Source organism: Fistularia commersonii, chromosome 28 (genome assembly GCF_037954325.1).
Source record: "Fistularia commersonii isolate RoL2024-O1a breed Wild chromosome 28, RoL_Fcom_v1.0, whole genome shotgun sequence".
In the NCBI taxonomy this organism is placed as follows: Eukaryota; Metazoa; Chordata; class Actinopteri; order Syngnathiformes; family Fistulariidae; genus Fistularia; species Fistularia commersonii.
Window position 1 is genome coordinate 6684506 of NC_141311.1, and position 288358 is coordinate 6972863.

The 288358-nt window shown below is 43.5% G+C and overlaps 11 protein-coding genes across 21 annotated transcripts in view; 6 read left to right on the top strand and 5 right to left on the bottom strand.

Moving 5' to 3' along the window:
- Positions 1-37228: 37228 nt before the first annotated feature.
- srcin1a (SRC kinase signaling inhibitor 1a) lies at positions 37229-98809 on the top strand. Of its 6 annotated transcripts, none has more exons than XM_086176465.1 (18): positions 37229-37411; positions 59536-59876; positions 65485-65511; positions 74006-74201; positions 75687-75982; positions 78149-78963; positions 79934-80035; positions 80401-80528; positions 81697-81717; positions 82397-82557; positions 84547-84722; positions 86555-86685; positions 86965-87112; positions 87824-88130; positions 88248-88509; positions 88911-89050; positions 89177-89329; positions 94006-94231. In XM_086176465.1, exons 1-18 carry the CDS (start codon positions 37387-37389, stop codon positions 94180-94182), a joined length of 3606 nt encoding a protein of 1201 aa, XP_086032591.1. In that variant the 5' UTR covers positions 37229-37386; the 3' UTR covers positions 94183-94231. The 6 variants fall into 6 exon arrangements, with proteins under 6 accessions (XP_086032591.1, XP_086032588.1, XP_086032590.1 ...); XM_086176462.1 differs by lacking the exon at positions 37229-37411 and adding an exon at positions 97836-98809 and having other exon boundaries at positions 57385-59876; positions 94006-94143; XM_086176464.1 differs by lacking the exon at positions 37229-37411 and adding an exon at positions 97839-98809 and having other exon boundaries at positions 57385-59876; positions 94006-94143.
- A 4252-nt stretch (positions 98810-103061) lies between these two features.
- Positions 103062-116252, bottom strand: fmnl1a (formin-like 1a). Its single transcript, XM_086176467.1, has 24 exons — positions 115724-116252; positions 111943-112026; positions 111526-111618; positions 111367-111440; positions 110753-110836; positions 110534-110677; positions 109501-109609; positions 109308-109384; positions 108588-108681; positions 108198-108272; positions 108000-108110; positions 107588-107734; positions 107378-107479; positions 106585-107203; positions 106345-106469; positions 106047-106249; positions 105697-105931; positions 105539-105607; positions 105363-105443; positions 104991-105120; positions 104746-104909; positions 104562-104663; positions 104270-104474; positions 103062-104091 (listed from the first exon to the last, which is right to left on the bottom strand). The coding sequence occupies exons 1-24, from the start codon at positions 115910-115912 to the stop codon at positions 104042-104044; spliced, it is 3366 nt and encodes a 1121-aa protein (XP_086032593.1). The 5' UTR covers positions 115913-116252; the 3' UTR covers positions 103062-104041.
- Positions 116253-116715: 463 nt separating this feature from the next.
- mlx (MAX dimerization protein MLX) lies at positions 116716-123400 on the top strand. Its single transcript, XM_086176287.1, has 8 exons — positions 116716-116959; positions 117951-117987; positions 118144-118233; positions 119170-119279; positions 119371-119473; positions 119900-119999; positions 120523-120724; positions 120810-123400. The coding sequence occupies exons 1-8, from the start codon at positions 116921-116923 to the stop codon at positions 120864-120866; spliced, it is 738 nt and encodes a 245-aa protein (XP_086032413.1). The 5' UTR covers positions 116716-116920; the 3' UTR covers positions 120867-123400.
- On the bottom strand, positions 122893-125493 carry psmc3ip (PSMC3 interacting protein). The gene is made up of 8 exons (XM_086176288.1): positions 125434-125493; positions 125042-125142; positions 124643-124732; positions 124461-124572; positions 124196-124341; positions 123407-123460; positions 123157-123216; positions 122893-123030 (listed from the first exon to the last, which is right to left on the bottom strand). The coding sequence occupies exons 1-8, from the start codon at positions 125450-125452 to the stop codon at positions 122974-122976; spliced, it is 639 nt and encodes a 212-aa protein (XP_086032414.1). The 5' UTR covers positions 125453-125493; the 3' UTR covers positions 122893-122973.
- Positions 125494-126719: 1226 nt separating this feature from the next.
- retreg3 (reticulophagy regulator family member 3) lies at positions 126720-134490 on the bottom strand. The gene is made up of 10 exons (XM_086176120.1): positions 134355-134490; positions 133838-134111; positions 131967-132073; positions 131501-131531; positions 131264-131390; positions 130428-130512; positions 129862-129999; positions 129485-129564; positions 128986-129118; positions 126720-128887 (listed from the first exon to the last, which is right to left on the bottom strand). Exons 2-10 carry the CDS (start codon positions 134083-134085, stop codon positions 128343-128345), a joined length of 1494 nt encoding a protein of 497 aa, XP_086032246.1. The 5' UTR covers positions 134086-134111; positions 134355-134490; the 3' UTR covers positions 126720-128342.
- Positions 134491-134762: 272 nt separating this feature from the next.
- tubg1 (tubulin, gamma 1) lies at positions 134763-144092 on the top strand. The gene is made up of 11 exons (XM_086176470.1): positions 134763-134914; positions 135297-135409; positions 135695-135862; positions 135971-136039; positions 139110-139189; positions 139274-139400; positions 141100-141186; positions 141535-141684; positions 141783-141935; positions 142062-142223; positions 142955-144092. The coding sequence occupies exons 1-11, from the start codon at positions 134866-134868 to the stop codon at positions 143150-143152; spliced, it is 1356 nt and encodes a 451-aa protein (XP_086032596.1). The 5' UTR covers positions 134763-134865; the 3' UTR covers positions 143153-144092.
- A 375-nt stretch (positions 144093-144467) lies between these two features.
- Positions 144468-174963, bottom strand: plekhh3 (pleckstrin homology, MyTH4 and FERM domain containing H3). 2 transcript variants are annotated; one of them, XM_086176469.1, is made up of 14 exons: positions 174257-174289; positions 173975-174052; positions 169131-169186; positions 161438-161532; positions 157574-157756; positions 156069-156226; positions 153879-154002; positions 153212-153509; positions 151143-151350; positions 150876-151003; positions 150198-150318; positions 149278-149766; positions 148924-149115; positions 144468-146858 (listed from the first exon to the last, which is right to left on the bottom strand). In XM_086176469.1, exons 2-14 carry the CDS (start codon positions 173996-173998, stop codon positions 146688-146690), a joined length of 2247 nt encoding a protein of 748 aa, XP_086032595.1. In that variant the 5' UTR covers positions 173999-174052; positions 174257-174289; the 3' UTR covers positions 144468-146687. The 2 variants fall into 2 exon arrangements, with proteins under 2 accessions (XP_086032595.1, XP_086032594.1); XM_086176468.1 differs by lacking the exon at positions 173975-174052 and having other exon boundaries at positions 174257-174963.
- An 11760-nt stretch (positions 174964-186723) lies between these two features.
- cntnap1 (contactin associated protein 1) lies at positions 186724-202726 on the top strand. Its single transcript, XM_086176513.1, has 24 exons — positions 186724-186955; positions 192269-192370; positions 193290-193483; positions 193788-193941; positions 194180-194383; positions 194615-194799; positions 194894-195043; positions 195163-195424; positions 195538-195687; positions 195762-195936; positions 196150-196256; positions 196358-196480; positions 196573-196776; positions 196862-197018; positions 197100-197227; positions 197335-197508; positions 197604-197822; positions 197913-198152; positions 198228-198467; positions 198597-198724; positions 199084-199177; positions 199272-199502; positions 199598-199642; positions 201107-202726. Exons 1-24 carry the CDS (start codon positions 186895-186897, stop codon positions 201289-201291), a joined length of 3912 nt encoding a protein of 1303 aa, XP_086032639.1. The 5' UTR covers positions 186724-186894; the 3' UTR covers positions 201292-202726.
- A 1873-nt stretch (positions 202727-204599) lies between these two features.
- ezh1 (enhancer of zeste 1 polycomb repressive complex 2 subunit) lies at positions 204600-219697 on the bottom strand. Of its 3 annotated transcripts, none has more exons than XM_086176515.1 (20): positions 219537-219697; positions 217717-217900; positions 217381-217506; positions 216725-216847; positions 215958-216075; positions 215572-215793; positions 214853-214955; positions 214405-214568; positions 213889-213980; positions 213613-213775; positions 212391-212575; positions 209502-209593; positions 209124-209152; positions 208901-209026; positions 207262-207440; positions 207072-207167; positions 206899-206980; positions 206729-206812; positions 206577-206661; positions 204600-206465 (listed from the first exon to the last, which is right to left on the bottom strand). In XM_086176515.1, the coding sequence occupies exons 2-20, from the start codon at positions 217894-217896 to the stop codon at positions 206405-206407; spliced, it is 2310 nt and encodes a 769-aa protein (XP_086032641.1). In that variant the 5' UTR covers positions 217897-217900; positions 219537-219697; the 3' UTR covers positions 204600-206404. The 3 variants fall into 3 exon arrangements, with proteins under 3 accessions (XP_086032641.1, XP_086032642.1, XP_086032640.1); XM_086176516.1 differs by lacking the exon at positions 219537-219697 and adding an exon at positions 219238-219501 and having other exon boundaries at positions 206729-206809; XM_086176514.1 differs by lacking the exon at positions 219537-219697 and adding an exon at positions 219238-219501.
- A 2995-nt stretch (positions 219698-222692) lies between these two features.
- On the top strand, positions 222693-227269 carry ramp2 (receptor (G protein-coupled) activity modifying protein 2). Of its 3 annotated transcripts, none has more exons than XM_086176518.1 (6): positions 222693-222825; positions 223519-223587; positions 223686-223721; positions 225490-225528; positions 225666-225840; positions 225927-227269. In XM_086176518.1, exons 1-6 carry the CDS (start codon positions 222765-222767, stop codon positions 226174-226176), a joined length of 630 nt encoding a protein of 209 aa, XP_086032644.1. In that variant the 5' UTR covers positions 222693-222764; the 3' UTR covers positions 226177-227269. The 3 variants fall into 3 exon arrangements, with proteins under 3 accessions (XP_086032644.1, XP_086032643.1, XP_086032646.1); XM_086176517.1 differs by lacking the exon at positions 222693-222825 and adding an exon at positions 223020-223122; XM_086176520.1 differs by lacking the exons at positions 222693-222825; positions 223519-223587; positions 223686-223721 and adding an exon at positions 225140-225274.
- A 57506-nt stretch (positions 227270-284775) lies between these two features.
- LOC147217378 (C1q-related factor-like) overlaps positions 284776-288358 on the top strand; it is a 15679-nt gene continuing 12096 nt past the window's right edge. Inside the window, exon 1 of the mRNA XM_086176234.1 lies at positions 284776-286067. Within this exon, the coding sequence (XP_086032360.1) occupies positions 285459-286067 (609 nt within the window). The 5' untranslated portion in view covers positions 284776-285458. The remainder of the gene's footprint in view (positions 286068-288358) is intronic.

A 288358-nucleotide genomic window follows, 5' to 3' on the forward strand; every position in this document is an offset into this window, starting at 1 on the left:
GTTATATGTAAAAATTGACATAATGGATAAGAATCAGGCATGATGTGGCTATGAAATGACGTAGTCCATTTCAACTCAGGCTCTGATCAGGAACCCCTGGATCTGAAGCTACAGTAGAACGTCTGCCAAGCGTGAGAATGTACAATGAAAGCAGTCGAGATCATTCACTATGAATAAATCATCGGAGAATTGACCTTTTTTTTTACAAAAGGATAAAAACAATTGGCCTTGTCAGGGGAAAAAAAAATCAAAGAACTTTAACAGTGAGTGCTAGGGTTTCATTAAGTTTGTGTAGTTCCATGTGTGTGTGTCTGTGTATTATGAGACCAATAATAAAAAACACAAAAAAGACAGCTAATCAACTAGGAGACAAATAACGAAAGAGCAAAATATCAAAGGAAGACTCATTCATACAACAGAGTAATAAATAGATAACATATTTATTATTGGTTCTGTTGAAATAAGTATATCACAGTGCATTTAATTAAAATTCTTTACATGTATTGAATTTGAATTAAATTTTACCAAGTTTCATTTGACACTAATTCTGAGATTGCTGTTTTTTCTTTTTTGTCCCCTAATCACTTTGTGTTTGAGGTCTACTTGCCCCAAACCAGGCGATTTAAATATAATTGAACTCAGTTAAGAGTAAGCCTAATTTTGTACATGAAGAGAATACCGAACAATTAAGAATCACAGAACAACAGCACCGAGCGTTGCTGTGTGAGGATGATAATGGCAAACAGCTGAGTGGGTTGCGACGCTCAAAATAGCTGACATGTGTTTCTCGGCCTAAACTTCCCGCAGCGAAATATTCAAATACTCTTTGAGGTGAAGGGGTTTATAATAACGATCTGAGATTTGATGCGGAGAATCTCTCGGTCTGATGACAGGCTGACGTGACATTTAAAGCTGAAGGGAATCGTTTATTTGTTCGACCGCTGCCACCGCTTTCCCATCTCTTACACCTTCACACAATCCTTTTTCACCTGTCATTGCTTCACTGACCAAAAGCATCCGGTGTTTTGGGTCTGAAGCTGTCAAGTTGTTAAAAAAATGCTTGCTCAGGGTATGTTATTCATTATAGTTTGAATTATATGTTTGTCTCAACATGTTAGTGGCACCTGCTAATTTAGCTTCTACAGTATTGATCAGTAATTATTCCATGGCCGATACTTCTGAGCATCTCTTACCGCTTCTTTTTGTCAAGCCTTAAAGAAAGCCTTTGTCAAGGCTGACCGGATGAAATCATAATTCGGAAAACCTGTATTTTTATGTCTGTATTTTTACTTGACTGGACTGAGTGCAGATTCTGATACGCTCAAAATGTTTGAGCTGTTTTGACATTATTGATTTTGCAGTGTTACATGGTGGTCGTTGTACATTGATTGAATGGAGCGCACAATTACCCTTCAAAAAGCCTTCAGTAATTGCCATAGATCTGGTGATGACTCACCTTCTGTAACTACAAGGCAACTGGAGGCGCACAGACCTCTGCCAAGGCCATGAGTTAGCACCTCTTTTACATGCAAATGTACCCCATCCATTATGTCTACACCTGTTTTCATTAGAAGTGTGCTTGCATTTCTTCAAAAATATGAATTTAAGTGGCGACCCTGGGTAAATGCATCTACCCAACAATCGAGAACAGCCCCGTATGTGTGTGTCCAAGCGCTCACCACATGGTCCCTTCCTCAATCAAGTCCATATTGAACTTGGATTACATTCCCACAGCCTCTCAGCCTAATATTTGCTTTCTTTTCACTGTATCCTGCTGTCTGAGTCACCCCCCTGTAGGAAACGGGCAGCAGGAATTACACGGGGCTCAAAATGAAAGGCCAGAGGTCGGAAATGGACAGAACAAGGGGGTTCGGCAGGTACATGACCCAGAGGCAGGGGAACAAAACTCTTTCTGGAGCACGGTGGCAAAAAGCTCCTTTGGAGACCGGAACTAAGAAGCAGACTATAACTTTGGCAGCCACACCTGCACCTGGAGAATCTGACCTAAGGCTGCTTTCTTTGAGTCTGTCAGTCTTTTTGCTTCAATGGCAGAAGAATTCAGGCAATTTCTGAGCTGTTTCAGCGCCTTGAACTTCTGTGCACGCTGGCATTTAGGCGCGAGAACAGTTGCAACCACACAAAGAAGCTAAGGACATGGTCACATTCTCCAGTGTCCGAGAGAAATTCCCACCCAAATTTACGTCGGAGGAAACCCATCAAAGAGCAAAGGCTGTTTGTGCTCAATAACTGAGTTGTTACTCGAGTTTACGAGACAAACAACGCGCAACAAACACCTTGAAAAACTGCTGATGCCACACTACTGTTTAAATTCCTCCATCCGACGTCAAATCCCCACCAGCTAAATGCAGAAGGCACCAAGAAGTGAATCAAATATGCATCTCATCTTTATTTCTTACAAGAGCAACAAATCTATTTCCTCATTAGAACCCGGGTACACTAATGCATCAGATTTTAAAATCCAATACTTTGCTCTCAGAGGTCATTTATCACGGCGGTTACCTCCTCTGATAGACTGATGTACACACTTTACTCTCCCCTTTGGAAAAGACTGTTATTTTTGTTATGTGCCTGCTTTGCTGTTCAGAAAAATTATTTATTATTTCCACCCAACAAAAGAGACAATACTGCACTGGTATTAGGTTTACCGTTGGATCTGTACAGAATTTAAAACGCGCAGTTGATAAATATTGTTCGGTCGAGTCAAAGATTCCTGGTTCACTATTTATTGCAGGGGGAGAGCGGCATCCATCATTGTTGTTATTCAGACCTAGAACTGCTCTAACGTGTTCTTCGTGGATGTGGACAATGCTAAATGCTGCACTTCTAGCCCAGCATGAACCTACTATTGTGTATGTCAGTGTTTACAAATGCACGCTGTAAAGGCAAAGTGACTGTGCGACGGTAACCAGCTCCTCTGCAGCAGCAAACTAGTCCGCCCCCTTGTCTTTTGACATGACCAGACAGCGCGCTTTGACACCCAACCCCCCACCCGGCGCCCCTCTAATATTTCAGAATGCCAGTTTTCAGTGAAGCAAGGGCAGACCTATTATGCGGCAAAACACGCCAAAGGGGTTTCCGAGTTGATCATCTCACATGGCCGAGATTTATAGAAAAAAGGAAGGAGGACAGAGTCCCTGCAAATGCCTCAGGGTTGATTGCAGATTTTAATTCATGTCCATGAATATAAGGTTTGGAAAAATGTCAGAAAAAGGCATTATTGCTATAAAAAAAAAACATGTTCAAATTAGAAATTTATCAAATCACATAGATGCTTATTCAGAAAGCTGGACTTGTGCAATGAGCTCCTCTCTGCCTTTTCAGTTTAAAATGCCTGGAGGAAAACAAGCCATCAGCCCTATCTAATCGCCAAAGTTACCGTCTCACACAGTGTATCAAATAATAGTACGGTAAGCTATTTCACAGAGGATACAAATGCAATTAGCTCCATGTGACCGTTAAAATGTCTGAGTGCTGCAGCAGAGTTTACGTTAGTTTGTTTACAACATGAAACACAGCCTCAAAGCGGAGGTGTTAAGGAGTAATTAAACGTCAAAACTTGCCTTATACAAAAGTGTGCGGGGTGTATGAGGAATTCCAGGTCAACATACCGCTTATCAAATGAAATGGACCAGTGAAACTACCACAGTGGGATGTAATTACCACAAGCCAGTAATAAAAGATAAGTTTTTCCTTCTAGTTAGCAGCATGTTGCTGTTATTAATCGCAGCTTATTACAGTGGAATTTTCTTTCCTGTATTTTCCATTTCACCTGAATGATTGCCTGTAATATGCAGGAATGAAACGTATTATTCGCACATGTTGGAGGTAAATAATGGTCATTGACCTTGTGCAGTCAACAACTTTGCTGCAGTTAGCTGAGGGGACAATTTGTTTAGGTACAAGAATTGGAAGATTAAAAAATATATATTTTTGATGAATTAATAATACTTGTTGCAATAATATCCCTAGTAGTAAATTATTTCATCAATGTCTTTTTTTTTTTTGTCATTTTTTTTTTTTTTTACGTTATTGAAATCTGATGCATTTTAACATTCACACGTCACCATTGGAGAAGTACAGTATCTTCCATCAAATGTAGGAGAGCCTGCAAATCCCATCTGGTGCCGCACGAACAGTTCATTTTGGTTGAAAATGAAACCTAGATGAATCTAACATTGGTCCAATGCGAAGTCCAGCTTTGGACTTGCACGTCAAGCGTTTCCACTTTAATATTGGTAGCTTGCTGTCACAGTCTATTTTCAGTGAACCTCATTCTCGATGCAGGCACTCGCTTTATGTGCCAAATATCGATCTGGCACTGTTTTTATAACACCTCACATTGCCCAGTAATATACGTTGATATATTTCAAAGGTGGATGCTGATTGAATAAGCTTATTGACATACCAGTTTGCTCACTTTACCACATTGCCACTGACATGTAATGCTATTCAATGTTGCCACTAAAGTCGAGGACCTTGTATACCTGCGTAACATAATGTTCACCAATCACACCATGAGTAAGTAATTGGATATTTGTGGCATCGCAGGTATTTGTCATCTTCTTGCTGAGATTTAATGCTGCAGGCTCAGGATTGACCGATTCTTCTGCATGAGCTTGCGAACCAGCTGGGCATGATAGACAGGCTAGTGTGCTGTGTAAGTCATGTGCAGCTTGACCATGTATTATTCATTGCAACTGAAGTGGCCATCCTCTCTCTTTCATCTCCCCCATTTCGCTCTCCTCCTCCTCCTCTTCCTCCTCCTCTCTTTTCCGATCTATTATCTTCATTCATCAGCACTCATTACTGCTAAAACTCAAGGAAGACATCTCTGTTTGGCAGCAATGCAAAAAGAAAATCTCCAGTTTCCACCCTCGAGTTTCCACCCTCAGTTTATTGGATCGAAAGACTTGCGAATGTCTGGACTGATCGCCACTTGGTCGCCACCAAGTTTCATCCATTCACTCACTCACTTGTGGCCTTTTTTCCCAATTTTTTCCGATTTACCTGCTGCATGTTTTTGGACTGTGGGAGGAAACCCACGCAGATACGTCCTCTTGTTGGAATAGAACCAGGATCCTTCGTGCTGTGAGCACCCGCAGTTTCCACCTGCAGTCCAAAAATAAGCAGGTTAGTTGGCATAAAGTGGAATAATTGCCCGGATGTATAAATAAGAGAGTGGATGGCTGTCTGTCTGAATATGTGGCTCTGCGATTGACCAGCGACCAGTCTTGGGTGCACCCCGCCTCTCACCCGATTGTATCCGGGATGGGCTCCAGCTATTCCATGCAGGAATAGCGGTAGATAATGGATGGATATTTCCTTCAGCCACTTGTAGCTCATCTATCCTCATCAAATGCATCTGACTAATATCAATATGAATCCCTCCCCCATCTCCCGCCCAAAGTGTTTTCTCCCAACGACAGGCTCTGCCAAAGTTAGGCGGCAGCTGTTTGTCAAGTGGAGGGCAAACGGGCAGGATACTGAGAAATGACTATTTATACTTGCAAACACAGAGTCCAGCAGGGCCCTGCCGCAGGGCCCGGTGAGGCGGTGGTTGCCCTCCTGTGGCGCCTCTGTCATCCTCACCTGACCCGACACTGAGCTGGGGGGTGGAGGAGAATGGAGGGGGGGGGGGGTTGCCATGCCAATCTGCTGGGGGGGGCAACACAGTTTCACCATTAGATGCTTTTGCCACCAATGGGGGGTGGGGGTGGAGAGGTAGTTGGAGTGTTCACACATACACACACACACACACACATGCACACCACAGCCTCCCCCATTTCTGGTATAGTAGTCGCTTCTAGTGTTTCTCCTGCAAGCTCAGCTGCAGAAGCACCCACACCGGACCTCTATTAACACATGCACACACACACACACACACACACACACACACAAACACACACACACATACACACACGCACACGCCCCAGGCGTGTAACACTGCTCCCTGTGTCTTTAAGAGAGAATAATGTGTAACAGGGAGGAAATAAGGCGTGGGAGAGAGAAAGAGAGGGAGAAAGAGAGAGAGAGAGAGAGAGAGAGAGAGAGAGAGAAAATACGCGCGCCGTGCGTAACCGTGCAGAGCATCCCTGCACCGGCATGCACGGTCCCTCACTCCCGAGGAGTACGCCCCCTTCTCTCTCCTCCCTCTGCCTCTCCCTCTCCTTCTCTCCCCGCCCGACCTCTCCCATCCGACCTCTCCCTCCTATCGCGTACACGTGCTCGCGGTCATACGCGCACGCCGCTGGAGGAGAGGAGAAGAGGAGAGAAGGAGAGGACAGAGAGAGAGAGAGAGAGAGAGAGAGTGGGAGAGAGAGATCCAGAGCGCCAGAGTGAGACAAAGGGAAGGAGGACGGCAGAGGGAGAGGAGCGAATAGGATCGCCGGCGCCGGGAAGGAGAAGACCTCGCGTTTTGTGAAGAAGAATCAGAGAGCGAGGGACGGGAGGAGGGGAGGAGGAGAGTTGGGGGGGAGAGGAAAAAAAAAAAAGAGGAGAGGAGGGGGAGCAGGAAACGCGATCACTTTCAGCTGCAGCGGTCCCTGTCGCAGCATGGGCAATGCACCATCCCAAGGCATGTCAACTCTATCTCCATGCATACTTGTGTAGCAGGTATTTTCTCTGATTCTGCGTGTTGTGCCGTCCAACCCGCCGGCTGTCCTCCTGTCACATTCCGTGAAAGCAGGGGATGGGGGGTTGGGTCGGAGGCATCGGCCGGAGGAGGAGAGTGATGCTGTAAGGGATGCAGGTTACGACTGAGGGCACCTGGGTAGAAGGATGCTGAGCTGGTGGTGATGGAGGGAGGTGGGATGGAGGGCTCCTGGAGAGACAAGGTGGAGGAGAAGCAGAGGGGAATGGGAGGGGGTGGCTTGGTATGGAGGGAAAATCACCATCAGTGGAGCAGGTGGTGCTGGTGGGTGTGAGTCTATTTGTGTGTGTGTTAATGTGTGGGTGTGTGCCAGAGAGGGAGGTGACTTCAGGAGAATTTTTTTGTTCGGCATGTGTGTGTGTGTGTGTGTGTGTATACGCGTGTATGTGTAGTTCAGCATGGAGTGTGAAAGTGCCACCCAGCTAACCTGTGTGTCGAAGTGGTGCCGACAATCACCTGGAGGACCTCTGGGAAATGTGGGTGTGCGGGTGGGTGTGTTTTCCGGGAAGACAATCAGGTAAAGAAAAGTAGAACAACACATCAAGCATTATGGGGTGTAATTCCAGTTTAATGAAGGGTCTCTGCGGCTTTGCCCTGAGAGAATGGGGGATGGTGTTGTAAACGGATGAATGGGTGGATCAACCCCATGTGATGCTTTCTTTATTCCCCTCTGGTCATTTTGGTTTTTTTTTTCTTATTCTCTCACAAACATTTTTTATCTTTCTTTTCAAATCCTTTATCATGCTCTGTCTTTCGCAGCCGATAAATATGGCGAGTATCCGGCATTTCGATAAGAGCGCAGATATTTACCGAAGGGTAGACACAGGCATGTTGCCTGCATGTCTATTTGTATTGCATTTGTGTCCATTTGATACACTTATGATTCAAGGGCATGGAGGACATGGGAGAGGAGTGAACAGGATGTGGGGTTTGACTTAAGTAGGGACCCGGGGAATTAATCTTGGGATTAAAAAAAGACTCTTGAGATTTAAAGCTCCTTTGAGCAAGAAACAAAAGGAGAACATCCAGTGTGAAGATGTAAAGAAATAAAGACAATATTAGGAGGCGGACAGATACTCTTTCCATAGAAAAAGGCATCAATTGAGGGTTCAGGAAAAAGCCATCCACCCTCATTCTGCCTCACCTTCTTCACTCTCTCACCTCCTTTTCATCCCTCACTCGTTTGTCACACCGAAGAGTCAGAGAGCTCGTGCCACAGACAGAGGAGGCGATATGAAAGACGGGGAAAGGATGAGAACAAGTTCGAAAGAACAAAAGACGAAAAAAGGGTTCTTTCGTAGATGGAGAGGTAAGGCGTGACGCCGGCGTGTTGTGGGGATTAGCGGCTACGTAATATTAAGGGTCCGGCTGAGGTCATTACTTGAAATGATTGCAAGGACTCAACAGTGGAACGGCAAACGGCTCTTCAATCTTGTTAGAGCTTCGCTTGCCTTGATATGGAGCACTGATGCACCCAACTTGTGTGTCTGTGGTTTGCTACTTTTTAAAAAAACTCTTTTTATTAGAATGCTTGATCAGAAGTCTCCAAGTGTGTGTCTGTGTGTGTGTGTGTGGGAGATATAATTTCCAATTTTTCTTTTGTTGATTTAGGAATTCTCTTCTCACTGCCACTGAGCACAGCAGGGAGTGCTCAGGGCAGGCTCAGGTTAAGGCGGCTAATGCGTCCTGAAATTATTTTTTAATGTTCAGTGGTCTGGTTTCGTGGCTTATTGGATTTTTTTCCGCTTTATGTCTTTAAAGCATGTCCTTGTCCTCTGCGTCCAGTCACCGCTTGCCTCAAGAGGATTGATGTGGATTAAGATGATTATTGATCCACTGGTTCCTGTTAATTGTTTGATTTTCCAACAGAATAGATGTGGCTGAATGATGTAGGAGTGTGTACAAGTGAAGACGCGCAGCAGCTTCACTGCTTGATTTTTTTTTAAATAGCCATAAAAACGGGTAGTATTTGTTGCTGTCAATTAACTGCGCTGATTTAATGGAGCTCAAAACTGCAATTTGTGCATTCAAGTGACCCGAGAGCCAGTAGTTTGTCAGACCGCGTTCGGGCTTTTACCAAGTTGGCCGGTAAACAAGCACACCATGATCGCAGTTTAACTACTGCCCATTGTGGGCAAATAGCAGCACCGGCAATAAGCCCATTACATTTGCACCAGCTCACACTGCGCGGCTAAACCGTTAAAAAATAGATTAAGCTGAATCCAACATTAGGTCCAGTATCAGCCTGCTTGTGAACTGCCACTCATCATAATGTTACCATTGTTTAGAAAGGGTCAAGATTCATGCATTCATGTTATACCCTCTCTCTGAATTGAGGTTCATGTCAAAATCCATCTTTCTGTCCGCTGATCCTCTGATGAGGAATTGGGGGAATCATGTCACGGTCGGCCCGCTACGGCTCAAGAACTGACATTCACAGCAAACAGATGTGGTGTTACAGCTTTGAAGAAGGACACGGGCCCAGACATGAACAAAGCAATGTAATGCTGTAGATTATGAATATTTGATAAAGAAGATGTTGCCTGTCTTATTTTGCATGAACCCAAACTTGTTCGTCCAAGCGTGATGACCTCTGTCACCGACCGACCGTCTTGGTGATGTGAGAGCACGTCAACGTCCTTTCACGATTTAAACTTAGTAATGTCATTTTATCATTTTTAATCGCAGTCTTTCACTTTGATATCTTATTAAATGACGTGATCTAAGTGAAGCTACAGTGTATCCGGACGTTGCACGCAGCTTTCTTTCAGTGGACTGATGCCTGTATTTTCCGTAAGTGTTTATTATGTTTATCTTAAACAAATATGAAATACTATTTATTTTGTACGTTGATCATATTTACGCAAACGAGGGGAAATAAGCTCTTGGTAATCTTGTTGTGGTATCTTTTATTGTGATCTGTTCGTAGCAGGAAGTGCTTTATGATTTTTTTCAACTCGTGATATTTGGCAACATGACGACAATACACCTAATATTGGTAAAATCGCAAAACCTTTGGAAGACAAACTATTGCGAATTACATTCTGTTGCTTTAAGTGTCTGACATCAATACATTTATCTGATATTGTTTCTCCAATCATTGATTAACGATCGCATCAAATTTGATCCGAGCGAATGCAACATTTGCAATGTCTGCCTTTTCATTCACCTTCATCAGTGTCTGAGACAGAGACTGCAAGAAACACACAGATGGATGTTACTGAGTCGTGTCATAATGTTCCTGTCAAACATTTATCCAGAATCTAAAAACACCTCATATAACCCACATGATATCCTTGCGTCTGTTGCCTTTGCCGATGAGGTAACAAGAAGAGCGTTTGCCTTGGTGTGCTTGTGGAGTCATTGTTTTGTCATTACGCACCTGCTTATTCCCTCCATCTGTGCCACACAAAGACCCCTGAATGCTGCTCCGTGATTGGCTAAAGATGATGCAATATTTTATGCCACTGAAGCTGCGTGTTTTTAGGGCATTTCTGAAGTAATTGACCCTGCTGGGAACAGTGTTGCCACGGTTGTAATGATGCTAAAGTAAATCAGCTAAACAAAATATTAACATGATATTGAGTCTCCACAGATTTTCAGGCGAAGCCTCTTGCCAATTAATGGGGTCGAGGATACAGTCGTGGTGTGTTGGGAAAATTCCAGGCTTCTCTGTCCAAACCGGCATGCTGTTTGCTCCATACAGTGTCCTTGGCACAGCAGGCTGTAAATGTACTTGGGTATGAGCTCATATTTGCCACATGCATGTAAACAAATGTGAATTCAGGATGTATGCACTGCAGAGAGGGGCTGTCATGTGCTCGCTGAATTATATTCAATACACTGACATGATGCAATGATATTTAGTTGTTTGGTAGACCATTGGCCACTTAATTACTCAGACTATTTTCATTGAGAGGAGGCTTTGCGTTTGGTCATATTGCTTTGTTGTTTATATACATTGATGGCGTATTCCTTTGTAAGACATATGAACATGCAGATGAGGGTTTTTAGTTCCCAAAGAAATATCGACTCATTTCTAACTGTCACTTCAACTGTACTTTTCTACGTCAGGACTAAACGATATCATTTTTTTTGTTCTTATTCTTATTCCTTTTACATTCGACCTTCTGTTTGATAATCTGTTTCCTTGACTCACCCGGTAAAACGGTTAGACAATCTCATTTATCCTGTGGGATTTGCAAAGGGTTGTGCAAAACACAGTGCTGAGGATCTTTTAAATACAAGCGTTATTTAAGAGCTTATGAATTTCAATATCTTGCATTGTTTGGGCCATATTTCTCTTTTTTTGTCAAAATATGCCACAAGAGGTCATGAGTTAAAACCTCTCTACCAGTGTTTGTGTGTGTGAGTGTATGAACTATGCTCAACTTACTGCAATGTGTGAGGCTTTCGACAGAAACAGTCTTCCATAGCAGATACACAACCACACTGCTGATGATTGCAAGACTTTGTGTTTGAGTACACAGGTCAAGTTAGATGGTAAATTTCTGCTTGTCCTACTATTAAACTGCTGTGGTCGATAGGTCTGGAAGGTTAGGTTTCAAAAAGAGCAGTACATGAAAATAGAATTAAACACTGCAGCGTGGATCCCAAAGCGACTATTGGCTCCAAAGAGGCAGTTTCCATTTTATCATCCTTTCACTTTAGTCCTGTGATAAAACTGTAGTCGGTCTGCAGCAATTTGTCGTAAGTTCCTTCTAATGTGAGCTATGAAAGCCTCAGAAACGGCTCGCCATGTGTTCAGGTGCTCTGTATTGACATGTGACAAAGATAAGCTTTTTTTGCTGGAAGCGGTGCAGAGTCACTTTGTGTTGGAGGCTAATGAGGAGAATGGACGGAGCTACGCTTGTGAATGGGGCTGTGATGTAATCGCAAAAAATTCATGTGCAGAATAAATGCTGGGTTACTTAATGAGTACATCTTTTAAGTGACTGCACAGTAACTTTCAGGATAATATGCAGCATCTGTTCTGCTTCACCAACATTTCAGTGCGGTTAGTGAAAGTGTATGCAATAAGCCGATAAATATTCCAATTAATTAGGCGTAGGATGTTGAGTTGTGACTTCCGAACACAAACTGTAGTTATGCACCGATTAATGACCACTTATTCCTGCCTCTTGTGTCTGGGAGGAACAACAACAAACAAGAAGCATTCTACAGAAATATAAAGGGAAATTAAATGGAACAAATACTAAGTGGACTACAGTATTTTGAAATACAAACAAAAGGAGTTCTTCAGAGTTCCAATGAGAACATCCAACAAAATCGTGCTGAAACGTTATCAAACCATTCACCGCGCATTCAAACTTTTCTGTGCTGTCACCAACGTTTTGTTCATTCTGTCTCGCGGCTAAGTTTGAAGTTGCTTTGTATTTCCTTGGTCAGAAGGACAGCCTGTCAAGTCAGGCTGACAGCCACTTGCGTTCTCTGGTATTTTTGTTTCACTTGCAGGCACTCACAGACACAACAACGCAAACACATTCATCATTCTTCTTTCAAAATGAATGCATTGCATACACACAAGCCTCACCTTGCTGTTATTGTTTTGTTTTTTTTTTTCGTACCTGAAATAGCAGTGTGTATGCCGTCTTGTTTTGATACTTTCTGTAGAAATAGGACACAGACTCAGTTTCAAATAAATCAGCTCCTTCCTGTGTGGGACAGCGACAGGCTAAACTTACCGTAGGCGATGCAAATCAGTGTTACGCACTGTTCTGCCTCTTGCAGCATTGTGTTTTTTTTGTGCGTGGACGATGTGGCTGTTTAAACCAGATTCACAGGGCAAACTGGATCATTGAATCACTGCCAAACGTACCAAATCTGCGTGATTGAGGGTTCATTTTAAATCAGAAAGCTGCTGATTTGACTTACCTTTCGGATACCCCTGGGCTAAAGACTAATTTCTGGCATCTGTCTCACTTTGCATATGAGCGCTGCGCCGAAGTCCGCTTGCATCCCCTCAGCTGCTCCTAAGACAGGAGAGAGTTAACGGAAACGAGGATGGGGATGGTCGTGAAGTGCTAGAGGAAGCCACCTACGTTCCTCTCTATCACTTATGATTTTCATTCCCAAGATGCTCTGGCAGGAATAAAAAGCAGGCAGACCGTGCTGTGATGATTCTGGGCAGATTATCATCCTTCTGCTACTGACTGGATCCAGCTATCCCTAATTTCTTTCTGGTCCTGGTATCAGTAGACTCCTCCACCATTCCCGTTTGCTCTTTCTATCAGAATGAATCTCTGCGCTTCCATTTGCACATTTTAAACATCAAATATGTCGGAACGGCTCTCGGAGACTCGGGCAACAACTGAGATTACTATCATCAATCTCATACGAAAACATCTCAGTGTTGTGTGTTATTTTACACAATCTGTTCTTTTGTCACCCAGTTTAAATGATCATTTCACTATATGAGCATGACTGTTGTGTGCATATGTGTGTGTGTGTGCGTGTGTGTGTGTGTGTGTGTGTGTGTGTGTGTCTGTGCGCGCATGTTGCACTTCAATCGTAACAGCAATGGTCCTTGGAAACCTGGTGTGTGACATTTCATTTCCTTCCTCATTTTCCCCACTAGGAGCTACCCTTCTCACAAGGAAACCCAATTGCAATGTTATCGCCTCGTAATATACACGTAATGACTTGTAACTGGCTGAGACGCATAAGGACATGCATTATCCAGTAGTCCGGCAGAGCCTGAAAGGGTGATTTGCTGTAACGAGAACCCTGGCTGTCTGTTTTTTTTTCTTGACACAGACGAAGCATTGCATGTGAAATCTGTGAAATCCGTGGACGAGTGCAAACACACTGCCACAAACTATTAGAGCACTCAGTATGAAAAGGTCAGATCAGTTTCCCCCTGGGACAGACCTGAATACCCTCTCGTTCAACCAATGCTTCTCGTTTTATTTTTTGTTGCTATTTTCTTGTTCCTTGACCGATCAGCAGAGCGGCATCCATCTCCTCGGTTTGCCGTGCCAATGGCCGACCAGGTGCTCCGATCTTGTGCAAAGCGCTGGCGGTTTTGAAATGCCGCTAGCGAGAGCGGACAGCCATAAAAGATACCTTATGCTGAGATTTCCTCAGTGCAATTGTGAGTGGATAACTTGTAAAATCCTATTGGATTTGTGAGTAAAAGAGGAAGGTAAGAAAAGGAAGATAAATGACCTGGAGCTGGAAATAATTGGAATGATTCGTCCGGCATTATCTGCAGCAAAGTTATTGTTGCTGTTGAGAGTGAGTCATTCATTGGTCATAATTTCAGCAACAAGAGTTGCCTTCTGGTGTTTGACCTTGCTCAATAACAGGGGCTGTGTTGCAGCTCAAACACATAGGTAATCACAGCCAAAGTGTATTCTGTGGGTGATACCAAGGATATTTGAAGGTTGTCATGGCGTTGTCTTATTCCTTCCGATTTGTTTACTTTTCTCGTTTTCCACATTTTCTTTTCGGGCGTGTTTCAGTCAGTATTGCTTATGCTGACTGCTATTAGCATATTAGCAAACAAGGTGACACTTGAAGATGTGGATGTAAAAAAAGCATTATCTAGTGGAGACGGTTTTATAAATGTATTCATGATCGTGTTTAAAGATGGTGAGATAAAAAGTTTAAACTGATATTTCATGATGAATAGTTTTTTTTCTCTCTCCAGTGCAAAAAGAAAGGGAAATAAGCAACAAAAACAAAAACAAAAAAAATAAATAAAAATTAATCATTGCCATTGACGAATGCTATGGTTCTGTTAAAACTTATTTTACCTGTATTTCCTCTAGATATTTGGAAAATGTGGATCCCTCAGTGTAACAAATGACCTTTATTTCCTGATTGCTCTAGTTCATACATGTCAATAAACCCCCAATACAAATATTAAAAATAATAACAAGGAAGCAAGTGTATAGAATGACAGTTAAACATTTAAAGGACCTTTAAAGAGCTGATGTTTTAAACGTCTAAAGCCATGGACTAATCATATAATTAACTCTTTGTGGAGAAATTATGCTGAATTGTATCTTTGTGTCCGATCGCCAATCACAGGTGGAAAACCGTATGGATGGATGCATACAAATGTAATCATTTGCAAATCATAGCATGCCTGTTCACAGCTGACAGACACCCTACCCTCAAAAAGCTCCTCTGTGAGGCCCTACATTGGTCCCACAGTTACTAGGAAACAAGAGGCTCGCAGAACTGCGGGGACGTGGTAAGGAAGCAGACTGGCAGCGAGGGGTAACATGATTATGAGTCTCCAGTCTCTGAGGTTAAAAGCTGAATAAAAGCGAGATACTGAATACATTAAAACGATCCCCATGTAATCTGTTTTGTTGGCAACAGCGCACTGACACCTGTGAGCATCCCAGCCGCGGTAGATACAATAATCACGTGGTGTTTTTCTTTCCATCTCTGAACACTATCCTGGCATTCATAGCATATTCTATTGTTTCCATCTCCATTTTTGCAAAAGTGTGTTTCTGTTGTGGTAAATGTGTTCACACACCCTTGAAAAACCCCATAGCTTTATATCCATGTGTGTACTGTCAGCTTCCCGGCTTGACCAAGACAGAGAGTTTACTCATTAGTTTGCTAGAAAGACATACGTTTACCTGGTGGTTGGAATTCCATCTACCACTGCTTCGTGTGCCGCTCTGAGACCCCATGTCACCAGAGCGCTGCTTCATCTTGGTGTATCTGCTTGTAACGGCTTGCCGAAAGCCCAGCACGAATATCCAGTGGTTTGGAGTATTATCCCAAACCCGTGCAAATTCAAAGACTTTGCATGGAGCCAAGACTAGAGACAGCGACCGCTGTTCTGCTGAAAATGATAATGCATGAGCTCACTCGTCTTTCTTTTTAGGTTGTTTTTGTCTTTAGTCCTTTTTCAAACGGTCTTTTTCTATTTCATATATCTAGACTGTATTGTTTTTGCACTCTAAGTTTGCAGAAAAAAAAATTGGCCATTGTTTGTGTTCTGATTTGATTTATTTGTTATGCAACATTCTGATTCTTTGCTAAATGAGTGAATGGAACAGTAGAAAAACTCTCCTGCATTCAGACCTCTAGATGCTGAGCAGAAAAGGTTTTCCTTGTTTTTCAACAACCTTCATTAACCCTCAGTGAAACCCCAAATGCTAGTTGGTGGCCGAGTAGCTTTGCAACTCAATGCAGTGCGACCGCCTGCACTATTTGTCGATTCATACAATGGCTGTAGGGCTGATCAGAAAACTCTGAAATGAAGGCTATGATCGAAAATTTGGATTTTTGGATCTCCATAAAATAGAAACGGCAAATTTGTAACACGAGGGCTGAATTTCACAGCAGCTACAATCAGCACCTGAACATAATAATGGAACATGATACTAGGATGGTCATATTCTGTAATTAATGCACATAAGTATATAAAATGTTAATAATTGTCATTAAGAAAACGTATAACCAGGTTTCACTTTCCAGTGTTGCCCACTCATTGCTTATGATTTGACTGCGCTTCCTCTGTTCAGCTGGGCAACAACTTAGCTCTGCAGATTGTTCGGTGTCCCAGCTCTGTCAGGATTCTCCACATTTTGATTGGATTGAATTGAAGGAAAGCTACGACGGTAGCCGATGTGTGTGCCAGATATTTCATCCACCAAAATCCTCTTGTTGTTTGATGATATATTCAACATCTCTGAGGTGGAGTATCGCCACCTTCTGGCTGGAGTACAGCTGTGCAGCAAGATGAGAGTAAAACAAAAAGGATATGTATTTTCCATCTTTCCAAAATAAGTGTAACACACAGTTTGACAGTCACTGTATGGATATAATAGCTGCTTTTATATTTCTTTATATCCATAACGGAGTGGATGCATGGGTGAGGCTTTTGCAAATTTTGGTTTAGCAGATATGTTTTGTTTAGCTGACTTGAAGTAACCATTTCTGCAGTGTTGCAACTTTCCTTGCTTGCCTGGTCCCTTGACACATCAGGATGCCAGAGGCCATCATGGCGAAATATCTGACTCCACTTCTGCATGGCAGCGGTGAAACAGAGTGTCAATGAGAAGCTCTGGGGTTTGGCAAGGGTTCTCATCCAGCCCAGCCCTAAATGCTTAACAGACTGTTCGGATTGGTTCCATGTCTGTCAGTCATACCTTGATAACTACTTTGAATTACATCCGTTTTTTCCAAATATTCAGTTGACTTGTGTCGGTGAAAGCCATAGACGTTATGAAGATTATTATATGAGGTGTTTATTATTCATTTATTCTCAAAGATATTGCCTCCATGCCCATATCTGATGTCTTTACAGGTTATTTCAGCAACGGTTCGGCATCATCTCATTAAGGCAACATCAATCATCAATTTTCTGACGCCAACCCAGGAATACAGCCCAAAGTATTCCGACCTTTTTAGATTTGCGCGTAAATTGTATTCTATTTGGCTAATTCTCTTTTTATTGCCTGGTTTGTGAGCGTGTCTGTTTCTTATCCGCGGAAAATGCCAGTGTCTCACATGTAACTCTCGCTCCCACCTTTACTGATACAGTATGTGACGTGCAACAGGAGAACAATAAATCCACTTCTTTATGCTATAACATAAAGGATGACTTATTGTAGCTGTTCAAAGGGCTGGACAGAAGAAACAACAGTCTCACACCATTGATAACAACATATAGGTTAAGGGTATGTTAATTTATGTCTTAGACTGCTTAATACACACTTATTGTTATCACACTCACTTGCCCCAAAGACATTCCCTGTAAATAAACTGCTATTTCAATGTTTTAAGATGAATAAAGCCCTAAGTGGATATTGATATTATGTTGTTAATAAATGCTGACTGCTTCCTGAGTCCAGTAGAAATTGACAAAATGTTTGTAGCTGACTGCATTATCATTGACTGTCCCATTCTTTGTCATAGCCCAGTGCGCACTACAATAGAAGGCGATTGATCATAAGTATGCCGATGAAATGCCAAGGACACCAAGTTGCTGTGCTTTGTGGCTTTGGACGTCCGCTGTGGACTTGCGTTCCGGGAGTAATGGAGATGGCAGGCAGTATCTCTGTTTTAAGTTCACTCTCCCTCCTCCTAAAGAGCAAACTGTAATCACACAGCTCGCAAATGCGATCTCACAGGAGAGGGAGCGAGGAAGATCTCACCTTGTGTAGGAAAGCAAACGATGGTGTGAATCCTTGCAATTGTAACACATGAGAAATAATAAAGAAAAATAACAGAAAAGTATTGTATCATGAACTTTAAGTAAATAGTTGAAATGCTACGGAATCCAAAGTGAATCACTGCCGTTTTTCTGTTTAGCCAGCCGTAGAAATCCAAAAGAGCGATCCAACATAAATGTAACAATGTAAACTACGGGAATTTATACAAATAATTACTATAGTTTCGGGACTTTTTCTATTTTGTGTGAATCCACTCATCACACATCCGCGTTAGCCTTTGCCAGTAAACAGTGGATATTTTTGCCTAAATATTTTGAAGTGTGCTCTTGTGTTTGCTCCCAAGTGCGTGTGTGTTTGTGTGTGCATATATGTGTGTTTCTTTTCTGCTGTTTGTGATAATGACAGCCGGATGTGTTTGAATGATTCATAGCTGAATGCTAATGAGACTCGCTGCAGATGTCTTGGAGAAGCCAAGCTGTGCCCTTAAGGTGTCACTCAGCCCTCGGGTATGCTAGTCACCTGCACATCTCGCTCTCAAGGCTCCAAAATAACAATAGCTCAAAATAGACACAGAATCTTCTTAATTCTCTAAATCTAATCTTTGCGACTTCATGACACCAGCACAATGTGTGGATGATTGAAAGCGATTTGAAGACCAGATTAATCAGCCCTATCTTTATCATTTCTGCAGAGGCCCTGCTACAATAGGTGGGTTATTCTGGAAAAGAGTACAAGATTTAACAGATGAAGGTCACTGGGCGGAAGAACATCAGCCCTTAGCAGGGAGCTGTCTAATATCAATAGGGAGCAGAGATGGCCTTTTAAACGAGCTGCATTGCTCTCCCTCTCTTTTTATTTTTCTTCTCCTATTTTGTCTCCATGGTTGATATACCTGATGCTGCCTGGACATAGCATGAGTCGGTATTGATTTCTCCTCCCTCAGCTGTGCTGGTGGGCGTTTGATGCAAAAGTGCAAGCACGCATATGGCTTTGTGCTGCACCTTGTTCTTTTGCCACATCCTAACTCAGTGCCAGCTGATCCATACCTCATCTCTGTGTGACACCTGCCTGACCGTGTGGTTTTCATTTCAGTTTTTTGTGGTACTAAATAGTAAAAATTCTAGTAATTGATTCTGGCGTGACTTCGATATCAGTGAACACCAAACAGTTTGAAAATGGGGATATAAGGACTGCTAAGGTTTAGAGTCGCGGTCCGTACAATTATTTGAATTTCGATGACAGTCAAGGGTACCCTTGATGCACTATTGGCTGTAGTAAGATAATTTAACAATCAATACTGTGTTAGCACTGCAGCGTGTTCCAGGATGTTGAGGCAGAAAGAGGTCACATGCTAGCGGCTTGCGGATAAATCTGTTAAGTGCAACAACAGAGAATAACATCACATAGAATTTTACATAACTTTTCTACTGGAATATACACTGTCAGTCGTTTCTTCACACCTGCAAACAAATAAATCTATGACTGTTTAAAATCCAATCCTGTCCAAAAGTCCCAAGTGCAGCAAACAACCTATTTGGCACATCATTTGTATTTCCTCCCCTCTATTCAAAGTGTGAAAATAATCAACAGCGAGAGGAATCACTGCTTTGAATGTTACTACTACTCTCATCAACCTGAAAATACTCTGTCAACTTATTCATTTCTTTTATTTCACTTGTGTCGGTTTAATTGATATTATAGCAGTGGTCGACCAGCATAATGAATTAACTAGGCTTCTCAGACCCCAACGGCTGCTTAAAGACCCCACAGCTTCTGTTGTAAGTAACCCTAAGAGCAATTGCAAGATATTGGGCTGCGACACAAATAACTCCCCCCTGCATCAAGTGTGTATCATTGTCTTGATGCAGTCACATGTGTTTTTTTATGCTCCATTTCTCTGCCCAGTGTGGCTACGTATTCTTGGCTCTTTCTGCAAACGCTTCCACTTGGGATAAAGACTCGCGGTTCTGGTGTTCCACCTGTGCCTCATTCACACATGTCAATTCAGCCTTTCACTGTCATTACCATCATCATCATCATCATCATCATCGCCATTTGATCCGCTAATATATAATCACTTTAATTGGACTGAAGCTAAGAAAGAAGCAATTTCGTGACGGATAGGAGATGAGAGGGGTATTTAGTGGAATTTGCTTGCAAATCCCCTGTTTCCTCTCAGTTCTGTGAATAGGTTTAGGGGTTATCTCCTTGTGCGTGCGTGTGCGCGGGCTTGCATATTATCTTTGGGACAACTATGCGTAATCGCCTGGCTTGCTTGAGTCAGTGACAGGCATGTTTGGTGTATCATCGACAGAACCAGTGATGTTTATCATCCATCACTTACTGTCTGGAAATCATACTCTTTCCCTCCCAGGACAGAAACACAAATACCTGAACAGCGGCACTGTGGTCCAATCCTTCTCTGTCATATTTGATTGATTTTCATCAGTATTATTATAAAAGACACATTTAAAAAAGCTCGGAGACAAGTGGGTTTGGGGCAACACTGCATCAATCTGCATTATTGATCTACAATCTTTTTTAGGGCAGACAAGGACACCTTATCAATATTAACAATAGGTTATTGAGGTAGACGTTGTGCACCAGTGTGTGCATGGCTGTGACATTTAATTAAAGCATGGCTTAAAATGCTTTTAAAGTACAATTATTTACTGCTGAGACCTTGATAATGAAAAATGAGCAAATAACTGCCTCATATCTGACCAAGAGCGGGTGACGCATTTCCTGGTGTCCCAGCATTATGAGCCTCTTATACTAATTTAGTACTAATTTTGTTGTGATCATTTGTTGTTCTTGAATATAGAATGAGATTTGAATTCTCAATGACCACAGACCAACCTGATCATCTCACAGAACCCTTTTCACTAATGTCTAATTTTTTCTCCGGCGGCTTTGGATGCAGAGACCAAGTGGCTCTTGATTTTCCACTCATGACTGTAAGAGGCGACTATAGATTTTTACTGGCTAGATTTCAGGCCATTTCCAGACAATGATTCCATGTCCATCTTCTTATGCTTCCTGTTTCCGCTCAGGGGGTTCAACTTAACATAATATGACATATACATCCTGCTGTCTGTTCTTCCAAAGAGTCCCCAGGCCTCATAGTTAGGATCACATCAGTTACTCTCCTCCCACTCCATGCTTGAGAACCACATACAGGAATATATTTTTAACAAAGTCAGCAAATGCACCATTATATATGTGTCATCATGCACATCAAGATCACTGACTTTTTTCAAACACATATAGCTGTAAAAAAATAAGGCAGCCTGGAGGACATTTTCCTTAAAATGTTTTGTATGTTAATCTGTCGTTTTTTTTTTTTTTTTTGAAGTACATCTTCAGCTCATATTGAGCCTAGGTTACAAGGCCATAATTTGATGTTTAAGTGTTACCGACCTACATGTTTTGCTCTTCTGGAACTTATTTATTCATTTATTTTTAGTCCCGTCGGTGCATTACTTCAATACACACAAAATCTGGGTTGGACTGAAGGTCTTCTGACGCGGTACATGCGACTGTTGACAATGGCAGTATGTGTTCTTTGTTGGGCCGGAGCAGCTCCCAGTGAGCAATTCTGGCAGCACCTTGGGCTGCCAGCACTGTCTCTGCAATCATGCTCCCATTGAGGGCAGCCTTTCATCTTGGGCTTTTCACAGAAACCTTTCAGACACAGAGAGCAAGAGACAGAGAGACAGAGAGACAGAGAGACAGAGAGAGAGAGAGAGAGAGAGAGAGAGAGAGAGAGAGAGAGAGAGAGAGAGAGAGAGAGAGAGAGAGAGAGAGAGAGAGAGAGAGAGAGAGAGAGAGAGAGAGAAGGTGAAGGACAGAATAAGGGAGATCAAGAGGGAGGGGGGAAAAAGTGCAGAAAAGAGAAGGGAAGTGCTTCTGACGCCCGAAGCGCTCGTCTCCAATCTTGAGTGAATAAGCGTGTTGCTGATGAACAGCACAGATGTTGGAAGAATGTATAGTTGGTGTGTGTTCGTCTGTGTGCGACAGAGGAGACGACCAAGAGATGCTGTTAGTAGAGATATCCCATTGTGTGTGTTCGCACTGTAATCTATATGCCTGTGCCATACTGTATTCTTGCTTTGCAGACCCTTGTAAACAGCCATTGGGGCGTAAAGTTACCGTGGGAGGGGAATTGTGTTGTGAAGTGTTAATACAGTAGATCGCATTGCATTACAACACAGTACTGAACTACTTCCCATGAATCAGTTGGCTGAACTGGTTGTGAGGAGGACGTTGCACTGAGCTGCTTTAAACTGCAACTTGAGTGGATGATTGAGGGAGTTTGCTGGCAGCGCAGGGGCAGGGGATGTTGGGTGAAGACTACCAGGTCTTTGTATCTGATGCTGGCCAGGTGTTGGTGCTTGGATGCGAGGATCCTATTCTGGGAGGTAAGCAAGTCCGCCCATTGGGTTCCATGCCCCGGCCCTTCTTTTTATATTGTTTTAAATCTGTTTCTACAGGAGTCAGTATCTGCTGCATTCATCAAAAATGACAGCTTGTTATGCTGCTGCTAGAACTTTTATCTTTTCTTGTTTTTCCTCATCAGGAATATTGGTTTTTGGCTTGTCTCGCCTTTGTCTAATGCAAACAACCGGCAATCTGTGCTGCCTCTCATAAATGATTGAGGCCCATTTTGACTGCCGCTGCATTCACATCCGTCTGCCGTCACTGAGTGCTCGTGGTGTGTGACTGTATATGTGTAAATTTTATGTAGTCCTTTATGAAAACATCGCTTTGTGTGCCAGGGAGCTCATTTTGATGTCTGCACGTCTTATTTATGGCTTGAGTAGGAGCTAAAGGATGAGATTCTGTAAAAGTCTGAACTGCGCCTGATCACTGGCGAAGGAATTGGGAAATGGATATCCAAATTTCCCCTCTTCGTTTTTAATGTCAGTTTCTGCCTCCCCCTTTCAAAGGATGATTGTACAGACAGCGAGGCCAATTAGCCTGCTCGGTTCCATTGAAAATGTTCAAAAGACTTTGAAGGGAATGGAAATCCACTGGTTAGAGGAAGGAGTCACATATCCTCTAGAAAAATGAGAATAGATTGTGAGGCAACTTCTATTATCTCCCCGCATGATCACAATAACAAATGTGATGACTGACAAATAGGCTGCCGGAAAGGCAGAACCAAAGAAATGTCAGGCCCTGCGCCTCGCCAACAGGACTCGTGATGAGCAGCCATGTTGACGTCACGCTTTTTTCATAATAACTGGGATGACGATGTGCATTGAGCTTGCTTGCGGCGTATCCACATTCATAGTCAACATCTGAGGAGTTTTTAACTATTATATTCACATACATAGGGAAATATGATGGTAATGACTTCCATCTCTGCGGCAAGACAATCAAATGTCGTTAATTAGTTCTGGCACTCTCAATCAGGAGAAATTCTCTGCACCTCCAGGATGTGATAGAAAAGTATGGGTTTATATATTTAGCCTCCCATGTTTGTGTGTGTGTGCGACAGCCCTGATTATTTGCGTCGAGTACGCATGAGAGCTATTAATCACGAATACTGGTCTTAATTATTTGCACTGCATAATTCCATCCTACACTTTTGTCGGCTTATGTGAAGAAGCTGAAATATTTTTTTTAATTGAATTATTTATTTGATGCTAATGAATGATGTTGTGAGAGAATTCACAGGTTGTGTCACATTAACGTGAACAAACCAGCCAGAGACAGAAATGGCAAGGCATTTACAGCATTGTAAAAGCCTTAATATGCATGACAAAGCAGCGTCAAGCCTTCAAATATTACTTTGGCCTATTCTTCAAGCATCCAGGATACATTTTCTGAAAGATTTTAGATGAACCAGGGCCACAAATGCCTCAGCTCCCTGTCAATCATCATCATAATGACAGACTGAGAAATGTCCCTTTTGTTCAAGAAACAAAGTGAGCCCGAGCACAGCCAAATGAAAGACTGTTATTTTGCTGCATGTGACAACAGCCAGAGAGGAACTGGGAGACAGTGGGAGGGATGGCAGGAGTGTGCATAATTGAGATAAGCGACAGATAGATAGGGAGCCAGGCACAAGTCCTCTCCCACACACTGGAATCCCAGAGATATCTCCCGCAGAAACTGTGAAACAAGACCGCGATTGTAGACCGCACTGTAACGCAAGGGCATTTGAAGGACACAGACAGGGAGGATGCCTCCACCTCTGAGACGGATGATATTTAAAGCAGAATTCCCTGAATGAACTTCGTACTAAAACTAATACTCTAAGGATTTTTTTGTTTGGGGTGGCTATAACTTTTTATTAGATTTACAACACTTGGTGCGTTGATATGGAAATAGGGGGAAAAAAAATCAGAATATCTGAGATTTGAATAATAAATTTGCGAGAAAAAAATCAATGCGGCAAGTTTATGAAAGGAAAATTTGGCAAAGTTGAGGTATATAAGTGTTGAAAGTAAGAGAAAAGACTAATAAATATGCCAGATCAGAAATGACTAATACTGACAAAACTCATTATCACGCCAAGATTGAAGTGGAGGAGAAAAAAAGCACCAAAAATATGTTATTTATTTTCTTTTGAACACAAAAACCGATGCTCTATTATGCCTGAAATGACTGCCTTAATGTGCACCACCAGCGAACTTAATTTCACTTTTCAATTGTATTTACGAATTAGAAAATATTATTGAGTTTGCCCCAGGATCCCAATCAGTGTTTGCAGTGCCGACGAGGAGGTAACTCACTGATCAGCACATCATGTGGATGACCACTCGGGAAAATTCAGATGGGAGTTTTGGTACAGCAGGCTAAACCATTAGAACAGATAATCAAATAAATCAATCTTCCTTTGTGCGAGGGCTGTGCATGTACGCAACATGCAAATATTTGCTGGTGCACAAGAACAGAACAATCCTCACGCGGGCCCTTATCAAAAACAACAGTTTTATTCAATGATGCAGTGCTAGCAGCCGGCACACTGGGCACTGGTGGGGAATACTAAGAAATCGTCATGATAATGTTACAGAGGCAATCTTTGTGTAACATTTTCCAAGGCATATCTTCTCCACGCAATCGAATATGAAACTGAAACCATCTTCCATGCATCACATGGTTTCAATTTGTGGTCTCCATGGAAACAGATGCACCACCAACCAACATAAAGTATCCGTCATATATGCTAAATCTGTAGCATTGTCCTTGTGGCAATCCTTGTTATTATCAGCCTTATTGTGTCCTGCTGTACTGTATGTTCTGTCTTATTGAATTGCATGTGGATGCAACCATCAATATCCTGAATGTTTTAACTGCACGTCCTACATGAATGCACAAAAGCTCTCCTCTCATCTAATTCAACATGATTTTGGGTGAATGGGTCCACTTCATGGCAGTGCCTCTTCAAAGTCCTGAATCTGACGATGATACGGATGTTTCAATTTTGCTGGTATTTTGTGGATATTTCAATCAACCGGATGAGGTAAACAGCTGTAGACATGATATTATTTGTAAAAAGGTAATATTCTTTCGTCCAACACATTTTATTCCCTCAAATCCGTAAGATGCTAATTTGAAAAGCACTGAAATATCTGCTTCAGCAGATGTCCATAAAGGGTTTAAGATGGAAGAGACTTGTCTCGCATAGCTCACAATGCATTCTGGTCACCGGTCTTTTGTTAAAGTAAAACACGACAAAGGGTTTGTGCTGAAACATTCTCATATCCTTCCCTTTAGAGATGGCAGTGTCGGTTAGACTTTTTCGTAGAAACTTGTAAGATGAACGTATAATGATATGATGTGACTATTGTGGGTCCCCAACGCGCCTATGAGCATACCTGATGATACACTATATAGGAATAAGAGCGAGACATCTGAGTGTGTGAGCGGGAGAGATTTCCCCAAGTCTGGAAATCAGTAGCAGTGCTTGTGGAACTGCGTTTTAATCCGTCCAAAGAGGCCATATAATGATGTGACCTTTCCCCGGGCACCACCCTTTGCTTAATATCAGAGTCAATCTAAAAGGAGTTTTCTGCTCTTCTCAACTTCCATCCAACCTTGTGCAGTGCAGTCACTTGCGCCCTCCCAGTGTCTCACACCTACCCCTGCCCATCTACTTTATTCACACCGTGTCTTCACGCTGCTCTTTCTTCTTTTTCTTATCTCTTCAGTAGCTGTCATTCTGTTGGTACGGGCAGGGCTGGAGGGGAGGAGGGGGGGTGCGTTCTCTCTGATTGGCATAAATGTTGGCATATTTGATCCTGGATCAGATTAGAATTAGGACCGAAAAGGTCAGTAGTTTGGCTTGGAACACACCAGTAAGCAAGTTAGCTGAGTCTCAGTGGCCTTTATTCCATGGAGCTGGCCATGAATAAATCAGCACCCTATCGTAGCTTAGCCTAATGAGCTGCTTTCTGCTGGTTTGATCGCACTACAGTCAGCCTTTTTTTTTTCCCTGCAGTAGAGCTGTCTTTAAGGGCCCAGCTAGCCTTCGCCCTTGGCTTGACTCTACCCAGTTCATCCTCATCTGGGATGCAAGTAGTTCTGACGAGGGAGGGTCGGTCCCATGGGTGAATGGCTGAGATACTCCCATCATCCCGTCATCCCACCGCCCTTGCTTCCCTTCAACTGGTGAATCTGGGTCAGACCGTGCGTGACGGACAGGCTGCCATTATCACCACTCAGACACAAGAAAGGCAAGGGCCGAGAGATGGAAAGTCCTGGGAGGGTGGCAATGAGGGGTAAGGAAGCGGCCAGAGTGCTTTCCTCTGTTCTCATCCCTGCAGGGCGACAGGATTGAACACTTTTCCCATGGGCGCCCGTCCCTCCTTTTGACACACTCTCACTCTTCCGTCACCCCTGATATTAAAGTAATAGGTGCATACACTGAGTAAGACACGGCGCAAGGCCCGGGCAGTTGGCAAGGTGATAAGTCTATAATGCCTGGATTCTTGGAGCCGGGTTGTTTTAGGGTCCAGTGAGTGAGGTCTCTCATTTGCTTGGATTTACACTCAGATACCCTCATCTTCGAATACTGCCGTGGTTCACTACTCGTTCTGTCATCAGCATGCTGTTGAGATGACAAGGGCGCGGCCCCCACTGTATTTCAAGACTGTCAACTGATGACAGGGTCACATCGAGACCCACCCATGCCTCTCCCTTTGCTCCAGTTCATTCCAATCACCATTCAGATCATCTTTCTTAGTTCCCCTCCCAAATTTGTCTTTTCCCACTATTACAAATCACCCTTTTGATTTTCTTCTCATTGTCTGTGTTGAATTTTCGTTCTCACCTCTATTCCCATGGCATCCTCCTTAATTTGTCGTGCCATCGATGCTGATATGCAGTCAATAAAAAAAAAAATTGAATATCAAGGCTTGCTTTGATCTGAATAGTGAGATGATTATCATCTCACAAAAAAAGCACAAAAGTACATTGTGACATGCTGTGTCTGTGCTCTCCCTTATTCCTGAAAAAAAGCCCCAATCACATACATGAATCTCTGCACTGTCATCTCCACAGCAAAAGCATCTCAGCAGTGCACTGGGAAACAGATCTCCTGGATGATATTCAGTCCACTGAAGAAGCCAATCAGGGATCGCCAGAGTAGCATAGAGACCAATGAGGTATATGGAGATAGATGAGAAATCTCAGCACCAAAGAAAAGGATTAACCAGGATAGATGGCAGCATTTGGATTAAGTGTATTAAACCTGATTAAAGACCAGAGCCTATTAAATCTGACAAAAGGACCACGATGGCAGCAAACTACCCGAACTCAATCGAACTTTATGCAACCTTATTTGGGTTTTAAGGGGATGAAGTAGGCGAGAGTCTGAGAAAGCCTGTCTTTCCCCCTCGCCGCAGTTCCTGTGAGTCCCTTGTAAAAGAAATCCGACCGACCGGATGACATCCTTGTGGTTTTATTAGGACAACAAAAAGACGGTTTGAAATTCCGAAAGCTTCTTCCAAATTGCATGGACTCACCATCTGCATTTAAAGTGATGGAATGCAAATTATTAGCAAGATTTCAGGTCTAGGTTTGGGTTAGAAGCGGGGTTTAAGGTTTAAGCTGCAAGGCTTTCTTAGATCTGTCAGGCTTAAAGTAATAAATCCATACGTCCATACAATTATATGTTCTGGTGCCACCTGTTAGGAAAGAGAAGTTTTCTTTTTGTTTCTTTGCTTTTTTGGCACAAAGGATGTGTCCGTGCGCTTAAGCTGTGTGTAAAGTGATTGAAAAGCGACATCATTTCTCTCTCACTCTCTCCTGTCTCTTTTAAAAACAGTGGAATTTGATTCACAGTTTTGCTCAGCACTCCCCACTACAGAAAATAAACATTGTACAATCCTATTTTTCATTTTTATTTTAAGTTAATGTTATACCCGCGTGTTTCTCTGCTTGTAAACACATGCTGTTGCAGGTTAAAATCAACAGCAAGTAATTAACCAGCACTGTTTTGCATACATAGCAAGGAAGTCAACATCCATTATTAGTGATCACTGACAACTGTTGAAGAGACACATTTTGCTGCCTCTTCTAAGTTCATGGGCTAAAAGATGTTTATGTGATTACTGAGGACACTTTTTAATCACCTCACATTTTTCACATATTTTCTGTACTGTGTGAACCTTTTTTTGTGCCAATTGGAAAGAAAAGTGGAAGTGTCATTAGACAGACGGCACCTTTATATATCGATCCATCCATCCATCGTCTGCTGCTTATCCCGCACTGGATGCCAGAGCCTGTCCCCGCTGTCATTTGGTGAGAGGCGGGGTACATCCCTGGACTGGCCGCCAGTCAACCGCAGGGCTACATAAACAGACAGACGACCATTCACTCACTAACTCACTCACTCATTCGTGGCAATTTTCCCATTTATTTCCAATTGACCTGCTGCATGTTTTTGGACTGTGGGAGGAAACCCATGCAGAAATGGGTAGAATCTGCAAACTCCACACAGAAAGGTCACACATCAGAGATGAAGATGCTAAGGTTTTCTATGAGAGCGACCCGGATGGATAGGATCAGGAATGAGTCTATCAGAGGAACGGCACATGTTAGATGTTTTGGAGAGAAGGTCAGAGAAGCCAGACAGAGATGGTTTGGTCATGTACAGAGGAGGGATAGAGAATATATTGGTAGACGGATGCTGGAATTGGAGTTGCCAGGCAGGAGGTCTCGAGGAAGACCAAGGAGAAGATTTATGGACGTAGTGAAAGAGGATATGAATGTAGTTGGTGTGAGAGGTGAGGATATAGAGAATAGGGTTAGATGGAGAAGGTTGATTTGTTGTGGTGACTCCTGAAGGGAAAAGCCAAAAAGAGAAGAAGATATATATATAGATAGGTATCTATATATATATCTATATCTATCTATATATATATCTATATATATATCTATATCTATATATATATCTATATCTATATCTATATATATCTATATAGATATAGATATATACACACACACACACACACACACACACACACACACACACACACACACACACACACACACACACACATAATAGTTAAATATCTGTATATATCAGCTAATAGAGATATAGATTTAAAAACAGCCAAAGCAGACGTTTCCATTGTTATTTCCCATCACAGTAGTTTCTTTCCTAATGAATAATATTGGTGTAAATACTGGAGTTTTTTTTTTTAGGTCAAAATCTAATTTTGTGAAGGACTCCTGAAAGACCCTCAGGTTGCTCTCCTCTCTACAATAAGGTGGAGTACATAAGCTGAAACCGTTGTGATTAAAATACACAATCCAGCTCACATTTGAGCTCATTACTGCTAATATTCTAACTTGCTCCTTGAAACACATGCCTCAGACTCCGGCCAATTTAATAGTCAATTAGTGGTTTCATTTGTGATACAGTCTCTTTCTCTACAAACAGATTAACTGCGATAGACCGTGTAAACAGCGGTGTAGACAAAGACTGAAGAGCAACTTTTCTTCTTCTGTACAAAACTCCTCAGATGCCCTCTTGTCAGCACAAACTTGTTTTTAATTTGTCTTCCAAGGACGTCTGGATTTGCACTGATAAGATTTGAGTAGAACAGTTAAAAAGCTGCTAGCTGAAGCTGCAAAGCCTCTTAAATAGGACACACTTCACAATTTGCCTCTCAAGAAATATTAATACTCTAATACGGCTCGTCAGTTTCAGGGTGTGGGGCTAAACTGGAGCTGAATGTGGTGAAGTTGATATTGTCATAAGACAGGAGTCGGGTGGATATTAATAAAGAAGGAGAGGTTTTTGACAGACGGCACGGTGAAGCGACTGAAGGCATTTCTGTGGATTTGAGATGTGCTCTCTTAACCCCTGCCAAGCGGCTGAAATTCTTGTTGTCATGGCAGCGGCCTGATATAGTGGTCTTCTCCTGTATGTGATGGCTGCCATAATGTAGGGGCAGATCTGGAGCGTAATGAATTAACAGCTGAAAGAGGAACTGATAGATTGTTGCCATGACGATGATGGAGCCCACAGTGCGGTATTATACACCCGATAGCGGATCGATATGTCACAGAGTCCTGTCCAGCTTCCATTCATCAGAGCGGGCCCACTTCCTTTTAAGCTCCTTCACACCTGCGTGATATGAGAGGGTATCTTCCAGTCCTCTGTGATACTTCATGATCTGTTAACTGTACCTCACTGAAACTCACAGAAAAAACATTTTCACATTTTATCTTTCGTTTGTAGTTCAAAATCTAAAAAAAAAAAAAAAAAGCTGAATGCATCATGACATTTTCTGCTGCACTTCCCACATGCATTGCTTGAAAGTTGAATATCTCATAAGCCCAGTTCTCCCGTCAGCAGCGGGAGGCTTCCCCCGGTCAAAGCTGAAGAATCAGTTTGAGACGATTTTTATGATAGCTTTATCTGCACGAGCATCGGCGATCCAAGCGCTCAGTGGTCTTGAAGGATGAAGACTACCTTCCCGCTTGTCATTGAACTGTGTGGCCATCAGGGAGAGAGGATTGATGGATAGACCTTGAGAGGGCAGCTTCACAAAGCTGCTGACGTAGTACTGCGGTATGATTAATGTAAAGCTCTATCTATATTTGGAAATCCTTTTGTTCAGAGCATTGCAGGGTTTTTTATTTTCCAGAATGCTGCCTATTTTTAGTTCTTTATTTCTATTCACAAATAAATTCACAGTTTTTATTTTGACTTTCATTAAATGCTGAACACCGGCTGGAGAGAGCTGTTCTAAAACCATTTGCAGTGTGTTTAATTCAACACTTTGTTTTACTTGTTATCTTTTTTCCGCTCCACGTATTTTACATAATCAGCAGCTACTTCTATTTTCAACATTGCAAGTGGGACTTCACTCAGTGCAATCTGTGGGAATCAGTGTCTTTTTTTCCTTTTTTTTTTAATTAGACCCAGTGTTTTCAAAATAAGCCAATTAAAAAGTCTCTTTTCACTGAATTTGGGGAAAAGGGATATAGGTGAGCTATAAATATTGCACATCATACATTCCTTCATTCTATGTTGAGTATGGACTTGTAAAACTACAGACATATAGTATGGCATTGCACTTTCTAACGGTGCTTGTACAAACTGCTTCCCACATTTGCTGCGGTGCCATTATGGTAGCGCTCGGTTGAAGTGAGAGGAAGTGGTGTGGTGGAAATTTTACTCGGTGAGAGCAGAGTAAACAGATACCCCTGTGTTTCACTTGGGGCTTTAAAAATGTTTCTATTCCGTTCGCTCACATCTCAGCACGGCTCCGCTGTCTGTTTTAGATTCCCGGGGGAATGATCATCAAGATGTTGATGTTTTGCTGCATTGTCCCGCATCCTGGGTGGATGAGAAACTCACTCCTCACTGTGATGGATGTCGATTGTCAAATTCGGCACGAGGAGAAAAAGCTTAGAAACAAATTGTTTAAATAGTCGGTCTCAACATGATCCCTCCGGACGGCTGACTCATTCATGCCACGATTGACTTTAGGTTGTTTGTCACAAGCGCCAGCAGCAGGATTGTTTGGGTACTGATCACATAAAACTGAGTTATAGCACTGCCATAATATTTGATTATTGCTTTGTGGGCCACAGTGCAGTCAACACCTCTTCTAAGGGATCCTCTGAGAGTGGCTGGGGGAAGGAGGACAGATACAGTGACTAGATACTGTTGTCTGTCAGGGAGTAAAATGCCGAACCCCAGTCAATATGCTTTTTTATGTACGTGGGTATTTGGTAGACTAATTTATGTCTGAGAAGACTCCAGCTGAGGGTCAGAAGAGGGAATCATTATTATCATTTTAGATCATTTTTTGAATCCCAGGTACACCGATAAGATCTAACTTTTTAAACAGAGCTACATTAACGTAGCACATGGTGGTTTGTGTTCCAATTAACATAAAACCGAAAAAATACAAGCCATTAGGATGCATTTGTTGCCTTTTTAATTACTCTTCCTCTGTGACTCGAATCCGTGGTAAGGGGTGTCAGAGAGATTACCTAAATGATACTCCAGTGTGCTTTAATTGAGGCAATCTGGACAGGCCTGCCTCGCCATAACTCGTAGCATCATAATTAGCTCTCAGCCACTGACTCTAAAAATCCAATTCTTACATTCTCACCACGCTGTCAAACATTCCCCCTCCCCTCCACCCCTCCATCATATTCAGCTCTCCTCCATTTTGCCAGGGACCCTGCTTTCCAAGACCAATTCTTATCAGCTAAACACGTTCTTTAGGCGTCCCGTTATCTCCAGCAAAGCTTGGATCTGTGGGGTATGGAAGCTGCCCTGTGCGCCCAAAAGCGTAGCATAACAGACAGGTATATCTCCCTGTGCAACTCTCTCGCACCGAGATACCGCCCTCTGCTATCTCTATCTCGGTTTGCAAACGGCTGTTTACGAGGTGCATCAAAATAAGACCCCATGCGAAAGGTCATGCTTGTTTTTGCTGTGCTGTCAATGCAACCCTCCCCACCCCCGCTTTTCATTCGGTCCCCCCTTGCGAACGCTCAGTGGAAGACGGTAGCAAAGGCTGTTGGACTAGAACGAAGCGGCATTAATTAGCGGCAGTGTGGGAGCCATTCCAGGCATCAGGCCCGATCCCGCGCTCCGATGCCCATAGCTAGACAGCGATTGCACTCACTCGCCAAAAGTGCGAGAGGGAAAAAGTCACACTCACCTCCAAGGAGGTATTACATCAAAAGCCAAGCTCCTGTGAACATGAAACGCACTCATTCTTCTGACTTATGGCTATTGCTATAGAGTGATGCTATAGGGTGCAAACACTGAGGGACATATCAACAGAACACAAGTTGTGCACGCATTTTTTTATGACAATACAATGGAGTGTAATTTAGCAAGGCTGTAATGTTTCACAAGAGTGTTTCACCTCGTCTCACGGTGCCTCAAACCCATGAATTTGTTTCTTGAATTATAGATAAGGGATGGAGATACAGTCCGGGATGCTGAAGATCTGTTTTTTTTCTAATTAATATTACTTCTACTCAACTGACTGAGGGGAATGGATATAACGTGAACTCAAATGATATTGCAATTTTCGAAGCGGCTGGGGTTATGTTCCCGCCGCTTCATAGTCCTGCGACGGTTTTGCATCGGAGGGAGGGATGATATAATGATGGTAGATTCTTCAAAATGAGGAAATCTGCAACAATCTTTACAGCTTCCAGCTGCTCTTAACTCAGTCCTTCCCACTCTTATGGTACTTAATTTGAATGAATCGCTTTATTTCTCTGTGAGTTAGCTCACCAGATTACCTTGATGGTGTTGCATTTAAATTTGGATTAGTTTTGTAGCCTTGCATTTAAAGTTAATTTAGATTAGCTTTGTAACACGGCATGTAAAGTTAATTTCCAATTAATTTCCAACAATTCTAAATGTAACCCTGTAACTTTAAGTAGCTCTTGGTTGCGTTTTTTCCTGTCATTTATTAGCAGGTGCGGTTGTTTACAGGTTGCTCTGTGTGTTCCGCCCGTAAGGGATGTACAGCATTAAAATGCTAATCTTAGTGTTTATGGTTATGGCTTTTTGATTATTATGATTGTGCTGTTTAGTATGATGCCTCTGCTTCACTAACAATGGCATGGCAATTTGATACCCGTATCTACGGTGCAATCTTGCCGAATAGCACGTGTTTATCTGTTTTCAAGGAAGGACATGTTTCACCTTTGTGCATTCTCTATTCTCATGATAGAAATTGGTACAGCACCTGTGGGAGAAAAAAAAAAATACCCCGAAGCTCAGAGGAAGTATAACGAAATAGGAGTGTGACGCAAGATGGAGGCAAAAAAAAAAAACATTTGAGGGGGAAATGGAAAGATGCAGGACTCTGATCAACGGTTTTGTTCAAGAGTTGAGACATAAAGAGGAAGTCAGCTGGGACAGAGGGAGGGAGGACTAGAGGTGGAATGCTGATAGAAATGGAGGAGAGCTAAATAAACATCAGGGTGATTGAAAGTGATAGAGAGAGGTGGAGACATTGCCTGTTCTCCAGATGCCTCAGTCTAAAGATAAAGGGGAAGAAGGAGCAGTGGTCTCTCCAGAGATATGCAAAACGGAGGAAGGGAAGAGTATGGGGAATAGAAAGAAGGGGCAAATAAGGGGCAAGTTGAGCTCTCCCGATTGGCTGCAGCAAAGATCAGGACAGGATGCTAACCAAGCAGATGGACAATATATTGCACTCTTGTTCCATAACCAATTATGGCTTGAAATGCCCAAATCATTTATTTGCTGATGGTGCATGATTACACGTCCCAGGTTTTCACTAGAGGTAACCGAACAAATACATTTCTAACTGTTTGTTACCACACCCATACACACACGCACACACGCACACATGCACACATGCACACATGCACACATGCACACATGCACGCATGCAAACACACAAAAACATATCTGCATCCTGCATCCTTATAACTTCTCTACTAGAATTTTAACTCGCGGAAGCGTTAATGCAATTAAAGTACACAAATCCGAATAATTGAAAGGTCAAAGAGAACACCGAGTCATTAATATCCGATTTGTATTTATTTATAGCAGCTAAATTACTTGCCACATACAGGGTTGTCTTGAAAGGCAGATAATGCATCATTTTGTTTACTTGTTGTTACCGTGTCCTTGCCAGGCGTTTGCTTACTGTATTAGCTTAACATGTGGTGCATAATTATAGGCAGTGCAAACAGTGAAACACACAACCACAAAAGTGCTTGCAGTAGGGAAAGGCTGTAATGAATTGCATGTTTGCGTGCACTTCTCCGTAGTCTGTCAGGATCAGACCTGTGTGTTCAGCAGGTGCAAAGCCCTATGTGGTCATTGTTAGCCTCGTGTCACTCAGCATGTGTAGCTGTGCATCTGGTGAGATGTCTGCGGGCGTCACCCTCCGCTCTGCAGTCTAGCTTCCATCTCACTCACAATCAATTTGGACTGCTATCAAGGACACTCTCTCTGGAGATAACGATGAACAAAATGGTATTTTATTTTTTGCGCTCTTCACGCCACGTTTCCAACACATTTTTATAATATTAATTTTTTGTTTTCTTACCCCCGGGTTAAAAGCAGTATTATGGAATAAATCTATCGGCCGATCAAGGCAGCAAGACAGAATCCTGTCCAAAGTTAGGAGAACGACGGTTCTCTTATTTCCTTTGCGCACCTCAAACGGCCGCTCATGCACTTCTTAAACCGAGTGGAGAGAGTTGGCACTTTCAGTGATCTTTCCTTGAACCCCACCAAGAGTGAGCGTGACCCCCGGCAGTGGCCCTGCATAGAGGTGTGAATTTTTCCTCCGGCCTCAGGATTTAATTTAATTCCAGTTCACTCATCAGAGATTCTCCATGCAAGCCTATTGATTCTCTGACTTTCTCTCCATTTGAGTCAGTTGCAGAGGGGAAATCTACACTACCTGTTTCATTTTTTTTTTAAGTTGATTGTGCTTGCATTGGTCTGACCTCTGAACATTTAAAACTTTAAAAGTGATTTCTGCACAGCCAGCCTTTCTCACCGATGGGACATCAGATTCTACATCCAAGGTTTCTGTGGCTGAGGAGTTTATGGCTCTACCCTCTAACGTTAATCTCTGAATGATGCCGGTGAAGAGAGAGCCATACCCATCTCTGTCAGTTGATTAAATAGCTGATTAGTTGGTTTAATTCTCTATTTCGCATTTATCTGAATTATGTCTGAAAGTAATGACAAGGCGAAATGGTTCGGTTACACTAATTATGGGAACGCATTGCACACAGAACATTTATCAAGATTGAAGAATTATGAAATATCAAATACGCTGAATATGCATTGATTCAGACTGCATTGTTCAGCCCCGGTGATATTGCGAGAAACAACATTGCCATAGAGTCGCAGTGGAACGATTTTTGTTACCCTACCATAAATTTGCACAAGAGCAGAGTGCAAATCTATGTCGTCCTTGGCTGCTTTCTGCTCTGAGCTGCCATGAACTCTGTCTGACTTTTCACCCGGGCCCTACAGGTGCGGCCCCGGACATGAATCTTATTTGTTAATTCACAAAATCATCTCCATCTGTTGGGACAACAGAGCGGAGCTCCTGGTTTAAACCCTCACCGTCGGTCCGTGGGTTTAGCGCGCCAACATGAACACCGGGGCCCACTGGTGTTAATTACCGCGCTACTCCTCGCTCCTCCCTTCCATGTGATAGGCATCTTTATCTGAGCGAGGAAGCACCTTGGGGGTTGTTTGTGTCTACACGTTGCTTTGATGGACTTTTTTACGAGAGCAGTTTGAGATGGAGAGATGGGTCTGGGGTATTCCCTCGGGCTACTTTGCTCTGCCGATATAGATTTTGGAGATGGGAGAAATTAAAAGGAAAGACTTTCTCAGGTTACGTCAACAGCGAGAGGCGGAGGGAAAGGCAGGGAGTGGAGGTGTTGCCGGGGTGACAAGAGAAAAGAATGAAGTGGGACGTGCCAGTGGAGCATCAGTAATCTGCTGCTCTGGCAGCCTCACAGGACTGACTATCACACACACACATGTACACACACACACAAACACACACACATACGCATGCACGCACATGCACTTTCTGTCCTTCCTAGCAAACAACAAGTCTGCACAGGTCCACAGTCTGTGGCCAGCCGGAGGTGGCCAGACTGCAAGGTGTTGCAGGGCCGCAGTCAGCCATGTTTTTCACCGGCCGCCCTGCTAAGTTGGCACGACCACTCAGAGGGACATAATGAATGGAATGGGGGAGAAAGAAAGAGAGAGAGAGATGGGTGAGTGAGATGGACAGCCAGGGACACACAATCAGACAGACTGAAAAGAGGGAATGCTCATAACTGGCCGCCTCACTTCGCTCTCTCTCCCTCTCTCTCTCCCTCTCTCGCTCTTCCGGGTCTCTCAGCTTTTCCTCTCTTTACGTCCCGCCGCACTTTACCCTCTGATATGTTTTCCGCAAACTATTCCGCCTCAGATTGAATGCCTGTGGGGTGGCGATGGCCGGGACCGAGTGACGAGTCGGGTGAAGGCATATGGACCGATCTCGATGAAAACAGAGATTAAGGGAAAGTGGGCCGGAAGGAGCGTGGATGGAGAATGCTGGCGAACCCTCAGGTGGGCGCTTGGAACAGCACCCCCTCCTATTTTTACCTCTTGGTCCCAATTGTCATTGTTTCCTTCCCTCTCTCCGTCTCTTTGTTTTTTGGTGTCCTTTTTAGTCGGTGCATTTGCTTGAACGCCGGTGTTGTTAATCTTGGTAACCCGCAGCTCCGAGGGGTCTCTCTTAAAGTGTAGATGTGCGATAGTGTCTCCGTGCTTGTCATGAGAGTCACGTAGCGGCACTGTCTGTTTCTGCCTGCCTCCTGTATGTTCAAGGCTGTGGAGCTCAGTGGCTCCTCCAGGTCTCAAGCCGCCGCATCTGCCGCCACTCTCTCCTTTATGACGAGCGTTCTTCACTAACTCATTGCTGGCCCCCGAAGCCTTCCAGACTTTTAAGCTATTTGTAGTCAGTCACTTGCAGTTGATTTGATATCCACTGTTGCTTCTTCGGCTGCCAGGGTGATTCACGTTTCGTGTGTTTGTGACAACCGACTTTCATTCGAGGCTTTAATTCTCCAGTTTCCAAGGAGATATCAGTGTCACAAAAGAAAGACCTACAGACAACATCGGCGTTCCGTCGTCCGAGTCGTTCCTGGTATTTGGTGACAGTGTATAATTTCAGGAGGCAAATTAAAGGATCTGATGCGAACAGTTGGGTCAGCATGACTGATTATTCTTCATATTCTATCTGGGGCATCACGAGTGTGTGTCTGCGCGCCGTGGGGTCAGAGGAGTCGCTCCCGCAGAATATTACTTAGTTGTAAGCTTGGATGAAGAATAATGCACTAAGATGCCAACATAGTGACAGTAATGTGTGCCTCTGGGCCTCTCGTTAGCCTGCAGGGTTTTACAGTCAATAGAGACCAGAACCTCATCTCTCCTCTATTGTCTTTCCCTTCACCTTACTTTGAATTGCAGATTAATATACGCACTCCTGGGTGAATGCGATGTGTGTGCCGGTGCCTCTGCCTTGCATATTTTCAGTGTGTGTTTGTGTGTACGTGTGTGTGTGTGCGTGTGCGTGTGTGTATGAAGCCTGTGCAGTGATCCTTCGCTCGGCCTCCTCCTGCTCTCTTGTATTGTTGCTTCTCTCCAAGAATCCTTTCCCTGTTAATTAGTCATGCGAACCACCAGAGTTTAAACCATTATTTATTCATCAAGCCCCTAGTTCAGATAACAGGGTATAACAGGTTGTTCGTATGGGTGTCTGTGTGCGCGTGTGTGTGTGTGTGTGTCTGTGTTTCAGTGTAAATTGAAGATCAATGCCAGGGGAGTGCACTGCTCAAAGAGTCAGGCCACTGAAGACACACTAGCAAGCTTGCAGTCAAAGATGAAAATGAGGCCGAGTCTCACAGCGTTAATTTCCTCCTGATCTCCACCGTCTTTAAAACGGTTTAAGCGCGAGAAGACGATCAAACATGAACGTGTGACATTTGTGTTTGTGTTGACATTTCTTAATATCACATTTGAATGATAAACTAGTGTAGAACTCTTGTTAAATCTTATCGCGGCAGCGGACCGTGACCCAGACGACAGATGCCGCAGACATGATTGAAATAGTTCATGGTTGATTTCATTTCTAATTTGAAATAGATTCCTTGATTGAATTGCTTTTAAAAGTTATTGACACGAGCCTGTGGTGTTTAGAAAAATTCGAGAAGTATTGTTTTTCGGTTTTCTGGTAGCGACCGAGCTCGACCTTTAAACATGACTGAATTGTGAGCGCAATGTGGGATAAAGAGTTTGCTGGAATTTTGTGTGCAATGATTTTTCTCGTGTCTTGTTTGATGCTGACTACTACGGAAGTCACTTGATTTTTGGAGTCACACATCAGACATGTATTCTCTCACGTTCTCTTACACAAATGTGTGAATGAGGCTATTCTTCATTCCTGTTTTAAGTGTCATTTTTTTTTTTTCATTAGCACAGTAATTTGGTTTAACTGGCATGAAATATTTGAAAATGAAAGCCTGAAAGGTGACATTGTACGATCGGATTGTGAAGTGCTAGTTGGACAGAGAAGCGAGGACTGCGCGATATTTGAGTAAAGAGTCATGAGGATTGGGATAAAGTGAAGTATTTGCTCTGCAACGTTTGATTACAGGGTGGATTTAAATCTGAAAGATGCAGTTTTTAGTGGGTTTGATGTAAAACCGTGGGATAAAGTGAAGTGACACATTAACAACACGAGGAGAGGATGACAGAGGGGTTCTGTTTTAGACTCAAAAGGATGTTTCCTTTTGATACACTGAATTTTCTTTTTATTGTGCACACGCAGTGATGTGACATGAAATATCAACCTCTTGCTCAGATCCCTGTGTTCTCGCCACAAGTGTTCAGACTATATTTGGAATCTGCAGTAGCAACAGCATCTCCTTGAAGATTTCTTTTACCTCCATTAGCACACTTGCATGAATTGTAATTCCCAATCTTCTAACAGACAGATTTAATAAAAACACAAATCCCCCCTGCTCATTAAATATAAGTGCAACTATATGCAGTGTTGAAGTCACAGTGTGGAGTTAATAGTGTAAAAGTAAGACTTTATCTTTATCCATTTATTTTTGGATCTTCAAAGATAAAAGGTCAGGTGCCAGTGACAGCACTGCCTTTTCAAACAAAAAAAATGTCTTCCAGCTGTCCTATCTGTAGGCAAAGGTCAGGTTTTTGGGCACCTGAGTGTTCTCGTACCTTTTTATTGTAAAAGACTGAGCAGGGATTTTCTGTCCTTTCCCAAACACAGGCAATTGGTTTACACCAAGAGCTGAGGAGTTAAAATGCAGCTGTTGTTTAAGTTCATCAGTGAATCACTGAAGTCGTTGACACCGTCCATCAACTCCGATCCATACTCATCGCACGAGCCGTTAACCCACCATCAACCAAATCAAATTGGCGAATGAAAGGAAGGGTCTTGACTGAATCCGGTGAAAGCATATATTTTTTCCAATATAGATCCTCTGGCAAGGATTTTTACATTTCTACGTAGTTCTTATAGGGCCTGTCAACATTAAATGTTTTCTCACAGAATTCACCATCTATCCATCCAAGGTTTGACCAACTCACTATGCAGTCCAGTTCCATTAGTACTATTTTGCTGCGTGAGAAACACACATTTTTATGTTTATATAGATATGCTTTGGGAGATCAGATGTCAGAGGGGTGGGTGGTTTGGTTCTGAGCGACCGTACAGGATCTTGAGAGCGATCCTGGGCGTTGATCGCTTTATTTCAAAGCGTATCGAAGCCAAGGAGCCTTGCAGAGGACAACGCGGGTAACCTTGCAGTTTTGACAGTCCTTGATGGCGTACCGAGTCATTTTACCAATATCTTCAGTCAAGAGCGTAAATTTCTGATTCAAGGTGATTTCTTGATGTCATGTTCACTTTTGTAACTCCCCCACACACACAAACAAACACAAACACACACACACTCAAATAGAAGTTTAAAGAACTCTGCTCTTTAAACTGCACGCTCGCAGATTCTGATACTTGCATAGGTCACTTGATTTGTACTTGGGCTCTTTAAAATTCAGACTCCATACGTTCCCGAAAAGTCGGCTGCTCAGATTCGCGAGAGCTCTGACAAACTCGTAGCGATTAAGAGCCAATGTATCGATGCTTCCTTGCAAGCGTGCCTTCTTTTTTTTTCCTCGAGTGTGACTTATGGGTCCCCTCTGTCTCCCTCTAATCCTGCCCCTATCAGGGGTCCTCTCATGCACTTCCTTCCCTTTTGTGTAAAATATAGATATAAATATAAATATAAATATAAATATAAATATAAATATAAATATACAATGGTGCATCCTATAGTTTCTATTACTGGTCAGTGTCCCCACAGCGCAGGAAAACCCACACCATCTGTCTGGCTTCACCTGTGAACAGCTGCTCTTGTTGTGGAGGCCGAGCCGATTAAGAATCATGTAAGCTGCTTATTTGAATGCATTTTTGCCTTGAGCAAAGACACGGATGCTGTATTGCAAATTAAAGATTGCAAAAGTGAATTTTTGAGGAGGTTGGATATAACATTGAAGCCAATAGTGGTGGAGTGACATAAGAATAGAGCCTGAGCTGGAGGCTGAATTTCCAGATGGAGAAAAGTGAGCATTTGTGCACATCTGCTTCAACGCGCAACAGGAAGAGAGAGACAGCAGATCAGAAAGAGAATGTTACCAGATGTCATGTTTAGACGAAGGTGTTTTTTTTTTTTTTCAATTAAAGACTGTAAGAGTTATGCATTTAAGGTCATGCAGCGAGGAGATGCAGATAGGAGCTGAGAGACAAAAAAGTTTGAGAACATGTCTTCAGTGACTGACACGCCTTTTGGTTGGAAGTGGAAACATCCTCAAAAGGGAAGTCTAAGCTCTGAACTTTGAGGGAATGAAAAAGTGTTCGAAGATGAACGCGATGCGGTGAGACAAAATGGGGAGAAGTTTTGTTTTTGATAAGATAAAAGCAGCCACGCTAAAGTGTCCTCCACAGTCAGCAAATCAAGATTGTTCATTTTGACAAAAAAAAAAAAAAACAGACAGATAGAAGAGTATAGAAGTTTCTGTCTGAAAAGCGCACTGTTTTTGATTATTTGTCCTTCATCCAAGGGTTTGCATGTGAAACAAATGTCCTGCTTTTGAACCCATTTTGAATTTTGCCATGCACACCCTTGAGATTCTATCCAGATCCCCTAATTAGTCTCCTGGTGACAAAGCAGTTTGGAGATCACCTCATAGACCTCGGCTCTCTCCTCCTGCACCCTTAGCTCCCATCGCTATTTCGCCCTAATACCCACTTCTCTCTTGAATATGTAATTTTTCCCCGGTTCCCTACTTTCAGACATAGCCCACTTCCTTTTGCCCAGCATTCAACACCACCCTTCAACAACCTCTCCCTCTTAAGCGACCTCTACGTTGTATTCTCCTCATTACCTCCTTGAGTTCCCTTTACCTCTAAATTGAGCCTCCTCCTGTCAGAGTCTCCGTCTCCCGCTCTGCCAGCGTCTATCTCCCCCCTGTCTCTCAACAAGGTCTAACTCCGTGCTAGTGCTTACCGGATTAGCCACGGGTTGCTCTGCCAAGTTCTCTGGAGCTTTGGGGCATAACAATGTCTATTGTAACGTTTTCTGTTCAAGTCACCCTGCAGGTGGTAAGAGGAAAAAGGAGGAATAGTCTCTAAAATAGACATCTCTTGATGTCTCTCTTTATGTTAAATAGTTAAAGAGCTGGGCACCACAGGGGCCCCGCCTTAGTCTCTTCTTCATGTAGCGCAGGAGTATATAGCTCCACCGGCAAGATGGATTTTCTATATGCATTTTTCTGAGACTTTGTTCCCATGGCTATGATTGACAGCTCAGTAACATAGACCTACGAGAATCCTGCCATTTGTCCCCAGGTTTAATGTGACTTGTTGGCCGGGAATATCAAGATGCAGGAAAATAAACGAAAGGTGGCAAGGGAGGTGTTATTTATGTTGACATTTAAGTGAAGGATATTTGATTATTCCTATAATATGGAATGAAATTGGCGGCATGGTGGCACGGTGGTTAGGGCTTCGGCCTCACAGCGTGAAGGACTCTCAGGAATCAAGATTTTTAATCGTCACTGAGCAGGCACACTGAAATTTTGCAACGAGAGCTCCCGGCTCGGAGCAGGTACAAGTTTTTTGCACAAATAAAAATACATAGACAGACAATAAAAAATAAGGGGTGTACAGGGTTTACCCTGTCTCTCGCCTGATGACAGCCGGGATAGGCTCCAGCATCCCCCGAGATGAATGAATGGAATCAAATCCTTAATGTGAATCACTTCTTTCTTGATTTTCTTAGAATTTGTTTGTATTGAATTGTTATATGTTGAAGTCTTCGTTGTTAAAAATCTTGGTTTTGAAGTAAACCTGGCAAAGTAACTAAACGGCTGCAGGTGCATTTGTGCTCCTCTTAATTTGTTTGAACATCTCAAGAACCTGCAGTGGAGGAGCAGATTTGAAGTAATGGCAGCAACATTTGCTAATCCCCGAGCCGCTGAGCTGCTGCAGTGAGCCATTCCGGAGTGAGCGCCAGGATTAAGTTTAGTCCGGACGGGAACAGAGAACTTTGTAACACTTTCGGAAACTTTGACCATCTAAATGAAAAAAAAAATCCCCAAACCCTCTTGATACATGTTCATTTTTCTTTCAGACACATTTGTCTTCATTTTGCCGGTCCAGGACTGACCTGCGGTTTGTGCTTCTCCTCTGCGAACGCAGCAGAGTGTGCGTCTGTGCACTTGTCGTTAATAACACCGGCCTTGTCAAGGGCGCTGTCTTTGTTGTTTTCGCCGTTGCAGTGGGTGCCGTGTTGTGTCGGCAGTATCAGCTTGTTAACGTCCAACTCGTCATCTCCTCCCCTTCCTTTGTGCCAACCGGCTTCTCCTCCCTATTCACCTATAGTACATCGCCACGGAAATCCGCGCATCCATCTGTGGTGCCTCCCCCCCCCCGGCATCCCTCCACACCAACTCCCACGAGACACGAGGAAGAGGGATTGAAAGGAAATATGTGTCTGGGCAATTGAAGGATCACCTGATGTGTGTGTACCTGAACAAATGTGGGTGGATGAGGCCGAGCGCAGGAAGAAAAAGGAAAAAAAAACATTATTTTCAGTATTTACCTGTACATATACGGTTTTGCAATATTTGTTCGGATATATAAAATGTGTTCTCCCCATGTTGGAGTGGGTTTCACCGGCTTGCTCCCACAACATGCAGTAGGTAACTGGAGATCCTAAATTGTCCAGACTTGTGAATAAGATGGTGCTTGTTTGTGCGTCTCAACACGTGGTTCTTTGATCAACTGGTGATCGGTAAACAGTAAAACCCGCCTTTCGACCAAAGACAGCTAGATCAGGCTCCAGGAACCCCCGCAACCCTGAATGAAGAATAAACAGTTAATGCATGCAGATAATGCATGAATGTTTATCCTATTGGTCACATTTGTCCTTTTTTCCATCATATTTAAAACATTCCAGGTTTTAAATGTGTTAGATTGCCTTTTTCATCGTCTTAGACAAAAATGTCTGTGTTTATAAATCCCACAGTAGAATAACAAAAATCCAGGTCCCTTCGGATTTAAGAAACATTTGGAGGTCACATGGAGGGTAGAATAGCAGAATGTGTGATTTCGTTCCTTTGAGTTAGTTTGAAATGATTTACCTTCGATCTTGCAAAATTATTCGCAACGACAACGAGTTCCAAAAATGAATTTTGAACTCCTGAAGACTCCCCACTGCAATCCCCTCCGCTATAGATGCGGAAAATCCCATCAGTGTAACTTTGTTTCTCGAAAATCTTGAAAAACAGTCAGACAAAATGTCCCAAATCACCCCATTATTCAAAAGTACAAGGCACTGTAATGGGCTCTTGCATGGCTGTGCTCCAACACCCCCCCCCGCCGCCATCTTCAATAAAAATTGGTCAGGGTATTTTTGGAACAATCTTGCTGGCAGACATACAATATATGAAATGTAACCTCAGTTTAGGGGAGGAAAAGCTGAAAAATTGTTAATACATTACAACAAATGAAGAAGACTACAGTGACTTTGAAATTGTCAATTTTCAGTTGTTGCCGTTTTGGTCCCAGAGTACATGAAAAAAGAGCAAAGATAAGTTTTTTTGTGATCCTTTCAAGTCTTGGCATCTACTTGTCACCTCCGTTGGGAAAAGCAGGCAGGCATCTGGTGATGGCAGGAGATATGAAGCGCACTATTCTGTTTTTACGTTTTTTGGGCGGGTACTAAACATTTCTATCTGTTTAATGATAATCTCTGGGGACTGTAGGAGAAAGCAATCACTTAAACAGCCCACTAGAGACTGCTGTGTGCCGTTCATCGCTCTCTTTCTCTTGCTCAGGGATCCTAACATGCATGACAAAGCCTTCTTAAACAGGCCTGAATAGTGACATGGGATTTCATCTTGGATCCTTGTCACAGTTTCCACTTTCCTTTATGTATTTATGACAGCATCTTTGTATTTGCGACGCATTGGTGTTTTGTGATCCAAACATCTGCGGGGGTTGTGTGTTTACACAAAAGAAAACAATTTGGATGATGATTTGAAGATAAGAGAGGTGTGTTCACTCCGAATGTTGTGATGCGGCAAAGCAGCTGTTGGAAAGCCCACCACACACCTCACAGCCCTCAAAGCCCGTTTGTCTTCTCGCTGATGCCTGTTGACAGAGAGCGGTTTGTTGTATGACGCATGGCTCCCTGCATCACGACAAAGGAGTGCGACTTTGACAACCTGTAATCTCCTCAACTGTGCACATGCAGCATTCGTCACTTGCGGTGTCCATCGGCGTCCTGCTTGAGGAGCCGCTACTTGTATGCTCGTTTGACAAATGTTTTGTGGAGATGCTTCCGAGAACATTGGTACCCTTTAGCAATTAAAAAAAGAGAACAAAAAAAAAACATTGCTGAACTAAGTTGAAACTGACAAGCATATGTTCATTTATTTATTCATTCATTATCTATACCGCTCATCCTGCATCCTCAGGGTCATGAGAGGCTGGAGTCTATCCCAGCTGTCGTTGGGCGAGAGATGGGGGCAATGGCGAGGCCACAGATAGACCATTCATTCGTCTGGGCAATTTAAAGTCTCGATTTAATCTACATTGTGGGAGGAAACCCGAGGAACCAACCCGAATCGAACCTTCTCGCCGTAAGGCAAATGCGCCAATGCAACTTTTTAATTCCTCTCCATTCAGCCGCCGGCAACCATAAAAACCTATCTTTAACCTAAAAAATAAAAAAAATAAAAAAAAAACATACTGTGCAATATTTCATTTCACTGTGCAATATTCAGAAACTGCAATATTTCATCTCACAACAGCTACACTGTGCAATATTTCATCTCATCTCATAACAGCTACACTACAATTTTCCCTTCTATCATACTATTGTGCACTCCTTACCTCACTTGTTACGAAGACACTTATAGTTTTATCACTGTTTACTAAGACACTTTATAGTTTCACTGAGACACTTTATAGTTTATAGTTTATTTTTATTTCTAATTCTGCCTTTCTTTTATTATTTATTACTGTTATATTTTCTGTAACTCTGGCACAGCAATTTCCTTCGGGATTAATAAAGTTGTTCTTATTCTTATTCTTATTCTTATTCTTATTCTTATTCTTATTCTTATTCTTATTCTTATTCTTATTCTTATTCTTTTTCTTATTCTTATTCTTAACCACTGCGCCACCATTCCCCTCCTCCCCCCGCTGATGTCATCGTATTATTTATTACAGATCAGATAGAAAAGATGATTTGCTTCTTGACAGGTGTCTAATTGAAACTTTAAATACACTGAAAAATGGCAATGGAAACAGATAAACCGTAACGTTTACACTCTAAAGTCTGGCCTGTTGTCCTCTAGCCAGCTGCTGCGGCTCTCTAACACGGTCAGTCGCCTTCACCCAACTGATTGTTCCGGCTCCATTACCGGCCATGCAGAGGGGGAGAGTCATCATTGCCCCCCGGAGGACCCATGACCTCCGACTGACACTCGTCTCTCTGACACTGGGTGGTGCATTACTACTTTGTCAGAAGTGGCAATGACGTCACTAAAGATCTATGGGTCTTTTACGAACAGGATTTTTTTTCTAGGGCTTTGTGATCATGGTGTGGTGAGAGGCCTTAGTCTTTTCTGTTTGACCGGATACTTTTGGGAACTCTCTCAGGTCGTCTATGTCAGCGCCTCCGGGGATGTTGGGCCTTCTGCCGTAGTACACCTGTTCCACCCCAAGCTTGAATGTATGACAGTATATTTGGGAGTTTTTGGCAACAAAGTGTACTTGGTTGAATTTATATTATGGAAACATTAGTTAAGGAAAAAAACAATCATGAATGGGTCTTTAAGTAACACTTTCATTATGATTTGTGTATTTCAAACTTGCTTTCTGCTGCAAAGGTCAGCTCAGATCCGTCATCCTTAGCGGCTCACACACACCGTGAAGTAGTTTTATTTTACTTTGATCTATAAACCATTGTTTTTCTCGCTGCCAGATTTGCAGATGCTGGATATAAACACCTTGATAATACTGGCAGTTGTGTTTCATCTTTATGATGAATGAAACAGTTGGACAATATCTTCTTCTCAGACCATACTGGTGTCAGTGATATTGTCCAGGTCACATTTAGGAAAGTCTTTGTGCAATAAATTCAGTCATTTTAACACGCACGAACCCAAGGCATGCACAGACGTGAGGCAGGCAAATCATCATTATTTTTTAACGCAAATCGTGCCTTGCAAGAGGAAAAGGGAAAAGGGAACCGATATTTTCAGTCACATCTGCGTGCAGAGGCTAGCAAACTGCACATGCACTGCGCTTTGTGATAATGCTGGCTTGTTGCCAAGGCAACAAGTCTGCACTGACATCTGCTGCCAAACTCATCATAACTAACGACTAGCAGTTTGGACTGATCCCCTTTATTTCTTCCTCAGTTTCTTCAGAAAAAAGTTTCTTGCCTTCTGCTAAATTTTTAGACAAGTTGTGACACTTTCACATTCCATCTGAGCTGTCAGAGTAATTACTATCAGTGAGACAAATTACCTCTGTTATTCTCATAATATGAAGAAAATCACAATTTCTGGGACTGTGCTGTGCCCCCCTCCTGTCAGTGGCTAGAACTTTCTAATAGGAAGGAAATTAACTAAATGTATAATTAACCCACCTTATCCGCCAGGGGTCAGAATCTATTTACAAAGACAGAGAAGAAAGTCTTTTGTCATCGACCACAAGAGAATGAAATTGATCCTTCTTGTTTGACCCATCGTCCTCCGGGCAGTCGGCAGCCACGGCATGGCGCCCAGGGACCTGCTTCAGTTCTTTCTTACTCAGACCTCGCTGACAGGAGTCTTAGTAAAGGAGAGGTCTAAACTTATTGTTTAACTCCCAGCAGTTTGACCCTATCTGAGTCTATGACGGTCATTCATCACGTCGGTCTCCAACTCATAATCATCACTTAAACCTTCGCCACTGTCCTTGAGATCCCGGTCTTTGGCTCGCTTTGCAAGCACCCGGTGAGTGCTGTGCAGTTTTGACTTCTTTAGCTCTTCATCTTTCGCTGCCCACCTGTCAACAAAAATCACGCCACCCGTGGGTGTCCAAGGCCTATCTTTACTCTGATCGGTTAGCATCAAAAGGAAAACACTGCAGAGGGCTGGATGATTAAAAATTCAAATATCAAGGCAAGTGATACAATTTAATATCATAAATGATAATGTTGCTGATGGGATTTGGTGCGTAGCTCTGTGCCAGGTGTGCTCTGTCACAGCGACAGATGACCTCTAAACCAATTTTTCTCCGTTTCAGCGCTCACCCCGTCCCCTCTGCTTGGCTCATGGAGCTGATTATATTCTCTCTTTGACATTCCCCCCTTTCTGTTCACACCCTTCCATCATCCCTGCTGACGCCCGTCCCGCTAAATCATTTAATCCACTGATTTAAGTGATGAATGAATTTCAGTATGTAATGTAATTCACCAACATGATTGATAACCCATAGCGTGAGACTAACTAATTTGAAAACAGATGTGTTCCTGTGGGACAGAGTGCTTGTTAGGCCTTTTGGCTCTATCTAGAATAAAATTGGAAAGGGGCTTATATTACAAGAAGCTTGGCAGCTGGTCTGTAGGGAGGGGAGGCAACAAGATGCATGTCAGAGCCAGCTCGGTAATCCTACCCTCTAAAGGAAGTAACCTGAACGGCGCTGCCGCACCGGCAACTGAGATCTCCTTATTTAACCACCAGCAATGACAAGATTTTGTGCAAATTAGACATGATTACATGATCATTAAGAAACCCTACGCTTCCAATCTTAGCATCACAAATCGGGTTTCGGCTTTCACTTCGGCGGAATTATATTGGATTGATAATAATCTTGTTAAGGGGCAACATTTTGGCGCCTAAGTGTTTAAATGGATAAAAGAACAACAATAAGAACAAAAACTGCACAGGGGCTGCATGTCGTTGCCTTTTATATTGTGATGTCTTTGTTTCTGTATCATAAACTTATGAAAAACTCCTTTCCACCGATGCTCTCTAATCATCAATAGAAGGTGCATATTGAGCCTCTATGTAGTTTAACAGTTTGAGCAGTTTATTCTCTCACTTCCAATGAAGTTGACGCATTGATTACTTTTCAATTATTTATTATTATTATAATTATAATAATAATTATTATCATTATTCCCCCCTCATCATTCTCATTCTCATTCTCAACATCATTATAAGCATCATTAACAGTATCACCATCATCATCATCACCATCTCCATCATTATCATTGCTATCATTTAATTTTATTTTTAAAATTATTTTTACTAATTGGCATTTCCAATTTTTAGGCATTAAAATGTTCTTGCATATACTCTATACATACTATGTTGTATAATTGGGGATGATCTGACAAACCGATCGTAATGACTTTGTTGTACGATACAATAACGTTGTTTGTCTCAGTGCCACGCTAACCTTCCTCAGATATTGATATTCTAGTAATGCGATCCATCATTCACCCAATCACCCTGTCAGATTACTGTGGCAACTCAAATGAGCTTTTCCACCAGTGGAAAGACAACACCATGCTTATTGTCCTTCACAAAGGTTTTGATTTTTTGACGTTACGGCTCATTTATTTCTCAAGCCTCATTATGTACCCAATGCTTTCACCTGAAGGGACATTCTAAGATATTTAAAACTTGGAAGTTGAGAAAGTGGTCCTTGCTAACACCAGGCTTGGTAGTGTTTTTTTTTTTTTAACTCATAGACTTAACCTGCAGAAGGCAGCTATTTATTGAGCCTGGTAGGATTGCGCTTCCAGGAGGGAGGACACAGGAAATCTTTGGACCCGTCTGAGGCATATTCAACAAACCTGGATTCAGCAAAGTAATGTAAAAATCTGTCTTACCAACCAGGCTACTTTTATGCATCTGTCCCAGGATCTGACATGCCCTTCTCATCACTTGTAGTCTTGTTTACCCTACGGAGGGAAATTTCCTCCTTTTTTTCTCTGCGCATTTTCAGCCAGTCAGGCTTTATTTATCGGCACCAAATCACAGCTGGGTTGTCTCATGACACCTTTTATTTAGAGCAAGTCTGGAGCACACTTACAAATGATTTACGGAAACTCAGCGTTCCCCTGTGACGAAGAATATGGTGATAGTGGTGAGGAAACACTGACTTTTACCCGGCAGACGCCCTGGACGGATCCAAGCTCAGTGCGGGAGCCCTTCTGTCTTGACCGGTTGGGGTAGAAAGAGAAAGACTGACATGAGAGATGGAAAGGAAGAGTGTGAGAGAGATGGGGGGAGTGAGCATTGGGGGGGGACAGGCACAAATTTTGTCATACTAATAATAATAACAGTATTAACATTCTTATGTTATCCATAACCTACACAGTGTCAAAGGTTTAACTTTTTGAGAAAGAGCGTATGTTTAATTATTTGAATCCTTTCCTGGACATCATAACATAGAATCTGAAATGCGTTAACTGACATTGATTATCTTACATGGACATACACTTGTGTTGCACTTGAGACAAGCATAAATTTGGGATCTAAAATGTCTGGGGTCATACATAAAGAAATTTGTCATGATTTCATTCACAGACTCATACTTGAATGTGGGTGGCCAGCATTCACTGATTGCACTCATCTTTAGTGATAGTCCATGCGTGCGCGCACACACACACACACACGCACACACACACACACACACACAGACCAGTACTACACATGCGCCCGTGCAAACTATAAGTACACTTTTGTAAAGATCACAGTTAAGTCTCCTCTGCACTGGAGTCTCCACCAATAAACCCCCCGATTGTCTCATGAATATGCAAATGTTCTATGTATCAGCACGGGTGGATATAGCTTCTTAAATCTTCTGTTTATATCCTCAGACTTTCTCCGCTGCTTAAGCTACTTGACCACATTTCACCCCATCAGTCATATCACAATTAGAGGGTGATTTGCAGCATAATGCACTGATGGGGATGTCTGGACAGCTGTGTGTGTGTGTATTTGTGCGGGCATACGCACACACCCCTGTGAAAGAATGTCCTCCATTGTTTATAATATGAGGCCTATGGGACAGATAATGACCTATTAAACCAAAGCAATTTAATACAGAGTCCTTGGCAACCGTCACTTGGGTATCCGAAACCAGTGACCTCCGCCGGAGTGTTTTCTGCTAGCCCTTACTAACTATGGCTCCCCCTGTCAGGCGTGATGTCGCTTCGCAGTAGCCGGAGTACCTTTTCATGTGTACACACTTTCTTTACACAAGTGAGCGAGATCAGTAGTGATGTGTGAGCAAGATAAAAACAGCTGGCAGATACTGATTGGACCTTTTTTTTTTTTTTCCTTTTTTCCCCATCCACCTCCATCAGCCAGAGCTGCACTGTTTGCATGATAAACAGTCACGCTCCACCCCTCCGGAAAGTCTCGCTTTCCTATCTTTCTTCTATCTTCTGCCCGCCCACCCTGCCCCCTTTCTTTTTGTAGGATGCTCTCTATTTCTGCAGCCACCTGAACCTGCTTTTGCTCATCAGTCAGATGAGTCACCTGTTTGGTCCAAAACAATCATATTTTGAACATTGGCTGTTAATTTCAGCATCTACACCCACCTACCTTGTTCTACCTAATAAGAACTGGGAAAAGGAAATCTCAGGCTTTTCTTTTATATTTGACTGCGATTCAATGTGAAATATGCACAATTACGACCAGGCTTCTATCCAGTATTTATAAGATGCAGTTTTGCGAGGCTATTCGCCAACTTCTCTTGGTTTTGCCTCGTGCTGCTGCTCCTTCAATGCCTGGCTCACTGGCTCAGCAGTGTGCTGCCTTGTTCTGCTCTGCTGATTCCATTGAGATTAACTCAAAAGAACACTGGGCACTTTATATTGGAGCAGTACCTCTATCTCTGACAACAGCGGGGTGACTGCTACTTTCATGTTTTTTTTTCCCTTTTTTTACAGCAGATTATCGCTCAATAATGCCAGCAAATATTTGGGGGTTTCTACATGGTCAAGTGTTACCAGAGCTAATAGAAGATTGAGGGAGAGGGTTGACATAACACATTAAAATGGAAGTGGACATAGACGCAGCATTTATTCTCATCACTGGAACCTCTTGTTCTTTTTTTCCAGCCCTGATTGGCTTCACCCTTAAATTGTCTCCACTGTAGTTATTTTAACAGACAATAGGTCACTTAGGAAGAGCCTTATGGCTTTTTGCTTGATAGAAATGGATTTTCAGACTTATTCCAATAAGGATACTACACATAGGTCTTAAGCATTTATAGCTTATAGCTTATAGCTTATAGCACAGGTTTAATGTGTATCAGGCGCTGTAATCCAATCTGCCTGTGGACAAGGAATACTTTCAACAGGCATCAATAAGGTATCAGATTAATACTAATTCAGATTAATAATAAATGTAAATGGTCATTAACCAAGGCCATGTGCAAGTATTGTAAATGAAAGACCACTGCCTCCGTGCCTGTGTTTGTGCTCGGCAGGGTATCATGATTTTCTCATCAATTACGGATTGGATGGGTTGGCATCGATGGCATTCATGTGATTCGATGAGAGGTAACAACCCTCCTCCAGAAGACGAAAAATACACTCTTCTTGGTAGAGCTGTTGAATATCAGATAGATAGATTTTGTAGATTTCAATGCTATTGATTTTTATTTCAACAAAAAAAATCATACAAACGGTATTTATCAGAACATTTTGTAGTTCCCTTTTATATGTGTAGTAGGGATCTTTTGCAGCATGCCGTAGCCCTTCGAACCGTATGTAGGGAAATCACTGCCTATCGATTCACACAGCACCGCTCTCGCTCCATGCAGAGCCCTTTTGGTCTTTGTGTCAGCTTCCACCTGTGACTCCCACTTAGTGTTGCACCCCGTGGAGATCAGAGGTCCTCTCCACCCATTCTGTATGCAAGCAGGCACCCCCTCCGAACATCTTATTTTCATTTTTACATCTCAGCCTTGCTGGTGTCTGCCTGGCATTTTAACATCAACCAACCCAGTGAGATAATCCGAGCAGAAACAAGGAATGGCTGCGCTGCCTTTTGTGACGACTGACCAGGTCTGATGTCATGACCTAAATAGGAAGCTGGACATAAAAGTCTAAGCTTTTACTTAGATTCTGATGTTGGATTTTTTTTTCTCCCTTTTTTGTAATTCATAGACAAGGATCATATTTTCCACTTCCTTCAGGTGGGCATTAAAATTTTGCTGCTTCCAGTTACACGCAGCTCTGGAGACGCCGGCGTATCATGCTCCAATTGTCCCACTAGAGGCTTTTGTGAATTGGCAGGTGCTCAGCTGATGCAATTTCAGCTTTGCTGCCTCCACAGTATTTCCCGGTGTTGCCCGGGGAAACAAAGTTTTAAGATGGTAAAGTTGGTGGGCGGAAAAGAAATCGCTGTAGGTCCCCTTTTCACAGACACAAGAAAGTATGAGGCTAAAAGGACGGCGAGTTAGTTTGCATTGTATGTGTTTTAATGATCAAGTGGGCGTGCCGTCTCATTCTATGTGTCTGCCTGGAGCCTCCTGATGTTCTCAACCTGTTATTATGGCGTGTGGCGCAGACGTGTCGGCCGAACCACTTCTGATGACTTGCTCTTGCTGGCCAGCCATCAATTTCAACCCTTTTAACTCTTGTCTCCTGACAGGAGTGCTTCGGACCTTTCAGAGATTACCTTAATGGAGAGAGAAAAGTTAAGCGTGCAGTCAACTGGATTAACATTTTTTGTGCCCTGAACATCATTGTCTTGAGTGAATATCATATGCGACCAGTAAAAATGATGAATTAGGTTGAACCTTTTCATGTTGGGTGTCTTTTTTCACCACACGCATGCCTACCTATTTCTGACAAGGAGAGACAAACTCGCTGTCAGTGAGCCTGTTTGCTTCTGCTTCCATTCATTCATTCATTATAAGTTCTGCATATTTTGCACGTGGAATCGCGGAGAGACATATAGTGACATACAACCTTTAACTCTGTCATTCACACATCTGTACTATTTAGGGTCTCCAGTGAACCTCCTGTGTGCTTTTGGACTGCTGGAGGAAACACGCAGTGCATGCATTCTCCACACAGAGAGGCCATCTGTCTGAAATTAACCAGGGACCCTGAAGCCACAAACAAGTGTGCAACCTGCTTTTTCTTTTTGTTTTTTAAAAAATACAATGTTGCGGCCCCTGCCTCATAAGTCAGCATTTACAATAAACGTAAAGGACTTTAAATAATCACAGGGTTTTAAATAATTCATGTGGCTGTGGGGATGTCCATGGTCGCTTCCCCCGAGTTGCGACGTGAAAGAGTTCAGGAGCTCTATTGTTGGTCTTTCAGAGGTTTAGAAATTCATCCTGCAGTGTCATTTCCCCCTTCGAGTTATTTGTCTTAACTGTTCCCATACAGAATTCCAGTCGCCAATAGCTGTAGGCCCGACTCATTGGCTCATTTCCTACTGCCTGTAGCCTGAATTGATGTGGTGGATTTTAAGCTCTCACCTATTTCCACATATCTTCACCTATCTCTTCCTTTTTTTTCCAGTTTATATTCGGCAAGGTCTACCCACACTGCACTGTCACACGTGACATCCCACCAGACACCTTGCTGTTCGTGCAGTAAATTAGACTGTATATCAGAGGGAAAAGCACATGTTGCGTCCTTTCGCCAACAACATGCAAATCCCTTAAACTTTGGGATTAAAAAATAAATCAAATAAAATTAATGTGTACTTTACCAGATAATTTTCTGAGATTAATTAGAGAAAGTTGACTTAAAAAGAATGAAGATGGAGTGAAACATTTAAAAAAAAAAAGCAGGCTCACTGAATAGTTATATCTTATTTATCTCAGTTTCCAGAGGTGCATCAAAACGCCCTCAAAGTGAACAGAAATACTTCTGTGTTTCTCCTTTGGCTGCTCTCCCCTGGATGGGGAGCGCGGCTGTGCACATTACTTTTCAAAAACAAATGTAATTGATTTAGCCCCCTCTGATAAGTTCATCACAGGAAAAACCATAATAATTAGAACTCACGGGTGACTAAACATATAATTCCACAAAATGGAGTACTTTTCCTCAGGAGGTTGGTAGCGAGCCGCAGCACCTTGATTTGCTTGCTCGAATGGAAAGCGCATTGATCATGGATCATTAATTTTAGCAGCCGTGAAGTGCAAAGCCATTAAAAGTTGTCTTTACATTGTGTTTTGGAAAAGACAGTCATTTATTCCGGTAATTTTTTTTTTCTCCCCAGACCGGTAGTGTGGTTTTTCATTTGTTGTCTCGCTTGTGCAAGAGGCATGTTGCTGCCGTCTCACAGAGCTCCGACAAGACAATTCCAATCGCAGCTAGAAAAGACAGTGTGCGTGTGTCAGACAGGTGAGACGGTCGGCATTCAGGCGGCATTTTAAATAGAACCAAGTGAATGCGTATTTGTCATTGTGTCTCATTCAGACAGCAAGTCAGCTGACCAGCAACTATTTAAACTAAAAGTGAATTCTAGCAACTGCTAAATATTTTTATTAGAAATTCAAACCATATAACCAGTGGTCTCACAGTCTGACCTTGGTGGAGCAAGTCATGTTGTCATTTCATTGTTGTCTACTCTGACCGTCTCCTCTCTGTCAGAAAAACCCTCCCCCTCGGTTCCTCTGGCTCCGACGACCGACATCTTATCACCCGAATCCCGGCTTCTCTTCAACGGCTCCCCGTTCAGTCATGAATTCATTTGAGATTTTACTGATCATCCCCCTAAGCTCCTCTAGAGCCGCCACCGAACTAGATTGGAGAAAACGATGATGCCGTATGTGCCACTTTGGAGCTTTAGATGCTCAAATGGGGGCCCCTGGACAAATTCCAAAGTGGAGAAGTAAATTCTGAAGGTGACTGCGCTTTTGTTTTACCTCATCCTTTTATATACTTCTTAATTTTGTTTTATTCTTTTAATCTGAAATCATATTAGTCATTATTGTTTTGCTTATTCTCTCATTCTTTTAATGTACAAATTAGTACTGAAAATTGTATTTTTACTTTCGCCCTCTGTTTTGCACCAGATCTTTGAGTCTCTGTCGTCTCGTACTGCTTATTTCCCTTTTCCTGCTTTAGCCGTCAAAACGCTTTTTAAATCTTTGATTTTAAAAAGCAATGTGTACATCAAGCTACCATTAGGAGTGATAGCAGATAGATCTGGCAGAGCTTTCTTAGAATGTACGCATCCTTCGTGCCGTTCGCTTGAGGCCGCTCCTTCCTTCCTTCCATCTGGCCCAGTTGTTTCAGATGCCAGTGATCATTCACTGCCTTTTGCAAATCCATAAAAGGGCTCCTCAATGCATTTTTCCCGATAACCCCCCCCCCTCCCAAATTCATATGCACATCATTTCCTTGAGAAACACCCATTTCCAAAGTCCTTCAGTTTGTCTCTGTATCTGGTGGGCGTGTTGGCAAATGCGTGATATACAAGTTTTCCCAGCATTACGGTGCATAAATAGCGCACAGAATGAGTTGAAGACAGGTGGCTCCGGAGGGAAAAGGCGTCAAAGTCATAGTCGAGTAGAGGGAAATCGTCACAATGTGTTTCCTAATGCACAAAACACAGGATTTCATGGATCAATTCGTAAATTGCATTAGTCTTGAGTTTTTGTTTTTTTTTTGACACCCCGCAGTGTCCTTTTCCGAGCAGGTAATTTATCCCACCCTGTTTGTCTTATCTCTCAAGGCCCACTGTAGCAGGATCTTTATACAGAAGCAGGATAATGCTCTTGACTGCTCTCTATCTTGACAGTGCAGCACAGACCTCACAGTGTATTAATTCTTATTGCAGCTTCCTGTTGTCAGTCACCCTCTCTATTTATTTTTTTTTTAGCTGACCAACCTATTACACCTTTTCCTGGAGGCTTTTAAGCTTTGCAATCACACTCTGGCCTGCCGCGGTCCCAGGATTGCTTGAAGACATACAGCTTTTTTTTTTTTTTTTTTTGAGGATCAGGTATTTAACATAATGCTACACCTTTGAGGTGCCTGTCACCGAAGCTCAAATGATGCTGGGTTTACACAGGTTGTTTGGGTGTCAGGGTTATTGTCTGTCTGTGTATGTGGAAATATGCTGGCTGTGAATGATGAATGAAGTTTAGATGAATAACCGGCTCCCATTTTCCTTTTTCTTATTTTCCTGCCTACACAACTTTCCATCCTGCAGGGTGGCTGATGATGGCTTTATACCGCTCTAAAAAGCACATCCGGATATTAGAATTCAGAAAAAGGTGTTTGAGGATTCATGACGAATATGATTCCTTTGCAGGTGTCCCAAATTCATCGTAGCGTTTTGGCCATTTGGCCTTAAACTGATATCTTGCATTGTTTCGCCTGTAAAACAGATTGACGCAAACTGTGCTTGTTTTGTGACAAATCTCTCTGGCAAAAAATGAGGCCGGAACACGTTAATAATATTGTTTTGTTGATGCAAATTAAATTCTCTTCACATCTGTCGAGGGGCGAGATAACATACTCGGCTTCTGAGCGCTTTGTGGATGCAGTCAGGCACTATAATAAGCCTGTTATAAAACACCGAAACACCAATGTAGTTGAGCCCCTGAGTCAGGTCCTTGTTTGCTTGTTCACATTAAGCCGTTGCCTATTGAAGTGTAAGCCAGAGATCTGGGATGCTCCAGATGAGTATGTCCGGCAGACACAGTGTGCAGTTGAGAGTTCAATGCTAATGCTATCAACCAGGCGGTATATTTAATTTCAACACTGCTCAGTTTATCAGCACTTGGTAATGTGGTGGTTGATGAGGGTTGGATGTCAGAACAGCTGATCATACTTGACTGCCATTGAAGGAAAATTATTCACAAAAAAACACATTTAAGACTCAATGATCCAGTGGCAACTTTTGTTGGTTTAACAATGGATTTTCGTTTTCAATCTTGCAACTTTGATTTTTTTTACATGTTAGGTGGATTTATATTAGAGGTAATTTTACCACTGAGTCATTTAAAAAGTTTTCTGATTAAGCCTATTCAGAAGCTGTGTATGATCCTGTAAAAAATGCCCCCGTATTCGTCATTTTTCATTCTTCAGGTTGCTGTGAAACACTTAGCATTCATAGCCAGCCACCCTCTCCCCGAATGTTTCCCCTTATGAATACATTATAATGCATATATGAAATGCATTAATTCAGACAAAGAGCTATGATGTCGTGGTAGCTCTTTTCTGATCATGTGACCGTATCCGGTGTGTTTGTTTGCACGTTTGTGCGCAAACACATTCAATTAACCCTTGGCATGTTTCTCTTCTAGCCAACCCCGGGGCCTGTTTCCCTAACCAAGGTAACTCACTGGGTGAATGGCTCCTACCTCCTTCATCCTTGAAATTCACTCACTTTTTCCAGTCCCATATCTTTTTGTGTAACCATACCATCTCCTCCTGGCCAGTCTATGTCTTGTGTGCCTTTCAGCTGGGGTTGTGTTGTCTGTCAGTTACAGAGGAGATAAAATACCAAGGGTTGTCAGGGTGCTGTGCCTCCTTAAAAATGGACAGCTGATCAAGCAGCCCCCAAATGAAGGGGACAGAATATTTAGAGAAACTGACAGAAGATGTCAAAGGATGGAGAGGCTGGGGGACGGTTGGGATCGACTGGTAAAATCGAGGAAAGAAATAAACGGATCTTCATGTTTCTTCTTGACTTTCATTCACCTCAAATTTAACTTACTTCTGCGTAAATAAATAAATAAACAAACATACAAACAAACACATAAATAAATAAAATCCACGTCCAACTCAGTAGAAAACTTTGGGTTGTAATAGTATAAAAATCTCATCACATATCTTTCTGCCCCCCCTTCCCCTTCCACCCCCCCATCCCCTTTTCGCCTTATTTTTCCATTGTCTCTCTCTCTGTTGCGTTTGTGTGTGCGTGTGTGTTTGTGTGTGCGCACACCTGTGTGTGTGTGTGTGTTGTGTTTATACCCACCCTAAAATCTCTCTTCGTACCCTTGCTGATGCTTCCCCCTCTCCTTGCAACACCTTCCATCCTGTCTTTCTCTCCTCCTTTCTTCCCTTTGCCTCCCCCTCCTCTTGTTTCTTGTCCTTTAGATCCTGATCGCGGTGGCGGTCACATGATCTCGACAGATGATCTGGAATATCCACGGGAGTACCGGACCCTGGGGAACAGCACCCGGCGGTTCTCCAATGTGGGGCTGGTGCACACGTCGGAGCACCGCCACACTGTCAGCGCCGCCCAGAGCCTGGAGGCCCTCACCAACCTGCACAAGGCTGACATGGAACGCAAGAGGGATGCCTTCATGGATCACTTGAAGAGCAAGTACCAGCAGCAACAGCAGCATCCCCATCACAGCCCTCATCACACCCCGCCGTCCCCCTCGCCCTCGCACGCCAGCATGAGGGGTTCATCCGAGCGGTCTGCGCGAGAACAGGTACGAGCCTCACCTTCACGAGACCGTCTCCTCAGGAGACCGGTCAATTTAATGACAGAAGAATTTCATCATATGGTGCCAGTACAATGGCGACACATTTAGCCCTCAGCCCTTTGGGCAAGAACGATGGGCAACCTTGAACCACCCAAACAGCTCAATAGTTGGCAAAGTTGGTGCGACTCCTTCAAGCTGCTCTGCAGGAGAATCCTCATTTATGGATTCAATAATTGGTGGTGCGGTGTTAAGCACTTGCCCCACAGCAAGAAGGTTCCTGGTTTGATTCCTCCCAAAGTCCAAAAACATGCAAAAGAGACCTCCAATTGACCATACGAATGTGGGTCTGTATACGTGGCCCTGTGATCGACCTGCCCTGACGTAAGCTCTAGCAACATCCTTGACAATATCAAAAAGGATAGTCTTTTCTGACATGTTCCTTCAATTGGTTTGAATGTTGACAGGTGAATGTAAGATGCTGAAAACTCGGTTGCTGAATATGATCGGTATCATTTCCAAACTCAAACTACTGAGTCCCTTTTTTTTTACTTATTACTCTGTACCCATTTACTTAGGATTTTCCTTAGATTTTACCCCAGTCTTTCTTTATGCAACTTGCATGAAAAAATGCTGCACAATATTATAACATATTTCCAGTTTTTATGTAGAAACACCATTTTTAGTTTTAAATCATTTTAAAAAACAACTGTCACGGTCAAGATTTTACTTCTCTGTTCGTGGTTTTACATTATATTTATAAAAATAATGTTTCTCATTTTTCTTCTTACATTCCAACACTTCTTGGTTCATTACCAACCTACAGTATTTCACTTTCACGGCTCCAACATCTTGTTCTCGTTCCTCCCTCGGAGAAAATGCATGTGAACATATTGCGCTATAAACATTCTGTGTTGCATGTGTGTGTGTGTGTGTGAGTTGGGGGAGATTGAAGAAAATGCGAAGGAGAGAGTGAGAGAGACAGAGTATGTGAGCGCGAGCAAGAGAGAGAGAGAGAGAGAGAGAGAGAGTGAGAGAGAGAGAGAGCGAGTGTGCATGGGAGAGTGTGTGAGAGACAGGTGGAGTCCATAGTTGCCGTGGCAACCTCTGCCATATATGGCAAGTAGGGATATCACATTGCAAAGGTCAGACTGTGTAGAGGTGCAGGAATTGTAAAATAATGAACTGGGAACATCTGAACATAGAAAGTCTGGCGACAAACGTTTAAGAAAGAAAATTAAGTAGCAGCTGGAAGAGAGGACAAATCCTTAAGTGACGGGGCATTTTATCCACGCTGGGGATGAAGCAGCAAAGCCCGGGATTTCTTGTCATCTCCTGGATGTGCAGAGCTTGGACAGCGAGCGAGGAAGGAGGGGGAAGGAGGAGCTGGAGAATAGTGCTGCAGCCAGTCAAGCAGCCCGCTGCTCAATTAGCCAGCACCAGCAGGAGCCAGACACCCATCTGCAAAGGAGTTAATCGGCTGATGTTGTAATGAATTAAATAAAGAGTTTCCGCCGCATGTGCTACTGGAGAGGGAGACAGAAAGATTGAGTGAGAGGGAGCGGGAGGGAGGGCTGGAGAGGCAGAGGGAGGGAGAGATGGACTCAAATGCAATGAGGATTCGGAGCACCTGATGGACAGCCTGGGATGACTGGAGAGGTGGACAGGCACAGGTGCACTGCAGGTGAGACCAGACTGGAAGCTTGAAGCTGGAGGATGCCGAAGAGAAGTGTGCATGTGTGTGTGTGTGTGTGTTTTCAGGAGCAGCTGGATTGGTTTCCGTGCCTTTTGTTTGTTGTGGTTGTTGTGGCGACGGCGTACAAATGTCTCAGTCAGGCAAAAATCCAGGCAAGATGAGAGGTTGAGTGGACAATACTGTAAAAGTGTACTCAGAGCCTTTTGTGTGTTTGTTTGCACCCGCTTTTTATTTGCTGTGCAGATTAGTGCGTTGTTGTTGTTGTTGTTGTTTTTTTAATCCAGGGAGGAAAGGAGAGAATCTGCCATTATGTTAGAAAACTGAGTGAGAGGAGGTTAGAGGGTAAACGGAGTAGGAATGATTGAGACGGGGGGATACGGAGAGGATGACGACATGAGAAAGAAACAGAGCTGGAGGAGGGGTGGTGTGAGTGCAGGCTGCTTTACATGCAGGTCAGGTAATACAGTGCTTCATTCAGCGAGGCTCCATCCTTCTGTCGGAGCTCTGTGCTTCACATATGTATGAGCAAAAAAGTGGAAGTAGTTGTCTTTATTTTGCAGCCAGAAATGTAATAAGGGCTTGAGCATATCTGCCAGCTTCAGAAGTAGCTCACTCTTCCTCTGGATTAAAGTTCAGCGCAAAGTTAATCCGTCAAGATGGTATGTTTTGAGCGGAGCTGCAGTCAATCATTTTATTTGCCATCTGGGAATCGGGCTGGATGAGCTGCTGTGACGGCGAATAGCAGATCGAAGCCGTGGCTCCGACATGATCCTTTTACATTTTTAGCATTCATTTCAGTGACCATTTCCAGGAAGTAGAAGCGCTGACACGAAACTGCTGTAAAGTCCTCACAGAGCAGTGTGTGCAAGTAAAATGCCCAAGTTGTGCGAGGGGCAAGGCAACACAAACCAGTAACAGATAAACATGTTTGCTTTACCTGAAACCTGTCACTCAGGGGAAATAGCAAGCAGAGGAGCACTGGTGGAGACATGCATATACGCACACACGCTGGACCTCCAATCACTTCTCCACCTTTGAAGCCAAGCTTTATCATTATTTGCTGGAAAAAATAGAATCATCAGCATCATCAATGCTGTCAGAATATGTGAGCAGCAGCCATTTATGCCGGAGCAGATCTGCTGGGAGAGATTGTCAAGGATGAGGCATGATAAGAAGCTACACAGACGGACAAACCATCAGACTGCCAAGGTCAATACAACTCCAGCCTGAAAACGCCTCATGTGTTATTTTAACTCCCTCCAACCTCTCATGTTGGAATGTGACTGTGAATCAGCTTCTCTGACCGCTCCTCCTCAGCAACGTCTGGTTTGAACCACATAGCCAATAAAATAAATATCTAAATAAGCTTGCAGTCCACCAAATCACTCTCCGGCACCACCATCTCCTTACTTGTGGTCTGAGGACGATTTGGCCTCCGGGTTTACTTCAAGATCAACAATCTTAAGCTTGTAGGTTCTATTTTGCCACAGTTATATTAAAAAAAAATCATGCCCGAGATTTTCCCTACACACATCGTTCCCCCCCAAAAAAGCTTGTTTCACATTTTGCGAATTATTTCCAAACCCATTTTCTCATCATGTCATGTCACCTGTTAGGAAGCATGTTGTTCTTTTAACTGTCAGTTGATTATGTGGAGGATTTTTCAAGCAGAAAATGGATATTCTGCCCAGCTACTGATCAGTGAGTTGCCTAATAATAACTGTCTTTACATATGATAGTCAGGATGTATATGCTAAAGGGAAAATATGCGTGGGTTGAGATTATACTCCATATCATTTTGAGTCCTGCTTGTTTCGGTGACAGGGTATCTTGGCACTCCCACATAAATGAACACAATGCAACTCCTCTTTCCGGCGGGGAACCATTACGCAAACAGATTCCTGTGCAAGGATTTGTCTAAAAAAAAAACCTTGGCAGAGGTCGAGGCATGCTGAAAAAATAAACAGCATGGAGGATTTTTTAGTATATTCAGATTGCAGTTGTATCTGCCTCTGTTGAAAAGTAGCCTTGCCCTGGTCAAGCAAGCATCGGCCCCCCTGCCTGCTACAGCCTCAACAGCTCCGGGCGGTTTCAGACTTCCACAAAGTGTACACTGCATGTTGGTGGACCTCTCCCTGTTTCACTGACCTACTTTTAACACATGACTTGTAAAACTGTCAGCTTGAATATAATGCAAGGAAGACAGACTGCAAGAAAATCTCATCAATGCTAGGACCGCAGCTCTGTTTATCAGTGGGCGTGCAGAAGGTCGCTAAGTACTGTGTAATTGATGGACAAAATCTCAATTGTGTCCTGAAAAAGTCGACCCTGGCAGAACTACAGAATACAGTCACCCAATGCACACTGGGTAACTAATGGTGCGTAGGAATCATCCCGCTGAACTGCCGTGGTTCGCACATCTGTGGTGTCGCGACACACTGCTCCCCGCAGCACAACGAGGTGGCCTTCAGTAATCGTGATCTTGGCACGCCATTGTGATGCGTCAGGCGGCAGTAGCTGACCGTGGTGCTGTCTGTCAAACCAAACGCTTCTGCAAGGACACAGGTCTTTTCAGTGCTGCCTACTTTTATTTTAATGAAGTGTAATAACGCTGATACTAAACAGAGACGTACATATTGCGTAATCTACTGATTTAGCCGGTATAAATGACTTCCTTCATTACATCGATTTGTTACTTTGCTCTGAATCCGATGGGTCTCCAGGGTCCTATTCCTCACTTTACTTTATGCATTCATTAATCATAATAACAAAATTGCACCAGAATGCAGAATGAGGGGAGGAGATGGAGAGGGGCATCAAGTGAAAAACTGTGTCATGGGGTCAAATGAAATTAGAAGCTGATGAGAGCACATAGAATGAAAGATTACATTATAAAAGGTAATAAGGGGTTCAAATGCTCAGTCTGCATTCACCGAAATAATCTTGTCTTTTGTTGAGAATGCATTAATATAGAAAGAGTTTAATGAAAAAACATTGACCATTATGCATCAAAACTCAGCTGTCAGTGTTTTTTTCCTGAGCTTGGAGAATAATACGGGTCCAGCTGAGGAGAAGCTTAATGGACCGAAAATTGCCTGCAGATAAGAATAAGCAGAATTTGGATTAGAATTAAAATTCATGAACTTTGCCCGGCCTTTTTATATTTTCCATGTCATTCTCAAGGTATTTCCAGGCCATCCGTGGGGTGGCCTGATTTTGACTGTGGCTAGATTATATTTTAATGGAAAGCTCAATTCCTCAAAATTCCAACCAGTACGGGAGCACATTTTCATTCACGGTGGAGCAGCGGGCAGGTTGGGAGACCAGAGGCCAGATTAAGCATTGTGAAAAATAAGTAAATGCAAACGGTATTGCAGGTAGACAGAGCTTGGAAGAGGTAGAGGAAGGTGAGGATGACACAGAAGGGGTTCTGACCTGTGGTGGAGAAAAGTCACAGTGATACGCCAACATGGAAACAACACAGCGGGATGCCGCTTGATTCGATTTCACTCTTTTCATTTCCACTTCTTCACCAGTCACAGCCAACAGCATAATCGTATTCACCCATGCTCCGAAACCAAAGCCCTGCAATGCACACACACACACACACACACACACACACACACATATACATACAACATATATTACCAACCAAAATCAATGATTGTCTTAGATAACTGCATTAAAAGAAGCTGTTGATGATATAAAGGAGGTTCTTAAATAGAGTGCCGGTAATGACCAGACAATGGGAACCTCAATCAATAAAGGTTTTTATGGACGACACAATTGAGGTTTAACTTCATTATTGTTATGTGTATATATTTTAATCGGTGAACATCATTTAAGAAGAAAATAGTAACTATTTAACGTGACCTCTCATTTTCTTCCCCTTCTCCTTTCGGCCAACATGAAACCTCTCAGCAACAACCCAACTACTGGAGCTTTAAGGTGAGTACTGCATCACAGTGTCCCTGTGTTTTTTTCATCTCCCATCCATCTGTGTGTGTGTGTTTGTGTGTGTGTGTATGTGCGTGCATGGATACAAGCAGCGAAAAAAGTCTTAATAACATCATTCCATGTATTTTTACATCCTGGGTAAGGTGAGGTGTCGAAATATGTAGTCTCCATCGAGAAATTGTAGCCGGAGGTGCAATGTCTGAGACAAGTAAAATGAATCTCAGTGATCCCGGTGATAAAATAAGCTCAGTTGTGGTGAGAATAAAGGAAACATACCGATGTTGTTTTTTTTTTATTATCTCATTCTCCCTGTGTTATGACCGAGCTGAATCCCACCTCACTGTTTCACAAGTCCACAGGGATAGCCGGTGCTCTGCTGGGAATTAAAACTCTCGCTTTCTTTATGTGCATGTGAAAAAGTTTGTTTTTTATCCAAGCATCTAGTAGAGTTTTGAAAAAATCTACTCACCAAAAATGCTCCAAAAAGAAAAGATGATTTATTTTACGTATAACACAAAATACTTTTTCTCGGATGCATGACTACTGTGCATTCCTCAGATGCTTACCGGAGATATATGGTGCCATAATTACATATTTGTTAACACCTATCTCCGGTAAGCATCTGAGGAAGAGCCTAGTTTTTGTTGGAAATGTCATGCATCAGAGAATTAGTCTTTTGTGTTATATCTAAAATAGACCATCTTTTCTTTTTGGAGCATTTTTGGTATGCAGATTTTTTCAAAATCGATTTTTTTGATCCATCCTCATCCCTAAATGGGCAGTGGATGCGTGTGTGTTTTTCTTCTCTAGCTTTTTATCCATGCATCACCAGCCTATATCTTTAGTCCCCACAGCTTCTGCAACACCTAGCTCATGCGGTATCTGAGCTTTGCCATGGTTTTGTATTTGTGTGCGTCAGCGTGTGTGTGTGTGTGTTTATGTTTGCAGAAGAAGTGTCAGGGGTGGTGACAGCTTAAACTTCTCCGGCTCCATTTAATCTGCAGACTGTTCTTTCGGGATTACTAATACCTCAGTCAGCTTGTATTAGTGGCTGGGAGCCATGTGACCTTACTGAAGTATTACTCAGACTGACTGAGACATTAAGAAGACATTTCAGACGTTCTGCTCGGGCTTTATTGAAATGATGCTTTGACATGAGCGTAGATGCTGCAGTCACAGCCGAGCAGCTGGACCTGTTTTATCCAAGAGGACATGCAGGCTGGTGTACACCAGGCAGAGCCCAGTGTAAAGAAGACATAATTAAATTGTGCATTATTTATACTGATTTAGCATTTTTTAAATCTGTTAGTTAGCTTTACTGTGCAGCGGCTGGCTGGAAGGAGTATTGTCCAAACAGAGGCAGTTACCAAAGATATTGATGTCTATGTGTAAAGGAAAGAGCCCAGGGCTTATGTGTTATGTGATGTTGCCTCAATTCCTGTTTAAATACCACTGGACAAGGTAGAAATGTCACTGGCTATCAATAGCCATATGTCCCGAGCGGCTGGGGAACACCGGGCAATTCAACTCCCATGAATACTTGAACCCCAGATTGATATGACACAGGGTTTACAGCCATGTCAAACAAACAAAACCCCTTGGGATTTTCAGGTGGATTGGCCTTTGAGGATTGAAAAGTGGGCAAAATAAAGCTTCCCTTTGTTTACAAGAATAAACAGATCGCTGGGAAAACTGCCATGTTGCCGGCAAATCTAACAAACTCTTGTGCGTAAAATGATTCAGTATTGCCGCTGTGCCTTTCCTCTCCAGTTAGATGCTCATTATGTTGATTTTTGCTGCTGCTGCTGCTGCTGCTGCGAAAAAGAAAAAGATTAGCAAGAGGTAGTTTTGTCTCCGAACAATACGTCAGAATTTAATTATGTGATCCAAAATTACACCGAGGTGGGAGTGAAATTATTGAAAACCATCTGAATGGTCAATGTGGACCTAAAACAGTTAGCCTCCAGCAAAGGATCCTTCTTATCTGACACCTCGTCCCGCTCAGTTTCCATCCTTTGGCGTCGCAGCTTTCAAACCCCCCTCCTGTCTCACTCGCACATCCCACCGTTTCTAAATACGAGACATTCTGTTTGCCAGGATTTTCCAAGCTGTGTGAAATAAACACCGAGGGCCAATACTCACGCCTGCGCCGCTCGTGTTTTTTTTAAACCTCTTGTAATATTTATTTTACGACACTTGTCAAATAGTCACTTAATCTTTGATGAGTACAATCACAGTTCAGTCAGGACCCCCACTCATTATGAATAATTACAGAGTCTGTGGGAAACTGTCTGATACTCGCTGGTGGCTTGAGTTGCTTCACATCAGCAAGGAGCATATTGCGGCCGGACTCGCACCTGTGGCCTCTGGTCGGGCCTGCGGCAGATGTCGCGTCAACAGCAACACCCAGCTTACACAGCAGAATGGATGTGACACAAACACACACAATTCATACATATCAATGTACATAATGATACACACTGTCGATGAGCAGTATTTGTATTTAAAGCAAATATCTGATATACTGCTTTATTCCTAGCAGTTCAGCCCAACACGGATACCATTATATCCACTTTTTCTTACCTAAATACAGAAGTAGTCAATTCATATCCCAGTCTGGGGATGATGTCAAAACACATATATGCCAAACAAAGAGTATCATCATATCTTCGGATGCTGATGCATCATGTCAGAAACTTCGTGTCAAGCAGGAACTCGCATTTTATTTTAAATCCAGCCTGTGCTGGTGCAAATGGTTAGATTATCTCCCGGAGCATTAATGTGATAAATAAATAACAAGTTTTTTGTTGTTGTTGTTGTTGTTGTTGTTGATTTTTTTTTTTTTAGCTCTGTTTATCTGCCTTCTCTGCAGTATTTGTTCTTGCAGGTGGTGCAATGCGGTGTAAACTTGTTCCAGTCTGCCAGTCAAAGCCTCGCTCCACTGGGTCTGATCGATTCATTTAGCTTTCCTTGGTTTGAGTTGCGTTTGCAATGTCGTGGACGTCTTGGAATCCCTTGAGCACAAATAAGGAGGCTAACAAAAGTCACAGTACGGAGACATTTTGGCTTCACAAATCCGTGGATCAATTGCTAAAGGGGTCAGAATTCTGTTTTTAAGAATACTTCACTACATTTACTGAGATATTTTTACTATGTGCTCAGCAATAACAGAAATATGAGTGGTAGACAACTAAATCCTTCTTCCTCTGTTCTTGTGTCGCTGTGGCACGCTGGGATTACGACGCGCACCGATAGAAGTGATAGAAAAGATGAGCTGATGCCGGTGAAATTCCACAAAACTCCCATGGCCACCATGAACTGCAATTCCCATCCGACGCATGGGACAAGGAACGATGCATGACAATTTCTAAAAAGAAATCGTCTGGAACTTGAGGCCCCTTTTCCTCGGCTCTGTCGGGTAAAAAAGATTACTGTCAGTAATCCTCGTCATCATCGGCTTTTATTTAAAGAGAGCCGGCCAATCAGAGCGTCTTTTTTCATACTCTGATAATTCACACCAATTTTGTGAGGCAATTTGTTCCATGCATTGATTACCCCCGGTATTATAAAGAGACATTTCTCCTGGCGGATGGGAGATTGTGGATTGTGTGTCCAGCCAGAAGATTGGCTTGGTGGTGGAAAAGATTGAGTGCAATAAAGACGGCAGAGGAAGATCAAGCAGAGACAAACAGATGTGAGCGGTAGATCGATCTCGGAAGCTATTCTTTGCTTTCAATTTTCTAAAAGTGAGAGGTGCGATTTTGGTTCCGGTGGTGTGTTTGTGCGTGTGTGTGTTTAAAAAAAAACAGGGCTCACCTGTGAGCAGATTAAAAGAAACAAGAAAACAAATTGGAGAAGCAGCAGTAGCAGCAAGAGCAGCGCAGACAGACATGTTGACCACTGGTATAAGAGATCAAAATAGACATGTTGACAAAAAGCCGCTCAGCATTAATGGGAAGCGAGCTGTGGATGTCCAGGGAGGGGACGGTGGAGAGACAAGTCAGCTACGAGGAAGGACAACTAGAGAGACATGAAGCCTTTTTTTTTTTTTTTTTTAAGCAAGACAGAAGGGGCAGGAAGATTGATTCCAACTATTTAACTGAAGTCATTTTCAGCACTTTACACATTTTGAGCTGTGCTCGATGTCTCTCACTGACGTTGCTCTGGATGCAGAATTCAGTCTGTCGAACCAGTTTCATGTTTAATCTGACATATAGTGTATTTTTATAAGAATTTTCTTTTTGGCACATATATCTGCTTTTTAACAATTAACAACTCAAAGACTTAGTGGCGCTAAGGTCCTCAATGTAATAAATTTGATCAATTTTTCCTGTTTTACCCTTAATATACAGTTAGTGGACTGGTAGGATGTTCAAAATTTGCATATGACACACACAATAAAAGATACTGAGGTTTAATGGGACGTGACCTCTCAAAACCCCAAAATCAAGACTTGTTTGACCTGAAAGTCCTGATAAAGACACGCAGTGGACTCATCGGGCGTGTTTTGGAACATGAAACAAGAAAAGACACGGTAGTAGATTGACCGTAATGCTTTTTGTTGCCTCGCTTTCCGCTCCATTTCCGTTTGTTCCACGTAGGATCACCTGCTCGTTCCCCTCTGCGGCTGTGCCATTACAGCGGCAGGGAGTTCTCAGCGGTAATTGAAAAGTCTTGATCACTCTAAAAGAAAAGGTTAAGGTGGTGGGGCAGAGCGGCCGTCCGGGGAGAATAATAAGAGGGGGGTCAAACCGGTTTTCCTCAAAAGGAGCCCGTGAAAAGCGTCACTTAACCGTGCCAGCATCTCTTGAATGGCCACATAAATTACCAGATGGCAAGTTTCACATAATATATACAATGTGAAATTCCTACACGGCGTTCATCTTTATTTGCACATCGGATAAAACGGCAATATTGAAATCGGCAGGAACTGTGGGAAGCTGACTAGGGAAGGCTACAAGAACAGCTGCGGTAGGATTACACAGTCATGTATGTTTGGCTGTCTTGCTCAGCAGTCCCCCATGACTCATTTGCTTCTTGGCCATTTCAGGAATTTAAATCACATTCAACACCATCGTCAAATTTCTTTGCATGGATTTTGACATTAAAATCAGAAAAATAATTTGCGTTCTTCCACCTGCAATCCCTGTATGCCACCAGTTACAAAGATGGGTCACAAAGGAGAAAAAATAGATCCTAAATTTGACTGTCTTTGGTCTGGTTTTACACCAGATGGCAGGAGGCTGAACTGGTTATGGTGGGAATGGTGTTTTTAAAGGGTCCTTTGGGCTCACTGAAGGCAACTCAGCGTTGAGGACGGCGTTGACGGTGGGAGTTCTGACGGGGGGGGGTTAATCGATCACCTCGTTTCTTAACTCGTGAATATTATGCCAGGTCCATTACAGAGAGCGTGCCATCGGTCGTACCTCTTCAGTTTTCCTGTTCCTATCGTTGGAGACGCGTCCTGAAAGCTGCTACTTCTTCCCACTGCTAATTCAATTTGAACGTTTAACTGCACAGTGTGGTAAAATTTGGAAAGTGCTGTGGGTTTCTTAACACCGAGCTAGGCTAACTGGCTGTTTGTGGAAACCTTGACAATATTCCCTAAATTTTCCAAGTACAGTATAGTATCAAACAAACTCCCTTCCTGTGCATTTCGGAGTTCGTTCTGAGATTTTATTTGTAGTTTATTCACCTTTTTAATGAGCCTGACAATTTCTTTGAATTGCTGCTCTGATAACCCTCGAGGATACATTTACACCGGGAAAAAGTCCAGTGAGTTTGATGCGACGTGAAAGTCACGCATCTTTTCTGTGAGCCAGTAACCATTCGTCGCAAACAATGTGACGACAGTTGCCATTGTGTTTCGGCCAATGATGGCGAGAGGTTGACGTCCATTACCGCAGAGCTGCTTATGGCAATGGACACGGACAACAACAATAACAACACCCTGGAATTCACAAGCGCTCTGCTCAATAAATCTTAGAGCCCAGCCATGTATCTGCTGCCTCATTTTTACAACATAAAGGAAATAAACAGTACTCACTCCTCGAGCGATAGCTTAAACGTCCCTGGCAGAGGAGATAAAAAAGATAAAGAAACCTATTCTGCGTCTTTGGTCTTTTTTTTTATAACCTTTCGGAGGAGTTCAGTGCCTCATGACAAAGTGTACAACCTCAAACAAAGCCTTACATTCGTTCTGTTTAGGCAAGTCTGTACAAAGTTTCATTTTATACTGCACTGCAAACGGGAGAGCAAACAATTTTAACTTATCTCCTGAACTATATTCTGGCTTTTATATCTGTCAACATACTGGTGAAACCTAATTGGGATTACAATTTTTTGAAGAACCCCTGCTGACTTTCAAATGTAATTTATACACTTGTATTACCTTTATCCAGCCAGAATATGGCGGACTGCAGCACTCGGTGCTGCACTGAGGTTTTGTTAGGGCTGCACTTTAGATGAATGGCCCTATTAGAGAGCATGGTGGGGGTTATCTGTTAACATCGACGTCCCCTTGCGTGCTCAGACATTGTCTGCAACTACTATCATAGGACACCACCTACATGTGTGTGTGGCTGTGTGTGTGTGTGTGTGTGTGTGTGTGTGTGTGAGTGTGTGTATGTTTGTGTGCGTGTAAATATGGTGGTAAATTTGACAATGACACAAGGAATATTCGTGACAAAGTGGATTCTTCTGGTCCTCCCAGTCGATGGCGTTCTGTCCGATTGCTGCTGAATCTGTGTGAAAGCATGAAATGCTAAATTAATTAACGCTAACGGTTTAAAATTCCTTTCACCAAGCAATGATTGCCTTGAGTGCCATTATAATAACAGGATTCAATAAGTCATTTCACTCACAAATAACTCATTAATTCATTAGTGAGCTATGTTGTTTATCGTATTTTCATTAATTTAAGGTATCCTCCGCACAAATAGAGGAACAGCCAGACATATTTAGATTTCCCTGATATGATAATTTCATTTAACCCCTCTTTAAAAAAATTACAAAAAATTGCTCTTTAAATTTAATAATAGATAATGTGCATTTTCAGTGTATGTTTTCGTCTCAATTTGCGTTGTCACAAAGCCTGCCTTATTGGCCTGTTAAAATCATGTTTTCTGCGAGAAAAAAGAAACGAAGAGCGTGATCACTAACTGTGAAGCAGCCTTGTGGAAACTCGTCTGAAGGACCGTGGGTTTGAGAAAATGTCAGCGAGCTAACTTCCCCCGCATTTTGTTTTGTAGAACTTGTTGCAGTCTGCTGCTTGAGACGGGGAAGAAGCCACCAGATTTGGTGGGGTGAAGATAAATTCTACAGTTTATTGGACTGTCCTGAAAGTTGTAAATTAAATAGCTCCATGTCAGCTGCTCAGTGCATTTAGGTTGAAGATAGTAATTTGGCCCGTGGCGATGCATTTATGACATTTTACAGAAAGATCCCTCAATTCTGTAATTTGGGCCAACACTTCTGCTCAAGATAGCCTCTTGGCATTTTGCAAGTAATAAACTCAAATAGTTCTTTGAGTATGCTCTCCGTACAGCCTTAATGAATAAATTCAGACAGCTCACTGGTGAGAGTCAGTGAGCCTGGATGTGCCGTCTCTTTAAGTTCTGTCAGAGTATCTTTTAATTACTACCCGCACTAATGAAAGCAATGGAAGTACTGTCTGGCCATCCTACTCTGTCTGTGAGGAGAGAGAGGAAAATCCTTGGAAAATGGAGAGAAAGATGTTGTGTTCATGGTGCAAGGGGAAGGAGACAGGCACGTCTACTGTTGTGTGGCTGAGGACCGCTCTGCCTCCACCATCCAAACAATCAGAAGACGGCATTCTGGGAACTCATTACAGCAGCCTCTGAGCTCGAGGAGATGCTGCGGCATTCGGGGATCAGGGAGCCAGTTCACTGAGCTCAGCCCCAGCTGCACTAACAGTCTTTCAGTGAGACACGCCTGGGCATAGGCCAGCAGGATAAACCCACAGTGACAGCCCAGGATTTGCATGAGATTCTCCTCCCATCCCAAAAGCACTCATTTAAAGTTTATCGCAGTACAGGGACAAGAGTTTAGATGAGGGAGTGTGGGAGGTGTGTAAAGTCAAGTAAACATGACATAACTTATGCTAAGCTGAAAACGTGCCTCACCCCCCCCCCCCCCCCCCCATCCCCACCATACTTGATTCATGAAGGTCGGTCTCCTGGAACGCTGGCTCGTCTAAGTACAACTTCATTGTGCTTTGTGTTCCACCGCAGTATTCAGCTGATGTCGGATACTGAGATGCGAGAAATCCTCAGTGAATGGCTGGTAGCGACCAATGTCAATGTTTTGTTAATCTTATTTGATTCATTGTGTGCTGTGTAATTGTGTGTTTGCTCTCCTTTCTGGTCTGATCTTACTCCATCAGCCCCCTTCCAATCCATTCTCTCTGCTTCCATTTCACTTCTCAGTGACTGCATATCTTTAAATGTGTGTCATCCCTCTGCAGAGCCGCAGTCCAAGGCACTCCCAGTCTACCCAGTCTGGGCTTGCCGACCAGGCCACCAAGCTCTCTTTCGCCTCCGCCGAATCCCTGGAGACCATGTCAGAAGCCGACATCCCAATTGGGTTCAACCGGATGAACCGATTTCGCCAGAGCCTGCCTCTTTCCCGCTCCGCCAGCCAGAATAAGCTACGATCTCCAGGTTAGCATTCCAATGCCCTAATTGTCTGATTTGTAACTGTCGGCTTACTTGATGCATTTGGTGAATGTAAGGGTTACAGAAAGCTGGGAGGTATCCTCTTATTACATCCGGGAAGAATGCATAGGCAAACACATGGCATTTTTACCATCATTTGACATCTTTAAAGTAAAAGTTGTGTATCTATTATGTATTATGTTATTTAAGTATTTAAAGTGTATTATATCCACTGAGGCTGTTTGGTTAGTTACCGTTTTTTAAGGGTTATACTGCACGGCGGTGTTACTCATTGAGGAATTAGGACGTGTTTGGCGAGCAGGAGTAAACTGTGCAGCCAAGGGCAGGCTTACTACAAAAGAGCCTTGGGAATGTAGAGTGGATTAATGTGGGGCTGGTCCAGACTCATAAGTACCGAGAGATAATGCAACATTAGATGCACAAACTGAAGGTGCAGTGACTGAAGGCAATGTGATTCCTAAAAACATTTGATAAATCAGCTGCCACTCTGACGGCTCTGTTTTTTTTTGGACCTAAGTGGTCAAATTTTAAGTGTCTTCAGAGGTATTAACAAGTTAAAAAAGATCCGGTCTATTTTCGATTGAGGCCAATGATGCTTTTATTGATAAACTTCTGGTTAACTATTCTGCATCCTCACCAACCATTATATAGCAGGTAAAAATAATGACCCCTTTCCCAGTGAAGTATACCTTCCTCCGACAGTAACGTCAAATTACCAGTCCACCAAGGCTCCGGTGTGGCTGCTCTCATGCCTCAGGGCAGCACAGCAGATATTTAGAAGGTTTATTTTGGTGTGTATTTTGGTTTATTTGGTGTGTGTGTGAGTGTGTTTGCTGAAAACATAACTATAAATTAAAGAAGGTACTTTGAATAACCCTTTGAACTATGCGTCTGGTACAGCTGTAATATACTGAGCCTGGCAAATAGCAGAAGATTGTTGGGCCAACCTTTGACTTCGTGCCAGTCCAATTCACCGTGTGCTTCGGACACTTTAGATCATCAAAACAAAGGTCCTTCTCTCATCGTGGAGGTGCGCCTCTTTGGGCTAAACCTTGTGGAATAACTTGTTTAAAAGGCGTAAATTTTAATCAGCGGCCTCTCTTTTCTGTTTGTTCTTCTTTTCGCCCTACTGGGTGTGAAAATTAATGTTGAGGATAGTCAGACACAAGGCACATCTTCACCTCAAACATGAAGGATCTCCGTGTCTGATTAGGTTTTCTGTGAAGTTCAGATATTCACTGAGTGAATGATTAGATATTATTCTTGTTGAAATGAAAGAAAGAAAAGGATGTCGGAAAAAGTCCAAATGCTTTTATTGTCTTAAGCTGTTAATCAAAGAAATATACAACATTCCTACTGTCACGATCAGAACAAATGCGTGTGTGTGTCAGCGATAATTTTTTCATGCATGTAATGGATCTTCTGAAGTGCAAAAATGTAGACTTTCTCAAATCCCCTTCCCTTTTTTAGGTGTGCTGTTCCTGCAGTATGGAGATGAGACACGCCGGGTGCACATCACCCATGAGCTCAGCAGCCTGGACACGCTTCACGCCCTCATTGTGCACATGTTCCCTCAGAAGTTGACAGCTGGCATGCTGAAATCGCCCAACACGGCAATCCTGATCAAGGATGAGGCACGCAACGTATTCTACGAGCTGGAAGACGTGCGGGACATCCAGGACCGCAGTATCATCAAGATCTACCGCAAAGAGCCCATCTATGCCTCCTATCCTGCCGTCGCACACCTGGCTAATGGAGACCTGAGGGTGAGGAAAGGGAAGTCGTGGGATTGTGGAGGATGAAGAGAGCAATCTGGGTTATTTTACAGAGAGAATGCCGTCTGATCCCCTGTAAGCCCGAAGCTCGACAACTTAGAGAGCGGAGAATGGCTGTAATTTCGTGCCTCTAAAAAGAGGAATAATGGGCCTCCGTGGCAAGGTAACATTGTATTTGTATCACCGGCAACTTTGACGGAGTGTTGCCGTGGATGTGGGCTAGTGATTTAACAGGTATTCCTCCTGGAAATGTATTTTCTTATCTTCAAGTAGGCCATCTGTTGATGTGCCGACACCAGAGACAAATATTCCTCTGTGGAACGAGTACATTTTACACCTGAAGCTATTTCTGCTTCAGTGCAGCTCAAGGAAGCCTTTGGGAAATGATTTTTAAATTTATTTATTTATTTATTTATTTATTTATTTATTTATTTATTTATTTATTTAATAATCTATGTTCAAATTCAGTTTACTATTTTTGTTACATACGGATTTCTAAGAACACAACCTTTATAATTAAAAGGTGACATGCATGTTTATTCTGTGTGTGATTATGTTTGGCCTTCTGTGCAGTGGCTGTTTTTGTTCGAACAATGTGCCAGAAACAGATCCTCAACAAATTTAAATTATGAAGAGGCCCACACAGCTTCTCAGGCATTCTAACATTCGATGCCAGGGGAGCATTTTAAGCAACACTTTTAATCTATAACCACAAAATCTTTTTTTTTTGTTATGATGTCTGGAGACTAAAATCTGGCAGCATCTTAACAAGCATCGTGACTTTGCTGATTTCTGGTGGGTGGGGTTGTGTTGTTTTTTTTCTTATTCCATCTTTTATTTGGTAGCATGCTTGTAGTGTCAATCCATATCCACCACATTTTGAAACCAGATGCTAAGCAGTTTTGTAGTTTTTGCACAAGTTCATTTGTAACTGCCAAATATCTTATAGTTAGACATCATACCAGCCAAAAGGTTAGCTGCGGCAGCAAGTGACCAGGGATAGCATTTTATGTGCATTGATAAAATTGTGGAAAACATTACTTGTCGTCAGGCTCAAGTATTTCTTAAATTTATTCTCGATTCAAATATCTATTTTAGTTTTTATCATATGAAGTTAAACATATCCAAGTTCAAAACTTCTAAAGGAGTGGTACTGTTGATGGAGTAATCCATCCCAAATATACTGCATAAGTCAATCTCACCAGGGGTCGGTCACTCCTCGTCATGCGTACTTTTCAAAATCTCTTGCCATCTGCACTTCTATTCATTTCCTGGTAGAAAATACCGTTTTATTTGAACACCATCTGAATGCCCCTTTACGTTGTTTACAGATGCAGCCCAAATGAAGATTCGCCCCGTAATGGGAGCGGAGAGACGGATCAGTCAATCGTGACCTTTCGCACCCCTCATTTTCAGCTCCGTCACACAAATTTGCTAACCTGGCATGACGATGCGGATTTGGCTGTAAAACACAGCCCGCATATTGTAACAGCACACACATGCACGGATACACACACACACACACACACACACACACACACACACACACACACACACACACACACACACACACACACCGGCTCAGTGCAGCTGTCCTGTTAACATGCTTACCTCACTATTTCTGTGCAGTTCCTCTTAATCTGTCTCTACAGGTTTGCAGTGTTTTGGAAAACATATATATTTGTGGCTTAGGAGCTTGCTCTCCAAAGAGTCAGGATTTTCTTTTTGTTTGTTTGCTTTTTATTCAGGCTCACTGTATGAAAAGACGCCCCAAACATATCAATTTTGCTGTCAGGCATTTTAGGGGGGGGTAATTTTTATTTTCTGTGAAATAGCTGATAAGGCACTGCAAGCGGAGCAGAGTACTACTTCACTCCACGCTACAGCTAAATGAGAATGCACAAAAACTGCTTTGTTTTTGTGCATTTAGTAAGCAGTTGTATGTGTATTCTTTGGTTATTTGTCAGAATAAAAAAAGTTCATGTTATGTATATAATTTATTATCATGGGATTTTTAACAAACGTGCACAGACCATGACAGCCTGTCCGATGTCAGTCAGATCCCTGTGGTGTTCATGTCTGACGGACAAATGGTGAACACGGAGCTCTCGTTTCTTTGTCTCCATGGTAACACACATCTCCGCTCATTCGTTACAGAGAGAGATGGTGTACTCCACTTGCGATTCTTCCCCGACCCGCCGCCTCAACACCCTGCCGTCCTCTACAGCCTCAGTGTCTTCTGGCTCTCCGTCCCGTTCTCGCCTCTCCTACAGCGGGGGCCGCCCTCCGTCCTTCGCGGGGTCCCAGCACGAACAGCCCCGACATCCCCATCATCCCTCAGCTGGCCACGCCGCCAATGCAGCCCTGTCACCATCTCCAAGTGCAATTCTGGAGCGCCGTGATGTCAAGCCCGATGAAGAGGTCCCCGCGAAAAACTTGGCGCTGATGAAGAATGAGGGGCTATATGCTGATCCCTACAGCCTGATGCACGAGGGCCGCCTTAGCATCGCCTCCACGCAGTCATTAGCAACCATTGGGGACCCCTTCAGCTTCCCGGTGTCCGCCGGTCTTTACCGCCGCGGCTCTGTGCGATCCCTCAGCACATACTCAGCAGCGGCTCTTCAAGGCGACCTGGAGGACTCTCTATATAAGCCCGGCGGCTCGCTATATTCCGACACATACTCCTCGGCCACCCTGGGCATGGGTTTTCGCATGCCACCTTCATCCCCACAGAAAATCCCCGACATGCAGCTGAGGGACAGGGACTCCTACTCCAGCTCACCGAGAGCTTCGCCTGTCCGGCAGTCCTTCCGCAAGGATTCGGCCTCCTCCTCTGTGTTTGTGGAAAGCCCCAAATCAAGGCCAAGTTCCAGCTCCGAGCCCCTGTGTCTAACAACTGGACCCGGGGAGGGGGGCAGGGCCACGCCTGCTTTCGGCTCTTCGTTGTCTGGACCGGATAGTGACACTGCCAGGTCAGTATGAGGGTACGTGGCGAGTTTTATTAAGGTATGCCGTGATGATATTGTTCCCACTAAATCCAAAAGAACTTAACTTGCTTATAATCTCAACCAGTCTATTTTATGATGAAAGACAGTTGCTAAATCAGCTGGGTATTATCGGTTTATTTCCATTTCTTTTACAACTTCAGCCTTGATGGTGGCTCATCTAGTTAATAACTCGTGCTTAAAGACATACAGCACATTTATGTGAATATTTAGTTTAGGGGATGTGGCTGCAGAGGTTCGCGCCTCACAGTGAGATGGTCTCTGGTTCAATCCTGACAAGATAATTTCAGTGTGGAATTTGCATGTTCTTCCCACATCTGCATCTGCGTCTCTTGTTTCCTCCCAGCAGGTTAAATGTGGACCCTAAATTGACCAAATGTGTGAATGGGAGAGTGAATGTACGTGTCTATATGTGGCCATGTGATCGGTGCACCCCGCCTCTCGCCCAATGACAGCTGGAATTGGCTCCAGACCCCTTGCGACCCTGGATGCAGAACAAGTGGAATAGATAATGAATGGATATAGATAATGAAAAGGATGCAGCTGCCTTCAACCAGAATCAAATGAAGGTCTTGGAAAAAAAAAAAAGAGCTGCATCAAATCCTTTTGAATTTTAAAGATCTAAAGGTTTTTGATTCATATTTGTTCTTTTGTGTAAAGGCACAAGGGGGTATGTTTGATTATTTTTTTAAAAATCCCAGGTGGACTGTTTTTTTTTCATGTTTTCTGCTCATTTTTGCATCTTTTTTTACGTGTAACAGTTCTTGCTCCTTAAATTTTATACTGGGTATTTTTAATGAGGCTGAAAAGGGAGAACACTGCATTTGTTAAAGCAAATCATGATTTGACCTTTAGCATACCATTAAGTTTTGTTGTTTTGCCTTTGTCACATCCGTTTACCTTCATTGCAATACGCTTATCGAATTAACTTTTATAGGGATCATCGTTTGGAGCGGATGGAAGCCATGGAGAAGCAGATAGCCAGCCTGACGGGCCTGGTCCAGAGTGTGCTGACCAGAGCACCAGACAGTGACAGCACGTAAGCTGTTATACCCCATTAACCCTAAAAACTCATGGATAGAGCTTCACTACAGACACGCTATTGACAAGAACAGGCTATTATCAGACCCATTACTGGCTCCGGTGCTATGATACGGTACACTACTTTGCGGGAACTCAGCATTACTCCAAAGCACAGATACCACCGCAGAAGACAGTACTATCGATTTCTATGTTCATGCAAATGACATATGTGATCATTCGAGATCTCATTCCACTGACACTTTAGAGTTTTGAACTCAGCCAATTATTTACCTTGTGTTTTGATCAGTGTTGTGGTGTCTAGAAGTAGAACTGTCGGCATTAGCACTGTAATTGCCTTGCCCTGTGGCCGTTGATCCTCAGATGCGGCCTGCTGCGTCTCTGCATGATGGCCGGCTGCCCTCCGGACCAAGGAACCGAGTTCTCACGGCCATTACCTTTCTCTTCCAGCGACAAGACCGAAACCAACAGTGACGGCTCCGCCACTGGAAGTGAGTACGCTGCTCTGGATCCGCGCGCTGCGCTGTGAACGTAATAAACCGGTTACGGCCGTCGTGCTCGTCTCTCCTCTGTTTAGAAATTCTTTTGACTGTTGGACTTTTTCCGTCTAACAACATCCCAGATCATAGCAAAGGACAATTGATACAAACTAGCAACAGAGATGATCTTTTGGTTGAATGTGCTCTAACAATTTGAGGAAGGATGTTACTCTAAAGGCCTGTACATCCTCTGCAAAAAGAGAGAAATTTGTTGTTGCTCCTGGGGCTGTGAGAACAAACTGGCATCGCTCTTTTGTCTCAGCTCTGACTGATCAACTGAATTTTTCACTTGTGGTGCGGACAGCTTCGCAAAAGGCGATTGGCGTGCGCAGATAAAGAAGAGTGGTGGTTAGAAATCAATCCCAGCACTGTGAACCCTGCTGGATTGTTATTTTCTATCAGATTCCTCACAAAACATAGCGTGTGTGACGTGTTCTGCGTGTGGGCGGAACCTATGAGGACTTGCTAGGAGTTCTGCATTTAAATTTCCCATGGATGATAAACCGTTGTGGCCAGAAGTAACTTTGTGCTCCCGCCACCGTGGGAAAACAAACAATTTCTCTCGTCCTGCGGAGGATGTGCAGGCTAGAAATCTTTGTTTGTGAACACGTTAGTTTTGTGAGAGGTGATCCATTTTTTGTTTATTTTCTTCGGCTAGATTTTTCTTCGCGGTTAAGGTTATCAGTATGACAGTGATCTCCTCGACAGAAGTCAGGAATCTCCTTTCGATGATTTCGGTCTCTTCATTGACGTCTCTTTTATAAATTACACTTCTTGGACAACATTTGTATTTCGGTCCAGTTTCCCGATAAATCAATCAATATATCATCATCTCTGCTCAGTTTGCGCCTCTCACCCCCGTTTCTCTCCTTTTTCTGGGCACAAACAAGCCCAGATGGATTCAGTTCGACGGACACCCCTGTATTTGAGGTCAACTTACAAGTTGACGCACTGCCAAGGACTGTACCAACTCCAGAGTAATTTTCCTTCTCGGTGCTCAATAAAAATGATATCCAGGATCATCAATCTGCAAATGTGAAATTTAAAGACTTTCCTCTTTGTCGCTCTATCACCCTCTCATTAATTTGTCAGTAACCGGCAAACTCTTTCTACATTCCAGCTGGACGGCCGAAGAAGAAAGGTAGTTGCCATCTCCTACTCTGTCAACCTATTTATTTCTCCTCAGACATCTATCATCGCCCTCTGCCCGCCGTATGGGTGTGTGTTGTTTTGCTGGGTAGCTGGCAGTGTTTACCCTCCTGTCTTTCTCCCTGTTGGTTTTCCAGACTGCGGGATTTCCCCTCGTCCTGTCTGTCCTCGACTTTTTGGAACAACTTATTTCTCCCTTTGGGAATGTCAGGGTTTGTGTTTGTATGTTTGTTGTTGTTTTTTTTTTCTTCTTTTTTTCTTGGCAGTCCTTTGTGAGTATGTGAATCGAGGAGTATGTGTGCGAGAATGGCTGAGGAGTCCAAGGCCATACTCACAAAGCCCTGTGTTAAGAACATGGTTATCCCCTGTGTGTCACAAATGAAAAAAACTAATTGCACCTCTATATGCGTTACTAATAGCATGAGTCCACATATCTCCAGGGAGCAATTAGAGTTTTGCGGATATGCATTATATTTGTAAACGTATACTGTACACTATGTGGATGTGTACAGCGCGTGTGTGTGTGTGTGTACGTGCGAATGTTTGGAACTGGATGCACGGCGCGACTGATCGCAGACTGAAAATCTGCAAATGAGCCCAGTCCGGAAAAAACAACCAATTTGTTTCCCAACAACATCCCGGTGACCCCGATGTCCTGCTCTGATTGGCAGCTCACACGCCATCTGCACCTCTAGCTCTGATGCCGCCGCCACCCTCTAACACGGTCCAGCTGAACAGCGTCAACCGCTTGCAGATGCAGCTCCACCTGCACGGTCTGCAGCAAAACGCCAACGACCTGCGCAAGCAGCTCACCCAGCTGCGTAAGACACAGGTATTCTATTCCTCAGTGAACACAAACCTCTCCGTCGGGTGTTTTTAATGACTTGAAAAGAGTCACTTTTATTTTCAAAGCCTTGTATGAGATGGATATTAGTATGAGTTAGATTGGATTGTTTTGGTTATTAACGTCATTACAGCCATGTGTATTTCAAAAAGAACCGCAGGAATGACTCTTGGTAGTTTTGGGCTGCCATGGAGTGCTAATCCCTGAACAACAGGGATTTGATGCTGTGTAAATGGGTTTGATTTCTTTGTATTACGACAGTTAAATGTTTAATATTTCCCATACAGAATGCATTTCAATACTTTTTTATTTAGCTGAAAATGCCCTGTGAGCATATATACATACATACATATATATACATACATATATATATATATATATATATATATATATATATATATATATATATATATATATATATATACATACATACATACATACACACACACACACACACACACACACACACACACACACATATATATATATATATATATATTCATATATTCTGCTCTGATTCTTTGCCTTCTCTCTAAGATTGAATGTTATATTAAATCAAACTTCACATAATGCATTTTACCGTCAGTGAAGTAAGCCTTGATTCACCACATTCATGATATAGAATGTGTCCTAGATTTCATTATACTCTCTTTGATGTGTATTTAATCTTTACTTTAGTTCCGCACCAACAATAAATAACACCTGCGGGTTTAAGTATCATGACACATTGGGGGCACTATATCTTTTGAGGATTACTAATGGAACTTTTTTAAATGTATGGTGGGTAAAAGCTGAAAGGTTCAGGGCCGGTCTTGTGGGATTCATGAGAGATGCGGAAAGCCACAAGGTACGCAGATCAATTCTTTTTTTCATCTTCTGATGCAAACAGTGTTAGCAGGGAGGAGAAAGAAAGAATGACACTGACAGTGGCGAGGAGTGCAGGAGAGCGAGAGAAAGATCCCGGATCACTTGTTTTCGTTCTGTTACAGCCGTCACAATGGCTCCTCGAACCGCCTGAGCGGTAAAAGTGAGAGGCAAAGAGCTGAGGCAGTGCAGCGCCCGGAGAGAGACAGTTTGCTGTTTACCTGTCTGTGTGCCGATGTGTGACGCCTACACCTGGACCTGTATTGCCTTTGGCTTGCGGCTTAAATTTTACATGTGGCTCATGAATTATACAGAGGAAGGTTACTGGAAAGGCAAGCAGCTCTGGGAGGGGGACTCAGGGAGGTGATGCCGAATGTGTTATTCTTGAATTTATGTTTGGTTTTTTTTAATTGAATATATAAAAAAAACAGTATAATTACTGGCAGGCCAGCTGCATCACTATGATTATTTGAATTGTAATAGGGAATTCATTTTAAATGTTTGCGGTATTGTTTTACTTCCCGGAACATAAGGCTCATAAATTATTAATGGTTCTTGCTTACCAGGTGCTTTCATCTCAGGGAGTTGTATTACATGGAGTACTCCTGTAGAATTTTCCATTCATAACACCGAGTTGGAGTTCAGACTCGGTGCTTCTGTCATGGACTTCATCCTGCCATCCTTTTGCTTCTCCTGAGGGCATTCCAGCTTTGACTGTTGGAGGAAACATTATCTACACTTGCAAATACTCACGCGGCACCGCAGACGGTGCAGTGTGAACCATTTGCCGCCTTCTGTCGACGCTTAAATGAACGAGACTTCCGATGTGACTGCTGAAGTCAAGTAATAGCTTAAAAATATATAAGCCCAGAAATGTTCTCCTTGCGTAGGAAGACAGAGAACATCATGTTGTGAAAGGAGCTTTAACCCGACGTGTGAAATGTAGCCAATCCAAATGTGCAATCGTGACAAGCTGCAGAAGGCTCGATCTCCTCAGTGCTAAATGGCCAAATCCAATTTCTTGATATGTCAAGTGCATAACATGTGATGGATCAATGTCTTGTCTGTAAAGTTCTCTGTTGAATGTGTGTGTGTGTGTGTGTGTGTGTGCAGTTGGAGAACCAAGATTCGGTGCGATCGCTGCTAAAGCGAACGGAGGCCGAGTTGAGTGTGCGAGTTGCAGATGCCTTGAGGAAGCAGGAGGATCCTTTGCAGAGACAGCGCCTTCTGGTGGAGGAGGAGAGACTCAAATACCTGAATGAAGAAGAGCTCATCATCCAGCAGCTCCAGTTAGTAACGGTGTCAAACACGGTTTTGAGCAAGAGAGGGAAGTGCAATACTCAAATATAAGGAGATGAAGCCTATTAAATCTGAAGGCCCTCTGACCCGCTTGGGATTTTTTGGCTCAGGACTCACTGTCATCACCAAAATGCAGCCGATATTGAAAGTACAGCAGTTTGAGTTGAGTTTATTCCATCTAATATAGAAGTTAGATGGCTTTCAGAAAAGTTTGGGATTCTGCCATCAAACGAAACGGCAGATTGCTCCTCAGAGTCCCTGCCAGTTTACCCCGATTTTCAATTCAAAATGGAGTTGTCGCACAAAAACAGTTAAAAGTTTTTCTCCACTTTGCAGAAACATTATCGGCGCCTGCCAACCCAAACAGGCTCACTAGATACTCTAAGAGCTCGTGATGCGTTTCCCCTTGCAGCGAAGAGAACCAGTCATGATGTCAGTGAAAACATCGCTGCGCTTTTAATGAGGAAATTATAACAACTACTCAACAACTCGATTTTAAAAACCATCATGCGTTTGCCCTTGGCTACATTCACCAAGGATATGCAAAAATTTCAAGTCGATTAGTCTTTTTTTCTGGAAAGAATAGAAACTTTCTGGAATGTGATTTTTGAGTTTAAGCGGTCAGAATAACTTGTGCTGAGTTTTGTAAAGGAAGAGAGTGAAGCTCGGCTTTGACGCCGAATAAGCGAACTTCAGGTGCAATGCTCTGCCACGATTGTCATGCATCTAATATAAGAGCAAACAAAACATATACACACCTTCATTCCTGAGCTCCCTTATGATACACAAAAATAGAAGAAGCTCCCCTCGATATCTGCTGTAAGACCTCCAAATGCCCAGTCAATTAAAAACTCAGGAGTGGTAGCAACTGCTGGTTCAGACACGGGTTTTCAAAGAGAGGAAGCAATAAAGGGAGAATTACTGTCAATCAAACCTTTCCCAGTTGCAGCTCTGGACAAAACCAATCAATGAACTGATTAGAATTAAATGTTCCCCCACAGCTCCATTAACAAATATCTGACTGGATGGAAATATGGACTCTGTTAGCTCAATCATTCATTCTTCGACAAATCCAAAATTGAAAACATTTTTAGATTTGATATTTAGAGGTTTGACTTCATTAAAAGTTCAGGATTTATTCCCTCGCCTCTGTGATCTGTGTTACAGTTAGCGTGAATTTTACAATCACGTCCATATGGATGCCGGGTGAAACTGTTCCTGTAATTAGGCCCGGCGTTGAGCAAGATTGTTATTAAGATCCGCTGTATTAGACAGTGCAGCAACCAAATGAAGTGGCCACCTAAACCGGAGCTGAAAGCTACCTTGAGATTTAATAATCAGATAACTCGCTCGAGTGGAAATCTTCTCCGAGGTGATAATTTCAGGATCTCCCTTTGTGCCGCATCGCAGGGCTGAATCTCGCTCCGAGCGTCATTCCCGCTGTTGTTTCAGTGTCTTTCTCTCTGCTCATTTGATTGACAATTACTTTTGGTTAATTGTAAATCAAACCAGTGGAACATTATTTTGGCCCAAACATGACCGGAACATACAAGAGACAAGCTAACTTGTGTTTCTGTTAGTGTCCAAGTTTATGAAGACATCATCTAAAATTATGTAGTGAGTGCCACATAATAAACATCACTTTGAAATACTTGCCCACACTCCTCAAGTTCAGTTGCCTAAAACTGTTTATGTGGCTGCCAGTAAACCGAGACAGGGGATTGGCTGCAGTTCCGCAGCACATGAACAACTCAATTCCTTAGTAGATGAATATGCAGTGCATTAATCCCTGGTATTTAGCCTTCTGTCTATTCCATCTCAGCGACCTGGAGAAATCTGTGGAAGAAATCCAGAAGGAGTCGTCTGTCAGCCACAAGCTGGTAACCGTGCAGGAGCTGGAGGAGAAGACCACTGTTCTGAGAAAGTTGGGAGAAACACTCACGGAGCTGAAAAGTGAGTCACGCAGGCACATTTCACATTCTGTGCACAGGCGCAAAAACAAGAACACACTCTGGTCTTTTACTCCGGCGGGCAGTTTATATAGAGCTAATTAATCACAGAGGCGCTGATTAACTGGAAACCCACAGCCAGCCTGTCAAACATTTAATCACTCTCACTTTGGTCATTGTCGTAATGAACTCGTTGACCATTTACAGCCTTATAAAAAGTGCCTGGCGACTCGGACTGTTATGATTTTGCAGGACACGATTGTCCCCCTCCCCTCCCCTGCAGATCAGTTTCCGGGCCTGCAGAGTAAGATGCGGGTGGTGCTCAGGGTGGAAGTTGAAGCCGTGAAATTCTTGAAAGAGGAACCGCACAGACTCGACGCCCTGTTAAAACGCTGCAAGAGCATAACGGATACCCTCGCCACGATGCGCAAGTACGCGCCTGCATGGCTACTTTTTTAGTATCTGATGGAGAAAGCAGACATGTGGCTTACTGAGAAAATGAATGAACAAATGATGGAAAGACTTTTGTTAATTGATCACAAATCGCTGGTCTTGTTAGTCTACTCAAACGAGTAATACTTATTGATTTGAGTTTTGATTGAGATTGGGAATCAATCGATCATTGGTCATGTGTTTAATTGTATCTGCTTTATCTTTGATGGTCGGGTATGTACTTTAATATATATATAGTCTATTAAATAGTGAGTCATACTGTCAGACATTTATGGACTAATTCATTTGAGCCAGGACTCATTTAGTCTTTGCACTGTTTGGGGCCCAGATCGCCACTTCTCCATCTCTTTTGTTTTTCTGAGTTCATTTGAACACTTAAAAACTGTAAAACTCTGTAAAATAATCATAAAAAAATAATGGGCATTCATAAATGTTAAAATGTTTTTACTTTTTTTCTATTCATTAGCTTTATTCATTCAAGAATGAGGTCCACTTCTCTGGTAATCTACCACAGAATTAATTTCCGGTTTGTTATCCTTCTAAATAAACTAATCCCCTGAATTGACAATTATTTAATCCATTTTTTTTTTTTAAATGAATGACTTTTTCCTCTTCGAGTCGTGGGAAATCCACACTTTCACTTCTGTTAAAGTGACCTTTATGATTGTATTAATCTTTGTCTTACCAAGGCAAGCTAATGAAGGGGTGTGGAAGAAGCAGGATGACTTTTCCAGCTCCACATCAAAGCACAACGACGACCTGCGGAAGTTTTCGGACTTCGACATCCCCACAAGCCCGCCGCTCAACATCAATGACCTTGGGGGAGGGAACAGCCTTTCCAACTGGAGCCCTCATGCCAGCCTCAGCCGTGGCCACGGGAACCCGTCCGGGCCCCAAAAGGACAATCAACCACCTGTTCCACACAAAGGCAAAGCCCTGGAGGAGCTGGAAAGGCGATCTGCTGCAGACAAAGCCTCATCCATGGAAGTTCGCCTGGTAGGTTTTGAGAACTTCTGGACTTCAAATGTAAACATAATTGTGCTCTTTTTTTTTTTTTTTTTTTTTTTGTTCAAAAATGCATCAAGTGTTGCAAAACATCCCTTCCCTTCCCAGGCGGCAGAACGGGACTGGGAGGAGAAGAGGGCCAGTTTGACCCAATATAGTGCTCAGGACATCAACCGGCTGCTGGAGGAGACCCAGGCTGAGCTCATGAAGGCTATACCGGACCTGGACTTTGCTGCCAAACAGATTAAGCCCTCGCCCAACACACCGTCCTCTCAGAACCCCCAGAGTGGGACAGGAACCCTCGAGCACCGGGTCAATAAACCTCACCACAAAATTTCTGGGAAGGAGGGAGGATCCAAGCTGGGCCCTGGTAAGATGAGACTTCAGTGTGTCATATTGTTTTATGGCAATTCTTTTCGATCCTGGCCAGCACGGCGGGGCAGTGCTTAGTGCTTCCACGTCTCAGCGAGAAGGTCCTTGGTTTGATTCCGACTTGGCACTTTGTGTGTTGCCCTGTGATCGTCCGGTGACCCGACCACGGCGAGCCCCGCCTCTCGCCAAATGTCAGCCGGGATAGGCTCCAGCGGCTTAGATAGTGAATTAATTCATTTCCGAGTCTTTTTGAAAAAGAAATGCATTTTGATGACCCATAAATCTTCTCGATTCTAATCAATGCCACGCTAATGGCATGACTTGTCATTATTACTGTTTCTACTGCTTAGTCTTTCACTGAAGTGTGACTCCTGTCACCCCTAATGTTCCTTCTTCCAGATGAGCTAACGGTGCCTCGATATCGCACAGAGAAACCCTCCAAGTCCCCACCTCCTCCTCCGCCCAGGCGCAGTTTCCCCTCTTCTCCCGGCCTGACCACCCGCAGTGGAGAGCCCCTCATACCCGGGAAATGCATAAAGGTAACAATGAGAACTCTGCTTTGAAAACAAAGATCATCGATGAAAACAACAACATTAATTTACATTTTTATTAAAACCCGAGTTTTCAAATTTTAACCAACCCCATTTGACTATTTTTCATTTTAGAAGTCTGAATCAGAGGAGACAGAAGGCCAGAAGCCCCACGTAAAACTGAGGAGGACGGTGTCTGAGAACCCTCGTCCTGCATCAACACCCCCCACTCTGGCGTCCGCTGACAAAGGAGAGGGAGAGGCGGAGAGAATTGCCGCTGAACTGGAGGTAAACTAAAAACTGCAGGTTGTCCGGTCTCCTCATGACGTCCTCCATTGGACGTCGCCCCCCCCCGAAGGGTTAAACGGCGACCGTTTTTGATTATTTATTAGGAGCTGCAGTGTTCCGCTGGCTTTGTGCAAGCGCATACTCACACATAGATGCACTTGTAATTATTACCACATGTTCAAGCAGCAGGTCCCATATGTCCCCCCCGCCCCGCCCCGCCCCGCCCCAGGCACGGTGGCAGCCTAGAGATCACATGGTGCCCAGTCACTCACATGGCCACCCAGAGCTTACAGATCAGAGCCAGACAGATGGACCTGATGGCTGCTGAGTCTTGGCTCCAAACGGCCCACCTGACGACGGACGGAGCTCAGAATTCGTTTTCACAATTCTGTGCCTGGCGTTTAGATATGACGACACTCCCACCTCCAATCCCGGTTCCCAGTTTTTCAGTGAATTCCACTCGGAAATGCTCAGCCATCTTGCCTTTCCCTGTCTGTTAGTGGTCTGTCCTCCATTGCACATTGAACCCACCGGCTACTGCTTGACCTCGAGCCAAATTTCTTCATTTCAGACTAGATATCAGACTTATTTGAATTGATCTGCCTGCATGGAGGGTTTCAGTTGCCCCAACTAAAAGTAGACAGAAGGTAATGAGGCAAACTATATTTTTCCTTGTGTAATTTTAAAACTGTTATTACGTCATTAACACATTTAGAGAAAGGCAGGGACTGCATAAGAAAATGCCCCATCCTCTTAATCAAGTGGAAGGAGCGGTCATCGGTTTCCTGCCTGAGGATTTCAGTCCACCCGCTGGTTGGTATAGGGACAGCTGATAAACAATCTGGCAACAGCATATTTAAAGTAATGAATTCAATTCCTAAAATTGATCCCAAAATAAATGAGCAGCTGCTGTTCTGTCATTAATACTTCTTTTTTTTCTTGCTGCCACAGTTTGCAAAGTCTGCAGAGACTGTGAATAAATTTCTGATTCATATCTGCTTAAAGACCTTTACTGTTGTCCAGACAGCGGATATTAAAAACACAAATTATATTGCGGATATGATTTTAAATCAGCCCAGACCGGGTCCTGGTATTTTTTCAAATTGTGTGCGTGACTTGAAGACCTTGATTGTGTGTTTGTCAGAATAAGTAGAACAAGCTATTAGATTACGGTGGATTAGTTAACCATACACTTGGTAAACACAACTGGGAATTATAATCGGCGGCCGACATACGCGCAGCAGCCACGACCATGAATGTGAATACTCAGCTGATGAATGTTAAAAATCACGACTGATATATTTATAAGATTGAAATTCGGGTGACCAGCAGTAAATATTTACACACTGGATCAAACAGTTTCTCTGATGTGGAGGATCCGAATGGGCCGGGCGCTGTGCTGCCGTGCTATCAGCAACAGCAGTAAGACACCCACGCATCCTAACATGCTGATAGCTATAAATACATTAAATACAAGCCCACAGCAACGCCTAATCACGTCATGTCATATTGTACCGGACAGCAGTCCATGATTTCACAAATGAGGAGCGAGTCATTGTGTTAAATTTAAACCTCAAGTGCTTTCCTCATTCATAGGGAAGACGTCATGTTCCCCTCATCACGTTGACTGAGTGTTTGCCAGCTTCGCCCACTGCCTCCGAGGATCCTGTCAGGGATTTAACAAATGATTGTTTAGAGAAGAGTCCTTCACAAGACCGGACTGGAAGGGGCTCATTTGGACGCCCTCCTCAGCAAGAGATGAGCATCCGGCATGGCCGTGAGGAGGAGATGGAATTAAAAAAGGATTTGGACGTGCTCTTGACGGAGCAGAATGTTCGGGTGCTCTCTCCCTTTGAAGCCCAGGAGCTCAGAAGTACTGTAGGAGACATTTTGCCGACACTAACCATCGCACCACAGGCTAGAGAAGTCTCGGAGGTCCAGCTCAGGGAAAGGCCTCTCCTGGTGCATTTCATCCAGACCAAAACCGTCAAAGAGGCCTACAGACGCTTGCATTCCCTTCTGCAGTCTAAGCCGGTGCCGAAAACCAGAATAAAATCCTTATTCCACCGGGATCTGCAGAGCTCTTTGATGGAGGCTCTAAGAAGAGGGATAGACACAGGAGAGGAGATGCTAACGCTTCGGTGCGGTGCTGAAATTAAAATGATTGCGGATCAGCAGCACGGGTCGGCTGTCGCCACTCTCGAGTCGGTGGACGGTCCGTCCAAACAGAGCAAAACGGGTGAAGACGTGCGCCGTAGCACCTACGAGCGTCTCGATAGCTTAGAGGAGACAATCCGCGAGCTGGAGAACACCCTAATTGAAATCGGCGGCCACTCGACAGCGGAGGAGCTGTACGCCAACCCGACCTCCGATCGCTATCCTGGACAGGTGACTGGGAGTCCAGCGGCAGTGACCATCAAGCCGCCGGTCCCGCCGAAGCCTTCCCGTCCAAGCCCCGCATCCACCCAGGTTCCCCGCAAACGCCCGCCGCGTAGATTCTTCCGCTCCAGCAGCATGCTCAAATTTATTTCTTCACTTTTTTTTCGCTCTCTCAGGCCTCTGATGTCTGTGCCCCGATAAGCTGGCATCTAATTGTGTTTGAAATCAAACGTACAGGGGACGGACAGCAGACATCTGTTGTGTGATCACTGTCGGAGCTGCTATTCTACTGAGCTCAGCTGCTAATAAGTTCTTTATCGATCCGTCTGGGCTTCTGCTTCTTGACAAAATTGCCCTTTGTTACTTCAGACAGGTGGTAAAAGAAATAAGAATTATTCTTTCAAATTTCTTATTTTCAGTTGTCTTGACTTACAATTTCATCTGTTTCTCCATCTTTGCTCTGCTTTGAAAACAAGCTCTGTCATTCCATAGGGAATGAAATGGTGGCGGAGCTATTTGGCTTGTGGACGTGTTGTGTTGTATTGTACCTCACAAACTTTGTCGCAGTATTTCCTGTGCGTAACAAAAGGCTGTGAATTTCCTTTTCTGAAATGTAGAGGGACGGTTGCTTTGGGTCAAACAGTTTCACTACAAATGATAAACAGTGTCTAATAGAAAAGCTAGATATATTCATCAGCTTCAGCGTCATTATCGTCTGATACAGAATTACCATTTCATCACCATTGCCAATCTTAATGACAGCAATTCTTTATCAACATCAATAAAATACCCTTAGAGTGCAGACCCTTAGAGTACAGACCTCCCATATATATACAGAAATGTCTCACTGCTCAAAAGTATTATGACGGCATCATTTTCTTACCCCCTTATACATAATTAAATATATCGACAATTACTCTTCCTTGTAATCTCAAATAAACCCAAATCTTCATATAACTAATAAAAGCTATTAAATTATTAAAATAATGGCTTAATTGGATACAATTTAAAGTTGCATTTTCAAAAATAAGAAAGTTATGTTATGGATCTTGAATAGTTCACAAAATTCTATTGAGTATTTCTTGCAAAATATTTATTCATGATTGAAAATGTCTATTTCATCTTCTTTCATAGCGATAGAGAAGCTCTCTACAAATCCCAGGATCCAGTTCTATATCCAGATAATCTACGACGTGTAATATGTTCCTCCCTGCAACACACAGTGTAGAGTTTTCATAGAAAAAAAAAACAAAAAAATAAAGGTTTATCTTACGCAACTCTGTGATCAGACGGAGCTCATGGAGAAAAACAGCAAAACACACGGATCTTAAAACCATCGCGACGCCTTCGGTGGAAGCAAGTATAATTCTGATACCTTTCATTTTAATGTCCAGGGATTTTTTCAGACGCGTGGTCTCAGCTCACCTCTGTGTGACCACAATGCCGATCAGTGCTGGTTAAAAGTATGTTTCTCTGTGTACTTTGGCTTCTGGGAGGTGTCTTGACAGCTTGTAGTGTAGCTTGCAACTGAGGGCAGGCCTGCAATACTCGACAGTAGAAACTGCCACGATGAGTTCCAGCACTCTGATGTGTAGTCGGGGGGGTTCCCATGGGCAGGGCTGACGATTACAAAGTCTTCACGCGTTATTTCATCAGTTCAACTTCAGCCACTCTCGTCATTTCATCACTTTTCTGACACCTCTTCCAGTACACATACAATTAAGTATACCTTATTGACCCATCCCAATAATCGGATGCATCTACTCTGTGTGGTATGCTGGTATATATCTAAGTTTTCATTTTTTTTAAATTTAGTTTAATTTTTAAATTTAGCCTTGGCCCTTTTGACTTCACTGAAATGATTTTCAGTTTCATGGAATTTGGATGTGAATGAGATTTTTACACATATTAGTGGAGACAGTCGACAGAGTAACTCAGCGGGAAGGATCATTAAACACACTGCCTCCTGAATCCTGCAGAGCATCCTCGCTATTCTGTGTCACTTCTGATGCTCTATCTCTGCATCCATCTCTTTAACATTTTCTACCGATGGATGACGAAATCATAAAGTGGGGTATTTCAATTATATCAGCTACGTGCTGCAATTGTAAAAACACTGTTGGTCTCTGGAGATAGATATGCCCGTTCGAGTCAGATAACAGGTTTCAGAAGTCAGTCAGAGTTGTACGAAAGGCACAGAGGGAGTCATAACACAAATGGCCATGGACTTTGTTCACTAACACTCTTCTCCTCTCCTCTCCTTTCTTTTCCTCTCCTCTTTTCTCCTTTCCCCTCAGGGAGGGAACACCTCCCATGTTAGTAAAGTATTCCAGTCCTCGGCTGCCTCCAAACTGAAGCATCTGCAGCACAACAGCACTGACAAATACAAAAGTGGCAAAAGGGAGGACTTCTTGAAGAGCCAGGGCCAGCAGCAGGTATTTCTACTATTTTTGGTATTTTCAGGGCATGCCTGATTTCAGCTGCATCTGGACAGATGAACTGCAGGGTGCTCTCTGGAATGTCTCAGGACCTTTTTTTTTGTTTCTTTTTTTTAATGTTTTTTTTTTTCTGGTAATGGCAGGTTCAGATCCGCTACCTTTTACTGTTTTCTTTAAAAATGTATGCACAGAAGACATGCACATCACAATTAAGGTAGCGACAATTTGACTACAGTCAGATACATTTTAATGCGCTCAATATCAATAGTAAATCACTTTGGACAGCTCATAGACAACAAAGAACATCTTAATTTTCATATTTTCATATTTCATCATAAATATTTCATCATAGATAAAAATTGAAACATTGTTATAAATTTGTGAATCTTAGTAAGATAGATAGAATATCAAGTTAACTTAAAAGTGGTTGCAAATCAGAGGCCCACCTTTCAAAAAAGCAAGTTTTTGGAGACCCCTAAATGTCCATGCAGACCCTCTGATTTTTGCACGCATTTTCACCTGCCTCACCGCACGTTCCCCTCCGCAGCTATCACACATTTCACATCTTCAAAGTATTAACTGGATCTGTGCGTTTTAGTCACGCTTTCATTTAGAAATTCCGCAAAACTTAATTGGAAGTGCAAACTGGTAAGCCGTGACCATTAACCGGCCGATGGGAAAGAGTGGAGCGAATCCCGTGGGTAAAACCAAAGTGACTTTATTTTGGTTGGCCTTTGTCACAGTTTTGAATCTTTGTAGACGATTGTGTAATGTATCACTTGCAGTGGTCATTTCATATGCGTGATATATGTGAACAAAAGCCGTGTATGCTGCTGTGTTTCTCAGACTCCAACTGTCATGCAGGGAAATATGGGGGACCTAAATTGGTGTTATAATATCTGTGTTCTAAACCTGTGTTTAAGACCACTGCAAATAACTCCCAGTAACACAGAGTGCAATTGATATCTCTCTCTGACCGCAATAGTTGTGGCAGAGTCCTGCTGGCTGTGTGGCATACTTCATGAATTTGCTGTTAAATTTAATCCATCCGACACTTAAGGCCAAATTTGATCAAACAATACAAAAGCCTGAATCTAAACACTTGTTATTAAACATCGTCCGGGTAGCTGGCTCTGCATTTTGAGAAATGTAATTGCTTTGCATTGAAGAGTTGGACATAAGAATGCAAGATGGCCTGTGGCGCTGAGGAAATTGAACTGTTGAAGCGTGTCAAGTCCAGTAAAGCCAAGAGAAGATTTTTGCACTTCGCCTGTGCACAAGAGAAAAAAAAAAAAAGAAAAAAAGCTTAATGTCAATGTAATTTAAAAAATAACAGGGGCAGTCAAGTGTCTCTAAACCACCCTATCTCTAGAAATTTAACAGAGCATTCTGACACACACTTAGTCTTGAAGATTAAAGAAAAGTAAATGGGTGAGACAGAGCAAGAGAGACGGAGAGAGACTCTGCGGTTTGATGACAGTAGCGAAGCTGCTGAATGCAGAGAGGATGATGGGAAATCTTTGCCGTGCAATAATCATCACTTCTGTCTGATTTTTCAGTTCAAAGAAGACAATTGTCTTTCTCTGTGTAAAGACTTCTCTCTCTTTACATCTCTGCCTGCCCCTCCTGCTTTCTACGGTTCCTCTTCTGACCCCAGTAAATCAAAAGACGAGTGGGTTCCCTCTCAAACCTCACAAAAGCAAAAATAATTACACTAATAATCCCATTATTTAAGTGTGACCCTAACACACAGCCCGCTCTGTTCCGTGGAATCTGTTCAAAACAGCAACCGCGAGAGGAGAGAGCGTGCGTGAAAGCGGTAACCCTCAGAGGGACGATGAGCAGTCGAAGCTAATTGTCTGCATAGAGAGTCTGTGACAAGCCTTTTCGTGTGAAAATAAATAGCTGAGGAAACAAAAGGACCGCCTGACTTAAAACCAACAGTCAGCTGTGGCGGTTTCCATAACCGCTATTAACTGTGCGATGTGGCATTTTGTAAAATGTAGATGCCGAGGGGACAAAGCATTTAATTAGTATAGCAGTAGAAAGTGAATAACAGCGACGGTGCTTCCACTATACAACTGCCAAACAACGCAGCCCCAGTAGTCGCAGGAGAGATGCAGTACAAATACACGTGCAAAATGACAACCCAGTACAGCAGCAGTGGCGGCCGCCTTCAAGACACAGATATTTTTACAACCGTCTTGAAATTAATTCAAGCATTTGGAGATGGTTCGCCCGGAGCTTATGATTTTTATCACCAATTTTTTCAATGTCTTTTATATCTAAATGAGAAAAATACACAGGCCCTGATAGTTGAGCTTGCAGATGCATGTGTGATCTATCAGCGTGATCAGACAGGTGAACGCAAGAAACTCAGCGACTGTCTGCCGGTCATCACATCATATTATCGGGGACGGAGGCTGGCTTGTACATGGCCTTAAACGCCAATATTTTTTTTAACCCCCTCCCTGAATTTCAGAGGAGACATCCTAATTGTAGGGGACGGCAAAATAAAGAACGATACACCTCACTCGCTTCGTGTATTGCACCCGTAACCCCAAAAACCTTACGGTTCACAGAAAATTCAAATGAATAGCAGAGGCGGCGGCGATGGATTTTCTCTTAAATTTCCCCCAGGCGTCGCTTCAGAAATGAGACTCCAAACTTTTACTCTCCTACCAGCTCCCATTAGTAATTTAGATCGTTTTTTTTTTCTTCTGGCCAAATGGAAATTAACATTTCTCGGGTATTCTGAATGAGGCACAAAATAAATGAATGAACAGGACACTTTGGAGTCCCCCAGTGGTCTAATTCCACCCGTTCCCATCCAATTAACGTGAATATCATGTTTTTTTTATTATAATTGGACAATATCAATCAGAAGAAATTTGGGGTATACTGAATGAGCTGTGGGATTTGAATTGCAACAGACGGATGGATAGATGAAGGATGTGCTCTGCTTCATGCAAATTCCAAAGAAAATGTGTGTGTTTGCCGAGCAGGATGCACATCCTGGTGCTCTGGGCGGCGTCTCCCGGCAGCCGAATCGCCTCTCATTCAGAGGCAACCCGTCTTCCACAAACAACGATGTTAACCTTTAGGTGCAACTCTCAAATTCAGTTCAGCAAGTCTTTATTTGAATGAAAGGAAACTATAAAACAGATCTAAAATAAAAAAAGCCTAACCTTCCAGCGTTGTGGTACCTGCACATCAAGCATGCAGCAGGGTAGATGCATTCACCTTGGCCCTCAGAAAGCACACATGATGAATGCAATACCCACACTGTTAAACAGTGCCATCTAGTGACTCCTCCCTGCACCACATAGAGAGAGGGATGGTGTGATGGCATTTGTCTGGTTATTTTGCATTTTTAATGAGTCGCTGTCATTAAAATAAGTGTCAAAATAAACACTTTACCACAGGTGTATTTTAATGTTGTTGGTCACCATGTGTAGATGCGCAGCCTTATCGTATCAAGGCTTACAACGCACATGCTGCTATCAACCTGAATAATGGTCTTCTGTGTTTGTCTCTTGTTCTGTTTTCACCCCCGACCCCATCCTTATCCTTCTGCCACATGTTTCTTCTGACTGCGGTGCCACCTCACCCACTCTGTCACCCTGACCCCGTGCCACCCCGCACCTGGCCCGCCCACCTCCTCTCCCTGTGACTCTGTGACCCTGCAGCAGTGATCGACCTGTCCGCGTCCAGCCTCCTCAGCCTCCCTTTCCTTCTCGTTCGGCATCATCTGAGTAGAGAGCTACATTCGTCTGTCTGACCCCCTGATTTAGTCAGTTCCCCTTCCATCACTGATAGAGTCAGGTTCTAGTGTTCAATGTGAAATCCACTCCGCCCCTCCGATCCGTCTGTATTTGTTGGGTGGGTGTTGGCCAGCGTGATTGTGAGCATGCAGGCATGTTTGACTGTGAAGGATGGTGCTGCAGGGGATAGCTCCCAGCCACAACCAGTTTTAAGGATTAAAGTTTTCATTATTCCCCCCTTGACCCCTGAAAACCTGAAATCTTTTGCGCTCCTCTCCTCCCGTTGTCTCCCACTCCACCCAAAGGCCTTGGGAACCAGCAGCTTCAGTGCTGAGCCAAACCTTTCTGGTATCAAAACGGGCAATTTGTCCGGCCGAGTGCCCTCACCTGCAGCAGCGTTTACCACTGGTGCGAGGAAGAAAGCCCCGGAGAGGTCGATGCCATCTTTGACAGCCTCCCCCAGCCAAGCCAAAGCCCTGCTAACAAGCTTGTCTGCATCCGGTTTGACCGCAGAGGCACTTCTCTTATCCTCTACCCTACGTTATCACCGGCTTCTACGGGAGCAGCGAGCCTCTTCTTTGCCCCTGTCCAGCAGCCAATCCTCTTCCCCCGGCTCCTCCCCGACTCCCACTGCTACCCCTTCTTCTTCCCGTTCTCCCACGACGCCTACTTCTTCCCTGTCTCCCTCGTCTCCTGTCACCATCTCGCACATGGTTCTCAAGCCCAGTTATCAGATCACCGATCCCTGCGATTCCAGGAAGGGCGCGGGTGAGCCAGTGAATGGAGACCTCAGTCCCAGCAACTCCAGGTGATGAAGAGGAGGATGGATGCAAATTAAACCCAATCATCCCGTTGAACATTTAGAGAAACATCTTCATTGTGTAAAAAAAAAAAAGAAAGAACACTCAGATATTCATTTTTTCATGACTTTTTCCATTTTTTTTTTTTTACATTTAGTCATGGATTCACTTCGATATGGGAAGAACCACTACAGTGTAAATGGAGTCACGGTTTTGTCCTTGGACATGTTTCCCAGTCTCATCCCTCTCCATCGGCACATTTTTTCACTCCTAGTCAAACGGCACCTTCCATCGCACACCTTTCCACTCAGGAGCTGATGTTGTCGGGATGGATTTGCTGGATGGCTCACATGTAGACCCTCCCTCCGTGCGTCATTCATGAAGAACTTCCGCCTAGACCTCGATGTTTGTAGGAAAATAGAGCTGAAATAATCACAGAGTGAGTCCAGTATTTGTGTGTATTTTAGGCTGTCGTTCTCATGTATTTTAATCGCCTGGCACAATGTCACTCCACTCGGAAAAAAATATCAAGGTGGTCGTCGTGGTTTCATCTGGAAGGGTGTTATGCGGCTTTCCTTCCATTACCTGTTTTACACACTGAACTGGTGCTATATTTTCCCTGTTTGTACACACTGTGTGAAGAGTTTACATGACTGTCCTTCATCCTCATCCATGGAGCTATGATTATTCCAACCAAACATTTCACTATCTCACTATATGTATTGATTTTATTTCCTTTAATATTTATATGCATCCCTATGAAAAGAAATCAGTGCATCCAAAATGAGAGTTTTATCCATACAAGCACATTATAGTAGGTAGTCTTAAAGCAGCATATCTCTATCTAAGACGGATTTATCTAAACTACAGAAAAATGCACATGATGAATTGTATAAACAAGTTGAATTTGTGTATATGTTTATGAAGTATTTAATAATGACAATCAGGATGTTTCCACCGTAGCATCTCACAGGTCGCTCTGACATATCGGCGCCTGACATCACACACCATCCCAAAGACTGAAGCACACAGCGATGAGTAACACACACACACATTCTGACACATGCGTTCTTGTAAAGCCACAGAAGCACAAACTGCAGGCCTCTTTTCATTTGTTTGTTTTCATTTACTTACCCCTGCGTCACGAATTATCCTTGAATTAATCTGTAACAAGGGGGTTTATGGGAAACGAGAAAAAGTGTTCACTCTTTAACTGACAGTTTAGGAGTTTCTTTTGAACTGCAAAATCAGTCTGCAGGTTATTAAGTTTCACGGTTTGACTGGCCTTTTTGTAAAACATGTGTGGAAAAAAGAAAAAAAATATATACATATATATATATATTCAATCATGGAATTTGACATTTGATCAAGTTAAGTGTCATAATAAATGTTTCAGTTTGTGTCAGTTAGAAAGGAAAAAAATACTCCTAAGCCAAGAGACTTGAAATTAAGCTAGACCATTTTCATTTTCAGGGGTAAATTCTGACTAAAAATATGCCATTTATTTCTTTAATTTTATTATCAATCTTATGTCAGACAAGCGCAGTATGGCAATTTATTTTCCTGAGTAATCCTATTTATTAGGGATACGCCGGTTGTGAAATACTTTAGACTCAAACAACAGTTGGCCACTTAAATCTGATACCTACTTCATTTTGTCTGTTGTGTTCATTCTGTCCAGCCTTGTTACAATTTAAACAAAGAATTCGTCATTACAAAGCAACAGTGCAAATGTCTTAAAGGCCCTTTTACCTCAGAGCACAATTTGGAACAAAATTATTAAACCATTTTTGATATACATTAGTTGGTGTCACATGGCGGTATATGAGACAAAGTTTGCGCATTGCCTATAAAAATGGTGGATCCATCATAAATGCCGGACACAGAATAAGCATAATACTTTTGCCCTTTTCGGTGTTATTGCCTGAAGTTTAAAAAAAGATATACTTCTGAATGTTGAGTTTTTGGTGTGCCCCAACACCAGCGCTGGAAGTTATCATTAAATGCGCATCAGAGGTCTATCCTTGAAAACCCCAAATGAAAATCTGCACAAGGAACTCTTAGTCAGGCTCCCCATCATGCGCTGCTGCATGGACTCTGCAAGGCGGGAACTGACATTCCTCCTTCATGTTTTTTTCTCCTCCTTTTTTTATATCACCAGAATGACTTTTTGAGATGAAAACATGTGCAAAAGGCACTTGTGTGAAAGAGAAGGTAGCTTGAAGAGAGAATTAGTTTTGGGGACATGAGACGGCTCCTCCACGACAGCCAGCTTTGATTGCCTGCTCTCCTTGAAAGTGCTTCTGATATAAAAGACTTTGAGAGAAGGGAAGAGAAGTAGGGTTTGACAGCCGGAGAAGGGCTAAGTGGCTGCGTTTCCCTTTGTCTTTGGCGCGTCTGTGAATGAAAACCCCCTCAGTCAAGGTTATGCTAGGACAATGTTTGATGGGCCTCTGTCGTGAACAATGTATGCAATGTGCAATTAGCAGTGTTGCAATTTCACTTTGCCTTTGAGGCACACCTGCCTGTTTGTCTGCAAGGACCTATCACCATGTTTTTTCCCAGTGCCTCTTAAGACTGTTCTTTCCAGAATCCCGACCCCCCCTCCCCCAAACCTCTCGGTTGATCTACGGTATCAGATCAGCGGCAGTGACAGACTTACAATTTTACCCAAAGAGGAGGCTGTGAAAATGTGGCCTGTACACATTTTCACAGGGCAAGAAAAGGGAAGATAGCACTTGAAATGCAGAGGGTGTCATGTTGCAGCAGGGGCATTTGACTAAAATCTCCCAGAGCTCAAGCAATGTGCAAAAACTGCAAGCTCACAGCACAGCGAGTTAAGCCTCACCCTGGGTGCTCTGTGGCACTGCCAGCCAGGTTCAAACCCTTGCTTTCATATTGAGTGAAGTCAAATGAAAGAAATTCACTTACTCATGCTGTTCCACACTCAAATCCATAACTCTCTTGAATTTATTGCATTTGCAACTGGCGAGTGCCGGGGAGGAAATATTCATGCTTGGATGCTTTGCCCCAGGAAAGTCTGAGATGAACCCCCCGCCCCCTCCCCCCACCAGAATTGCGTGACGGCGCTCTCAAGAATGATTCTAAGACAAGTGTTAGTGGGCTGTGATTTCAACATGGCTGGAGATCTAGTGGGCATGTCGAGGACACACTCACAGCGGAGGCCCGTGGCAATCAAAAAACTCATGCAAACTTGAAATAAAATAGAAGAAATATACATATATGAATATATCTAAGTGAGATGTTTGTGTATGATATAATAATTGTGAAGAAAAGTGTGATTATATATAGGCCTAGATTAAATTATATACTGTAAAATGTCATCATCTCTTGAGTTTTCTATATTAGTGGCCATTTTGTACAGATGTTTCTTTTTTAATTTATTGAGAGAGATATTACATTTCACACTGAGATTATTTATTCATATGCAGAACATTTTTATATTTGTTTAAATATCTGTATAGATAACAGTTAGCCTCTGTAATATACACCGAAGTTCTTTTTTCTCGAATTCAAGGATTTTGTTTACGAGCACTGGGTTAGCTCTTTTAGAATTTTCATTTGATTGATTTTTTTTTTTTTTAATCGTAATTTTTGGTTAGAAAACACCTGTCCTTAAAAATCTGTGTCCGACTCCTCTACAACTTCACCTCCCCGGGAGGGGGGTGTCAGAGAGTTACACAGTACCTGTGCTTAGAGGCTTATTTTGCTACGAGTTTTGTTTGTTTGTTGATTTCATTTTTTGGTGGATGCGGGGACGGGTAAACTCGTTTCCGGTCTGTTTGATTCGCTTATCTCCATACCGCACTTGTGATTCAGCTGGTACTCGTGATGTTAGAGATCAGAACTGCAGACATTGTGGTATCTACTGTGAAAGGTCAGTCTATGGGCCCGGAGGGCTCCATACCCAGCCTTGCTGCTTTGAAACAATTAAGTTACACGGCTTTAATATTCCTCTGCGTCATGTTTGCGCGTGAGCTGGATGGTAGCGGCGTGGAAATGCTAGAGCATTCTGAGAGAAAGGGTATTTGTCGTCACAACACGTGGAAGCACATTTTTGTTGTTAATTCTGGCTTTAAGTAGCACAAAAAAACATATTAATGGATCAACTAAAGGAATTAGAGTTGTATGAAACGATTGTTTTATCTTTTCATTTGCCATTATCTTTTTTATAATGAACCTAAAATCTATAGTATGTACTGTATATAGTATGTACTGTATATGTACTGTATTTTTACATGAATGTGTGGATGTTCAAAAATCTTGGCATCAAAAGTAGAAAAACAAAATTGACTTGTAAATAGGCAGAGTCATTAATAGTTGAACAAAATTGTCATGTCCAAAAGGAAAATGTTTTATTAATATGATTAACTATGATGATGGGTACAAAGGTATATAGAAAACAATGCATGTATAGTCTCAAGCAATCGCACGGTGCAGTCAAAACAATAAAAAAATGTTGTCTATATGTTTTCTCCCAAAAAAAGAGAACGAGAACAATGGTTTTATGTTAGAGGTTTACAAACGTGAAGAATGAAACGTCATAATGTGACACAGGCATGTTAAGTCTTGCTGTAACGTTAATGTGGTGATGATGAAGATGGTGACTGTGGCAGAGTGTTGGAATTCCTGAGGGGCTTTGGGGGGCTTGAACGCACCGCGGCCAGAGGGGTCACCGCCGTATCAGTGTGCTCTTTCTACAGAGTGATGCTCCCATTTGTAGAGTAGTGTGATATAAGAACTAAAAATATGGAAATAGATCTATAATATGATAATTTAAAAGCCTAATGATACTGGAGATGCTAATTCATCAGTGTGGATGCCATGATATTCTGTGAGAAACGTGTGTGTTTTTCCTGTGAGAAGATAGTGGGCGGGGGAACCCGCCTTCTTTTGTACATAATTTTCTGTGATTGTGTGTCCAATAAAGTGCAGCTCTCTTGTACAGTTGTGATGTTTCAGTTTGCTCGATAACTCCTTATTGTGTGTTTCGTCATCCAGGGATGTTTGTACAGCCTTTAGCTTCAGAAATGTTCACAAAAAAAAAAAGTGGTCAGAGACACTCTTTTTAATGTCTTAAAAGGAAACAACTCTACAAATATGAACAATGTAAATCCAGGAGCCACTACAAAAATATAAAGAAAAAAATAACAAACTTAACAGTCTAAATGTATTGAAAATGTATAATGTAATTCTATTTACAAAGCAAACTGATACTAAAAAAGGAGAAAAATATAGGTTCAATTTTTTAAGACTGTGTGCTTCAGTGTGGTTCATTCAACACGCAGAAAGTCCAGGAGTGCAAATGGCTCAGGATTCCGGGCGATGAGCTGGCCGCCTGAACGGCGTGTTCCTCAAATCTAAGGTAGATCCAAGCACTCTCAGATTAAGGCGGCATTCCAACAACACAAACACTAAACCTGCAGCACTCAGTCTTTAAACATCCACCCGCACGTCCAATTCAACACTTCAGTGTGTCTATTGAAGGCTACATTTACAAGCGTCTCAGCATACGACAACTGTGAATTTCTACTATACCTGTGATAATGTCCTCCAAAGCGCCGTCTTTTCCTTCGCGAACCTGTGGCTTGACCTGCCTTTTCTTCAACTCTGCTATCAGGTCTAGCTGCGGCATCTTGGGCATCATGAGCCCGGGCTTGTTCGAATTAGGAGCGGGAGACTGTTTTTCCTGTTTGCTCTCGCTCTCCATTTTCTTTCTTTGCTGAATGTCTTGCTCTGCTTTCTGTGCTCAAGGGAACAAAATAAGGTTAACTCTCTAATGCAAAGCATTATAAATGACAAATACTTCAGGCTCAACATGCATCCTCACCTTAAAGGCCTTTATGAAACGTGCAAACATCGGAAAAAATGCAGAAGGCTGAGTTGTTTTAGGGTTTTCTCCGAAATACTCCACAACGGAACAATAAGCCTCCTGGAGGGAAAATGTCATGAGTGTTTGTGCAAAAGCCCTCTTTAGGCATTGAATGTTGTATTAGGTGAACAAGTGGGCTGACCTGAGCTTTCTTGCTGTCCTTCATCAGAGACTCTAACTGCTCACTGTTAGTTTTAATGAATTCCTTCAACACCGGGCTATCATCCTGCACAAGGAACTCTTTTTTCGTCATCTCCATTCCCTTGTCCAGCGAGCGGATATCTTGAAGGACGCTATCCAGAGATACTAGTGGGCAAAAGGCAGAGGTGAGTTCAAGGATTTAGAAACGAAAAGCTCCAGAGATGGAGTTGCTGAACGGGAGCGTACCGAGCGCCGCCTTGTCCACAAAGTGAAGGTCAGAATAAAAGTTGGCCAAGTCGGGGTACTTTTCTTGGACAATGTTGGTGATGAAATCCAGCAGCGTCTGAGAGCGGTCTGTAGACTTTGTCTCCAACAGCTGAACAATAAAGAATCGGAAAGAGAGTTTCTCTTTGCGCATATCAATAAAATTCACAATTATTTTCATATTCTACAATAATCATGCCTAATTTGCCTGTTATTTTCCCCAGTATTCGAATTGGACAATGACCTCAAACATAGCGACATCCATTCAGTCAGTGCAGGATTGATATTATTGTTTTATGTTCCGCAAATTTGGCAAAAGAAGTGAAGCCACTCCCTTTTTGTAAATATACTCACAAGGTCAAGACTCTGGAGTCTGAAACCGTAAACCACTCCCCTCTTGCTGCTGTTCATGTAATTGCCAAAAGCCAGAACGATCTGAAGAGTAGGGTTGGGAGACGACAGAGATGGGTTCACTTTTGAAAAGCCAGATATCTGGATGCTCCATCAGTGTGCTGTGCTCTTTCACTCACTTCTAACATCTTTTTCAGCTTGGCAGAAGACTTGATGGACATGGATGCCGTGATGATGGAGTTAAGTTGCTGTGGATGAGAAAAACAATAATTTCTCGTAGCCCTTCGATCCCACTCCCTTGCGGTTTGAGTTATGATGAGTTTGAGTAAAAACTGACCGGCTGCAGGCGTTTGACGGCATCGGGGAAATTGCCCATGAAGGTGAGAGTGCTAATCCGCTGACTCAGGCGAGGAATTTTACCAAAGCGTAGCATGAATTGGTCTTCATTTGTTAGATCGTCAACTGGGCGCCCATCCTTTTCATAGTTAACCAGCAACTTCATCTCAAAGTCCGATGGGATGAAATGCTCCAGCAACTCCAGGAAGTCTATAGACAGAGACTCCTGGTTGTACCTGTGGGAAACACAAGATTGTTAGGATGACAATGACAATAAATAAAGGTATAGAGAAGAATATATGGTGGGAGGAACTTCAGGCCGGCAGGCTTGTCTGTCTGTGTTTTACGTGCATTTCGATGGCGGTACAGATGTCGGAAGGGCTCATTCCCCCCTTGCGTAAAGTGATGGCGAGATTCTTGGCCTTATTGGGATCGATTAAGGAAGTCTTATTGGGGGCCTTCTTGGACAGCTTTGTCTTCATTTTGGATAAATCGGCTGAATTGCTCTGGGCTTTCGTCTTAAAATGTTCTTCAAACATCTCCATGTTCAGCTCCTGACGAAAACAAAGGGAGAGGCGGAAGAGGTGAGGATTCATAATTGGCTTTGCATTTCAATGTTACTCATGGGAAGATTATTGCATCTTCTTACCCCCAGAACCTGCTCGTCGTCCAGCTCGTTGAAGACTGTACCCGTCACCTGGTTTGGTTTTAATGGCTGCCAGTTTAATATGGGCATCCTGAACTTGGTCTGAATGGGCTTCTTGCTCTTAAGTCCTGAGGAATCAAGTTGCGGTGACGTAAAGATGTCGGTTAATGATCACATTTTTTATTTGAATCACTTGACATGAAAGGTATTGACCCTATTTTTCTTTTCAGGTCAGCTCCTCACCAGAGTCCGGTCCCTCAGGTGGAGGTCCAAACCCAGGAGGGGGTGGAGGTCCACCACCCAGTGGGGGTGGAGGAGGTGGCTGACCTCCAAATCCACAAGGCAGGGGTGGAGGTGGAGGGACACCCTCGTTACCACATGGAAGGGGAGGAGGAGGAGGAGGGGGTGGTGGGACACCCATTGTAGTTTGAAGAGGTGGAGGGGGAGGAGGAGGAGGAGGGGGAGAAGGGGTTGCAGCATGGCAAGGTTGTGGAAGCAGAGGAGGAGGAGGAGGAGGACATATATTCCCAGGACCACTGGGTGGGGGAGGTGGAGGTGGTGGAACTGAGGGGGAGGAACCAGTCCCAGCGGTGCTGGCCTGGGTAACTGGGGCGGTAGCTGGGACGTACTCGGTCACTGTGACAGGCACAACCTGGATGTCTAGACCCCCTGAAGCAGTGCGCCCGAGTCGGATCAGCCCCTTCTCCTGTAACTCCTGGATCTTCTGCTCCATTTCTGAGGGTGACTGGGATGTGCAGGTGCTGAAACGCTCCCTGTCCTTCTCCCTCTCCCTGTCTAGCTCCCGCTCTCTTTCCCTCTGCTGCAGGGTGCTAACCTGGAAACAGGAGTCTCGCAGGCTTTCCTGTGAAAAACCAGTGTTGACACACATATGCCAAAAAAGTGCTTTAACATGCAATGATACTTGTAGATGAATTTGATAAGTCATATTAATCTGAGTCAAAAATGATTTAGTTTAGCGATAATTCTGATGATATTCTAAGTGATCAAGGTGGTGACAATCTGAAACTAGGCTTACCTTCAGAATCTCAGTCTCCTTGGTGGCCTGCATGAGTTGAGTCTCAAGGTCAGATATTCTTTCCATAGTCTGTCTCTCGATCTCCTCAATTTGGACACTCAACTGAAATGGACAACATTGACTTGATACCCCCGCACACATTGCATGAGAACATCACAATGTCCTTTGGTCCATTACAGATGTCTTTGTTTTCTTCATTTCCTGGCTGACCTGTGTGTTATGGTCTATCTGATCCAACTCCTCCAGCACTGCTCCTCTGCTCTCCACGTCCTCCAGCAAAGCCCCAACGTCCAACACGTTGTCCAGGTAAGCCTGGATCTGGACCAGCAGTTTCTCACTCTCTGTCAGTTTCAGGGTCTAACAAGTGAAACAGCGATTGTTAAGATCTCCAGCATGAAGAGTTACTTTTTATAACACATAAAATGTTAAATCCGCAGGGAAATTAAATTTAAGATATACATCAGACTGATCGGTATGCTTGATATAACTGTAATGAACTTCCTGTGCATTGCTTGTACTTTGTCATGCATTCACCTCCGGTAATAATTCTGGAAAAAACATTGAAATCTGAGCCATAGCTGTTCGCTGTTAGCATAGCATAAGCATGACTTATGTAACTCACTTCCAGATACTTGTCTAATCCCAGGTGAGTGAACTCGTACTGTAGATGGACACGGAAATTCATGTTCTCCACTGAATGGACCACGATGTTTATGAACTGCATGCAGGCCACCTGGACGAGAACACAGTGACGGTTACACCACCAAACAGTTTTCATGATGCGTTTATTCAAACGGTGGTTAAACATCTGTCCACCCACCATAAAGTCAATGTTGCTGTCATCATTGATGAAGTATTCCATTAACTTCTCGAAGCGATACTTTTCTTTGCTCACCTAAGAAGAAGAAAAAAAACAAGCTTGTGATGCATTTCTAGTTGTTCCCCACATGGGGGACGTGAATGACAAATGTAGGTATTTTTCTTATATTCTATATTGTAGCTGCCTTACTAATTGTACAGTATAACTGTTGTAAGTGTGTTCAAATCGAGACAACGATGCGTGTGTCGGGTGGACTGGGTAAGTCACAAGATGACTAGTCACAGAGGGGAAGTCAGGAATTGGAAACATGATATGACTGAAAATGTGACAGCCACAGTTACATTAGATCATGGTGAGAAGGCACAAGGAGTGTCAGAAAAAAAACGTTACCTCTTTGAAGTTGTCAAAAGCAGAAAGAATAATGTCGTGTCCGCCCCGGACCAGACACACAGCGGCCAGCAACTCCAACACAAGAGCTTTGGTTCTGGTGGAGAAGAAGGGCTGTCAGAGACACGTATACACACACACACACACTCACGTTCATAGATTGCTAATTCATTAATGGTGGGCTATTTTGGGGGGTGGGGATCTAAGTGTATGATAATTATTACTACTATATAATTTGATGGCATTTGGCCATGAGCATTCTGAGAAAATATCCCTCTATTTGAATTGTGTTATGAAAAATAGTTAAAACATCGATAAATATATATTTTCAAAAGCAACTATGGTTTCCATGGATATATTTTATGCCCAGGGTTTTTTGTTAAAATATGCCTCATGACACAGATAAATCCATGTGACTTGAAAAAATACACAATTTTGAAACGGCCTCAATGGAACAGAAAACCTCCCTTGATTCATATATTTAGGAGTGTAATACAAAATGACGAAGGAAAGCGTTCTTTTTATGAAAAACAAATATTTCACCCAACACGTGATCTATAATCTGTATTTGGAGATGTTAGTAATAGATTTCTAATAACTTCTGACTTAAATACAACCAATGCACAATGGGACCATTCATTTATATGGAAATGAGTAATATGAGGATAAACTCATAATCTTATTTTACACTTTTGCCTGAGAATCACCCACGGATATACTCACCTTGGGTTCTTGCTGTTAAGGCTGAGGGTGATCTCATTCACACAGCATGGGTGACTCATCACCAGGTTGAACCCAGACTTAGAACACAAATAAAATGTATAAAGTAATGCTCCAGGAAAACAAAGAGTCAAAAAACAAATTGACTTCCATACACCAGTGTTTGTAATCTGTGAGGAAACTGGTAAAAGTGTACCTGATAGTTCATGATGGCTCGCAGGCACATGATACACACATGTACGTCATCTCTCTGGTTGGATGAAGGGGACTTTCTGCTTATCTTGTTTCCCAGAGATGAGCTTATTCTACAAAGGGACAACCACAGTGTGGATGCATGAACACAGAACTTGGCCCTCCTTCTGCCTCATTATATTTATTTAACTAACAATTAGCACAGGGCATTTATGCTCAAATGTTTTTAGCGTGGTTTCGCAAAATGTGGATTATGGGGACATAAAGGGCACTGTATTCATCTCACATGTAGCATCAGGTTAAAGAACTTAGAATAATATCAGTAAACAGAAGATAAGACACAGAGGGAAGAAAGTATTGTTAAATTGCTTAAATACTTTAAGAGGAACATTAATAGGATTTGCCATAAAATTAGTACAATAAATGAGTTCTAATGTCTCCTAAAATGAAACACACCTATACTGATGAAATACATTTAGCCTGCTATGCATTTATTTCATTGTGATTTTCCGCAGTTGGTTCATCTACGTTTTTAAGAGACAGAAGTGGAGGTGATAAAGTTTACCTGTTGCCTTTTTAGATCCACTATAATTACCTTTGTTTTTATTCATTACCTATACCTCTTATTCTGTACCAGCCACACTCCTGCAGTCACTAAACAAGAAACGGGTTAAAGCCTAGAACTATCACAGACCCACATATAAAGACACATAACCATTAACTTCCTCATTCACACATCCGGTGCGTGTTTTGGACTTTTGGAGGAAACCAAAGAAACCCAGGCAGACATCGGGGAGAAAATGGAGACTCCAAACAGAAAGGCCCCCTGTTGGATTCAAACCAGGCACCTTCCTACTGTGAGGCAGAAGTGCTCTCCTTTGCACCCTACCCTTATTTCATCCATCAAAAATTATCAGCAAAGAAAAACACCTACAATAACAAAGGGGAGGCAACAAACCGCTGATGGTGGCGACAAAAAAGAGGATATAAGTGGACAGAAATAGAGGATCTCCATTTGGCTTTGGAGAGCTTCTCACCTCACGGTCAGCACTCGGGCAGCTCTGCCCATCCCGTGTGAATGGGAGCTGCCGGAGCTCTTTGTCAGGTCTTCCATGGACCTCTCGGCTTGCTTTCCTTTCTCTGACAGGGGGCCGCCATTTTCGGCACTATCGTTCTCAAACCTGTGGAAATGAGTGTCATAGATTAACGTCTGCAGTGATAAACTCATCGAGTTTTCACAGCCTGTCGGGACTCACGAAGCATCGCTCTGTGCGTGGGACAGGTACTCCACTAACACGTCCAAACCCTTGTTCTGTTCATTGAGAAACTCTTGAGCCCATCTAGGAAGAGAAAGACAGACTATTTGTTATTATCATGAGCCGTATAAATCCTTTCAACAACAAATATTTGGGTGTTTATTAATCTCCCTTTTGAAAATGTCACTTATTCAGATTTTTGCCCAGGGGACGAGGTGTCAAAGATGAAGGGAAATCACATTATTCTGGATTAAAGAGTTAAGGAGTGGGTTTTAGTAAGAACCATTTATTTTCTGCTGTTGACCCTCAGGTTTGATGAAAGCAGAGACCCGAATAACAACATCCTCATCTCAGTGGGAGTGGATTATATATTTACATACAAGTGAGCGGCAAATTACAAATGTGATTCAGAGGAAGTGATAACAAAAAAATCTTGATTTATTTGGGGTTTTTTTCATGTTGTCCAACACTTCATCCAGCACAAAGTCATATTTGAAAATGTGCTGAAGAAAAGTTAGGCACCTAACCTGAATAAATCTGGTAAAATTGTCCAGAACTTCAAATAATGTAACAAAGATCCAGGCGGTGGCCGTGCCCGGCCTAAACGCACTCACCCGATGTGATTCGTGCGAAGCGATATCTCTAAATCCTTCAGCACTTTGGTGGCATCTTGGATCCGTTTCTTCAGCTGAAGATACAAAAGAAATGAGAATCAGGGACACATTATGCAGGTAACAGCAAATGTGTAAAATATAGGAAATAGGAAACCTCACATTGACCCTCAGGGTTAGTGCAACCTGGTCCTGGTAGAAGCTCTTGATTTTGGCCAGGTACGTGGAGGGCGGGCTCTTTACCTGGAAACGCTCCTGGGAAAGACTAGAATTAGCTTCCAACCATAACTCGATCAGCACGTCTTCAAAAGATGGCTGAGAGCGATCAAAGCGGCGCTCTGTGTTTATTATTGCTGGTGCTTTAAAAGCTGACACAGGAGCCCTGTTTCTATGCCAACGCCTTTATCAGTAACCACCACAGAGAATGTGCTGCAAGGCTTTATCCTGCACTCCTCACCACATTTCCTCTACGTGCACCACGTCACCACTGTCCTCGAGAAGACACTCACGTGAATGGTTTGATGGCAGGGTTTTGTGAAATTGTGATGTTCTTAGTGCCACAGAACAAAATGCTCTTACCTGATCGCAGACCAGTTCCCACTTCTTTTCACTGTCATACTGACTGAGGAGCGTCAGCTTATCTGGAGGCAGGTTCATGTAGCTCTGGAAGATATCGACATTGGAAATATTTTGTCAGTTGTTCTCTAACTTCTTTTTCCGCAGTGATATTTAAATGAATGAAAGCAAAAATGACATTAACACAATGAAAAATGACATTAATAAAAAATGAAGGCTATTAAACTGGATCCTGCAAATGGCCCCCACTGCTTGATTTTCAGTTTAAATATAAAACACATCCCGGGGAACAATATTAGATTTGAGCTTTTTTTTAATCTTCAAAATAACTTAATATCTATACCAATTAAAAAGAAAAATGAACTGCGCTGAACTGTGCTGAATTCAAGCTTTTATATTTTGCTCTTGCAATTCTAAAGTAATGACAGCTTGTTCAAAATGCTGCGGGCAGAAAGTTAAATAAAAGGAAGAGGACAATGACGTTACCGTGCCTCGTAAAACAGAATTGATTTTAAAAATTATTTGGTTTTCCACGAAGCTTCGAGGGGCTTCTGACCCGGCAAGATTATTTTTTGGTAATTGTGTTTGAACCACATCACTTCCATAATTGTCTCCAAATTATTTTATATGTGGCCTCATAAATGTATCAATGAGGTAATGTTGTTCCAATTTTAGAATGAAAAGCCTACTATTTTTTCCTTTCTGGCTTGAACGTTAAAAGGATGACGTTTCATTAATTTTTATGACCATTTATTACACCCCTGGGGGCTTACTTGAATTTCATTCATTGATTATTTATACATTTTATCACTATTCTTTGTATTGTTGTCTGTGTCCCTCCCCAGGTTACTTTGAAATTGCATGCTTTTATAAGAGGCTGTATAAAAAAAAATAACACAGGTAATTGTATTTTGCTTTTCTTTTCAATTTTACGCTGATCAAAAATCCCACATCTGAGGAGCAATATGTGAGATGTTTCTTATTTATTTAACCTTTGCCTCTAAGATTTGAAAGAGGCAGCCCTCTCTATCACACCTCGCATTTACTATGTTTCTAGGCGTGGTGACATGGATCTCAGGAAAGGGGAAAGGGAGGGTACTCACTGTTGGTTTGTGGTTTAAAACCCCCTAAAAAGTGCCTTTGCATGAAACCCTGTTTATGTACATTTATGTGTGATTTTGCCTAGCTTTCCAAGTGTATGTTGTGGTTCACAACAATGGTTTGAGCACCTACATTGAGGAAATATATATGTGGGCCATAGAAATTGAGAAGAACGGTTTGTCTAATCCGAGCCCTTTAAATTCACACAAAAGAAGATAATTATCAAGAGGCCACTTTGCTAAGAAAGGCAGCGAGGTCATATTTTTATGCTTTTGCCACCTTCGCAAATTCCACATGTATAGTATATGCCAGATATTGTGAAATGGAAAACCTGAACCCACACAATATTCAGTGTTGACATTTACAACCTCAAAGACGCCCTCAGTTTACACGAAATGCCAAACACCTTACATTTAAAAGTTAGAAAATGCTACATATCCTTGTCGGGTTTCCTTTTGGGGACTTTTATAGTTATAAATGCAGCTCATTGAGCTCCAAGTTCCGTTCACAAGCAGTAGGTGTCCTTTTTATTTATGCCAACATGCTGAATGTCCTTATTTTACTCTTCCTATATAATCCATTAATCCCAAAAAAAGCAACTTAACTTTCCTCTGAAAGGTCGCTTGTCAGAATTCTAACCTAAGCTGAACTCGGAGGAAAAAAAAAACTTCAAAATAGGTCACACTGAAGCAAACAGTTTTTGATTTGTTTTTTACATTTATCAAAACATATTAGAAACTCTTGGAGAAAAGACTGAATGCAGTCTGCTGTATAAGCATAAATAAAAAAAAAATAAATGAATAAGAATGCATTTTTAATCATTCTGGGTTTGACTGGTGCCTGTGATCATGTGATTGTCCATATCATCTCAAAAGAAGTGGAACAATAAGATACTCGGATAAAGTTTGTGTTCCCCAAATTTGTAATATATATATTTCCTTATATATTAAATGTCTACCAGGATGTGTTTACAACAAAAACCTAATAAAATTTATAACAAATTAACAAAATAGAAAAATTAACTGTCAATGTGTTATAAGCTATAGTTGATGTCTACTTTAGTTGCGCTCTCAGAAAAGGAGGCGTCTCACGGGGCTCGGATGACACCCAGAGATGTTTCCATGGATACAGACAATATCAGCCAGTTCAACTCATCTTCAATCTACTGCAGTCCACACACCTCTGAGAACATTCCTTCTTTAACTTATTTGTTGATTTACTGGATTTGCTCCGTGTATGTGAGAGTAGTACAAATTCTGTGGGTCCTAGGAAGGCATTCCAACTCTGAGGGTCACCTTCTTTGAATCCCTCAAAGCAGTGTATTTTTGAAGCATCTCCTTTAAATCTAAGGTCAGAAGGCACCAAATGTTGTACTGATTGTGAGTGCTTGGGCTTGTGCTTGTGAGTCACAGCAACATATTTATGATTCGCCATTTTATTTTGGATTCAGTGTCCGTGCCACTACATTTTCATGAGGCCAAAATCTATTCATGGTAAACAACTCCTCTGAAATGTTGTAAGCTTGATAGCATAGTGGTGAAACCTTTGTTTTCCGGTCTTGTGGTTTTTCTCATGCAAAAGCTTGCTCAACTTCCCCTCGAGTCCAGCTGCACTCGATGCTCTTTTCCTAGCCTACTGTTTTCCAATAAAGCACTGACCTGGGCAATACTGATCAGTCTAGACCATAGCTCCTCAAATGTGGGCCCCCCTGAGGAGGGGTAGGCGTGTGACCCCGGGGAACATGCTTATGGCGTAGTATTAGCTCGACGGTATATGGGTTTTTTGCACGCGCACAGCACAGAGCATGAGATATGAAGTGCAGTGGACAAACCCTTAAGAGACACCATGGAAAAATATTCAACAGGGATGATAAGAAAGGCGGTGAGAGACGGAGATAATGAAACAAATGAAAGTCACCCAAAAGCTTAGACGAGGAAATATAACGAGGCGAATGTAGCGCTTGGCTGCACTGTGACTACATTGGGAGACGTGGAAAGGCTGGTGTGTTTACTGTGTCTAAACATGTTGGCAGCAGACAACAAGAAACCAAATAAATTAAGGCATCACCTAAAGACATTACACCCCTGTTATGCTCGATAAGCCGCTCGAGGTTTTTTCTGAGAAAACGTGCCGAATATTGGCAACAATCATCCCGCTTTGTGAAAGCGGGATGATCAATAAACCAGCGAGCACTGTTATGCTAATAATATTATTCTATGTTGCAAGTTGATCTATATTTTTTTCTTTACTTTAAGGTTAATAAGGACACAGTGTTGTGCAAAGGTGTACATATAGCCATTTTATAGACAAATTATGCTACTCATAGTTGCAGCAGAGAGTGGTGGGAGGGTGCGAAATGTTTTCTTCTTCCTAGGCAGGCCTAACAGAAAATAATTGAGAAGCAGTGGTCTAGACAGTCTTTTATATCAGCATACTAATGTTGGCTTAAGTATTTATATCTCTGGAAAACAAAGTTTGAAAGGTTGCGACAGAGGCTCAGAGTAATGAATACATATGATGGCTTAACAAATGGACAAGTTTAATTATTATTTATGATTTTGATCCTCTGAATTTGAACTATAAAAATAGTTTTCACGCTTATTTGCAAAATGTTATCGGCTTTATTACACACTGAAAGTACAGCAAGTGTCAAAGTTGTTGGGCTTGCTGTGGAGTCACTCACCAGCACCATGTTGAAGCGCTCCTCTAGCTCTGCATCTGGAGGGATGGGTAGTTTTGGAGGAGCCTGCTGCTTCTTCTGCAAGTTTGAAGTTGTGGGTTCGCTCATTCCCGAAGCTGCCCCGACAGAGCTTCTGCCCTCTCGGCCTTCGGGCGACTCATGGCCCGAGCCCCCCGAAGCAGCATTCCCCATCACTAATCTCCACAAGTAATCCAGGGGGAAAGCTTTTTACACAAACACTTTCTCCAGAGAAATCAGTGCATACCCAAACAGAGGCTTTCCCTCTGCTCAACAAGATCAACAGGCCTAACTCAAAGAGTTTGGCCCATTAGAGGAAAAGAATATAAAATCACTTATTTACTGCATCTTCCTAGATCCTTTGGACAGGGTGGCTGAAGTAAAAGGATAGTTCTTCCTCACATCCGTCATCTGTAACGCAGTCTTAAACAACGCGCAGTCTTAAACAACACCGAAACTATCCTCTGTATAAGAACGTTGAAGGGAATTTAGATCAGTGGGCTGTGTTTGACAGACTGACTGAAACCACAGAAGCACAAAAGCAGAAGAGAAACTTCCTGTGCAACAACATGCAGTAATAGGGTGGAGGTGAAAGATCAACTTGGTAACTGCCAGGTACGTCAGACAGCAGTGGATGATGGCTAAAATATAACAAGGCAGGGATTGAATACAGCTTCCAAGAATGAGGAACCAAATTATAATGAGACTGGTGACAATTAAAATTGATATAGAAAGTAAGTAAATTGTTCTCCATTAAGACCATGTGTTCACCTGCACTAATATTGAAATGTAAGGCCAGATGAATCAACCAGGAGATGTTTTTTAATTGTATACTATTAGTTAAGTTTTTTTAAACTGAGAGCAGTGAGCCCCTATTGCGACCAGGTCGATACATTTTGGCAATATAGCGAGGTTTGTACAACAGCGCCCCCGTGTGGTTATTTCGATGTACTGCAGCTCTACATTGTTCCCTTCGTGTGCCCTTGGGAAATAGCAATTAGTCCTTTAAGAATACGGCCACCATCACTCATGATGTCACACGATGACGAAAATCAGCTCGATTAGCAATGTGATTTATGCTAATAGACGAAGAATGAATAATTAATTATTAAGACCTTGTCATTGTACCGCTTTAGAAGAACTCGGGGATTACGAAAATTTCACGAATGCAACGTTTCCAAAATGACTGATCCGACAACCTCGCCTGAGGACCACTGGAAGGTAGGAAGCTGTTTGCTTTTAACCTACATTTCGGTGAAGAACATTTATACACATACACTGACATCATTAAGAACTTGTGACAAGAGATTCTTCCTTTTATTTGTGGTTAAGTTTTGCAGACTCTTGTCAGACAGTTGAGCTATGCTTTGTTAGCTCGTTTGCTAACGCTAGCTAGTGTGAGGTGTCCTAAAAAAGCTAAACCACTGAGTAGAATAGTGTCGCAAAAAGATTGTTGGTGTTTTAAACTTTGATTTGTGTTGTTTCGTTATATATATAGGCGTATGTTTTCGGGGGGGGTTGGTACCCTGTCTTCCGGTTGCTCCTTTGTGGAGAGCTGTACCGTAAATAAACGCTGCAAGAATAGCACCGTCGTCTAAGTTTTGCCATAAGTTACCGTAGATTATTAATTGCTACTACCGGTCTCCTCATTCAATATTATATTTATAAAAGTTCAATAAACCGTGAAACGTTTACGATCAAGTCATGACTTGGTCCACGTTACCACTGACGTCCTAATCGATTGTCTGTCTGCTTTGTCAGGGAAATGTAGCCTTTTGTGAAATGCAGCCTGTCAACTACCGTCCTCATCAGGGTACTCCCGAACACGCTCAGACGTGTGTTTTATTCTGAAATCAATGCAGAGAATTGAATACTAATTCAGATCTGTCATTGTCAAACAAACATCAGAAGGTAATGGACCCCCTCTACCCGGGAGAAGAACTGAAGGACTAGCGTCGAGTGTTTATTTATTTTGTATGACATCAAGCTGCCGAACTGTCATTGAAGAATTAATGTGCTACAGGTCATGCTTCCCCATCATACTTAGAAGTGCGAAAGGAGGCCAGTCCTCAGTAGGGGGGTTTCACTGTCAGGCAGCCAAGCTGTTGGCCCATTGTTAACATTTAGGCCAGCACAATTTTCCCCTTGCTGCACCCTCTCAGCCTCTATTTCTCCTTTCTCCATCCTCCGTTACCTGGTGATGGCTCGGCAGACAGACGGCGCTTTCAGCGACAGTGGCTTTGACCCCAGTGAGTATACAGTTAGTTTGTTTACATGTTTTTTTCTTCTTTTCTTCCATATAATCTGCACTAACCAGTTGTGCCTGGTCTCTGAGATCATCTTGTCACTTTTTTATATTGTTGTGGATAAAGATTGTTTTGAATTTCCGGTGTCCTGCTCTACAGGTTTCTTTGCTGAAACTGCCAGAAAGGGTACTGTCGTGTCCAGGGCCAACAGTATTGGTTCGACAAGTGCCTCTTCAGTACCAAATACAGGTATTCTGTTCGCAATGCAGTTACTGAAATGTTCTAGGCAGTTAATCATCGTGTCAGCTCTCAAAATGACGAATGACTGACTTGTTCACATCCTGCTTGCTTGCTTACATTTATTCCTGGTCAGACATTTTTATCCAGAGATTCCAAATAGCCTTATTGCTTTATCTGTTGTTGAGAAAAGGCTCTCCTTCTGCCACCAGAAGAGCATTTCGATTATATAATGTGAGATACTAATTGTCATATTCAAATTAACTTCTATTCATACCCAATGCTTGCCAGCTTGGCAATCACAAATGTGTTTACGCTAACTGGAAATATCACTTAACTGATTGTATATATGTAAATTGTGTGTATTTTTGATTCTATATCAGTTTATATAAAAGACAGACCATTTTTTAGAACTGATAATCAACGTTATTGTAATTTGGGTGCTCAGGACACGAAACTGTTGTGTCGTTTTATAAAGTAGAGTTTTGAAAAAAATCTGCACGCCAAAAGTGCTCAAAAAAGAAAAGATGATTTATTTGACATATAACACAAAAAAGTTTTTCTCTCATCCGTGACGTTTTGAGCAAAACATAGGCTCTTCCTCAGATGCTTACCGAAGATGTGTGTCAACACATGAGTTCTAATGGGGAACTCTAGTGGGGAGCTCTGTTGACCACAGGTCAATAGAACTCTCCACAGGTCATGAACTGAGGAAGCTTCTCGGATGTGGGGTGAAACTTCTTCAAGTGAAGAAATTCAAGTCCAGTTGCTGCGACAAGAAGAGTTCAACAAGAATAAAGTCAAGAATTTGCAAAATTTCAAATCAGCCACATGACCAAACCTTAATTCTCAGCATCAAAATAAAAAAAAGCTCCGCACAATCCTCTTCCTTATCCATCAAAATTAGAGTGTCTGAGGCGTTTCTCTTTACTATATTTCTTCTAATAGATGATGAAGACAGCGACTACAGGCACGACGCGTCATATAAGGACGCATACAAAGATAGACGGAGACAGGCACACACACAGGCCGAGCAGAAGCGCAGGGACGCCATCAAGGTGGGACTACAGCATGCTGTGGCTTTAGCTGAAGGCACACTGCCAATTGTTGAATAGCTTTCATGAGAACTTTCCTTTGTATTCCATTTAGAAAGGATATGATGACCTGCAGTCGATAGTGCCAACCTGCCAGCAGCAGTCTGAATTTGCAGTTGGTGCGCAGAAGATCAGCAAGGCCACGGTGCTGCAGAAAAGTAAGCTGTCACATGTGCTGACACTCCCAGGATACAAAGAGCTTTGTTAAGCTCTGGTGTTGTATACCTTCACTCTTCAACAATGCAGGGAGGGTCTTTCATCCTTCTGCATTAAAAGTGGCAGCTTGCTGCTGGTACCTCTAATTCACCAGGCCCTTTGCTCCACACACGAAAAAATTGTATGCATTTTGTCCAAGAAAAGGCTTGACAAAAGCTGCGCCATTTGGTAACTGGAAAAAAATGGTAAAGGTGAACATTTTATATTCGTGTTTGAAATCACAGAGACAAAGGCAAGGGTGGGGTATTCACTTGGTCGCAGTTCCATAGCAATCTACTTCCAAAATTAAATCCATTAGTGCTTTCAGTTTCTATTCTGTTTTAACTGAAGTAACGTCTGACTGCTCCATATTTGTTTTGTTTTTCCAGCAATTGACTACATTCATTTTCTTCATAAAGAAAAAAAGAAGCAAGAAGAAGAAGTTTCTTTACTTAGAAAGGAGGTCATGGCTCTGAAGATCATGAAAACGTGGGTCATCTTGAGTGATGTTTCCTTGCGTTCATTTCTTGACATTACGTAATTGATGTGTCCTCATATTAATGTTCAGAATCATCAGTGTGTTGGCTTAATACTTTTGCTTAGATTTATCAAATATCCATCCGCTACTTGGCTGACCATGGCCTTTTTTATCAGTTTGCTTTTGCTACCACTAGATGGCAGACAATGTTTGTCTAAGTACAGGTTTAAACTCAAGCAGAATGAAGTTCAAGAAGATAAAATTGATAATGTAATGCGTCTATAAGAGAACAGACAGAGGTTTATTATTTCTATTCTTTACATGTCCAGATATCTATATAACAGAATTATTTGGGAAATTTTAAAAATTCAGGTTATTTAATCTATAAGATTAGGGAAAGTTTTGATGTTCTGAATTCACATCAAGTTCATGAAAAATTAGAAAACCAGTTGGAAAAGGATCTAAGATAGGTGAGCCCAAATGCAGTTTTTATTGCTTTTAATGGCAGCTTAACAGCTGCATTTTTCTTATTAGGAACTATGAGCACATAGTGAAGGCCCATCAGAACAACCCCCATCACGGAGAGGATCAGGTTTCCGACCAGGTCAAGTTCAACGTCTTTCAGAGCATCATGGACTCCCTGTTCCAGTCTTTTAGCAGCTCCGTTTCCGTGAGCAGCTTCCAGGAGCTCTCAGCTTGCGTGTTCAGTTGGATCGAGGAGCACTGCAAGCCTCAGGTCCACAGCGCCATAAAAACCAAATAATGGTCAGCATCGCTTTTAGAATGCTTAGATTAATTGCATATGCCTCTGGTCCTTTCAGACGCTGAGGGAGTTTGTCGTTGGAGTGCTGCGACAGCTCAACGGTCAGCTTTATTAATCCAGTCCAGCCCCTGGACTCTGCCTCCAGAACTCCTGCCTCACTCTGATCCCCAGTTTGAATCAACATTCAGCCACACCAAAGTACTCGCACTACCTGGCTGCAGTTGGATTACCTCAATCAGCAGCATGTCAGAGAGGAAAAGATTCACTGGTTTAAGTAGTAATATATTTGGGAAAAAAGGTCCCATTCTCAATTGATTGAGTGTGTGTGTGTCTATTTCAACCTGTTTTTAATTGTTTTTATAACTGAAGTTGTTTCCTTGTTGCTTCTCAGTGGGCCAGGATGGGATGATTTAGTCAATCCTTTTTTTCAGATGAAGTTTTAATTGGTAAGAGCTTGTACAGTCGCTTCCCGAGGGGGCATGCAAAAGCTGGCGTTTTTTGACAAACTTAGGCTTTAATCCAGGAGTCACCAACCTTTTTTGAACTGAGGGCTACGTTTTGGGTACCAAGTCATGCAAAGGGCTACCAGTTCAATAAACACTTCTGAAAAAACAAATTTGCTCAATTTACCTTAAATCATATGTCATTATTAATAATTAATGATAGTCATTTATGTGAAGACACTTATCCTGTTAATGATTTTTCACAATAAGACTGGGAAGGGTATTCTGTTACTTTTTAGGAGTTTTTCACCAGTCACATGAAAAAAGGGATCTCCTCACCTTCACTGCGCCCGCTAGCTATTCTCCACGGTAACGGTTTCAGTAGAGACCAGCTAGCGCTAATGTAATATGAAACACTTAAAAAAAATGTTTAATATAATTTTCAAATCCATACCAATGCAAGTGCGATTTAAAAAAAAAAAAGCAACCAAAAAAAATTATATGCAGCTCACTGGTAAGTGGCTGTATGCCACACCTATGAGTTATTTATAGTTCAGGCCCGCAGGTGACTTGTGGTCCTTGGGTGTTGGTGACCTGCTTTAATCCGTGCAGCTATGAGAAGCCAACAGATGCTGAAATAGGGACCTCTGTCCAACCAGAAAATATGTATCTTACTGACAGTAATTTAGCTTGTGCTGTGCCTTGAGAAGTGATTTGTTCATTTAGACATAGGTTTCTTTGAATTATTTTTTTTTCTCAAATTTATCACCAACAGGTGTTTTTTTAATACTTTTCAGTGCCGCTCATTATCAACAAATGGTCTGAAACATTGTTTAAAAATCACCAGTGACTTGCACTGGTCATGGGTACCCTGTGAGGTCTGTGTACAGGCTGTTTCAAATATTTACTGCCTTTTGCTAAGTCAGCAGGTGAATTGTAAATAGCACTCACTGCTTATTCACTTACTGGCCTTGGAAGCCATTATTTTTGCTATTTGAATTTGCTTTGTCCTCAGGTGTAGATCTGTGCGACAGCATATGGACTTGCTGCATTTGATGCTTTAATGAGAGGAAATGCTGGATTATTCAACAGCTGCTTCAAAGGCCATCTCTTAATAGCCATTCACCATCCACCCAAAGAGCTGTCAGCCTAATGATTCTAGATTGTTCTTCGAAATTGGCCCTAAATCTAATACTAAGCTGATGCACAGGACCCCAAACTGCAGCAATGATCCTCAGAGACAATCTCTGCAGTGTTTTTACATAGTTAAAAATTAGTTTGAGGAGTGTTTGTTAGTTTTTAGGAGGGTTGAGTAATTTTGCTGTGCTTAGGATTATCCCATAAAAAAACAGTGTAAAATAAGTGTAAAAAGTTGAAACAAAAGATGAAAGATGAGACGCTGTTCATTATGTATAACTCATCTTGTATTTACAGTTTGAACATTACTAATGTGTTAAAATGGAATTAGAACAATAAGAGCTATCAAGCAAAGAAATTTTCTGCTGACATTTCCTTTTGGCTTTAATTTTATATGAAAAGACCAATTTTGAAAAATTAAACCATTGTTGCCTACAGAGTCCACAAGTGTCCCTCAGAGCCTGGTGCATCTTAACAAGTGATGGCTGCTTTCAATTACAATGTGCATTTGCCTGGTGATGAAGATGTGCTGTATTTGAAAATGTAGAAAGACATAATATGGCTTGAGCGGTTTGTGAGTTTTCTGAATGTAGCACTCCAGAGGGCTGCGCTGATGGGAGTAATGAAAAAGAGTGCCTTCTTTCAACTACTTGGGATAACCACCTTATAGTCCTCATCGGTCTCCACTCCAACCTCATCCTGCAAAAACAAACAAAAAAAGGCTATTAAATTCTGATACATGCAGAATAAAAACACAGCAAGAGAAAAAACAGGTATGAACCCTGAAATTATGATTTCAGGCATTTATTAGCCTCTTTTACTCACCAAGAACTCCTTTTTGCTCTTAGGATATCCCTCCAGGATTGCATTTATCATGTCTGAAGCCTGCGAATAAAGAAGCAAGATAGATTCTATACAATTATGGATGACAAACAAGCTACAGTTTACAAAATGTTGGATTTAGATCAGTATGTCCCCTGCAACCCCAAATACTTCGGAAGAGAGGAAGTCTTTTTGCGTCATCTTGAATGTCTAGTATTGTAAGGACTAAGTGTTTAAAATAAAGATTACCTACCAGTCGCTTTCTTTTCCTCCATTCACTTACATACATGGTCCTTTCTTTGTAAACCTGCAAGTAAAAGTGACGTGAGAACTGCAGCATCACAGGCACAAGGGGGTATCGTGATTCTAACTGTAGAAATTTGTTTATTCATGTCTGCATGGTTCTCTAAACAAGCTGGACTCAAGACCTGATGTGTGACCTATGCACACCCTTCCCACGCCTCACTCCTCTTCAGATGGAAAACAGACACACAGTTGTTTTTGTTAGGGCCATTCAATATAAACAAGGACATCTCCAAAACAAAAAAGATCTTGGGGGAAATTGCTTCCCTCCATCCCTCGGTCTACTGCCTTCTTGGTACTAGATAAAATAATTGCCTTTTGATGAGCCTAGCATGGAGCAGGTCAAATAGGCAGAAAATAAAATTTACTTTTAAACTTCTTTATATAATACTTTACCATTTATCTAAGGGCACACATCTAACAAGAATGCCATCTAGCGGTGGGATTTGCAATGCCTCATTTGGATAGTGTCATTTACTTGTTTTAATCATAATCACATTTTATCTACAGATTTACTACCTGTATTATAATCGCAGCAGGTGCTGCTTTGATTTCTTTTCTGTATTACAATCTAATTAGATTTTCCTCTACTGAGCCGGCAACTGATAATTAATATTTCCTCAAACGTGAACCGAAGTAAATGAAATCGGTGCCTTTTAAGACATTGCTTTGCTAAAACATTGCAACCCAATTTTTCGACCTTAACATTCTATAAACATATTGTTCATCCAATCCCAACCTTTTCTTTCTCTTCTGGTGTGACATGGTTTGTGGCGGACTTTATCTTCTCCAGACGCTCTTGGTACCGAGAGCATTCGGCTTTCAGCTCTCGAATCTGGGAGACCATTTCCTCTGTGGTCAGGGAGCTGTTGAGTTCTTTCAGCTCTGCGATCACAATCACAAAGATAAAGCCAAACCGTGTGTTTGCATGTTCCACAGCTCCAACTATTGCGGGCTCAGAGTAAAACATGAGGCAAGTTCTGTGCCTCACAGATGTGCTTTACCTGCGTCCAGCTGTTTGCAGCTCTGAGTGAGGGTCTGCACCTCGGCAGCGAGGCCGGAGATCTGACTGTCCATGGCCTTCAGTTCTGCATCATTCACATCTTTGAACTGGGCCTGAGGGGACACTGTTAAATTAAAAAAAATCTATCTGGGTGGATATTTCATTAGGATGCTACAGACTCACCTGATCCGCAAAATAGATCTTTTGCTTGCCATAGGTTTTCTCTTTTATCTTGCCCTCCATTGCCAGCAACTCCATGGCTTTGACCACTGCCTGGTTGAAATACACATAATCAATGAGTGTTGAACTAATTGGAAAATATTGGAACCAATACAGATTATCAGTGGATCAAGGATATCCAGCTGCGGCATTTTATTTTTCATATGATTATTTATTAATAAATTTGCACCAAAAGTAATCAATGTAGCGAATAGACTTTTGTCACAAGACTGTTAAGAAATTCTACATGCTACAAAGCCCAACAAAACACTCCTGATTGATGTTTTACTGGAATACATTACAAAGTTCAAAATAATAAGGGTTTTTTCAGATCTTCTGGGGATAAATTGCATGTTATCTCACCGTTTTTCCCAAACCGTGCTCTTTCTGTAAATTACAGAAGACATCCTGGGCGCTGTACGGACGGTTCTTTTCGTTCAGATAGGCAGAAATAATGGAGGCACCTATCAAAGACAATAAAAACCACTTTATTTCCTAAATTCCATCAATCTGCGTGGATTATCTGTGCTTTCACTGCGGATTTAAAAATTAGAAATATAAAAGTTTGCGTAGGGCAGCTAGCTTGTGCGGATTGTGAAATGTAGCTAGCGTTAGCCGGTAGCGTCTTTGCTAAACGTACTAAGGTTATTTAAAGCATCTTATCCGGAGATGTATTCCGTTTGGTCTTTTTTCCGAATGTTTCAAAATGTGTTTCCTGCAGTCATGGACATTCTGGGATAATTCTGCACACTCACAGTTGTCTTTTTTACTCATCTCTAACGCGTCCGCACACCAACCAGCGCAGTCCTTTGCTGAATTGAGTTTCGCGCAAAATACACGTAACAGGGAGATCGTTTATTGAGCTAGATGGATCACTTACGCTGGCTCCAGCAAATACCTCTCCACTTTTACGAGTGTTGTCTGTTTTCCCTCAAACGTCAAGTGAAAGAGGAAATAATCGACTCTTACGCTTGTTCAGTTTTCGCTGGCCACGCAGATTAAATGCAAATAATCACTTTTGGTTTCAAACCTCTCTTATTCTCCGGTGGTGTTTTTTTTTTTTTTTTTTTTTTTTTTTTAATCCGGCATCAGTGCAAAGTGAGAGGTCTTCGCGAGAAAAAAAACACTGCAAGTAAAATAAATGTAAATGAACGACAACCTTAAAACGACACCGGGAAGATTAAGGGGAAACAGGAAAGCGAAAATCCATGTTTCAAATCAAGAAAATCAGAAACGTGACGGTAATTTTGTCATTACGATTTGCTCAATCGTCAATCCACATCCCGCAGGTGTGTGAAAAGGGCACCTGGACTGAGTGTCCTCGGTCGCCGCTAGGGGGCGCATTTTCCCCGCAACACCTTTGACTTCACACCGAGGAGCAATTCATTTTAGTGTGAGGATGCTAAGTCAGGCTGCATAAACAGTTTGTCTCTGGAAACCTTTTTAGTTGAATATCAATTGAATACATTTGCAACTTAAGCCTTTTTACATTATCTCCTTTGCTCCATTTTTTTGAAATCAGAACTGTTGCCAATGATGACCGAAACATTGAATGCAAAGTTTTATTTAATACAATTTGCACATCAAAATATATCAAAAACCAGTTACAGAGAAGAAAAACTGCGAGGAATATATCAGCCATCAGTGTATTTTGCCTCACCAACACGGATCCAGCAGTGTTTTCTGTTGGATTCTGTTTCTGTTAAATCTTTCACAGACTGAGCTTATTCAAGATAAAGAAATTAAAAAAGCTGTATCTTTTAAATAAATACCCAGCATCTTTAAATTTGGCAATATCAAATGTGGCATATTTAGATTTGAATGACCAAAGTGACATATTGACAGAGGAGCCACGTTTCGAATACTAATCTAAATCCAATTTTCATGTAAACATTTTCCCATTAAAATAGTATAAAATTCATGAAGTGAGGATTTTTCTCAGAGGGGCGCAGCATGACTATCAACTACAAGCAAATGACAAAAGGAAGAAAGGGAATCTGGTTGAATATTCTTGGGGTAAAACACACAAAGCCGGGGTCTCTTTCAAGCTGTTAACTACGGGCACAATTTATTCAGGAAGAGCAAGAACTTAGAAATGAATTAAATATTGAACTCACTGATTCAGCATCAAGAAGTGGCTATTAACCTTAGGACCAACTTTCATTGATACAAAGAAGAAAAACATAAATAAAAATCAAGTGCTTATCTGGGGTATCCGCGTTTCTTTTAAGACAAAATTCTCTAAACAATATAAACAGACCAATAGATGGAAACATTTTCTTCCCCTGGTAGACAGAATAAAGGGCTAGAGGTAAATTTAATTAAAAGGTATTCCTTTTAAATGTTGCTCTTCATTGCCTAAAATCATATCTGTTGTTTCAAAAATGCATGACTGAATCCCTATTAATTGACTTTTGTAAATCTGTTTAATATAAACTGTCGACTAAACTGAAAAATAAAATTTGGATCTATAAACAATGTAAGTTTATCAGCATATATATGTACACACACGCGCGCACACATACACACACACAAAATATATATATATATATATATGTAGTGATCGACAAAGCAGTTGGGAGTTGAGCTGTCTTTCAAAATAAAATAAAATTGACTCAAGACAAAATTATACTTAGAAAGAATTAAAACGTTTACTTTTACAGAAACAAGCATTTCAAAAGAACTTGCAACGCAGGGGTTATCCAACGCAGATACACAATAACAGCAGCAGCAGCAGCAGCAGTCTCTTGCAAAAGTAGCTGAAATACGACTTTTATAATGGTCACAAACGGCTACATTCTCCAACTGCTTTGAATTTCGATTGATCAGCTGTTCCAGACAGCTTAACAGCTCTCGTTATGGCAGAGAAATTTATTGACCATTTGTAAGCATCCTAATTAATATTTGGATTCTCAGGATCTTTTTTTTGTATCTGTGGAGATACCAGCATGTGCATCTCACACCCTTAAAAGTCAATGTTATGAAGTTTCACAAAGAGGAAGCTGGGAAAAAAATAAGAGGCAGGAAAGTCAATCCAGGGAAGCAACTGTATCTGATGTTGCTGGCATGAGATGATAAACCAGCAGAAATAGAAACCAGTCAAGTAACTGCGTTCTACTGAGAAGAAAATGCGTGCATCCATCTGTCTCATCTACGACAGTAACTCAATGCACTTGAAATGAGGGGTTTTTCCAAAATGTCATTACTGAAGCAAAATGGCTAAGCTCAACAAATGGGAATGTCTTATTTGGTCCAGGAATCAAAGAACCTTGTTACACTAACTTTCATGTAAAAATATTTTACATTTTATGGGATCCATTATTTCTATTTTCCAACAAGTACCCTGCAGCTAGACTGCAACAAGGCTAAAAAAAACTGCTGGTTATTTGTTCTGTTGACATTTTGTATTGTTTTCATATTCATTTATTATTTCCTATTGCTCAGCCTACAAACTATACATTTTCTGATTGATCGGGGCTTAAAGGTTTGTAAAGGAAAGGTCTTGAAAAGGTAGAGAAGAAGTACTTCACAGTGATAAGAGTGATGCCAATCAGAAGGGCTGCTGGAGCCGAAAGTCGCCCTTCACGTCCGTCACACTTGCAGCTCACCAACACGGCCAGGACTCACTAGACTGCACTCATGCCAGCAGGCCTTCGCTGACACCTTATTGTGGTTTACCAAGTAGACTAGACAAAAAGCCAGACCCCTGGCTCTCTCCCCGTCTTGCAGCCCCCCCTCCGAGGGGATCCATCTGGTTCAGTTCAGACTGATCCAGCACTTCAAAGTCTTCTACATCCAAGTCTGTGTCTAGCTCTGAACTGGATTGCTTGCGGTAACTTCGGTGGGACCTGGCCTTGGGAGGGCCTTGTCTACGATGGGAGGTGGAAGCACGAGGTTGCATTGCCCCGACAAGGGCGGCCTGGATCATATTGCTGGCAATGACTCCAGCCAAGTCTCCTGTAAAATTGGAGGCAGATGGCAGACCACTGATGGAGAGTCCCCCAACCTGATCCTCCGGGTCTGAGTCCAGCTGAGCATCCACATCCAGCAAGGAAGCCCGGGGACTTTGGAGCCCAGACACAGCTAGACTCGGTAGCCCGATGCTAGTGTCATCATCATCATCCATTAACGTGGCATCGGGGTTTATTGAGGGAAAGTCTGGAAGGTCCTGAGCAAAGGATTCCTCGCCGTCACTGTGTCTGTCCAGATCTGACAAAACGAGATGGAAGTACAGAGGACTAGGTCAGGATTAAGAAGAAAACAGAGAGGTTTGGGGAAAACCAGCAATGATAGCATACAGTGCTTACCCTCCGAGCCTTCTGTGAGAGGGGTCTGCCCACGGGATAAGTTAAATGTCCCATTCTCAGTGTAGGACACCTCAGCATCAGAGTGTTCCGAGTCGGTCAGTGCAAGCTCCTTTGCAACAACAGCATCATCGAACTGGGTTAGAAGGAAAAATACGTTTAAGGTTGAGTGCAACTCTTGAACCTTCTCTCGTCTGCTCTGTTATCAATCCATGAAGACGATTTTGATGTGAGTGGCAGCAGGCAACTTTAAAGATGTCCTCTTTCCAAAAATAATGGGACTGAATTATTCCCTCTGTAGTGCTCACACTGAGAAAATTATTGTAAGAAGTAAATGACAAATGTCTCATCTTGAAAATCAGTGGTAAAACCTTGTGGAAAAAACGTCTCATCACAAGAACTTGTAACTAACGGTAATAAAGTATCGATAACAGCAAGCACGTTAAAGAGTTAAAACTTAAAACTTAATAGAAATAGTGGGGTACTTTAAAAACAGACTGACCGTTGGACAAAAAGCAGCCAGCTCCTCTTCACTGTCACTGGCTTCACCTGAGGCTCCAGTACGGATCGGCCTTCGCAGAACTGCAAAGACCAAGAGCAGGAGAAAACCAAATGATTATCTGGTCTGCTTTGTTCCACAGCTCGTAGCTATTTTCTGCACTGAGCAGGCATTCATAATCACCAAGCTTTTAGTAAACATTCAATCAATCACAGAAAAGTAGGAATTTCACTGTACATGGCAACACATTTCTACACTGTGCATGTGACAATAAACGCTTTGAATCTTGATTCAGCCGAGTTGTTACTTGACATATGTCATGCATGACTGGTGAGTTAGCTATCCACTAAGCAGAAATAAAAATATGATTATTTACTTACACTGATTATCGATGGGCTTTGACATCATATATCCATGAACACTGAAGTCCAGCCGCTGCAGGACTGGCTCCAGCTTCACAAATACATGCTGAAAAACCCTGTGATGGGCTGCCAGGGGGGTCAGGAGAGTTGCCAAAACTAGAGAGAGGAAATTAACAGAGACAATGAGAGAAGAGGACAATTCTGGTTCTTCAGTAAGGGTCTCATTTAGATGTGTGACGCTGTGTACATTCACAAAGTAAAGCATGAGGTGGGAGGGGAGTAGAAATGTTGAGTGCAAGTGGACGATTTTAAACATCACAGCAAGGGGAACTGCAGGTCTTAGAACCTGAAGTAGCAGCAGGTTAGGAGATTGAAGCTTTCTCAGTCTGACCTCTTGTTCGTCTGGCTCGCTTCACCCCTTGTGAATCTTATCCTGGTGTTAATCACCTCACAGGGTCAAAACTAGTGCGAGGGCCCCATAGATCTGGTTTCAACACCCATGCATTTTAATAGGGCCAGTCGGGCGGGGTATTCTCTGGCACTGTGGTCCTGGGGAGCGAACAGCACGATTGGGACAAACTCACCAGCAGAGTAGGAGAGCACCAGTCCAGGAATACAGCGTCCTATCACAGCCAAGCAGGTTAACGCTCCACAAGCCAGGATGCAAAACTGACAAGAACATCAAAGCACAGGGGTCATGATGTCAGCATTAGTAATACATGTCTGTTAATGACTGATTTATAATGCCTTACGCTACAGACATTGATTTTCAAGCTTTATAATGTCCAAATGATACCATTCATTTTCATGATTATAGACGTTATGGGTTTTAGTAAACTATTAAGTGCCTTTCCACAGATGCACAAAGAGCTATGCAATCATCCATGACTCTTAGGTAATTTCCTGATCTTGAAACCTGCTGTGCACATCTATTTTAGTGGTGGCCACAGAGCAAAGATGGGAGGCTCATTCAAATTAAGCACAGCAAAGGCAGATGTTCCTATTTCTGTTGAAATCTGTTTGCGTGTGGTTTGCTTTTAATACACATCTGAAAACCTCATGCATTTTTTCATGCATTCATGTGTTTCAATTCTCCATTAGGAATCAGCTGCTGACAATGTTTATTAAGAAAAGAAAAATATAGGTGTGAATAAAAATAACAGTAAAGACACTGAGAATAAAATAAAACCACTTCATCAGCACATCGCGCACCTAAAACCACTTGTTTGGTGCACAGAGATGGTCCCAGGAGTATAAAACTAAGGCCTTCAATGTTGCAGTTTATAGTGGTTATGTCATTAGAACAGGAGACTTAGCATTAGTGTGCAAAGCAATTTTAAAATTCAGTTTCAAAACTAAAAAGATGTGTGAGGAGTGTTTTTCTGTGTGTCTTTTCATTGTCTCACATGGCTTTAATCACCTTGCCAGGGTTGTGTCTTTTGTACTGCACCACACTAGATGTGAGAACCATTACACTGATCCAGGCCTCAGCGATATGGTGGCACAGCTCAGGCACACTGAGGATACCGGGTTGCACGAGGCCCCAGCTGGACAAACAGACAATATCAAGACCTTTATATGCTATTGCTGTCGGTGCATTTAAGAGAATACTCTCCAACTCCAACAGTGAATGCAAAACATGTTTGAAGAAACAAACCTTTCATTCTCTGATTCCTCTGGGTTTCTGACTGTGAAAACAAGACACACGTGTTTCTGAAAAAATATCTTATATTGTAATTCAATTGAATTCATACAATGTTTCAATTATGGCCTTGAAATGAGTTAAAATATTATTGCTGTTTCTTCTTAGGCCTCCACATCTTCTGAATTGAACTTTGTACATGCAAGTTTAAAAACAAATCTGGGAGACTTACTTCTCCAAGTGTAATATAAACCCCTTGTCAGCTCCATGGTGTTAAGCTGCCAAATGTTAAGTAGTCTATTTCGATATCAGATGGGTTTTTTTTGAAAGTCACATAAAACACAGGAGTGACAATCTAAGTCAGAGAAACATGCAACATAAATCTATGTTCAACAGTTGTAAAGAACAAAGTAAAATAGAAAATGCTGACCTTGGAAAAGTGTTCAGTGAAAACATAACCGAAAAAAACCAACTAAATCACCTCTAATCTCTGGCCAGATCTTGTTTCTCCAGGTATCAACACAGATCAGCAGAGCCAGACCAGAGGCCAGTAAGAACAGCAGGCGTAGTGAGGTCAAGGCAAAGAACCTTGAGGAAAGCAAACAGAAGTTCTTAAAGTCTTAAGAACTCAAGTCATATGGAGAGTAAACAATGAATTGTTCATTATAGGATCCAATAATAGTGATTCCCCTTAACGACAAAACTAATAGGGACAAGTAATACAACACTGTCTTCTATAAACCTGATAGCATTTGTTTCACAAAACAATAATAATATAATCACAACAATAATTATCATAAAAAAATCCATTCAGAATATTGGTGTTACTTTAGGTGCTTTTAACCTTAAAGGACATCATAACTTGTCACAAAAACAAATTGGACCTGGAGGGACAGACCTGAATGGGTCACCTGAATGGGTCCTGACTGACCTGGAGTCTGATGTCACAATAACAGTTTCTCCCTAAGTCTCTTATCAACTTTTGTTAAACAGAAGCATTTAAATTAGTTTGACAACACACTTAAGTGTGGCTTGTGTGCTCTATTGATCTTGAGAGGATGATCTGAATATTTACAGTGTGTGTCTGGAGCTGCGGTAAAACACAGGGACTGCAGAGTTGAGTGTACGGAACAGGCAGTCTCCGTACACTCAGGGGCTGGTGTGCTTCAGCAGATGCTACACTGGTATTTCATTGTTTTTATGTCTGTGTTTATGTGTTTTTATGTTTTCACTTTCTGTCTGTTCGTTTATGATAATATTGTACTGCTTGAGTGAGTTTAGCAGGACCTGATTGTACTTAATGGCAGTTGCCCTCGAAGTTGGTCCAGGGTAATCGCAAGTGAAATGTTTTTTTTTTGTTTGTTTGTTTGTTTGTTTGTTTGTTTTTTCCTACATGGTAGTAAATGTTCCTCTTGTGCATTGAAGGGGGAAGTTATATATGATGTGTATGCAATTACTTTAGCAAACATGAGAACAGTATCAAATGCTGATGCTGTAATTGCACGAGTGTTTATGAACTAAATGCTAAAAAGTGACATCGCATGTGAAGTAGCTAGCCTACATGTGCAATCCTATTTTGCAATTAACTAACTGTCAATAAAAGCATTTATATTTGCACTTCCCTACTTTCCAGGTCATCACCTTGAGGAGGTCAGAGAACTGTTGTTGGGTTATACAAGTCCTGAGGTGTTGCACCACTTTCAGATCATAAGACTGCAAAATGTGTTGACCACAACAACAATGAATTATTTTGCCAATTAGCAGTTGGGGGATCAACCTAGCAAGGAATTTGTTGGCATCCAGAGGCTATTAGTGGCGAAGCGTGTAATTTAAACCAATGGGCACAAGCTGCCATTGAACAATAAGAACACTGTAAAGTAAAATAAACGAATGAATAAAAAAAATACCTTCCCTTATCATCCCACGTTTGAGACTTTTTAGTTGAGGGGTTTTTTTTAAATCTAAGACTTAAAAATGATATTGAATGAAAAGGAATTTTTATGCATGAAAACACAAGGTGCAAGAGCTCATTAATAAAATGCGATCGTTGACAACGAGTCAGGGCAAATCGGTTAAAGTCTCCGGAGTTGGAAGTGTTTCTAAATGCGCCTATTATTAGCACAAACAAGCCATCTGTCTGGTCTGGAGCTGTCAGGTGAAGAAGCCCCGTATTGAGTAAGAGCACCAGCTGCTCTGCAGTCACGTTGGCTTTCGCCTAACAACGACTCAACAGTCACGGTATTGTCCTGTCGGCGGGGGTTGCAAGAACACGGCAATAACCAACAAGACACTAAAGTTGTCACCTCAAGGCGCGACGTCGAAATAACAGCCGTTGCTTAAAGTGAAACCCACCAGAACACGATGTTGACCGCGGTGTAGAGAAGCACACACTGAGCCGGTCTCTCCCATATCAGGACGGACTGGAGGTAGGTCAGGACGGGCTCGTAGGGCCCCAACCTGGCCTGGAGAGCAGCCTTGACAGCCCGCACCTGGCCGTCCCTCTCGCTGGAGCACGGTCGGCTCCGGAGGCAGACGCTCGACCCCGGCTTCTCAGTGTAGTCCTCCGCGGATGTGTCCCCGTTTTCCCCGGCGTGCGCCATTTTAGCATGAACCCGAAAAGGACGATCTGTGAAATAAAATAACAAAAACAAAGAAAATTGCATTGAATCCGAACAAAAACAGGTAAGCTGCTCGGTTGCGGAGCAGCTCAACTGACAGCATCGGCTTAACAGAAATACCCCGACACATTCCTAAGCTCCCGACGGCGGAAGTGTCACCGATACTTTGCCTGACGCTTATTCTCAAGTGAAATGAGAGACAATGATATCGAAGCAGTCATCAATAGTGTATAAAATAAGCTGACACTTACTATTTTGTCATTTTTAGACGAATGTTGAGCTCTCCTCTGAATCTGACAATATGGCGTAACTTGTTTTTCTGATCCCCGAACCGTCCAATCAGAGTCCGCGTTGGTCAGAGTGTCATGGTGCGTTCATTGCCTGTCTGAACTTTGACTCTCCACGATTCCAATGAGGAACCCGGTGTCTTTTCGTGTGGCTGAGTTGACAAGAACCTATGCCGTTTGACAGTCACCTCTATCTATCGACAAATATGAATTTTTCGCCATGTTGTCGCGACACGTTTATGGCTCTACATACTTCTTGCAACTGCATACTTCCACATACTAGGGGGCGGTGTGCACAATGTTGATCCCTTTTATTAAACCGAAGAACAAGTCTGCTCCCGGAGTTACGTCACTACCAAGCGGGAAGAAGCGGGCTGGTGAAGCGCCTGAGAAAGGACCTCTCTTCCTCTCATTATTTAGCTAGCTTACAGCTAGCCAGCAAGCTGGCTAAATAAGAAGCAACTGAACTTTGGACATGCCTCGGGAAATTATAACACTTCAGCTCGGACAATGTGGAAACCAAAGTACGCGTAAAATACGAAACTGACGTTAAGTTTTTTTTGTGATAACCCTCCCATGTTAGAACCCATCACAGCAGTTAGCTCTTCCTTGCGTTAGCTAGCCATGGTGATCACTTCTGCTGTTTTCATGTAACGACGCTATCGTTATTGATATCATTAAATTAGCTTTCAACACCAAAACACCGTGAACACTAAAATAATGTACTCGCTAACTTGGTCTCAGTAGATCCATTCAATTAAGCGTTAGCGATCGTTTCCTATCTAGCCGTCCAAAACATCTGCAAGTTGTACTTTTCAATAACCCCCTTGGTAATCCTGCTATGTCAGAAACAGTTAGTTACAGTGTTATTAATTTAAAATGACACTTCTTTTTCCGGGTGTGCAGTTGGCTTTGAGTTTTGGAAGCAGCTGTGTGCAGAGCATGGCATCAGTCCCGAAGGGATTGTGGAAGAGTTTGCAACTGAGGGGACTGACAGAAAAGATGTCTTCTTCTATCAGGCAAGTAACATTTTTTGGTCATTGTCATGCAGATCACAATCTGCCATACGCATGCATTTTCTCAGACTTACGCGTAAGGTTATTTTCATGCTTGTTCCGTTTATCAATGTGCGCCTTAAAAGTGCAACAATCTAACTTGTCGCTAGATGGAGCAACAGAGGTGGGGTTGACTGAAGGGCAGCTGAACTGAGATGTGGACGAATGTATTTGCCTCACTGTAAATTGTTAACTTATAACAGTACCCCAAGTCTTGCAGACTCACATTGCTTGGTGTATTTTCAATAGGCTGACGATGAGCACTACATCCCTCGTGCAGTTCTCCTGGATCTCGAGCCCCGGGTGATCCACTCCATTCTCAACTCCCCTTACGCTAACCTCTACAACCCAGAGAATATCTACCTCTCTGAGCATGGTGGAGGGGCTGGAAACAACTGGGCCAGCGGATATTCTCAGGTTTACAAAATTATTATTTGAGGAAGTTCGTCTCTAACACCATGTTGGTAATCTTGAAATTGTTCATGGGAAATGCATCTAACTAGTTGCTTTGGCTTTTTCCAACAGGGGAAAAAAATCCAGGAAGATATCTTTGACATAATTGACCGGGAGGCAGATGGAAGTGACAGTCTTGAGGCAAGTGATTGTAAATCAACGAAAGTCTCCTGAATCACTCATTCAATCAGTGTCTTTGTTGTCTGCATGGCCTGCTTAGACTTGTGTTTAGTACATATTCTTAGTCACAAGTGGATATTTCAAGGTTTGCAAGTTGACAATTGCGACCAAAATGTACGCCTCCGTCGACCACTTGTGGTAGAATCTCTCTTTCCTCTGGATGCACAGACATTATTTATTTTCGCAAAGATCCATTGTGTTGTTTTCTACCAGTTAAAGTGGGTATCATGATGTATTTACCTCTGCTCGCCGTAGAGCCCTGCACTTCTTTCATTGTTTCTAAAGCAGCCTTTATAGACGGCAGTTCTGGTGACCCAATTCCGAGCCCATCCCAGCCCCATTCCTCATATGGCTCAGAGCAGACATGTATCATGGACCCATAAATAGAAACAAACATGGAATGGGTTAATCTCCGATCCATCTCAAGCCTCATACAGTTGTTGGAATATCTTTTGTATGAATTTAATGGCAGCCAAATCATCTATCATCTAAGCAGACAGATTAAATGTTTCCCATTATGGGTACATGCGTGTCATATAAAATTCAACAATGGGGCATTTTAAGTGATGTAAATGTCAGTCACATGAGCATGCCCAAGCTGCACCAAGGTGTCCCCTCTTTCCTTCAAATTCTTCTTCATATTCTTTCAAATTTACCAGGGTTTTTGCACAATGTGAAAAATGTCTCATGGCAGTAGCTTGTCTTATTTTTCTCTCATCTGCATTCATAGCTGATTCCTGCAGATCAATATTGCTTTTGTGTCAGTTTGTTTATCTTCTGATTCAGTAGCCAAACCCTGGATATATTTCGAAAGTGGGTGTAAGCAGGCAGCCAAAGAAAATTGGATGTAGACAACAAACAGGAACTTAGAGTCCAGACTTGTAATGCAAATGGATTTTAAGTGGCAGTCTTATAAATCAGAAATGTCTCGATTCACTCAAAGCAACACACGCGTATGGATGATTACAACAGTTAGATCTTTCATAAAAACCAAGATAGCAACTGAAAACAAAGATGATCTCATGAGCTCTCATGCTCGTAAAATGTGAACCACAACTAGAGAACATTGCCTTACATTGAGTTTAGATTATCACCTTTCATCAGCAGACCACAAACAGATGTTATTTGGGACACATTGTCAGTTATGTTTCCGCATTTAACTTGAAATGGACCTCTTCCGAGGTCAGGGCGGTTGGACCTGGGTGTGTGTGTGTGTTCCCATTCAACTGGAGTCCATTCTCTTTCTGGGCCCTCATTGCTATGCAGCTTCTCTTTCAAGTCACCTACTTGTTAAAAGTCTCTATATCCTTCTTGCTTTTCTTTGTTATGTTTTACGATCGTATGCAACCTCAGAGTTGCAATACTGCTTCCTTCACGCTCTGTTCTCTCTCAGAGTTCATTGCTGTCAATATCCGTCTCTAGAGACTCTTAATAAACTTCGAGCTGCAATGTTATTTGCCATGCTGATTGCATTAGAATGAGGCGAGGAGGCAAACCACAACAACCCATCAGTTTGGAATGACTGTGTCTCTGCACTTACTAGCATCAAGACAGGCACACCGGGATTTGTGTGCAGAGAGAAATTGTGCAAACAGGGGTCAAGTTAAATACAAATAAGATTTTTGAAGGACAAAGAGTGACATTTGAATCAAGTTCAGAACAAAGTAGGAATCCTGAGCTGATTTACCGGATGCAAAAAAAATACAAGTAATTACAAGCAGACTCAGGATTGGACATGATCATGTCAATAGTGCACTGTTCGTCACAGGAAATCATGCATTAGTTCCTTGTAATCACTGCACTGAAGCTGAAACAGTGGAACTTATTCTTTCAAAATGCCCGAAACATGTAGTTGACTAAAGACAGAGGTCGTTGTTCTTGTACATGTTTGGAAGAAACAAGTACGACCATAGAAATACTGCAAACATATTACAAATTATGCACTTTAACTTTCGAAAAGCATAGATGTGAGTATGAATCCACAAAATACATTAAGTGAAATAGGTTGTTAATCAAATAATTATAGTGTTATTGCTAGAAACTTAAATGAGACTGAAAAGAGACATAAAAGAGATGGCATTTTCTTTCCTTTTGATTGACAGTTTTATTTTGCACTCAGGTGCCGGTTAGGTCTCCTATCAACATCTCAATACACTATAAATCTCCTTCATATAGCATAAGACTCTTCGTGTCTCTCCAGACTTAACTTTTATTAAAACGGGTCGCAGTGACTTCTTGTCAGTACATAAATCATTTTCATAAAACCAATCATGCTGTGTCTGACTGGTTATATGGAAGTTTTTTTATTGGCCTTTTGGATGTTAATTTAAGAAAAAAAAATCCGATGCAGCTGGGATTGTTTTTCTTGTCATGTTCCTGGCAAACAACTCCCCTGATAATTATGATGCAATTGGAATACATGTGAGGGCTTTTAAATTTTGTGAAAGTGACCCAGTCCAACCTCTTGGAGCAACTTCAGGAGATGCTGGTGTTTTTCTGCTGTTAAAATGCAGCAGTGCTTTTCATCTATAAACTAACCAAACTCCAGCTATACCTCGCCATTATTCTTAGCCTCTCTTCCCCCGTTCTGAGCCTTCTTTGGCTGCAGCTGTTATAAAACAACACATACACATTTCCCCTCAGAGGTCTGTAGTTTCTGTAAGTCATTCACATTATGATCCCACATTATTATTTAGTGCGTGCACTTTATGTGTGCATTGGACTGGAAGGTGGGCCACGCTACTGCGTGCATGTGTATGTTTGCAGGGTGTGGCACGTAAAAAGCCTGGTGATAATAGCTGGGTGAGAGTAGAAGGCAGGTATTACAGGGCTTTCTTGGGGGGTGAGATAGCCTGTTAGCGAGGTGGAGCTGTGCGCCCATTTAAGTGGCCGAGGAAGGAAAGGCACTTTGCTCACCCACACACATTGAGCTTTTTTGCATTCGTAGAGTTCACCGAGCTAAATACGCATTTGGCACATTTTGCAGCTGCAAATTTGATATGTGAGTAACCCTACCTTTTTTTCTGTGTAGGGATTCGTCCTGTGTCACTCCATTGCTGGGGGGACCGGCTCTGGCCTGGGTTCCTATCTACTGGAGAAACTAAATGACAGGTCTGACGCTCATGCACTTCAACAATTTTCATTGGAATTTTTTGTGTGCGTATTGTGTGTGAGATCTTTGTTTCTCATCTGCAGGTACCCAAAGAAACTAGTGCAGACTTACTCTGTCTTTCCAAATCAAGATGAGATGAGTGATGTGGTCGTTCAGCCCTACAACTCACTGCTCACTCTGAAGAGGCTGACTCAGAATGCTGACTGCGTGGTAAGCTTCGGGACTGTAGTCTTGTTGATATGTTTTTGTCCATTTCAGCATTGCGTTTCAAAATTGCCAATGATCCGTTTCAAGGGGGGGAAGAGTTCAGTTTTCTGGAGCATGAGAAGCAGACCATGCAACCACTTGCACACCATATTTAGTGGTTCTAATTCTTTGTTATGCATATATTTGTTTTGCACATTCATCTCTACAACAGGATACTTGGTGCATGTACATTGTGTTTTTTGACTTTTTGGACAATTGTACTATTTGCGGAATTCTAATGGTATATTTGAGATTTAAATACATATGCCATATTTATCCTGTATACCTTCTTTCTATCTAAAGCGATCTTGTAAAAACCAACTTTCAAATTTCCTGCAGTGTCTAGAGCTCTGCTGATAATTGGCATCTCATACGTGCCCTTTACACGGTGAATGGCGCCACAGGTCTCAGTCAACGCGAGCGGACCGAGGACACTTCCCTGTGCACATTCAGTCATAATGTAACAATGGAGTCTCACTGCATCGTAAAAAATATTTAATGTGAAAAGCTGAAGAGTTCCCATGAACACTAAATTGTAGGGATTTTTTTTTCCAACGATGCACATTCCCGTTTTTAAGTTGCTCACATAGACTGATCCTATTCTCTTCCGCTGAATGAGCAGGGATTGCAAAAGGACACAAATCATTCCTATTAATGAGTGTGGTCTTATTTTTTTGCACACAGACTGCATACCTTGCAATTACAGCACTTAAATACAAAATTGAACACAGCAGCGGAGCTGTTCCTATTTAAGTGAGGTGATGCAGGAAGCAAATCTTAACCCCCCAAAAAAAGGCAACAGTCACGGCTAATAAAATTATACTGTGGTGTCAGACTGTTAAACAAATTGTGTTTCATGTTCTGACATGAATGGCAGTGGGGTTAAAGGGCATTAAGTACTTGCAAGCACACATGTCATTATGTATTAGGACATCAAAGACTTATGAAAGTCTTGCATTAACACAGTTTGATGAAGTCCCTCTGGCTCTTAACAAATTGTTCTTGCAGTGCCATAAAAACGGCATGTTATTAATAGACATTTACGCTGCACTAGCAGGGCCAAGGCTCGCTTAATGATAAATTCAAGCAATTAAATTGATGGTTAATCACACCCTCCCGCAACCCACACCAGCAAACCCCTTATATCTACATTGCTTGCAAGCCCACTGGAAACTGACCAGCCAATAATTTCAGCACCAGAGAAGAGCTGAGAATTGTGTGAACATTCAAGCTACACCTATGCATTTCTTGCTGTGTGCAGGCTTAAGAGGGTTAAATCTCAACATTGAGATTGTTGATTGTATTCGTCTGAGATGCTCGGACAGTCCACTGGTGTTTCCTTTCGAATATCTACTTCTTCCAGGACCCGCGGAAGGCCCAGATGTTGATTAAATTAGCCTCAGAGCTAATACAATCTACTCAGGAATCAGTCCCCTCATTTCAACTGTACAATGTGCGATTTTCTGTCCCACTCTCCCGACAACAGCCTCCTGTGTTTTTACTGGAGAGCCTCTATGACTCTGCCATTACTTTGATGCCTTTTTTTTTGTTGCACAACAGTTTTATGACTTTCACCATGATTATGAGCTGGGGTGGAGATATGTGGGGGCGATCTCTTCCTCATTCCTTTTCCCTCATATGTCACCTTGTGTTTGTGTGTTAGGTAGTGTTGGACAACACAGCTCTAAACCGCATCGCCACAGACCGGCTGCATATCCAGAATCCCTCCTTCTCCCAAATCAATCAGCTGGTGAGTAAGAAAACCCGTCGTGCCTGCATTCTGCAGCAGTGTTCTCGTCTCTCTCCCTGGAAGTTCCTTATCGCATTTAGCATGGAGCACCTTAAACATGGAGACAGACTGCAGAGAGATAGAAACAGTAATTACTAACTTAGTTTGGCAACTCAATTACATGTCAGACTGGAATTCGGCTTTCTCAGAAATGGGATCTACATGGCTGTGCTCCAGTGGTATGTCAACCACTTGTCAGGAGACACACTGGAGGATTCCACTAAACCCATTATGCTTGAAGTAACGTCCGTTTTTACAAGTTTTTCTTTTTTTCAAGCTTTGTCTCTAATTGAAGCATTGCACACACAGGTTTCCACCATAATGTCTGCAAGCACAACCACCCTGCGATACCCGGGCTACATGAACAACGACCTTATCGGTCTGATCGCATCGCTCATCCCAACTCCCCGCCTTCATTTCCTTATGACTGGGTACACACCACTTACAACTGACCAGTCCGTAAGTATTACTGAAACCGACAGAGAAAATCAGACTGAATAATTGACGCAATAGAATGCAGTGTTAAAAAAACGGTGATTTGCTACATTTTGTTTCAGGTGGCCAGCGTGAGAAAAACCACAGTGCTAGACGTGATGAGACGGCTTTTGCAGCCCAAGAATGTGATGGTGTCCACAGGAAGAGAAAGGCAACCTAGCCACTGCTACATAGCCATCCTTAACATCATACAGGGAGAGGTGGATCCCACACAGGTATGAGCTCTGTATGGATTCACAGCGTGTTTTTATTTTTACCATTTTTTTTTCATCATAAAGCTGCATTGTTGACATTTCAATTAAAGTCAATTAAAATCTGCTGTGACTGTTTCTACTGTGTAGGTGCATAAAAGCCTCCAAAGGATTCGGGAACGTAAACTTGCTAGTTTTATTCCCTGGGGTCCTGCCAGCATCCAGGTGGCCCTGTCCAGGAAATCCCCATACCTGCCCTCAGCCCACCGCGTCAGTGGCCTGATGATGGCAAATCACACAAGCATCTCTTCTGTAAGTGCCTATTTTCAAACTTGTTATTTATTTATTTTCAAAGTTGTCAATTTGTTTGGTCATAACAAACAAAATCAGACTCAAGGGGAGAAAATGTCAATTCGCTAATTACACAAAACAAAACATTTCATTTGTGAGTTTGTGCGCAAATATCTGTGACCAGAGCCTTGTTTTTGAGCATTTCTGACATCCAGTTGTACAGATTAGGTTAGGGCAGATCTGTAATGTCCCTTGAGGGATGGCAATGACTTCATTGTGATGGTTAAGGCTTTTGTGGCCATAACTCAAGAAATCATACAGTGTGTAGGACACAATTTAAAACAATTGTCTTACGGGGAAAAAATGACAGGTTTATGTCCTAAACGTCCCAAGATAGCCTCCTCGTGACATCAGGCTTTCTATTACTATGTCTGAGGGAGGCATGCAATGACAAGAGCCATTTCAGTTTTCCTTTTTGTGGTTCAAAACATGAACTCTTGATAGGTCACCAGAGGGACCTTAACTGACACGACTGAAGAATCTTTACGGCCACGGTTTGTAAGCTCATGTTTGGGTTAAGAGGAAACTGAGTCACGCATTTCAGCGAAAGACGACAGCATTTACGTCTCACTTGGCATTTCAAACAGAACTTTAAACAGGGGAGGTTTAAAAACAACAGCAACAGGACCAGAAAATGATATCCATTCAAAGAGCCTGAAGTGTTGATGCTTCACCTGCTGTTTGTCCCGCAGCTATTCGAGCGGACATGCCGGCAGTACGACAAGCTGCGTAAGAGAGAGGCCTTCCTGGAGCAGTTCCGCAAAGAGGACATATTCAAGGACAACTTTGATGAGCTGGACAACTCGCGCGAAGTGGTCCAACAGTTGGTGGACGAGTATAGTGCAGCCACCCGGCCTGACTACATTTCTTGGGGCACACAAGAACAGTGAATGAACTTAAGTTTCAGCTACAAGCCAGTCAGCATACATTTAGTTTTTTGTTTTTTTTTTTTCTTCATTCAATAGTGTAGCTATTCTCTCCCGACATAACTCTCACAAAATTGATACCTCTGGAAAAATGTATTGGACTTGTTTATATCTTGTAATGAGAAAGTGTTTTTTTTTTTGTCATGAAAAGCAACCGCAAGTTAAACGTCAGCTTCTCACCATGTGCAAAAAAACAACTTTCTGGACAGTGTCAAATTATGCTAATTCTCAAGCAGTCAAAGCAGTCTTTTTCTAATAGTCTAGAGGAATTAAATTACGAGCACTTCTTCCTCATAAGTTTGTGCAAAAAGCATTTGTGTCTTACATTAAGTCTATATTTAACTTTTCCCCTCGTTCCCCTCAACTACTCTTTCCCCACATTAGCATTTCTTCTGGTTTTCAGCAGTGAACGTCAACGTGTTGCCTTCTTTTGCTCTATTTTTGTACTCAGAACGCTATTTTACAATTTGTGCATTGACTCACAGGAAAACATCACAGCCCATAATATTGGGAGAGGGCTGGGTGGGGATACAGAAAGCATTGCATGATGATTACTTCAGGATCTTGCATCACAGGAATTTTTGACGTGGGGCCGCGTGCCGTCTGTCTGCTGCTGATATGCACTATTCATTTGTTCACACCGTGCATGACTAACAAGAATGTCAAGTTGAAGTTGGACTTAAACCAAAAATGTTAAACATACCTGCATTGACACTTAACAAACACAAGAATTAACAGTTTGCACAGATGACCGTTAGTGTACAAAAAGGTTTAACACGTACTTGCCTGTAAATATTTGGGAAAATCAATATAGCTAGTTAAGTGGCATTCTTTATTGTTCAAAGGAATATACTGTTTCATGTTGCTTTGCTTGTTGGACCTATTTAAAATGCAGAAAAAGAAACACGTTCTATCTTGTGTCTTCTGTTTGAAATACTCCAGTATGAATTGATGTTTTGGGTGAATTATTTATGAAAAGTTATTTTCTTTTAGTCACCAAGAATCACCGCATGCCTGTGGCCAGTAGCTGTTCATCAACCTTAGTGAAGGCTCATTACCACAGGGGAATGTAAAAGCACTTAGCAATGCTTGTTCATTCGGCTTGTTTTTACCAAGAAAAGCTACAGAGGGGGCAGCTTGAAACTCCCACTGCTGCTGCCAAAGGTTATAAGATGCAACCAGTGGACAGAGAAGACTCGATACTTTATATGAGGCCTGAGATTGGACATTAATTTGAAAATGAAACAATAATAGCCAAATCTTATTGACTCTCAAAATTGGTAAAATGGTGCTGTTTTTTATTAATTACATACAGTATTTATAGTCGTATTGCACTTTCAAGTTAGCTAAAAAAAATAGTGCAATTACCTATACACACATTACATAAAGGAGGTACCATGCAGCATACAAACACGCTTAATACAAAGCAAAAATGTCTTTTTTTAATTATTAAAATGCATGTATCCCAGAGCTGCCTGCAGCTGCAATAGAGAAAGCGAAAGGCTGACTGCAATGACTCGTCATAACCATCAATTGTGAGATAAGTTTTGAAGGTGGTTGTAGCATGGGTTTGCGTGCCAAGCCTTTTAAAAAAAAAAAAATCTATGGTCACAAATGGCCTAAATGGCAATGTACTACAATCAAAGTGTATAATGTATACAAAAATATGTACTTTCTAGTGAAAAGAAAAATTAAACTTTTGTTATACATAAGTTTGGGGATCTAACTGCTTTGGGGATATTTTTTTTTTTGTAAATTTAAAAACAATTCTTTGGTCCATGCTCAAAACCATGACTTGGCAAAGGTTTGGCTTCAAACAAATACTCACATTGAACACAAGAAGGAGCTACACAGGATTTACACATCTGAACTTTGGAGGAGCAGAAACCAGATGCATTCATGGCTCTAATCAGTGAGAGCAAACCTATTAATCACAAACCGGTCCGAATTAAAGACAAAGATAGCAAAAAAAAAAGGCTGCATAAATAATGAAAAAAAAGCATTCTTGACCTAAAGGTTTCTGTTTTAAAAGCACAAGACATACAGGGAAGTGCATGGCAAACATTGATTTCTCAAATTATATTCTGAACCCCACCAAGCTACCAAATCCAATCAGTTTCATATCTGTTGTCTCTCTCTAATATATACATATATATATATATATATATATATATATATATATATATATATGCGTGTGTGTGTATACCTATACACACACACACATTGTCAAAGCAAATATGAAACAAAGCACCTGTTGTCTTCAGCAGAGTAGAGTGCCATTAGGATCCAAATCTGTCAAGTGTTACCAAGATGGGTGTGCACAGTTACGGCCAAGACAAGCAGCAAAACAAAAGGCTAATCAGGTCATTTTGGTGGAAACAATGTAGGAACGGCTCCCAAATACTTTGGTTTCTATGAAACACAACTCAAGTCCTAAATGTCGTCCTCAGGAAATTATTTTTTTGAACAAATAGACATACATGTATACACAAACACACACACACACACTAAACTGGCAATCCCATCAGTAAGGGTATATGGCCACAGCAGCCAAAGTGACTTAGCTACAGAGTGCAACATCTGTTTCCAGTTCCAAGTTCACATGGCTCACTGCATCAACAGTTCCAGGTAATGTAAGCCTGGCCTGGACCTTATGAAAACTGACAGTCTCTGATGAACAAGTCAGCACAAGGGCGGATGAGAGCGAGAGAGAGAGAGAGAGAGAGAGAGAGAGAGCGAGTGTGTGTGTGTGTGTGTGTGTGCGCACGTGTTTGCACAGGGGAGCCAAAGGCGGGAGAGAGTGTACACACGCGTGTCGCAAACTGTTCTCGACACTATTCCAGCAGTGCACGAGGGACGAGGAGTGCCTTCTAGGAAAGGCAATACAAAATATGGCACACTTTAAAAGAGGGAGATCAAAGAGGGGGTAGTGTTTTCACTCAACTATTCCTTCATGAAAGGAGTACCACAGCTTATTGTCACCAGAACACTTCGCGATGCAATGCTACCTTCCTGATGTAGCAACATGCACACCAGTGTCTCACATTATGGAGGGGGGGGGGGGGGGGGGGGGGGGGTGAGGTTGGTGCACGGAGGTGTTGCCATGTAGAGTAAGAGGCAGTTGCGTGACAGGATGGGGTAGGGAGCGGGGGTGGGGGGTGGGGCGGGGGCGGCAGGGGAGTGTGACACCTCATCAGCAACCGCATTGGTTTCTGTGGGTTTCTGGCCTCACTTGCAAAACAGAACCCTTTGCCTCCTGATCCCCCCCCCCCCCCCCATCTGCCAGCTCCTTCAGCTGTAAAGCGCTCAGTGAAGGTTTATTTTCATGGATGGGGAGCGAAAACAGCCCTTTCTTTGTTTTGGCTGCTGTGCCGTTCCCAGCGGAGGAGGCGCGAGGTCCTGATGACCGGGGCCGGGCCTCCGCGGGGGCCACGCTGAGGAGGACATTGTTGCCGTGCGAGGGAAGAGGGCCGGGGGGGCGTCTGGGTATGAGTTCTTCTCAAACAGGGTGCGAGGGCAACTCCAGGAGGGTAGGTGCTTGCGTGGAAGCGAGGTGATGGAAGTTGACCTCCGTGCCCTCCGTGATCTTCAGGTCCAGCTCTTCCCCCTTTCCTCGCTGATGACGGATGGCACTGAAATACGCATTCATCAGCTGCATGATCTCAGTCAGCTGTGACAGAGAGAAAGAGCGGGAGAGAAAGAGAGAAAGGGGTCAGATTGGTGGCAGTCTCAGTGTCTGTCTGGCACTGTCACAGCAGGGTGGAGCGGCATGATGTCATCGAGCTGCTAGAAAAACTGGATCCTCCAGAAGTGGATGATGCTGCTGCTGCTCGGCTGATCCTTGAGGACACACACGCCCTCATAAAAAAACGCATCTTGTGTATGTTTTGAATATTTCATGACATGTTTTGTCCGACAGCTGCTGCACAGGAAAGGGGAGGGTACCGCGAGAGTTCCCTTTTTTCTCGGCGACACAACCAAAGCACGACAACTGACCGCAATCCCGTGACCTCCACCTGATACCCAGCTGTAACTGTTCACGGGAACAAGCAAGAAGTTGTCCTCACGTCTAACTAAGGCCGAAAAACAAATGTCTAGAACCGTGGCTGATTTTGAATATTCTGACATGTATCAACAGTATCAATATATTGGTGGGGATCCCCAATATTTTAACTAAAATTTAAAGCATGAAGGCAGTGTGTAGTGCTTCTGCCTCACAGCCTGAAGGCATCCGTTTCGATTCCCACAGGAGGCCTTTCTGTGTTGAGTCTGCATGTTCTTCCCGTGTCTGCATAGGTTTCCTGCAGTACGGAGGTCATTGAATGGAGACCCTAAATTGCCCAGATGTGTGAATGAAAGCATGATTGGTTGTATGTCTCTATATGTGCCCCTGTGATTGGTCAAGCATGAACCTCACCTCTCACCTAATGACAGCTAGGATAGGCTCTCCACCACCCAACGTATAGATAGTAGAGATACTTACTCCACTAATGAATAACTAAATAAATAAAAGCACATAACTTTTCCGAGAAAAATGAACTTCCTATCAAAAGAAGAGGTCCTGGGTATGCAAGGCGGACGATTAATATTTGATTGAAAATCAATTATTTTATTGACCTCTGAGCAGCGGTCACCAAAAGTTAATGTCATCAGAAAAACTGCTGCCTGCCATCTGCCCTTTGGACTTTGCCCTACTATGTCGTTCAGTTCTGCTTGAAAAATATCCAGCTGATAACTAACATCCGACATAAAACGTGCACTCCGAAATGTTAATGAAGAGTTCGCGTTGAGTACCTGTTTTCAGGGGACTTTGAATAAAGATAATATAAACAGCTTACTTTGTCCACATTCTGAATTCAATGTCTGGCCCTAATACAGAATTAGGTGACCCGACTTCACCACCATAAATCAACCCAATTTCAGCCCCTCGTGCTCGCGGCTGGCTCATCTGAGAAAACCGTGCTTCTATGGTTTTACATGCACAATGCTGATCTGTAACAGGCTCTTTTATTTTTTTGTGCCGGTGCACATCTTCCAGCACATACACTGAAACAGATGGATCTGGAAGGGGTTAGCGAGATCTGCCAGTCAGGCTCTAGAAACAAAATCCAGCAAATCCGATGTGCTTCTCAACGCCCCCCCCCCCCATCCCCAGTAGCTTTAAAATGGAACTGAATCATCCCGCAGTTTGTCCTCCCGTTTGAAAACATAAGAGAAAAAAAAGAAGAACAGCCACTGTGTCCCATGAGAGATCACAGAAGGATTGTTTGTTCCATGCGGAGAAGATGCAAGCGGATCTGTCCAGTAAAAGGCAAGATTTGTTCTCCTTTGGAAAAAAAAATTGTAAATGAAAAAAAAAGAAACTGAAATGTCTGTTTGCGAGAGCGTCCTGTTCCTAAGAAATAATTTGCCTAATATTTTAATGTAACAACCGCAATAAAACCGAACCCCGGCTGGCTTTCAGTGGTTAGCGACTATAAGGGATGGGGTTGCTGGGGGGCTCTCTATTTAGCCCAAATTAATGAGTGTTTTAAAATGGGTCAGAGAGCGAGCGAGAGAGCAAGAGAGAGAGGAGGGGTATTATGCACAGACAGTGTGCTTGGTTCTCTTGCTTTAAGGAACACTGGGAGGTTGTGAGCACGCTCAGTCACGCTCTGAGTCCTGCCTTCAGCGGAGACAAGTGTTGAGATGTCGAAAGAAGTGCAGAAAGAAGTGCAGAATCAGCTGCGGTGTACCTTGGAGGTTTCAAACAGCAGATCCCGGTCGCCGGCGGTGATCTTGAATGTGTTGCTGTCTGATACGCCATAGGAGCAGATCTGGCCGTAAGGGAAGGACTCAAGGGCCTCTGCCTCTCCCTGTCGATACAGAGACACAGATGTAGCAGCTACACCCAGCCACAGCTTCTGGGAAAAGCTCCCCGTTGAACTCTGGAGGGAGAAACACAAGAGCGCATATTACAACGGATCACTTACACATAACATTCCCGATTCCGCTCCAGTCCAAACAGCTCTTAACAAGGCAGCTGCAAGAGTGCATATAATTGGCGATTTTTCAACAATAAAACCAAACTGCTGCCGCACAATACTCACGATGTAAAAGTCAACTTCGTAAAGAGTGCATCCGAAGCCCGACCACTGTCGTGCGATTGTGAGGTAGGCCGCCATACTGTCCCTGCGATTATGGCCGGCCAGGCCTTTCCAACGTTCCAGAATGGATCCCATTACGGCGGCCGCCTCCTCCTTCACCCGGCTCCGGAGTCGCATATCTTTCTCTACTTTCTGCTTGTGCGCCGCCGCTGCTGCGTGGCTCCACAAGGTGCCCGCCAGGAGTCCAGACGGGAAGCGCTGTGTCGTGGGGCAGCCTTGAGCCGCCACCTGGTATGGGGGTGGGCCTTGTGGCGCAGCGAGGGATACGAGAACCCGGGCTTCTAGCATGTGGCTCGGGAAGAGTTCATCCAGGGGTGGGCAGGGTGCATGCATGCTGAAGTCCCCCATCAGACATTGGAGCCTCAGGGCGGCCAGGGCTTGGAGGTCCTCTTCGCAGGCGGGCAGCTGTCCACGTATCACCATTTCATGGCACTGAGGGAGAAAAAACAAAAAAAAAAAAGCCATGTACACACACAGGTGGGGACACACAAAACAATGTGCAAAGAGAGCAAATGTTGTCAGTAAACTGTCGGAGTCCGGAGCCAGGGGCCCTGCCATCAATCCTTTCTACCCCACCCTGTTTTATTTTGTCCCATAACTCTTTTATGAGTCCTCGGGAAAAATGTTTCAGCAAAGCCAGCGCTGGCTGCCGTCCTCTCCCTCTGTACTCCATCTTGCGCTCTTAGTCACGCTTTTTTATTCGCAGCCCGTGAGACATCGATTGTTAAATAAAAGGATAATAACCCCAAAGAAATATAGGCAATGACTCACAGGCTGGGCGATGAAGGACCTGTCACCGTCGGCACGGAAACAATTGTTCGTTTAAAAACGATATCATCTGCAGCAATCTCAAGTCAAGTTACCTGCTCGAAGAGGAGGAGATACTCGATGCTGTCCGCGGATATACTGTCGGCATCCATCAGGCAGTAGAGCTTGAAACAAAGTTTCAGTGGGGATTTAGATTCCGAGTCTTTGGTGGAGAAGCTGCACAGAGGGTGGATGGGAGGGTTAAAAAAGCTGAGTTTTGAACAAATGTGCAGGTGTCTTACACCTGTGAACAAGGTAAGGCTGACTTCCCCGCAGTTACCATCACTAGCTGTTAACGGAGTCGATCTTTCAAAAAGACAAAAGTGATCACACGTATCTTTTATCCCGGCCTTATCGCATCACTTGAGACTTTGCCTTATACGACCCAATGACATCAGCGTCCCTTTAGCTTCCCAGACAGACATGCAGTGATTAGAAGTCCAGTTTCCTAACAGGGTGTCATGTTTGACCAACAAGACCAGACAAGGTCGACCGTTATCATACATACTGGATAACATTTAGCTTGGGAATTAGACAAGTGAAGCTAAACACACAATACTTTACTCTGTCCGCTCTTTACTAAAGAGTAATAAATAACCGAGACTCCTGGCAGAGTAAGACAGACTTGATTTTATTATGTCTGACTTCCTCGTAGTGTGTGTGTGTGTGTGTGTGTGTGTGTGTGTGTGTGTGTGTGTGTGTGTGCGCGCTTTACAGGAATGGAGGATGACTACCTGGTAAGGATGTCTGCAATCAGAGCACCGCCGGAGACCGGCTGCTCCCACAGTGAATTCTGCTCGTACAGTGCAAATGTGTTTTTGCTTTCCTGCAGGCCGAGCTTGTCCTGCATCCTTCGTACAACCTTGCAAGGGGGAGAGGATGGACAAGACAAGGGGCAGGGGCATGGAGACAGTTAGACAGCGAGTTAGTGATGATCAAGATTACGCTTTCATCAGCAACATCGGACAGTTTGAAAAGTCATGCACAGACAAGAGCCGAACCTCATTGGCCGTGGTGTGCGAGGTTATGTAGAGCTGGCAGGAGCCGGGACCAGGATAGTGTACAGTACACAGCATCTCCTGTCTGCTCATCAGCTTTTGGATCTCTTCCCAGGATGGTACACACTCCCGACACTTGGTCTTCTCCAGAGCCTCGCTGATGAATGACGCATAGTTGTCCATCTCCGACTCTGGATTCTGACTCTGGATCCTGCAGGGAAGAGTGAGAGCCAAATGGATGACAGCAAAATATTACAAGTTCCTTTACGCTGGCTGCACACGTGCCAACAAAATGAAACCATTCGATACTTGAAAGGGCAAAATTTTTAGTACATGTGAAGTCAGCAGTGACTCAAAGTCTGCAGTGTGTTATGGCACTAGGATCTCGGACTTTGCGTCATTGTTTTGATTCAACGGAGTCCTTTATTGTTTTTTGGGCCGGTAACACTTGAGAGCCAACGAGGCGAGGAATGACAAATGTTCTCACTTCAGCTCTGAGGGACATAAAAGGCTGGACGTCACTCAGTTCTTCAAAGAGGGGGAAAAATGGCAAGGAAAACATGCTTGACTTCGCATCGCGCACAAAACAGGAAAAGGTGTTTCCGCTCCTGTGAACCCAAGTGACCCGCCGCTTCCCCCCATTGGAGCATCCTTGAGCGTTTGGGGAACGAACATGTGCTTGCACAAGCGGCGGGTGGACACCAGAGGCCCGCTGGGACTGAAATCTAATACACTTGTGGGGTGTGGAAGGTGTAAAACAAACTCTGATGGAGTTACGAGCTCGGCCTTTTTGTAAACAGAGGGGGGAAAATAGGAAGGAAATAATTATGCGATAATGTTCATCCCAAACAACACATCACAAGAGGACAGGGAGAGACCAGGAGTGCCTCGAACACCGTGCCAGACAGAGAGGCCCCCTCATTCGCTCCAATGTCTCACTCTCTCATAACTCTACGGCCACAGGGTGGGATTCGTCCTGCCTGCTGAAAACATAATTAGGAATGTTCCACTGAGTCTGTGGGATCCCTCCTATACCTCCTTTCTCTGCTCTTCACCCTTCCCCGCACTCCCTCTTCTATTCTTACCGCCACCTCCTCTTCTGCTTTCCTTTTTTCTGGCCTACCCTCTCTGACACTGGACATTCCCTGGGGGTTTCTCAGGGCACTGGGAGGGTGGTGGGGGCTGGGGGAATGGTGGTGTGCTGGGGGGGTTCTGGGCCTGCTGCCCAGCTCCAGTCTTAGCTCTGCCCAGCTGCAGCCTCGACATTGATCCGCATAGTGAGAGAGTGCGTGAGAGCGACAGCACGTATCAAAACACACTGGCAGCCAGTTCCACTGCATTATGACTCCCCATCTCATGCAACTGTTCCATGAGCTTAGGGGTAATTCCCAGTACAGATGTATAGATAGAAGGGCCGTGGCGGTTTGATGGAATGAAGAAAGTCAGAAAATCTGGAGCTGGAGATTAGCACCACTAATAACACTGATTAGCATGCTTGACAGAGGAGCAAATTCAGACCGGCAAATCCGAGGCCAAAACGCTGTATGTGTCCATGGGAGCGTGCTAACAATGTGAATATAAGTGGAGTGGTGGGAACGGACACCGTTGCCGTTTTTTCCTCCACTGTCTCAAACCAGGATTTTTCCAGTACCACAACACTGGTTAATCCACATCTTTTGCGCGATCACTTGTTCTCCATCCTCGCACAGTCAGCCACCATATTATTCAATTTTTGTGAAACAACCACTACAGTGCATCCACACCAGTTGAGCTCAGTATCTGCTGTGGTTTCCGTCACATTAAAATGTCAAGATAGTTGGAGTCACTTCAGAGCCTTTCACATATCTCCCTTCAGGGTAGTTTAAATAATTACAAGTAGTGGGATGTGAATGGGATTTGAAAGCTTTCAAAAGTCAGTGGGATTTATTGCTGCAAATCAAACAGATATTAATCCTCCTTAAATACATGTGTTTGTGTATGGTCATTGACTCTGAACAGGATCTTCATGTACCAAGATAAACAAAATAAAATTTTTATTGAATACTAACAAAAATTGTCTGGTCTCATGATACCTTTTGAGGTGGAATCGCAGGTATTTCAGGACAGTGGACCCGGGCAAAAAGGTGCAGCTCATACAGGTGAGTATCTGCCAGTAACGGAGGTGCGCTGCAGTGTACGGCGTAGGTGTGTAGCTGGTCTGCTTCACGAGCTGGCAGTAGACCTCGTCTCGGAGGGGCCGCAGGTCCAGGCAGGTCTGCAGCACACCTTGGATGATTGGAACCGGCTCCCGTGCTGACTCGAGCTGCTGCAGGCAGTTAAAGAGTTTCACAGCCTCCTCCCGAACTGAGCCGTAGCCTTTGCCATTGTGGTCTGATCGGAGAGGGAAAATGAAAAGATCGTGTTACCAACTCCCTTTAATATCCTAAAAGAGAGATTTCCCCTCCATCACGTTGAATGTTTCACCTTCCTATGACATGTATGGAATACTAGTTTTTATCTACACATTTTGTATGTTTTAAAATGTAACTGAAACACAACAAATTGGTGAAGTTGTGAAAAAAAGTGTTAAATTGCAATTGTTGGAGCTTATCTTTAATTATAATTACTTGGTATGTAGTCTTGAACGAGTGTACATTTCAAGTTGTTTAAGTTTGCGATATGCGAGTCATTATCATTTTTACCTCCAGTTTTGTACTGTGTATATCATAATGTGATGCTGAGTATGGCCTAAATACTTACATGTGTGCTCCAGGCTGCCATAGGGGAAGGGCAGCAGGGGAGCGTATAGGGGGGCCTGGGTGTACTTGAGGATGGGGTTGTGCTGGTAGATGTGCTCCACTACCTCAGGATTGAACTTATTCTCCTGAGGTAAAGAGAGTTGAAAAATGGTGATTAGGTAAAAAAATAAAGAAATAAAAAATAAAACAATCTTTCATTGTCCTTCAATATTCCTATAAAAAACAAAAAAAGTCTACCAGCAGACGACTTGAAAAGAACTTCTGAGTGGGTTGAATGAGTGCCCGTGTCCGGGGTGACTGGGGTTGATTTGACCGGGGTCACAATTCAGCTCTGGCAACTTTCAAAGCAGTGTGAAGGTCAAACGATGACCCAGCAGTCCACATGAGCATGACTGACATGTTATATTTCATCCGCTGGTGTCAATGAGTTTGGCGAGTGTGTGTTTGTGTATTTCATCGCCTATGTGGATAGATGCCTCCCAAAAGTACAGATGTCGCCCTTGCTACTGCCCCCACAGCACCTGTTGCTCATTAGTAACATTGCCGCTGCTGACTCTTTCCGGCCTCGGCAACCTCCTCAAACCTGCGACCCTTTCTTTCTGGCTGCGGGACAAGCGGACGTTTCCCCCCTTTAGTGGGGTAAAGTTGACACATTCTGACCGAGTGTGTGTTCAGCTCGTCTGCGGCAGGAGTGAGACGCCGCTCCGCTGACCGTGTGCGGCCAGATCACACCTCCAAGATGTGGTGAACACATGGTTTGACCCATGACTGTCTTTCCCTCCCTTTGGTCTGCTCCGTGTGTTTGAAAAGCATGATTTTATTGTCCAATGTATTTTTCACAGTATTGTCCACCATTCCACTAAACTGTAGCATATAAGGCAGATGTCACAGGGCAGTCACACAAGTAATACTGTTATACATGGCAATTAAAAAGCAGAGAAGTACAAGCTATGGGGAAAATTAATGTTCAGAATAACTTGCAAGATTAGCTCACTTTGCTGCTTTAATTTACCGCCAAATCGGTTTACTTTTAGTGAGAGTACAGTTTCATTATGGTTGACGGAAAACATAGCTATAAGAGAGGGCAGTTTATCTATTCTTCAGATCTTTCCATTTTCTAGCCTCTGGCTGTGGGTCCAAGGCTAGAACGACAGTCCCTGCTCTTCCTTGTGTCTGCAGCTGGGACATTAATCTATGGCTTAGAGATAAGCAATCAGCCCTGTTCAGTATGTGCTGCTCATGCCCTCCTTCATTTTTGTGGTAGTCGCGCTTATCACGTTCTCAAGAGGGCACAAGTTTTGCCTATTAGAGAAAGCATAGGCATGTGTAAAAGGGGAGATGAAGAAAGCAACTGCTAAGACTAACTATGTGTAAAAAAAAATTAACAACAAGCTACAATGAATGAGGGGGTCTTTAACTGCAAACATCTTCTACTCCTCAGCTGTATTTACGTTGTCCCTCCTGGTGAAGATGACAGGGGCAGATGGTGGCAGGCATATCAACCCCTTTCTTTGTGCGGAGACAGGAGGGCAGGCAAAGTCCTGCTTATCTGGCCCTCCGCTGCACCCTGAGCCTCTGCACCTCCTTCTGCCAAAAGTGGCAATCTCTTGACTCCAGGGAGGGACTGATGCAAGACTTGATGAGCCTCCTACACGCTGCCTTCTCTAGCAACCCCAGGTCTAAAAATATGACCGGTCCTCATAAAACACACTTTACTTACGGTTCATGTGAAAAAATGAAGTTAAAAAATCATCCCTCCATGGAAACCGCACAGGCAAATTGGGCCCGGAGTCCAAAGTTTCCTTTTTCGTTTGAATTACTTCATCTTCTGTTCCTCATAAACATACTTCACTATAAGTTCATATGAAAAAGCAAAGTAAAAATGCTCTTCTGAAATCAAAAAAATGTCCTAATTACTGTAGATACCTTTATTTTAAATTACTTATTTCTTCCAGTTTTGGTACTTGGCCTTTATGGGCTATTATGGTCATTGCCTTTCCGGAGTCGGCACAGGAGATGAAGTCATTTGACTGAAAAAGGAAATTTTGGCCTCCGGTCCGAATTGTCCTCTGTGGTTTCCACAGTGACCGTGCAGAATGCAAACAATATACAGCTCTTTGTGCTTGGTCAATCTTATCATAGGTAGTTTGGCAGGAGCCATTTGTATCATGTATTGTGTTGAGTGGCTAACCTCAATGTCTTGAATCAGGAGCTGGGTTGGCGTTTCTACTGGTGCTTTAGTGTCAATGATTTTCTGGATTGCACATGCCCAGTGCACAGCCTCATTGAAGTGTTTGGTATACAGCCTGTAGCAGTGCTTCCGACCATATACTGTGATGCTCCAGTAACCTGAAAGAAACACCCGGGAGACATTTATAGAATAGGGGCGCACTCTTGGATTGCAAACTGCAACAAACCTGACAGTTAGAAACACCTATTGAAATGCAATATCCTCACAAGCACTTCACTCATATCTAACACGCTCCCAGTCCACGACTTCCTCTCTGTTATGCTGAGGATCAAAGGTCAGCCCGAGAGGAAGATCAGACTACGCCAAAACCAAACATGAACAGTGATTCTACACAAAACTTGAGCCACAAGTGATCCACTCACATGTGAGTCTCCCCTTTGGACAACTCAATAAAATGCTTTAAAAAAGACTTGCTTCCTCTTTGTGCAGAGGAAGTATTAGACATACCCCGGGCAGCCAGCCTGATCACAACCCCAAGGCTGTTCTCAAGCTTTCCTGCTACGTGACTTGGCACGATCACAGTCTTTGTTAAGCTTCTCTTTTACATCATGGTGTCACAGTCTCATCATTTCTCACTTTGAACCTGTCCAGTGCCTTCAGGTTGGCCTAAAACTTTGTCCATGTGTTGACTTGTAGCAACCATCTCCACAGGATCCCTTTATGAGTCAAATCAACCTTTTTAAAAAAAAAAATACACTCCCTGAGTTGACATAATAGTTTTGTGACAAAGTCGCCAGAATCAAATTCCTCATGTGATAGTACAACATAAAAACACATCAATATAAAGGCTATAATGACAAAGTTGTAGTTTGTTGTGCTGCATTTAACTTCAAGATTTCTGCTTAATGACCAGTTTCACTGTTTGGCGCTTTTGTGAATTCATCTTATGATTGCATCTGACACAAATTTTTTGACATGACAGAAAGTCTGACAGTTTGCATAACCTGTTTTACCCACAGAGTTCCTCAAATCAAAATCAACTTTTGGGCTTTTAAGGAATACAAAGTTTAAAAATTGAGACAGAGCAAATTTTGGGAAACATCTCTATTCGAAAATTAGCTCCAACATAATGTGTTGGTTTGACAACAGCGAGTCTCACAAAGGGAAAGCCATTTCTGTTAGAAAGCCTTGATTTCCCCTATTTTTTTCATTTTGTTGGGCTTTAATATCCCACAGAGCGACGTGTGACATTTGTTGTACTTTGAGTCACAGTTTGGACCAGGCGCTTTCGGGGTTTCCCAAGCAAACTCACAGAGACAGTAAGTGAACAAAATCAAAATATGTTACTGGGGAATCTCTGGAAATGCCGTATGACGATGCCACAAAGGGAATTATCACAATGGTTTTACTGGACCCAGCAGGGATTACAGTAAACATGCGAAAGTATGAGTCATTTATGCATCAGCCTTTCTGTCTACACTTGCGTGCACAATTATGCCACTCACCCGTCTCCTTGTAGGTCTGCTTGTCCGGCCAGATGACGGAGCAGAGGTTGGTGAGAACCAATGTGCCCAGCCTTCGGGCTCCCTTCTCTGGACCAGTGTAGTAGTCAAGGGAGTCCTGGCTGAGCACGAACCAGAACCGACATTGCTTGATCCAGTTGCCACGTACCTCCCGCAAAAGCCATCCTAAAACGAGATATGAATTGAAAGATAATGAATTTAATGAAAGGGGTAAAATTACTCGGTCACTGTGAAGAAGGCTATCATTCACCTCACACATCACTGCTAGAACATTATAAAGAAGTCTTGATAGCAAGGTTTCTGTAACCATACTTTTAAAAAAATGGTAAATGGCCTCTATTCATACACCACACTTCTACCTCAACAGCACTTAAAATATCTGATCATTTCAAAGTCAGCAGTTAAAGTTTTATTCGGTCACAAGTTTGTCATACAATCAGACACTGATGTTGCAGTAGCATTCTATTACTCTTTATATAAACCTACATGGTTATGGAAAAAAGGGTAGTTCCTTATAAAATGTTTTGAAAATCCAATGGGAATACTTGGCTGTTGTGCGTTAATCTATCTAAAGCTATCATACAACCAGGCTGGAACCAAGAAAAGCTCTGTTCTGTAATGCTCTCGGACTTCTGGGAGAATATTGTCCAAAATCATGTAATTGTCCATAGATCGAGTGGCGATCTGCATGAGTCTGCCCAGCTGGGGTTCATGCAAGGGGTTAAAAATTCAAAAAAACTAATGGCATAAAAGCCTGCATGTAGCACTGGAGTCTGACATTGTGGCAAAGGAAGAAAATAAGGAGGAGGTGGTGGTACTCGAACAGTGTTACAGAAGAGAGGTTGCCTTTTAGCCAGTTCATAGGCATGCCCGTGTGTCTTGCCAGATTCAGATCAACAATGCAATATTGTTTTGTTTCCAATGTCCTGAGAGTTATGAAGGCTGCAATAGCACAGATCCACTGTTCCCAAACAGGAGTGAGAGCAAGTGTGCAAATTGTTCCTAACAAATATTACATTTCAGGGCAGATAAATAAATTTGTTTGGTACCGCTTTGGCCAGATGCTGCTTAGAGATTGATGAGCCACATTGGAGAGTTAGAGTTCATCCAGAGGACTGACTGAGTGGCTGGCAAGAGCTGTTGCAAGCCACCTGGGCTCATGCAATGCTGGGTGGGACTGTGCAGGGCCGTGACAGCGCTCTATGCTGGCAGCATGCCACTTGTGGAAGGGCTGTGCCATTCGTGTGCATGTGGCTTGTGCGTGCATATTCAGAAAACGTCTCAATGGTCCAATCAGGCATATACTGCCAGCCACTTACTGAGTGAAAATGGAAATGACGCCACACCAGCATCACAGCTTCCTCTGTGGTTAGCTAGCAGCATGCCACCTGTCAACCAGCTCTCAATTTGCCTGCATCTTTTTGTTCTCTGCTTTCACTTTTTTCCTATTTACTTTAATCTCTGCCACCCCCCACCCCCCAACCCTCGTTGTGGTTTTCACAGGTGGTGCAAAGCTTCCACTGGTGCTACTCCTTTCAAAAAATAAATAAATAAAGAGAGGGGGAGGTGGGGTGGACTCTCGGGCAACGTTTCCCCTTTGAGATACTTTCAAATGGTATAAGTAGCAGCTCTTTACCCACCCAATATAGACTAAATCAAAACCCCTGTAGGCACTTAACACCCCATCGAGTGTATGTGTGTATGTCTGTGTGTGTGTGTGTGTGTGTGTGTGTGTGTGTGTGTGTGTGGAGGGGGGGGGTCAAACTTCAACACAAAATGGATAAATAAAAACCATGAGGTAAGTCAGCTTGCTGACAGGAATGACTTGGAAAGTGAGAAGCAGACAAGCTGACTGGGTGCGAGTTATGGAAAGATGAGCGATTTCCATATGCTGATGCCTCGTTCGCAGACACGACACATCCCACAGACGTTGGACTTTTTGAGACCTTTAATGAAAGCGATAAGAGGATTAAATTGAGAGTTTGATGGTAGCGATGGTTTCAGGACTCCTTATATTCCCCTGCAGTGTTACCCCATCTGGATCCCATCTCTCTAGCCTGCTAATGCCTCCTCTGGGGGCCACGGCTCACCCTTAATTTGTTTCATTTGTGACCCTTGACCCCTAAAGCCCTGCCCTCTCAAACACAGATTGAACAAACAATCTCTCTCTGTGCATTCTTCCCTGTAAACTAACTGTCACTGAACATTTTCTTGTTTTTCCTGTTAGGGATTTTTAACCTCATGCTGTTATTAGACATCAAATTGAAAGAGACAGAAATGCAGAGATCTGTGACTTTAAAGTTTAATTCTACATTACAATTACATTCACTCATGCCGCATCGTCTTATGAAGGTACACTTGACTGCACAGTCTAGTTGGTTTGTTTAGTGGGAGCACAGTACTGTAGCACACAATACTTTAACCTGTTTTCTCGAGCAGAGATGTGGTGAGTGCAAACACTACTGTATTGAAGACTGGCTGTAAATAAGAATATTCATTCTGCTTCTCAGTTTGCTCAGAGGGTGCAGATTCGTGGGTTCACTTGAACACAGACCAAACAAACATCTGAAATCTTGACTGTGACAATAAACACATTTAAAGAAAATAATCTTCCCTTGACACGGAAATACCCTTAAGTGCAAGCAAGTTGGAGTTAAACTTTTGCCCTGGCGGATCAAACACACCCTGACAGATTCAGCCGCAGATTAAAGAATATGAGGCAATCAGCATCATGTGATGGGTGGTTCATTTGAACTCCAAATCATTAGATATGTCAATAAACCTATCCCCTATACTTTTTGCCTCCACTCCACGCCATAATTGTCTTTTCTCATCTCATCAGACTATATCTGCAACATTAGCGGCTTATTTTAGACACCGCGGCATAGTTCAGTCCACATAGCAGACACACAGATACAGTATAAGAGGAATTATTCAATACCCTGGCATGTGTTGGCTGAGATATTGTGGTTGGTTAAAAGCAGTCGGACTACTGCAAAAGCTAAAGTTCCAAGTGAGAGTATAATCACTGTCCTAAAGCTGTCTCCTGCTTTAGTAGGAAACATCTTCCCGCTCTTCCCAAGTGATAACAGAACGGCAGAGGAGCCGGAATTCTAGCCAACGGGGCATAGCAACTGCTGTCAGAATTAAGCAATATGACTGTCGCCATTCCAAACAGGATGTAACTTATCCAAGTGCTGTCATTTTACTGCTCACTTTCAGAGGCAGGCCAAAAAAAAGGAACTAGGGGGAAGAAAAAAGAAAAAAAACAAGAATCACAAAGAAATATCCGATGAGATCATTCCTCAAAAGCATCAGACACGCAACACAGAACTCCTGATGCCAGTAGCTATCATGACATGAACACACACAGAGCGAGGAGAGAGTAGGAGCAGCTGTAGGCCACATGTGGTCTGAGACGGTTTGGCTGCAGGGCGACAGCACAGCATGAAGTTGTGACAGTACTTATTACGGGCCAATTAGGGTATAAAATATATACTATGTTTAATGAGATGGACAGCAGACCTTGCCCAGAAAGTAGCCCGTGTTTGAACCGAGGAACAAAGTAGGCCTGCAACTGGAGATTCTGCTTTTATTTCTTTTTAAGAAACCAAAGCCAAATGTATACAGCTGAATAAAAGAGGGAGGAATGAATAGCAAACAGCATACATTTGCAAAGTCAATGGCTCAACGTGGAAATAAATCAACCCACTGAAATTTAGTACAATTAACTGATCAGTTCATCTCTAAAACATAATCTATCACGATGCATTTAATGCAAGGACTCAAGTGCCATCAGACATACAAGGGCAATCCACTCTCTTGACTGTGTTAAGTCTGTCTCACCTTTGACGAGTATTTCAGGTTCTTCCTCCTGGCCCATCCCGTTCTTCTCAATGATCAGGCTCTTCATTTCACCAGAGACCTTTGGAACGGTGTGCCTGTGTTAAAGGGCAGATGGAGAATGTAAATAACTGCACACTCCTGAACCAAAGTCTTCCCCCTGACTACTCCCTCCCCTTGGAAAGCTAATTGGCCCAGAGAGTTGGCTGTGACTCTCCCCTTGTGACACTGCCAACTAAGAGCCACACGGATACTCTTAGGTGGGGAGTGGGGGGGATCACGCAAAGGGGGTGGGGGGATTGGAAGAAGTTCCACGAATATCTCTCCTCAAGCATTCTCCAACTTTCTCTGCGTCGCAGTATTCAAGTACACAAACAAACAGGGCTGCATTCCACGCCACTGTGGACAGCTCGTCTCTCTTTTATCACTTTGGCTGGCGAGGGACTGAAAATAAACGTGACAGCGCGACGCCTGCCTCATTCTTAGCCAGCCTGCACACGTCGGCAAGGGGAAGACAGAAAATACAGGAGGTCACAGCTGTGAGCATATGAAACCATAAACATCAAAAACATCTGTATATCTACTGAACTACTCTTCCCCAATGTTTCAGTTTAATAGGATGCTCCCGCATCCAGCAAATTCTCTGGACAAAGACTTTGTTATCTCGGGCCAAGGTCCATTTCCATTCTATTTGATTGTTTGGAGAGCTTATCTCTCCTCATTTATTTATCTAATTATCCACTTATTCTCCACGTTTCCTGAGTCTAATGAGCATGTGAGATACAAAAGGCAAACCACTCCATCCTTCCTGTCCTCCTCCTCCTCCTGGGATTGCATATCTCAGGAAACAATTTACCCTGCCCCTTCCAAGAATATTCACCCTCCAGTTACCTAAACGTTTTTTTTTTTAGCTGATATATTTCATTATTGATCTGATGTTGGAAAATTCACCCTCAACTATGGCGGGAATAATTGATGGAAATGGTGATATATCTACGTCGACTTTGAGAGAAGCTCTTCGCTTTATTTCAAGGAGACCTTCTTCCATCCATATCATCGTTTATCTCACCGAGCCTTTGACTGTTGTCTTCAAACAGTGCCACTTAAACATAAAAAAAAAACCTGTTCCCTTTATGAAACATGCTTGTAGGTCAGAAGCTAAATGGCCATCAGTCTTGTGGTCAGACAGAGTGACACTCTATCTGGGTTGTGCTGCCTGCATGTGACAGTAGTGGGGAGACAGAAGCCGGAACCCTGTGACCGGCTGTGCAACTGAGCCCGCTGGCCTGGTGGAGGACCAGCCAACAGGGACCTCGGTCAGTCCTCAGACCGATATTCTCTTCTTGAAAGGCATCAAAATAAACACTGAAATGTTAGTACGTCTCTTATTTGAGGTGGCTAGTAACCCCTGCCACATAACAGAGGCACGCATGCAGACAGGCAGTTAGACTATATGCAGCTAAACAGGAGTAGGATTAGGTCCACAGAAAAGCTATGCACAGACAGAAAATATAGACTGGTGCGTACAGTGGGGCTGTTTATTTAAAATGTCTGGGATTATTATGAGCTATTTCTGCAGTGTGGTTACATCCAACATCCAACATTTCAATAGATGTATAAGACAACATCCTTTGTTAATCATTTTGAATTGAAAGTCCTAATCTCTAACCACAATTCTCTGTGTTGAGCTGGAGATAACAGCAGTGATTGGCTTTCAAAACTCAAATCTTGATTGGGTGCAAACAGTTGTTGGGACTTCATCTAGCCCAAAGCAAATTCCCAGGAAGAATGCCAGGCAATTTGACATGCTGGTTGATGTTAAGTAGCTGATGTCCTGTGATCCACATTTGGGTCACAATGAATGAAAGAAGATTCTGCAGATAGATACGCTAGATCACAGATAGATATGTTATCATAACTTCACTGAAATGGCATTTAAATATCATAATTACATTTGGTTGCTCGAACACCAACATTTGAAAAATGTTGAACAGCTGCAAAATTAAATCTGAGTGCTAACCTGAAAGTAGGTTACATGCCAGGTGCACTTCTCCACAGCATAGTAGCAACACAGCAGTTACACAGGGGTGGAAGACTGCCCTGCAGAAGATTAAGGTATTTTCTATATTCGGAAGTCAAACTTGTCTGGCTTCATGCACTGCTGAGCATCGTGCCCGGAAACGGTTGCGCCCCCACCTTCAACCCGATATTGAGTCTCCTCCACCGACACCCTTAATACATCCGTCTTAATGGATCCTTTGTGTGAAAATCTTTGCTTTGTAGCAATAAAAAGGTGACAGTTTATTTAATAAACTATGTGGTACGTTTGGCAGTCAAAGTGGGAACAATATTCTTGGGAGTTCAACATGAAACTTGGAACTTAAATCTGTAGATGTAAAAGTTTTACAATAATTTTGCCTTAAATAAGTTTTGCTTGAAATATTAAGTCAACCCCTGCACCTTCACAGGAAACACAGATTCTAACACCCATTTTGACCTTCAGCACCACTAACAAGCCTGACCTTCAGTTTTAAATGCTGGCTTGGCATTGTCTTCTTGACTATTGTGCCCAGAAACCAGGCTAATGTCCAAGATTGCCCTTTGAGACTGTCTGGAGACTGCATCATTGACATGTTGCCTGCGGCATAAAACTGGATTACAAAGGCAACATTTAACCATCTAACTATTTTGTTTTCAATGTACAGCATGTTCACTGTACATTGAATTAACTGACAGTACTTAATTGAGGTGCTTTTTTTATTACATTCGAAATTCTAAAAAAGACACAATGCAAATAAATGTATTTAGTAAAATGATAGATGGTAATGTTAAGATGTCATAAAATGTATTATAATTAAAACTAAGGGGAAAAAAGTGGATGTTGTACACTTTGACGAAAATGTTGGAACACTGTGGGCTCTGGATTTCCACAGCTGTCCAGCAGCGTCATAATCCCCACCTCCACTCAATCCCCCCTCCTCCTCCATTCTACCACCCCCACATTCCCAGAAGCCCCAGCAGAGGCTGTGATGGTGGGGCCTTTAGTGGGCAACTTCCTGTGGAGTGCAGGAAACAATTTGACATGGGGATTAACCAGCACAGAGACGAGAATGAGTGCACTTCAATAGACAGCACCTCTGTCTCTCTTGCACCCCCCAAGCCCCCACCCTCCCTTGTGGACCAAACATCCACGCAAGAGGGGGTTCATTTGAAATCTGCGGAAGATAAAGGTTACGTTTATCGGACAGGGGTCTCGAATCAGATGAACACACTAGAGGACACGTTCTACAAATAAAATCAATTCTGAGCAACATTTTCAAAAAGAGAAGAGAAAGTGTGCAGCTCAGGTTAGATCAGGTCATAAAAACATAAATCTATAGAACCCGAATATCCGTATCCGGACCATGACTAATACAAGTATTAGAATCCAACAGAGTTGTGCAAATGTACTGGTTCTTTAGTTATTAAACAGCTTGCACTCTGAAGGCCCTTGGAAACTAATATGTGACTGATTGGATGTAACAAATCGATTAGCTACTCAATACACATCTATCCAGTACTAACTGCTGCCACTTTCCAGTTTTGCGTGGCCTACTTTCTAGATTTCACGTACATGATTTCTGAACCCTTTCATGCCTAAAGAACAATCAATCAATACAGAACACAGAAGTAAGCAGTGTCATAGAAAACAACCTATTTGCATTGCTGAAAAGGGGAAGAGGAGGACAAAATCTCAACAAAGGGGAAGCGACAAAACTGGAGGTGAACATAGCAAGGTGTCAGAAATCAAGGTTTACAGCAGCTTTTTGGATTACCGGAAATTATCTGTACTTCTACAATTTGTTCACTCAACTTCCCTTTTTTCCACCCCCTTGCATGTACATGGGGATGTAAAAGATGAGCAATGGTTTGATACGGGTCTGTTTTAAAAAATACTAAATGATCAGTTCTGATATCGGATGGGTTTCCTTTGATTTACATGGTTTCTGTTGCCGTTTATTTCCCTTTTAGTGTAACTGACATCTCAAACTCTTAAATATATTTGAATTCTATTTCATCAGATATATTTACAGCCACTGCTCTTTCTAAATATCATCCTGGCAATCACAACTCCCCATCTGATTCCTTTATGTGACCCTGGTGAATGACGACAGAATGAAATACTTGACAAACTATAAACTATACTATAAATTATATAACAGTAATTATCTGTCAATATGAATGAAAAGGGAACCCATAACATTATTCATACAACAGTAACTCATGATGGCAGTTCAGTAAACAGTGGTCTTTTGTTAACACCACAGACAGTGTTAAGACAGCATAAAGTACAAAATGCATCGCTTAATTGCAAATCCACCAGTTTGGCTGAATGTAAATCACATTAAAATCCAAATGGAGAATGTTTTAAGCCCATAGAAGTGAAACAAAACAGAAAGGCAAGGAAGATGTTTATTTTCGTCATTTTGATCCATATCTTGCCATTTTATTGTAGCTGTGATTGTGGATTAAACTGATCTCTCTCTCACACTAGTTATGTGATTAGAAGAGCTTTTAACTAAAGCAGAGGTGTTTGGTAAACATGTTAATAGTCCAATATCTTTTTTTCGGTTTGACAACACTAGATTGACTCAACAGGATATGAACAAATCTAAATACTACAGATCAGTGGGCACAATTTACAGTCTGCCGTATTTTCATGATTACGATTATACTGACACACTTAAATCCTAACAGCCCAATGAGTTTATTAGCTTGTGACTGTCAGTCGGCGGGTGTAGGAGTGATGAGTAATTGATTTCAGCCCAGGGTTTAATGAAAATATAGAGACGCTAATTAAAGCTTGTAAAAAAGTAGTGTCCTTGCTCTTGGGGCTGGATGACCCCGGAAGAAATAGGGGCTGCATGTCCCAGCATGCAAAGCGAGTCCTTGAGACAATAAGGAAAATGCAATGTTGCAAAAATGGTCCAGCGCGGTTGGGGGTGGTGACAGAAATACAATAATTTACAGGATAGGTCAGGAAACACGATTCAAAAGGAAGAACTTCAAATTAACTGCCTTTCTGCTGATGTCCAGCCTGAAATTAGCCTAGCCCTGGGATGTTTGACCAAGCCCCAAAGACAAAGTACACTACCTGAGAAAATATAGGTTGAATATACTCGGGATTGTACCGTACTAAATAATCACAGTTTCTCTTTCCATTTTTTACTTGCCACAAACTACCCCCTCCCCCGTGCTGCATGGAGTGACTGCACGGGCCTCTAACTGAAGCTGGGCTGGTGGGAAAATGGGAATGTGGTGATTAAGACTGGGCCTATATGACCTCCCAGCTAAAAATACGCTGTTTACTCAAGACCACGGCCAAGAAACTCTGGACTAGAGGGGAGAGGGAGGAGGGAAAAAAAAGCCATGTTTTGAGAAAGGAGGAGGGGGATTGTGTGTGACAGGAAGTCTGAATTTGTGACTGAAAGGAGTGTGTGATCAGCAAAAATTTCATTAGTGAGATTTTCTTCTTTTTTTCCAAGTCAAAGTGATATCACTCAGGAGGTGAAAGTAGTGAATAAAAACTTACTAAATTTGCTGACGTTGTAAGTAGGACCAGTTAGTCATGGAAGACATGCACTTATGCAGGCAATAACCACGGGCCTAGTTTTTCATGCACATACCCATATGCTGCATGCATACATTCTCGGTCACTCGAATACACAGCGCACGCTAAAGACGACACTGTTTAAAATGCTGGCAGCTCAAAAGAGAAAATAACTTTGCGGATAGTTTTTGAGGTTCAAAAGCTGTCAGAGGGAGAAGGAGCCTAATGAGAAGCCCCTCTGTTACAGATTACACTCTGTTCTTCAAATACTTTTAGAGTAGCAAGGCGGTGAGGATATACATATACAGTATACATACACACACACGTATGTACACTATGTACACACAACAGTGTATGCATCTATGTGTGTGTATATATACATATATATATATATGTATATACATAAAACATGCAATTGTGAGGTACATCATAAGGAGAAAACCTCACTTGCAGATTTTGTACAATCAAGGTAGACCAAATAAATTACTTTAGTTAATGAAATAGCAAGTATTGGTGGAATATGATCACCAAGCAGGCAATTGCTGGCCCAAAGCCCATAGAGACAATCATTTGTTTAGAAATGGAAGAAGCATCATGTTATTTGAAAGTTCTATCTGCCATCTGATCACAAAGAAACAAATACAGTGTACTTTTTCCCTTGAGAAAGTGCAACACTTAAGCAAAATATAATAAGTATTAGATCCATAAAACTGTTGCTCAGTTGCATTACATTATTTTTTAAACATTCCTTTTCAACAGTTACTGGAAAATAAAGATTGTTTTTAAAAAAACATTACTTTTGCCAAAAAAAAACTATCAGTTAAAGGGAAGGTGATTTTTGCCTTAGTCCTAGAAGAGTTAAATGTGCGTAATGACCGATGGAAAACTGTGAATAGGTTTTACAGTGGAAAATCTAAATGTTTACCCATAGTTCAGTTCAGTAAAACAAGTCCAAATCAGACCCAAACAATCTGTTCTGTGAAACTCCAGCAGTGTTTGCTACAGCTGGATGTACGGATGTCTGAGAACTGGGCTTGGCCTGGAAGGCCTGGGCGTGTCCCTTCATTGGCCAGGTAATGACCGAGCACCACACTCTCTAATCTCCGCACTCAGTGTGATGATTACAGTCGGGCTTTCAACACACTCCCTTAAACACAGTGGGTAATTATGCCATGTGGGGGCCACCCCCAGCGCAAGCAAACACACATCATGCACACTAGCCCTCCCCCTCTAGAGAAACAGCATAGTTTGTCGGGCTGCGAACCATATCGCGGATGCAGTCTCCTTACTCATTCATTCCTTGTAGAAAGTTGTCCCAGGCCCGTTTGTATTCTTTTGATGTGTTAGACAGTCAGACAAGCAAAGCTTTGAGTCATTGCCTTTGAGTCGGCAGATGTACAGTAGAGATTGTGAATGAGGGAAGTGGGGTGGGGAAAATGATTAGGGCATGATGCCAGAGATAGCCTGGCCACATTGCTCCCTGAGATCACAGCCCAACACTAATAGTCTGGACCAAGGCCTTCATGAATCGCCCTTTTTTTCAGTGTAACGAGCTCTCGCTTGTCCACCACATGACGCTTTTAATTCAATTTATCTTGGGTATCAGAGTGTAGCCAGCAGTTTGTATGTAGTGCCTTCAAATTAATCATGGAATTTGATTTGTCAGTCTGGATGCTGGAGAGTTAGCCAGACATTACAGCTATCAATGGTCACAATCATCTAGGTTGATGACCAACATGATTGGCCGGCATAGCCACCAAAGACAGGCAAGTCAAACAGGAAATAGTTTAATGGCTGAAAACCGACCGCAAGGACCACAGCCACTTTATGATGCTGTATCATTTGTAAGTAGACATGTGAGGGTTTGCCATTTGTGCACACATACATGAGCGTGTGAGGAGAAGTGAGGCTAGGCACATGCGATAACATGTGCTTGTGTGGGAAGTCAATGAAGCAAGCATCTGGCTTGTACTTATACACACTTGGCTGCATGAGAATAAATACAGAAATGCCCAAAACTAAGAGGAAGTTTGCGGATGAAAGACGGAATTATCACTTCCTAAAAATGTGCGGGGGAGGGGACAATCTGTATTTCTAACATCTCACCCATTTGTTCCATTGGCCGCATGGGCTGGTTGAGAGACAATCACTTCGGCCGAGCACTGTCAACAGAAGAGAGAGAATAGGGTAAATAAACAAAAATGCAACAGTTTGTCCACAGAACTAGTCCACAGGTTGGAGTGATCCCTCAATGGTTTGCATTCAGTGGCCATGTTACAGTAGAGCATGCGGCTGTTCCTGGCACTCTCTGCACATAGCTGCTCTGTTCCTGTAATGCTTGGCTTTCACTTGCAAGGGGTGAGCTGTTGAGGAGAAATATGGCATGCAAAACAGGCTCATTAATATAGGAGAGGGGAACAGAGGAATCTTTTGTGCTATAGTTGCCTACACCAAAACCAGCAAAACCCAAATGCTTTTATTCAGATCAATCATTTTTTGGAAAAGTTTTTTTTTTTACCTAAAAATAAGTAGTCTTTCAGATTGCCATCATTAAAAGCAAAGATACCTGAGCCTTTTCCTAAGATACAAGTTCACTGATCCACAGGTTCACAGTTAAAATACTGATGGGCTTGGTAGAAAACTAGATAACACCTCAATGAGGACTATAGATGAACAGCACTGTGTAGTATAAATAATGGTGTACCAGTGATTCCTAAATACATTTGCACGGCCATGAGTCTTTCACACAACACTGGATCCATTTAAAAAAAATACGAAACAGTGACTATTTCAAACCACATTTCTTCTTTGTCAGTTTGGCTCTTGTAAAGAAATCATGGTTGGTGCTTGCTTTCCCTAACAGGGTTGCCAGTGGCAGATATGTCAGAGCAGATATCACAGGTCATACAAAGAACTTTTCATTCAGGGATCGTCCTGGTAGAGAGAAGAGGGACAATGTTTTGTTTTTTTAAATTGCTCACACCTCTCAGTACCCACGCTGGCCTTTGACACCCCCAGGGGATATTGGAGCTTCCCTGTGTACAATTTGGACTGATTCCCTGGAGTGCAGGGCAGCACTGTGTGTCATCGTGGCCTAACTTTTTGTCTCTCTGAACCACAGCCTTGAGCCAGCGACGGCGGCAGCCATGGCCCAGTTCAGGGGTGTTGGTCTACGTGAAACACTATCCAGGTCAGTTCTGGGCCCCTCACAGTTCATACACACCAACTTTACTACTGGGCAAACTAGCCTAAGTATAGCCCTCCCCCACAAAAACAGTCTACTACTTCTTTTTGGAAGCACAAAGATAACAAAGCACTTCTGAAATACAAATTTATAGTCTAGTCTGGAATCCACAGTGTATTTATAAGGCCGATGGCCGCCAAGGTAAAAGAAGGAAAGATGAAGGTTCAAATAATGGGAATTGATTGATGTTTAACTCGAGAAATGTAAACTGACTAACCAGACAGCCCAAAATAACTGAAAAGTATCAGTGTCTACTGAATGACAGAGTGTGTGTATGGTACTTCCATTCCTTGTGTAATAACAAAAAATGACTTATCTGAACTAAAAGCCCCAATAAAAAATACAAAGTAAATCACAGCAGTAACTGGAAGGAAGTAATTACTTTATATACACTTGTCTTGAGTGTCAGTAAACTAATCACTCAGGTCATGGCAGCATATTTTGTGTGATTCTTCAAAAAAAAAAAAAAAAAAAAGCATGATGGCTATGAGGAAAATAGCTTTCCATTGTAGCTGATGGGCTGTGAGATGAGGAAAAGGATAGCGTGCGATGCAGAGTCCTGGCAAAGGTTCTCCCTTTGGACGGGCAGGGGATGAATCACTCCAGAATAGAGCAGGGCATGGAGGGAAAGATGCCGTGATGTGTTCTTCCCGTGGCTGGCTTCCACTCTGACTCCCCCCCCTTCTCTCTGTCTCTCGTTCTCTCTCTTTCTCTCTCTCTCTCTCTTGCTTCAGCTCTCCTGGGAGGCTGAGTAACCATGAGGAAATGCTTGGGCTCAGCCAGTGTCGGCCTGAAGAACAGATGTGTGGCCTGGAGGTGGTGAGGCAGAGACGCAACGGAAACCAAATATAAAACCAACGTACCATGACACCTCTGAAGACAGAGGGCAGTAGTGATGGCTGATGGGACCTACTTGCACCAAAGTCAAAAAGCCTGTTTATGACAGGATACACTGTGGTGATCCAGCACACCCTCGCCGTTGCCCAAGCCTAAATGCTTTGTGGTGGTAGTTTAGTAGTAAATGCGACTTTCTGTTGCGTTAAAACTGAATAAAGTTTCAGTGGAATCATGGAAAGAAGAGAGAATGACGGATGTCCTCTCCTAAAATTAGCGACTTGCTGTCCCAACACTGGAGGCATTCAGCTCACTGTGACTGTTTGGGCAGCTGTTGGAGAGCAGTTTCTTTGAATGAGGACTGTAAACATGCAGGGAAAAGGTTCTGACATGGGTCTCTGGCCTAAAGGGCTATGCCTTCACCACCATCAGCACAGACTCATGATTCCGACCTCAGTGCGAGAGAGGCACGGCGGGGAACAGTGGGTCGCCTATGGTACTGTGGATGCTATACGTTGTGGCATCCCCTGGCAGCATACTGGAATTATGCTGAGAAGCGTGGTGAGGGTTTTGGATGTTTTAAACCAAGGAGACTCCACCAGACCTCTGGGTTGCTGTGGTCAACCCTGGCAGGATCTAACCAAAGACCTACTAAATGAAGTAGTTCAGCATTACAAAGCCCAAAATACACACATAAATACATCCAGGGAGGTCTGACCTGCTGTATGAAAATGTGGCTAGTGAAGCTCCGGGTGAAAGAGAGCTATCTTGGTAAATTTTTATGGTGTTGTTCTGAGGGGCTTTCCCTGGGAATCACTGACAACCATCTTTGACCCTCCAGCCCCCACCCCCCACCCTTGACACCACACAAAGCCAAACAGTAAAAAGTAGATCTGTATATTGTGAGAGGAAAGGCTCTAGGGGGCATAACAAATTGCAGTGGTTAAGAGTAGGTCAGCTGATGAATCTGGCTTGGAGTGGATCAGCTGTGGTCTTAATTTTTGGCTCAGTGGGAACTATTGACTCAGACCTGCAATACTTAGTAGGAGCCAGTGAAAAAGAAAGTGAGGAAACTGTATTTATGTAGATGTAGGGTGCATAAATCTGCAAATGATGAGCAAATTGCTACATCAATCTAGAGGGTTTTTTTGTTGTTGGTTTGGTTGATTTTTTTTTTATTACTACAAACCTAATCTGGGCCTTATCCACCAAGTCGTTTTCACACGGTCCCACCATCAGACAAATCGCCCAAAAGAGGAAGATTTAACCGTAACCTGTTTTGTTGATGTAATAACTTCAAACACGTGGGGAAGGTTCTTCTGTACAACAGCTTAAGCTTGTTCCATGCAAAATGCAGTTTACTGCCTCGGTTACTGGGCAAGACACTGTCAATTGCATCAGTCAAATAAGTGGTTCCTCAAACTTCCTCTCATTAACGGGTAATCTAATAAAGTGAATAAGTCCAAGCACATGAGAAATTAAGGGGAAATGTTCGTCAAAGGGAAATATACAGCCCTCTCTTTCAAATAAAGGCCTTGTTGCTGTGGCTTTGGCCAGGTTCATTCATGCTGAAAGCAAAAGAGCCAGAGCCCTGATCTGTGATGTAAGCATCTGTGAGTGAGCTCAACAGATATGGCAGCATTTTGAGCTTCATGATGGTGAGGTCTACACCTGCATAATTAATCTCAAGCCAGAGACTAACGAGAGCAGCTATCCTTTGGCACACATATCAATTTTTAACTGACTCGCCGAACAACTGCTGAAATACAGACAGGTTGGATGCGATTGCCCAATCAAGGCCATTTCATATGGCCATGCACTCCCCTGACATTCATGCCTACCACCGAATACCAAAGGTTAAAACCAAGCCACACACGGGTGAAGCATAGACAGGATATTAACGGAAGGTCCTGGAAAGTAAAAAGAAAATTAGATCTCTGTGTCTTGTTTCAAAAGGTCATCACGCCTGTCCATAGGGACGAGTTACCCCGATCTCATATTGATTGCAGCAATTGACCAGATGGTGCGCCATGGCCGAGACAGACATTTTCGCCAAGACGAAGACACGTCAACGGCTCTTTGGATAAAGCAACAAACTCAACTGTAATCTGGTGGCCGCTGAGACTGGTATACGTCTGTTGAGGCACCAACTGTTTGAAAGTTATCTTTTCAACGTTTTCATGCAAATAGCCGTGGCGCTAAACCGGTTGATCGCAAACCACACAAAAAGGGGAGTTATAAAGAGGATAGGAAGAATACACAAGTAACTGCACCAGGCAGTATAACTTTCATCTCTGTGTCCACCTCAGTCAGCAAATGTATAGCACAACTAAAAAGTAATACCACGGCATAATGCACTTTACATGCAACCAAGAGAAAACTATATTTCCCAGGAGATGATTTATGCATCAAATGGCAATAAATATTTAAATCTAGATTTAAAAAAAAATTTTTTTTTTTTGGAAGAGGCTGTACATAAAAGGCGGTACATAGAGAAGAAAAAAAAGCCTACCTCCATTCAGTGCAACAATGCCCCCTCACAAGTGGGTGGACAATACTGAACCCTCTGTGCCCGATCAGATGACTAACATTACAGAAAAGACAAGACTGCAGTCTTAGTTGCCACTGAGTGAACGGAGGCCAGACACACAAGATCTGTTCAACACACACAGGTTTTACGGCTTGCATCAGTGTGTGTGTGTGTGTGTGTGTGTGTGTGTGTGTGATTGCTCAATGCTTTCCAAACCTCCGAGACCATGCGAGCTAAAATTTTGGAGTGGCTTCTTAATGAACGCGGACCATCGGTGACAGACGTGCGCGCAAAGCAAACCTCAGAATTCCCACATACAGTGAAGTCAACATTTACACTCACATGTAAACACCACTTGTGGCGCATTCACTTATCTCGTCTATATGTCGTCATTTCTTATGGCGAGAAGCAGTCAGACACCTGTATGCAAAACTCTAAGTTAGCTCTGTGTGTTTCATAGTGGTTTCATAGTTTAAAGGCGTAATGTGGGGCACTTTTTTGTCTTGTTTTTTGTTGTTCTCCCACCCTCTCCAACAGCCTAAGTTAGAGTGTTCGGCCTATGAGATTAAGCTAGCCGTGATGTGCAGGAGATGGTGTCCCGTGCAGGTGAGTTTTTTTCTTTACCCGTCCGTTTGGGGTCAAGTCCTCCTTGTTGCGCAACTCGAAAGACTCTTCCTCCTCTTTCTCCCCATAGTCCCGTCCGAGCAAACTGAAGCCCTGCCTACAGCACAGAAACCAGCAAACCCCTTGCAAAGGCATTCAAATAGGGTTAAGTGTGTCGCCTTCCGTTATCCAGGTCGGGGAAAAAAAAAAATCAAGATTCACGGTTTCGTGCGCGAGAGCATGCGGGGCAGCCTCCCCATAGATATCCGGCGGGGAGGTTGACGGGGCGCATAAGACTCTCTCTCTTTCTCAGATGTATTCTTGTTTCTTTTTTAACCAAAAAGTTAGTTTGCTAGTTGTAGAAGTAGTAGTACATGGCAGCGGCGGTACTCCAAAACACAAGGCAAAACGCAGTACTCCAGTTGCCGGGGCTCGCGACACCTTGCTGTCCCCTGCGCGTGCGGTTTCACGCGACCGGAACGGAGCGGAGCGCAAGTTCAACACCGGAAGTGCACCGAGCGGTGGACACGGAACCGGACACCGATGGCATCGTAACGGACGCGCTTGTCTGGGTGATCCGGGAGCGCACCTCTGCACGGGACAGACCGTCTAACTCGAAGTTTGAACAAAAGCGTGCCGCAGCTGAGACTGGATGACGAGGCAGAGCGACACGCCCCCTGTTCGAATTCTCTACTGTGATTGGCTGTGGCGAGACACTCCCAGGAATTGACACGCCCACCCCTGCGCTGACAGAGCGTCACATGTCCTGAGGTGATGATAGTAATCAAATCATTCATATCACCTTGACGGTCTGGCAATAAAGACTTTTTGAAAAATCGCTGATCGGTCTAATGTGTTATCTGCGACATTCATTCTGGAATTAAAATATCTCGACTTACATGCACAGATAAGAATATGACTTATCTGAATCATAAGGAAGGGTTTGGACAAGGCCCATTACGCTTGCCATATCGCTTATGTGAGGCCAAAGGTCTATGGCTGCACAGCTGTGGACTTTAGATTAGTAGATTCTGAGAAATCTGAAGGAATATCATGTATAAAATCCATCACATGAGTAGTGTGATTTGGAGAGGAAGTAGGGAGAAAGTCCTAGTTTATTTTGCACTGAAGCCAGAGAAAATAATTAGTTAATTTTCCATTAAATGGCCTAATATTCTGGTGTGTATACATGGTCATAAATCACAAATATTACTGTGGATAAGGCAGGGAGGACTTAGATAAGTAGTTACAAATATGTTTTTCACAGGAACATTTCAGGTTTTATTTAGATTTAAGTACGTCTTGTTTTTTTGTTTTGTTTTTTTCTGTCCTTGTTTACATAACTTCCACATCATTGCCCTTTTCTTTTCTAAATGTACACATACCACTTTGGTCCAAAGAATTTATGGAAACATGCAGGCCCGGGCGGAGTGCCTACGCTATGTTTGTGACACAATGATAAATATGTTTCTCATTATGAGTTAATGCGAATAATAACTTCAAATGATCATCATTAATAATGAATAATGACACTTTGTAATTATTGAAACTAAAAAAAGTATCATATTCAGGCATGTCGAGCATGAGTGGTTTTATACATGCTAGAACAGAGAGCAGGCCTAACACATTTTTCAGTGACTATTCAGAGTGATGTACCTTTTGATGCAGAACTTAAACACTCTGATTTTCCGAATACTCACACTCCTCCCCCACTCCCTTCCATATTGTTGAACAGTCTACAAAGATACAGCAGTAGGAGGTAAGAGAGCTGCTGCTAAATCCAGACATGTGATACATCCAGCCCCTCTGTGTTCATGCTTATTTCTCCCTTAATATCCCTTCATTTCCCCTTCTCTCCTCTGTGATAACTCCCCCCAAACACTCAGCTCAGCTGGGTTTAACCCATTCCTCACCAAGAAGCCCTCACAGCCTCCAGTCTGCCCGCCTTAGCTTCACAGACATGGCTCTTTTGATTCATGTTATGTACAGTTTTTGCACCGTACATGAGCACATGTTTCTTCCCCTGAAGATACTTTTAAGCCTTGTTCCAGCTGGTTCCTCAGGGGCTTTGTAAATCAATAAAAATTCTCATGGATGCACCTTTTCAACACAGATACACTCTGCATTATGAACAGCAATAACCACCCCTCACCCCATCTTAGATATGGTCTCTAACAGGAATACACGCACACACACACACACACACACACACACACACACACACGTGCTGGCCCACATTTAAACCCTCAGTGGTTACAATGGAAAAAAAATATTATTGAAGCAATATAACCGAATTTGATCTATTTCGTTTTACTGTACTTTGCTTTTTCAACATGTAAGTCAACATTACAAGTGAGGCTTGCACTTTGGCAACTGGTAGATTCACGTGCTAGAGCAAATATTTCCTCAACTGGAGTCTTCAAAGTACACCCCTCCTTCTGTCTGTATCCACTCTGCAGTATCTCTGGGCCAGATCCTCCCCCATATCCCAAAACAATACACCGGGGGCCCCAGCTCCCACAGACCTGGAGGAACATATGTTTTATTTTTAGAGTTCACTCTTTCAGCCCACACTAGAAAAGTGAAAAAAGAAAAAAAAAGAAAAAAGAAAAGACCCCCCCCATACACACACACACACTGTTCCATACAAGGTTTCTGAAAGAGCTGAAGTCAATACAAAAAACATACGTTTAAACACGCTCCTTGAGTATCAGAGGAAGCTGTTTCTTGGATAAAGGAAGCAACTACACAATATCTCCCTGCCCCTTTCAGTGTCCTCCTCTGCCGACGTCTTTCCAGGAGATGACACATGATTCTCCATGAACACACAGACACGCACATACACACATTTAGATGCACGCAAGATAACCTGATACAGTGGGTCAGGTTGAAGCACTGGATCAGGAGATGATTTGGTCGGGATCCCAGAGTGAACACAAGCCGGTCTGGCCGGGGATGTGTGAATCCTGAGTAGCTTTTGAAGGGCCTAAGATATGCTGAGCTGATGGGAAATTTGTTTGTATAGTTTCAAAAGAGTAGAAATTTAATGTTGATTGAAAGTAACAGCAGCCCTTTTGGTTTTAGTACACACCATCATCTGTGCGTTATGTTTGTGACAATGTTGATACAATTTAAGCCTCCATCTTTTTACTTTCACGGCTGGTTCCCCTCCGCTTCTTGCCTGCCACTCCTCTTGACAATGTTTGTTGAAATTTGTGTGGGGTTTCTATTGGAGACGTAGAGTAGATGCAAGTTGCACGTGTCATGTTGATTGGAGACAGAGCAGAGCTTGCTTCCCTCCCTTGTCTCTCTCTCTCGTTCTGTGCCTTCAGACCGTCTTTCCCTTTTGATTTTCTGCTCGCAGGATCCTGTTTCAGAGCTACCCGCATTATAGCCAGGATGTTGGTGAGCCAGACTGATTGTCAACAGAAATGGATGTGAAATCTGGCCCGCCAAGAGGCTCACATTTGACGGGCTTCGGGTTGTGCCCCCCACCTCACCCCACCCCCCGCCCCCCATAAGCGCTCTTTTTATGATGATAGATCAAATACTTTGAGTTGTTTTGGAAATGCTGCGAGATGTCTGCTGTCAATGTTTTATTTTGTGCCAGAGTGTCTGGTGAGGTTGGTGCGCGGGCGATTCAGTGAGAGGCTCTTAAACTCTTCGGTGAACTTTTCCTCACGAGGCTGGTCAAAGGTCGGAGTTTATCTGACAACCCCAAACTGAGGATTTAGAATAGGAACTGACCTTCGTCAACCCAACCCCCCGCACCCCCACTCACCCGTGACTCAGAGATGATTTCCTCCGCGCTGTGTCCAGCATTGAACTTAACCCTCACCCTGCTGTGCTGCCGGGCCTCCACCGCCAGGCCTGTCTGCTCGGTCGGACAGCGGCAGGACCTGAAGCTGTTCGCGAAGGGCCAGCGAACAGTGGGCCGCTGTTTGAGAGCTGCCGGTCCTTGTAATTGGATATGGCTGCCATTGAGCTCTTTAAATACAGCCCCACTTCACCTGAAAGTCCATCTGTGAAACGTCCGGCTGTGATTTTTGGATTGTTTGTGACAGTCCAGCCGCAAATGTGGAGAACCCTGGTGAAATGACGATGAAGGCCCCTGATGAAATCTATGACAAATAGATGACATGTACACACTGCTTATCTGAACACACACTTTGTCATAGAGTGATTGCAGAGTTCCAGGGCTGGGATCTGGGTTCATGGTGATACCATGTCCAGTACTTTCTGTTGTCTTGTCCTGTCCAGCGTGTTTCAGGAAGAGCATTTACCAGTATTGGCAACATCTCCGAGAGGGAGGTGTTTCCAACTGTGGACACATCTGTTCCGAGGGACTGTGGCAGACAGGCTTGTGTCAAGGGAAGGCCTGTCTGGGAAAAACATACCCAGGTTCAACTTCTGACCCTCTTGCCTAGTTAACCCTTGCATTTCACCAACTCTTCTCCTTGCCTGGCTTCATTACAGTAACACTTAGCATTCCAAACTCTTAAACACTGGCTCAGCCTGTCATCACATATACTGCCAGCGCAAGTTGTGCAACAATGTGTGAATAATGGTGTTGCACAGAGGCCTCTGGGGTTTTAGGAATCTGGATGATATTCTATACTTCAGGAGTGGGTCTTGGGTCTCATTAGTCTGCGGATCCATTTTGCTGAGCTGATTTTCTCTGACAATTCCTCAAATACACACTGACTAGCATCAGCCGCACCATGTGTAATATACCTGGGCTTAATAACTACAACGGCTTTCAGTCGCCACCCTCATTAAAAATGACATTTTTAACACAGGGTTTCTTCGAACAGGGGCCCCTCGCGATCACTGTCACACAATAAACCATCCATTACTGGGATTTGAAAACATGGCATTCCACAATAAGGGAAAAATGTAAATAAGAAGAGACACAATACCCAAATCATTTTTATCTCATAACTGTTATCAAAATCCAGGCAAATCGGAGTCACACTGGAATTAGAGGTAAAGAGAGATGGAGGGATAGAGGTGGATAATCAAACGAAGGAGATAAAAATCTAGGAGCTGAGATGGGAGCTGGAGAAGAAGACAAAACAACCGGCAAAGAAAACAATACTGAAAGACATCAGACAGGAGACAGGAAAATATGGACAAAATGCCCTGCTGAGCTCAAACACTCTCTCGCACTATTTCACTACCTAAAATTCTGCAGGGGGTGGTCATATTCATTGCTGCATTATCGGAGAACAGGTTTTCCCTTTTCCAGTAAATTCCCCTTAATGTTGCCCGCGCAAACTGTACTATCATGTACACCGCAGCAGTCCAGATTCCAATGATTTTCAAGTGACACTCACCATGTGGTGTATTTGGGACGGCGCTGTCAATGATTGTGATACCGAAGGTTAAACACCAACTGCAAGTGAGAAGATAACTTATTGACAGTTAGGGGAGGCTTGGCAAGGAGCCAGGGTCCTTCAACTATTTTTAGTTTGCTGACTGTGTGAAAGTGTGCTGACTACAGAATTGATGACACAATGCCAAAATCTGAACCTGGACTGGATTAGTGGTGTCTGTGTGCACTTAAATATGTGCACATGTGTTTCTCCGTGTGCATAAACAGGATTTGACATGTGTGAATCTACTGCAAATGGTTTAAAACTGAGTTTTCCAGTAGGTATGAAGAGTTTTTGGAAGATTGTTTTTTTCTAGTTTGCAAAAATGCCCTTAAAGCTGTGCGTTATATTTTCCTGGTCTAGCTGCTGTTATCAGTTTTAGTGCTGCTCTTACTGTTCTATAAAGAAAAGAGCATACTTGTGCCTGGATAGCAGCTCTAACTAGGGCAATTGACTGAACTCATATTTCTTTGGTCAAAGTTGCGAGCATCTTTACTGGGAAATTCACCCCATGCAGGCTCCTGTGATTTTCCACTCTGACAACACAACTGCAAGCAGGAACAGCTCTCAAAACAAGAATGAAGAAATCCAAGGCCGCAGTGACTGTGACTGGTAAGATCATTTTTGGGCAGTATCTCAAATACACAAACCATAATATGACACTGCTAACAATATGAGTCTGCTCACAGTGACAGGTCATGAGACTCTACAGTAGATGGGGAGGAAACACAGAGACACATAATCGGACGAGAAAATGAGGAAAATCCTGTATATTAGGTTGAGCTTAAAAACTACATGGCTCATTTGTTTTTGCAGAAATATGCACCCAGCCCTGCAATATCATCATGGCATTAGTATATTTAAATCTTTATTGTATCAGCAAATGTATAAACTCTTTGTATGTTTGTGTGTGTGTGGGTGTGTGTGCGTGTGGGTGTGTGTGCGTGCATGTGTGTGTGTGTGTGCGCGTGCTGTCTCATGTTTCCTCCAGGACTCGATCCCGGCTGTTGCTAGGTGCCGTGACCTCCAAAAGCAACATTCATGGTTAGAGAGGGTGAACCCTGCAAGGAGTAGGACTGTATTTGGTTTCTATACCCTCCCACGACCCTAAACACACACTAATACACACAAACACCCTAAAACACAAATTTACTAAGGACAGCCTTTGGCTAAGTGTGTACGCTAAAGGTTCCCCATCCGTATATCTACTCCCCTTACGAGCAATACTCTTTCATTTCTTTTCGACCACACAGGGGCAGAGGCAGTTTGGATTTTTTAAAAAGCACACCTCGGCTTTCCTTTTTTTCACCCGAGCTTTAACATGACATCAGTGTGAGATGGTCTTAAACACATAATCTACCGAGCTGTAGTCTTCCATTAGGCGCGCAAACCGCTGCCCTCCAGATGCCCCAGCCCCCACCCCACCTGCAAGCAGTGAATGGGGACAAGCATCGAGAGGACAATCTGTTCTGTTGCTTTGCTGCCAAAGGTACTTAACTGGAGCTCTATGACACAGTTTGCATGTCAGATTTCCTTGTGTGTGCACAAAACGGCCTACTGTAGAAGGTGATAAGCAGACCCTTGAAGAGAAAAGTATATCCAGACATTATGAATCACTCACTGCTGAATGACTCTTTTCCACGTTAGCCCAGAGGATTTCCATATGACATGAAACTGACTCAATAGAATTGTACGGTTCTTTCTCTTTAAACACGGAAACTTTTTCCGCTCATTCAACCTGACCACCATCACACTTTGCCATTTGGCATCACCCCTTTTCATCCTCACTCATCATCCTTTCAGCTACAACTGTCACTTTGTTGGTCATTTGCTGCAGTCAGCAGTTCACATCAAACAAAGCCCAAGGCAGACCAACAAAAGAGAAAAGACAGTTGGCAAACAAACTGGGAGGCAGACTAAATAACTGTGGCTTGTCTGTTGCACGAGGGAAACACAACCCAGTGGTGTGCGCGTGCATGTCTGTGTGCATGTGTGTGTCATTGACTGTTCTGCTTCTTTGTATGTGTAAAACCACCGTGTGTGTGTGTTCATGTTAGCAGCAAACACAGGGAACAAAAGTGTCTCATCTCCATGCATCTCCAATACGCCGCAGCTGTTGTTGGTTCTTATGGCAGGTGTCTGTGCTGTCGTCTCGCTGGAGCTGTTTTCATGTGCACTCTATATCTTCTAATCGGCCTCGAAAAAAGGGAGCGTATACGTTCATTAACGGTTTCCAGAGACAACAACAGGTGTGACGCCATTTACTTCAGCATACAGCTTGTTTTCAGGAATCTAAAGTGAATTTCGATGAGCTGCGTATTCATAAGGATGATATGGATGTATTGATCTAATCAAGTCTAAATATGGTATCGCTGGAAAGACTATAATACATGTCGATAAGGGATTTCACTGTCCGATGTAGTGGTTATCCAATACTTTTCAGCAGTATTTTATTATAACGAACATTTGAAAAATAAAGGTTGCATAAATTCTGTTGATTTTCTGCATTTCTCTTTCTTCCTTAACCTTTGCACAAGTCCGTCATCTAGGTTCCTGTGAATCGATTCATTCTCCATTGATTGATGGTTTTTGTTTTGCTGTGGTAAAACTTATTTGTCCAGATTGCACTGAGGCTTTGTGCGGGAGTGATTTGCATGTCCAGTTGGCTGATTTATGCTCCGAAAGTGTGAGCATTACATTTTCTAGTGTAGATCCCCACCCTGCTACCGCAATGAAAGCATATTTCGATCTGACATGTTGCCACAATCATCAGTATCATTGTTTTGCATTATTTTGCATCACTCAATAATCAATACTTCCGTCTGATTTTGACCAATAGAGGACATTGGGTTTCATTACCGCCTAGCTAGAATGAGAATAACAACATGCCGGCGGCCTAAATGCTAATGGACCAAAGATACTGCAGATTAGTACAGTAACATGCCTGAATAAGGAGCATGGAAAAACAACAAAAAGCTGACAAGCTCAAAAAGAGGCACAGGCTTATTAACAGATTGCCTCTTTGTGTTAAACTAAATTCAAATGAAATCCACAATCCCCTTTCATCCCATTTTAACATGTCTCTTTGATCGGTCGTCCAGGGTTTTCATTTGGAATGTTCAAATAGGTTGTCGCAGCTGTCTGGGACACACCAGTTGAACCAACACTGTGGTGGTCCTCAGAGGTGGGATACCCCCAACTGTGCATCTCACGTTGGGTTTTATTTTCTGCCAGGATTGGTCCTCACCAGCAGGAGGTCCCGCTGGTGTGTAGGGACCTGTGAACACACTGGCTTTTTTTCAAGAACTGTTTACTGCAGTTCAGCCACCGGCGAGTGAGGACACCGGGTTCTCATAGGTACCGGCCAAAACAAACACCTGTTCTCTGAGTCCAACAGGAATCGTGCAGAATTCCCTCGTATCTGACATTGGCTTTAAAAAAAAACAGTGATTGTCAGCATTCTACCCTTCTGTTTTGAGTTTAGCATATCAGATACACATAAATAAGGCTGCTGCTCATCACGCAGCACATTACTGACTCCTTCATCCATCTTCATGACAAGTAGCACTCAGCCATGATAACAGATCAGCAAACTATCTCGTGGAAACATCTGGGCATGAGTCATGACTCAACCCCATGTGTGAGCAGGTGTGTGCGTGTGTCCCGTGCCCGTGGATGCGGTTCAGCTGATGTATGTCTATGTGTGAGAATATCAGCTTTTGTGCGCGTGTTTGTGTATGTGTTTTCACACACATACCCACAACACATGTCCTTCACAGTGTACAATCGCACCCTTATGGAAAATACAAACAGGGCTAATGGGGGCGGACTAAAGTACTATCTGATCCCCATAAAACGTCCCAGTGAGAAACAAGCTGATGGTGAATCTCCATCTGTGTGTCTGTGTAAACACAGAGGAGATGGTCTTTAGGAGAGAGAAATAAAAGGTATCTGGGACATCAGACTGCTTTTTTCACCGAATCATTTTCTTGTTAATTTTAAAGGTCTATGAATAGCATGGTCTTGCTGCTGTTTCAACATTTTTAGAATGGAGAATGAAAAGAAAGGCCGCAAAAGATGTGTCACAACACCAGCTCTGGATCACGACGTTTTTCTGCTGCCCAGAGAGCATATGGCAGATGAAGTGTTTAGTTGAAACTGCCAGGGTTTCTCTAAACAGAAAGTTCATTCCCACTTTAGAGAAGATGGTTTACATGCCATTGTCCTCACAGAGGCCTTGACCTGCGGGCTTTCAGCAGGTTGGCGCACCCGTCCAGTGGACTCCTGTACGGTGGAGAAGGATTCACCTCAGGGGAACCAGCCGTCCACCTTGACATCGGGTCGCTCGGCACAATTGTGAGGTGAACGCTGACGCCCCCTCTTCCTTCTGAAACCCCTGGGATTTTCTGGAGTGTGGGGTAAGTCAGTGAGCACAGCTCCCTCTGTATGCCTGTCAACGCTCACATTTTATAGAAGAACAACTGCTCATCCTATGCAGAAGTGATACTCTGTATTAAAAAAAAAAAGAAAATATGGTTGTATAAACTACATAGACCAAAAATTCAAACACAGATTCAAACTGAACCAAATTGATTGATTCTGCAATTTTCTGATACACCTGTCTCACGTAGTTCAATTGTAAAGTAAAATGTTGAATTTTTAAGCAGTAGAATGTGAGTTTTGACTGACATGACCTTTGTGGCATATTTGCTGATTCCTCAAATCAGGCGAACAGTGGATCGAGTGAGAAGACAGAGAGCCAAGTCTGAGTGTGAGCTGACATCTGGTGGCCGGGAACAAACACGTCACTCTCCTTGAAAACCTGCTGAGATGCCTGGAAAAATATAAATGCTGATCTAAATGCAAGTTGTCAAGATAAGATTTATCAAATGCTCAGGATGTTGTTGTTCAGTCACTCTTATGATAAAGACATTTTTGTTTAAACATCTTGGAGCTGTCAGGCTGTTCATAAATTGTATTATATATTTCACTTGAATGGCAGGGCAATGGGTCAGGATCATAAGGCTCATTAAATAGGGGGAAGATATTTAAATATACACATATTGTTTTTGCAAGCTAATCTTCAAACATTTATCAAATAAATGAATAAAGGAAAAAAAACAATAACAGTTGGGGCCAAGATTGTTTATTTTGCCCTTTTCCCCTCCAGTTAATCAGTTTATCGCTTGAGCCCTTTATGCCGATTCCAGATGAGTTTTTAAACCCAAGCAGATCATATTGGGCCTGGACTCGGATCTGAGGCCGTCAGGGTCAGAGGTAAAAGGTCATCAGGGAAACAGATGGCAGAGGCGCAACTCCTGCGCGAGCAGGCCGAGCGGAGATGGGTGGGAAGGATGCACGGCTGTGCGTTTGTGTGTCTACAGACTGCATGTGTTATCAGAGGCCCGCAGGACGAAAAGTCATCAGAAGATACCATTATGTTTTCAACGTTTCAACCCAGCCAATTTCCTGAATTACAAAACAAATCCCAATACCTGGTGTTGAGTCCCTCCACAGTGTGAGATTAGTTTATTACAAATTCAGCAAAATATTAGTGGAAAAAGGCTTGTTTCACCTACAAGGTGATTTTATCGTCATAATAGCAAAACCAACTGGGTTATTAGGTCTTATTGGTTTATTTTTTCACACCTATGCGCCATCACTGAAATTCCACTCACATCCAAAATCACAGCCCAAATTTTTTTTTTTCAAATTCAAACAAGTCATTTTGACCAAAATCCGACGTTTCTATTGTCAAATGCCCAATGAGGCAGTGGTTCCCAACCTTTTTTGTACCAGGGACCGATTTTATGTATGAATATGTGTCCGCGGACCGGTTAGAGGTACGGGGGCTCAAATAAAAAACCTTTTGTCAGTTCACAGTATTTAATCTGAATACAACAATTACACTTTATATTAGGTAATTACAATATTAAGTGCGGCAGTAAGGCAAAGGCGGAAACAGTCATTTTTCAAGATAAGATCCGGAAGTCCAAATGAAAAAAACTATAATTTGTACTGAGAAAGATTTTCTATGTGGACCAGAACCAAATGATCCAGGGACCGTTGAAACTTGGTCTTCACTGCACTGCACTGCACTCTACTAACATGCAAAACTACTATGAAGTTGGAGTATTAAGGAAGTATAACACGGTGGTTAATGTGTTTCATTCTTAGTGAATAATTTTGTGCATTATGATTTGCTGCCCTACTTTAGGCTTCCACACCATTTCCCTTTGTTCGCCGTTATCGTCCCTCCGCAGATATAATTCTATACCCTTATGCCATTTCAAAGGGGGGGACCAGTGGCAGGGAGCTTACAGGCTGACAATCTGATTTGATTGAAAACACGTAAATCCCCCAGACTGGCTTCAGCGTTCAATCTCACATCATCACTGACTGACGTCCCATAAACCCACTTCTTAATCCCAAAGCTTTTTTTTTTTTTTTTTTTTTTTTGTGGTCAGTGTGCCACCCATTGCAATACCCCCACCCCGCCTAAGTCTAACCCTGCACCCATCCCCACCCCGCACATGAGTTTATGTGTGAGTGGGATGAGCCCGCCATCGCCATGTAAACGTGTGCTCCTGGTTCTTCCGTGAGAACACGGGTCTGAGGACCGGGCCTCCAGGACAAGGTCAAGAGGACAACCCTGCAGCTGGAGCATCCAACCTCAGCCAAGGATGAAGGATTTCCGCCCGGTTTGCTCCACAGTTTAAGGACTTTCTTACCTAAGTGGGTGTCAGCTGACAACTTTGGAGTCAGAGGGGTTGGGTTATGGGATATCTTGGTGGGAGAAGGACACATTTGAAAGTGATCATCAGCTGGACCATGTTTTTGCGATTTGGACGATTTTAACCCTCCCCCCAGGACTTGTTTGTGGGACTTGGCTTGGCATGAGTTTTGTTTTTCTTTCAAGTAAATAAAACAGATACATCTGCATTAGCATAAAAAAAAATTCTGCATCTGAAACTCCAGATTTCTCCGGAAGCGAAGATAAGGACATCTGTTTCTCATCAGGATTAAAAAAAAAAAAAAAGACACTTTGTGTGGCAAGAATCGAAAGGATTTATAAGAAGGCAGTGCGCGTTCTCGCAAAGGTGCCGCACACCAGTGTCGTCGAAGGCGCGTCCCCGCCGCGGTCGAGGTTGCCCAGGATCCCGGAGAGAGGAGTTGGGAGACGCGCGGGAGAAAGTTGGGCTTGAGGGGATGAGAGGATGCAGCTGGACGACCCGCGATCCAAATAACAGACCCCTTTGCGGAGAAACGTGTCCTAAGTGAAGGATGACTTGCAAAATACTGAGCATATGCCTCGTAATTTTGGGTGCCCATCATTGCTCATCACGTAAGTCTTGGGTGACACTCACTGTGCGTTTTTTAATCGTTTCTTTTTCCCCATAACACTGTTATTAACACAATATGTTGCCTGTTGTCATATCTGAAAGTTACCGGATGATGTTGGGTTGATAAGTGGAAGGCAAATCGGTGCCCGGGACGTGGGGAGTTTTTTTTTTTTTTAATTTTGAAGGGTAAACCCCCGCGGTGCGATTAAAAATCAGCGTCGGTGCGTGGATTTCATGCAGTTTACTGTGCTGTGGGTCGGTGATTTGTGTACTGCAATGCTTTGCGATGCGACAAGCAAAAAAAAAAAAAAAAAAGTGCATAGGCGATCAGCGTCAGTCCCGCAGAAGGTGCGCGGAAGCGACTGTCTGCATTGCAGTGCTCTCATCCAGCCTGCACGCAAGTTTCTGCAGGGGCGAAACTCCCGGCTTTTCCGCACAGGACGACGACAGAGATGCAAAATCCCCCCTTACCCTCTCTAATGCACATTGGATTTTGTCGCATTTAAATTCGTCGAACACATTCTGCTTGTCACGGATGAGCGTGCTTGTTTCAACGCCCTGCGCGGGACCAGCCCACTGCAGTACTTTTTTTTGGGTGGGGGTTGGGTTGGGGTGTGCGTGTGTGTGTGTGTGTGTGTCTGTGTGTGTGTGGTGGTGGTGGGGGGGGGGCGTGTTTTCCCGTCACCTGTCCGTCAAAGCCCCCCTTGAGTCCAGCACATGGATGCACATGTGTTCTCTGCAGGCGAAGCGTGCACCTCTGCAGGATGCATGACATGGGTTTGGCTGTGGATTAGGGATTCCTGGGTCGTGTTTTACCCACGAGTCCGTGAGCACGGGGTGAAAATACACGTGAGCTGGAAATATTACATGATACTGACCATTGGGTTGTCTCTATTGTGTGTTCTATGACTCATTCGCATTGCTGGAGAGGGGGTTCTTTGTGAATGGTGGACAGTTTGCATTGGGGTTTGGTCGCACTAACAGCTCATTAACAATTGGACGATTCAGTCGAGGGCAGGAAACTAAGAGGATGTGAATTTTGGCCTGCGGGGGTATCCATGTGTTTATTTCTTTACAGAGATCTGGATGTGCTTCATGTTTCACGGTGGAACTGAGCCAAAAGTTGCTATGCCCGGGCCGTGACCGCTGTTAGGGCTCCGTGCTTTCGGCCAAACTGGAGGTTTTTGATTTCCAGAATTACAAAGTTGCTGGTCTAGATTTTGACTTCAAAAAAAGACCTTTCCTTTGCGTAATCTTGTTGTGACAGCGGGACTTGAACAAAAAAAGACTTTCAAACAATGTGCTCCCTCAATCCCCCGGTCCACACACTCACCCAAACCCCAACATTCATATTCAAAGTGTTTGCTGCACTTGAGCGTCCCGTTGCTTACACAGATTTATGTCAATAGTCATTGGTTCAAGCATGCTTTATATAGAACAAATCAAAGTTATCCACAAAAAGGCATGTGTTCAGGAGCTGCAATGATTAACGATGCTAGCTTCAACACAGACCAACTTAAATCCTACTAAGACAAGGAATGGTGCTTTGTCTGATGTGACATTCTGCCCAATTGCTTTGGTTTGGAGGAATTTTTTGCCAGTCCATCTTCCCTGTTTGGCACAAAGACAGCTTAGAAAATGTCAAAATGAAAGGTTATATCTCACTGAGGAAAAATTCCCCTTGGATGGGTATGATATGATAATAAACTATACTGACTGAAAGATTAATTTGGAAATTGCAGATTTGCAACAGAGGGTCTGTTTTGCTACTTTTTTTGTCTGTGGATTTGGGAGATTAACAGGGAATAAGATATCCTATCAAAATATAATCTATCGAGGTATAAGAAGGAAATAATCATAGCTATACCGATTTAAGCTTTACTTACCGAGATGTATGGTACATAAGGTACTGATATATTGCAAATGAGGTCCTTATTAATAATCTCCAACTACCAGCTGAAAAAAATGTTAACGTCTAGAAGTTGGTTGGGATCCGTTGCATGACACAAGGTCAGCTGAGCATCTGGTTTAGAATTTCGTTTGGTTCGATGGCGATGCATTTCGAGAGAAGGTTTGCCGAACGGTCAGGGGGTCAGAAAGGAAGTGGAGCCAGGGGACTCTTGGTGAAGGCCACCTCCTCGCTCTGTGATATGTAGCAGCGCCAAAGGCCCAGGACGGCAAGGGCTGGTTCAAAAAAACATCAAAATACAGTTAGGGTCCAGTTGCAAGGCTGACATGTCTGCTGATAGCTACTAAAGCTACAGTCTGATGTAGAAACACAGATCTACATGTGGTGTCTTAAGTGCAAACTGTCCAGCTCGCTGACAGTGTGGGTGTAGCTATTTTGTTTATTCTGGTGTCTAATTCCAGCCTCAGTTGCATGGAAGCCCATTAACTCCGACCTCTGCGTCTAGGATAGCCGGTCTCTCCATTTGTCATTGCTTTTAGAATTTCTGTTGGCTGTGGCCGTCATCGCTGTTGTTTGCTTGATTGTCGGCTGATCCAGACTGGCATGCATTGTCTGCCTGTACCTTCCGACAGAAAATTTGGAAGTGAGATTCCTGGCCCCTCATGTCTGCATGCCAAGTGTCCTCGGACAAGACATTGAACCCCGAGTTGCTCCTTATGGCCTGGTTGGTGCCTAACATGGCAGCTTCACTGGCATCGATGTGTGAGTGCGTGTGAAAGGGAATGCACGGTTTAAGTTTAACCTTAGAACGGAGTAAGTATATGTCGGAGCTATAGCTAGTAGACTGCTTGATGCAGACACCATGGCTATCAACAGATCCAAACAACTAGCTGGTGATGGGCGCTTTAGTTAGCTTCCGATTTGCACGTTGTTGCTGTCGACTGGCATAAGCTAAGTGAAATCGGAAAGGTGCATTTCCAGACATTCATGGCAGGAGTGCAAGCAAACATCCTGACCTTGAACAGCTAAGCTAAATTCATGCAAGACGTATGTATTATATAACATATAAATATTGAATGATTGGCGATGCGGAAGTAAATTCATTGTTAGGAATCATTATGTGCTGTTTGAGTCTAAATATTTATCTAAATTCCTGAGCTGAGGCACAATCTTCTCCTGTGTCTGGAAATCTGGGTATACATTATTTAATACAACCAGATTATATTTTTACCTCCTGAGTTTGTCCGTTTCACCATTTTTGTTTTTATTTCGGCTGGCACCCGTGATCAGTTAACAGCGGGAGATCCTCAGAGGCTCATCAGTGAATGGATACACAGTAGTAACAGCTGAGAGAGGTGTCTTTGCTCGCAGCACGAAGCTAGCCGGACACAGAAGTGTCAGCCTAGACAGGCCGGCCTACACTTGCAGCAGACTGATGAATCAGCAAGAGTGGTGCTACAGCTGAGGCATTCGCCTCAGCCTCTCCATGCTAAACAGAAAAAAGGGCCATCGTGTGGTGCAGAGAAGGGAGGGGGTGGAGGATCAGAAGGAGTTAGGGCGAAACCATCGTGACTGATGCTCAGCACTGGCCTCGCAACCCTCTCCGGCTACTGCAACCTGACAACGCCCTCCTCGGCAGGAAGAGCAGCGGGTAGAAGTGGGTAAAAAAAAGAGAAAGAAGTTCGCAATGGGGGAAAGGAGCGTGTTGAGAAAGGGAGGGGGTGTGGGATGTGCCTTGGTCCTGCTACAGGGTAGGAGCTGCTGAGCCGAGTGACCTGGGTTAACCTATTTAATTCTTCATGCAAAGGCTCCTCTGAGTCAAATTATTGCCCCATCATGTCTTATTGAGTGATTAAAACGAGTCAATACATGTCAGGTCATTAGAAGCCACTGGATTTTTTTATTTTGTCGTTGTGACAGCGGCATGGGACTCTAAATATTTTCACGGCCAATTTAAAGCTCAATCGCCAGCAGCGTGGCGCTGCAGCAGAGTTGTGCCATCGATCATCCTCGGCGCTGCCGGGATCTCTGTATAATAACCAGTATGAGAAAAGCCTCTCAGACGGAGCAGGAAGTCAAGGTCATTTTTCCATTGCTCAGCACATCTCTTCCAGCTGGATGTGCACCGTGCCCTTGGATAAAATGGGACAGAATTCAGCTTACCGGACGGGCGCAATATTTCAAGATGAGGCAAGGGAAGGTTATATTCATGCCATATTTTGAATCCTGTACGTTTGACTTCTCAGGGTTGAAGTGGCAGGCTGTGAGGGTTTACCCTTGCTCCTCTGCAAAGGGATTACACACATTCCTCCTTTGCAACCTTCATACTAATTGTGCCAATCTCCCTGTTTACATGTCTCAGTAACAACCTTTTCTCAGGTGCACGCTGACTCTCTATATTTTCCAAACAGGAAGAACAATACCTGTATTTCTGTAATGTAGTCATAATTCTGAGACTTGCATATTGTTCAAAGTAAGGGGGGGAATTGCCAATGTTAACTTACATAGTTTATGTTGAAAGAGGCACAGCAGTTAGCTCTTCAACCTCACAGGGCACGCCCAGGAGGTGGAAGAGGCCATTCTTCCGCCTCCTGGTTTGGTTCTCAGAGGAGGAATTTCTGTGTGCCGTTTGCATGTTTCCCCCACACATGTGCGGGTTTCCTCCGGGTTCTCCTGCGTCCTCCCACAATTCAAACAAATGCGGAAGGTTAAATGTAGAAGGGAGATTATGCCAGTCGTACGAATGGTTGTAAGTCTCTATATGCGGCCCTGTGATCGACTGGCGACACATCCAGGGTGAACCCCACCTCTCGCCCAATGACTACTGGAATAGGCTCCAGCATCCCCGTGACTGAGTGCAGGATAAGTGCTATTGAAAATTAATGAATGAATCTTCCGATATGCAGATATCACTATACCCCTGTCATGCCTAATACCCATATATATGTCTTGTGATTATTAAAGGGCACATTTTGGCACTTGAAATGGGACAGTGCTTTGCTTTTAGATTGAGTTTAGCCCCTTTCAGATTTATACTAAGCAGAGACATGAGCAAGATTAGCCAGAGTAATGGTCGAGATAATAGCCCCGGCCCCGAGGCCTGAGCTGCAGCAGAAGGGCGACCGAGGCATCGCTCTTATGGCCACATGCAGGACAGTGGTTACACAGCCGGGGTTTGACGTCAGCGTGAATAAGAAAGGACATGTGCTCTCTCAAGAAATGACGCAGCAGAATAAAAAAAAGAAAGCAAACAAACATAAGAGGCTTGAGAGATACTGCATCTTCATCTAAAACTGGAAGTGTGTTTGCCTTCGCAAATAGACATTGGACGATCTCACGGAGAGCTTGCACGTTTGAATTTTTCATTTGTTTTGTAGTGTGACAACCTTGCTCTTCGTCTCTGCAGGAGACTGTGTAGATCCGCTGGTCTCCGGGCTCTACGCTTCCTCCTTCCTGGCCTCTTCCAGATATAACTTCCTGTACTCAGCCAACTTTGCCAAACTATATGGTAAGTTTTCAATCTCTACACATAGACAATATCATTTGAGAAGATCACGCTTAAATGTATTTGCTGAGGGTGTGCAGCGTGACTTACCACAGATGAGGAAACAGGCGTAACTAATGACGGGTGATAAACGCAACCCAGGTGCAATATTATTCTCACATTCTAATAAATGGCAAATGTTATGAGTCACAGTGCTTTTCAAAGTAAAGATGGTGTCTGTTGAAAAAAAAAGCTACTCTCACAGGCACAATATTTAATTTCTTCACCCGCCCAACAGAGAGTGTCTCCATATTGAACAACCCATTGGAGAGCGAAGATAAAAAAGAAATTAAATGTGCAATTTTATCAGGAGGGATATGAAGATTTCAAATTCCCCTTGAAATTCAACCTGGCAGTTTCACAACTGAAATTGTTAGGGCTATAATAAACATTCACCTGATGGCAAAGTTTATCAGTCCACCAGTCAGGAAAATATGATTTAACATCTGGGGAAATTTGCAAATGTGAAAATGGTGGTCAAGACGCACGCAAAAGGATTGAAGGATTTGAGGATTCTTATTGTTTTTCTATTCTGCTAGAATGAAATGACATTTGTTTCCTGAGGCTAGACAGCCTGTAGCAGTGATACGAGTTATAATGCAATAAGTTGTGTATGAAATATGCATAGTACATAGTTAATTATAAAAATAGAATATAACAAAACTCTGTGAACAAATATACAGGAAATCATGCAATATGAGCAAATTTGGTAAATGGCATTGACAATATAAGGTGCTTTGCACATACAAGTCAAGTGTATCAGACAATGTTTTGATTGAGGAAAAAAAAAGAGGGATTTAACAATAACAATAATCATTTAACAATAATTTTTGACAAACTCCATCTGCCCTACCATAAAAACATGCCTCTTTCCTCCTTTTAGGCAGCAGTGGATGGTCTCCCTCCACCAGGGACAGACAGCCATGGCTACAGGTGGACCTGGGCAGGAAGTACCGTTTGATGGCCATCGCGACCCAGGGGACCTTCAACTCGTATGACTGGGTCACCAAGTATACCCTCCTCTACGGGGACAGGCCAGACTCCTGGACGCCGTACATCATGAGAGGAGGCAATTCTGTGGGTGCTGTTTTTTCCCAGACGGGTTGAAGTGTGTGTGGGAATGAGAGCCGATACAGGGAGGAGGGCAAAATTAACTTGCGTCTGAAGATTACCGTAATCTTGAGGGACGATTCTCTGGTTGGGTGATGATCCGTTAAATTTCTCGTCTCGGTCCCTGTGACGGTGTTAGCGAAGCACATTATCTTTCTCCGCACTGACATCGCTAATCTCATCTTCACTTCATCTTCGGTCTCTTAATAAGACGATCGCAGCGTTGCGGTGACTCAATAACTCTCGCCTCTCCGTCCCCACCTGCTTGCAGACAATGCCCGGGAACTGGAATTATTATCAGGTGAAGAGGAATGTCTTCCATTACGCCTTTACTGCTAAACACATTCGCCTTCTGCCTCTGGCGTGGAACACGGAGAATGGAGGGAAGATCGGTGTGAGGCTTGAGCTGTTCGGCTGCCCTTATGGTGAATATGACAACACAATCTGCAGAACTATATTTATCCCCGAACTGAACTATTCCCCTTTTATTAATAGCTGACTTCAGTCTCATCTGAGCTGTGCACTTTTACACTCTAAAACCTTTTTATTTGCCCACACATCCAACAAATGTCTCCAGAAAGTGTGCATTTACTCTTAATCTTACAAGCAAAGCACATATATCTAAACACTATTCTCTGCTTTAAAAAATGTGCAAATTTGTAGATTCCTATGTGCTGCAGTACAACGGGGATGACTCGGTGGTCTATATGTACCCCGGGAAGAGGTCTCGTACTCTGACTGACCACATTGCAATAAACTTCAAGACTCTGGAGCAGGACGGCTTGCTGCTGCACAGCGAGGGGGTCCAGGGAGACCTCTTCACTCTGGAGCTGAAGAAGGGTCGTCTTTACCTGCACATCAGTCTCGGTAAAGCCCATGACATCGTTTTCGGGGTCGGGGGGCGCGCCAGAGGGAAGTCGCAAAGGGTTAAGCTGAGTCGAAGTACCTTCTCCAACTCTATCTAAGAAGGGAGCCTTAAAATAATAGATTAAATCACGGGTCTTAGGGATCCCAGTACTTCCCTAGATTCATAGCCTCAATATTTGACATCTAAACCCACTGTAGCTTATAGAACATCTTCTTTCTGCATTCTTTCAGGAAGTAGTGTTGTGCACAAAGTTGACGGTCGAACTACGCTGACCGCTGGCAGCCTTCTTGACAATTTGCACTGGCACTATGTCACCATCAAGCGCTACGGTCGGCAGGTGAACTTGACAGTGGACAGTCACACTGTGTCGGCCATCTGCAGCGGAGAGTTCGCCCACCTGGATTTGGATAACCAGGTAATCCTGTGTTCGAGTTTAATTAAATACTTAAGTAACGCTGCTTTGTTGGGATAAATGTTGATAATGGGGGCGGGCTGACTTAACCTCACAGTTGCATGTGGGCGGAGTCATCGAGCCAAACCTGCCTCACCTCCCCACCACGCCAAATTTCCGCGGCTGCCTGGAGAACGTCTTCATCAACGGCATTAACGTCATCGACAAGGCTCAGAGAGAGGAACCTGACATCCGCATACCACAAAAGGTAAGGCGTCACGCAGATGCTTAGAAATACCGTCAACATGACTACTTTCAGCTAAATGTTTTGGCAAAACTGTGAGTGAAAACACCTTGTTACATTGTTTTGTTTTTTTCTCTCTTCAGAAAAAGATGCATTATGCCTGCAGGGACATTCTCCTTAAACCGATGACCTTTGCGGGGCCCAACAACTACCTGCAGGTGCCTGGCTTCTTCAGGATGCCTCGAATGCTTGTCAAGTTCCAATTCCGCTCCTGGGATTACACGGGGCTGCTGATGTTCACGCGGTTCGCAGACAACCTCGGGGCCCTTGAGCTTGGCCTGAGCGAGGGCCAGATCAATGTCACTATTTTTCAGCCTGACAAGAAAAAACTCCAGTTCGCTGCAGGTTAGGCAAACTGAGTCGCCGTCAAAACCGAATCCTCTACATGGAACAAATGCTATGTATTGTGCATTTAATTTCATTCATTAGTGATTGACAGATTTTTCTTAATTCTACAGGGTACAGGCTCAATGATGGTTACTGGCACACGATTGACTTGGCGGCCAGAGATAACCTGCTAACGCTCACCATCGACGAGGAGAAGAGTTCCCCGTTGAAGATCACAAATCCCTTCACAATACGAACGGGGGACCGCTACTTTTTTGGAGGTCAGGTGCCGATTTAAGCCAAAATGCACCGCAGGTGTGTTCCTCACTTAATGCATTTGTCCTCCCACGCTCAGGTTGTCCGCAGACCAATAACACCGTCAGGAAGTGCGAGACCAAGCTGAACCGTTTCCACGGCTGCATGCAGCACATCTTCATAGACAACATACAGCTCGATATTGACATTATTCTGCAGAGACAGTGGGGGCGTTACGCTGAACTGTTGCTGGGAACCTGTGGCATCACTGACAGGTACGGATAACGATTCCCCGTCACTGACTTGAGAAACACCAGGAAGACGTGGCAAAAGATAAGAAACTTGAAACATCGTATGACTATGGGTCCGCTCAATTAGCATTCAACTCATGTTGTCAGAAAAGAATGAGAATTAAAATGTGAAATATATGAGCATTATATTCTCGCTAGAATCGAAACACTTTGTGTGAATCTTTTGTTTGTCTTCAGGTGTTCCCCAAATCCATGTGAGCACGAAGGTAGATGCATCCAGTCCTGGGATGACTTTATTTGTCTGTGCGAAAACACCGGATATAAAGGAGAAGTGTGTCACATGTGTAAGTGCAACCAGCCCCCGCCTCTTACGGAAAACCGCACCGTTTACGTCAATTACGTATTCGATTTCCCTATTATTAACATGGATCGTTTTCTCACGTAGCGGTGTACAAAGAGTCCTGCGAAGCCTACAGGCTCAGTGGTAAATACTGGTCGGGAAACTACACCATCGACCCTGATTTAAGTGGACCGCTGAAACCGTTTGAAGTGTACTGCAAAATGAAATGTAAGTAATACAGCACACCCACACCAGAAGGATAACACCTTTCACCTTTATAAATTGTATTTAAAACATTGTTATTATTATATTGTGTACAGCATACAAAGCTTGGACGGTGATAATGCACGACCGCGTGGAAGCTACCAAGGTGACGGGGAGTTCAATAGACAACCCGTATGTAGGTGAAGTTCACTACTGGAACGCCTCGTGGGACGAAGTCAGCGCCCTAGCTAACACCTCCATGTACTGCGAGCAGTGGATTGACTACTCTTGCTATAAGTCCCGTCTCCTCAACACCCCAGGTGAGTGCTTTTTGCAGTCCATTAACTAATTTGCGTTCGAATAGAAAACATTTGAATGGCACTCTGGTTTTAAACAACATTTCAGGCGGAAGACCTTTTGCCTACTGGATCGGCCGCAATAACGAGAGCCACTATTACTGGGGAGGTACGTTTCGGGAGGTCCAAAAATGTGGCTGCGCTATCAACCAAACCTGTGTCGACCCCAGGTTTCAGTGCAACTGCGATGCAGACTACAGACAATGGTGAGAGGAACAAGTTTAGTGTGTGTGTGTGTGTGTGTGTGACCCAAGTGAAAGTTCTGACACGCTCAGTGTGATTTCCAGGCATGTAGATAAAGGCTATCTGGACTTCAGAGACCACCTGCCTGTGAGGAAGGTGGTGGTGGGGGACACTAACAGGACCGGCTCGGAGGCTCATTTCGTCGTCGGGCCCATCCGCTGCCATGGAGACAGTGAGCTCAGATATAATTGTTTGTGCTGATGCATCTGCTCGGAGGCAAATTGCTTTGGAGGTGGTTTGAAAAGTTTTCCGGCTGAAATTCGTCCCCCTCCCCCCCAGGAAACATTTGGAACACCATATCCTTCACAAAGCCCACTTACATCACCTTCCCTCCCTTCAAGCCGGGGGCCAGCGCTGACATCTCCTTTCACTTCAAAACCTATCGTGCCAATTCAGTTTTCTTGGAGAACTCTGATGATCACCGTCGAAACTTTATACGGATAGAGCTTAATTGTGAGTTTCTACTCTTATCAGAAGGGATCAGTCCATATAACTGAGAGTTTCTATTGGAGATATAATATTCTAACATTTCTCCTCTGTTCTTGCAGCTACCCATAATCTGTTATTCATATTTATGGTTGGCGACGGCATTCTAAACGTGACACTCAAGTCCCCCGTGCCTCTCAATGATAACGAATGGCACTTCGTCCAGGCGGAGATTAATGTAAAACTGGCCCGGATCAAAGTTGACTATCAGCCCTGGACTGTTAGGCGATTCCCGGGTCAGACTTTCGTCACCATGAAGTTTACGCTTCCTCTTCTCGTGGGTAGGTCACCGATAGTCAGCCCTTACAGCGGCACGGCACAAAATAGATTCATGCAATACATCTCTAAAAACCATTTTTCCCGTCTTGTAGGTGCCGCCAACAAGACTCACAGACCTTTCTTGGGATGTCTTCGGGGGTTACGGATGAATGGTGTTCCTCTGGATCTGGAGGGGAAAGTGAATGAAGAGCAAGGAATCAGGAGGAACTGTACCGGACAGTGTCTGAATGCTACCATACCATGTCGAAATAGTGGTCAGTGCATTGAGGGCTATGCTTCCTACACGTGTGACTGCAACAACACGGCCTTCGATGGTTTCTACTGCCATAAGGGTGAGCACAGTTTGGTCACATCGAAAAAAAATGAGGACTTCAACTGAACTTGAACTCTTCTCTTCCCCTCTCAAGACATTGGAGCCCACTTCGAGCTCGGCTCCTGGCTGAAGTACGACATACGACAGAAGCCCATCTCTGACGAAGCGGCGTGGGCCAACTGGATCGACCCACACTACGACAACTTCAGCCTCGGCTACAATGACACGGCGGACGACATCGAATTCAGTTTCAGCACCACGCAGAAGCCTGCCGTGTTGCTATACATCAGCTCGTTCGTCCATGATTACATTGCGGTTATCCTTAAGCGAGACGGTAGGAGAAGCTCAAACACTGAGAATCTGAGAAATATCAAACTGCATCTGATGGATAAGAGAGCCCTCTCTCAAAAGGATCAACTGTTGATTGAAGTCATCGTTCTTTTTGTTGGGCTTCCTTACACAGGTAGCCTGAATCTAAGGTACAAACTGGGGCTCATAACCCACAAGTACCAGCTGACGCAGCGGAACCTGGCGGATGGATTCCCACACTACGTCAACATAACCAGACACAACAGGACCATCAAAACACAGGTCTGCCATCGGGGATATGCTAAAAAAAGTATATCATATTGTATATTGCTATAACCAATGAATATATTTTTTTACTGTATCTGACATTTTTCACGGTATCTTAATGTCCTTTAACAAACTTGTGCATGGAGCCAGAGGGGCTGGTGAGGGCTAATGTGAAATTTATTATTTACTGAGAGCTGTAAGGAAGTTATCAGGTTTTTAATTGGCACAAAATGTCCGTTAATGGGGCATGGTCTCTTTGGCTCCAAGGACTTGAACTACATTTTTTTTCCTCTCACTAGCCATTCTATGGTCCTCCAGCTCCTCTCGCTTCAGCCTCTAAAGACTCGGTGCGTAACTTTTTGTGGCCCCCACAGGTGGACTACATGGAGCCTATCGTGGAGGTGATAACATTAGTGGAAGATGCCAGATTCGACTCTCCAAAGTCCATGTTCCTGGGCAGAGTGATGGGTAAAAGTCCAAATAACTTCCTGCCAATGAGAACATCCAATGCTCTGACCCTCCACCGATGTCCTTGTGACACCGATTGTTTTGTGTCTTTCAGAGGTCGGAGACATCGACTATGAGATCCAGAGACACAACGCCCCAGGGTTCATTGGCTGTATATCTGGAGTGAGGTACAACGTCTACGCCCCTTTAAAGGCATTCTTTCGTCCAAATGAAACAGACCCTCCGGTGAAAATACAAGGTTATGTCTCGGAGTCCAACTGTGGCGCCTTCCCGCCTATATTTGGCTATGTCCCCTGGGAAGTGGATCCCTGGTTTACAACCATCGGTGAGATTATTATTTTCAATTGCAGTAAAAAATAAAATGAGCATATTATCTCTTTGATATCTTTCCTAACTCTTTGTTCATGGTTTCCTTTTCAGAGTATATTTATCTACACGATGACCTGGGCCTGTTCTGGATAATAGGTAAGATTCTCTCTCGAGTTTCTTTTTCACTCAGCATGATGTTCCGAATCAAACAAGTCAGCCTTTTGAAAGCCCAACCCACTTACTCAAATACAAACACAAACACGAACAAAATCCTTTAATCCCAACTTTCAGCAGTGTTTTCGGAGGTCATTCTGGGCTTTTCATTGTTTATTCATCTGACTGAAAGCTGCAATTCCCTCCCTTTTAAAGAAACTACAGAAAATTCCAGCTTGTTTTTCTCATTCATTTTTTATCACAACATTCGATGTAACTTGTTCAATTCTGGTTATCCCTTAAATCAAGTGAAGCGCTAATAATGTTTACAATGACTTCAACACCTGTCAAAAATCAGAACAGCGCATTAATGTGACTCGGTCATAGGATGACACACACCAGTGTTTCACAAAACAAAAGTCGAGCGCAAGGATGCTGTCTTTGGTTTTTCCCCTCGATAAATTTGGGAAGAACAAATGATGTAAACACATTTCTTAATCTTTTCAAAATCCCGAAATGGAACTTTGAACTTATTAAAAGATAAATGTCTGCGGTAAATTGTCACTGATGGAGGGAAAAGTCCCCATTATGAGCCAGATAGTCTGGCATCTCAGGATTAAACTGCAGCTCAGGGGCTCCCAGCTCCAGCCCCGTCTGAGAGCTCTGTCGGATCAGCTATATTTAGTCAGCGAGGGCTGAGGCCACTGCTCATCATTGATAAATGCTCTGGCTTAATACGTGATTCGGACAGAGATGTGTTAGGCTAATGCAGGGACGTCAGAGGTGTCATCACAGATTAATACGCCATTCAGACAATTGTCTAACTTAGTTATCTGAGATCATCTCCGCTTGATCCCCAAATCTCAAGCATTTACCATTGTGCTGTGTCTATTGCTCTAATGACTTATCCTATAGTGATTTTGACTTGTTGGGCAGATGAAGAATTTACCTTTAAAACACTATTCATTGTTGGCAATCTCGTCGTAAACAAATATGATGAAGGAATTTCTGCCCCCTATGAGTGCGAAGCCGATTATTGGAGGTGATTGAATAATGATTGAATTCTTTCTCTGCTGAAGCTATTGCTAAAATGATTTCTGCAAGTAACTGAATATGTACCGCCGCCAAATTACATTTGGAGAAAAAAAAAGAATTATAATTGATAAGACCGCTTGTAATCATTGGTTATCTATTGTTGAATTAGATAGTGTGGGATGTTCTCAATTACGTTAAAGAAAGAAAAACCGAATAGAAATAGTCTATGAGTGAAATTGTGTTATACACGAATGAGCAAAGAAATTACATTAACTGCTTTGCCTGTTGGGAAATCGCAGTTTTGACTGTAATACATTGCGATTCATATTTTTAGTTTGAGGCGTGTGATCACAGTTAACAAAATTTACACAGACATTTGAAACTCAATCTAAGAACGTCAGATTATATTTGAATCGTCCCGTTCCATTCCAGTCATTGTCATCCTGGGGCTACTGCTGCTATTGGGGGGCATATACATCATCTACGTCTACGCCTACCAGCAGAAGGGCAGCTATCACACCAACGAACCCAAGAACCTGGAGTCTCCCAGCAGCGCCCGGCCCCTGACGGAGACCCTACGGAGAGAAAAAAAGCACCTGCCGGAAATCGATGAATAGTGATGGGACCGGCGAGACGGTGGGCAGGCTTCGACTCTGCCTCAGGGAGTGGCGAATAGCTCTTATACAACAACCACAGAAATTTAAGTTTCGCTATTTTATTTTTCATATTCCTTTTTTATTTTCAATTTGGGTAATGCCCCTTCTAACTCCTCCCCCCTCCCGTTGAGTGGGATCAGGTGCCTGGTGCTCTCCATAGTACGTATTTGACTCACTTTTGAACCACCCACCGCCCCCAACCGTGATAAGTGAGCGGCCAACGAGTCTCACGCTGTATTGCAGGGTGAAATAACTGAAGTGCCTCATCTGAAAAGGCTTGATCCGAAATAACCCCAAAATAGCTGATTCAGATAGGGCGCGCGTCAGACTGTGAAAGAGGTATTTTAAAGAAAAACGTTTAAAACGGAAATTCAGATAATTCTAACTAAGTTAATGGGCCATTTATTTTTAACAACAAATGTACAGCAACGTAACTGTATTCAGTATTTAGCCATGAAAGTATACATTCTCTTAGGACAATCTCTCATGTAGTCACTTTTGTTTAAATCATAATCTGTCTTTCCAGGGTCGGAGCCGTCATCCGATAGCTTGTTAACCACCGTAACAAATTTCTGAACTGTTTATAAAAAAGAAACAACTAACAAAAGAGGATAAACAAGGAGCTCTAAAATGAGACTATTAAGGTTGTATGAAGTATATACGCTTATATTTGTGGAATCGCAGCCTTTAGCTTCTAGCAGAGCGGCACTCTGCACTCTGCCCTGAGTGCTGATAGACCACAACGAACATTTGAACTGCGCCTTGTGAGTTTGAGAACGAGTGCATGACTTTGGTGCAGCATCGGCGCAAATGGGGATGACACGTGTTGTGGACACGGTAACCTTGATATTCCAGTTGTCATTCCATCTAATTTTTTTTTTTCGCATGTCATGCATTATGGTCTAGCTGCCAATAGCCTGGTGCTAAAGGGTGTTACAATAAGCAGAACTTTTGCACTGATCACAATGGGGTTAGATAAATCACAATCCATCTTCCAGGTTTCCGAGATACCCGGTGCTTCCCATGACCCAGTGGTGTGGCAAAGTCACACACAAGCACGAACACAACTACAGTTGTACAGAGGACCACAAGAGTGTATTTTTTATTTCCATCTCACATTGCTCAGATAATTTTAAGCGAGGGACAGTGGCCGACCGCACTGTCATTGCTGCTGCTGCTGCTTGTATAGCTGCTTTCTGTGGAAAGTCTAGAATTCTGCCTCTTGTCCGTTAAAACCCTCCCATCTCTGAGCGAATGAAGATTTCATTCTATCAGCGGTGTAATCAAATCTTAGGTTGGTTATCACTCACTGCGGCGCTCCTTATTAGAAAAGCACTGTTGTTTATGTGTAATAAAACAACAAACAAATGACAAAAAAAAAAAAAAAAAAAAAAAAGCATTTGCAAGTCGCGATGCGTATGTAAAGCATGAGCACACTTTGCAGAAACATGCAATACTAAGAGCTTCTTTCAGCCAATTTTAATTTGCAGGTCTAAAACCGCAAGTAGGATGTAATGGGTGTCTTTGTGAATATATGAACAAAATATTTAGTGACTTTTATTCCTCTGGTTTTACGCAAACCACTTGATAATCCGTCAAATTTTAGAGCTTTGAATGTATTCCTTCGACTCTGCAATGTATGAGCAGATGCTGTGGCGTTCTCGCTGCAGGCTGCTGTAGGACTGAAAGTCAAGTCATTCATGGTAGTTTGTCGGAATGCTCAGGATAACGAAAGTATCACGCTTGGTCTGAAGCACTAATTTTGTCGGTTCCTTATCCGTACGGAGGGGTCAGGTGTGTGGCACGTCGCACAGCGAGAGGATGTAAAGTAGATGTAAAACTGCAGCTACTGTAAAAGCACGACTTGCTTGTAATGTATGAAAATGTACAGATGGGGCCAAAGACCAGTCTATATTTTTAAGAACGCACTGTAAAAAGATGAAGAGGATGAGAGGATCAAAAGTGTGCGAAAGTGACTTGTATATCACTGGTATGTTTTTGTTGAATGGAAAATCACTGTCAATCAATCTCAAAACACAACTCACGAGGCAGAACACCTGGATCAGATATGCTCTGCTGCCTATTAGGAACGCATCACCTTGTATAGTCAATCTATAAACATCTCACTATTCATGGAATTGTACTTAAAGTCAGCCCGTCACTTCAGTCTCACTCACTAGCTCATTCATGCGTGGTCCCTGGAGTGTGTGTATGTGCGACTGGCCGGTTGCTCTGTTGTTTGTACATTGATAGATTACCCACCATCGAAAAGCCCACCTCCGGCGGAACAACAGCCGTGAGCACTGATTTCCAACATTCCACCTCACTTATTGTGGTGCACCAACAGTATCATAGAAGTAGAGTGGCTATTTTTTCTATTTTCAGAGATAAACAGTGCCGAGCTGAGGCGGTTGACTGCAACCTGCGTCCTGTCTTTCGGCACGCAGGGAATGAATGCTTGAACGTCCACTAGATGGGGATGGACGTCAGGATTGTTGTTAGTTTGGACAGGGCATCTTCTGACTTTGCAAACGTGGAGCTTTAAACACACCATTAAAAATGATTGCAAGTAATTGAATTACCTGAAAATGATGTGAAAATCTTAAATAAATGATATAGAAACTATCATGAATGGACCTGAAGATTTGCAAAGGAAAGCTCCCATAAATGCTATCGCCAGAAAAAAAAGACAATTTTTGAATCATGGCATTAAAAATGATATTCCTAATAATACAGTATGTTCAAATGTCAAAATCAGTGACACCGCTTCAATTTTCTGTTTATTAACGCTTGTAAAATGCCTAGGTAGAGGCGACAAGCCTTTTCCCTGGCATCTCGAAGCAGTTTGCTACAGACCCTTTAAACACCAGGATCCTATTGTAAGACCCACTGCATAAAAAGGCCTTAAGTTAATCATAGTTCTTAAGTATCTGCAGATACCCTGTCAACAGTTGCGTGCTGGATTAAATCGGATGACAATGCACCAATGAGGACTGGTTACAGAATCTAATTCATCCTGGAGTGGGTACTAGAGGTTCTTTCAGTTGTGGTTGTGGTCACACTTTTTGAGTATTTTTTTTTTTGTTGTTGTTTGTCATTATGTTTTGTAATACTTCCATTGTATATAACCATTACTGTGTAAACTGAACTAGATCCAAACTCGTACTGTGTAAATCAGAGCCAATCTCACTTCAATAAAAGAAGCTTGAAGGAAACCCCAGCTCTGTTGTGAAATCCTTTCCGTCCACCAAGCATCAGAACAAACCGTATTAATGTATAAAGTTAAACCTTTATTTCTTTAGGCATTCGCTATACATAGCTGTAAACTCCATTTTGTTCACCTCTATTGAGAAAGATCTCATTTATAAGTCGGCTTAACTGTTTAATAAATGAGGACTCGAGAATGAATCTGGACATTTAAAAAAAAATATGCAGAGAAGATGAGAAATTATATTTTACATTCACATTGTGCGCGACTTTCAACATTTGGTTAAACACCAATCGTTTCGCTTTTCTTGTTATCGTGACCTCACAATAGTTACCATCTTGGTAAGAAATGTCCGCTCTGCGTCAGGACATTTGGCACTGCTAGGCCTTTTGGAAGGAAGACAGTCACTGTGTGACGAGTAAATGTGTCAATAACTTGTCTCATGGAGCTGAAGGCCTCGAGATCATGGAAAGATGACAAATAACATACGCTGCTTTGAGTACCAACAGAAAAGTAAAAAAAAAAGAAAACAAATGAGATCTCTTCACCACCGTCTACAGTTTACATTCAGTCAGTCGGTTTTCTTGTCTGGTTGCCTGTTTTTTGTGTGTTTTTTTTTCTGCAAAAACAACAATATAAATGCACAATAATTTATATCACCATCTGGACGTGGTGGTGGCGTTGTTATCCACGGGAAAAAAAACAAAGCCTTGCAGAGGAACATACCAAGCTGTCAGATCCTGGTGGAGCAGCCGGTAGGTGACATCACACTACAATACTAAACGACCGCACGGGGCAGCATCTGACTGAAGTTAATGTTGTGGCTAATGGTTTGTTTATCCGGCATGCAATTCACTGATTGTCGTTAGGTACGAAGCAGAAGCTGGTACTACATATTGAGAAGTGAAACAGAAGCCTGTCTATAGTACGGCAACAAAACTGCGGATAGAGTAACACGCTGTGTTGCAGGTGATCACAACGTCTCAGACGGAACAAACATAAAAGATGGGATCCCCTTGATACACCAAGCAATTAGGATTAATAGTTTTCCACTTAAAATATTGTAGTTCCATAAGCTTGCCATATACAGTCTTGCACGGAGGATGGGTTTTCAGGCAGCGGAGGAGCAGAGCTGTCATTAAGGGGGAGGTGGCGCGTCGCCCCGGACGTCCTATTTTTGGAAACGCTGCAGAGACTGCACCTCCAGTCTCAAGCGAGGCTGCAGAGACAGACGGATGCAGTAAATAAACGCATCTATTTCTTTTCATACACACCTGAGAATTCAAACTTAGGAAATGAAAAGCTATTTGATATTTTGTCTCTTTTATCAATCCTATTTTATCCATCTGATACCAGGGAATGTGACTTTTTTTTATGCTTAGTCAAAAATAGGAAATGAAAAAGCGTCCCGAACGGGATTCAGATCTTGACTTCATTCTGCCGTCGTGACCTAAAATCTACTGTCTCTTCAGCTTTTATCCTTTTTGCTGGCCAGGACCATCAATCATGGAGAGTCTCTTCTTTTTCAGAGATACTCAAGGTGAAATGCCTCTCCTGGCTATTTTCAGTCTCATCTCGCACATTCGATATACTCTCTATAAAACTGCAAAGCTCATTGAGGGGCCACTGATGTCCGGGTCACATGACAAAACCAAATTTCTACCTGCTGCCCAACATATGTTGTCTACTTGAGCATAAAATAAGAATTGCTTTTTTTTGGTATCAGATTTATGAATTGAAAACAAAATAACACATTTTCCTTTTCAGATTTTGGCTTCTCAGTTGGACATGAAAAGAGAGGGTGATACGAGGCTTATTTTCAGCCATGGGCCTTGGAGTTATGGACAGAAAGCGGCAGGTCTTCCGCTAAGTCATGTCCACCTCCCTCTCTATCCCGACATATTTGAGGGCGTCAGCTTGGCTGTATCTGAGGATAGAAGAGGGTGAAAGGTGTGATTTTGAATGCAGAGATAAGTTTGTAACAATGCAAAACAGCCCTTTTAGCAATGAAGATAATTCTAAAGGTTCGTGGACTCACCTGTAGTCGAAGAAGAGCTCCTCTCCTTGCAGGATGGCTCTTTTGGCGAATATTCCAATCCGGTGGTCTCCGTTCACCATCACCACTGCAAATGATCTTAGTGTTAACCAACGGCAGACTCCGAATCCCCGACCAAAGCCACGAGGCGTTACCTTTTGCGTAGCAGTTTGGGTTGACCGAATGGTTTGCGAAACGGATCTTGTTCCCTTTCCTCGTGGCATCCACCACAAAGTCTACTGAGAAAAAGAGAGCGGACTGAGTGCTATGCCCGGTGGTGGGCCTAAGCGGTTGGCTCACTTAGGGGGGAACGATGGGTACTTGCCATTGTTGAGGTTGAAAAGGAAGCTGGACATATATTTATCGTATATTCTGCCCCGTCTGTCTGCTTCATCTTGGGAGATGAGCTGCTCGTGTGCAGACATAACAAACACGGTAAGTACATGATAGGTATCTTTATGAAATCTTTAATAAATAACGAGATTATTTTTTACTTGCCTCTCCGCAGTACTCTGAGATAAACTCGTTCTTCTGAACTGGCTCTTTAATGAAGGTGCCCCACCCAGCCACATCTGACGGAGCCAACAGCAGGTGCTGAGAGAAATTGAATGCATGTTAGAGGGACGGCTGAACGTCTGTGTTTTTTTTAACTGTCAAAACAGTGAAATATTCAAGGCGGCCAGTTTACTTTTTTCAGACCCCTTTGGATGCTGCAGTTCTTGCATGAGACCACCTTGCTGTCCCAATGGTCCGCGGCGCCACAAGTCATGCACAGGTCCGGGTCGCACTCCCTCACGGCCAGGTAGCAGGGACACTGTTTAGTGTTGCACTGTGTCTTACACCTGCAGCCCGGGAAGCGATTCTGGCCTGGAACACATTCAGATGTGAAGAGCTGATCAAGTTTTTGGGGAAAGGCATTAAAACAGAAGTACAGCACAACATATATTTTGGCAGAGCATAATAGGCTGCGGCAGGGAAACTGAGAGGCTGAGTAATGGTCAGAGAATCCCAGTCAAGGCCCTCTGCTGGTAGATATGCGGACATACAATTTTGCAGCGTGTAACATAAAACCCTCTGGGCAGATGAACAGAAGGATCAGGCAAAAATAACCGAAATGTCTTTCCAGCAGCCGGTGTCTGGGGAAAAACTGTCCATTATAAGAGCTCTGTCTTTCGATTCCAGACTCCTCTTCTTAGCTGGACTGGATTTTATGTGTCTGCATCATCAAGTATTGTTTAGATGTAGCTGTCTGACTCATACTGATGTTGGAAATGATGTTGTAGATCAGGCGCACAGCCTGTCACGTCCGTTTGATTTCTCTCCAAGTCTTCAGAGCTCGCACATGTGCACAATGGAGGCCACTTCCTGTTTGGCCTCGGCTTTCCCCCGGCTACGGGAAAAAGGCAGGCTATCAGCCGGGCTGAGGAGAGGGAGGAGCCCAAATCGGAAAATGATGAACAAATTAAGCAAAAATATTTTTCCAAAACCACAACAGAACGTTTTCCAGCTCATACTATTTTTATGGTATAGCCCAGTGGGTGTAATTCAAAATGAGCTCCTCCACCATGTGGCCGGTTTTAGGAAACACAGCCCGGAGGTGTCTGTGCTGCTGCTGCTGCTGCTGCTGCTGCTGCTGCTGCTGCTGCTGCTGCTGCGGCAGCAAACACCTCATTGTGAATGCAGCGCTGACACAAACAGAAATCCACCGGTCGCTGCCAGGGGACACTTTCCCCCTCAGACTGCTCGCAGGTTTCTTCCACACTCTGCTGCTTCCCGCTGCTACGGCTTGGAAATCGATTTAAAACTCATCAACGGGGGTTTGTGGGTGAAGCATGCCGAGTCTCAGACCTGGTATTTAGATGTACTCCGAGTTGCGTGATTATTATTTGGGACGCACTGGGAGCTGGCCAGACCACATTCAGAGGTGGTCCGGGCCACAAACGGTCACTTTCATTGACAAGCGTAAACAGGAGCGTGATACAAGCTTCATCAATTGACGTTTGTTTGAAACGTGGCTTTGCTGTCAGAAGATACATACCCAGTGTGTGCTTTTTATTTTGGTTTGTTTTCTTCTTCTTTTCCTTTTCATTTCTGACTTACTAGGGTTAGTCTCTTTTTCTTGGGGTAAACACGATTTTTATTCGAATTGAAAAGAAAAAAACACAGTTGCTATGTATCACAGGATATAGCATAAAGAAGTGAGATTTGAATCCAAGAGGTCAGAGTGGAGACGTCTGCGTGTCTTCAGATGGCTTAACGCCGTAAATGAATCAAACCTACACACACAGCGACTGGGTACACAGGTGAATAAGAAAGGTGACACTCACACTCATGCTCGCACTGGCAGAACTTCTCACAGAAATTCTGGGTTATCACACACGGGCAGGAGCTGTCGCATGGGTGGTCAGGGTGGTCACATGGCTGGTAGTTGTACACCTGATTGGATGAATTATCTGGAGCAACAGAGGACATAGTCTCTGCACTGGCACTGGAAGCTAAAATCAGATTTTCAAAGGGCACGGCGGAAAAAACAGATGTGCTTGTACATACCTTTCTTTAACTGAATCTTTGCCCATAACCTGCCACATTGAACAAACACAGCGAAAGAGTTTGTGAGGTTTTATTTGGATGTATTTAACCTTTTTCTGCAATTTAAGCAGGACATGATTTGAAGAGTAAAAGATTTTCACAATCACATACTTATTTGATATTGATTCAATTGTATTATTATCCCATGCTTATTTATTTTCCCTTGCTTTGAAATTTGTTGATTCGAACACTGATTATGGAGCAATAGTAAAATGTCTGTTTAAAAAAAATCGCCCTGTTTATTCTGGCAGTGCCGATTTGGGGTGGGACACCATAAAAAGACATTATTTATACATTTCACATTTGAAAGTCACAGAGCGAGACAATCTGAGATCTTGCCTGTGTTTTCTTTTCTTCTTCTGCGGAGAAATGCCTCCGTCCTCCAAAGGGACCCGGTGGATCAGAACTTCCTTCACGGCGAACTCGTACACCTGGGAGAGATAAAAATGACACAAACCACTTCACATTGTGAAAAAGGAGAGATGGATGCGGCGGCCGCCGAGTTGATGTTTTGGTCATCGGAATCGTGTTGTGTAATATCGGGCCTCACGAGCTCAACGCTGCATTGCCATGGTTATGCAATGGAACATCTTGCCCTCTCCATCTTCTGCTATCAAAACTCCCCTGTAGCAGCCAACCACTTGTGGCAGCCAAAGCTCAGGTTTGGACTCAACCCTGGGACATAAGACGTACATAACGATGCAGCTGGTTTCAGCTTTTCCACTCAACGAGGCAGTGGGTGTGGCACTCTGGATACCACCGGGGCTTTGACAGACGGTGCCGGCCATTACAACAAGGCGCTACCAGGGTTGGACGGCGAGGGAAGGTGCGGCTCCGGATGTGATTCATTCTAAATATATCCAGACGTATTTGGCTATTCATTGGCATCCAAATATCCGAAGAAAAAGAAGAGGAGAAAAAGACACGCAAGGGCCTCCTGTACTGTACATGGTACACATAAGGACCTGACAGGAGGCTAAGATTTAACCGAATGACTTCATCACAAATCTGTGAGAAGTAACATCTGGTAAGCATTCCTGTTTATGGTGCCACATGGTATTCTCTCTGAAGTCAGTCCATTTACCCACACCATAAAAACCAAAGACACAGGATGCATGAGCTGCACTTGCACTGATTCCAACAAAAATCAGCCACAACTGTTTTCTAGTTAAATTCCCCCCCAAAAAAAACAAACCAAAAAAAAAAGAACTATTAACTCAGGCTCATCATTTCATATTTGAAACTATTCAGATGAAACTGATAAGAACTGGAACTATAAATAATTTCCATCCCTTCACTTGCATGTTGAGAATGAAACTTAATTTTGCAGAAAACTCAGATCTTTTTTTCCTTTCTGGCATTTCAGAGGCCAATATTTAGCTGGCAGAATGTGGTGTGCGGTGCAGATATTTTCCTAGTGTACTCTGTGTCACACAAAGCTTGTTGAAGAAGTTTTCCTCAAATCAAGGGCCGTGACAGAGGTGTTGCCCTTTAGGCAAATACCTGAGATGTCCAGGGGCCAGTCGTGGAAGAGAAAGGCTATTTGTGAAGGTGACCCAGGGGCCCACTGGGGAAAAGGCGGATGGTTTTGGCTGATGGTTTTTTCGGGAAGGTCAACCCTAGTCACGATTACCAGACTTGAGTGGCTGAGGTGCATAAACCCCCTTGCAGGAGAGAGACCCCACTCTAGCTTTTGGCCGTTGCAGCGGTGGAGACTAAAAAGGAAAACTGGATAGGAGCAGAAAGGGAGACAGTTGCTGAGCCCTCTTTGAAAATATTTAAATTTAAGGCAGAAGGCCAAGATGTAGGATGATGTCTGGTATGACCAGCCTACCAGATGCTATCACATCACGGGCCAAGGATGTGAAGCAGGGCCCCAATGGCGTGACAGGGTAGGGTGAAGGAAGACACTGCCAATTGGCTTTAGCCACAGACTTAGTCATTCAAATGCACAGTCCAGACTTAATAGCTTTTAAATGGTGGGAGTTTCCTGGCCTGCTCTCCTGGGAATCTAATGGAGCTTGTTGGATTGTTGAGTCATGTTGTGCAGGTGCAGGTGAACGCAAAAGCAGGATTAACGTAACTCTGGGTTATTAAATGACTCAAAATAATCAGGAAAAATTACAGAATTCACTGGCAAAGAATGCAAGAAAGATACTGACTCAGTGACTGAAACAGAAAAGAGATCTCAATACTAACTTAACTAACTAGAAAAGACAACACAGAGGCAACGATGAGGGCAGGTGGGGGGGCCTCAAATAGTTTAAAAGGAAAATCCCAAAGTCCAACATAACGCAACAAAATGGTCCAAAGCAGAAAAAATCCAGACTACGTGAGATGGTAACAAGCTGAACCACGACATTAACACAACATCAGCTGCAAATCAACACAATTTTAAGTTTGTTCTTGAGTTGCTAGGTTTGTATTAAACTATACTGCTCAAAAAAATAAAGGGAACACTTGAACAACACAATGTAACTCCAAGGCAATCACACTTCTGTGAAATCATAGTGTCCACTCAGGAAGCAACACAGATTCATTTTGACTTGTTTTAAGGACATTACATCAAAGTTGGATCAGCCTGGAGTTTGTTTTTACACTTTAATTTTGAGTGTGATTCTTATCCAGGCCTCCATGGGTTGATACAATTGATTTCCATTGATCATTTTTGTGTGATTTTGTTGTCAGCACATTCAACTGTGTAAAGAGCAAAGTATTTCATAAGAATATTTCATTCATTTAGATCTAGGATGTGTTTTTTAAGTGTTACCTTTATTTTTTTGAGCAGTGTATATTTTTCGACATACAGTCAAATAAAGGGTTGGATAATTTAGTCTTTAACAAAAAACATCAGATTTTTTTTGCATCCGTCTCCCTAAAACATTTTCCTGTTTCATTATAGTTATTAGGAGAAGCAGATACACTATTAAGTCTCTAAGCTGGCTAACAACAACTAGCTTGTTGCTAGCTTCTAACAACAAGGACCACCATTTATGACACAACCACCCCATTTAACGTATTATTACTGAAAAATAAAATGAATATATGGATTCTATAGGTTCTATTTCACCTGATTTTAAACAACGTTCAAATCTGTTTATTTGAAAAAAAAAAAGGAACAATAAAACACAAAAGACTTTTAACATATCTGAAAGACTGATGAGTGCGTCTGATGATTTTGTAACATGCCGTGATGGGAAAAGCATAACGTGCGTGTAAACATTTCACCTCCTTGCAATTCTTCGTGCCAATGAGGCGAGCGATGGAGCAGAAGTTGTTGAAGTACGTGCCGTGGAGTACTCGGAATAGCGACTCCTCCGCCCCGCTCCATTGGACCACACAACACGCCTCCTGCTCCTCATCAGCATCCCCTGGACGTAGCTTGGTGGGAGTCTGGCACCGTGAATTCCCCTCTGAAACACACACACACACAAACGCGGTTTAGCGTTGCTAAATAACACTTGTCTGAGTGTTCTATGAAATAGACAGGACTACTTTTCTTTTACTCGCTTTTGGCAAATTGTTTGTGGCGGCTTTTAATCCGTGCACGCACAACGATTTCCATGCTGCTATTTCTGGATGCAAAAGTCTACACGCACGCGCGCACACACACACACACACGCGCGCACACACACACACGCGCGCGCGCGCGCACACACACACACACACAAGCGCGCACACACACATGCACAAAAACTCATGGGGGCTTTGTTTTGGATATTCAAGACCAAAGCTCATATAACCATAGTGCACATGGAGAGCTGGATGTTGCCTGGCAACAGCTTGAATGCAGCACTGGTGAGGCCACATTCTCCGTCACTGAGTATCTTAAATAATCTGTTCAAACAATCTGGTTTTTTTTCCCACATTATTCGAGCATATGTGAGAGGATCTGCTGAGTCACATCCCCAAAATGAAATATAAGACGCCGATGGTGATGGAGAACAACCTGGGCGCTCCAGGGGGTGGAAAAGATGGTAAAGGGCCAGCGAACATTGCTCTAGAGGATGTCAAAAGAAATGAAAATACAAGGGAGAAAAAAACAGTAGGAAGGGGGGGGGGTTAAGGAACAAAGTGTTTGTGTTGGGGCTGAGGATTGCAAAACTAATGGTTGGTTTATTTTACTTGGCCAGAGAGAGCTGATATTGAGTGAAGATGGGGGCGGAGGGAGCAGGATATGACTACAGAGCTATCATCTTCTGCCAAATTACACTTTTCTGAAGGGCTGCAGTCAGCCATGGTAGGCAGCCGGGGGGGGTGGGGGCTGGAGGCGGGATGTCGGGAGGAGGTTATGGTAAATGATGCAGCCACTCAGTCATACAGTGACTCAGATTCTTAAAGACCCTTTAAGACGAAACCATCTGTACTGAATGGAACCTCAGACCCGTAAAAACCACGATTCTCCATTGGTCTTTACTTTGTGGGAGTGGAAAAAATGTTCGACACGCACCTGAGGAGGAGGACGTCTCGTGGTCACTGTCGCCCTCTTTGCTTTCCTCTGCCGACCCGGACGGTCCGGGGCAGCTCGGGTTGGCGGGCCGTTGCTGCCTCCGCCGCTTGCGAGACCTCTGCGTACGAAACATGTTCTGATCTACAAACTCTTTCGCCCCTTTCTTCACGCGGGCACAGGGAAGAAGGAAAAACAGGAAGATAAACAGCGTGACAGGATTTCCAATCCATCGGTGATTAGGAGAAGAATTTCAAAAAAGACACGGTCTTGACCTACCTGGAGAAGGAAGCAGTCTACGCCGCATGGCTCCGTCTCTATGCGGATCTCCTTACTCTTCCTCTTGTAAACATTGGGCGTAGCATGGAAAGCTTCATGAACAGAAACAAACAGCAGGCTGATAACTATCTATTAAATAGCCAGACACCTTGTCGCTTTGGTGTGCAGCAGTATTAATGATCAGTGCTTCATCATAATCTGCCTCCTCGGGGTTTGAAAATTCCCTACACTGCAGGGGGCAGCAGAGGGTCTAGACTTGCTGCAAAATGCCAATCAGAGCGTTGCTTGGGCATGGAAGAAGTGTGGGCCAAAGGGTTGCCAAAGTGGTGGTTGGGTCAGTTTGCCTACATTGAGTGTAGATGTTTTAAAGTCAGAGGATGACTTATAGTGCGTCAGTAGTAGCAATACATCCACACATATTGCTAAGAAATCATTTTATCGCACAACATTCATCAACAGTTTCGTCGTGTCACATAGAAAAATCAATGACGACGTATATAAAATTCAAGCCATTACGGTGGAGGAAACAGTCGTATTTGAAGCATCGTCTGCAGAAGAGCGTGTGGAAGGAATGGAGGGACTGCTCCCGCTGCACAGACTTAGCGAACGGCCCGTCCAGGTTCGGGGTGCACAGGGGGGGCAGCTTGACTTGGCCTGAGGGCTCCAGGAGGTCTTTGTACCTGGAGATGCGACGGAGGGGATTTTAGTGATATTTCACCTTTACGCGGTTCTTTGTTTGACATCACAAGTCGACTTGTCGGAAGGTGGCGTTGAGCTAGATGTTTCTTTTCAAGTAGCTCTTTCACTACTTGATACAAATGCTCCTTTGAGTCTGAGCTCTTGAGAGGGCGCTGCCATTATTACTTTCTTCCCTGAATGCTTGCGTATCCATGGTGAACACTAAGCAACAGCCTATTCAGCATTGTGTGTGCACAAATCCCCGGTTTCATTTCATTTTTCTTACTTTTCCTTCAGCTCCTCGGTGGTGCCCTTGTAAGGAAACATCGAGGCGATGGCAGTGAATATCTTGTCGTTGGGGATCTTACGGGCGCCGGTCAGGTCCCTCGCTTTGGGAGACACAAGTGTGCAGTGGAAGGAGGTAGACGTAAGGATGAGCAAAATTGTGCAAACACGTCAGGTCTTTGCACAGATGACATTATGCAACATTCTTTTGAAACGTTTGGTACACGCGTTTTCCTGATGCTCAAGGACATTCAGCATCAACAGCTTCTCCATGAAAATCATTACGCAATGACTGTTTCCTTCTATTCGTTATTCAATATCCAAGCTCTTCAATCCTTTGCATTTCCGTAGCTGAGCTGCAGCGTTCTTTTTTGCTCCCCTTTCGTTATCGCTAAGCAATAGGAGAATGTGTAGACAGCCTAGTTTTGCATACAGCTCGGTGTGAGAGGTCACTAAGTTGTGTAATAAGAGCCGGGCCGTATCGCTGTAATGGACAAACAGGTTTCCTGACAAACAGTACCCATGCAGGGACACAGGGGCAGCATTTAAGTAAACAATATCTGTTCCTGGGCGGCGGTGGCAGGGTGACCTGCAGCGGCGACACAGTGTAAGTGACCAAACAGTACCGTCCTTGTTCACCAAGCAGCGCTCTTGTTCTTTCACAGCGAAAAAAAAAAAAAAAACAACACACAAATGCACAGCTGACTTTCGATCTCTCACCATCCACTGCGCTCTTCCTCTTCTTCCTGACGAACGTCACACTCCCAGCTTTGTTCTCCTCAGAGCCCTCCACTGAGCTCCTCCTCATCGCTCTCTCCTCGTCCTTCTTCCCCGCGAACTCTGTCGCCGACGCTTCTTCCTCTTCCTCCTCCTCATGGTCGGAGTACTGGCTCAGGGCGTCGACCAGCTCTTTAAAGATCTCATCGCTGATGAAACCACCCTCTGCAACAGAGTAACGGTGTGAAAATGTCAAATATGGACGACCCGTAAGTTACAGCACATAAAGGGTTCATCAGCGTTTAAAGATGTTGGAAGGAAAGAAAACACAAACGGGAGTCGAGGTGACGAGATCTTTCCGATGACGGGACAGGGGGTGTAATACACACCTCTGTCGCCATGGACACCATCATAATTATCTATCAGCTCCTCCAGAAAAGCCTCATCCTGCTCCAGCACTTCATCACCCATGTAAGGAATGTTGTGAAGAAACGTCTCGTCTTCTACCTACAATAAAAAACAAAACAAAAAAAGGGATACAAACGCCGCTGCTACATCATATGTTTGCTTGCGTGGAGGAAGTATATTCCATCTTTTCCTTTATTTGAGTATTCAAAAAAAAAAAACATGCAAAGGTATTGACAGTTAAAAGTAGCATAAAAAATGAATTAAATCAATTAAATACTCACTGTCATGTATCTCTATCATGACAGTGAGGACTAGTCCCAGTAAGAACTAACTGTCGGTGAGTTTCTTTCCTCTATCTTGTGACATTTCAGAGTTTAAATAACCCGGCTATTGTTTTATTGTTTTCTAGTTTCACTGATTCTCATTCTGTTCTCTAAGGCTTTACGTTGTGCAACCACGTTTGTTGTTCTTACTTCACGGGTTTTTCTCAGCTATGCTGAATTATTTCTATTGTTTTTCCACCAAGAAAATCTGAAATTTGGCCAAGACTAAATTGCCTTGGATTGAGAATTTTGAAACCCAATGAGGAGAGAAGCATTCCTCTAATACTGCATTGTTATGTTGGATGAATGTTTAGTTAGTTACGACAACAGAAATATCAGAATAATTTAAATGACCTCACTAAACATTGCCAGCAGTGTAATAGCACAGTAGCAGCATCAAACCAACACGATTGTTCCTTAAATACCATGAAGTTGTGCTGCAGAGGTGACCAGGAGTACATAAAGGGGATTCCTGCAACTGTTGACAAGGGTCTCATGGCAATGGCTTGAGCTTTGAATGCCGGGAAACCAGACTCCACGGTGCACATCTGCAAAGGAACCAGAGGAGGGCCGAGGAGAAGGATGAGACAGTGGAGCAGTCCTCAAGATGACTTGATAAAAATGTAACTGTAAAATCAAATATCCATCCCACTCAATCCTTAGAGGGAAAATAAGGGTTGTAAACACAATATTGTAGATCCTGACAGCCTCTCTGAAGAGGCTGATGCTGTTATGCCCTCAGGCTCTTTGTATTATGGGCTACCTCAGAGCCGCACAATACAGTGAGGCTCCCACCTGATCCATTTAGGGCACATTGCTCTTTTTAAAGATGTTCTGGCAACAACAGAGAGCCGGTTGGGAATCAGAACAGAACACAATGGCGCTGGCGAAGAGGGCGGGATATTCCACGGGAGTGTTTTCTTCCAGTCATTCACACACAAATACACTGGACTGAAAGCGGCAGGAAGTCAGCCTGAGCATGAGAAGTGTGAGGAGAGATCGGGATCGATGCAGGCACGACAGCCCCTCCACGCATCCGCCCCACACACACACACACACACACACACACACACACACACACCTTCTTGTTGGCCACAGCCCCACTGGAAGCTGACAGCGGGATGGACTGAATCCTGAGCTTTGACCAGTCATCGTTTAGGACGTTTGTCTGCTGCTCGATCTTCTGCCTGTTGGACATGAACAGAGTCTGGACACGAACAGAAGGAAACGTCAAAGTCCACATCTCAGAATCTGAGGATTGCCTGTCACTGTCTAAATATATATTAATATGCAGTGAAATGAGACGATAGAATGCAAACACAGACTGGCTGCAAATAAAAACACAACTATGCCAGTCCTCAAGCCACAGACGCTTCCAGAATTAAATGCAGACCTGATGACCCTTTCATGAACCCACCTTGACCTCCTCAACTTTTTTCAGACGTTTTAATTGGCGAAGCCTCATGTATTCTGACTTGACCCTTCGTCTCCACTCCAGCAGACTGCGGGAGGGCACGTAGCAGGACGGCTGAGGTCTCGGGGCCGGTGGCGCGGCGACAGCTGCGGGTGCTGAGGCTTCGGCTGCTGCAACCTCCATGACACTTTGAGAAAAAAAACAACAAAAAAACAGCAACAGGAAGCATTAAATCTACTTGAACCGGGCATAGCCTCTTTTAAAGTTTAATCACGAATAATTTAAATTTAATAAAGCCTGAGCTAAACATCAGGAACGTTTGTAAAGTTCTTATAAAGTGCACGTGGAACCCAGTGATGGTGAACCTCACTTGATTTTAATGTTTTTCAAACAAAACAAAAATAGCTCACATGCTCATATTAGCAGCATCACTTGACTTGAAAAAGTCTCTATCTAAAATAAAAAGTGAAACTCAAAGCGAGCCCGACCCCCTGGGACAAGACTGATCAACGCGGTATGTCACCACATCACACACACGGGGGGGAGGACGGCGGGGTGGGGTGTGTGTGTGTGTGTTTGTGGCGGGGGTGATGACTATCAAATCCACTTGACGGTGATGTCATTGATTGGTGATGTCATGAATCCTGGAAAAGTATGACATCACACTGTCAACGCTGCTGCACGTGAGAACGGCCTCCTGCTGCGAGGTGGAGCTGAAAAGCTCATCTTCAGGCACAGGAAGACGTGTGTGTGAAGGTGGGGTGGAGTAAATACAGTGAGAACTGCTGTATTTACATTCATCGTCTATACAATGGTAGTGAGATCGTAACAGGCCCCGCAACTTCTGGCGGATGTGGACCTTCCTCGTTCACCCACGGTCGTCTGTGCCGCGTAACAGCGCCCCCTTCTGGTGTCAAAACAACATTGACGCAAAAGGCTCCCTCCGTGGGGCTGCTATTTAAAAAAAAAAAACCTTAAAGGTGAGACCGCCTGTGAGCTCTGTCGATAATGAGTGGGTGGGTGAGGGACTCCGTGTACACGCGGGGCGCCCACACCCCCAGTTTGCGTGACAAAACATGAGGACATCCACATTGCTCCCGCGAGTGGGCGTGCCTCTTCGCGAATGCAACATGAAGGAGAAGAAAAGTGCGTAGTACAGTTTTCCCGTGTTCCCTCCATCGGCGAGGTGAACGCCAACTTCCCCCCCGCACACAGCAGTCTAAGCCCGCAAAACACGCACGAACACAAAGACCGAGACCGGAAATGACCGCACGCACTGCGAACATCAGTATTATTATTGTTATAATAATTCTATTGGTTATTATTATTATTGTTGGTGCACGTCCATGAGGTGCAGCAGCTACAAATTCGGGGGACTTTTTTTTTTAAAAGGACGTGCGCATTTTGCGCCACGACGACCGCACGTTAATTCTACCGGAGGAGGGAGGGAGGAGGAGGAGGGCACACACACACACACACACACACGCACACGCACACAGACACACATTCGGTTATCTCAAATACCTTCGAAAATCCGCGTCCGACCCGTTTTGCGACAAGACTCTCCGGCGACGCGGTCGAGTCCCGAGCCGCGGTCGTATCGTGGCGTGGGGGCGGTGGGGGGGAGGCGATCCCGCGGAGTCACACCGCGCGGCCGTCCCTCCCACGGCTGCGTCGCAGAAACCGTCCCCGCGATCTTAGAGGAATCCCTTCGCGATCCACAGGCATGGTGCCCCGTTATCCATAGGCATGGTGTGTGTGTGTGTGTGTGTGTGTACGTACGTGTGCGTGTTCGCGTGTGCGTGTGTGTGTGTTTAGCTTACAAATAGCTGCGCACTTGACGGAGCCCAAAGCAGGAGCAGGAAGGTGACGTATTTATTATGCGTTCCCGAGCAGCGGAGGATTTATTACTACTCTGCGCCCTGGGAATTAAAAAAAAGAGGGAGAGAGAGGGAGAGAGAGAGGGAACGAGAGAGAGAGGGAAAAAAAAGAGAAGAGAAAGGAAAGTGGCGTGGAGCGCGGCCCACCGCGCACCGACGGGGAGCTGACGCAACCGTCCACGGTGCGCGGTCGCCGTCGGGGGGAGTCGGTGAGGCCGTCGGTGGGTTTTAACCGCCGGGGTGCGGCGTCTGTGTCGCCCCCCGAACCCCCGTCACCCCCGGCGACGGATCGATACAGAACAATGGTGTCGAACTGGGTTCGCCGTAAACAAACGACGCCAGGAGAACCGGTCGCTTTCCTTCCCATCCTATCGGGTCGATACCTCGAGATTTTTCTCTTTTTTCTTTTTTTTTTTTTTGAATTGACGGGAAAGCGATCGGAAGTTTGTATCTGGCGCAAGCCTTTATTTCCAAACACACATTCCCATGGTCCGAATCGGATGGAAAATAGTTCCGATGTCGTTCCCCGAGCCGCCACTAGGGGGCGCTCGACCCGCGCTTTGCCTCAGCCTCCTGGGAGGTGCCGAGGGTCCTTCAAGGGCCACTGATGCTGTCACGTACCCCGTGTAAAAATCGTAATTTGGAGTCTCCAGACTGAAAACGACAAGGTTGCACACAGGAGAAAAAAAAACAAACAAAATCGTTGCACATAGGGGATAATCGGTCTGGACCCCAGGAGAGGGGGCGGTGATAATAAACAGTGATAGAGAATAAATAGATATGTAACACATATTTTTTGTGAGGTGATCTGGAATATTTGCTCAGATTGTGATGAAGAATCACATTAGAAGTGAAAGACGCCGCTTTTGGTGACAACATTTGAAGGGAATAGGAGGAAGAAACACACCTCTGCTTTGACCCCCTCTGACCCGATCCTTAAGTACACCGAACAGGCGCTTGCACTTGACAGCGTGAAGCGGGCCCCAGCTGTGGGGGCGCACATCTGGACACGCTTTCTCAGTTGGCACCGTGCGTGGAGCTAACGGCAGACAGCTGAGAATTAAAAGATTGGTGTGATCCGTACAAGCAGTCGAATGTCACTGACAAAATATAAAACACGCCAATACTGTTATGGTCACATGATGCCATGATACTGCATGGTGAATTATCAATATTCTTTAGTATTACTTCATTTGTATTATTCATTAATGTATAATACCTTTTATTGAGCGTAATTAGTATTTTTTACAACAATTTTAGCACGCTTCTTATTAGAGTCAAGCAACATCAGTGGGAGCAAGTAATATACAATTTATCCCAGTCACATCAAGGTTGAACATTTAATAAAGGCGGTTAACACGTTTGAAGCCGTTCCATGCGTCCATATCCAAAGAGCATCGCCGAATACGTTTGTGACAAGGTGTGGCTCACACAAGGTGGCACCGTTGAGCTGACTGGCAATTATTGGCTGGCATGTTTTTATGGCCAATTGACATGAAGGTCTCCTTGACGTCTCCCTGCCAGCGTGACCCCGGTGTGTGTTCACCTGGATCACCGCGGTGTTACTAATCCGATTTTATCGCCGCATTTGACGTTCATGACGAGCATTCCCGCTGAATAATAACCTGCCTCAGAATGTGAGACGCCGTTGACATATTATGCCTGGCTTTGCCGGTATTTGCAGTGGCTCGTGGCGTGTTGACAGTGAATCGTCAAGTAAGAGCAAACACACACAGGAGGATAAGCTTGAAAGCAAGGCCGCATCCGCAGGAAGGTTTTAATCTGGATTATTCAACTCTGCGTGTTGGTATTGGCACCTGCCTCCGCGGCTCATGTCGTCAAAGATGTTTCGTCTTTCACGATCCGCCGCTGAAAACCGGACGTCAGCACATTCGCACATGAACCACGGACTCATGCGCCTATCCAATAATATTCATGAAAAGAGTGGATGATGGCGGAACCGATTCGGAGGAGCCTTTTGGTTTTCCTAACAGAGGATCCAGAACGGCGTCTCTTTTCTTACATGTGGTTATTTAACTCGGTGCAGATGGACTTTGGCTCATATTTGCATTATTAAAAAAAAAAAAAAAAGACAGAGAATCACTCACATGGAAGAAAGTGAAACATCTGAAATGAATGCGGACAGAATTCTGCTCTTGACATACGCAGCGTCGTCTCAAGCGTGTGCTTTAAAATGCACCTCCCCGCCCGACCCACCCGACCCCCGGCCTCTCGGCGATGTTAACGAGTGGGTCCGATTCCAGCCGGAGATCCCCAAGGCCTCACCTCAGCTCAGAAGCTCAGTGTGAGGTCATTCCTACAGATGAAGAGGGGAGGCTCGTCCACAGTGATGTAACAGCGATGCTTCATCGATGACAGACAGTCCAGGTTCTGGAGCACCGCCTCCCATAATGTTAAGCCCCGACGTCTGAAAACCAAAGTACCGCAGACCAAAAACTCTTTATCTCCTGGACATGTGTGGTAACTCGTGACCACGTAGTTGTTACATTTCACCCCGACTAGTTTTGTGTTACTACTGTTTAACTATCATGGCTAAAACAGGCTATTACAAATACACATTTTCCATGAAATCATACTGTGACCCCGTCAGCCCCGGGATCCTCGCCGGCGGAGAAGAAAACTGACCACGGGGATGAAAAATCAAAGAAGCATGAAAAGATGGTATTTATTGATTTTTTATAACCGCGCGGAATGATTCGTCCCAATTTTCCGTCGGAGCAGGTCGTATTATGTCATTCCAGTGGAACGAATTCATCAACGAAGAAATGATAATGACACGCGAAAGTGGAAGCAATAGTCCTTTCGATTATGGAATGTCTCAATACCTGACGATCGAGCGGCGCCTGTAATCGTGGCAGTTTCAGCGAGATAGGGAGAAAGCGAAGGGGAGAAAGGTGATGCTGCGGCTGCTTTTCAGGCAGAGGGAGGGATGTGAGAGAGGGATGGTGGTGCACCAAAGGAGTGTAAACCTTATCGGCTGAGGGGGTGTGTGTGTGTGGCGGGGGGGGCTCCCTGTCCCATTGTTGGAATACGCCCATCCTAGGAAACAAAGGCTTCCTGTTGTTTTATAGAGCCTTCCTGTTAAAAAAAAGTTGGAGATATGTAATCCCTACCCCTCAGAGTGAGACGGACAGAGCATTGTCAGGCAAAATGACAACCAGCAGTCTCTCCCTCATGTTCTCCGGGTGTTTTCTGGCTCTCATGATCTGGGGTGAGTACACACTGTCTGCTTCTATTGTCTTGAGATATCTTGAGATATAAGCTTTTTAATTTTTTGTTTTACTTATTTGTATTTTTTATTTTTTATTATTTTTTTTTTTTACATGCCCTCCACCTCACCTCACGCCAGGAATGCCCAGCAGCTTTCTGTGATTGAGTGGCTTTTAGAAAAGAGCTTACCCGGTCTCATGACTAAGTTTTATGGTCACAGAGTTTAAAGGTCATGGAGGGATACGGGTAAAACCAAGGAACACTTTGAAAAAAACGTTTAAAGATGAAATCTGTGCTGGTGAGAGCCTTTATTATCAGGATTATAAGTATTATAATCCTTATGTCCAGGATTGTAACAACTAATTTCTAACATTTCCCAGACATGGTTTGTTGTCCTGTAGTTGATTCTATTAAGATTTCCTGGCAAACAAAGGGAGGATGCGCCAACTTGACCCCCCTCATCCACCCTGCTACCAGCATACACACACACACACACACACACACACACACACAGACACAGACGCACACACACACACACACACAGACACACACACATACTTTCCATGTGATTTTTTTTTTTTTTTTTTTACCTATTCTATTTTCCGCAACTTTTCAGATTTATGTAGTGGCGTTTATTATATCTCACTGGGACTCATTCTGTTTGTGTTTTTTTATTCACATGATATTCCCCCAGTGCTTGAACAAAAAACTGTGTTTTCCCTGGTCAATGAAAAGCTGGCAGTCCATCCAACCACAACAACAGGTATGTGTATATTTTCTGTTCCAAATATGAGGAAAAATATCTCATGTACTGCTTTGACTAATGTTCTTGTTATTTTGTATTTATTTTTTCCCCCGCAGGGGATCAAACAACATACTTTGCGACTCACTCCCATAGTAAGTGTAAATGTTTCTTTTCCGCTAATTGCACGTCTATGCCCGAGATGGTCAGGTCGTGATACGTTCCTCATTTATTGTTGGCCTGCTACAAACTCTCGCCGGTTCGATGACAGTAATATTTTCTGTGCCTTATAATCGGATATGTTGATTAAATATGCGTGTCCCCTGGCGGATTGCGCTGGATCAGTTTCTGCAAGTCATTGGCTCGGACTGGAACTGACAAACACCAAAAACAGAGCTCGGACGTTCTGTTTTTGGCCAAGATCTCCTTGTGCTGATTACGGCAAGGTCCAAGACAAACTCCCGGTGAGGTCTCCTCCAGTGAGAGGTCAACAGCAGTCGACACCGGGCCCTTAATGGTTTGGGGTGGAAGGTTTACTGAAACCGTATTATAAGCAGCCCCCAACTGGCTGAACTTCCTGAATTTGTTCGTCATTCCCCCCACGCGGCGGCTGCGATCAACGCATGAACTTCGAGTTGTGAAATAGCTAAAACTTTGGAGCGGCGCCCCTTTCACTGTTCCTCATCCAGTGCCTTCCTTCTTTTTTTCTCTTTCCCCTGACTGTCCCCCCTCCTTCCCCTGCCAACTCCCCCAACTCTGAGCTCCTCCTCTACTGAAAAGACACATTTCCTGATGTCATTACTAAATCAAAATGCTGCTCAGCAAACAGATGTTGCGAGAGGCCCAACATGTGGTGACATAAATTAACAAGTTGGTTGGGAGGGGATAAAAAAATGAGCGCTATATGTTTAGTATAACCCAAGACCGCTTTCTTTACGCCGCCTCGCAAAGGTATGAGCTGTTAATGATATAAACGCCGTCCCGTGCCTTCGGGGTGGAAGCCTTTGTTTTCTTAAACACTTGAGCGTACAGTTTGTTGGTCTTTTTAGCAGCTGCTCAGACTGATAACACCTTCTAGATCTGAGCAGATTTATCTAAATATGAAAGCACGGCTGTCTGCACAGCACAACCTGCAGTGCTGTGATTACATCCACCCCAAAATGCTAAGCCCTAAATGTTTACTTATGTTTCCTATTTGGCAGAGGCAGCCCAAAAGGCAAATAAATCACATGCTGTGAGCTGGCCAGGCCTTCGACTGTGAGAAACTGAGACTAAAAGCAGAACAAGAGTTAAAGAGTAAAGGGTTTTCAGATGTGAGTCCAGCCCAGCTTGGGTGTGCTCCTTTTTATTTGGGAGAATGGAGAGGACAATCTCTGTTGCCTCCACCCCCTTAAAAAAAAGGAAGAAAATCCTAAGGAAACGTGATTTGGAGAGGGGAAGAGCTGCTGCCAAGGCGTAGGGCCGTCAGACTGATCTTCTGAGAACATCTGGTAACCGAGGGTAGCACTGTTTGGACATCTGGTAACCGAAGGTTACACCGCGTCTCTTCCATCCTGTCGGGTTTCCTGTTATGCCTCGCTGTACACAGTCTAGGAAGTTTAGGTTCATTATACATGGTCATCAGTCGGGGGAAAGGCACCTTTATTCATTTTCTCTGTCATGAAGGGAGTACTTGGTTTCATTGGGGTATTCCTCTCTTTTCTCTGCGGTGAGTGTGTGGTCCATGTCTACAGCTGCAAATGCCTCGCTCAGAGCCTGAAATGCGAACGGGGCGTTGAATTGCATTGACATTTGTTAGGATGCATGCTGAACGGTATCACCTGGCAGATTTGCTTTGGGTTCGCCTCGACCGGCGGCGCTATTGCATACGTGCCTTTTGAGGATTTCGAATGTGAAAGTATTTCCTTTTTTTTTCCTCTTTAGATGCCACCTATGGAGGCTCCTCTTTCGCAATGGGTATCGGTACGTATCATCCACAATGACACACAGCCTTATGTAAAGTACCACGTTATAATTACGGGTGTCGTTTGATTCCTTTTTAAATTCCTTTTCAAATGTGTCTCCTTCTCTTTTCCCATCCCTTCCATTCATGCATGCAGACTGTAGGCCTATCTCTCACAGGTGCATGGACATCTGCCAACGCTGTCACCCCGATGACATTTTTCCAGCGGGTTGCCTCCATAGACTGATTACGCAAAAATGTTACAAAAATTTCGAGATAGCGATGGAGTCACTTAACAGCACCAACTGGTGCATTTGGGGAAACGTGAGCAGGTGAGTGACAATCGTCTCAAAGAGTCATCAGATATTTCCCCTCCTGTGACCAATCTTGACACTTTTGCCATATTTCCTCGCTGCAGATTGTACAGTAACTTGAGCTCTTGCACAGAGGAGGTTTCCGACTGTCTTCGGATCCCGTGGCCCAACCTTCTGGTGGAACACGTCTTTGTGGAAATTCACACCAAGTATTTTAAGGGTTGTCCCTCAGAGGAGCTGAGCGACCCTCCGCCGGGGATCATATTCGCCCTGGTGATCACCCCCATATGCCTGATCCCTGTCATGGTTAGTCTAGTGGTGCTCAAGACCAAGAACGGGGACGGAAGCTCCTGAAAAGCTCTTCGTTTTTTTTTTGTTTCACTGGAGTCCACACACGCAGAACCATTGCCGTGCTTCCGTCTCACCTGCGGGGCGCAGAATTTTTATGGAACTGCACTTCACAAACCATCTGCCTTCGAAGAAACCCAACGAGACGGCAATGACTCCGAGAAAATGCCAAGACGTGGCCGCTTCCAAATGACTATGGCCATTCAGAGATGGCTTTGCCAAAGATGTGCCTTGAAAAAAAAAAAAAAAAAAAAAAAATTAGCCATTGAATTCCCGTAACATGCTGTACGTCAGTGACGTCGATGACGAAACCAGAGTGATTTTTGATCGGACGAGTGAACGATGTTTGTATTGTCATTTTGTGCAGAATATTCTGATTGAAAAGCCCGGTGGTCAGGGTTACCGCGACAAAAGCTCCGGGGCTGGCTCAACGACAGAACATTTTTGTCAGACATTATTTGTATTGATAACAGACAAGGTAATGTTTTATTACTGAATGTGATTTTGCTTTGGATCCCACGAGGAAGAGTTGTGCAACCTATAGTTGTTTAATCTTTGGTCTGTAGTTACTTCATGTGTGAAGAAAGGGTTAGGACAATATAGTCATAGTGAATCATAGTGCATGGAAACTGGAAGTGTCAGAGGTTAAAAACGGGACACGATATGTGGGTGTGCCGTGAAAAAAATCGCCATCCGTTACCTACTTACGAGCAGAAGACCTTTCGGGACATTTTAATCTTTCCTTTTTCTCAACCGCTTGCAGTTAAATGATGCGCCAGTTAAGTTTATCTTCTATCCTCATCCACTCAAAAGAAAGTACATCTCACTTGTCTGGGCAGCAGAGTGTCATAAACTGAGCGACGACAGGTGGAAGAACTCACCTGAGTCACGATAATGCGCTGTTTTCTTTTCGACGACGATAAAGCCGACCGTAAGTGCTTTCACACTCAGAACAAAATGTGTATTTATATATTATCTCATGTTTCTTCTATTGCCATGACTTACTGTACTGTTTGGGAGACCACAATAACTGCTTGCTCTCCAGCTATGTACTGTATGCTGTTTTGAAAATATATATTTTATACAATCTAATAATTATAAGCTTGAGGTGTTTGCTTTGGGTGTTTCGGAGTGTCAGGTGCATGACTGAATTGCTTGCTTATAGTGTCAGGTACACAATAATGATACTTTATAGGTTATAGGGATGTTTGCAAAGGTACAATTGCGGCATTGCGGGAATATTGCGACTAAGCCTGTAAACCGGTGTCTACGTTCGATTTAACGCTCATTTCCCACGAGCACGGTGCAGTTAGGTCGCGCCGTGTCCTGCTCTCGGGACACTGAGGTGCAGTTGCTGTGCTGTGGAAGAACTGATGTGGTGAAGGAAGCACTGACAGCAGTCATGTATCACACCCTCATTTGGCAAAGACAACACCGCAGGGTGGGCCTGTGTTAAAGTGTGTGTTTGTGTGTGAGTGCGGGTGTGCGTGCTTGTGTGCGTCTGGCAGAGCCGGGGTGGGAAAGTCTGTTTGATGACCTTCTTCCTCTCTGGATGCAGGGTCAATTTCGTCCCCACCACCCCCTTCTGATGTCATCCAAATCTGTGCAACTCCTCATTGTTACAGCGAGACACAATTTATCAGACGCTTATGCAAGACATGATTGTGAAAGCTACTTGAATATATATATTTTTTTATAAGCGCAGTTACCTCAATTGATTCACTAAAGCCCCTCTGTGTGAGGATGTTTCTGCCCTCCGGCTCAATATAGAAATACAGTATATAATCTGTACGTACTGTATAACCTTGTTTAAGTAAACTTCTCCCCCTGGTGGTTAAATTCGATACAGTGACAAACAGCTTGAGTGCACAGCAGCAAATTTTTATGCCAAACATTCAGCTGTGTTAGTCCTGATGTTCTTAAATGTTTAAAACAAAGTCAAATGGCAAAAGAATACCTCCATATCCTTGAGAGGAGAAAGATATCCTGCGTGATTCACTTTCATGTCACTTTTCCTTGAAATATAAAGCCTTTGCAATTGAAATGTCCAGATTTGCCTTTTTCATCAACTATATTAGTCATAAAACACACTATTGCTGAGTAAGGTTCGTTTTAATCCCTTTAAACCCTTTACTGAGAAATATCTGAGAAACCTTGCATCGTATACATTGATTAGGTAATGCTGAATCGCGTGTTAATTATCTCGATGACACAAATAATACAAGGACGATTACTGGTGAGGATCATTTCATTTTCATACCCAAGTCACCCGCCACAAAAAAGGGAAGGTGACTTTTGTCATCAAAAACCCTCTCAAGCCCGATGCTGAGACACGCAGGTACAGCAGCTGAGAGCCGTACCTGCAACACGATTCTAACAATGGGAAAGAGATTTAGGTGAAAGCTTTCGGTGTGATTTGCCTCCCTCACTGGATGTGTGCTTGGCAGACAACCGCAACCACGCACAGTTAGTGACAATAAAAGAGCATCTGTTTTAACAACCTCTCTCTTTGTTTCTGTGCTCTCCGATATCCTCGTGAAGGGAGACAAGGCCCGCATTGTGTTTGGACAACACTCGTAGTGACCAGATCAGCAGCGGCGATCACACAGCTGCGTCTCCAGTTGCGGGGTGGTGGGGTTTTGGCTCCGGTGCCGGCGGCGGGGGGCGGGAGCGGGGGGGACTTCTGGGTCTTCTCACAGCAGAAGCCAGAGATGTGTTACGTCCAAGAGGCCTGGCAGAGCTGGAAGGACAGCGGGTGAGGGCAACGCATCAGCTGCTGTTTTTTCTGGCTGGATATGTCTGTGAAAAATAATAGAGGCGTCTTCATTGTAAGCAGGATCCACTATTATTGCCTCAATAGGCTGCTAAAAGTATCTTGTTCTTGGGGAGTGATTATTTTCGACCCGAGAGGCAAATCTGTGGAAAATACAGATTTTCACGGGCCCCTTTCCCACCCACTCTAACCCCAAAAAGAGATCTTGCTGTCATGATTATCACCGATAAGTCATTCACATCACGGTCTCCTTGTTCGTGTCTATATTCTTGCGTCGCGCTCCTGGGGGCCATGTTTGGCGGGGCGTGTGCATGGCGGCGTTTCGCCAGAACTGAGGAAAATTAAAAGACCATACCCACTGGCGCGGCTCATCCACTGTGACATAAGTAATTACTCGGGGTTCGCGGGATCCCGGTAGCTGTCGGTGCGGCAGCGCGTCACAGCCGACCCCTCCGCCGGATCACACCGGTCAACTGGGCCACGTTTTTATGTGATGTCACAATGGCCGCCCGTTCGGGTGGTATAACACAGAGGAAATGTAATATTGAGTATTCTTCAGTGTTCAAATCAAACAAATCAGACAGACAGAAGACAATAAGTAAACACAATATTCTGGATGTTTCCCATGAGGGAGAACTATATGAATTCTAGAGATATTCAACTTTAACAAATGATGATTGTTTCAGACAAATCATGAGAACATTTTCATGCACAGGTTGGAGGGGGTTTGTACCTCTGACTGAGGGCTTAGAATGTCTGCTATATCACTGAATATTAGTGCATATAGAAAATATTATATTATTGTTGAATCGGATTTCCTCCCTCAAAAACATGCAGGAGGTTGATTGAACCTAACTTGCCCATGAGAAAAATGCATGGTTGTAAACGTCTATATGAAGACCCGTGATCGACTGGGGACGGACTCACGGCTCTCGGCCTCGCCATTCTCCCACATAAAAAGGAGCACCACCACGCCTCTCGGCCAATGACAGCCGGGATAGGCTTCAGCAGCACCGCGACCCTGATTGCAGGATAAGCGGTATAGATAATAAATGGATGAATAAATCATTTATATCACAAGTGTTGTCCCGATCTTTCGGCGCACTTCATCACTAAAAATGGATTTGAAGAGAGAAATGGCAATGCGTATCTGACCCTATTTGAACTTAAATCATGTAAATCACACGGCAAACGCATAGCCACTGACAAAGAAGTATGGTGGCGACTCGATTTTTTTAACCATCCATTTAAGAAATCCTTCCTCGTCGCCTCCCAAAAGTTATCAGTCGTGTTGGATGACACGCATCTGTATCACTCTGTACGCTGAGAAGCTCCAGAGGACCAAACCGGCGCGATGAGACAATTTTACGAAATCTGCCAGGAATAACCTGACCTCTGACATTCCCATTTCAGCTGAACGAATTATCAGCAGTCTGCACAACACGACCCGGAGATAATCTGAAAAACAAACCGAACATGAAATCTGATGCAACTCAGAGTCATTAATATATCTACCTTGATTTTTCTTTTTTTTTTCCCTTTTTTCACCCTTGTATGCTGAACGAGATGGAAGAATGTGGTCCGATGACGGGGCTGCATGGACCAACGCACACACACACACACACACACACACACAGACACACACACACACACATATGAAATACATCAAGGAGGGGACAAAGTGAACGAGCAGAGATGATCCTGTCCTGCAGATCTCATTAAAACGACGCTTTCTCTGTGATTAACTGTCAGCAGACAGGAAGGCAGCTTTTCAACTTCAAATTAGCTCTTTCTGGATGATTAAACTACCCTACATTTACTCATTACAATTTTCCCGTTGTTGGTGTTTTTCTTAATGTACAATCCAGGAGAGGGTTTGCAGGCGCGGCTGGGAGTTGTGTATAATATTCTACCTCTAGATGGCAGTGTTTGATAGTGATTGGGAGTGGACGGTCTCCCCCCCCCCCCCCATTATACCACCATGTATTTATTCAATTAGAGATGAAAATGCATTTTATTCCTGATCATGTCTTTGGTTCAGAAGCATGCGGATGTTTGCAGTCACATGCAAATCTCATTAACCCGGCGTGTTTGGACACTCCCTGCTTCAGTCAACTCGCACCGTGGGACGGGCTCGAGGACAGACGGCGGCGGGGAGATTCGGCTCAAAACAGGGAGATGAATTTTCAAGGATTTGGGTTGAAGCGAGATTTGTTTAAACCGAATATTCCGTGGGAGGCGGTGATTGGTGTAATTAGGGATTGCGCTTCGAGTACAAACGAAGAAAAGATGTTGGGTTCATTTCAGTCGCCTGTTCCCGGAAGGCATCGTTTCAGCTACAGAGGCAGGTTCAGGTTTTCATAGAAAATACTAATTTGAAGGTTCACCGTTCCTCCTTGTTCGCGATATTTCTCCCCACGCCGCGAGATCTTCTGCCGCACCTGTAATTGGAGTGGTACCATTGTCTGCCGTGATGGGTGACTCCTCTGTCAGGAAAAGACAGGCAGATGTCTTTACCTAAACGGCGCTCCTTTCCCTTTCAATAACACACTTTGAACCTCTCCTTGCAGCTAGATTCCCTCCAGTTTAGAGGCGGAGCACAAGTACTGAGCTTCTTAACTTTATCTGCAGGTGGAAAAGAAAAACCACTTCCCACCCCCCATCGTTCCATTTGTTACCGTCTAGTCCCGTGCCGGTCATGGAAGATTTACTTTTCACAAATGGAAAGTGAAAAGCACATTATGCACATGTTGCATTTGGTTTTCCAAATCTGTGGAAGCACAGGTATGTCTGACGCACACACACACACACACACACACACACAATATTATTTAAATTATGAAAGAGGACTTATGTGCAGGTATGATAAAGACATGCAGGAGACCGGGGGATTAAAAGGCTTTTGTATGATCTCAATGCAATTTTAAAGATTTTAAAAACAAAAGGTATTTCCCCCATCTGTTTGCTAAAAGCCCCACCCTTCAACAATGACAGTGTTAAAACCCAGAGTTTATTTTATGTCTTTATATGATATATGGCTTCCATGGTAATTCAAAGGTGAGACTCGGGAAATAAAGAAAACCTTTGATCTGAGCTTCCTTGCAGGGAGAACAGTCATTGCAGCGCCAATACACATACACACACACACACACACACACACACACACACACACACACACACACACACACACACACACACACACACACACACACAATTGAACAGGGAAACAGGAGGAAGAATGCCTGGTCGACATTGCGAATCAAATAAGTAAGCCTGAAAATGTTCCCGCGGTGCATATTATGGGCTAATATATTGCCTCCTCCTGAAAAGTCCGGATGTGTCTGAGGTTAATGATTACGTCTACACTGAAATGCTTCTGCTGTGAATGCAAAAAATAAAAAGAAGAAAAAAAAAAAGGTTTTTGATGGCAAATCCAGATTGTCATTTGGGTCCAATTAAAGGAACCAGAAAGCAGTAATTTGAGGTGCGGCCTTAATAACCTGAATTCATTCCTGTCAAATGCTTTAGTCTGGTGGTTCCTAATAATAATTAAAAACTACTGCTACAACTGCTATTACCACCTTGCATACTGAACAACATATGAGCAATAGTTATGCGATATGATATTTATTATGGGTAACGGGAGTGGGGTGTTAAAGTTTGCTCTTCCAAGGCCCGTAAACGGCAGATTTTTCCCAAACTTGTGACCATAATATTATTCAAATTACATGCTCATACATTTCAATGATTTACACAGAATTTGAGCATTTTTCCTTTTTTTGAACAAAGAAAACTTTTTTGTGCCGCTGAGAGAGATTCTTACCTCATCAAATTTTGGACATTACGAACAAGGGTGTGTGAGTGCACGCGCACGTATGTGAGTGTGTGCGTGAGACGCATGTTCCTCCGGGAAAGCGACTGAGGAAAACAAAACCGCACCCCGTATTTCCGATCACATTTCAATTCCACTTCAAAGTGATCCCTTTGAATACATTGTCAACACACAGGCCGTGGATTATATGGCGGCATAATAACATCATTTTGCATTCGTCTATTTCAATCCTGCAGTTTGCTAAACTTAATCAACAGACACTCCTACACAAACAGCTTGAACAAATAACGTTTATTTTATTCCCGGGAGTACAATGTCAAGGTAAATACCGTCGGGCTGCATGTGTGATTTGTTAAGCTATGTGCCCTCGTCTTCTGGTGAGTCATGCTTTGATTACCATTTCCAAAGATGCCTTTTAAAAACCGAATGCCACTGCATCAGACAGAGGCTTTGGGTCTAAAGGAGGGATATTGCTGCCCGGATTTATAAACAAACTAAACTATGATCTTAAGCAGATTTACTGAGGGGTAATACCCAGCTATACAGACACATGTCAGCGACAATACATCTGTTAAATCGTGCTTTTTGGTTACATTTGAAAGTGCTGGACGGGAAAAAGCTCAAGGTGGAGGGACCAGGAGGGGGCGACTAGAACGCCTGCTCGTGAGCGGCCACGAAAAGCTTGTCCCGCACCTCCACCTTTTCGACGGTTTCTCCCATCGGACACACGGGGGATTTAATATAGACGATCCCAGACCCAGTGGCCGCTTCCCTGAAAAACTCCAGCTCCTTCTGTTTTTCCTCAACAAATCAACAACAACAAAGAATGAGTGATATGTGAGATATAGAGTTGAAGCTGTCAACTTCTCAACTCAAAACGGAACAATCAGCCCACAAAGAAAATCTCATATATCGCACTTTTTCCAATATAACATATCCTCCTGACCTATACCCTGACATGCTCCACTGGCAGTACATTGACCTTCAGAGGCACAGTTAGACTGGCACTGGGTATGAATGATGGATTTTAGCAGCTAATGAGATTTCAAAACTGTTAACAGCCAGTGAATGGCTGCAGACTCTCTTTGCCTCATTAAAGAGTGTACCTTTTCAATTACAGCTCTAAGTACCATGCAATAATGAAGTCAGAGTGGAAGCACAAGAGGAGATGATCGCCCCCTTTTATCAACAGATATGAGATACAAATCAACCAAATGCCCCATCAGGCTTGCGCGTACCGCTACAAATTGCTTCCTATTTCTAAAGCGTTATGAGCCACTCTGTAGTGTCTCTCAACAATTTCTCTCCATCAAAGTCGTCTATCCGTAAAGTTCTGAGATACATACCTTGTCGGGGAACCCATTAAGTTCCAAAGTGGAAAGAATTCTTTAGAAAGGACATGCTGGAGTTTTGTTTTGTTTTGGTTTTGCGGAAAAATACAAGGGTCTGTGGCGATAGTTCAGTCGAAAGGTTGGAACAATATTCCCAAGAGTTTTTTTCCATTGAATTTGAAGCTGTTTGGTAAACCCGGATGTTTCCCCGATTATTCTGCGGTATTGTTGCACAAACATGGATACATGTCTTGCTGAGAGATAAGCTCACTGTGGTCTTCTGCAGCATCATCGAAGGACAATTTAAGACAGATATATGGAGGGATATGTAGATGCTTTTCTCACATTCTCGGTTTTTCACAAAACCCCTTGAATGCTGCACCGGAGCCAACCCCGGGCCATGCAGGCCAGTCCCGCAGCCTCCGAAGAACAACTGTGTCCTCCTTCCCATTAAGAAACATGCAGATACTCCATCTGTTACCACTCATTAAAATTAAATGGACCCAAGTAAAGAGATTAAAAAATGATATCTGTTCATCAGTAATAATGTAAATTCACACAGAGAAAAGACATAAACATGGCTGTTGAGTCTGAATGTTTTATCGCTGTACTCATAGACCAGAGTGAGCACAAGAAATTGTAGAATCGGTGAGCGTGGCGTTTAAGATTGATATATTTCAATGGATAGAAAAGTCAAAGGACAGAATCAATCTTTCCCACTGGAGGGCTTTCGAAATGATAAAATACAGCAGAAATCCCATTTTTTTTTAAATATATTTGTTTTTCTTCTGGGTGGAAAGGCAAGAATGTGCAAACCACTCCCAAAACATTACACCTGTCGACTCACCAACCCTACTAACGCATGTAGTCATGGACCTCCACTTTAACAACAGAGGACATTGTCGCTCTCAACACAATACACTTTCCCATGTATTCCAGGCTGCAGCCATTTGCCTCAGAACAGATGAAGTGACCAGGATCTGTCCCATCGTGCATCTGTCCAAACAGGTGCTTGTCGCAGTTGCGGGACTTGTAAACCACGCCCATGGCCAACTGTTCGTGTAAAGGTTAGAAGCAAAGGGTACAGAAAACTAAACGGCCACCTGTATTAAGCAATCGTATGTCCGAAGATTCATCGGGCCGTAGGTCAGCAGGCCAACAGGCCAACAGCTCTGGTGGTGGTGTTCTAATCCTTAGTGAAGGAGCACACTTTTTCGTGCCTTTGTGTACCGTGGGCTGGGGCGATTGTTGGCCGAAGCCTTTGCTAATGCAATCCCTGGAAAGTATAAAAAGATTAACATTCTTTGCAAAATGGCTAATTAATCGATGGCTTCTGAATTGAGTCCGTTTCCCTTCATGAACCAGCGTTTTGATGGAGGGTAAAAGTTTGTCGGGGCTGTCAGTGTACTTTTAGACTGCTGAAACTTCCAGGGTCTAACACCTTATGCTGATCGATGAAATGTGCAAGTACTGCTGTGGACTTCTAAGCAACAGCGAGTGTACCTGCTTGTGATGTGCAATGAGGCGGTGTGTGTCACTGCATGATGGATAGGTGGATGTTCTCAGCAAAGTGATGTCACACATGAAAACCACCCATCCAAGACATGGTCTGTCCTGCCACTTGTAGATTAATGTGGAAGCGTGCCACAGTTGATGCATCGTTTTTATTTAGCTTTGTTTTTCTTGTGTGTTTGAATGCTTTATTTCAGAGCAAAAAAACAAATTGCTGCGTGAGGCTGTACGCAAAATAGAATTATTGTTCGTGTTGAGTCAACATGATTATTATTACAAGTGATATTGTGGAGCATTTTCAGTGTTTAAGTAACAAAGATATTGGACAGTGAAAATATTTGGTTCCTTGATGTGGTCGCGTAATAGCATCAAGGTGCCGGCCTAAATCTTAAAGCACTTGAAAGCAGTCCATCAGGCCTCTCCCTGGAACAAATCAAAATTGTGTGTTCTCATAAGCCATGAAATTCAGCGTCAAATGATTTTTTTTTCCATCGGGAAATAGTTGTTGACAAGGGCTCCGCAAACTTGACAACCTTTCCTGCTCTCACAATAACATGCAATAACCAGCTATCAACAGACAAAACAACAAATGATAATAGAAACCAAATAAGTATGTTCAAGCGTCTCTTGAAATATCAAGTTATGGAGACAAAATTACAGGTGTTGTTGTTTGTAGAGGAAGCATACTCGTTCTGCATGTATAGATAGATAGATAATAGATTTTCATTTGAGGTTTACAGTCAACATTGGGAGTAGTCAACATTTACAGTCAACATTTCTGTTGGTGGTGAGAGTTGCCGAAACAGCCTCTGCAGTCTATTGCATTCCGGCTGCAAAAGGAAGAGGGGTGGAAGGTTAGTTCGCATGTTCGGAGAACGGAGTCTGCGGTGCCATCCACATTGAAAGGGCTGAAAACCGATGTGATTTATCCATGTAAGAGGCGAGTAAAAGCATTTATATTCACCTTTTGGAGTAGAACAGCCTCCCCTTAACTCAGATCTAATGACGAGTAGAGCCTTCTCCACGGCTCCTCCATGATCCCTTGACATCCCATTCGTCACAAGTGGCCTCAGTGAGCCACCTACGGTGAGTAACGTCTCATGAATGCAGTACAATAATATACTATACTATATAATAGAGTCATAATGTATTTTCAGTTTTGAAACAAACTGGTGGAACTCCTGAAGAAAATGATGGGTTTAGAATATTGAACACATGAGGCCCCAATGTGGACATAATTATATATAGGACAATTTTATTTATTTTTTTCATTTTCCATCCATTCATCTATGTTCAAAGTCACACTTCCTGCTAATTGCCCTGGAGTCAAATGATAGTTGGGATGCTCATGTAACTGGGTGTTTTAAACTTTTAACATATTATTTGGTTTGTAGAAGAAGAAATGTCTTTACTGTGACATACAGTTATACAGAGAGCACAAGATCAGTGAAAATTGACCGCTGCATTTAACCCAGTTAGGGGTTTGGTGTCTTGCTCAACAATACTTTGACAGGCTAGGAGGAGCCGGGAATCAAACCAGGAATGTTCGGTCCAAGTACGACCACTCTGTACTTATACATTTGATAGCATTTATTTGATAGCAGATATTCTTTTGCACCATTTACACACATCATTAGTGCATCACGGGTGGCGCAGTGGTTGGCCTCGCAGTGCGAAGGAGCCTGGGGGGGGACCTTTCGGTGTGGATGCTCTGATCATGTTGTCTGCATGAGTTTCCTCCAGGTTCTCTGGTTTCCTCCCACAGTCCAAAAAAAAATTGCCCTGCTATTGACTGGCAACCAGTCCGGGGTGTGCCCCGCCTCTCGCCCGATGACAGCTGGGATAGGCTCCAGCATCCCCTGCGACCCTGAGTGCAGGATAAGCAGCAGAAGATGGATGGATGGATTAGTGCATCACTGCAAATGTTTGCATATGTTTATTTGGGTGTACGTGTGATTATGCCTGTTTATGAACAAATGTATTTTCTATGGTAATGCATGCCTATATGTTTACATACTATCTCTGTAGACATTATTTCTAGTTATATCTTGCCTTTTGGCGTCTGTTTTTGAGTTTTAGATGTTCTGTTTGATGTCTGTCGTTTGACAACGCACTCCCTCACAGCTGTAGAACCAATCGCAAGTATTGTGTGCTTCTTTTTCCATTGGTAAGAAGAACGAAGGACTCATGCATGTCAAGTTTCCTTATATTTGTGAGCGGATTTTCCCAATGTGGGCTCTGACAAATGGAGGCTGGATGGCCTATAGCTGTCTTTTTTAACCACAAGAATGTAGCCACGGCTGGAAATGGACCTGGCTTGTCTGTTAAAATGTGCAGGACAAAATCAGAAGAATATTATGATGAGTCGTATTATGAGATGCTGTTATTGAAATAGTGACGAAGATAAATCAAATACATCGTGCCGGTCTGGCGGCCTTGCCTTCTAGGTTGTGGCAGACTGAACTGAAGCTGTTGTTTGAAATGAGACCAGCAAATAGTAAATCTCTCCGAAGGAAATAAATCCAAGCAAAAAAAAAAATTGGACCCCCCTGCCTCGATTCGATCACATGAACCAGTCAATTGCAGAACGTTGTCTGACCGAGGGCCATAATGGCTTCAATTTCAGAGGAGGTGTGTATGCACGCTGGCAATCCAAGGTGAGCCTCGAAATAAAACCCACGGGTTCATATGTCTGCCCACATATGGGTCATTTTTGGCATATAATATATAACAGGAGATAAGATTTTCACTACCAGTGTTAAATTTTATGGTCAATTGATTCTCGGGCCCTGGTAAAAACATTAGCCTGAAGCTCCCGTTTACAACATGCTGTCATAAAGCAGCATAGATCAGCATGTTAATGGTACAAGATGTTTCCCTGCTCTGACAAAATAACAGGATTTATTTCCGGAGAAAAAGCCTGACTTCATGGAGTGAGACCAAAATGACTGCTTGTTGTCAATGAATAATACGTTTACACCTTATTACTAGTTATGGTGCTTCCTGAAATGTTAATAAATGATGGAGCTCTGATAGCAACCACTTGCATTTTAGCGCAACATTCAGTTTTATTTGGATTCAATGCCATTTTCCAAATCTGCACATGGCAAAAAACAATGTTGTAAAGCCGAACTGTACTCATTTAAAGGTCGCTACAAAAGTGGCCGAACAACAAATGAATATACATAAAAACAAGTATTGATAAGCAACAATCCCAATCCTTAACCATAATTCAAGTCCCAAAACAGTGAAAACACCTTTTTGGAAGATGCACAGTTGCAATGTTGTCTGAACTCTCTTAGTGGAACAAAGTCAACAGTAGAACACATTCCTTGTTATGAAATGCCATCAATAAATCAAAAAAATAATCACAATTTTCATTGGAAAAGCACAGATTTGGTTATAACCTGAAAGAGAGAGTCAACACCCCGGCTGTTTTCCAACACCAAACAGATGGTCAGGTACAAAATTATTTACCAAAAAATGTTATATAAAAAAAAAAATACAACAATCTATTTTATACCAGAAAACAGGAAAGTACGAAAGAAGAAATGATATAAGCATTATTAAAGAGCAGATGATATGTGTTTGGATTTAGTGTATTTTTGCAGCCTTGTTGCAACAACTGTTGTTTAGATACTAGATGCTCCTCTGTTTAATATTCAGTCAACCCTTATACTACTCTGTCTCCCTGTACGTGTATTTTTTCATGACCCCTTTTCAACTTTCCCTGTACTTACTTGCTCAGAATGAAACCCGTCCCCGACAAGGCAGAACTGATTGCTGTTGTTGCTACAGGTTATGGCCAGTGACAGATTCCAGTGGAAACCTTCCACATCAGTCAAAAACTTCAACACAATGTCTGACTCTTACATTACTGATGCCCTTCTGCCTGTCTGCTCACATTGGTGGGTGGAATGGGAAAAGGAGACCATCCCCTCTTATCTCTTATGAAAGCTATGCATTATGTCACAAGGCGCGATCTAGTTATCATTAGAACTATAGGTCCTTGAGGTCTTCCCAATTACGTATGTTTTGCAGATTTTATGTGCTTTGAGATGTTATCATTATACCAAAATCCATTTCAAGTAATTATAATGGCAGCTGTTCCGCTCTATACGTCCGGCGGATGGAACTCCAGTTAAATCTTTCATCTTCAGTTCTTGAAGTCGCCAGATGGTCCTGAATGTGCATTTGCAAAAGTGCATTTGCATTATACAGACTTTGCAACTTTATGTTTGCTATTTGATGGGTATCCAATGACTGTGGTAGAAAATCACTGCAAACTCACAGTGTTCTCATCATTACGTCCTGGAAAGAGTGTAGGCTGTGCAAGATATTTGTCCGGCCAGCAATTTCCTCTGCGGTGAATAAAGTGCCAAGAATGTCCAGAATTTTTAAGAATGAAAACAATGAGAGATTATATAGCAGATGTTGATAGGCAAGCTGAAGAATCCTAAATGACAAAAAAGTAAATCCATAAATACAGTTATAACACATCATGACTACAACATACTTGCGTTCTACAACTTTGCAGCACCATGGAGTCGAGGAGCCGCTCCCAATGTTGAATGTGTGACTACGGAAATATTTGCAGAATATCAAGGCAATTTGCATCAATGTATGTATGTATGTATGTATGTATGTATGTATGTATGTATGTTAGATAGATAGATAGATAGATAGATAGATAGATAGATAGATAGATAGATAGATAGATAGATAGAACTTAACTGTTACCTAATCAGACTGGATTAATGACATGATTTCTGATTATTTCAGATTTCACCATATAAATAACTGTGTAAATAACAGGTTTTGTCGATCAAATGGCCTCAACATGTGATAGCAGGAGTGATTTAGGGGGGATAAAAAAAGAAACAAAAAAAAAAAATATATAGGTTATCAAGCCCACTCAGGCCTAATGGATGCTTAACTGCATTTTTTTAATGAGAGCGTTTGTCCACATTTTTGTCTGCTCAGTTTTGATTGAGCTGTAAAGTGAGACGCTGTGTCAGTGTGTTGTCACCAGTGACAGCTGTGTCGCTCTGAAAATAGCGGCGCCATTACCAGCGAGCTCATTTGTACAAACATGCACCAGAACCGGCATCTCTTTGGAATAATCGCTTTTCACAGCAGACAGTTTAGCTTGTCATAACAGAAGCAGCGCAACTGGCTGATAACACTAATGACGGCTCAATTCCATTTACAGTCCTATGTCACCAAACAAGTTAACTATTATTCATTGCACCAGGTTGTAAGTTTAATGTAATCCAACAGTCTTCATTTGTAATTGCAAATAGAATAATTCTTATATTAAGTATATATTATTGAATGTTTGCAGGGGGAGGACCCCTGGCCCATTTAAATGTGCTGTGTACAGTGTGAATTGTGAATAATATCTTGATAGGTGCCACAACATAGGGAATGGGAAAGTGTTTCTCGACACTGACTGTAATGATGCTGATTAAATCATTCATTTAACAGCCATAACAAGATCTGATGGAATGACGCAGGTGGGAGACGACTGAAGCTTGCATCCTAAGGCAGGATTAATAAGTTAGCCAGGTGACCTCGGGTTCAACTGAGCCATTTCTACATCGTGGAAGTGTTTTACTTCTCTGCATACAGGACAAAGTGATAAAGCAGGTGAAGGTGCACAAAGATATTGCTGTGACCGCTGACTGGTGAAGTGAATAACAAAGAGTATTCTAGAGGGCCCATATTAGTAGGTGGAATATATTAGACAGCGACGCTTGTGTGTCTGTAGCAGGAAAAACGCTCAAGAGTCGGGACGTGAATGACTTTAAGAGTCCGAGATTTGACGGTGAGATTACCTGGTCAGAGAAACGGACCACGGCTCACAATATCTCTTTGCAGCAAAACACTCTCCAAAGGGAGCAGTATGCACCTCCTACCTGAGCACTGTTGCAGACCAGCTCCACGCTCTCAGGTGCAGATAAGAAATCAAAATGCATGGCATCACCTCTTACCCTCTCATCACTTCTCTTTGAAAATCACTTTTTATCCAGTTTTTGACTGGAAATCATTTCATATGCATTTCGTTCTTGTTTAGATATTTGAATGACAATTTAAGCCTTACAAATCCTGATTAAAGCACTAAAGCCATCTAAGTATTAAAGTTATACATTTTGGAGAAAAGTAAGTGCTTTGAATAATGTTTTTATATTTATTCCCCAGCTGATGCAAAGACTTTAACATCATCAGGGGAAAAAACAGCACATGACTTTAGTATGCATATTTTACCACTCCACCCTTGCACCTTCATTCATTAAAGGGATAAACTGTTGTTTCAGTCAGATGCTCTTCTTTAATGATAAGGAACTAATATACATAAGTCTTTTCAGGTTGAAGGAACTGGTTCGGTTATTTTAGACCCACATGCAGTTGAATATAAAAGGAATAATCCAAAGTCAAACGTTGATTCACTGGTGTGTTTTGGGCTAAGGGGCATGGTAGCTGACGTTCAGATTGGTCAGTTTTCATGCCCCCTTCAGAGGTATTGGTGCTAAAGAGGTCGGTGTCTGGGCAGCTTTGCAAGGTGATGGTGCTTTTACCAGCGGGAGAACATGATTATCCTCAAAGAGCAGCCATGCTCTTCTTGTTCATGCAGAGCAACGGTAAAAAATATAAAAAGGAGAAAGTAAAACCTCAAAGAATCCTACTCCCACAAATTCAGTGCATTTAAAGTAGAATACACACCTTGAGAAAATAGAAATACAGACATTTGACTTGGGTAGCAGCTCTGGACTCACATATCCATACATATATACACAAGTACCAACTGTGTAAGTTGCTTATTGGATCTTTCCAAATCAGTAGAGATATTACAGTGAATCCAAGCACAGGTTATCATGTATGGACTTGCAATTCAAACAAAAACCGGTAACCTTCAGAAATAGTAGATACACATCTCTCTTCTAGTTATCAATGTCATCTACTGTAATCCTGACTGATCATATACTTCCCGACAGTTAATCCATAAGGATCCCAGCTGTGCAAGAATATTACTCATCAATGGTCCCATTAAAGTATCAATCAAACTGACTGAAAAGGCTTCTTCAATTAACTGTGGTCAAGGAATTCACTTACGCACGTCGGAAAGGACGACTTTGTGAATGACGCCACTTCTCAGAACCGCAGCTCGACCCGTCCCTTAATCCCCTCGAAAAAATGCAGGTGCAAAAGTTGATGCTGATGATTTTTCCCACTGACAGTTTTACCTGAGCAGTTTTCATTTCCACATTAGACACGCTTTCATGTTACTGGAGTCTTTGTCTGATAAACCTGCTCGCAGTGTTTACAAAGATGTCCTTTGTGTGCAATGGATGCTGGTCACCTCTCTGAGGCAGATGGACGGTGCACCGGCTGGTACCGAAACATTTGCTGCTGCCCGTCTTAATGGCATCGTGATTTACAGCAGCTCTTGACAGGAACACCTGAGGCACCTGTTAACACGTCCAAAGAAGTCAAGAAAAAAAATCAGTTGTTACTTTGTTACTGTATACCATCGGTCTAACAAGGTATACAGTGGCTTCACTGTATCCTGACAAGGGTCAGCGCCCGCGGTAGATCTCACGTATGAGGTCACCGTGCTGTTGCAGGACAAGGTAGAAGCAAAGCAGGGATCATTGACCCAAAGTCAGGTTAAGTGACTTCTTGGGCCTATTTGCTGTTGCCAGAGTGCCATTTGGGACTTCTTCATGAGGAGAGCAACCTTATCGGATCTCAGCGGGACCATTGAGAACCCAGTTTGTGTGTGGCAGAGGGAGCAGGGTTTGCAGAGGCGAATCTTCAGCTTGCATTTCTTATCCAGACAGGTGCCCTGCAATCATAGGAAAGATAATATCCGCCTACAGGGACACACCAAAGCAGAAGAAACCGTTTGCATAAATAAGTAGGAAACTGTTTCCCGTGGAGACCAGGTACCTCGCACTGGCCATATTCTGTTTGTCCTATGTACATGCGATTACCGGGAAGTCAGTGTTACATTTACATTACCATAAAGGTAGTCATAGCAATAAGGAGAAACAAAATTGCAGGATTTGCAATTCTACTTTGACATAACATTTAGGCTTCAGGACGATTATTTTGAGCCCCTCAATTCTGTGGGGGACTGAGCTGGAGGACAGAGGGACTTGAAAAAAAGAGGGGTTGATTTACAAAGAAAAAGTCATGATCAAGTTAAATAAATCCATATTGAAGCTGAAAATCTATAAAAAGGTCAAATAAACTGAACACAGGTTTTCAATAACAACTCAAAGTGCCAAAACTGGCGGTCTTTAGTGAGAGGTTACAACGGTTGGCATGCAGAGAAGTGGACTGTCAAACACACACCCTCGCAGGCACGTGCGCACGCACACACACACACACAGGCAGGCACGCACTTACACAGGTGCCAGCAGGATCGAACGATCCATCAGGGAGGACTGAAACTATCATATTACTCACTTTAAAACCATTTAAACGTGACAGTTGGTCTATAACTTTGGAACAAAAATCTCGTCAATCAAAGTCTATCCATGAACGTGCAAAACTCGTGTGTATTGAGTTACGTGAGACTGTGAAATTAAATCAGCGCCGTACCTCCTCTGGTGCAGTGCGTGATTGGTACAGTCCGATTTGGCTTCCTGCATTGAAGTCTGCTCTTTCCCACACCTGGCCCTTTGCCATGTTCTGACTGATGACCCCATGGGGGGGCGGAGGAAAGTCTTACCTGATAAAATGGAAAGACAATTACAACTAACCTCAAATAAATGAACTGAATTGTGTCTTGGATTTTGTTAAATGCAGACAAGAAGTAGATATTTGCCAAGGGTTAAAGTAACTGACCCGTGACCCGGAGGCCACAATGTGAAACCTTGTGTGTAAAATAGCAACGCTAACACATGGTGCCCTTGAGCAAGGCCCCTCACAGCATGTGATGCAAAGGAGCTGCTGCCTGGAATTAATGAAGGTAAAGAAAACTACACAATTTTTGGTTTTGATAAAGCTGCATGGCTGGAAGCTGTGTCAGGCGTGTATCAGCAGTCTCCATGCCGAAGTTGTTGGATATCTTTATTGTGCCATGAAACAGAATTAGCCTGCATTTAGAAAAAAAAACAAACCTCACATCTATGACATAAAAAAAAGATTTGACTAGGAATAAAAAATTTGATAAAACTCAGCAATGCTCTGTTCACGTGAATCCAAATGTCTTGTTTTTATGGATTCCTAAGACACATTAGGCCTGAAACCAGGCTCATCTTATAAATCAATACACAAATCAGGTCTTCTCAGTGCAAAATGATAAAGCAAAAGTAACACTATATTTTCACCTACAACTAGAAACACAGGATTGGTTAAGCTCATTAAAAAGCTTGAAACTTAACCTGGTGTTGAAGGCGAGTCCAGCGCGGCCAAATCCAACCGATGACTTTATAGCTTACATTTTCCTTCAGTGTTTCAATCCAGAAATATTACTTGGAGCAAGCAAGAAAGCATAGGAGGGGGGTTTATGATGCTTGTGAAATTCATACGGCCCATTTCCACCACTCAGTGTGCTCCCTTTCTGACGTGGATGGTTTCAGGATGGGGTTTTAACCCGATTTTGATTCTTTCATCTCGTCCCTGATGTTGCTCAAGATGTGTGGCACGGCTGCGTGAACTCTGAACTCCGGCCCAGTTCTGAAAGAAGCCCCACTCGGAATCACGCAGAGACACAAAGGATTTTACAAAAAAAAAGTTATTATCTGACAAAAGAGATCTAATCCCCCCCCCACCCTTTTTTTTTTTTTCAACATATTTTCACAGCCCACACTTGGTTTCATTCGACGGGACACTGGAGCAGGCTGATGAATCCCGCCAGTCATCAAAATCGTCTTCAAAGGTAAAGGTTCTCGTGGGGGGACGGGAGGGATTATGCAAACTTCACAATGATTAATTTTGGCCTGAGACATATCTCCACTGATGGTAGCTGGTAGAAGAGCGTATTGATTGATTGCTGCAGGGGGTGCAAGGTTCTACACGTTTGCTTTTTGATGAATAGGCTGTCAGGGCCACGAGCAACCAAATATGGCCCCGTAAATGAATGTTTAAGCGATTATGGTATAAGTGTAAATATTACACATCCATTAAGGAGGATTACATTTGGTGCCACTTTAAAGCGGTGAGGAAATAAAAGGGACGAGCCGGCTGAATATCCCACGGCGGAATAGGTGCATGGAGAAATGTGGTTTTAATCTGCATGTATAATGTTTTTAGAATTCTAAATAGGAAAGTCCTTGACATTAATCTGTCTGCGCCTGTGTCTGTGCATACATGTGCACGGGTGTCTGCACGTTTATGTAGGCTAGAGTGTGTTTTCAAGAGGGCAAGGACTGAAGAAGAGGGCTTTAAGTTGACAGAGCATGCCAGTGCATCCACCCGCTCAAATTACCATGAGATAAAAAGCATCCGGGGTGTTGCGCTGGAGGTGAGACTGGGAATAAACGTCCGCTTCAAAGATGATTTTTACTCAGCACGGATTAATTCCCCTGCCGAAGGAAAAATCAATAGGACCTTGTGCAAAAGGAGCGTGTTTGTGTCTCCTGTTTTGGACAAATAAAGGAAAACACATATCAGAAGCAGGTTTAGACACTGTGGATAAAAGTGACTAAACCTCTGCCAGACTTGTTAGAGGGGCTCATTCTAGAAAAATCGCTCCTAATTAAGAATCCTCATTCTTTTTCTCCCACTGTATCTCTTTCCCATCTTGCCTCTCAATGAGGGTTGAATACATCCTCAAATATCCTCTGCATTTAACTTTTGAAGCGTTTGATCAGCCACAATATGCAAATATGTTCATCATATCTATCTTTCACGGTTTAAGTAAGTGCTTCCCATCTTAATTTCAGTATGCGACGCCCTCCGTTTGACCCCCGTATAATTGTCTATTAAGATTGAGACAGATGTTACGATGTGTAAACTTACATGCAGTTACATGTGAGCACAGGTTGCAGCTGGAAAGCAGCAGAGGGCGAAAAAAAAAAAATCCCAAACAAAAAAAAATCCTCAAGGAAGCACCCGGCATGTCTTTGTTATCCTCGACTTGTCTCTGACTGATATGGAAACAACAATCTGTTCCCCTCATTGTGGGATGATTCTGCAGCATTCCCGCCAATTAAGCAGTGTGAATAATTTATGTGTTTTTCTTTCCGTTCACCGCAAGTTATATTTCCCTGGAAACAGCTTGACTTTCAGCTTTTGCTTTCCACATTGCGTTCCAGAAATATATCCCAACGTGTATTTGTGTAAACAGGATTTCGTTCGTGTTTGCTGTACATTTTTGCATCCTCGGGCGGAGCGTCCTTATCCCCGCATTGACTAAATGATAAACACCGGGGCCTCTGTTTGTTACTGATCTTCACAGGAAAAGATGGGCAGAGGATCAATAAGCTGCCCGCCCTCCATCCCATCTGGAGGCATTCGGCTTTTCTTCTTTTTTAAGTACCTCCAGCCCCTGTCTTCCCCCAAATTGTCACCCTTTCAGGGCATCCTGCATCAGCCTCTCACGCGGCCTCACCATAACGGCTGCTCATCCACTCATAGCCCCCTCCCTCCCCACCAACCCCCTGCCACCCGTGCCCCCCCTCCCCCGCCCCGCACCTCCGCTCAGTCCTGCTTTATAAGAAATCTAATCCCATTGATCCAAAACCTGATGGGAAGTGTTGATCTGTAAGCAAACGAGTGCTCGATAAGAGCCGGCCAGTCCTCCAAAGAGGATACGGGGTGGGGGTGGGTGCTTGGTGTGGGGTATTTCAGGTTGCAGCTGAAGAGGTGTGCACGTGATAGGGGTCCCTTTGATAGGAAAGAGGATTCTGCGTGTGTGTATGTGCGCGTGTGTTTCGGGGAGAGGAGGGGTCATAATATTGGTGCGCCTTGGCATCATTTATCAGTTTTATTGCTTTCTTGTCCTGTTGCTGGCTGCCATCACCCCTCACCTGGCCCTCCTGCTGCCACTAAACTGCACAGCTCCGTCTCCGCTGCGGATCAAACTATGTTCTGCCCATGCATTTAAGAGTCAACGGCTGCCGCTGAACAGATAAAAGGTGTGACATTTTGCTTTGGACTGATGATTAATTCAGAGTGACGGGCCGTACAGAGGCATCCAGGCGCAGATATGGATTTATTTGTTCTCCTATGTTACTACACTCTCCCCACTGACCCCCTCCTCCCCTTCCCGCTTCCCCTGTTGCTGTACCACGCATCTTCTCGAGGTGATGTGGTCTGGCAGTTCAACAGGGATGTGAAGAAATGAATGGCTTCTTTGGCCGTGTTTCCATGGTTATTTTCTCTCTCTTAACCCTTTGTCTTTTGGGCCTTTTGATAAAGTGAGTCAGTGTATCTGTACCTGCGTTGCATCTGTGTCAAGCTCATTTGTCACAAAGAAAATGAGGCGCAGACACTCCAGCCAGATGAAAGGCTGATGTGTTAGTGAGGCAAAGACTGGATTTTTTTTTTCCCCTTTTGCTGGACACACTGGTCAGTGTGAGGTCATTCATCATCTGTCTTGTCTGTATTTATCATTGAGAGCTTGGTTGATCCTTACCAGCAGGTCAATGAGGACTATTTTAGTATGTAATGGTTCTGGGCATGAACACTGTCTCATCCGATTACAAAACAGTACATTTCATATTTTCAAAGAGTCATCACATATTCAAAATGCTTTATCTTTCTGATGGTTTCTCAACAGTTTTTAATTTAATTTTGTCTTACCGGACACCAAAAAAGCCGCAGGAAAAAAAAAAGTGCTGCCCGGCAACATTGATCCGTGAACCAACATCACACATTCTGGACTCGCCCACAATATCGATCAGAACAACATCAAAACCAACAGAGATCTTAAGGTCAAAGGCACATTCTTGCTAATGACCTGTAAAACAAACTGTACTGTTAAAGGGTGACGTCGATATCGAAACTCCGATCTCTGCTAACCCCGGACCCTCCCGCCCCCCCGGAGTGTGTGCCTCCGCGAAAACTTTTCGTCATTGGGCTTTTAATCAGAAGTCGATCAGCCTCAGGCGGAGCACTGTGGGAACGGGTTTCCAGGAGACGGTTTGTTGCGTTTGCGAACCCTCCTGTTTACGACAGAACTCGGAGGCAGGAGATGATGGGACACAACTTATAACCCAATCTGTGAGGTCACTGAGAATTGTTTTCAAGAAGTGAAACAGAGCCAAGTCCGATTCCTGCCCCTCACTTTCGACCCCGCTCTTTGAACGCTGCCCCACCGCGTTCTGAAAAGATTGTGAATAGTCCAAACAGGTTTTACGCTCAAAGATCAACAGTGTCACTTGCAGGTCGAGATGGTTGCTATGCCCGCATCTTAGTTATTCATCACAATTTGAACTTTGACCTTACCTATAACAAGTGAGAAAAAGGAAGGTAATGGCTTCACAATCAGACCAACACATACCCACTCATCACTGTGAAATATTGATGCTCGGCCAGTGAATTTGGACATAACGGAGTTGTAAGTCCTAAAATTAATGTTGACTGGTTGGTTGTTAAAACGGCACCATTTACCAGCCCTTTTCACACTGTAGAAACATTTCAGGAACTAGGTCGTTTGTGCATTGGGACAGGATAGAAAGCGAGGACAAAGCACTTGGGTTCCGAGAACCATTTTAGTGCCGACTCTGCTGCTGGATTTTTTTAATGGTTCTATAGATTATTATTTCTGCATTGCAGAACATGAATCCTCTTGCAGCGTTGCTCTCCATGTCCTGTGTCGTCTTCCTCGCCTTCGCTGCGTTTTTATTTCAAGTTACAAGTCTCAGATGCCAGCTTCACATCGGTCCCTACTGCCTGTGCAAACACGAAATTAAAAGGTTCCCCTGGAGGAGGGCGGCTCTTTGTATGGATTTCAAGCTGAACAGTTTTTGTCCGAAATCAGATGTTATGACATGGCCCAAAAGTCCGGGGACATTTAAAATTAAAAGGTTCAAATATTATGTTTCCCTCAAATGTTCCAACATTAAAGATACTCAATACATGCAAAGCCTTTTCTAAAGATGTACCTGCCTGGGTGGGGGAAATGAGTTTAATAAAAAATAAAACAAAAAGAACAAAACAACAACTTGTCTCGAGAGACTGCAGCACAAGTGCGTTTTGAATTGAAAGCATTTAGCAGAACACGTCGCTCTGCGACATGAAAGCACTGTTTATTGGCTACTCCTGCGTGGGAGACAGTTCTTTTATTATCCTAATGAAGACATAAAAGTGAAATGAAACCCAGGCAAAGTGTCAAATCACCTTCACATCATAAAATTCATTTCCAAAGGCGGATATTTTTTATTTCCTCTGTCGTCTTCTGCATCTTTTTTTAAACGTGCTCGGCCCATATTATTGTAGGTACCAGGATAGCGCCGTCGTGCCAGTTGTAAACGCACGGCTCATGACTCGGCAAGAATGGGTTGTGCAATTTTTTTTAAAAAAGGAGAGAAATACCTTTGTCCTTGGTCATGTGACCTTGTCCGTAGGTTATTTAAATGGGGAGGGTGAAGTGTCCATCTATTGAATTAACAGCTAAAAAGTGTCATGCCATCCATCAAACACAAACATGACCAGACCGGGTCATTGATTGGTAGATCTTCCCAAATCAGCAATAATCAGTCGGCTCTCAGGCCTTGAGCTCATCAAGCTGTAGATGCACGGTTGTGGTCTCGAGTGCGTCGAATGTTTCTTCATAGCGGCCAAAATAGCAAAAAGAAAAGGGGAAAAAAAGCTTTTAAAGGAGTCCAAAATTTGAAAACTATTGTTGATCAGACAAAGAAGTGATGGATCAGAAGGAAACCAGACGCGTCAGAGACCCACCCAGCCAGTGATTCCGTTTGTAGTGCATGATATCCAAGGGGATTATTTATGACAGAATGGTAGCCAAAAAAATAACAAACAGATTTTCTCCAATTCTGTGTTTTATTATGAGCTGGGCCAATTTCTAATCTCCCTATTTTCAACACTGAATTGTAACCAACATTGGTTTCCTCCATTAACAACTGTAACGTGCCCTTCCTTTGACGATGTCTTTGCGTCAGACCAAATGATGCGATGTGCGTTTGGTCTGGAAGCGCTTCACCGCCGTCTCTTTCATCTCGTTTTAGTAGAAATTTGTGCCGTCCGTTCATCAGCTGTTTTATTTTTAAAGGCTCCAAGCTCAAATTCGCTTTAACTTTCTGGATCCATCTCGTCCCACACCCTGATTTTCCCGGACTGGTTGCGTTCGCTACGAGGACCAGCTGAGGAGCAGGAACATCTCGTGCAGCGACGCACATTTCCAGTAACACAGTTTGGCTAATTGTTGCTCTCGAGGTGGATTAAATGCGCACTGTTTATTTAGTTTCAAAAATTGAAGACAAAGTCACAGCCTTTACAGTGAAAAAATACATTGGCCGGAATCAAGGAGGCATCTGGTAGCAGCATGTAGTTCTAATACATTTTTCTACATCTTTCCATTTTTCCAAGTGCAACAACGCTTTTATAGTTTTTTGGCTTGTTGGGTTGCGTGTTTAATTAGTAATTTTTTATCAGAATCAGAATACTTTGAGTCCCCGGGGGGGATTGCTTTTCGTTGAAAGCAGCTCCTGCCACCGTGTCAAGCGGGGAAGAATCAAATAGAACTCATATATGAAATTAAAGAATAAAATAGCGAATAATAGAAATAAGATAAAAACGGTAAAGATTAAAGGAAATAAAAATAAAGAAAATGTTATGTAAATATACATAACATTTTCATATATACATATGTATTGACAAGTTCATGTATATGATTATATGTAGTAATTTTGTGCATAAATAGGGGTTGTTGTACAGTAAAATATTTATTGCACGGAAGAAAATGAAACTGTTGCACATACGGAGAATTATTACACATGATGACTCAGACAGCCAACTGACGTCGAGTGTCTGACACTCAGAGTGAGGAGTTATACAGTGTGATGGCTGCCGGGAAGAATGATTCCCGATGGTGCATCGTGGTGGGATCAGAAAGAACTCCTGTGCCTGACCAACACGTCGTGGAGTGGGTTGGTTACAGCGTCCAGGACACCACAGCGGTGAGTCTGCGGTAGCGCTGGCAACCGCAGACTCAGAACATTTTAAGCATGGTTCTGCAGGTGTTAAAGGACCGTAGTCGCTTCAGCAGATAGAGGTGGCTCCAGCCCTTCTTCCACAGGGCGTCAGTGTTCTTTCCCCGGTCCAGTTTGTTGTCAATGACAGATGTGCCAGATGTGTTGGCAGCATTTGGTTTGGGTGGATTGAAAATCTGCACCAAGTCTCCCAGGCAGCAAGATCTGGGTTTGCCAGACAATAGTTTCCCTATATTCTGTTTTTTTACTTGAGATTTGAAGGAAAAGACAAAAAAAAGTTCTCACCTACCTGCCACTGTTACATGTAATAGGGCAGGAATGAGTCAATGTCAGAGGTCTGTTTCTGTTCAATCACATCCTTTCGGGGCCAGTTGCTGCCTCAAAAAGACCCAGATTATACACCAATTCTGTCTTCAAAATGGTACTCCATTTAGGCAGCTCACAGGTACTTGTGTGAAAGTTGAATTTAGATTTTTATATTAACCATAGGTTACCCCTTTTTAGGATTTTTGAAAAGAGACGTTGTTCCGTTAAAATGTTGCTCTGACCAGCCCAAACCTTTCTAACTCCGGGGCGGCGTGTGAATCTCGGCAGCTTTTGTGGCATACACTTTGAGATAAACTGGAGCTCGGCAAAGACCCGGCGCTTCACTTTGAAAGACACCCTGTTTTGTCTGATCCACAGAGGTAGATGAAACGGCACAAATTTGTTGCTGGTTAAGGGGACACATAGATTTTGTTGCGCTGTGACTCACCATCGCTTTCGTAGCTACTTTGAGGTATTCTTCAGGGAAATAATAAAAGAAAACATTTCAAGAGGGAAAAAAAGTAGACAAACACTTGCTGCTATTATAAGATGATCAATTGAGTATTGACAGAAGTGCACACATTGTCTCCGCGAGCACAATGGTTACACGTCGGCACAAACAACGTGAGAACAGAACAAGTTTGCTGAGAATGAATATGACCTTGATATCAACACAACAGAAACTGTTTACATTTTCGTCGGGCGCAGTATATGGCACTGCACTGATCCAGGCTAATTAACAAACTCAAAGGAAGACATACAAACACGGTGGCAGAAAAGTGTCGATTGCAGTGACCTGAATTGATTGAATGTGATATGGTTTAGGGATAAAAAGTGGAAGTTGCAGTGAGATGACTCAGAAATGGCCATATCTAAGGTTACATAGTACAGCATGTCAAGAAAAGTGGAATAGGTGGTAGTCTTTGAGCCGAGGGGAATTTCTTTTTTAATTTTTTGCTACCTTTTGCGCTGACTCCCTTCATTTTAAGGTTGGCGAGCAAACCTTTTTAGACTTAGATCTGAGGGTGGGGGGAGTTATTCTCCGACCAGCCTTTATGGAACGCACATAGGAGTCCATGTGTGACAATGACATATTGTGTTGAGTCACAGTCTGTGGAGGTGCTGCAGCAGCAGGAAAAAAAAAGCTATGATTCCTGGCAGACAAGAAAAGGATGGAATTTTCGGATGGGTCACACAAATGAATATTATGGAGCAGCCCACACACACACACAAAATGATCCACCTTCAGCAGACTACTGAACTAAACTGGAAGCTCTAAAAGCACATTGCATTGTGGGCACCTAGTGTACATTAAATGGCAAGTTATTTTCAACTTGCCATTTAAGCATTGGGGGGGAAGACAGAGTTGTTTACAAACCGTGTTTTTCTTTATTCTTTGGTATGCTGCGTTGCAAATATATTGGTTTCAATTTAAATTTAACAGTGATGAGGGAACTTTGCCAAAATTATTGGATTTGGTGGTATTGACAGCATGATTTTGTGAAAGACATTAAGTTTGAAAAAAAGTCTGTAGTTTGTAGATTGTAGATGAAGAGAAGTGGGCCAAGTAGAGGACCCTGCTGAACTCCACGGGAGATAGAAGATGTGGAGAAACTGAAAGATTGTTTTAAAATGTAAATGAGGAGAAGGTTATCTAAAAAGAAGGCTCAAGGTAAATCTGGTAAAGTTCTGTTTGTAAATGTAAAAGTAAACTGACATGCAGCAGGTTAAACCATAAGTTGCCGATGTGTGAATGAGGGGCTGAATGGTTTTGTGTGTCTATCTGTGGCCCTGTGATTGCAGCAGGGACGCGTTCCAGAGGAGTGCAGGATCCAGTATAGTTTATGAGTTTATGAACGGAAATACTCATTTGAGTGGGATTATTAAATGTGAGAAAAATTAGGAAAAAATATCAGTGCAGGATGGATGAGCATCGATTCTTCTGATGACTGAGAGGAAGGAATTCCACAAGTCTTAACTCTGTTCATCATTTGTTTGCTGGAGAACAAAGGTGTTGAGCAGGATGAGATCCTTCTACCTCCATGCCGGCGCCGGAGGCTCCAGAATAAATACATGGTGCTTTTCCTTTTTGATTTCTTTGATTGTCTTCAGCCTCTGCTACAATTCTCTGTAGGCAGCTGAGCTTTAACTAAAGGACTTTGATGCTCCAGGCTTTACTTAATTATTTTGTTCACTTCAAACATTGTTGTGTGTGTGTGTGTGTGTGTGCGCGTGTTTGTGGTTGAGCTCAGCCGCGTGTGATTGCCTATGAACCTCTGCACATGACAGACTCCATCTTTCAGGCCAGATCCAGGGGAGTAATCTCCAATTGATCCATTGACATCCAGAAGAACTCCAAGGCTGTTTTTTCCTCACCTGTGCTGTTTGCTGCGGGGGGTGGGGGTCGGGGTTTGGCCGCTGCCGAGATGATGGGATGGTCACTGCTGAAGTCTCATTCTTCTGATTGATCTTTATGGGATACTCATACCTAGCCAAGGGGCAGTTTGAATATGTGCGCTTTTGCACTAAAATTAAGAAGTATTGCTTCATATCCTATCTCAGTATCAGCCTGTGATAAAGACACTCTGTGATTCTATTTCATTTTTCATCTAAATATGACTCAAATTTGCATGGCTCTATGTGATGATGTTCGATCTTGTGACGCCGTGGCCTCAAAGCAAGAAGGTCCCTGGTTGTATTCTGACGGGGATTCTTTCTGTGTGGCTTCTTGTCGAAATCTTCTTCAGTTCAGAACTGAAGAACCATCTCAGATAAGGGGTGAAACGTCTTCAAGTGAGGAAATTCAAGTCCAGTTGCCACGACAAGAAGATTTCCACAAGAATTCACCACGATCTGGATGACTGAGAACCTCCACTGACGTCTTTACGGGTGGAGTTTGCATGTTCTCCCCAAGTCTGCGTCTGTTTCCTCTGTGTTCTCCGGTTTGCTCCCACCGCTCCAAAACATGCAGTGGGTTCATTGGAGATCCTAAATTTCCCAGACATGACTGGGATTGGTTATATGTGAAATGAAAGAGTGAATGATTGTACATCTCTTAATGTGACCCTGTGATTGAGCGGTCCAGGGGATCCCTGCCCTCCCCTGCGACCCTGACAGCAGAATAAGCAGTATAGATAATGAAAGAATGATTGTCATGATGTAAATTCCAACTCTAGAAAGGTAATCCTTTTAATCTGTACTTACTTTTCCTGAGAGGCATCAATCTATCGATCTTTTTACTGTCAATGTATCTACCTACATACCTATTCGTTTATCATACAGTCTCCGTGATCTGAACGAAGGGTGAAAGACAATCGGTTCCTTAGAATTTCTGTTTGCTGTGAAAAAGTTTTGAATTTGAGCTGTTTATTTGCCACTTTGAGGAAAGACAGCTCAGTCAAAGAAAAAAAAAACCCTCACCAAATCCAATATATAACACATGAGAAAGAAAGCAAGTTTTTTTTTTTGTGGCAGGCAGACCTTAAAATAACATTTTTCTCATCCAAGGTGAAAGCGTGAAAAACTGAGACACCAGGTTTCACAATAAAACTCACACCAACACACTGTCAGAGGAGAAAGAGGTAACAATATGCAATTAAAGCTCTCACATAAGCAGACGTCTCTGGATGAACAAAAAAATATGGAATCATTGTCATTGCTTGCGTTGTTGTTTTACTGGGTTTCCAGTTGTCCCTTTTCAGCCTTGTGAAAATTTGAATGAAGAAGGTGATGACCTTAATGTGCAACCGATACCTGTGAAGGTCAGGGCGCACTAATCTCACCCATTTGCTAAACATCTGGATGCCTGGAGTCCCTTTATACCTGTAAAATCTGGTCAAAAAGTAAATTCATCACTCAACAAAAAATAGGTTTGAAGTAATTGCTGCACCTTGTTTGCATCCAAAGTCACCTTTTAAGTTCATCGCATTTGCAAATTGCTTTTTAGATGATCTTCTTTTGTACAAAAATCAGTAAAAATTCTAGAATAAAAGAAAAAAAAAAAATCTTTGAATTGATTCTCGTGAAATAGATGTTTGATGGATAGCAATAAGGCCGGTGTGATTCCTTCACGCATACATAGATGCATGGTGCTAAGTTGTATATTTCTGACTCATTTACATAAATACACTCTTCCCACTATTTCTGTGGAGAAGGGAAAATCATCAATCGGTTGATTTAATCAATCCAGTCTTTTACAAGTTTGTCATGTCTGAAATACTTGGAAGGGGAAACACCCGGGAGGGGAGATAATTGGATTCTCAAGTCCCCTTCACTGACTCCTCACAACATGGAGGAGGAGCAGCTCAGCTCTGCGATCCCTGTGGATTCAGGCTCCCCGTCCCATCCCAGCCAAACAAATTTAGGTCAGTGTTGTTAGAACTCGCAATGTAAATTTCGGCAGCGATGGGATGCGAGTCAGCTGGTAAATTGAGAGCCGGCCGCACCCTCACATCGACGGATCCACGGGGCGCTCCGGTTACCGTTGACCCCACGCTAATCCCTCTTCTCCAACTCGCCCTCCGTCCTCCTCCTCCTAATGAGCAAGAACAATGGATTCTTGGAATTCATTCCTGTGGGTCAGCAAAGCCTCCCCGGCAAAAAAAAAAAAAAAAAAAGCACTGGACGTTTTTTTTTTTTTTTTTCAAGTCGGCAGGGAACCTAGATTTCCAATTTGGAGTTGCTGACTCGTCACAGCTGCTTCATCCACATGTGAAAAGCTGCCATGCTGCCCGCTGGAGGTTGAGGTCTAATAAGGCCCACAGAATTGCAGGGAAATAATGTGGGACCCCAAAACTAGTCACTCCCTTTGTCGTCAGCCGTTGGAGGCATGTCGATTTCAGGACCAAACACACGGGTGCTTGTGCACTGCCCCTCCAGAAGCCCTCTGAGGCTAAAGCTCAGGTCCACTGATCCACAGCCAGGAGGGAATCGATATCGATACTCTGGAATCACACGGTGCTTCCTGTCCTATTAAAGCCTTCCTACGGGAGGATGAGTTGGCCATACCAGGCAAAGTCTTGGTTCTCCTCAGCATGACGTGCTGTGTTGACAAAATTCCTCCAGAGTTTCTGATGGCTCTAAGCATTCCGGGGCTCTCAAAATGCACATGTAGGTGCACTGTCTGATTGCTCATTTAATCTTTTTTTTTTGTTTGTTTTTTGTCTTGTCAAAGGATCAAGGAGCCGGTCTCCCTGAGGGAACTTTTCCATCCACTCATAAGACAAAAACTTGGGGACATATAAAAACACATTTACTGTATAACTGCTCTTTTGGTTCAGTGATGTAATGGTATTTATGTGAGCCTTGTATAGTCGCTCAGCACTGACCCCTAGTGGACATGTAATGTCACACCAGGAGCGTGATTCACTTGCAGCTGATGAGTAAAACAGAAGAATTCAGCTGTAAAAGACAATCACCATAACTTTTGTTTTTGTTTATTTTTGCGATAAATGTATATATATATATGTATATGCGTGTGTGTATAGTAAGAACAACATTACCAGGTAGTAACTGGTAAGGGGATTTTTTTTCCATGGACAATAAGAAAATCACCCTTTAAAATCAAGAGGACTTGACTCTATTGATTTGTCTGTGGGTTGATTGTTTGTTTCAAAGGGGAAATAAGATTCTTTTAGAAAGTTGCAATTGATTTGGAATACATACATATTAAAAAGTAAACCGGTAGACTATGCAGATCCAGCTGCATAGATGATTATCCATATAAAAAAGTAATTGTTTTATATATTCAAGCACTCCTGGTTCAACATGAAGAAAGAAATACACACCTCCTTTTTGAACGTCATCCTATTTTCATGGCAAATTATTTTGGCGTCAACATAATTTCTTTCTCCTCATTGTCAAACACGAAACTGTAAGTAGTCAGGCGTGTTCCTACGTGGCATAAACAATAGCAAAATACACAAAGACACACTTTGCCTCTGTTAACACCTCGCACTGAGTCAGCTTTGATCCTTTACGTCTCGATTTGAGACTAATTTAAAAATGAAGTCACGCCTGTTTCTGCTTTTGTTTTTTGTTTTTTGCTTTTTTTTAAACATGAAAACAACTTGTGTGAATTTCATGATGTAATTCACAGAATATTTGATTCGGCAGTGTGGAAGCAGTTGGAATTGAAGTGTAGAGAGGTGGCGATGTTTTGATTTATAAGACAGGCGGTGTCCCCCTCTCTCTGTAAGCATCTCCTTGAAACGACTTGGATGAAATTATACTTTTGGATTTAAATTAAGGTTAGCGGGGGGAGAGCTACGCTGCACGTGTGAAATTGAAAAAAAGAGGCGGCTGAGAGAGAGAGAGAGAGAGAGGGGGGATGAGTGTAGGCAGACAGAAGCCAGGAGAGAGAAAAAAAGAAGATGGGCAGATGAAATTACACCTGCAGGTCTGTTAGCTTTAGCAGGCATAGTCTTGCAGTGTGACATCCCATAAGATACCCCAAGGGTCCACGAGGAATAAAGAGTGAGTAAACCCCACATATCAAAGTTTCTTTTCTCTCACACTCCTGTTATTGCTCCTGTGCCTCTCCTTGACAGCCCTGTGATTCATTTCCTTCTGCCTGAAAGATGGGAAATGAATAGAAAGCTTGGATATTGTCAAGCACTAAATGGGAAAGCAGTTGCTCTTGAGACACAATTCAGGTGCGGCTAAGAATGGTGAGTCGGGTGTAAATGCCATTCAGTCCCAGTGCACATTATATCGGAGTGTCCGTCTTACACGGCAGAGGGAAATTGCGTGTGTAGGTGTGTGTGCGTGATGGGATGTATTTCATGCACTTATCACTTTTTTTCAATTTGATATTCATCCCTTTGCTTGCAAATTGCAGTTGGAGTTTCGAACATTTGCATAGAATTAGAACCTGACTAAACTGAGAGTTGAACTCAAAAACAATCTGGCACGTGGTCAAGTTTGCCCGCCAGAAAAATGTATTTGAGATTTCCAGGGATGCATGCAGGCTGTAAATTCCCACAAGTAATTTCGGCTCTTCAGCACTTGCCTCGATATGCGCATTGGTTAATGAAGTACTAAAATCACACGCTCATGAAAATGCTCTGATGGCTGTGTTTTGCAAGTATCATTGGTACGGTTATCCAACCGGGTTGAAAATTATCATCAAATAATTATCTTTAGATAGCAATTAATAGTACATCCGTCCGTCTTCCCCTGCTTATCCAGAGTCGAGTCGTGGGGGCAGCAGCCGGAGCAGTGAGGCCCAGACCTCCCTCCCTCCTCTGGGGAGATCCGGAGGCGTTCCCAGGCCATCCTGGAGACATAGTCTCTCTAGCGTGTCCTGGGTCTTCCCTGTAGTCTCCTCCCAGATGGACATGTCATGGAATACCTCCCCCTGGAAGGTGTCCAGGAGGCATCCTGACCAGATGCCCGAGCCACCTCATCTGACTCCTCTCTATGCGGAGGAGCAGCGACTCTACTGAGCTCCTCCCGGATGACCGAACTTCTCATCCTATCTCTAAGAGAGAGTCCGGCCACCTTGCGGAGGAAACTCATTTCGCTCGCTTGTATCCGCAATCTCGTTCTTTCGGTCACTACCCACAGCTCGTGACCATAGGTGAGAGTGGGAATGTAGATTGACTGATAAATTGAGAGTTTCGCCTTATCGCTCAGCTCCCTCTTCGCCACGACAGACCAGTACAGACTCTATTTCACTGCAATGCGGACCCGGCTCCGATCACACAGGGACCGAACAGCCCGTAGCAACCCCGGAGCAACCCCCACAGGATTGCCTGCAGGACACAGTCGATCCACAAAACACATGTAGACTGGTTGGGCAAACTCCCGCGCCCCCTGAGGACCCCGCAGAGGGTATAGAGCTGGTCTACTGTGCTACGACTGGGACAAAAACCACACCTCTCCTCCTGGATCAGAGGTTCAATGACTTGGCACGCCCCCTTTTTAAAAAAGGGGACTCACTACCCCGGTCTGCCAGTCCAGCAGCACTGTCCCTGACATCCACGCAACGCGGCAAAGGAATGTCAGCCAGGACAGCCCTACAGCATCCAAAGCCTTCAGGAACTCAGGCTGGACCTCATCCGCCCCCTGGGCCCTGCTACTGGAGAGCCTTTTGACTTCTTCAGCCCTGGAAATAGGTGTGTCCCTCGGCTCTGCTTCCTCATTGGACGGTGTTTCAATGGGGTTGAGGAGGTCTCGGAAGTATTTCTGCCCCCTGTCAATGTCTCGAGTTAAGGTCTGCAGTGCCCCACTCCCACTGTACACACTGCTTGTGGAGCACTGCTTCTTCCTCCTGAGATGCCAGATGGTGTACCAGAATTTCCCCAATGCCTACTGGAAGTTATTCTGATGGTCTCCCCGAACTCAGAGTTTTTGCCACAGCAACCACTGAAGCCGCATGCTGCGCAGCCCAATAGAACTCCCTCTTCAGTTTGACCGCATCCCTCCCTGCTGGGGTCTACTAGGGGGTTCGAGGGTTGCCGCTCTGACAGGCGCCAACTGCCTTACGGCCACAGTTCCGGTCTGCCGTCTCAACATTGGAAGCACAGAATATGGCCAATTCAGACTTAATGTCCTCCGCCTCCCTCGGGATGTGGTTGCAGTTGTGCCGGAGGTGGGACCTGAAACTCCTTTTGCCAGGGGACTCTCACGTTATGTTTGGGTCTGTCAGGTCTGACCAGCATCCCCCACCATCGGAGCCAGCTCACCACTAGGTGGGGACCAGTTGAAAGCCCCGCCCCTCACTTCACCCGAGTGTCAAGGACATGTGGCCGCAAGTTCGACGACTCGACCACAAGGCAGAGCAAAGAACTGTGGCCTAAGGTCTGTTGGTGCCAAGTGCGCACATGGACACCTACTGTATATGTCTGAACATTGTGTTTGTTATGGACAATCCGTGACGAGCACTGAAGTCTAATTACAGGACACATCTCGGGTTCAAATCGGGGGGGGCGATCCTCCCAATCATGCCCTTCCAAGTCGCACTGTCATTGCTCACGTGATCATTGAAGTCTCCCAGTAGGACGAGGGAGTCCTCGGTACATGCGCTCTCTAACAGCCCCTCCAAGGAACCCAAGAAGGGTGGGTAAGCTGAACTGCTGTTGGGTGCATAGCCACAAGCGGTCAGAACGCGTCTCCCCACCCGAAGGGAGGCTACCATCTCTTCCACCGGGTTGTGCTCCAACATACAGGTGCCAAGTCGGGGGGTAATCTATCTGCCCACACCGGCCTGGTACCTCTCACTAGGGGCAACTCCAGAGTAAAAAGAGGTGCATCCAGGTGTGTCTGACTATATCTTGTATTTATCTAATAGTGTATAGTATTAAGTAATTTATAATAATCAAGATGTGTAGGTGGATACTTGACAGGAGGTGCCAATCAGTGAGTTGAGCCGTTGATGAGACTTTGTTTATTCTGATATATAGGCTTATTGTAAGTATTGGTTCATAATTATTTTGGAGTTGTTAATTTCCATTCTTGTTCACACCGATCAATGATAGGATTTTATTAAAAGCCCTTTGTTAACGAATGTCAATTAATGTTGGCAATAAGAACTTGGATATGGATTTTGTTGTTTCATATAAGACATAGTGTGTTGTATGGCGGGAAATTAGTTTAGAGGATATGGACTGTTCTATGTTCCTGAAATCAATGGACCCTTGATGAAATCTGGCTAAAAGCTACATGGACGCGGCGTCGACAGCTCAGGACCCGAGCACTGCCGACGCCTGGCTGGGATTTTACCCGAAATCACTTTGTATGTACTTAAGGGGAGTAGATAATCGGAATTAACATATCAGATTCAGGAGATTACTGCGTCTACGCATAGGAGCGATACAAACTTGAGTTCTCAAGCCATGTTTGAATAATAGATTTTATGTGACTTAAATGTCTCCATACATTTTCATTAGGGTGAGCGTTGGGGCAAACAGTGCCAGGATGATAATAATGCACAATGACAGCCCCGGACCAACCGGGGGACATCCATAATATAAAGCAGGGGCGGCTCGACAAGATGTTGTCTCAGACGGGTAGGTTGATGCTGTTTGTGTTCAGCTGGTTCAGCACACTCCGTGACCTTCTCTCCACATGTGTGCTCGATGGGGCCTCGTTCCTTGTTTGTGATGGTATTGGTCTCACTGGGGTGTGGCGCTCAGCATGGCTGTGTCTGAGGCGGCCACCTGCTGGGTTTTGGAATCCACCAAAAGTAAGCGAGTGAAACAAATGTTTATTAAGCTGAAAATCATTCCCTTTTCCTTAGTTCTTTGTACCAGCGGTTTTAGATTAGCGCTGCTTCTTCCTTTACGTTTCAAGCAGATAGAAGATTGTGGCGTATTGTACGCAGTAGTTTGGGTGAATTCAGATCTTGTTAAGGCCGAATTAACAAGTTGTTCGTTCATCGTCTCTAAACAGAAACCTATTCAAGCTATTGTGTGACGACACTGTACTTTAAAACCACATTTGGTTGGAGAGGCAATATTTTTACTAATGCTTAAATTTGCAGTGATCTACTTCAAAATCATAATGTACATGCAATAAATGAGATGGATACGTCAAACAACGAGCAGGGTCAAGATGCTCACCTTGTGAAATATGAAATATGAAAGGATAAATTGGTTGTGCTTTTAGTAAGCGCTGAATGGAGTCATTACACAACACAAATGTGCTCCAATGACCCTCAGTTCACTCAGTCTTTGGAAAGGTTTGGGATGTTTGTTTCAATAAAAAAAAAAAGAAACAAAAAAGAACAGAAAACCTTTGGAAATTGAGTGTTTCCGGCTTTTTTCAAATGATTTGAGTTTTTCCTCTAAAAAATTCTTCTCTTCAACCCTGTTTTAACGGGCTCAAGGCTGCTCATGTGTCGCATTGTTTTGTAAGGAACTGATTGAACCTTCCCTGTTCGATCCTTTGAGATGATGCTCTTATTATTGTCTGAAACATTTTCAACAAAAAAAGTCCCCTGGGGAATATTTGATTGGAATATCGGTTTGATTAGTTTTCTCTCAGTGATGAACTGAATCCGATATTAACGCTATAGGTGTCAAAAGATGGGAGGAAAAATAACCAGTACTTTTCAAATGTTGAAGTGTATTGCCTCTGAGCTGATATTTGGGCCACTTTCGCCCAGCACTGTGAGACCAACGTAGGATATGATGGTACAAGCCCTAGGATATTAATAAGGCAAAGTGTTGTCGTTCTCAGTTGACAACTATCTCTGAATGGGGCTGTTTTCTACCTTGTTGCTCCACCGACTTTGTAATCAACACACATTTGCTAGGCTTAGCACAGGGGCGTGGACTCTGTCATGCACAAAACTGTAAAAGTACAGTGCGGCTCTGTGGATGTGTGCGTTCTTGTAATGTTAGGTTTCAGATTAAGTACTATCTGTGCTGGAGCATGCTGCTCCAGAGGCGGTCTGATGCTAGATTTAAAAAAAAAAAACAAAACAAAAAGCAACTTCATGCTGAGATGCTGAATTAAGCGCTGCATGCATGCAGTCCTCGAGTCTGTACCCCGTAAAACATTCCAGGGGTGTGTCATTAGTCACACTGAGTCTCCCTCAGTGTCTTTCTTTGAGACTGAACACTCATATTACTAAGGTTTAGATCGTCCGGACAGCGCCCCACAAAGAGGAGAGGAACTTTTTGATCGCCAAAATCTCGCAGGATCGCCTCCCAGAGATGTTTTCCCCAGCTGTTTTGCAGCAGCCACTCTCTGACAATCAAAGCGCATGTCAATTACAGGCAAAGTACTCGCAGGGAGATGGCACCCTACCCGGTGGAGACACGGCAGAAATGTTATTCTCTTTCAACCGCCTCGCATGGTAGCAAGGATCCATGACAACCCTCTGAAGAAGAGAGATCAAGATCTGTGCCTCCGTCGCCACGGAGTCAGAGGAGTCAAGTTGCCCCCTGCGGAGGAGCCATATGGCCCGAGAAGAGTTTCATGGGTGTATACGTGTGGCAACTAAGCACTGTGCCAGTCCCTCTGCTGATTTCTCATTATCAGGGAATAAATAGGACAAGACAACAAAACAGTGGCCCTGTTGTGTCAAATCCATTCTGACTTCGGCGTGAGGCAGATGGTACAAACTAAATGGCAAGATTTGAATAGATGGGAAACCGGGCAACGGCACTAAGCACAACAAACAACAACCCGTGATAAATAGAGGACTCTGTCCCGCCCCCACATTTTCCGGTATTGTCAATCGTTTTGTGCCAGTCGCATTACGGCATCCAGTGTTTTAGCAAAAACTCCGACAATGGTGCGGGCACTGGTTTTAGCCACACCGCCTTTGCACGCGCTGCCTGTTTGTGTCAAGGGGGCGTGAGCGGCTCTGGGTAATCAGAGGGAATGGTAGACAGCGCGTCTCCTCTAATGCGGCCCACGTGCAGACAATCGCAGTCGACAGGTGCAGGATGCAAAAATCTGAGGAAGAAAGGCTACCTGTAAATATAGCACCGCAGCTCTGAAGCTTGTTTTTTTTTTCTCCCCCCCCCCCCCCCCCCCCCCATCAAATAGCTATGTATTTCCCAGCTCCTGGCTTTATTGCACCGTTGCTTCGGGAGCGCGCGCCCAGGAGGCTCTTCAACATTATTAGCAGCTTGCAGTACATAATCCCACAGCAGATTCTCATCTATCTTCAGACCAGACTGAGATATATATAGCGAGATGAGGAGTGTGTGTCTGTGTGTGAGGTGATGACAATGGATGGGAGAGTACCAGGCTTTTGGGGGTCCGAGTTGTTGATGCAAATAGTCGGATAGGGATGCGGATATACATCAAAATGCCTGTTCTTATCACGGCGTCAAAGTAACTCAATGACAGACGCCAGATGGTGGCCTGTCTGCACGGCTCCCATGTGTCTCACTAAGTCATGAGGCCAGACGCCATGCCAGTGCCCTCCTCTGCCATTCCTTTAGAGGGGGATGAAACCACCTCGTTCGACCTCCCCGATGTCTCGGCCTGATTCCGCTTCTGATGAAGCCCGTTGGTCCCAGGTGATTCTCCTTTTCCCCCACTGCCCCCAACTCTGAAACACAGGGTATTTTCCAAATGTTACTGATATCAAATGTTTTCCAACAACACAGTAGTTGTTTGTGTCTTCAAACCAGGAGAGGCTGTAGAGATGTTTTGTTTTGTTTTCGTCCCAAGCGTTCTCATTTCACATGCAGATTAAAAACAACATCACAATGGGCTCAGTTTTGGCACTGCTGACCCAAGCAGAAATGCATGTCTGGTGGAAAAAAAAACTTGACAAGATTCCCTTCTGACAATCCGTTTGCTCATTTCATGGACTCACAACTGTGGACGTGGACGTCCACCAGCACTGTGCACTTGCTCCACCCGGGTATTAACTCAAACCATACCAGTATTGGACAGGTCAAGAGCATTTCAAGATGGATGGATTTCATTTACAGACTATTATTATGTCCCACTTGCATCAATATTTGATTCTCTGCATTGCTGTGTATATAGCCTATTTATACAACTATATTATTCATTAAACAAGGGGAAGAGAAACTGTGTTCTGGTTCGTGAAATCCCAATTGTATGACAACACTTATACTAAAATATGCACATTCCACTTGTACTACAACATAAACTCGGTCCTTATTACAATGTAGAAGATACAAAACTGTCCAGTGTATTCAAATAATATATTCACCTTTGTGTTTCGGTGGCCAGTTCTCCACATCACACCGAACAGCTGGTTGGTAGAAATGCATTCAGGACATCAGATTGCCGTTCAGGATCTTCGCCGGAGTCGGTTTGTGGTGGCACGATGAGGAAATGAGCCTTCGTGTGCCGTACAGATTGATTTCCCTTTTATGTTTCAACAAGGGTTTCACTGATGTCCCATGCTACTTTTTTGACAGTTCGCTTCTGGGTGGATGGTAGTGCCTGATTCCATTGTTCTTCACTCGACTCAGATGGTGCATTCGTCATCATCGTGATCAACTCTTTTATTTGTAAAATGCATTTATGGCAGTTAAAGAGACGGATGTCAAGGACTGTCTTGTTATTCTGATGAAGAGCTTGTGGTTTTGTGTTCTGGATCTTTCTGTCATCCAGACTTGTGCTTGTATTGATTCTTGGCAACTGCACACAGGCACGGGCAAAGTCTTCCCACCTTGCTCTTTTTGCAGCCCCTCCAGTTTGGGCGGGATGATAACGAGTCACCTCACATTAGTTTTCCCCGGCACACTGACAAGATCTCCTCTTCCAATTTGTGAAGCTGGGAAGAGTGGGTTACTGTGTGCAGCCTGTCCCTGAACGATATTGTCATATATCTGCTGTGCTTCTGTCTGCCACATTTAGGTATTTCCACTAACACTGTATTGCTCAGACCTTCTGTACTCTATAGGTTCAGCCCCGGTCTACGCCACTCCTGTCCCTTGATGCATTTAATAGACCGGTTTCAAATTGGCAGCTTTATAAGAACGTTCACGAATTGGCAGATTATTCAGAAACTGAGTGCATTTTTGCCCCTGTTCCATTTCTGATATCTTAATTATTCAGCACTGACCAGTGACCTCTGAGATTTCCGAGGTCAACAATAAGCTTGACACTTGCTAGTGTCTCGGTACAACTCCGCAATTGAACTTAGCAATTCTTTACTGCTACCATTAAAACTTTTCCAATCACGCATTCATTATTTATTCCTTATCCTGCACTCAGGGATGCTGGAGCCTGAACCAGCTGTAGGTGAGAGGCGGGTTTCACCCTGGACCGGTCGCCAGTCGATCAAAGGGCCACATAGTCGTTCAGGCATTCACTCGTCATGTCTGGGCAATTTAGGTTCCAATGAGTCTACAGCATGTTTTTTGACAGTAGGAAGAAGCAAGAACCCGAAGGAAACCCGTACAGACACGCTGCCTACAATTGAAACCAGGGGGAGTGAAGTGTTAACCATAATACCACCATGACGCCCTTTTTCCAATCAATATATTTATGTTCATTCAGTTTTCTGTGCTTTTGTTTGAACAAGTCACCTGAGTCATGTTGGGTGCAGAGTGTGCACGGCCTCTAGTTGGGTTCGAGTGCTGTCTCCAAACATATATGTTCTTGCTACAAGAATTAGTTGCCACAGTGGGAATATCGATCGTGTCGACCGGCTTAAAACAGGTCAACGGTTGGCCGAGCGGCAGCCAAAGCACCAACTTTATCATATAATTCTTCTCACTCCAAATCTGTGTTTAGACATATGTGTGTGCTTTTTTCCTTGTTCACCAGGCCTTCACTTGCACTTTATCTTGGATTCAACGTCTCAGTTCAAGATTTTCAGACTAGGTCCTTCCGGCAGACACCAGTTCCAAGGGGACAAGATACAGATTCTAGATAGTTAGCTGTGATTTAACTTTCCTTCTGCATTGTTCCTGGGGTGGGAACGCTGTTCAAAATAGAAATTAGCATTGACAAATCACTTTGAGTTACTTTACTGATCGGGAGAACTGATTTAATCATTCAAATAATTGGTTTATTCATTTAGCTATTTACCAAATTAATTAGAAATCAGTTTGGATGTAGAACAGGTTTGGAAGACGCGGAGAGTGATGGGGCTCAGGGCAAAAAGATAAGATAAGATAAACTTTATTGATTCCCATAAGGGAAATCCCTTTGTCGAAGCAGTGTAACAGTTATAGTGTCAAAAAAAAAGGAAATGAAATATCAATATAAATAGAAGGGCAGAAGACAGGAGTTGGCAAGACAATAAATAAAAAAAATAAATAAAAATTCACAAATAGACAACAGATGACAAGAACATCAGGGATGACAATTGGCAACATCAAGGAACATTTAGGGTGAAAAATATACAACTAGTACTAAACAACAATATAAATATAGTGACAAAAATAAATAGCAATGAATAAAATAAATATGGTGTGGTGGTGGGGGGATTGTCTGTGGTTGTGTTTGTGTCCGGGTTTGAGGAAATGGTGAGCGGGCTGAGTGTGGGGCTGTCCTTGGAAGCTGCTGCTGGTGGGCAGCAGGAGAGGGATGTGGGGGGGCAGAGCATACAGCAGAGGTGTGAGGAGGTGAGGAGGAGGGGGGAGGAAGCTCAGAGCTCACTGTGGTGTCAAACCTCTTGAAAAAAAGTTTAGGTCCGCAGCAAAATTAGGGCCACCCTTTGGCTGCAGGTGTGGTTTTCCCACAGCCTGTCATCTTCCTCACCTCCTTCCAAACCTCCTTGGTTTTACTCTGCTCCGTCATGGACTCAACTTTTTCCTCCCTCAGTTCCTTCTGGACGACCCTGAGGGTCTGGTGGTGCTTCACTATGAAGGCTCTCTTCTTGTCAAAAAGGCCTTTGTTGTCCTTGTTGATCCATGACTTGTTATTGAAACAACCAACCCTTTTTGATGGGACTATGTGGTCCTCACAGAATTTGATGTAGTCTGTTATGCAATGGGAGAGGCCCTCGATGTCACCAAAGTCCTTTTCAAAAAGGCTCCAATCGGTGACATTGAAGCACTCCTGCAATGCCTCCTCTCTGGCTTCTTCACAGACCTGGTGCTGGCCGCCTGCCTTCACTACCGGGGTGTAGGTGGTGTTCAAGAGTACCAGGTAATGGTCCGAGTTGCCCAAAGGGGGAGAGGGGAAGAGTTGTATGCATCCCACATTTTGTGGCCACAGTCGGAGGAACGTTGACGAACACCAGGATGGAGTGTGAAAAGTCACGCGGGCGGTAGCTCACCCGTGAAGTGGCAAGGTTGGAAACAGCAAGAATAATGCTATCAGGTGTTGTTAGCCAGAAACAATACGACTCTGGGATCAGCCAATGTGAAAAAGACATTTTCTGTAACAATGCAACGGGTTCGGAATCTCATCACTTGATATTGGACGCTGCTTTTTGTTGAGACCTGCGTACACAATCTTTCTCCGGCTGTTGAATGATTGGAACATTCAGTAGCCCTTTTGTGAAGCGTATCCCAACATTATTAGCCACATTTATTGTGTCCAAATGGCATCTGTAGCATTGAAATGAAAGCGTGGCCAGATAAGAGCAGAAACAATTGGTTAGCCGTATGTTTTATATATTGGAAGATTTAAAGGAGATTCTTCCTGGCAATGAATGATGATGGCATTAATTCCGAGAGCCCTATCTTCCAGTAAAATTTCTTCTGTGAAGTTGTCAGATGCTGATAATAATAGTTGGAGTCTGAAAAAGGGTGAGTTTAATGTGTACAACTGCACTGCAGCTGGTTTTACTTACAGGCTCAATATTGCAATGATTGTGATGGTTTGGATCTTCATTCATCACTTTCACCTAAGTACATGTGGAAAAATACAGGCTGTAGCCTTTGACCAAATTTTTTTGGATGAAGCGGTGTTTTAAATGCCTGATGCACGCCATGCTAATATTAAAAAACTTGAATGAACTGTGAAAGAAAGGAAATGGGAGGAAAAATTAATCTGTCTTCAGACATGTACAAGGTATGGTCTCTACAGGCTAGAATTAGGAACCGTCCACAGCACATAGTCACACAACACTTTGTTGACAGGGTGTGTCAGAAGGCAAAGACAATATTATTCCCTATCATCTTAATGTCTCATGATGTCTCTTAATGTCTGTGTTTTTTTTTTTTTGGTTTCAAGATCGTGACCTTACGATGTGAAGGAGCCGCGTCATTTTTAGTCCACCTCAGGATTACCAGCGCTCGGGTACAGAATGCAGAAGCAGAAGTGGCCTATTGCTAAATTCCTCATTGCCGTGGCAACTTTGTCATAAACAAACGGACCAAAGCATATTGCTTCCAGAAAAAAAAACTTTTATTTTTTTCCTAAATGATTAGGAGAAAAAAATCAAGTGTCAAGCCTGCAGAGCTTGTGGCCGTGCAGTGGTTGGTCCTGAATCCAGAATGTAGTCTGAACCTTCAGAATGGACAAAAATGTCCTACTTTGTTTCTGGGGTCTGGTTCAATTTTTCTTTTTCCAAGTAGCCATTGTGGTTTGCGACAAAATGAAAGTGCTGACGTTTCAGACCCCACTCCTTGGATACGAGGCGCCTAGTTTGAAAACAGTGTTTAAATACTCGTGCTTGACTATATGAGATCTCTTTGACTGCCGTCGTCTTCTTTTATTAACAATATCCGCAAAAAAAAGAATTAAAATCTGTGCCATATATGAGTCATTTAATTTGATGCAAAAGTTGATGAAAAGACAGTTTCCTGAGCAGTTCTTGTAGATTTAGCTGTGCCGGTGCATAGTGTCCAGACAAAGCTGGTTAAACAGCGCCTGTTTTCTGCTGAATGCAATCACGACCACTACTTAGCATTCAACCAATTAGCAGCATTTTTTTTAGCGGCCCACATTCTTTTCCCGAAGCCGCCGCTGCCGCCGTCGACGCCTCCTGGCCTCTCGTTAGTCGCTTTACCCTCCACTGACCCCTCCTTTGCACCCTGGAGTGCCCTCCCAGCCGGCTGGAACGACATTTGCCATTTAGATGAGGAAAACGGGGAGACACCCTTATCCAAACTCTGACCCCCATGGCTCGCCTCTGACATCACCGATGTACTCACCCACAGTTTCAATGTTGGTGACATTCACCGAATTTCAATGAGTTCCAAGATAACATCGCGCTGCATATATTCAGTGTAAGTCACTTGTGTTTTGAGTTTGTTTCCGCCGCGCTTTCCTACCTGGCGCTGCAATGACAGTTTATCTGACAAGATTACCCAACTCCTGTGTGTTTCTGCGCCACTGACGGCAGCTGTAAAGGTTAATGGATGTGAGTTGGATGCCGTCTGTGTGGAGCGGCGTCAGGGTCATAACATATTCACCATGTTGTGAATGAATCGCTACTAATATAGTGCTTTTGCCTTTGGTGCGCTTAAAGCTTTCTCTGTTGCCTCATTTCCCTCGCACTTAATCGCACACCACGGTGGCGGAGGCAGACACGCCAACCGACCGGCAATTACCGGTTCGGTATTTTGCTCAAGGATACTTCGGCAACTTCTCTGAGGGCGATTGGATGAAACCTGTAATTTTCCCGTTATCAGACAGCCAGTCTACCCACTTAGCCACGCTGCTCACTTCCGCTCTGTGGCAAAGCTGGAAGACCTACCCTTTAAAACCACATAAATATTTTATTATGTCTGGACTGAATTTTTAAATTGTAGACCGGCAGAATGATACGCTGTCGCACCAGCAGAATAGTAAAACAGTCATTAAAATCTGGCATATTTTCATTATCACACAACCACATCATTTGAGCTGAGCTCAATAGCTGAGAAGTGTCTGCCGCGATAAGGCTTACCTGACATGTCAAAGCGAGACCCGTCCGGCAATCACCTTGTCAAAGCTGTGGTCTCCCTCTCAGTGCCTCTGGCGGCAATGGCGGCGGCGGCAGCGGGGCGCTGGTGACACATATGGCCAATTATAGGTGGAAGTGCAGAAGTTGATGCGAGCTGAGAGCTTGTTCACACGTGGTGTGAATCCAGACGGCCAGGGGCTGCGACATACAGAAAAAGAAAGGGGGGAGAAAAAAAAAACTTATCTATAGAGCTCCTCTCTTTTCTCCTCTTTTTATTTTTTCTCAAGAAAACCAAATCACGCCCTCCCACCCCCCTTTTTTTTTAGAAGCCAATCAATACTGCACCTTAACTTCCTTTTTATTACTGCACAGTGGGGATACAAGACAGAGAGGGAGATGCAAAACTCAGTTCATAAATCATGCAGTAAAAAATGTCAGGGGGGTAATTGTGGTTTTCTAACACCCTTTAAAGGGAGGCGGATTATATTAGAGGGTTAACGTCACCAGGCGACCCTCATTCCTTCTCATTATGGACTCATAGAGGTATCATCAAGCCTTAAACGTTACGACGCCTCTCGGTGGACCCCCCCCACCCTCCCACCCCATCCCTGTCTCATTTCCCCATGCTCACCTTTGCAGAACATGCAGACTGGCAAACACAAAAAACACCGGCGTTAAACATGATCCAAGGGACGGTTTACTCGGGAAACCACACGGGAGGGACTTTTTAATCTTAATCATTGCATTCCTTTTCTCTCTTTCTCTCTATTCATTCACTTTCGGAGCCAAAACAGACAATTTCCCTCCGGATGGTTGAAGTAATTTAGTGATGCCTAACTTAACTAGGCTATCATTCTGACAGGAGAGTGTTTTCTACAGGTCCTACAAGTGCCTCTCTTTATATCTCTCCTTATCCCGGTGTATTTCGGTATATTTCAATAGGCCGATAATTTCCCACCGTATCCCCGAGTCGCTGTCTTTTTTTGTCACATATTTTAACGATTAAACCAATCGATTTTTGGTTCTTTGTGGGCGATTATTCCCGCGGGGTCGGAGAGATTATAGCTTGGGAGCCACTGAGAAGCCTTCTTAATGGATTCTCACACACACACACACACACACACACACACACACACACACACACACACACAAAGTGCCTACCATCCGCAGGGCTAATGAGATTACAGGACGGCGGGGCTTCGGGGATGACGAGGGAGTCTCACAAGAGGGAGTTGGTGTCCAAAGGGGCAAATGTTTGGGGGGGAGCTTTTACATCTGTGTTTGAGACTCCTTCCATATAAAGAATAACCACCTGCCATTTCCTGAGCTGAAATGTAAAACCTTCGGCTCAGTGATGATCTCCAGTGACCTTGTACTCCGAGTCACTTATTAGTCAGTGGGTAACCATTGTAGCATGTCACCGCTAGTTATTTAGGTTTCCCTCACAGCCCAGCTGCTCGGGGCTGGAGTGAGCTGGAGCAATAAAAAACCAGGCAGCGAGACCATCGGTGGAAGTAGGTGGAGCCCGAGATGTCTCGAACTCTCATATCTCCCGGCTGCAGCTGGACAAAGGCGGCAGCTGGAGAACTGTGACTCCTGTGGTCGAGAGAACTGGAACTCTCGCGCGCCCAGGCGATCTGCGTCACGCCCCGGAGCCTCAACCTCCTGAGCAGCTCCGATAGAACCCGGCGGCCCCGACGTCAGGAGCCGGATTGAAAACCAGAGAAGAGTAACGGTTGATTTACTCCGGGGTTGGAAGGGGAAAAAAGGGGGGAAAAAAAGCATGCTGTTGAGTTTCAAAAGACACAAGTGACCCGGAGACGAGGGGGATCAGAGGCCCCAATCACATCTGTATTACTAGGAAGGAATTGGAGCTGGCCGAGGCCGGCTGCAGGTCACGGCGCAGGCCGTAGCCCCATTTCATCCGCAGGGTGTCGACTAAATGCCTGTGAGGAGGACCAAATTACAGCGTTGGACGCCAAACCCTTCAATTCTCTCCAGTGAAATGTGTCTATTAGCATCCGCGGCAATTTTCCATGATTTGTTTTTTGACCGCGTTTGCTCCTGAGACACTCTGAAAATTAAAGGGAAATATGATGTGGAAATGGCGTCGTATATGATATTGCCAGTGAAAGAAACCCCTTCTTTCTTGCACACATGGTCGGATCACAACATATGTTTCTTTAGCGGACTTGAACTCCGATGAACAGTGACAGGTCACAAGAGGGCAACCAAGATGCAAACATGGCCGCAAGGTGCCGCGTTGCATCGTGGAGCAAAAGGGCTTCGTTGACAGAGAACCGAGGGCTGACCCCAAATAAACAAACAAGAGTCCCCCTCCCTCCGAGCCAGGAGTCACTCGCTGTCCTCAGCCCACCCTGTTCGCTGCAGCCCGGTCAGGGTAGCCCTGACATCACTGTGGGATGTTGCACACATATACACGCACACACACACACACACACACACACCGGCCATCTCTTGCTTATTAGCACATTTGTTAACATTTGTTTCTATTTCATTTTGATTCTGCTCTGGGGCGACATCTGAATGACATTTCATTTGAAGACCCTTTCAAAATCATTTCTCGGAATTGAAGTTCAGTTATATTTTGCATCTACCGAACAGTCCTGAAGGTTTTTTTTTTTTTTTTTACAGAGAACTCTGTTCATTTGTCTTCATTTTGTAAGTCTGACTTTTAGAGAGCAAGTCATTATTAGACGCTTCATAAAATACTTTCATAAAAAAGGAAAATGTTTTTTATTTTATAACAGCAGTGAGTATTGTTATAAATCCCTTCAATAATGTTAAACACTTCAGCTTGACTTTATAGTACATCACAATGAAATACAAGTCTTAAATATGCAGCTCGACCGGTGAAGTGGGGCGCCCCTCCCATCAGAAGGTTTGGCAGTTCGATCGCCGGCTCCTCCTGCCTGCTAGCGAGTGCAAAACCCCTTGAAACTGCAAAGTGATGAAAATGCTTTAGAGGTGGGGGGCGTTGTCATCAGCCCTTTTTCATAATTTACATTTCAGAAGACAAGTGTTACTGAGTCAGTCGGGAAAGTCTTATTATGTCTATTTATTCAGGCTTTCAACCAGAATGACAGGAAAGGGGTAGAAGATGGAGGTGAGACCAGTCGTATTTTCTGGTCTGGAGACAGCGGAGATGAAGATGGTGAGGTTCTCTTTGGGAGTGAGGAGGATGGATGGAATCAGGAACGAGTCCATCAGAGGGACAGAACATGTTAGATGTTCTGGAGATAAAGACAGACTGAGATGGTTCGGACACGAGCAGAGGAGGGATGGTGAAGATCTGGTTGAAGGATGGCAGTGTTGGAACTGTCGTGCAGGAATGCTAGAGGAAGACTAGAAAAAAGGCTTATGGATGGAGTGAAAGAGGACAGAGAGGAGTGAGAGAGGAGGAAAAAGAGGGAGGATGATGATTTAGTTTTCTACCCTTTTAATGTTGTGCCTCCCTCTTGTGGGAATAGCGTACTATATTTTGTATATTGACTTTATTTAAAGTAGATTTTCTCAGACTCAAACAGGGGTGACTCTGCTAAGCGTTGCGGACTGGGGGTGGAGGACAAGGGAAGGGGATTCCGACTAATGTGGTGCTAATAAAAACAAACAAAATAAAAATACAAAGCACAATCCACTGGAACAATTTGGGTATTAGAGCGAGATGTCCTCACAAATTAAACTTCCGCTGTGAAACAGGCAGTGGGGGGGGGGACTTCTCTCTTTGAGCCATACCAATTAGAAAAGACAAAACAAATTTACAGGCGTTTTAATGACCGAAATCTGAGCGAGGCTGTGCCTGTGCACTAACCTTTTTTTTTTTTTTTTTTTTTTTTTTTTGGAATCCAGTTCAAGGTTAGTTTTGTGTCACATACTTCTGACGTCAAGCACTGAAGTTACGGGGGCTAATTATGGAGCAGCGCTTGTGGGGGGGCATCCAGCCTCCAGTGAGGGCTCTGCACATGGAAGGAGGAAGGCTTAGCTCTGCTGCTGACTCTCAAAACGCTCTCTCTCTCTCTCTATATATATATATATATACACACACACACACACACACACACACATATATATATATATATATATATATATATATATAAAACTCCATGTGCGCATGTTTGTGTATAGACACATTATGCATGCCAGCTGTGTGTTGCCCATATATGAATCTCATATATATAGGTGTGTGTGTGTGTGTGTGTGCGTTTATATATATATATGATTTTTTTGTGTTTGCGGAATGTCTCCAGGTAGAGAGGCAAGAGTTTTCCTTCAGAGCAGAAGCCATTAGTCAGAAAGGGGTTGATTTATGGGTTGTCTCCTTGCAGAATTTAAATTAACTGCCGTGGTGTTTGGAGGGAGGAGAAAGGGTAACGCCGGGGTTTTCTTTTTTTGGGCTGCTGCCCTTTGCGCTCCACCTCTCTCTCTCTCTTTCTCTGTCTTTCCTCTCTCATGGGAGAAATTTGGAACATTTTTAAGGCTCAAGGTGTGCTGTCAGATGGTCGGATCACAGATTTCACTGGGAAATATTCTCCCTCCTGTTTTTTCAAGGGAAAGAGAGAATAAGCAGAAAACAATAAAATGACACGTGCAAGGTCAAGGTCAGCAGTTTCCGTGCTGACGGTTCTGCATCTAATACGAATTGGCGTGTACACTCCCCTCCATCCCAGAATACTGCGGTGTCGGCGCAGCGAAAGAAAATATTAGCCCACGATTAAATGTACATTTCCCAAATATCCACTCTATTCTGTACATATTTCTAGATGATTGGTAATGCATGTGCAAGCAAATGTGGAGATACACTTATTACTAATCATGGGTTTATTTCAGGAAATGCTCCCCCTTTCCCAGATCCATATTAATGCTTTTTTTCATATTAATGACTTTTTTTTTTTTTTTTGCTTTACTCCCTCCACCCGGAAGGAAAATCCCCAAGCATTGAGCTGCAGTTGGACGGGAGCATCATCATAATTTCCCTTTTTTACATTCACATGACACACTGAATGACTTCTTGAAGATAAGTTATGTAATTCAGCGCAGCATTAGTTGTGTCACGAGAGCGATGTGACTGGGTCTGGGGTGAAAGTTCAGCAACAAGCGGGTGCCCGGAAGCGACAGTGTGGATGGCGAGGAGGGGCGGGGGGGGTTTCTGTGTTTCATGATTTCTGCAAGTCCCTCTTTGTTTCCCCAGTGAGTTTAATAACCTCAGCGGCTAAAACAAATACCTCCTCTACCTATATCCCCCGGGCTACCCACCGGCTCGTGGTCTATACGGCAATTTCAATACGCATCTAATTTCCACAGAGCGTTGACCTTTTTAAAATTTTTGTTGCTGCCTTAAGCCAGAGGAGCAGTGCAATTATTACCATATAAATCAGAGAATTTTAATATTAATATCACTATGAGGCAATTCATTCTTAATTTTCAGGCATTTTATACTTTTAGATATTTAAGATGGGGCAAGAAAATAAAAGCAGAAACGGTGATTATGATGAGCCTTATAGTTATAGGTGTTTTTTGACGCGATAAACACATAGTACATCTCACTCCTGCGCCCCGACTGTCTACATTCCTCTCATTTTCAGGGAAGTAGTGTTTTCCGGTGGGGGTTTCACCCCCCACCACCCCTTACACACACACACACACACACACACACATACATGCCCCAAGCATGGAATAGTCCCATGGGGTTCCTGCTCTGCAATCCCCGCCTTGCCGGGTAGCACCACCAGGCCACGGCCAATCTCCTCCGGACTCCAGCTGGGGTTTTGACAGGGTCCTGCCTTCCATGCCAGGATGATGGAATCCACCCTGGGACTTCCCCCCGTGGGGGTCACATAAGAAGAGCAAACACCGGAGAGGAAGAAGAGACCAAAAATCAAAAGAGTACTCATCCGCAATGAGGAAAAAAAAAAAAAAAATGTAAACCATCAAACACATCAAGGTTTAGAATGATGAGTTATTACGAGAGGCTCATGACAATAGCTGTGAATTCAGACATGAAGCCGCTTGGAGTCCATCGAATGCCTGTTAATCATTTTCAATCTGGGCCACATCCTTTCAGACAGACCTACTTTGCCAACTGTGGTTCAAGTGCGAAATGCCCCCTAGTGACTGAAGCAATTATGACCAGAGGAATGAGAAAGAGAATCAGAAATGTAAGGAACCAGGGAGAGTTAAGGGAAATGTGTGCGATCCCTTCCAAACTCATGTCATTTTAATTTCATCGAATAACAAAAGGCTTAAACAGACCATCAAATCGGCAACTGGCTTCACGTCATTGCTGTTCAGGAGCGGCAATGACGCATCACCTCTCACTTTTGACTCTAAATAGCATGAGCGTGTTGTTTTTGTGTTTTTTTTTTTTTTGTTTTTTGTTTTTTTTGTGGCGCTGCGGCCGATGAGATCCATGAAGGGTGTGGTGTGGATGGTTACATTATCGCATTTTCCTCTGAATTATGTAATTGGCTCTGTCACTGCACAATGTCAATCAGAGGCTCTGGGAGAGCCTGACAATGTTTATCTCAGGTGTTGGGGAAATTCTCTCTTTCCTTTTCATTACTTTACAATGATTGCCTGATGCTTCAAACACGCCCCCCCCCAAAAAAAAAAAAACGACAATAAGCACTGCATATAACGCAGTGGAAGAAATACATTTCTGACCTCTCTCTGCGGGCAGTGTTAAAAATGAGGCTCGGGTGTCGGAAGAAGGCAGTGGGAGCAATGTGAAGCGTTTAGGGAGAAGATGAGTTTCTGCTCAAGCTGTGAGTGACACTGCAGTCCTGGCAGAGGTGGAAAGGTCATCCCATCATTTGGAGTATTTGCAGGGGGGCGGGTGTGTGAGAGTTTAGCCGACCGGCTCACAAAGCAGAGAGAGAGGGAGAAAAAGTGCACAAGAATAACACACGCATAATAAACACTGTGTTTATACTACGATACCTGGATATATGAGGCAGCCCGGGAGCGGATTGGCCTGCGATGTCTCATTCCTCTTTGCTCTGCGGATTGGAAGACGCAGAGTGAGATGACAATTTCCCTCGAGCTCTGTTGCTCAGTCAAGGAAAAAAAAGGCAACGTGTAAACAGAGACTAAAGATCGAGCTGTAGTCGAGAGTGACAAAATTCGGCCGCCCTCCCCGGACGCCTCCGCAAGTCTTCTGCGGAGGATCCTGTAGTCGGCTCCGGAGCGCGTCTGTGTAATCGGCTCATAAATATTACATCTGCTTGCATACAGATCATGCGACCGGCTTCACCTCATTGCAGAGAGCTCACACAACGGGAGCAGACTTGACCGCAAGCATGACATGGCGTGCTAATCGTCAGCGGCCTGGCGTGATCTCGTCACCAACGAGGGGTTGAAAGCAAACGCCAGGCCCGGACGCGGCCCGGCACCGGACCGACGAGCGAATTCTCCGGGCGACAGGCGGAAATTGTGCCTTGTAAAAATGCAACTCTGTAGACATGGCAGACGTCAGGGCTGATGGAACCGCCGCTGCAGCAGCGGGGAAAACCACATGGCCTCAGGGTCTGTTATATTTGTGTGTGTGTGTGTGTGTGTGTGTGTGTTGAGTTGTTTCCTCAGGAGTCATGTCCTTCACCATTTTCTGCATCCACCTGGATATTGTCTGCATGAAAGTGCACGCCAGCAAAAAAAAAATCACCCAGGCAGAGACGGCTTTTAGCAAATACATATTCATTTCCTGGGCACATGTAGAAAGCAACTCCCCTCTCCAACCAAGGATTGCTCTCTTTCTCCATTTTCCCTCCGTCATAAACAAACACACACACTCCCTTTTGCTGAAGCTGTGCGCAATTTTCCTCAGAACTCTGCCTTTTTCATTTCCCTCTTTCCTTTAAACGCTCAAATGCGCCATCTCCCCATCACTCACCATCTTCAATTTTGACTTCCTCTGCCTTGCTTTTTGTTTTGAACCCCCCCAACCCCGTGTCCCCCCCACCCCCCCGAGCCCACCCTCCTCTTTTCCCCATCTCCAAACCTCCTCAGTGCGTGCCAAGCAGTCACAGCAGTGGCTTGATCCTGGCACTTATGAAAGAGCTCTTTGATAAGCCTCGGCCAGGAGCAACACAAGGGAAGCAATCAGAGACACAAACTCAACTATAGATGAGGCATCTACTGTGTTTGCCTGCTCGTGTGTGTGTGTGTGTGTGTATGTGTGTTTGTGTGTGTGTGATGTTGTTTTGGTTCTTTGACCTGTTAAACTTTCCTTTAAAAAAAAAAAAAAAATCGAATCCTTAAAAGTCTTTTTTACTCTTCCATGTTCTGCGGTTTTCCCTTGTGCACTTCTAAAACTCTTGAAAACACATTTGTTCTCTGCCCCCATCCCCCATCTTTCTGAAACCCGGGAGAAAAACAAAGTGATTAAACGTTTCTGAGTTGTGTTCGGATGTGACCGCCGCCTGAACATGGTGTTGCCGGGGGTTGCGGGTTTCCTGTTCTTGACAGGTCACCATATCCGGCGGCTTATTTTAATTCCAGGTGCTTTTAATCTTGTCATTGTCTGATAGGGCCGTACTGTAGATTAAATTAAAAAAATATGGGAAAAAAAAGCAGTTGAACCCTCTTAACAGAGCCATTTGGCCATTTAAAATCTCATTTCATGGCGCCTGCCATCATTTTTGCGGCTTACAGCTGCAGAGGGTTCAATGGGGATGTTTTTTTATTTATTTTTGGGTTACGCCTCAGTCGTGCGCCTCCATGTTTCAGATTCGTGCCCATAAGTACGTTTCTCTCGGGGAGATGCGCTGTGGCCGAGGAAGAAACCTGTTGGAAAATAATGAAATAAATGAAAAAGTGGGCTGGTGTGGGACGGCTTTTTCAATTCCGTTCGCGAATGCTTCACAACGGTTGGCTCCATCCATAATTCAACTTCAGATTTGAACTGCAGATTAAGTGTTGACCTTGAGTTTCTTGTTCCTTCGAACGAAATCGGCCTCACGTTGGCATCGTCTGGTCTCTATCTTGATCTAAATGAAAAACCAGCCAAACATGGCTGTGTACTGTCATTGTGTCTAATGAATGTGCGCGTTGTGAGACAAACAACCCGCTCACCGGCCCACGTTAAGTGTTTCCAGGTGACAGCCGAACCTCTGATCTGTGATCCATTGTGTTTCCACAATGCCCCCACCAATGACAAGATTATCCAGCGTTCTTTTTTTTTCTTCCCTCTCTTGGCTGTCACAAAGTCGGGGGGGGAGGTTATTTCAAATCATCTAGCTGAGGTGTGTGTGTGTGTGTGTGTCTCCGAGCTCAGTTGGCTGCCCTCATTAACGGATGGGGTTGCTACAGCTCCGTGCAGACGGAGGTGTCGTCGTCTCAGACACGCTCAGACAAGGGAAGGACCTGCTTTGTACCATTGGCGTCTGCGATAAATATTCAACAACAAAGAGTTGAGAATGTAACAAAACTTTTTTTTCTTGTGTCTGCTCACAGATGCTTTGTTTTTTCCATTAATTCGTTCATTCAGTCATTCATTATCTATACCGCTAATCTGGCACACGGGGTCGCCCGGGTGCTGTCATTGGGTAAGAAGGAGGGATTCACCCTGAGTTGGTCTCTAGTTGGTTACAGGGACACATTTAGAGATATAAAACCATTCACTCGCTCATCCACACAATATACAGATACAACCATTCAACAACTCACTCAAATATCATATCCAGCGGTGCAACCGCTCACTCACACATCAGAGATCTGCAACCGTTCACTTTTTCATTTCCATATCAAATAGAGACAACCATTCATTTCGTCATTCACACGTCAGACGGGCAACCAATTGCTTTCTCATTCCCGCATCATGTAGAGACACATGACTTCACATGTCATATAGAGCAACACAACCATTCACAGTCTGGGCAATTTATTATTTATTTGCATGTTTTTCGATCGTGGGAGGAACCCGGAGAACACCCATGCAGAACATATTTTTTATAGTGAAAACCAGTTTATTCATGTGCCGACGAATTATTTAGGATTTTAAGAATGAAAAATAAAGAGTTCTAACACAAGGAAAAAAAGACCTCCCGTGACCTTGAACTACTGGTTGTGAGTCAAACTGTTGGAAGCACTGCAATATACATACAGTGGTAAAAATTGAAAGTACTTAGACGAACCCTACTTCTGAGAATCTTGAACAGCGCTGGTGACAGACCTGCCGCTCCAGACCTGCCGCTCCAGACTGAAGAGCTGCTCCCATTTCATTTGCCACTTTTCCCTTAAATGCATTCTTGAATTCCCCACATCCGGAGCGTCCCGGGAGTGAGAAGGAAGGCTGGAGTCTCTCTTAAAACAGCAGGGGGCGCTATTTGCAGGATCCATTCCACCTTACACTTTGCCAGATGTGCTTGCGGGACCTTTCAGACCCAAACCTTGCATATGAGTTTCCTCTCATCCCTGGAGTAGTTCCTTTTTTTTCTTTTTTTTGAAAGAGAAAATCCAATATGATTTGTTTTTGGGCCTTTTATCGCGTTCGATCTCAAATTGGGATGTTAAGTCTGACTCGGCCCCGTGTTATGCTCGGGGTTCTTCGTTTCTATCCATCAAAACGTTCCGCAGATTCTCTCTTGGCACGCTTGGATACATCAAGCAAAACAAACCAGCTCTATCAATATCAGGCTCAACTGTCACAGTTAGTTAACTCCCTCTCTACGCTGAACCGCTCGCTTCCCCTCCGTCTCGTTCCGTCTCTCTCACCGGCAGCGCCGTCCCATCTTTCTCATCTCTGTCTCTTCCCTATCACTCTCTGTTTGTCCTCTCCTGGGCGCATTGATCCCTGTGGTTCAGAGATTTAGAGATTTGGGGCGCAGAGATGTGACTGGCAGGTACAGTCAGCAGGTGTGAAGAACAAACAGGGCCCCCTAAGCAAACTGTGAAACCAATTTATGGCTTGTGTACTTCCTCATATAGGTAAACTCCATGTCTGTAATAAGGGAGCCCAACCACAAGGTAAATATGCATCGCAGACACAACTGTTATGCAGGCTATTTGCGTAATTCTCACCGACTTTGCGGGATAATAAATTAGACGGCCGACCGGTGATGCTGTAAGTTAGCTACTGAAGTTTAATCAGGGACAAATCCAACAAAATAACAGATAATATGACAAGCGGAGTGGTGACAAATAGTCAGACATCCTTCTCATTGATCCGTCTTAATCCGTCACCGGAGCTCCGTCCGGCTCGGGAGCAAACAGTCATATCTAAGGCTACAAATCAATCAACGGAAACCCAGGGGCTGAGCTGCGTTTCATTGTGACCGCACGCAGCCGTCTCGCCGAGGACCCGGGGTTTGAACAGGGAGGTGCGGCACTTTCCTGACTCACTCCTGCAGACTATCTAAGAGGAAAAATCACGATACATACATATATATATATATATGTAATGATTTTTATTCCTTTTTTGATTTCATTCATCGATCATTTCATTTATTCATCCATTTTTATTCATCATTTATTTACGATTTAATTTTTTTATGTACATATACACACACACACATACGTGTAAACCTATATATACACATGTATGTGGGTGGGTGTATATACAGGTATATATATGAATATATATCTGTGTGTGTGTGTATTTATATATGTATGTATGCATAAGTACATATATATGTTTATGTGTGCGTGTGAGTATACATAAACATATATACACACACACACACACACACACACACACACAGGATCTTGTGTTTCAAGCCTGTGGCCCAGACATGATCATCAAACAGACCAGGGAGGTCTGGCATGGTGTAGTTCCTTGAGCACCTTCTCTCTTTGCAGTGTGTCTGTGTGTGTGTGTGTGTGTGTGTGTGTGTGTGTGTGTGTGTGTGTGTGTGTGTGTGTGTGTGTGTGTGTGTGTGTGTGTGTGTGTGTGTGTGTGTAATTACCCCTTCGTTCATTCATTCTCTATATTGCTTATCCTGCGGTCAGGGTTGCTGGGGGAAGCTGGAGTCTATCATGGTTGTCATTCACTCTCTCATTCACCCATCACTAAGGACCATTAACTCTTTAATTCACACGTCAAAATAGAGAAATGCAACTATTCATTCAGTCATACACAAATAACCATTCACTTGTTAATTCAAACGTCACACAGACACACAATCATTTACCCTCTCATTCACTTGTTACATGGACATCACAACCCACGTTATATGGAGACGTGCAACTATTCACTCCTTCATTCACACATAGCAAGACATACAACCATTCGCCCTCTCATTTACACATCATATTGAGACATGCATTTCATGTCTGGGAAATTTGAGGTCTCCCTACTGCATGTTTTTGGGCCTTGTGAAGAAAGCGAAAAACTTAAAGGTCTTTGATCAGCAGTGGGGAATGAGATGGCTCTCCTCATCTTGAATGGCACAACCTGGAAGTGAACTCTGAGGCACGGGGCCGAAGACACCGGCAGTTGGGCCCTGTGTAAACATGATGCATATTATGTTTGTCGTGTTTGTTTGTGGTCCGCAAACTCCACCATTTGCTTTCTTGCGTGACCATCCATCACTCTAAGGGATGAAAATGTCAGACGAATGACATCACAGCTGTATATGGATTTTTTTTCTCCCCAACCAGGACCCTTAATTTCATAAAAAAAACATGAAATCAATAGCTAAAAAAAGACACCGGCAATAAACGGTGTCAACGCGTTGAGGTGGGAAGAGGGAGTATTGACACGGGGAGGAGGGTGGGGGGGCAAAGAGGGGAATAAGATAACTTCAGAACAGCATCAGTGTTGATGTTCCCACGGGAACAGATTGGCTGCCTTTGCTCTGGGAAAAAAAATGGGATTCCGGGTGCCGACGGGTTTATTATCCTGCCAAGGTGGTTGTGTTTTCACCTGCGTCTTTTAGTTTGTTTCTTCGCCCGTCCATCTGTCGCTGCTGTTATTGGACATATTTCCATGAAACTTGTCGGGAAGATGGGACCGCAGCCAGAGGACGAACCCCGTCATTATATTGAATTCTTTTTTTCGGCACAAATGGGATGCTTTTACATATTTTCTTATTTCTCGACACAAATACTACAAGGACTTTTATGGGGGGAGCGGGCGGGGGACTGTCCTGGCATGATTCTCAAAGTTGAAAATACTCGCTAGAAAGTACGATTTAGTGCAAGTTGTCGGGTAAAGGTGTGATTCTCGGCGCTCTCTACGTCACCTGTGCTTTTCCGTTTGTGTGGCGTGGCCTTGCACGTGTACGGCATTTACCTTTTTGCGATTGCTTTTTATTTTCAGAGCAGCTGGATAGGGATGTGGGGGGGGGATAAACATCAACATGCGAGTTTCTGAGAAACCGCCTCGGGAAAAAAAAAAAAAAACAGGAGTGTGTGTATGTGTGAAGGGGGTCAAGATGTGATAGAGGGCGAGGACGGGGGGTTGGGGGTTGCATCGCTTCCTCCGCCGTCGTGGAGAGTGGGAGAAAGAAAAGCGATGTGATGAGAGTCCTCCCTCCCAGTGAGCCAGGGAGAGAGAGAGGGAATGGGATGCAACTACTCTAACCTCTCACTCGACAGGGGAGGGTGGAGGTGGGGGGGCCCTACTCCTATTGCCGTATAAAAGGACAGACCACGAATCCAGCACCACAAACTCACGGCACATACACACACACACACACAGATTTACGCACACACACTCACATCTAGTGGCTGCTCTGGCGTGTATACTCTCCCGCTCTCCCCGTCTCTCTCTCTCTCTCTCTCTCTCTCTGACTTGCTTCCTCTGTCTCTCACTTCATTCCTCTGGGCTCTGCATCCTTCTTGCTTCTTCTCACAAGTCAGATTGTGTTTGTAAGTATGCACTGAATGCCTCCCGCTGTACGTTTGGGCTTCTCTGAGTCCTTGTGTGCGTGCGTGCGTGTATGTGTGCGCACGCGTGTGAGTGACTGGCCGGCTACTCCGGTGTGACTGAGCAGAGCAGCGAGGTGTATCAAGTGTATGTGGGTCTCTGTCTCGCCCTCGCACACTCGCCGCTCCTCTCGCAACTCTTCTCCGGATCTCTGGATCCCTTTCCTCTGCGACGGGCTCCCCACACAAACCAGTCACCATTTCCGCCCCGGGGAGACCCACGCTGGCAGCGCAGCCCCTTCCCCGACTCAGCATCGGGAGGAAGACCCTGGTGGCGGCTGCCGTAGGGGTTATGCTGGTCCTGGTGCTGGTGGTGCTTATCCCTGTGCTCGTCAGCTCCGTGGGTACAGATGCCAGCCACTACGAGATGCTGGGCACCTGCCGTATGGTGTGTGACCCCTACCTGAACAAGGGGACCCCGGCCAGCAGCACCAGCTCCACGGGTCTCCAGGCAGAGGCGGAGGCGCTCAGCGACCACAGCAACGTTCTGCCGCCGTCCACTTTGCTGCAGGGCCCGCAGGGGAAGCCCGGCAGGCCGGGCAAACCCGGTCCTCCCGGACCGCCGGGAGAACCGGGGCCACCGGGACCGGCGGGGCCTCCCGGCGACAGAGGGGATCAGGGAAGGACTGGGATTTTGGGTCTGGGGGGAAACGGAGCTATCAGCACGGCCACCTACAACACAGTGCCTCGGGTGGCCTTCTACGCCGGGCTTAAGAACCCCCACGAGGGCTACGAGATCCTCAAGTTCGACGACGTGGTCACCAACCTGGGTAACAACTACGATGGCATTTCGGGCAAGTTCATCTGCAGCATCCCGGGCACTTACTTCTTCATCTACCACGTCTTGATGCGGGGAGGCGATGGCACCAGCATGTGGGCAGACCTCTGCAAAAACGGCCAGGTTGGTGCTTCCAAACTTTTCCTTGTTTGTGTGAGCCGGATGCCTGATAATCCGTTTTTGTTTTTTTTTTTTGTTAGTTAGTTTTTTTTTTAAAGACCCTTTTTCCATCGAACCGGTGCATGAGAGGAATGTAGCGCGCTTTAAGTGTGTGCGCCTGCGGGTTCCGGGGGCGCACAGCCGTGGCGCAGAGCGCACCCGGACAGACGCGCGTTTTTCTCCGGTGATGCTCGGTGAAATCCCCGCCCTGACCCTCCCCGCCGCCGTCAAGGGCGGTCTCGGCTCTCCGGTCCCGCCGCCGGTCCTCTCAGCCTCCGCGGCGCGTCTCGGCAAAACGACCCGCCGCGCCAAGGCGTGCTTCCCGGGCTGAAAGTCCTGCGGAGGGGGTCGGGTTGAAACCGAAAACACCGGGTCTTAAGCTCAAAAAGAAGGTAGTCGTGCACGTCTGTTCATTCCTCGCTGACTTTTCCATTTTTGTTTTCGTGCATAATTATTATTACCATGTTATTAGAGTTAAGAACGCAAAATATTGACATTTTAAAGTGAATAATATTACATTATTTCTATTTTGCGTTCTCCCCGATGCGAGGAGGCGGATGATGGTGTGGAGTGGGGGGGGGGGTTGTTTGTCTCGGGTTCCACCCTCCCGGCCATCCGTCAGCTCTCTCACCGGCAAAGTGTCTCCGGTTGACGGTTTCCCTGCAGCCGGAGCACCTCAGCCCGGTCGCCGGCGTCGTTGCGATTTATTTTTTTTAAAGCAAAGATTTGCGAGGAAAACGTCTAGACTCGTAATAACGTGTCACACGTCCAAGGAAATGTTGCACAGAGTAGAAGGAGGAGGAGAAGAAGGGCAAAAAGTATAATTAAAAATTCTGAATATAAAATTGTGAAAACAAATAAAATCCAAAACTTCTCCAGCTCGTTTCAAAATAAGCTGCTTCATAAATAGTTTCCTTGTATTCTGTGTTGTAGTTTATTGTGTTGAGTGGAGGGAGAAAAATAAAGAGAGAAAATACATTTGAAAATCAATCAGTCAGTCAATAAAAACAAGCGAGGAGAATACAGGGAGAGTTTAATACCGCAATTGTTGCATTTATTACACAGTTTATGGACAAATGTTTCACAAACTCAGCTGCGCTGTGTGTTCACACCGTAGAGATTGATAATAATTGATAATTTAGTAACGGAGCAGTCACCCCTCCCCCACCCATTACAAGTCAGTTTATTAACTCTTGGGCAATCTTGTTATTGTGCCAAACCTTTTAGGAATACCGTCAAATTATCAAAAGGACTCCAGTCTTTATCCGGCATCAGGATGCAGCTGCCCACTGCTTTTTTCGTGCCGTCACGCCGACATTTGCACAATATTTTTAGCTTCTGTATACTTTCACACCACCTCCCCCTAACCCTTTTCTTTTTAAAAGTTAAACATCAATTCCAATTCCATGGAAGACAAAGCGGTAGTTGCCGTGCCTCTGCGAAGCGGGCGGAGGTTAACTCCTTCACTTTTGCCAAGATCAAACGCTGCAAGAAAAAGACCGCCCTCTATATATAATGTCCGACTCGACAATAATGTTTATGGGTGGGTGTAAAAGCGTTGATATAGAAGTGGGGGTGAAGAACATATGCTCCTATAAAATGCCTTCTGTTGCTGCTTCATGCTGCTCCCGAGAGGAAGGCGCTGGGGGGGTACTTAAGTTCTACACGCGTGGTGTGCAATCTCCGGAGACCGACATAACGTTTATAAAGTGGTAACTGTTTCATTTGGTCTGTCTTCCGCTGCCCTGCGTACGCAGCTTATGCATAAACATGGCGGGGTGTTTATTAGCCGCTGCGGAGGGCTGATGGACGAGGCCCCAGAGCCTCGGCGCGCAAATTGACTGTGAATGGTTATAAATGCTGGGGCCAACTTATGCTACATCATTGATGAAGTGCTCAGAGTCAAACTTAAGCCCCCGCCATGGCGCCGACGCTTTCCTCAGCTCATTAAGGCTGCGAAAAAGCTGCGCTGTGAGTTGGGCCGGGGCGGGGGGGGGGGGCAGGGCGGGCGAGCAGCTGCAAACAGTACTGGTATTTTATCATCTTTTGGCTGCGGTGAGGTGGCGCGGCAGTGGGCCTCCAGGCCCCGTGGTGCCGGTTCCACCGCCGCACGCGCTCCGCCGATTCTCACAAATCCATGTTTGAACATCAGCGACCCTGGTTGCTTTGTTTACCCCCCCCCGACCCTCACCCCATCTTTTTCTGGAGGACAGCGGAAGAATCCTCGCCGCAGTCACCGCGACGCTCGCACCTCT

Excerpts from the sequence above, each read along its gene's own strand:
- psmc3ip (XM_086176288.1), bottom strand. Across the intron at positions 124,573-124,642 it reads AGATCTATTTTGCGGATCAG|GCCCAGTTCAAAGATGTGAA; the intron begins GTGAGTCTGTAG and ends GTGTCCCCTCAG. Across the intron at positions 124,342-124,460 it reads CTGCAAACAGCTGGACGCAG|AGCTGAAAGAACTCAACAGC; the intron begins GTAAAGCACATC and ends TTGTGATCGCAG.
- tubg1 (XM_086176470.1), top strand. The coding sequence starts at position 134,866 with ATGCCTCGGGAAATTATAACACTTCAGCTCGGACAATGTGGAAACCAA. Across the intron at positions 135,863-135,970 it reads GGGCCAGCGGATATTCTCAG|GGGAAAAAAATCCAGGAAGA; the intron begins GTTTACAAAATT and ends TTTTTCCAACAG. Across the intron at positions 136,040-139,109 it reads ATGGAAGTGACAGTCTTGAG|GGATTCGTCCTGTGTCACTC; the intron begins GCAAGTGATTGT and ends TTTTCTGTGTAG.
- mlx (XM_086176287.1), top strand. The coding sequence starts at position 116,921 with ATGACTGATCCGACAACCTCGCCTGAGGACCACTGGAAG. Across the intron at positions 119,280-119,370 it reads AGCGCAGGGACGCCATCAAG|AAAGGATATGATGACCTGCA; the intron begins GTGGGACTACAG and ends TATTCCATTTAG. Across the intron at positions 119,474-119,899 it reads GGCCACGGTGCTGCAGAAAA|CAATTGACTACATTCATTTT; the intron begins GTAAGCTGTCAC and ends TTGTTTTTCCAG.
- fmnl1a (XM_086176467.1), bottom strand. The coding sequence starts at position 115,912 with ATGGGGAATGCTGCTTCGGGGGGCTCGGGCCATGAGTCGCCCGAAGGC. Across the intron at positions 111,441-111,525 it reads CACTAACCCTGAGGGTCAAT|CTGAAGAAACGGATCCAAGA; the intron begins GTGAGGTTTCCT and ends TTGTATCTTCAG. Across the intron at positions 104,475-104,561 it reads GTTTCATAAAGGCCTTTAAG|AAAGCAGAGCAAGACATTCA; the intron begins GTGAGGATGCAT and ends CCTTGAGCACAG.
- plekhh3 (XM_086176468.1), bottom strand. The coding sequence starts at position 174,391 with ATGCCTTTGCAAGGGGTTTGCTGGTTTCTGTGCTGTAGGCAGGGCTTC. Across the intron at positions 169,187-174,256 it reads ACTTGACCCCAAACGGACGG|TGCTCGGCCGAAGTGATTGT; the intron begins GTAAAGAAAAAA and ends TTCTGTTGACAG. Across the intron at positions 157,757-161,437 it reads ACCTGAAATACTCGTCAAAG|GATGGCTTTTGCGGGAGGTA; the intron begins GTGAGACAGACT and ends ATCTCGTTTTAG.
- ramp2 (XM_086176517.1), top strand. The coding sequence starts at position 223,035 with ATGGTCACAGAGTTTAAAGGTCATGGAGGGATACGGGTAAAACCAAGG. Across the intron at positions 223,722-225,489 it reads CTTTGCGACTCACTCCCATA|ATGCCACCTATGGAGGCTCC; the intron begins GTAAGTGTAAAT and ends TTTCCTCTTTAG. Across the intron at positions 225,841-225,926 it reads ATTTGGGGAAACGTGAGCAG|ATTGTACAGTAACTTGAGCT; the intron begins GTGAGTGACAAT and ends TCCTCGCTGCAG.
- srcin1a (XM_086176460.1), top strand. The coding sequence starts at position 59,442 with ATGCTTCCCCCTCTCCTTGCAACACCTTCCATCCTGTCTTTCTCTCCT. Across the intron at positions 65,512-74,005 it reads CCAACTACTGGAGCTTTAAG|AGCCGCAGTCCAAGGCACTC; the intron begins GTGAGTACTGCA and ends ATCCCTCTGCAG. Across the intron at positions 87,113-87,823 it reads ACCCTCGCCACGATGCGCAA|GCAAGCTAATGAAGGGGTGT; the intron begins GTACGCGCCTGC and ends TGTCTTACCAAG.
- cntnap1 (XM_086176513.1), top strand. The coding sequence starts at position 186,895 with ATGACTTGCAAAATACTGAGCATATGCCTCGTAATTTTGGGTGCCCAT. Across the intron at positions 195,937-196,149 it reads ACCTGTGGCATCACTGACAG|GTGTTCCCCAAATCCATGTG; the intron begins GTACGGATAACG and ends GTTTGTCTTCAG. Across the intron at positions 196,777-196,861 it reads CCGTCTCCTCAACACCCCAG|GCGGAAGACCTTTTGCCTAC; the intron begins GTGAGTGCTTTT and ends ACAACATTTCAG.
- ezh1 (XM_086176515.1), bottom strand. The coding sequence starts at position 217,896 with ATGGAGGTTGCAGCAGCCGAAGCCTCAGCACCCGCAGCTGTCGCCGCG. Across the intron at positions 214,956-215,571 it reads GAGGAAGAGCGCAGTGGATG|CGAGGGACCTGACCGGCGCC; the intron begins GTGAGAGATCGA and ends TGTCTCCCAAAG. Across the intron at positions 213,776-213,888 it reads TAGACTGCTTCCTTCTCCAG|AAAGGGGCGAAAGAGTTTGT; the intron begins GTAGGTCAAGAC and ends GCCCGCGTGAAG.
- retreg3 (XM_086176120.1), bottom strand. The coding sequence starts at position 134,085 with ATGGCGCACGCCGGGGAAAACGGGGACACATCCGCGGAGGACTACACT. Across the intron at positions 130,513-131,263 it reads AAAGACACAACCCTGGCAAG|TTTTGCATCCTGGCTTGTGG; the intron begins GTGATTAAAGCC and ends TGTTCTTGTCAG. Across the intron at positions 129,565-129,861 it reads AAAGCCCATCGATAATCAGT|TTCTGCGAAGGCCGATCCGT; the intron begins GTAAGTAAATAA and ends TGGTCTTTGCAG.